This window comes from Prionailurus bengalensis, chromosome B1 (genome assembly GCF_016509475.1).
Source record: "Prionailurus bengalensis isolate Pbe53 chromosome B1, Fcat_Pben_1.1_paternal_pri, whole genome shotgun sequence".
NCBI lineage: Eukaryota > Metazoa > Chordata > Mammalia > Carnivora > Felidae > Prionailurus > Prionailurus bengalensis.
In genome coordinates this window covers 119,636,342-119,853,086 of record NC_057344.1, presented here as the reverse complement: position 1 = coordinate 119,853,086, position 216,745 = coordinate 119,636,342, and the positions used below count along the sequence as shown (strand labels likewise).

The 216,745-nt window shown below is 37.5% G+C and overlaps 3 protein-coding genes across 15 annotated transcripts; all 3 read right to left on the bottom strand.

The window, feature by feature from the left end:
• Positions 1 to 7,699: 7,699 nt before the first annotated feature.
• On the bottom strand, positions 7,700 to 61,390 carry SLC9B2 (solute carrier family 9 member B2). Of its 4 annotated transcripts, none has more exons than XM_043571444.1 (12): positions 59,138 to 61,390; positions 45,195 to 45,329; positions 44,331 to 44,511; positions 40,541 to 40,711; positions 36,282 to 36,424; positions 35,088 to 35,215; positions 33,209 to 33,384; positions 29,409 to 29,515; positions 26,171 to 26,320; positions 18,301 to 18,406; positions 14,665 to 14,801; positions 7,700 to 11,674 (listed from the first exon to the last, which is right to left on the bottom strand). In XM_043571444.1, exons 2-12 carry the CDS (start codon positions 45,282 to 45,284, stop codon positions 11,453 to 11,455), a joined length of 1,611 nt encoding a protein of 536 aa, XP_043427379.1. In that variant the 5' UTR covers positions 45,285 to 45,329; positions 59,138 to 61,390; the 3' UTR covers positions 7,700 to 11,452. The 4 variants fall into 4 exon arrangements, 3 of the variants coding, with proteins under 3 accessions (XP_043427379.1, XP_043427386.1, XP_043427369.1); XR_006295792.1 differs by having other exon boundaries at positions 11,563 to 11,674; positions 18,301 to 18,410; XM_043571451.1 differs by lacking the exon at positions 14,665 to 14,801.
• Positions 61,391 to 61,934: 544 nt separating this feature from the next.
• Positions 61,935 to 85,660, bottom strand: BDH2 (3-hydroxybutyrate dehydrogenase 2). Its single transcript, XM_043571464.1, has 10 exons — positions 85,548 to 85,660; positions 82,688 to 82,779; positions 81,700 to 81,778; positions 79,504 to 79,600; positions 76,919 to 77,027; positions 69,882 to 69,942; positions 68,551 to 68,664; positions 65,220 to 65,278; positions 64,542 to 64,634; positions 61,935 to 62,286 (listed from the first exon to the last, which is right to left on the bottom strand). The coding sequence occupies exons 2-10, from the start codon at positions 82,760 to 82,762 to the stop codon at positions 62,233 to 62,235; spliced, it is 741 nt and encodes a 246-aa protein (XP_043427399.1). The 5' UTR covers positions 82,763 to 82,779; positions 85,548 to 85,660; the 3' UTR covers positions 61,935 to 62,232.
• A 4,492-nt stretch (positions 85,661 to 90,152) lies between these two features.
• CENPE (centromere protein E) lies at positions 90,153 to 171,828 on the bottom strand. 10 transcript variants are annotated; one of them, XM_043571421.1, is made up of 51 exons: positions 171,667 to 171,789; positions 169,800 to 169,891; positions 166,631 to 166,720; positions 166,395 to 166,513; positions 165,109 to 165,228; positions 164,628 to 164,709; positions 164,408 to 164,475; positions 164,270 to 164,335; positions 159,751 to 159,802; positions 158,170 to 158,257; positions 157,689 to 157,818; positions 156,255 to 156,374; positions 152,466 to 152,624; positions 148,758 to 148,902; positions 147,762 to 147,850; positions 146,002 to 146,169; positions 142,108 to 142,182; positions 141,761 to 141,880; positions 139,891 to 140,013; positions 139,644 to 139,809; positions 139,089 to 139,243; positions 137,403 to 137,714; positions 137,018 to 137,290; positions 136,705 to 136,863; positions 132,724 to 132,927; positions 130,722 to 130,880; positions 128,486 to 128,776; positions 128,207 to 128,365; positions 126,937 to 127,227; positions 125,115 to 125,405; positions 124,797 to 124,955; positions 124,296 to 124,583; positions 124,040 to 124,144; positions 123,576 to 123,863; positions 122,829 to 122,987; positions 122,143 to 122,424; positions 121,339 to 121,497; positions 119,942 to 120,211; positions 119,154 to 119,312; positions 118,699 to 118,989; positions 117,110 to 117,214; positions 114,843 to 115,061; positions 112,551 to 112,748; positions 111,639 to 111,842; positions 108,899 to 109,117; positions 105,496 to 105,681; positions 99,989 to 100,101; positions 98,280 to 98,377; positions 96,468 to 96,651; positions 93,329 to 93,615; positions 90,153 to 90,710 (listed from the first exon to the last, which is right to left on the bottom strand). In XM_043571421.1, the coding sequence occupies exons 1-51, from the start codon at positions 171,720 to 171,722 to the stop codon at positions 90,616 to 90,618; spliced, it is 8,490 nt and encodes a 2,829-aa protein (XP_043427356.1). In that variant the 5' UTR covers positions 171,723 to 171,789; the 3' UTR covers positions 90,153 to 90,615. The 10 variants fall into 10 exon arrangements, with proteins under 10 accessions (XP_043427356.1, XP_043427296.1, XP_043427283.1 ...); XM_043571361.1 differs by lacking the exon at positions 119,154 to 119,312 and having other exon boundaries at positions 171,667 to 171,828; XM_043571348.1 differs by lacking the exon at positions 119,154 to 119,312 and having other exon boundaries at positions 128,207 to 128,776; positions 171,667 to 171,820.
• Between the last annotated feature and the right edge of the window lie 44,917 nt (positions 171,829 to 216,745).

The window sequence follows — 216,745 nt, the reverse complement described above, 5'->3', positions numbered from 1 at the left end:
GGTTAAGACTGGACTCAAATGTCAGCACTGCCACTTTATAGCTACGGAACTACAGGCAAATACATAGCTTCCCTGAGCTTCAGTTTTCTCTTCTGTAAAGGACATGGTTGGCGGTGGTGCGACTACATGACAAGTGTCTGGAACAGGGCTCGGTACAAATAAACACTCAAATGTCCTGTTATCAGCATACAACCTTTGTGTTTTTGTCCACATGAGATCTTATGTGGATACCTTCATATGAAACAAATAAAAGCAGTTGAGGGTGGGCCCCCAGAAGCTTTGGGTTCTTAGTTCTGAGGCTCCTCTAATGGACTCTGCAAGCTTCCTAAATAATAGACGAAAAACAACTCTTATTTCTCCAGTAAGAATTACAAACTTCTTATAGAGACAAACTGCCCTTTTCTAATTTTGCTCCCCATACCGCAAACAACTTTGGTCCCTGCACACACCATATCCTTTTTTGCCTATGTGTTTTTTCTCAAATTTTTGGTTAGGACTGTTTTCGTTCTCCTTTTCTTATTGCTCAGGATATGATTTAAATTACAACTCTTTCTTGGGTGATCAAATAAAAAAAACTCTCCTTCACCTTTAGCATGATGTAGACATCTCAAAAAAGATTCAAAGTTATTTTCTCCCTTGTTTCAGGAGAGTAGATAAGATTTCTGTGATTGTAGGGTTAGGGAAATGCTTTGTTCTCATGGTAGGGAAGGGAAAAGCAGGATACTGGTGCAAAGCTCTACAAATGGTAGAGCTGGGAAGAAAGGCTTTTGAGAAGAGTCTGAACAGGGCACTGCTCTATGCTCCAAATGCAGTGAAATACTGGAGAGTTTAGTGCTTTAGGGTCCATCTAAGGAGGATGGAGGACACATAAACAAGTTCTGTTCTAATTGGAACAGAAGGCTCAAGCCAGATTTAATTTGGCTTAGTCCACTAAACCTGTATTATTTGCTCCTAAAATGGCATGAAGCAATTCCTACCTGTTGGAAAGAACTACATAAGTTATTCATATAGAAATAAACATTCTGAAACATTTCAAAAACTATGTCCTTCATTTATTTGAAGATAACATGATGAAAATTTAATAATGGTTTAAAAAACATCTAAAAAACACCGATGTCTTCTCTTGTAAAAACTTAATAGAAACTTAAAAAAATAAGTCAGTTATATTTGCAACCATGCCATTGAGAGCAAAACACTTTTGAGGAACAAGGATGACCTTATTAATGACAGCATTTTCCACTAAATTTGATATGACAAAAATAGCTGAAAAATATCTTCTGTAAATCGCTCTGGGAGAAAAACAGGGAAGATGGCGGCATAGGAGAACACTGGGCTCACCTCGTCCTGCTGATCACTTAGATTCCACCCACACCTGCCTAAATAACAGAGAAAACTGCCAGAAGATGAGCAGAATGGACTCTCCAGAGCAAAGCGTAGACAAGAGGCCCACGGAAGAGGGTAGGAAGGGCCAAGAGGCAGTGCACACTACGTGGACTGGTGGGAGGGAGCCGGGGTGGTGGAGGGGCAGCCCGCCTGGCAAGGCAGAGCCCCTGAGTCTGATTTGCAACAGCGGAGGGGCCTCATGCAGTGAGTGCTGACAGCCAGCGGGATTTAGCAAGCACTTGGAATGTTATAAGTCAATAGCTCTGCTTGGAGAGCGGGAGGGCAAGAGGACACCGGGAGGGAGAGGTGTTGAGCCCTGGAAGACAGAGCTCAGCTCAGCAGGGAACAAGATGCTGGCCAGTGCCATCTCCCTCTCCCATCCCCCAGCCAAAACCCTAAAGGGAACCAGTTCACCGAACTTGCTTGCATCGCGCAAACACCCAACGTTGTGCTTCTGTGGATCCATCCCTCAGACCAGGTCAGCCTCCCTCCCAGTGCTGCAGGGCCCCTCCCACAGGGGACCACCAAGGGCAAAATGAGCTGAGCCTGCTCCTCTGCCCCTGTGTACTTTGTGGATCCACCCTGGCTAATATGCCAGATCCCATCAAAGCAGCACCACAAGCATGGCAGTGTGCAAGTAACCCAGACAGGGGCCACACCACTCCACAGTGAGTCCTGACCCTGGGAGAGAGGAAGATAAGGTACACACCACTCTGACTGTGGCCCCAGTGGTGGGCTGGGGACAGACATCGGGTCTGACTGCGGCCCTGCCCACCAACACAAGTTACTCCAGACACCACAGGGGAAGTGCCCTGCAGTTCCGCGCCACCCCAGGGACTATCCAAAATGACGAAACGGAAGAATTCTCCTCAAAAGAAACTCCAGGGAGTAGTGACAGCTAGAGAATTGATCAAAAACGATTTAAGCAATATAATGGAACAAGAATTTAGAATAATAGTCATAAAATTAATCACTGGGCTTGAAAAAAGTATAGAGGACAGCAGAGAATCTATTGCTACAGAGATCAAGGGACTAAGAAATAGTCATGAGAAGCTAAAAATTACTATAAATGAGGTGCAAAATAAAACGGAGGTGACCAGAGCTCGGATTGAAGAGGCAGAGGAGAGAATAGGTGAATTAGAAGATAAAATTATGGAAAAAGAAGAAGCTGAGAAAAAGAGAGATAAAAAAATCCAGTAGTATGAGGAGAGAATTAGAGACCTAAGTGATGCAATCAAATGGAACAATATCTGTAAAAAAGGAATTCCAGAGGAGGAAGAGAGAGAGAAAGGGGCTGAAGGTGTACTTGAAGAAATAATAGCTGAGAACTTCCCTGATCTGGAGAAGGAAAAAGGCATTGAAATCCAAGAGGCAGAGACAACTCCCATCAGATGTAACTTGAATCAATCTTCTGCATGGCATATCATAGTGACACTGGCAAAATACAAGGATAAAGAGAAAATTCTGAAAGCAGCTAGGGATAAACACGCTCTAACATATAAAGGGAGACCCATAAGACTAGTGGCAGACTTATCTACTGAAACTTGGCAGGCCAGAAAGGAATGGCAGGAAATCTTCTATGTGATGAACAGAAAAAATATGCAGCCAAGAATCCTTTATCCAGCAAGTCTGTCATTCAGAATAGAAGGAAAGATAAAGGTCTTCCCAAACAAACAAAAACTGAAGGAATTCATCACCACTGAACCAGCCCTACAAGAGATTCTAAGGGGGATTCTGTGAGTGAAATGTTGCAAGGACCACAAAGGACCAGAGACATCACTACAAGCATGAAACCTACAGACATCACAATGACTCCAAACCCATATCTTTCAATAATAACACTGCATGTAAATGGACTAAATGCTCCAACCAAAAGACATAGGGTATCAGAATGGATAAAAAAACAAGACCCATCTATTTTCTGCCTAAAAGAGACTCATTTTAGACCTCATGACACCTTCAGATTGAAAGTGAGGGGATGGAGAACTATCTATCATGCTACTGGAAGTCAAAAGAAAGCTGGAGTAGCCATACTTATATCAGACACACTAGACTTTAAATTAAAGGTTGTAACGAGAGATGAAGAAGGGAATTGTATAATAATTACAGGGTCTATCCATCAGAAAGAGCTAACAATTATAAATGTCTATGTGTCGAATATGGGAGCCCCCAAATCTATAAAACAATTAATCACAAACATAAGCAACCTTATTCATAAGAATGTGGTACTTGCAGGGGACTTTAATACTCCACTTGCAACAATGGATAGATCATCTAGACACAGGATCAATAAAGAAACAAGGGCCCTGAATGGTACATTGGATCAGATGGACTTGAGAGATATATTTAGAACTCTACATCCCAAAGCAACAGAATATACTTTCTTCTCGAGTGCACATGGAAACTTCTCCAAGATAGATTACATACTGGGTCACAAAACAGCCCTTCATAAGTATAAAACAATTGAGAACGTACCATGCACACTTTCAGACCACAATGTTATGAAGCTTGAAATCAGCCACAGGAAAAAGTCTGGAAAACCTCCGAAAGCATGGAGGTTTAAGAACACCCTACTAAAGAATGAATGGGTCAACCAGGCAATTAAAGAAGAAATTAAAAAATATATGGAAACAAATTAAAATGAAAATACAACAATCCAAACGCTCTGGGATGCAGCAAAGGCAGTCCTGAGAGGAAAATACATTGTAATCCAGGCCTATCTCAAGAAACAAGAAAAATCCCCAAAACAAAATCTAACAGCACACCTAAAGGAAATAGAAGCAGAGCAGCAAAGACACCCCAAACCCAGAAGAAGAAGAGAAATAATAACTATCAGAGTAGAAATAAACAATATAGAATCTAAAAAAACTGTAGAGCAGATCAATGAAACCAAGAGTTGGTTTTTTGAAAAAATAAACAAAATTGATAAACCTCTGGCCAGGCTTCTCAAAAAGAAAAGGGAGATGACCCAAATAGATAAAATCATGAATGAAAATGGAATTATTACAACCAATACCTCAGAAATACAAGCAATTATCAGGGAATACTATGAAAAATTATATGCCAGAAAACTGGACAACCTGGAAGAAATGGAAAATTCCTCAGCACCCACACACTTCCAAAACTCAAACGGGAAGAAATAGAAAGCTTGAACAGACCCATAACAAGCAAAGAAATTGAATCGGTTATCAAAAATCTCCCAACAAATAAGAGTCCAGGACCAGATGGCTTCCCAGGGGAATTCTACCAGATATTTAAAGCAGAGATAATACCTATCCTTCTCAAGCTGTTCCAAAAAATTGAAAGGGAAGGAAAGTTTGCAGACTCATTATATGAAGCCAGCGTTACTTTGATTCCTAAACCAGACAGAGACCCAATAAAAAAAGAGAACTACAGGCCAATATCCCTGATGAATATGGATGCAAAAATTCTCAATAAGATACTAGCAAATCGAATTCAACAGCATATAAAAAGAATTATTCACCACATGATCAAGTGGGATTCATTCCTGGGATGCAGGGCTGGTTCAACATTCGCAAATCAATCAACGTGATACATCACATTAATAAAAGAAAAGATAAGAACCATATGATCCTGTCAATCAATGCAGAAAAAGCATTTGACAAAATTCAGCATCATTTCTTAATAAAAACCCTTGGGAAAGTAGGGATAGAAGGAACATACTTAAACATCATAGAAGCCATTTATGAAAAGCCCACAGCTAATATCATCCTCAATGGGGAAAAAAAGTAAGGGCTTTCCCCCTGAGATCAGGAACACAACAGGAATGTCCACTCTCACTGCTGTTGTTTAACATAGTGTTGGAAGTGCTAGCATCAGCAATCAGACAACAAAAGGAAATCAAAGGCATCAAAATTGACAAAGATGAAGTCAAGCTTTCACATTTTGCAGATGACATGATATTATATATGGAAAACCTGATAAATTCTACCAAAAGTCTGCTGGAACTGATACATGAAATCAGCAAAGTCATAGGATAAAATATCAATGTACAGAAATCAGTTGCATTCTTATACACTAATAATGAAGCAACAGAAAGACAAATAAAGAAACTGATCTCATTCACAATTGCACCAAGAAGCATAAAATACCTAGGAATAAACCTAACCAAAGATGTAAAAGATCTGTATGCTGAAAACTATAGAAAGCTTATGAAGGAAATTGAAGAAGATACAAAGAAATGGAAAAACATTCCATGCTCATGGATTGGAAGAATAAATATTGTTAAAATGTCAATACTACCCAAAGCTACCTACACATTCAATGCAATCCCAATCAAAATTGCACCAGCGTTCTTCTCAAAACTAGAACAAACAATCCTAAAATTTGTATGGAACCACAAAAGACCCCAAATAGCCGAAGTAATTTTGAAGAAGAAGACCAAAGCGGGAGGCATCACAATCCCAGACTTTAGCCTCTACTACAAAGCTATAATCATCAAGACAGCATGGTATTGGCACAAAAACAGACACATGGATCAATGGAATAGAATAGAAACCCCAGAATTAGACCCACAAAAGTATGGCCAACTAATCTTTGACAAAGCAGGAAAGAATATCCAATGGAAAAAAGACAGTCTCTTTAACAGATGGTGCTGGGAGAACTGACAGCAACATGCAGAGGATTAAACTAGACCACTTTCTTACACCATACACAAAAATAAACTCAAAATGGATAAAGGACCTGAATGTGAGACAGGAAACCATCAAAACCCTAGAGGAGAAAGCAGGAAAAAACCTCTTTGACCTTAGCCACAGCAATTTCTTACTTGACACATCCCCAAAGGCAAGGGAGTTAAAAGCAAAAATGAACTATTGGGACCTCATCAAGATAAAAACTTCTGCACTGCAAAGGAAAAAATCAACAAAACTAAAAGGCAACTGACAGAATGGGAAAAGATATTTGCAAATGACATATCGGACAAAGGGCTAGTATCCAAAATCTATAAGAGCTCACCAAACTCCACACCCAAAAAACAAATAATCCAGTGAAGAAATGGGCAGAAGACATGAATAGACACTTCTCTAAAGAAGACATCCAGATGGCCAACAGGCACATGAAAAGATGCTCAACGTCGCTCTTCATCAGGGAAATACAAATCAAAATCACACTGAGATACCACCTCAGACCAGTCAGAGTGGCTAAAATGAACAAATCAGGAGACTATCGATGCTGGCGAGGATGTGGAGAAACGGGAACCCTCTTGCACTGTTGGTGGGAATGCAAACTGGTGCAGCTGCTCTGGCAAACAGTGTGGAGGTTCCTCAAATAATTAAAAATAGAGCTACCCTATGACATAGCAATAGCTCTGCTAAGAATTTACCCAAGGGATACAGGAGTACTGATGCATAGGGGCACTTGTACCCCAATGTTTATAGCAGCACTTTCAACAATAGCCAAATTATGGAAAGAGCCTAAATGTCCATGAACTGACGAATGGATAAAGAAATTGTAGTTTATATACACAATGGAATACTACGTGGCAAGAGAAGGAATGAAATATGGCCTTTTGTAGCAAGGTGGATAGAACTGGAGAGTGTTATGCTGAGTGAAATAAGTCAAATAGAGAAAGACAGATACCATATGTTTTCACTCTTATGTGGATCCTGTGAAACTTAAAGGTTAGAGAGGGAGGGAGAAAAATCATAAGAGACTCTCAAAAACAGAACAAACTGAGGATTGATGGGGGGTGGGAGGGAGGAGAGGTGGGTGATGGGTATTGAAGAGGGTACCTGTTGGGATGAGCACTGGGTGTTGTATGGAAACCAATTTGACAATAAATTTCATATTAAAAAAAAAATCTCTCTGTAGTTCGGGGAGCAATAAATAGAAAGATGGTCAACTAATAGAAATAGAAGTGTGGTCAGTGATCTATTTGGCATGATTTAATTGCCAATAAATTTTTTTAAATGTTTATTCATTTTTGAAAGACAGAGAGCACAAGCAGGGGTGGGGCGGAGACAGAGGGGGACACAGAATCCAAAGCAGACTCCAGGCTCTGAGTTGTCATCACAGAGCCCGATGAAGGGCTCAAACTCAACAAGCTGTGAGATCATGACCTGAGTTGAAGTCGGACACTTAACCAACTGAACCACCCAGGCTCCCCTAATTGCCAATTTTCTTTTCTAGTCCTACCTGTCACTAATTTTTTATCAACCCTAAGTGCCAAATGTTTACTGTATACCAGACTTTACTGTTTCAAATTTTCCAATATGCTTGTCATTTATCTAGTTGTTTCCTTCTTCACCTTACTCTCTAATATTAATCCATCAATTCAAATTGAAGGTCCAATTCACGTTTATCCTCCTTTAATTTTCCCCATTGAGAACACTATTGAATCATTCATTTGTATTACAGCTATTTGTACATATCTTATTTCCTTGTAAGATTCTTGAAGGCAAGTATGTGTTATTCGTATTTGTATTTTCCACAGTGTCAATTTCCCAGTAGAATTCGAGTTCCGTTAAACAGGGCTCTTGCACATCTTGGTCATTGTATCTCTTGGCATTGAGCATAATGCCTGGCACATAGCAAGCATATTATGTGTATTTTGAGTGAGTGTATGTAAGGATTTTAAAACATAATCTCCATCAAGGTTATCTCCATAATCTCCAAGGATTTGTCTGTTTTATTCATTGCAAAATGAATATGTTAATATTACCAGGTGAACACATGCTTATTTGGAAGTCTCAGTATTCATCATATACAACAAAAGTTCTTCAATCTCTATATCTTCACAGAAGTCAAATATAAAGTGTTTGTTCCTTTTCACCCAACGAATTCAGTGGATGATGTATCTTTCTGAAAATAAGACATCTCCTAGAAGTGCAAGAGTAAAATGTAAAAGAATCAAAATAAAATGGATGTTTATGTTAAGAGTAGTTTCGGTTTTGTTCCTTGTGCTTTTCTGTGTTCTAAATTTTCTGTAATGAAAAGGTCTTATTTTATAATCAGAAAAAAATAATATTTTTAAAGAGTGTAAAGGATGAGATCATTTGCAGATGTATGGTTGAGGAAACTTTGAGGACATCCAAGTTCAATCAAGGTTATCTGGAGTTAATATCAGAGAGAAAATACTGGAATGTGAAAATTACTTTCACCTGAAATGTAATAAGCCTCTCTTAATAAAAAACAATATCTCTCAGAGGAGAGATGGATGGCACCAACCTTAGGAAAAGAAAAAGACATCATAGATTTCTTAGCAGTGCCTTGGAAGTATGACATCTTTGCTGTGGACTGTCTTCCGCCCAGATTCATATGTTGAAGGCTTAACCCCCAATGTGATACTATGTGGAGATGGGCTTTTGGAGGTAATTACATTTAAATGAGGTCATGAGGAAAGAAAAGACACCAGAGAGCTTACATACTCCCCCTCCCCCAACCCATTCTCATCTCTTTCCCTATCACATGATGACACAGCAAAAAGGAGGCCATAAATGAGGTAGGAAGAGAGCCCTCGGCAGAACCTGATCATGATAGCACCCTCATGTTGGAATTCCATCCTTCAGAACTATGAGAAAATAAATGTCTGTTGTTTAAGTCACTCAGTCTATGATACTTTGTTATAGCCGCCCAAGCAGAATAAAATAGATCAAGAAGACTAAGATCGGAACTGTTATGTGGCAGGTAGTTTTCCTTTCTCTCTCTCTCTTTTTTTTTTTTTTTAAGAGAGGGAGAGCGCATGATGGGGAGTAGAAAGGGAAAGGGAGAGAGAGAGAGAGAGAGAGAGAGAGAGAGAGAGAGAGAGAGAATCTTAAACAGGCTCCACTCTCAGCACTCAGCATGAAGCCTGGTGGGGACTCGATCCCACAACACTGGGATCATGACTGGAGCTGAATTCAAGAGTTGAAAGCTCAATTGAGCCACCCAGGCACCCCTGGCAGGTGGTTTTCTATATTGGAATAGGATCCCCTCAGTGATTCAGTCGATGAAAGTTTATTAAATGCTTACTGTGTTTAAACCCTGTGCAAAGTACTGTGGATCCAAAGATGACCAAGACAAAGCTCCCACACTTAAGGAGCTCATGTAATAGGAAACAAGCATGTAAACAAACTGAAAAAAGATTATAAATGCTTTGACAGAAGTATGTATGGGGTACTTACATCCTTTTTTCAGGAACTCAGAGGTCAGGGTAATTGTTTCTATCTGTGTTGGGGTGGTGTAAGTTTGGTTAGCCTGAGTCAACACTCTGTATCTAGTTAACTCTGAGTTCAACCAAGTCAATAGCTGTGACTCATGATGTGGTGATAAGCCTGAGACTTCAGTTACAAACCCTGCATAGGCCCATACTGGACAGTTATAGGCACTTAGATAGTGGCTGCCTACCAAGGAGAGGGAGGACAGAATCTGTTTTATGCCCTCCAAAATGGTATAGGCTATTGCTAGTGGCCAAATAGCCTCTTGCACCATTTCTGTACTGTGAATTTACACTTCTAATTCTTCTTTGGAGCCTTGAATATTTATAACAACATTCTCATTTACTTATACTAATTGTATTTTGTATACATTAACAAGCATTCAAAGCTGTTACTGGAGAAAAACTACTGGAGAACATGGGACCTAGCACTAACTACAGCGCCCTTTTGCCTCACATGCCTTTTGCTGTCTATGTTCTAAGCATCCTCCATATCCTAGCCCAGGCCTTACTTTGTCTGGGAGCTGTGCCTGAACTGTACCACCCCTGGATTGTGTGGGTGCTCCTGTTATGAGCCCCCCAGGACTCCTGTATTTTCTGCATCATAGCACATATCATATTGCTTTGAAATCTCTTATTTAATTGTCTACTAGACTGTCAGATCCTTAAGGACAGGAGCAATAATAGTTTTGATGATGTCCATAGGTCATCAAAGCCTTCCACTAAGTATTTATTGAAGGAATCTAGTTTCAGAGCCTGCAAGAGTAGAGGAACAGATGAGCATTAAGTTTATGTTGCTACCACCAAGGTGCATCTAACCAATGAAGTTCAGTTTGAAATATTTATCTGAATTTCGGCATAAATTAATCCAATCCAAATAAAGAGCAAAAACTAGAAGGAAACACAGTTCCATAAAGTAACCAAAGTCAGGCTGATATAAAAATTGAAGCTATTATGGCTTCATATTATGTTAGCTTAATAAAAATTAAGTTGGTTTTGAACAGAGGTGAAAGTCATGGAGAAAGGGTCTGGAACAGTAGTCTAAGGACAAGAGAGGAATGGATAGGCTTTATGCAGATCAGCTTGGTAGGATCAGAATATTTGTAATCTATTCATTTAACACAATCTATTCCTTTAATAAGAAAGGGCTGAATCAGGGCACTCCTTAAGGCAAACTCAGATGGGCCACTAAAATGGGAGACTCTATGTTGCCACCTAGGAGACAGGATAAGGTCTGTCTAGGTGCATAGCTGCAAGAGGAAGAGCCAATGAAGATACTCTGCATACTTGAAATTTTGGTGGGACCAATCAGTTACAATACTACACAGAATGGTAGCAAGAGAGGTAGAAATGGAGTAGAGGCAGATTGGCACAGAAAGTGGGGGTAAAACTGATGGGGAATTGCATAAAGTGGGGGTAGAAATTAATGGGGGATTGCATTATGGTATTTAAAAATAAAAAAGAGAAGAGGAGCCAAAAATATGTCAAGGCATGAAAGGTCAGGTGACTATGAATCATGAAATTGTGACAGTTACAGTAAGTTAGAACAAGCTGTTGGCTAATAGAATAGGATACTGCACTTGATGTTTTCCACGTTAATCTTAAATTGTGGTAGTACATTTTAGTGTATATGTCCCTAAACAAATTAAGATATATGATGAAGACTTATTTAAAAAAAAAAAAAAAGGTCGAGAAATCAGGTTGGAGTTGTAGAATATTACCATACAAATGGAAAGGATAATGGCTGAAAATGGTCTTTAAAGAAATAGCCACACTTTTGTTTCTATTACATTTAAGGTTTAAACATTACATATCTCAATATCCATCTAGATAAAGTAGCCTCTGGCAGTTGATAAAATTAGCTTCTGGTAGCAGCTTTCTAATCATTATATTCAGCATTCTCTCTCTTCACCTCTAAACTTGTACAGAAGTCTCTTCCTGAACTTCTTCATTTTTCTTTTGATGTTCAGCTTTCTGGAGAAGCCTGGGGCCCAGCAAACCAATGAGCAGACTGCCAATTGGGGCTGTGATGAGGATGGACAAAAATGCCACTGTCAACACATCCATTCCATATTCTTCCAATTGTTTCTCTCCATGTGATCTTGCTGTGTCCAAAGCCACAGATCCTATGGCAGCCTATACAAGTTTAAAGGTAACATTGTAAACATAAGACAAGCACACAGAAAAAAGGTGAATTATTTTCTCATTTGCAAAAACAAATGGCTTATTCTCTTGCTCAACTAAGAAAGTTCTTAGTCTTCCTTCAAAGCATACTGCAGTTAGTTTTGTCTGAAAACTCTCCCTGTCCTTGCTTGGGGAAAGAATAGTGATTCATATGTACCTATTTGCATAAGGTAGGGTTACAAAAACTATCAGGCAAATATATTTCAAAACAAAAGGCAAATGCAGACTCACAATATTACATGTGATAATTTTGATTATCACATAATCACAAATATTACACAATATAACATGATCTTATATACTAACTTCCTCCTGAGTAAAGCTGAATGTTACTGGTCATCTCATTCTTTTATCTTTAGAATTCTGAATTAAGAAAAAAAGCAAGATGAAAAAATGCAGTGATACTGGAAGATGGTGAAGTTTTAAATAACAACAACAATAATAAAAGCCCATGTTGTGTGTAAGCGATGAATCACGGAATCTACTCCCAAAACCAAGAGCACACTGTATACACTGTATGTTAGCCAATTTGACAATAAATTATATAAAAAAATTTAAACAACAAACAAAAGAATATGTTTTGCTTTAGAGCCCAATTATTAAACATCATGAAACTTGAAAATGTTAGGCACCTTCAAAACTTGAAATTAATGTTATTCAGTATTTAGTTAATTTTTGCCTTGGGAGTTGGTAAAATGTCTTATTTAAGATTTGGCTTTTGAAAAGCCTTACACAATTTTTGTTTCCTTTTTTACAGGCAAAATACAGTATTATCAGTGCACATGGCAAAATAATATATTAAACGATCTTGTTATTCCCTTATTCCACAGAACACAACAATGTTAGCCTGGAGGATAATCAAATAGAAGAGAAAATATCAGTGTGCATAAGAGACATGGTAGAGACTACTAATTGCCCGCAAATATCTGAATGCCCCTTTATCCTTCTATAATGAAACTCTTGAGTTTCAGCTGGTCAATTACCGTATAAATAGACTTTTTTCAGCCTTTTTTACAACTAGATGAGGCTATGTTTCTAAGTTCTGGCCACTGAGAGGCAAGCAGAAGTGATAAATGCTATTAGTAGACTGCTCTCTAGGTGGACTCATGGATGGAAGGCACACGCTGAGGGTAGTAGCCACCCTGCCAGCTCTGGAATGCCCAGATAATTTATTTGAAGGTTCTTGGTTATTGCAGTTTACCTTGTACCATAACTAATACAACATTTCAAGAATTCTTGAGAAGATTTGCACATACTACGATGTGTAGTTTTCAATTTTCTGTTTTGTGTGTGAGTATGCATGTGTGTTTTGGGGCTTGTACATATGCTGAGTTGTGATTTAAAATATATTTCTTATAGTATACATGAGCAAAAAAGTTTGAAAAACACTAATGTAGAAAAAACATATACGACAGTTTTGTTTCTTGTGCAGTGGCAAGAGGAGAAAAAATTTTTTATACAATACTTACTTCACAGAACATACATTATTCAACAGGTTCTGGATAATGTTTCCTTATTTTAAAATTGGCTTTGAAAGCAGGAAAGTGTCATTTTGCAAATGTTAATGTTTAGAAACAAATCTTTCATACCAAAGCTACTAGAGTGATTATTTGATATTTACCCACTAAAGTTACCAAAGGTAGTGAGGAAGCTGAAGACACTCTGAGGGAGAAACTATTTCACTTACTGTACTATTAACCTCACAGTATTCTTATCCATTATGTCTCAGACGTCTTTGAAAGTCTGATGGAAATGAAAACTCCTCTGGAATAATGCCGAAGCTCACAGCCACACAAAATCTGGCATAGTTATAGAGCATACATATTCCCCAAAGCTTCCTAAATTAAGAACATCTGATTTTCATTTCATGAAACAGAAATGTGCATATTTAAACAACTGCAAAATAATCAGAGAAGAGACAGTTAAATCTTGTGTGCTATGTTTAGTTTGAAAATATGGAACATAATCAGAAATATATTACATTTGCAACAAATAATAATCTACACAGTTGTAATTTAATTAGTAATTAAATTCTATCAAATACGTGGTCAGTAATTTCAAGCACCTATATTCATGCCTTGCTCATGAGAGTGCACAGTTTTGGGGTCATGTGATTGATACATTTGACAGGAGGTTCAGCTAGTTTGAAAATTTTAATATCAACCAATAATCTAGGAAGGCAATAAAGCATTTTCTTAATTGTTTTTAATAAATCTTTCTCCTTTATATATAAAGACTGTGGTCAAGCATAACTGATCATTAGTCATATGGACACTGAAGTATTTCCAAATACTAAGATGGGCCATGCTATTTCTGTTTCACTCTCTTCTTGGAAGATATTGAAATGCAAAGTTGTCAAAAGATTGACAACTATCTTTCTGGGTGATTTAGAGAACTCTGACTGATAAAAATTCAAACACTTTCTTCCTGTGACTACTACTTTCTGCTTAGTGTAGGGATATATTGGATTTTTAGTTGATTTAAGTAAATCTGGTGATCTAGATAAATTTAAATGAGCCATCATATTTAGGAAATCAATATACTCAAAATAAAACTTAAAAAAAAATTTTTTTTCAACGTTTTTTATTTATTTTTGGGATAGAGAGAGACAGAGCATGAATGGGGGAGGGACAGAGAGAGAGGGAGACACAGAATCGGAAACAGGCTCCAGGCTCTGAGCCATCAGCCCAGAGCCTGACGCGGGGCTCGAACTCACGGACCGCGAGATCGTGACCTGGCTGAAGTCGGACGCTTAACCGACTGCGCCACCCAGGCGCCCCTCAAAATAAAACTTTTAAACAGTAGATTAGTATAAACCCTTTTTGTAAATCAGTCTTCAATTACATTTTTTCACCAAATTTGAATTAGCCCTCTTATTCAAAAGTTCCAGACACCATATATAAATAGGAGTTAAGATGCTAAGCCATCCTATCCATTATTACCTGGACTGTGGCCTTCGGAAGCCATGCAAAAGAAATAAATATCTTTTCCTTTATGTTAAAACCAGCAAAACACACCATCAGAAATGTAGTCAAAACTCGTATCAATACTGCAGTGCCGAGGATGGCAATACAAAGGCCTGTAAGAAATACTTAATTTTTAGATGTAATGAAATACTGAGGGAGAAAATGAAACTCATGGTTATTGATTCAAAATACTATCAACTGTAATTGTCTAAATATATTAAAAAATTAAAAAGACAAAGATGATTAGGCATAATTTATCAAAACATCAACATTAAGGATCAAACCACATGTTTGAAAGAAGTTATTTTTCCTAGATTAAACCAGAAATTAATTAAATATATTTGATATATGGATGAACTAGAGGGTATTATGCTAAACAAAATTAGTCAGAGAAAGACAAGTATCATATGACTTCATTCATATGAGGAATTTAAGATACAAAACAGATGAACATAAGGGAAGGGAAGCAAAAATAATATAAAAACCAGGAGGGGGACAAAATCTAAGAGACTCTTAAATACAGAGAACAAACCGAGGGTTGCTGGAGGGGTTGTGGGTGGAGGGATGGGCTAAATGGGTAAGGGGCATTAAGGAAGACACTTGTTGGGATGAGCATTGGGTGTTATACATAGGGGATGAATCACTGGTATCTACTCCTGAAATCATATAGTGCCCCTATTGCACTATATGCTAACTAACTTGGATGTAAATTAAAAAATAAGTAAATTTAAAAAAAAATTTAATAAAAGAAAGAAAAAGGTTGAGCACAAATTCTCCATAGCAAAAAAAAAAAAAAAAAAAAAAAAAAAAAAAAAAAAAAAAAAAAAAAGAGAGAGAGAGATTTGATGTATATTACAAAGGAGATTTGAATGTTATTTCTTTTAAGCTGTATAGCAAGAACCACACTTTCTTCCATGTGTTTATTCAACAAGAATTCATTAAATCATAACTATGCATGACAGGATTTGGACTACGTATTGTGTATACAAAAATGCATAATGTGCAGACTTTGCCTCTACGATATTCAAAGTCAGAGGAGAACAGAAGCATAAACAGCTAATTAATACGCTATAAGGTAAGGGCAATATAAACATACTGGTAAGAGGTCATAGAGGAGGAAAACATTAATGTCTTCATCAAAATGGTTGAGAACTATTTACAGAGTATAAACCAGAGGTGACATTAAAGATACTTATCAGCCAGTATGGAAGCAATTAGCCAATCAGAACAGAGCTGGCTGGGCACTGACCTATCAGAATAGACACTGGCAGTCTACATCTGTTTCACCATATTGGTGTATACACTGACTGCACATTAGCCCTGGTTAACGTGCACAGATACTTCATTCAGTCCTTTAGAATCCTTTGCTCAGAGATAAGTTCATCCTGATTTGCAAAACAAGAACTGTGACTAGGGCTGCTACAGGCTACTGAACCTGAGAAAGGTGCTAACCTGAGCTAAGGTGACTGCTAAGAGGGTGATTTTCTAAAAAGTAACATTTGTTGAGTGTTTACTGTGTGCTAGGTTCTGCATTCAGCTTTAAGTGCACTCATTACTTAATCCTTACAACCTGTGGGGAAATGTTTCTTATTTTACAGTTGAAAAAAAAAAATGAAGTTTAGAAAGGATCAATGACTTTCTCAAGTTCAAAGGTTAGTAAAACACCAGATAGACATTGCTGGAGGATCTACTGTGAATCTGCAATATGGCTTCTTTACAAAAAAGTGTTGTGGCTCTTTATAGAAGGACATTGCTCTTATCATCATTTGTTGCAAATCAGGTTGGTAGGGTTCAAAAGTACTTGTTGCCTGAAGTACAAGAAACCAAAGGGATGATTTGGTTCATTTCCAGGAGGAAACATTGAAGGTTTGGGGAAAAGATGATTTAGAAGTTGTGAACATATTGACTTGGAAGTTTTTTGAGATTTACAAGTGGTGATTTCCAATCAGCAATTAGATACACTGATTTAGAGATAAAAATTTTGGAATTATATAGTTTATAATCACAGCTACTGAATATAGATGAGCCCAGAAAAATGACATAGAGTGAGAACCACAGAATGCTTTGGAAGAACTTGGATGAAGAGTAGAATTTAAGCCATATACAGTGTAAGTGAGGACTCAAAGGGCATTGAAAAATATGAAGTTTCAGAATTCAATGTAAAATGTATTTTAAAGAGGTCAATAGCATCAAATGCTGCTGAACGATCACGTAAAAAAAAAGACTGATAAGTATTCAGTATATTTAGCAATATAACCTTGGTGAAAGCAGGGATGGTTGTACGATGGGTGAAAGCTGGGCAGAGATGTTTTGAAGAACAGAGTGAGAGTTGAAATGGAAAAAGGAGATACAGTTACCTCTTTGGAAAAGTTTGAAAAGAGGAATAAAGAAGAAGCATGGTAGATGGGGAGGGGGAAGTGAAATGAAGAAAGGAAATTTTATGTGTTTACATATTTATATATAAATATAAATTGTGGTAAAATGCGTGCATAACAAATTTGCCATCATAACCATTTTTTTATTAAGATTTTTTTTTTAATGTTTATTTTTGAGAGAGTAAGAGAGTGCGAGAGGGGGAGGGACAGAGAGAGGGAGACACAGAATCTGAAGCAGGCTCCAGGCTCTGAGCTGTCAGCACAGAGTTGGAAGTGGGGCTCGAACTCAAGACCTGAGCTGAAGTTGGATGCTTAACTGGCGGAGCCACCCAAGAGCCCCCGCATTGTAACCATTTTTAAGTGTACAAGGTAAGTAGCATTAAGTTAAACATTCACATTTTTGTGCAACAAATCTTCAGAATTTTTTCATCTTGCAAATTGACCTATTTAACACTTCATTTCTCCCTCCCCCAAGTCCTTGGCACCAGTCTGCTTTCTGTTTCTGTAGTCTGACTACTGTGGATGCCTCATATAGGTGGAATCATACAGTATTTGTCCTCTGGGTTCATCCATGTTGTAGTATGTATTGGAATGGAAAGACACTGAGATAGGAGAGATTAGAGTTCGTTTAAATTCTGAAGAGGAAAGAACTATGACATGGATATTTGGAGATATATGAGAAAAGGGGAAGAATCGATGTGTGAGATCCAGAAGAAAGTAGCAGGGACATGGGATTCCTAGTAAAGATGAAAGAATATGGAATGAGCAGAAAGAAGAAATAGTGTGTACATGTGCACCAATAAATTTTTAAATGTGGTGTTATGAATAAAAAATTTTAATACGATGGCTTTCAAATATATGAATAAATAAATGAATGAATGCTCGAATGGACATTTCTGTTCCATGGGTGTATATTATAGAACTGAGTAGTTATCTTTGCAATTCTGGCCCTTGATAAGAACAAGTCTAATTGAACATTTTTATCCTTAGAAAAAACTTTTAAGACCTGAATTTTCTAGATAGTAGTTAGCAGTGTTACTTTTCTTTACAAAGAATAATATTAAAGGTATAAAATTTATGCCTTAGACTGACAAATATTACTTTATAGCCAACTCCTGTAAGAGACTTAGATCATTATTAGCTTTTTATATAATTGTGACAATAAATATACCTAATAAAGGTATTCCACTGAATATAAAAGTTGATTCTAACAAAAGTACTACTTTGAAATTCTTACCTACAGTTTCTGGTCTGAGAGATGCTATAGATACTTCTGCTCCAATCAGTCCAAACAGAAGGGGCTGAAAGATGTGCCAGGCAACTGCAATAATTTTTTTCAACATCTGCCTAAAAGAAATACACAAACACCCACACACAGATTTTTATTACGTGAAGTTACAAGTTCTAAGAATTTTACTAATTTGAAATTTGAGTCAATTTGACCTGAGATAGGCTTTATTTCTGTGACATCTTTTTTTCTTTTAATGTTTATTTATTTTTGAGAGAGAGAGTGCAAGCAGGGGAGGGGTAGAGAGAGAGAGGGAGACACAGAATCCCAAGTAGGCTCAAGGCTCCAAGGTGTCAGCACAGATCCCGATGCGGGGCTCGAACCCACAAACTGTGCAATTGTGACCTGAGCCAAAGTTGGATGCTCACTGACTGAGCCACCCAGGTGTCCCTATTTCTGTGATACCTATAAATAAGAGGTTAGCTAAAATAGAACAAAAAACTGCATAAAGATATTTCTAACACAGTTATTATATGAGGTGCTTTAGAGTTGGTTTGCAAGTGGATGTTAATTATAAAAAGTCTAATAAAATAATCTTAGGGGGGTTTCTACTTCTGAATATATGATATGTGTGTATGTACAAATATAATACCTAGATTTTATAGTTAAAATTTTATGTTAATCTTCATTTGACAATATGATTTTGAGATCTCATAATAGTAGCACATATATCTAGATACACATCTCATTATTGTTATATAGTAATCTATAGTATGGTAGTACCATAGTTTATTCAATCATGTCTTTATTGATGGCCCCTTGTTTCCCATTTTATTTTATCTTTATAGAAAACATCATTTAAGGTTGTCTCAAATCATGCACAGAAATATAACTCAGGTCTAGTAAAATGCTGTGCCACTTGTTAATTTTTTACCCGTTGGTTCCAAATCCACATTTCATTGTTGCTCTGCAGAAAATTAAGCTAAGCCTTTAAATATTTCTCTTTTGCCAGCTGGCATCATATTAAATTTTGTCAGTAGAGAGTGCTGAAGAGATATTGCAAGGAAGATACTCTCCTTCCTGATTTCTGGGGCTCCTCCCAGCAGGATCCTATAACACACCTGGGTTTCTTCAGCACCCAGGTATCTTCTCCAGTGCTGGGCTTCTATAGTGCATGGCAGCCAGCAGCACCCAGTGGCCAGCAGCCGCTCCTAGCTTACTGCAAGGGAGTTTCATAGCCTATTCCCTTGGGCAAAATACCTCCCCACGCACGCTAGAAGGTGAATTTGGAGTATAGATTTCCAGCAAATTGTCCAAGCAGGGCACCATGGCTGCCTTCTCCACCATCCAGGGAATAAAGGCTTTCTAACATGATCTGGATTCTGAGCCCTGGGGGTGGGAGAAGGTGGGATGGAGTGGGGAGGTCTTAGGGGATGCTCAATCTGAGCGCTAGGAGTTTATAGCTTATTCCTATATTCTTCAGGGGTCCTTTACATCTTACAAGCCAATCTCTTGTTATCTGATCCCCTGGTATGGTTAATAATTAACTTTCCCTATTCCAGTTATCATGTGATTTCCCTTGCCTGATAAGATCCTAACTGATAAAAGCACTAACTTTATAACACATACTGCCAAAATCCTAAAAGAAGATGGGCACAACTGACTATAGCAAGGCTAGAATGTTTTGTGGCAACAGAAACCACACACAAAGAACAAAAAGATGACAAACCAGGAGAAAATATTTGTACTGTGCATAACAGAATAAGGAGCAAAATCTAAGCAATAAGAAAAAGAAAGTAAAAGAAAAAAATGGGCAATGTATATATACAAGTAATTCATAGCTGAAGAAACACAAATGGCCAAAAACATAAGATGTTAAAATTCAGTAATCAGTGAGACACAAATTAAAACGATACGTCACATTTGAGGAGGCATTACATTACAAAAACTACTAAAAAGTTTTAATAATGTCAAGTATCTGTGATTATAAGGAAACTCTCACTAATTGGTAGGAGAACAAATTGATAGTGCTTTTTTTTAGAGGGCAATTTAGCAGTACCCATCATAGTATCTAAAAATTTGTATTGAACAGATTTTTCCAGTCAACTAATAAGAATCTATTTTTAGACAACACTTTTACACTTATAACTACACACCTTTGAGGATCTGGTTTTCTATATCTATATTCAGCAGTTTAACAAAGGAAGATTACATTGTGTCTCTGTTTTCTTTATTTTTAAACAAATTCTGGTATGTTTATTAGGGTGAAGATTCTGTTTCCTCTTGGCTTACAAAAGAGCTCATGTGTGAGGGGGCTGGTTGATTTACTTATACAGTTCTATTCCTACATCATGCAAAGAGTTATGTTTTCATATCATAAGGAATCAGATAATAACTTAGGGTCAAATACTGCCACCTGCTAAATGCAAGCCACTTGTCCCTCAGTGCCTTATTTTCTTCTCATCTGTAAAATGGAAAGTTTATATAACATCCAAGATCTTTTATCATTTAATGACAATTAAATTGTCCTACCAAAACTGGAGTCCAGTTGCCCACCTTTCTACCTACCTTTAAATTTTACTTTTTAATTTAGTTTTTAGAGTATATCATAGGTATAGCTCAGACTTTAGTTGCTATCCACATTAGTGCAGAACAAAAATCAACTCTATTAATCTTAGGTTACTTAGCCTTTTGTTACCATGACTAATTATTTAAGGGAAGGCCTCAAAAATATTTAATGTACTCAGAACTCCAATGAAAGCAGATGGCCTAAAAAGCTTTCTCCATCCAATTATTTTCATTTCTAAACTGTAGACAAAGGCCACCATTTGTTTTTTTGATTGTAATGCTTTAGACTAGTTGAACATCAGACATAGGTTTATATATTGTAAGACTTAAAAATGGTAGAAGAGCCAAAATGTACCCTCTTAATGCTTTTTCATAACTTCAAAATGAATGTGCTTATAAAGAAAATGGAGTCATCGAATAGGCTAAATGTAAAAGAGAGCAGAGGAATGAAAACTATGTTGTCCACACTAAATGTTTAAGACTACTTTATACATCTGTTTGTAGCAGTAGCAAGAATCTTCAAAAACAGAAATCACTTTCAAGGATGGACAAAGGAAGAAAATGAGCAGAAATGGAAGTTTTACCATGACTTAAATACCTACATAAGCTGATACCTCCCTTCTCAGAAAGAGTATTTCAAGATTCAGAAGATTCAAAATATGTCAGAAAAACCATCCCACAGCTACAAAGGTCTTCAGAAGAAGCACTGGATTTGAAAATAGATGAAAAAAAATGACAGAGGCTGTAAAAAGGTGAGCGTATTTGAATACAATAAATGGCAAGATTAATGATATATGGAAAAACCAAGTAAAGAAGTATGAAATAATGTCAGAAAACTATAGCATAAACAAAGTTTTATAACATATTTTAGCTTTTCAAATTATAACTCAAAACCAGCCTTGATATAGCACTGTTGAGTTTACAATTGATTCGTATCTGTTTTCCTACATAGTAGTCACTATTCTTTTGATATTATTATTATTTTCTTCCTATTACAGTTTGAGAAAACAGAGTAATAGAGAAGGCATGTAAGTTTGGGGGGATTATACAGCTACAGAGCAGTAGAATTGGGATTGGAATCCCAATTACTTTATCTTAAATTTTAAGCTCTTTTTATTATATTGTATTGTTCTACAAAGTAGTTACAAAATAATAAGGATTATATTATTATTTACTGAGTGTATTCTACAGCTAAGGATTTAGCTTTGTATAGAGTATAATGGTTAAAAAAAGTGTGTGTGTGTGTGTGTGTGTGTGTGTGTGTGTGTGTAAGGTAAAGAGATCCATATATGAGAGTTACCAGAGGTACATATGAAAAAAGTGTTCCTAGTTCTTCCACTGGGTTGTAGGATTACATGGACCTATGTTCATCTGGGTTGAAGGCAATTCAGGCAAAATTATGACAAACGCAGACTAACAGATGCTGTGTTTTGGTTTATAATGATCTTTTCTCTATAATCCCCAGTTTTTGAGAAGAGTGGTATAACTGGAACTGGTCAAAATTTCCTTTGCCTTGCTGTGTCTTTCTGTGCCCATAGCTAATGCCCACTTGCAACAGGCACTAATCTCCCCTTTGATTTCCCTGTTGCTAAAACTACTCTTATATGTTCCATTCCAAATGATATGGCCCCTTTCATTGTTTATTTTTTATCCTATCACTTAGGGATTTAGAGACTTAATTTTGAAGTGCAAAGTGTAGAAATATAATGTTTCTAAGGTACTTGGTATGTGTTATTCAAATAGATGTCAAAAATATAAAAATGTGCCCTGAACAACAATGCTACAGTTGTATCACAGAGTAGTAACTCTGGTGTCAGGTAAACCTGAGCTTAAATCACAGTGCCATTTTCTAATTTTGTGATTTTGGACACGTTATTTATGTCTTTCTGATTTATAGTCTCTATAAAATAGAAATGGTAATACTTTTTAAAGTTTATTTTGTGTGTGTGAAAATAAATGAGAACATCCACTTAGTGCCCAGCATACAGCCATACAGACTGGCCAAAAAAATTTACTAAAAAACAGGCAGAAGACATGAATAGACATTTCTCCAAAGAAGACATACAGATGGCCAACAGACACATGAAAGAATGTTTAGCATCACTCATCATCAAGGAAAAGCAAATCAAAACTACAATGAGATATCACTTCACACGTGTCAGAATGGCTAAAATCAATAATACAAGAAGTAACAGGGGTCGACGAAGATGTGGAGAAAGAGAAATCCTCTTACACTGTTGGTGGGAATGCAAGTTGGTATAGCCATTGTGGAAAACAGTTTGGAAGTTCCTTGAAAAGTTAGAAGTAGAACTACCTTATGATCCAGCAACTGGACTAGTAAATATTTACCCAAAGAATACAAAAACACTAATTTGATGTTTATAGCAGCATTATATAAAATAGCCAAATTATGGAAACAGCTCCAGTGTCTGTTGATAGATGGCTGAATAAAGAAAATGTAGTATATATACAATGGAATATTACTCAGCCATAAAAAGAATGAAATCTTGCCATTTATAATGACATGGATAGAGCTAGAGTATTATGCTAAGCAAAATCAGTCAGAGAAAGACAAATACCAAATGATTTCACTCATATATGAAACTGAAGAAACAAAACAAAAGGAAAAAGGGGAAAAAAAAGAGAGACAGAGACAAACCGAGAAGCAGACTCTTAACTATAGAGAACAAACTGATGGTTACCAGAGGGAGGTGGGTGGTGAGATGGGTAAAAGAAGTGATGGGATTAAGGAGTGCACTTGTGATGAGCACAGGGTGTTATATGGAAGTGTTGAATCACTGTATCATACCCTTGTAACTAATATTACACTGTATGTTAACTAACTTGAATTTAAATGAAAACTTAAAAACATGAAATAATCTAATTATCAAATTAAGATTATAAAAAGAAATATTAAAAAAGAACAAACTATTAGTTCCCTTTCCTCTTTTTACCTGTTACAGTATGAAATAATGAGTTGGCTGTCATTTTCGAAGATTTATAAGGGGGTGACAACATAAAAACAGTTATCCATAAAGTTCAGTTTGAAAAAGCTTATTATGAGCATTTTTGAGTTTTCTTGTTGAATAAGTGAAAGGAAATAAACTAAAATATTTAAATAGTTTACAGAGCTGTTGGCTTTAGATGGAGGAACTGCAAATGATTTCTTTCCTTTTCTTTCAGATTTTCCACCTCCAAAGTTAAAAAGTGAGCATATAGTACCTTCATAGAAGTTAAAATAAAGTTAATTTTATTTTAAAAATTACTGTCTTTGGTAATTTACGTTTTTAATGCTGAAAAAAAGATTACTATTAAGAAGTGAATGGACAATTTGTAAAATGCCAATGCAGGCAAACTTCCCAAGTGTTGGACAAAGAAAAGTGTGCTACATTCACAACGTGAATGTAGCAGCATCTTTCACTAAAGTGAAACTGTGACCTCGGTCCTGGGGCAGAGAATAGATCAGAGCGCTTCAAAGAGTAGGGCACATTTGTCAGCAGCCCTGGGGAGGACCCAAGACAGAGAGCAGTGAATCCACAGAGAGAAGCAAAGGAGGCAGTATAGCCCTCAAGTCCAGAGCTGAGATTAGATAGAAGACTGACCAGTGATAGGTGATAACTCTGCTTCAGCCCACAAGCAAAGTGAAGCCATGGAAAAACAAATGTTTTGATAAGAGCAAATGCTTATGGGAGACAAGGGATGATAAGAGTACCTGATTTATGCTAGGAAGTTTGTTTATTCTGTAGCTCTGCTCTGGTCAAATGTTAGGTTACTTGAAATCAGAAAGTAGAATTGAGTAATATAGGTGTTGCTAGGAAAGAAAAAAGTAGACCTGAAATAAGCCTTGTAGCCAAGAGTCTTGCAAGGCAGCAAACGAAGGGGTGCATCTAGTGCATGGAGCAGAGTTTCAAAGGGACTCTCTACTTTCTTCGAAGCCCAATCCATCTCCATGTACTTTCTGGTGGCTTCAATACCGTTCTCTACACAATGCTCCAGGCTGTCCCTACCATTTGTCTCCTCTGAAGCAAGACAATTCAGTTATACTTGTCTTAACTTTGTAATCATAGATTACATAGTGAGAGCCTCCTATCTGAGTGTTCTTTACTCACAGGGAAATTCTGTCTCTATTCTACCTCTGCAGAGATTCACTCAATTGAATTTGATTATATACCTAACCTCCAGCTTTTTAACCCTCACATATTTTTCCATGTGGCATTATTTTAAGCTTAATTATTTTGAACAGTTGTTTCCAGGTTGTCCAAAATGATATAGCTGCATTTAGGTGGGTCACCTACATCTAATTTCTCCATTAAACAGAATAGCATATGCTGCTGTCAAGTTCAAATCTATAAGGATGTAACTTGAAATTAAAATTAGTAAATAACAACCAGCTAATTTCCATAGTACATATCAAAAAAATCAATAATCTTAATGATCATGAAAATCAATAAGAAAAACCAAAACAACCTTTTAAAAAAATAGGCACAGGCTTTTGAGCAAACCAGTTAGTAAGCACAGGAAAAGATGATTAGCTTTACTCATAAAGAAATGTAATTCAGATCAATAATGAGATACATTTTTAACCTATCAGATTAGCAAAATATCTGAAGATTGAAAATACTCAGATCAGAAAGACAGATCTTCACATACTGTTGGTGAAAATATAAACTGGCACAGTCTTTTAAAAGGGAAAATTGATATTATCAAAATATCAATGTATATACTCCTTCATAGAGCAATCCTGTTTCTGGAAATTCATCCTATAGATAAACTCAAATGTATGTCGTATTTTGTTGATTTTTTTTCACATTTTAAAATTTCTGAAATTAGGATGTCATGTCATAGTTTAATAGGCAGTATTCTTTTTTCTTTCTTGGTAGCATGTAAAATGGTGCTTCTTAGATTTGATAGCATCTTAGAGTTAATGAAATATGGCATAGGTAGGATATTTTACCGAAATACTTTTTGTCTTAGTAGAAAACCAGAAACAATTTAAAATCTGTTATCAGGAGACTGGTTAAATATAGGACAGCTATACCATGCAATACTCTGTAGCCGTAGCCCTTACAAAGAATAGGGAGGCAGCATGGAAATATGACCATAATATATTTTTAAGTCATCAAATTACAGATTGGTATATAAGGGGGAAAAGGATGTATGTGTGTACACTTGGGCATACATTTACATATGCATAGAAAATAGCTTTTGTGATTAAATAATTTTATTAACTTGATATTAGGAAACATCTGTACAGAAAAAAATTTACTCTGATCAGAAAGAACTTAAATGAGAAGAAGAACTTGAAATTCACCTTTTCGCCGGCCCATCTCAAACCTGCAAGGAAGGACATGACCAGTGTGCACAATCCTCCTGACCCAGGGAAACCAAAATACACGCTGCTGAACACAGCTAGTATGGACAGCCCCAAAACAATGAATGCTCTCTTCCACACAAGTTTGTCCTTGAGGAGAAAAAGAAAGGTTGATTAGCTCAATTATTTCCTATAACTGATTTTTAATGATTGCTTTTTCTATATTCAGGACTTAGTGGAAAATGAAAATGTCTGTCTAGGCAAATAAATGCATGCCATGACATTTACTTTCTTTTCCTTAAGAAAAGTAGAGTCAACACATGGACAAATGCAGCTTCCTCTTCCAAGAACACTAGTTGTATTCTCCTGCAGTTATCAAAGCAGAATTTCACAGGGCTGAATGTAATAGTAGAAAAAAGTGCATGGGCTTCGGAGCCAGACAGACCAGAGTTAAAATTCTAGCTCTTTTACACTACTGGCATATGTAGTGGTCACATAACTTAGCTTCCTCAGGCTTTTTTTCTTCTCCTCCCTGAAAGCAGTTTTGTGACAGTGTTTTTGTGAAAGTTAAAGATGTGATATCTTTAGTATTTTTAGGCTGTTTACTCCTTAATGCCATGCTCTCATTTTTTTTTCTAAACATGATTCTCCTTCCTGTTTATTTATTCATTTGTTTTGTTTTTAGATTCCACATGTGAGTGAAATCATATGCTCTTTGTCTTTTTCAGTTTGACTTATTTACTAGCATAATACCCTCTGGATCCATCCATGTTATTGCAAATGGCAAGATCACATTCTTTTTTATGGCTGTTCAATGTTCTATTGTATATATATCACACCTTCCTTAGCATTTATCTATTGATGGACACTTAGGTTGCTTCCATATCTTGGCTATTGTAAATAATACTGCAATAAATACAGGGGTTCATAATCTTCTCAAATTAGTGTTTTCTTTGAGTAGATACCCAGTAGTAGAATTACTGAGTCATATGGTAATTCTATATTTTATTTTTTGAGGAACCGCCACACTGATTTCCACAGTGGCTGTACCAGTTTACCTTCCCACCAACCGTGCAGTGTTCCATTTTCTCTGTATCCAATACTTGTTATTTCTTATCTTTTTGATGTTAGCCATTCTGACAGGTGTAAAGTAATAACTCATTGTGGTTTTGATTTGCATTTTCCTAATGGTTAGTGATGTTGAACATCTTTTCATGTGTCTGTTGGCCATATATTATGTCTTCTTTGGAAAAATGTCCATTCTGGTACTCTGCCCATTTTTAATCGGAATATATATATATGTATATACATACATATATACATGTATATACATATATATATATACATACATATATACATGTATATACATATATATATACACACACACACATATATATATATATATATATATATATTCCGATTAAAAATGGGCAGAGTACCAGAATATATATATAATAGGTGTTGAGTTGTATAAGTTCTTTATATATTTTGGATACTAAGCCTTCTTGGATACATCATTTGCAAATATTTTCTCCCATTTAGTAGGTTTTAGTCTTTTAGTTTTGTTAATGGTTTCCTTTGTTGTGCAAAAGCTTTTTATTTTGATGTAGTTCCAATAGCTTATTTTTGCTTTTGTTTCCCTTGCCTTAGAAGACATATCTAGAAAAATGTTTGCCATGGCCTAAACTTCTTGATCACTTTAGAAGGCAAGTAGGTCTTTAGAAGTGCTTGACTTGGAAGCATCCAGGCTCAGGATTACTAGAGTTCACTCCCAGCTCTGCTGCTTTCTAGCTATATGAACTCGTTCAAGTTACTTCTTAAATCTCAATCTCCTCATCAGTAGAAAGGTACTGATGAATACTATTAATAGTATTCTCTTCATGGGTCTTATGTGGTTTACACTAGATTACATGAGTTTATATGATTGTACTAGATCAGTGCTTCCCAAAAGAACATCCAGTGATGATGGAAATTTCTACATCTGCTCCACTGAAATGTTCTCTATCTGCTATAGCCACATGTAGCTGGTGGCTGCCATATTGAATGTAGTGGCACTTTATTGTACTTACTATATCATTTTATATACAGTAAGCAACAAAATGTAAGCCATCACTCTTTTCTTTATTTTGTTGTGTAATTAGAAAATCCTATAATTTTCTTTTATGCATTCATAAAATTTTTTACAATTTTAGTTGGAGGGTTTTGGAGCATAGTAAAAATCCAACTCATCATACTTTCTTATAATGGAAATATTAATTTTTTTAAAGTTCTACTTTAGTTAAGTTTATATTTCCATTCAAAATTCTCTGAAATTTCAAAATAATGCCAGTTCTTATAGGAAAACAAAGACTCTTATATGTTTGTCTATCCCAAGAGACTTAGGAGGGTAAAGGAAAACAAAACGAAAAAACTCTCTGTGAATATTATGAAATTATTGTGATGAGTAAAGAACTTTGATCATCTTGGTGACAAATACTAGACTATATTACAATGAGATGTTAAGGTATAGGTAGTATTATAATCTAAGATATGCTGATACTAAAAAGAGGGCCCCAAAGCCATTTTACATCTTGACTTAGCTAATATTAATAATAATAATAAAATAAAAAATAAAAACAAAAAGAAAGGATTGCTTGCATATTCTGGAAATGATGTTATTTATTTTTCAGTGAAATGTAAGTTTATAGAATATACATTAGAGTAAAAATTTTAGGATTTAATTAAAACCTTATACAGTTGACCCTTAACACAGATTTGAGCTGCATGGTCCACTTACATGCAATTTTTTTTTTTTTGATAAATACAGTACACTACTATAAATGTATTTCCTTTACGATTTTCTTAATAATATCTTCTTTTCTCTAGCTTACTTTATTATAAGAATACAGTATATAGTATATACAACATATAAAATATGTGTTAATCAACTGTTTATGTTATCAGAAAGGATTCTAGTCAACAGCAGGCTATTAGTAATTAAGTTTTGGGGGAGTCAAAAGTTATACATTGATTTCTGACTGTGCACAGGGTCAGTGCCCCTAATCCCTGCATTGTTCGGGGGTCAACTGCACATCTAGCCTTGTTCATACATCTCATGGATAGCACTGATTTGGGAATAAGCAGTTTTACAATGGGGGGCCATTTTCTAAATCGTGTTCTTCACGTTCAGGGGACTGTTCCAGAATGTTTTTCCAATGACATTTTAGAGCATGACTTTCCCATAGATTATTTCTTTTACCTGGTCACTGCTTGGAAAGTACTGAATAAAAAATCCAAGAAGAGATCCAGTTGCCATACCAATTACCACCTCTAAAATTCCTCTGAGAACATTAAAAATTGTGGAGCCTTAAAAACACATAAAAAGAAAAACTTCAGGCAGAACTCTAAATCTGTAAATACTTAGACTTTAATTATCAACATAAAAAGCATCTAATTACATAGAAGGAAAGTTATACAGGTATTTCCTGCTCTCTACTTTCTTAAATATATGTGATGTAAAATGTCTAATAAGATGGGCCTATATTATAAGAAACCTATGCATATTATTGCAGATAAATTTCAAAATTGGTATAAACTATGATTTGTGCCCTTCTTTTATGCTTACATCAATAAAAGTTTACTTAAATGGCCTAAGAAAATATGAAAGATAAAATTCATGAACAGAGCTAATTTGTTCTACTATACTATAGGCACAGTCTGGGTGAGAAGACATATCTAGTTTTCAAATTGCCAATTAAGAGCCTGATTTTTTACTAATAATTGATTACGGTAGCTCTGATATGTAAAGAATACAGTAACTTAAAAATTTGGCAGTTAAATCAAGAATCTTTTATTTTTTTAAGTTTTTAAAATGTATTTATTTATTTTTTTGTTTTTAGTAATCGCTATACCCAATGTGGGGCTCAAACTCATGACCCTCAAGGTCAGGAGTCACATGCCCTTCCAACTGAGCCAGCCAAGTACCCCAAGAATCTTTTCTTACTACAAGGAGTGTAGGGGACTTACTGTTTCTCAAAAGCTATTTCTAAAAGTAAATCTGAAAACAAATTACTAAAAAAAAATTTTTTTTTAATGTTTATTCATTTTTTAGAGACACAGTGCAAGCAGGGGTGGGGCAGAGAGAGAGGGAGTCACAGAATCCAAAGCAGGCTCCAGGCTCTGAGCTGTCAGCACAGAGCCCTAGCAGGGCTCAAATTCACAAACCCCGAGATCATGACCTGAGCTGAAGTCGGACATTTAACTGACTGAACCACCCAGGCACCCCCAAAAACAAATTATTTTTGAAACTGCTCTTAGAAGAGCCTTTATTTGTTGGATTGCTTCTTTGAAGTATCATAATATATATATATATATATATATATATATATATATATATATATATGTAGACTTCTGTTTTCTTTCATAGCAAACAGAATTTAGAATACTTAAAAAAAATCTGTTAGCACATTGTACACAAAATCATAGTAAATTGCTCAACACGTGAAGTCCTTCCTTCCACACTATTCAAAGAAAATATGTACTGGGGTGCCTGGGTAGCTCAGTTGGTTAAGCGTCCAACTCTCGATTTAGGCGCAGGTCATGATCTCACAGTTCATGAGTTCGTGCCCTGCATAGGGCTCTCTGCTCTCAGCACAGAGCCCACTTTGGATCCCCTGTCCCCCTCTCTTTTTGCCCCTCCCCCACTCATGTTCTCCCTTTCTCTCTCTCTCTCTCTCTCTCTCTCTGTCTCTGTCTCAAAAATAAACACAACATTTTAAAAAATGCAACTAGTATGTAGTTTCTTATTATTGTAGTTTAGGGTAACAATATGCCACACCAAGGTATGCCACTTTGGCATAAAGATGATTTTGAGCAGAAGGCAATTGAGAATAAACAGAATCAAGAAAAGGTATCTATCTCTTCCTATTTGCCTAAAAGGAGAGCATAAACTTTTAAGGGCATAAATTTTTCCTCTACCAGAAGGACAGAAGTTAACCACTGGGACAACTTCAGACTCTTAACATCCCTAAGACAGATTCTACTAAGAGCATCCCTAGATACCATTGGTTACCCTATTTGCCTTTCCACAATTTGCTGCCTCTAAAAGTTCTTTTCTTTTGTCTTGCATTTCACCAAAATTACTGTTTTTTGCTAAGATGTGATATATACATCACATACAGGTTTGAGTTGCATGGTTCACTTACATGCAAATTACATATATATTTATATACCAAATTCTAACCACCTCTTTGAGTTAGGCATCAGTGAGTAAGTACTCCCCTAGGTAAGCAGGGTGCACATGCTAACAACATGCACAACAGGGTGCACATGCTTTTCTCTTATTAATTTGTCTTTTGTCATTCTGATTTACAGGGCCCAGCCAATGGACTTAAGGTGGATAGATGGGCAACAGTTTTTCCTTCCTTACAGTTTTAATCATCTCTCTTATTAAAAGAAAAAAAAAAAAAGAATTACCTCTGTAGTAATTTTATTTAGCCAGAGCAGCTCTATGTTAGATAATGGTGTGACTGTCAGAAACATCTAGCTGTGACAGTAGCAAATGTCTCAAGCTATTACAATAAATAATTTATTATAAATGTATAAAAAGTAGCTAATTAGTTTCAGTCTCTAATGTAAGGAAAAAAAAAAGACTTCTTGGACCCACCTCTAAAAATTCTGATTCAGTAAGCCTGGCAGGGCTTGGGATCCATATTTTAAAGAGGCTCCTGGTAGTTCCCATCCAAAACGTCTAAGGACCACATTTAGTGGAGCAGGGCAGAGGGAACACAGCATTGTTGACTAGGAAAGTTCTTTAAACTATCCATAGCCCATACTCCCCAGATTATGAAACCCCAGTACACCCTCCCTCTTGCCCCCTCATCCCTCTTCTTCTCCTCCCGTGTGATTCTAATGCAAACTCTTGCATAAAGCCTGGTTTCTATTCCCAAAGGTTCTGATTTAATTGGTCTAAGGTAGTTCTCACTTACAAGTATTTTTAAAAATTCTCCAGGTAATTCTAGTATGCAGCTGAGGCTGAGAACCATGGTTTCAAAGGTGTATACCAGGAAGGCAGTGAGAACATAAGTTTGGATAGGTACAGTAAAATTAAAGTAAAGACAAGGGTGTAGATTTGACCTAACAGGTAACAGAGAATCCTCACTGGTTCTTGTACCAAAAAGTAATACTATGAGAGTCATGTTTTGACAAGGTTAATTTACCAGTGATGCACAGCAGTGTATGGAGGGTGACCGGATATAAGGAACTTGGGGCAGTGGGAAGAGTTGAGGTTCTAGGTAATCAGCCTAAATCTTAAAATGTTACCCCTAGATAACTATGGGAGTAGAGATACTGAGAACATATGACTTCCCAAGAAAATGTGTTCCACAATAATTGGAAGCTAAACTCACTCTACAATTACATTTTGTCAATCGCATGGGATCGCAAATCTTATCTCTGAATCTTGGACATGGTTTAAAAATAAACTTGTGCTGTGCCAAAGGATAGTAAAAGTTTTAAATAATAGTGGGAGACAAAAAATGTTTTACACTCTTCTTTTATTACTGCTTAGCACAAAATACATCCATGTCAGACACTCAGTAAGGAAGTAAGATACCTGTGAAAAATCATTGCCATTATTACCCATAAAATGTTACAGAGAGCAGAAACTGTTCCTATTTTAGAAGAATGCTGTTCCTTTCACTTGGACTGCTCTGTGTCATTGTTGTCTTTGAAAAACCTACTCATCTCTGTGTGAAGTCTCCAAGATTGAGCTTTCTCAGAAGCCTCCATGCAAAAGCTATTCTAATCCTTTCTTAAACTTTGCTACTCTGGATCCCTGTCAATGCATTTACCAGACCATTGGAACAGTCCACGTCCAGAGGGTGAAGGGAGTAAAATAAGCAACTGGTCCCTCCTCAGGTATAGAACTAACCTGTGGAGTTGGTTTCTCCATTTTAATCTGCCGTATTCAGTTATCAAGCAAATATGCCCAGTTTGGAACATCATAATCTATGTCTCTGTAGCGCAAGGGAACAGCACATCGTGAACTGACCAGTTTACCTGTGGAAAAGGCCATGCCCAAGCATGTGTTGAAGCCAGTGATAGCCAGAATATCATCGAAGCTGCCAGCAGCCATAAGCAAGGTTGGGACGCCTTTTTCGACTCCATAGCCTCCTTCCTGCAAAAGGAGCATTGAAGGCACTACGACAGCTGGAGATACAGCACCTAAAACAAAACTAAGTAGGCAGCGCTTTAAACATTTGTGATAGCAGCTTACTCATTATTATTATTACTGTTGAAATTATAATAACATCTACTCTTTTAGAGGTTACACTTTAGACAACTACTGTCTTTCAAATAGCAGTGAAGCACCAAACTGGAAACACACACACACACACACACACACACACACACACACACACACAAGTTCTACAGAACACTTTTTGAAAGTGTGGCTGCAGACAGGCTATATTGGAACCACTCAGGTTGCCCTGAAATATATAGTTATGGGTGGCACAGAAGACCTAATGGGATTAGGTTGCAGGAATCTGCCTTAAAAAAATAAATAAATAAAAATAAATAAATAAATAAAGCAAGCAAGCAAGCAAGCAAGCCAGGGCGACTGCATGGCTCAGTTGGTTGAGTATCTGACTTTGGCTGAGGTCATGATCTCATAGTTTGTGGGTTCGAGCCCCATATCGGGTTTGCTGCTATCAGCACAGAGCCCACTTTGGATCCTCTGTCCCTTCCCCCGTTTGCTCTCTCTCAAAAATAAATAAAACATTAAAAAAAATAAAGATGAAACATTTATGGTATGAGGTTTGAAAAACACAGCTGCAGGCTTTTTAAATTGGAACTGACTGATATTAGGCCTTCTGTTGGGACTTGGTAAGTAGAATAAGACCACAGATTAGAAGAAGCCCATAATGGCAGTGACAGTGATACTAACACTAGCAGCAGCAGTAACAGCAGAAAACATTTTACAGTGTTTACTATGTGCCAAACACCATTTTAAGTGCTCTACATAAATTAACTAATTTAATCCTCACAACAACTCTAAAAGGTAGCTACAATAATTGTCTTCATTCTGCAAATGAGGAGACTTCATTCTTGCAAACGAGATGCAGAGAGATTAAATAACTTGCCAAAGTTCACATATTGGAGTCACAGAGCTGGGATTTAAATCCAGGCCGTATAGCTCTACCGTCTTAACCAGAAGTAAGGATTTCTTGCTTCTTGCCTACTAATTAGTACTAAATTCTTACTAAGTACTTTCATAATTATTTACTTCTTTTTTTAATGTTTATTTATTTTTGAGAGACAGAGAGAGAGCATGAGTGAGTGAGGGAGGGGCAGAGAGAGAGGGAGACACAGAATCAGAAGCAGCCTCCAGGCTCTGAGCTGTCAGCAGAGAGCCCAATGTGGGGCTCGAAACCATGAACTGTGAGATCTTGACCTGAGCCAAAGTCGGACACTTAACCGATGAGCCGCCAAGGCTCCCCTTTATTTATTTACTTCTTATGGCTGTTAACCATTAGAAGAAGTGGCAGTGGAAGGAAGAGACAGCAGAACCACCCAATCATAACTGTCTGGTGACAAAAGAAGGAGAAAAGAGTATTAGGTGTTCATTACTGTTGATATGTTTATTACCCTTTGTATGGACTTTGAGGTGAGATATGGCATCTCTCTCACCTCATGGAATAAGGTGTAGGTAAAACACCATTAATTCTTCAACTGTTTAAATCATAATGCCTGTAAAAGTTAGATGTATTCTATAAATAGTATATTTTGAAGTTATAATATTTAGATTACACTGGAATATCCATGTTGTATTTTCTGATGTCCTTAAGAAAATGCTATTATGCATTCTCTGGTATGGAATCAGAGAAAGCCCCAAACATCCCTGCATTGTTTTCATACGAAAAAGAAAAACCATTACCCCAGGATAAATCCCCATTGCCATGGTAAGCCCATTAGAAAGTGGGCCAGAAGTGCAGATGTGCATGCCTCCACAAGACAAGGACCCATGGACAGTCTTATACAAACACCCTTCAACTTCTTCAGGGCCTGAAATATGCAAACAGAAATACAAAAATAATCATTTAAAGACAGAAAGAGATTATGACATCAGACACTTTTCTTCAGTATTCAGACCATGTTTGGATTATCATGAATTTGCCAGGTAATGAGTTTTATTTAACAAACATTTCAGTGTTTGAAGTGTTTTGGAGATAGCTTATTTAGTCCTCATAGCAACACTATGATATAGGTGAAATTACTATCCCCATTATATTTAGATGTCCTCATCTAAAAAGATACAAGTTAAAGTCATTTGTCCAAGATCATGAAATTGGTAAATTGTGCAGCTAGGTTTGAACTCAAGCAGGATGTTCTGTAGTCTGTGCTCATTAATCCCCAAAGTAGCTGATTTAACCCTCTCGGTGTTAGCTTTATTTATAACTTGTGGCCCCAGAACGAGGCCAGGGTGAAAACCTTCATCCCCAAGAACACTCATTCTCTCATTAAAAGCATTAAAAAAGGCATACTTGAGACTCGTCCTATGTATCAAGCAGTTTCTTGAGCTGTATAGTTAGCCTAAGCACTTGCATAAGGCTTTGCATGCCATAAATGTGCTATCCTCTCTCTAGCCTGTTATTTATAAGGATGACCTATATCTCTGTCAGAGAAAAGGGGAGCCTTTATTGTTAGTGCTGTCCCCAGACAGTAATTCCACCTTCCTCCAAGAATGAATATAGGGTCATCTTCTGGGAATAGTCAGTCCTCCATGAAATAAACTCCATTCTTTTCTTTAAAAAAATTTTTTTTAACATTTATTCATTTTTGAGACACAGAGAGAGAGCGCAAGTGGGGGTGGTGTACAGAGAGGGAGACACAGAATCCGAACAAGGATCCAGGCTCTGAGCTGTCAGCACAGAGCCTGATGTGGGGCTCAAACTCACGAACTGTGAGATCATGACCTGAGCAGACACTTAACCAACTGAGCCACCCAGGCCCCCCTCCATTCTCTTCTTTAGACTGTCACACAAAGTGCCTAAAGCACAGTGATTCTGAATAGTAGCAGTACTGGAAGAGTTCAATTCCTAGTCAACAATTAGAAATTTATACTTCATACCTTTGAATCAAGCCCAAGGCCAGCACGAACCAATATGATAGACAGGGCTATGCTTCTCAAAGAGGAAGACCACTTATGCTTGATTTGTACATTATCACTGATGACAGGGATATTTCTGACAAGAAACCCAGCAAGAAGCATGCCTAGAATGGAGAAGTCAAACAACTCCTTAGTTGGTTTTCAAATAGAGAAGATATTTTTGGCATTTTTACTTTTTGAGTTCATGTCTCTTTAATATTCTTTTGTTTAACATTTTTGTTTAAATGGATGAAAGACCTAAATGTGAGATAGGAAACCATCAAAATCCTAGAGGAGAACACAGATAGCAACCCCTTTGACTTTGGCTGTAGCAACTTCTTACTAGACACATTGCTGGAGGCAAAGGAAACAAAAGCACAAATGAACAAATGGGACTTCATTAAGATAAAAACTTCTGCACAGCAACGGAAACAATCAACAAAGCAAAAAGGCAGCCTATGGAATGGGCGAAGATATTTGCAAGTGACATATCGGATAAAGGGTTAGTATTCAAAATCTATAAAGAACTCACCAAACTCAACAGCCAAAAAACAATCCAGTGAAAAAATGAGAAGACATGAATCGACACTTTTCCATCATGCAGATGGCTAACAGATGCATGAAAAGATGCTCAATCTCACTCATCATCAGGGAAATACAAATCAAAACCATGATGGGATACCACCTCACACCTGTCAGAATGGTTAAAACTAACACAAGAAACAACAGAGGTTGGTGAGGCTGTGGAGAAAGGAACCGTCTTATGCTGTTGGTGGGAATGCAAATTAGTGTGGCCACTCTGGGAAACACTTATGGAGGCTTCTCAAAAAGTTAAAAATAGAACTACCCTATGATGTAGCAATTGCACTGCTAGGTATTTACCCAAAGGATACAAAAATATAGATTCAAAGGGTACATGCCCTCTGATGTTTATAGCAGCATTATCAATAATAGCAAACTACAGAAAGAGCCCAAGTGTCCACTGACTAATTAATAAATAAAGAAGATATGATATATATATATATATATATACACACACACACACACACACACACAATGGACTATTAGCCATCAAAAAGAATGAAGTCTTGCTATTTGCAACAATGTGGATGGATATTATATATCCATATCCATAATATTAGTATATTATGCTAAGTGTAATAAGTCAGAGAAAAACAAATATCATATGATTTCACTCACATGTGGAATTTAGGAAACAAAACAGATGAACATATGTGAAGGGAAAAAAAGACAGGGAAGCAAACCATAAGATACTCTTTTTTTTTCTTTGAATTTTATTTTTTTTCTTTTTCTTTTTTTATTATTTTAATATATATATATATATATATATATATATATATTTATATCCTAGTTAGTTAGCATATAGTGCAATAATGATTTCAGGAGTAGATTCCAGTGATTCATCACCTATGTACAGCACCCAGTGCTCATCCCAACAAGTGTCTTCCTTAATGCCCCTTACTCATTTAGCCCATCTACCTGCTCATAATCCATAAGATACTCTAAATGATAGAGAACAAATTGAGAGTTGATGGAGGGAGGTGGGTGGGGAGATGGGCTAGATGGGTGATGGGTCTTAAGGAGGGCACTTGTTATGATGGGCCCTGGGTGTTATATGCAAGATGAATCACTAAATTCTATTCCTGAAACCAATATTACATTATATGTTAACTAACTAGAATTTAAATAAAATTTTCAATAAAAAATTAAAATAGAGGAGCTAAGAAAAGCCTTTAATATGCAAATAAAAATCATTAGAATCAGTAATGGAGTATTCAGATAGAAATGTGATCAAATTATAAATATAAAATGTTTTAATACAATGCCTAATTCAGTCACTCTTTTATGTGCAAATAGTAAACAGCTCCTGAAGTTATTTGCTATGTCAGATTACCTGAATTATCAACGAATACCTATGTGGATTCTATTTCACCCTCAAGCCAGGTAATTTAACAAAAAATACATAACTTACGAGGCGCCTGGGTGGTTCAATCCATTGAGCATTCTGACTTTGGTTCAGGTCATGATCTCATGGTTCATGAGTTTGAGCATCGCTTCTGGCTCTGTGCTGACAGCACGGAGCCTGGAAACTGCTTCAGATTCTAGGCCTCCCTCTCTTTCTGCCCCTCCCCTACCTGTGCTCTCTCTCTCTCAAAAAATAAACATTAAAAAAAAAATAAAAAAAATAAAAAAAATAAACATGAAAAAAACATTAAAAAAAAATCCTTGCTTTCCAAAGGCTTGTGAGTTATGAAGAAATGGACATTGCTCTGTCAGGTCAGCTTCTGATTCTTCTTTCATTCAGCCATTTACTGTTTACCAAAGGCCTTCAGTATTTTAGACAGCACAGTAGGTAGTAGAAGTATAATAATGAACAAAAACTTGGTACTACATCTCAACAAGTTTTCAGCCTCTAGGGGAGTGAGATAAACTGACAACCTCAATTTTATGGAAGCATAAGGAAGTGTTGTATGAGTGAGAGAAGAGTAGCAAGTCAGATGGATCCAAACAAGGGGAAGAACCGGGTGGAGTCAAGAAGTTTCTGGATGGGTTAGCAGTTTCTTCCAAGGTATGAAGAGGAAGTATGACACATTCTGGAAGTGTCAGTAGTTGACAGTGACCGAGGGAGCTGAGGAGTTTGCGAGAGAATCCTGCCCTCACTGATACCACATGCCCCTACAACAGGAAAGAGACTTCTCCACCAGACACTGGGCTTCCAGACTGTTCTTCTCTAGCAGTACCCTCTTCTCAGCATGACCTTACAAGCATTACACATTAAATGACTAAACAAACTTACTATTGTTGCAATGTTCTGTATGTAAGCTATGAGAATGGAGACTAATGACAAGCATAGCTTTTGTGACTTGCTCCAGACACCGCTAGGCCAGGAAGCCTCACTGCCATTTAATCTAGAAGAAGGTCTCGTAAAGTTTTGAATTCTGCAGTTACGGTCTTTCCAGAATTTTTGAAAGTGGGAACTAGCCAACCACAGTTGTTTTTTAAAGATGTTAAAGGATAACACATGCTCATGGTGAATTAAAACATCACCAACAAGTAGGAAGTGACAAGTACATGTTCTATTCCAACTGCAAACTTTCAATCTTCATTCTCCAAAGATTTTCACTCTTAAGGGTTTTCTTTGCCTTTCCAGAAAAGTTTGTATACCTATGTAAGCATGCCTCAGTATGTGTGTTCGTGTGCCTCATTTTCTAATAGTAGAAATAGTATCTCCTTGTTTGGAAGTACTGTAATTTTTTGAACCAATTAATGGACTTTAAGGAACTTTTCAGATTTTTCATTACAAATAGTGCTGAAATGAGCAGAGTTCAAAAGAAATAATAATCTAACAAGGACTCAAAAATATGTTAAGAGTTTTTTTTGGAGTTTTGGGGGGTGGGGCGCAAGAGGGAGCATTTTTTTGTTCTCCAAATGAATGTGACAACAACTTCCCTGGGACACTGTTTCTGGATGTTCTGGATTGATATGGCCACCTGATACTGATTTGGCAGACGTCCCATTCACTCCTTTGTCAATGATGTGAGTGACTTACAATACATTGAGCCCTAGTTTTGTAGCATTTCTGTCTTACAGTTACTTCTACCATGGTTGATGTTAAGCTACCAACACGATGTCAATGAATGTGCAGTTGGGAAGAGAGAGCCAGTGGCACACCACTATATATTGTTTCCATAATTTCAAGAGCCTAGATAAGGGGAAAATGCCGTAAGTGATTAGTTTTGAGTATCTATTGGTTTTATTATTTTTTTTACTAAAAAAAATTTTTTTTTTAATGTTTATTCATTTCTGAGACAGAGAGAGAGAGAGCATGAATGGGGGAGGGTCAGAGAGAGGGAGACACAGAATTGGAAACAGGCTCCAGGCTCTGAGCTGTCAGCCCAGAGCCCGAGGCGGGGCTCAAACTCACGGACCGCGAGATCGTGACCTGAGCGGAAGCCGGACGCCCAACCGACTGAGCCACCCAGGCGCCCCTCTATTGGTTTTATTTTTAATGCAAGTTATTTAATTGTAAATATATATAATTTAATTTTTAAAAATTTCTGTGTTTAACAACTGGCTTACCAAACTCAAAATTTAATAATTGGCTTTTGTCTCCAACACATCAAATACAGAAATATTTTATATTTATTTCCCAAAGCTTCCCAAACTACAGTTTTTAAAATATGATTTACTCTTGAAGTCAGAAAGTATTTAGCACTTACCTAGAAGAGGAGGCAGTGGAGGTAATGTAGGTAACTTAATGAGCCCGAAAAGTTTACCTCCAATGATGGCACAATAGAATAGGATTATAATTCCAAATAGGTTTCCTCCAGGAAGACATTCGCTGGTAGTAATTGACCAAACTACAGCCCAGAGAAGAACAACCATGGTAACTGAAATAAACCAGGAAAACTAGTTTCTATCAGTAAGTTGTCATATGGTTTCAATATAATATAAAAATTTTAAAAATATCGAACATACATACAAGTATTTATAACCATGTGTAAATTTTAGAAAGCATCAGTAATATGAACAATTGGGTAATAATTACCAACCATCTTAAGAAATAGGATATTACCAGTGCCTTTGGATCCACCCATGTGCCCCTCTTAATCCCATCTCCCATCTCCTTTCACACTGTCAGAAGGAACTACGATCTTGAATTTTTTTTTATCATTCCTCGTTTTTCCTTTATAATTTTACCATAAATATTCACTCGTTAATAAAAAGGGAAACACTGGCTATCTTTACTCTCTTCATAGGAACATGAGAATACCTGAATAATCACATTCTAGTATTTTAGTTCTGTCTTGAATTAAACACTATTATTGTTTCTTTTCTATAGTCAATGTCGGTTTAGAATTATCCATATACTCACCTATTTTCCGTTTTGATCATTATTCATTATGGCAACTCAAATTTTTTATCTGGGACAATTATTTTGTTGCCTAAAGTATTTCCTTTAATAGAGGTATTTCTATTAGAAGGTGAAACATGTTTCCTTGTTTGAAAACCTTGTGTTGTACTAAAGTTTACACTGAAACAACAAAGACTCATGGGAAAACAGTTGGGCAGACAACTCAAAGCTTAAATCCTGTGACCAAAGTATTGACAAAAACAGCAATGATCCTAATAAAAGTGCTAGTGCAGTTAAATCTCCACTAGCATTTGCATTTCACAGTCTCTTTTTGGCAGACTCAAACCCTTGGAACCACACGTATTATTTCGAGATGTAGAACCTTGAAAGCATTTGCTTTAAATAGTAAGCAGTTCCGTCCAAATCTGATCCAGATTATAGCTTTCTCCATCAATCAAATATTTGTTGTTGTTGTTTTAACTGAGGGAAAGTGTTGGCAGCTACTTTGTTTGTAATGTCAGCTTCTACATCCATATATGGTTTCATTAGATAGTTTAATGGTCTAGAAAGTTTAAAAAGCCTCTGAAACCCCTAAACCAGCAACTAACTGTCTGAAAAAAAAAAGAAAGTACTTCTATAGGGAGTTCAGCTTTTTAAAAAGTCTTCATTTTAGTAAGGCTTTATCTTTAATTGTAAGGAATCATATATCTGATCTTTTTGTCTGTTCTTGTTTTTCAATGCGTTTTGTATTCACATGCTATTGTTTGGTGATGTAAAATATTAACATGGCAGGAGAAATTATGTACAAATGCAAATTTTCATGTTACACTAACACAATTCCTCATTTACCATCATATATGAACTAATTCATAGTTCAGAAACAGTGCACCAGAGCATGCTATATTTCTCATGAAGATCTGTTGGTAACAAATTCTTAGTTTTATTGATCTGGAATTATCTTTATTCTCATTCTTAAAAGATAGTTTTTCAGGGTATACAGTTCTAGGTTGAGAGTTACTATCTTCCAGTTCCTTTAAAATACTGTCCCTTGGTTTTCTGGCTTTTATTGCTGTTTTTAGTGTCTTTTAGGAATTTTTTTTTCCTTTGGCTATTTAAAAAAATTTTTTTTAATGTTTATTTATTTTTGAGACAGAGAGAGAGAGACAGAGAGAGACAGAGAGAGAGAGAGACAGAGAACGAGTGGAGGAGGGGCAGAGAGAGAGGGAGACACAGAATCGGAAGCAGGCTCCAGGCTCTGAGCCATCAGCCCAGAGCCCGACGCGGGGCTCGAACTCATGGACCGCGAGATCGTGACCGGAGCCGAAGTCGGACGCTTAACCGACTGAGCCACCCAGGCGCCCCCCAAAAAATTTTTTTAAAAAAAGATTCTCTCTCTTCCTCTCCCTGTGCCTGTCCCCCACCCCCTTTCTCTCTAAAAAAAAAAAAAAAAAAATGAGTCTCCAAATCACATCATTCATTTATACCCTTTCCCTAATGCAATCACTATCTGTTTTACTGTAAATGTTTTAACTAGAAATGTGCCATGATTTGAATGGTGAAATTTCAAAAAAATAAATAGGACAGAAAAGGTATTAAATTATATGTTGTCTTATCAACTGGTATATATTTTGGAACCTGTTTTTCTCTACATTTTTTAAATAAAGTTTGAGATTTTTTTTCTCATGCTAGTTTACAGACTTACCTAATTTTATTAAAAACATATGTAGAGCCTAGAGTATAACTGGGCTTCAACTGTCCCAGTTGAGAATGGTAAAAATGTTTTTCAGAGCTCACAAATGAAGTATAACAATAACTGAGTCTGATTTTTTAGTAAACACAACTTTTAGATCAACTGTATTATATTCTTCAACATATTTACTTTGGGAAGATATGTATTTACTCTAGTAGTGCTGTTGCTCCTCAATATCATTTTGAAATTGTCTTCAAATTCTCATTTATAGGGTGCCTGGGTGGCTCAGTCAGTTAAGTGTTCAACTCTCCATTTTGGCTCAAGGTCATGATCTCATGGTTTCATGAGTTCAAGCCCTGTATCGGGCTCTGTGCTGGCAATGTAGTGCCTGCTTGGGATTCTCTCTCTCTCTCTCTCTCTCTCTCTCTCTCTCTCTCTCTCTCTCTCCCCCCCCCTCCCCCACTCGCACTGTCTCTGTCTCTCTCAAAATAAATAAATAAACTTAAAAAATTAACAAAAAGTCAGCATTTATAGACAATTTTCAAAGCCCTTCTTTTTCCTACTACATTTCCTCCAATGTACAAAATACATACACTTCACACACACACTTTCTCTCTCTCTCTCTCTCTCTCTCACACACACACACACACAATTTCCTTTCTGAACAAAAAAACAGGATTACTGAATCTGAATATCCATCTATTCTTCAAATTGATATCATAATAATGTTTGGCTCCCTCCAAAAACCAAATCCGTTCCTCAAAGACAGTATGTGAAATAGTGCTGAGATAAACTCCCAAAGAAAAGTCCTCCAGGGGTGCCCGGGGTGGCTCAGTTGGTTAAGTGTCCAACTTCAGTTCAGGTCGTGATCTCATGGTTTGTTGATCTCATGGTTTGTGAGTTCGAGCTCCACAGTGGTCTCTCTGCTGTCAGCACAGAGCCTGCTTCAGATCCTCTATCTCCCTCTCTCTGCCCCTCCACTGCTCATGTGCTCTTTCTCTCTCAAAAATAAATAAAACATTAAAAAAAAGAAAAATCTTCCAAATATTTTAGGTAATAGTAGTTGTACTGGAGTAAGTTGGATTGGAAACCAAGATTCTTACAAAATGATGGATTCATTTGGAAGCATAAATTAAGTTGTTTGTTCAAACATTAGTTGCATTACTTAATAACGATTAAACCCAACATTTATGTAGTGCCTTTCTGTTTACAGGTGATTTCTCATTTTTCTCATTGGAGGCCTAATGTAATCCTGTGAAATTACTCACAGACAGAAAAGGAAAATATCTTTGATCTCTGCTCTTTTCCTGCTAGCTGGAATGGTAGTAGCAATAGCACTCTAGTTTTTATGTATACCGAAGTAAACTTCTTTTTGTTCTTTAAACCATATTATTTTGGAATCTCTCATTAAAACAATTTCATCTTTTACCGTCTCTTTCTGAATTATTTTTTACCATTTACATACCATTTGTTATCCCTCTAGCCAGCAAGCCATGTGGAGGGCAAGCAAATGTTTGTCCTAGTCTTCGCAAATTATTTGATTCAGTTGGTATTTCTTGTAGCTTTTTTTCACTGCTATTCAGGAGGTTACTTCCTTCTGTTGGTTCTTTTGCATCTATTCCTTTAGAGTTCATAACTGCTTCCTCCTGTGTTTAAAACAATTTAAGAATACTTAAAACGGTTATATCTGCTGTACATTTTTATAGCTATCGAGTCATCAAATCACAAATCAAATTTTTACTGCTAGAATCAAGGCTAACACTTTATAGTGGAAATGCAGAGCTATACTAATAGCTAATCAGTGAATGCTTGGAACAAGAATTATGTTAGAGGAATATTTACCATTGAGTCACTATTTGTAGCATTATAAATCCTTGGGGTACACATACTATTTCATTTTGTTTTACAATACTGGGTTTAAAAATTAGCCTACTTAAGATATTTTTCAAGGCAATAGTTGGTTAATATATTAAAGTGGTTCAGAAAAAATAACTATTTGTGGTAAAAGTGAATTCAAATTCATTCATCTACTTGAATTTAAGCAATAAAAAGGGAGGGAAGTAATCACAACCATTCTAGGGGTGAGGCTGGGAACACAAAGCATTTCACAGGCTCTCTATTTTTCCAGCCTCACGTAGGGCCAGCTGCTAATGAATCTGGGAAAACTGGTAGTCACACCTACTGTACAAATTTGGGGATTAAAAATGGGAAGAACTGTTAATTGAGTGATAGAGCATGAAGAGAACACAACTGTATCAGAGATTTGGAAATATATAGTCCCTCTCTTAAGGAAATGGTTGGAATGCTCTATATTTGACCGTAGGTTTACCTGTGTTTCTTGATATGTAGAGGCTGTGTGGGCCATTCCTGTGGATGGTGTCAGATCTTCATGTTCAATTGCTTTATCTTCATCTCCCATGATTTATAATTAAAAATAAGATGACACAAGGGAGAGGAACGGGAACTGTTTCGAAGGAGAAATAGTACAGATATGTAGCAGCATTAATTCAGATAATTCAGCAGCATTGCTGAATTAAGCATCAATTTGAACAATTTAAATGAATGAATTGTACTTATTTTTTCCCTTGGAACTGTGAATGTCTAAAATATTTTAAATTAGACTATTCTTAACTTTCAATTGCTAACCTTTTCTTTGATTACAATATGTTATACTAATTCTTATTTACTTTCTACTGCTCCTGAAAAAGCCCTTGTTTATCATATTTTTATATGATGTCTTTCCCACCTTGTTTTCTGAGTTATATTTCAAATATTCCAAGCAATACTACTGTTAAATCGTTCTCTCTAATGGTCTGGCTTGATGAAACAGGAAATCTCCAGGCACTTGTTCTTTTTTTCTTTTTCTTTTTCTTTTTCTTTTTCTTTTTCTTTTTCTTTTTCTTTTTCTTTTTCTCTTTCTCTTTCTTTCTTTCTTTCTTTCTTTCTTTCTTTCTTTCTTTCTTTCTTTCTAAATTTATTGTCAAATTGGCTTCCATACAACACCCAGTGCTCATCCCAACAAGTGCCCTCCTCAATGCCCACCACCCACTTTCCCCTCTCTTCCACCCCTATCAACTCTCAGTTTGTTCTCTGTATTTAAGAGTCTCTTATGGTTTGCCTCCCTCCCTCTCTGTAACTTTTTTCCCCTTCCCCTTCCCTTCCCCAAGGTCTTCTGTTAAGTTTCTCAAGATCCACACATGAGTGAAAACATATGGTATCTGTCTTTCTCTGTATGGCTTATTTCACTTAGCATAATACCCTCCAGTTCCATCCACGTTGCTGCAAATGGCCAGATTTCATCCTTTCTCATTGCCAAGTAGTATTCCATTGTGTATATAAACCACAATTTCTTTATCCATTCATCAGTTGATGGACATTTAGCCTCTTTCCATAATTTGGCTATTGTTGAGAGTGCTGCTATAAACATTGGGGTACAAGTGCCCCTATGCATCAGCACTCCTGTATCCCTTGGGTAAATTCTTAGCAGAGCTATTGCTGGGTCATAGGGTAGTTCTATTTTTAATTTTCTGAGGAACCTCCACACTGTTTTCCAGAGCAGCTGCACCAGTTTGCATTCCCACCAACAGTGCAAGAGGGTTGCCGTTTCTCCACATCCTCGCCAGCATCTATAGTCTCCTGATTTGTTCATTTTAGCCACTCTGACTGGTCTGAGGTGGTATCTCAGTGTGATTTTGATCTGTATTTCCCTGATGAGGAGCGACATTGAGCATCTTTTCATGTGCCTGTTGGCCATCTGGATGTCTTCTTTAGAGAAGTGTCTATTCATGTCTTCTGCCCGTTTCTTCACTGGATTATTTGTTTTTTGGGTGTGGAGTTTGGTGAGCTCTTATAGATTTTGGATACTAGCCCTTTGTCCGATATGTCATTTGCAAATATCTTTTCCCATTCTGTCGGTTGCCTTTTAGTTTTGTTGATTGTTTCCTTTGCAGTGCAGATTTTTATCTTGATGAGGTCCCAAAAGTTCAATTTTGCTTTTAATTCCCTTGCCTTTGGAGATGTGTTGAGTAGGAAATTGCTGTGGCTGAGGTCAAAGAGGTTGTTGCCTGTTTTTTTCTCTAGTGTTTTGATGGTTTCCTGTCTCACATTTAGGTCTTTCATCCATTTTGAGTTTATTTCTGTGTATGGTGTAAGAAAGTGGTCTAGTTTCATTCTTCTGAATGTTGCTGTCCAGTTCTCCCAGCACCATTTGCTAAAGAGACTTTTTTCCATTGGATACTCATTCCAGCTTTGTCAAAGATTAGTTGGCCATACATTTGTGGGTCCGATTCTGGGTTCTCTATTCTATTCCATTTGTCCATGTGTCTGTTTTTGTGCCAATACCATGCTGTTTTGATGATGACAGCTTTGTAGTAGAGGCTAAAGTCTGGGATTGTGATGCCTCCCACTTTGGTTTTCTTCTTCAATATTACTTTGGCTATTCAGGGTCTTTTATGGTTTCATACAAATTTTAGGATTGTTTGTACTAGCTCTGAGAAGAATGCTGGTGCAATTTTGATTGGGATTGCATTGAATGTGTAGATTGCTTTGGGTAGTATTGACATTTTAACAATATTTATTCTTCCAATCCATTGCTTCTTGGCCTTTTGGCTAAGATCAAGTGTATTCTTCCAATCCATGAGCATGGAATGTTTTTCCATTTCTTTGTGTCTTCTTCAATTTCCTTCATAAGCGCTAGGCAATTTTTCAATGTTGAAATGAATCGCCAAAGAAAAATCTATGGATTCCATCATTTTCAGAGAAATTAGAATCACTAATTCTTGTCTGGTTCATATTTCTAAATTAAAGTTAAAATAATAACATTGGTTGAGTAGCCACAATGTCTTAGACAACTGAGACATGTTGGTAGTCACTGTAGGTAATTCAAAGATTACAAAAACATATTTTTTGTTCTCTATAGGCTGACGATATACCAGGAAAAATAAACTTACATGAAGTAACTAAAAAACCTGTAGGACAGACCTATAGCTTGACTCTGTAAACTACTTCAATCTCCTCTCTCTTGGCTTCTCATGCTATATAGGCTGAACAACCAAATACTCCAATTCCTGGCCACTTCTGTAGCTATAGATAGCCATGTGTCACAGTTCTGTGTAATGAGATATAAGTGAGAGTCCCTAGGGAGAACTTTCATTCCCAGACTATAAGGCAAGGCTTTTTGAAGATCATACTTTTATTCTTTGTCCTCTAACATTTCTTCTTCTTCTTCTTCCTAGAATGTAGATACACTACCTGGAGGGCCAGTGACCATCTCTCAACCATGAGAAGAAAAAGCCCTATACTAAGGAGAGTAGAAAATTAAGATAGGAGGAGCTTGTTCCTTGACGATACCCTTTAATTGCTCCATCAGTCTTGGATGCCAAGCTTCAAGTTAATTGTTGAAGCTACTGTTAGTCAAGTGTTATTTTTACTAGTAATCAAACTTACTTCTAATGCAACAAGTATAATGATATTATAATAGAAGCACGAACTACAAACCCTGGTATAAGCAAAGGGAAAATTATGTGAGAGAAGGGAAAATCTAAATCAATACATTTGAGTGTCTAATATGTGCCATACACTATGCTAGGCTATAAAGATAAGGATTAATTAGACAAGACCCCTGCCTCAAGGAATAATTTTCTGTTTAAAAAAGTGCCAATAGGGGCACCTGGGTGGCTCAGTTGGTTGAGCATCCAACTTTGGCTCAGGTCATGATCTTGCGGTTCATGGGTTCAAGCCCCACATCGGGCTCTGTGCTGATGGCTCAGAGCCTGGAGCCTGCTTCTGATTCTGTGTCTCCCTCTCTCTCTGCCTCTCCCCCATTCGTGTTCTGTCTCTCTTTGACTTTCAAAAATGAATAAATGTTAAAAAAAGTGCCAAGATGTTTGCATTTAATATTTCCAAGAAAATTATATCCTTTCTACCACTACCACCCTCACCATCACCATCATCACCATTTTTCTTCCTTACAAAATACAATGTTGGCCAGGGTGGTATCTCAAAAAACCTTCAGTTTGGTTTTTATACTAGATATAATAAGTTCATGTACATATAATAATATATATGTGTGTATGTATGTAGATATAATTTTTTAAGTTTATAAATTTATTTCAAAATTTAGACTCATAATGCGAAAGAATGGCATTTGATAGGAAAAATGTTGGGCTCAGAGAACCCTTGTCTTGAAGGTATGGAGGCATGGAATCCAGTGGGATGTCAGGGGAAACTTTGTTGGAGCATGAGGTGTAAGGCTGAAAGCAATGGCAAATGAAGTGGGAGAGCTAGGATATCATTTCCCAAACCATGGCACTTGCCCTTTACCCTATGTAGAGAATAACCCCCTCATATAGTAAGTGATGATCTGCTGGGTCTGTAGTCTAGTTCTATTATATACCAAATTTCTGAGCCTCTTTGTAACTAATTCCTTATTTATAAAACAGAGATAAGAGTGGTTCCAACCATGCACCTGGTAAACATTCAATAGTGTTGGTTATGAGCCACTCCTGTTCCTTCTCCTTACTTAACATAAATCTCTAAGATTCTTTTTGCCTTCCTTATTAAACAAGACAAGGTACCCCCAGCCCCATGTTGAAGAATTTACTACTTAATCCCACTGATTTTCTTTGATAATGCCCTTTACCTCTTTCTTTCAAGGCCAACTTCTTGATAAGGTGGATGGAACACTCACCATTGTCAGTTCTTCACTTGCTCATTAGTAGAATCATATAGGAACTCTTGAGCAGTGTTACTAGAATCATCTCCTTTATCAAATTTCTAAAATCAGCCAATTCTGCCATTTATGAAGAATATTTTAAAATAACCAACAAGTATAAACGACTATTTCTAATAGCAACCATGTTCATGGCACTTACTGTTCATAGTCATTGAGTCTTGAAATTACAATAGTATATCCCCTACCAGTAAGTTGGTTTCAGCAAATAAATCAGAACATACACAAAAATTACCTTTTAAAGGGGATAAGATATATCATGAAGTCCATTAAAAAGTGGGAAGTTTATACTTCTTGTAGAGAAGCTCTCAAGTCCTCACTCAGAGCCCACTAACTTTTAAAACATTTCAAATGACTTGATATATATCAAGTCACACACACACACACACACACACACACACACACACACACACACACTGGAGTATTACTTAGCAATCAAAAAGAATGAAATTTTGCCATTTGCAACTACATGGATGGAACTAAAGGGTATTACGTTAAGTGAAATTAGTCAGAGAAAGATAAATGTCATATGACTTCACTCATATGAGGACTTTAAGATACAAAACAGATGAACATAAGGGAAGGGAAGCAAAAATAATATAAAAACAGGGAGGGGGACAAAACATAAGAGACTGTTAAATATGGAGAACAAACAGAGGGTTACTGGAGGGGATTGTGGGAGGGGGGATGGGCTAAATGGGTAAGGGGCACTAAGGAATCTACTCCTGAAATCATTGTTGTACTATATGCTAACTTGAATGTAAATTAAAAAAATAAATTAAATAAAAAAAAAAACAAAAATAAAAACATTTCAAATGACTCTCCTCATCTGGTTTCCAAACCCTCAGAAGAAAAGATGTTAAAAGTTACATGTAGGAAGAAATTGTGATAGAGGCAAACTGAAAGCACCATAAGTGACAGCTGACAGGAAGGAGATGGAAAGATAGGAATTTAAGGCTATAAAATGTGGGGATATCTATCTTTTCCATATTTGTAGTTTTGGCCTCCCAAACATCTCCTCCCCCCCAACAAGCTTTTTGATAACAGCATACTAATTTTCTTTTGTGGAATCCACATGTCCTCTATTCTCCATCCATGTGGTTCATATGAGACTCATGTCCTCCTCACGTTCCTTATCTCCATGCTCTACCAATGCTCTGGAGATGAGGACAAGCCTGGCCAATGAGAGAACTTCTTCCCCAGTCATACTGATTGTTTTAGGCATGAGCATGTGATCCATACCTGGCCAGTGAAAGTCAACTTTAAGGTGTTCACTGGAACCATTGAGAAAGAGCTTTCTTTCTGTTGGGGTTGCTAAGCCCAGACTCACTATTGACAACCCTTGTGACATACAGAAAAGCCTTCCAAAGAATGAAGTGACCACAGAGCAAAGCAGATCCTTAATATGGAAGGAGAAAAAAGGAAAGTCCCAAATTAATAACCACATTGTTGATTTAACAGGAAGCAGCTCCTTGTCAGTTATAGGTAAGCTGATAAAGTCCTTACTAGTTAGAGTTGAGTTTCTGTCATTTGCCACCAAATGAATCCTCAGTAAGAACCTTCATACCTGAATTGGCCCTGAAGGATCTCTTGTATAATAACAAATGTTTGGAAGGTGATTTTACATCTCCAAGAAAATGAAAAGAAAAAAAAAAAAAACTGATGTACTAATACTTTTGGTTTTAAGAGGCATTAAAGTACATAGCATGGTTTACCAATGTAAAAAGAATGTTAAAGAAAATGTGGCATTCAATAAAATAGATGTCAGTTATCCAGAAAGTTAAGTGAAATGCTTTGTTTTCAACAATGCTATTTATTTATTTATTTATTTATTTATTTATTTATTTATTTATTTATTTATAGGAAAAGACAGAATCCCAAGCAGGCTTCATGCCCATCATGAGATCATGACATGAGCCAAAATCAGGACTAGGATGCTTAACTGACTGAGCCACCAAGATGCTACTTAATAATGCTATTTAAGTAATAAGTGTATTTAAATGAGATGAATACTTTTTTACTGTGTTCATAAAAGTCTTTTAAAATCTTTTGTCCCAGTAAAACTTCATGAAGGCTGTTAAACTGAGATACTGGGTGTCTGGAATGGAGAAATTAAAAAGTGGGGAAATATGGAGAAACTAGTTGATTTCCTAGTAATTAAGAATTATAGTTTAATGGAATAATAAAAGTTGGAAAGGTTTTTAGAAATTACTTGGTCCAATCTCTTTAATATTCACATAAGAAAACTAAAGCCTAGAGAAGCTAAATGACTGTTTTCAACTAACATAGCCAATATCAGGCAAGCCTCATAGTAAAACTGTATAAATATTTGTGAAATGAGAGAATTCTTTAATCTATATCTTTGATTTCAGGTTATTTCTACCAAATCACTGCATTATATTTTTATATATTTTTGCTGTAATATTTTGTTTAAAATCCCACTCACATATAGTCATAATTAACTATAAGTTTGAAAACACATTTCATAATAAGTTTGGAAAATATTTTTATTTTCTATCTTGTATCACCTTCAGTTTTATTCTTTCCCATTGTTATGATTGTGATAGAGTTTATTATAAACAAAATATTTTATTAGTCCATTTAGGTTGCACAACATTGGTGACAAAATAAATGAAACAAGAATTTTAATCTGTTCTCATGACAAATATTGCTTATATATTCTGAAATTATTAGTTAATTGGCTAAGCAACAACTTGCCATTTAAATATGCCTTAAGATTCTAGGGATTAAGGAGCTCTCTTTTTAAAAAATCCAGTTAGTCTACTGTCATACCACCCTGAACACTCCTGATCTTATCTGATAAAAAATCCAGTTAGACTATGATGCTTTGAGAGATTTTTGTATATAAAAATACGACACTAAGAAATAGGAAGGCAAAGCACATTTTAGATAAATACTAAAAGTGCCTATATACAGAAGCAACAGTTTTTTTTCTGCTTCTCAATCGAGATGTTGTATTATTCTGATTGATACACAACAATAAACTACATTAAACAAATTTATCTCACATCAAATGGTGGAATTTTACAGATCTCATAATTCAATCATGTTAATTTAATCAAAGTTATGTGACTCAAATATAGATTTCAACAGAAGAATGTGGTTTGACCTAAGCCAAAGGATGTGGCTGTTATGACTGTTGTGATTACCCACTTGCTAGAAGGTTAGTAGATCAAGTTCTAAAAACATATTCAAAGGTTGTTGGTCATTCATGCCTCTCTTTAGCATTCCCAGTATACAGAATTTCCTACAGGACTGATCTACATGCTTAGAAACCATCTTGGCTTAATTTGAGCTTCATGTTGCAATACTAGGAACATATGCCACCAAAATCATAGAGCTGTGGACTTGAAAAGAACAGTCTCCTAAGTCTTTCCTCCAAATTTGAGAGAAAATTGCAGATGAAGAATCACGGATAAAGAATATGAACATTATGTATGAGCATTTGCAGGTAAATAAATAGGAAAAAAAGTCTGTAAATTGTAGTTGCCTTTGGGGAGGGAAATGGAATCAGAGTGGTTGGAATATCATTTTTATTCTCTGTATTTTTGCAGTTAGGATTTTTACAATAAGATTTTCTTATGCAATTCAAAATATATTTAAACAACGTTATGTAATTCTTAAAGCTTTAGAGAAAAGAAAATGATACAGCTTTCCTCAGTAATAATATTTTTCAGAGATAAAATCTGGTAATTTCCCTTTAGATAACTTAATCCCATTGTTACAATATAAGTTAATTTTTTGTTTTGGGGGTTTTCAGAGATGATGGGGAACTGCCTAGCATCTTCTACAGCAGTTTTCAAATATTTTTTAGGTCAAAAAAGAATCTTTCATCAAATAAAACCCTACCCTGAAATCCAACAAATGGGACAAATAAAGGGGACTGCAGGAGCCGTGTCCACTAACCCCTATTTCTCCTGGCAAGTGAAGGACACTTTGAAAATCACTTTTGTAAATATGCTCTCATATACAGAAGGCTGTTAAATCAGCCTTCTCTTTTTCAGGTTATCTTATTAATCTAAATGTTTAAAAGTGCTTTCTGTAATATTCCAGAGGAAATAAAAGAACTCTCAATTTGTGAATGTCCATAGACTCTTGGTCAAGTAAAATATGCTTACTGCTATCAAATTACTGCTAAAGGATCATTACATAGATAAAGGCTGGTTATTCTTATTTCTGTCTGAGGTAGGGACAGACCAACACTTAATGGGGTAATCTTAATGAGAATTTACACATATGGCTGGAGTACTGTATGTGTTATTTATACATTTGAAAGAACATCTCAATGACTATCCATTAAGTACTCTATAATGATTATAACAAAAACTCCTACCTTTGGTGTTCAACCATTCATGTGTTGGAAGTGGAAGCTCAGTCTGATATGTCTATGTAGAACATATAGAAAACTTTCAGTTTCTGGATTCTGCTAATCAACTGCAGATCTAATGCTCATTCCCCAAAAGGAGACCCACCCAGCAGTGAGGAATTCAGGTCAAGTGAAGGGTGGGACTTAAAATTTCCTTGAATTAGTTAACTGAAATGACTAAGAATGTTTCCCTGAACAAAATAACCTTATCTGAAAGTGCTAGGTGTGCTGACCATATGAGACCAAGCAATCAAAGGAAAACAAGTACTGTTCTATTTGGTTAACTGATACAGTGATTTGGTTGAATCATCGTGAAGTAAAACACTATGTAATGAGATACAAATATAAGGAAATTACTCCTAGGTAAGAAGGGACCCAATACTTGCTTCTCTCCTTTCTAATCTCTCTCCCAAGGACAAATGCATTTAATTAAAATTTAAAATATTGCCTCTAGGCCTACTAAATCTGATTCCAAAGATTCGATCTCCTCAAGTGGGGCAACCCAACCTATTACCTAAGAGCCATTACTCAGGTATGTCAGTGTGTACCTTCCCCACCCTTAGGGATAAATCATTATTGGTCTAAATCAATCTCTGTAACACTATTCCTTCATGCCAGCTGTTGGTTTAGGGCTGGGCATGATTCACTTCTCATCAATGAAATCTGTGGGCAAGGCTGTTGGGGACCACTGGATATGATATTCCTCCCCCCTCACCCCCCAAAAAGAGGCAAGAACCCTCTCCTTTTAAAAAATATTTATTTAATTTAAAAATTTTAATTTTTTTTAACGATTTCACAGTACCTTTATTCTTTTTTTAAATTTTTTTAATGTTTTTATTTTTTTTTGAGAGAGGGAGACACAACCGAGTAGCGAATGGGCAGACAGAGAGGGAGACACAGAATCTGAAGGAGGCTCCAGGCTCTGAGCTGTCAGCACACAGCCCGATGTGCGGCTTGAACTCACGAACCATGAGATCATGACCTGAGCCGAAGTTGGATGCCCAACCGACTGAGCCATCCAGGTGCTCCAAAATTTTAATTTTTAAAATTGCATCTATCTATTTATTTAGTTACTATTTATTTTTTCCTCTCTTCTTTTTGTCTTTAAACTGTGTATCTGTGTGTGTTTGCGGGGGGAGGGGATGGGGCCAAGGATGACGACTGTTGTTTCTTAGAACTCTAGCAGCCATCATTTACCATGAAGAAAAAGACAAAATTAGCTCATGGAAAGCAAACTAAATCTTGATATCATTGGGCTACGGAACAAACCCTGGATCCAATTACCTCCACACACCTTGTGTAAGAAAAGTAAATTTGTATTTTTGAAGACAATTTTAGCTGAATTTCCTATTACCTGCAGCCAAAAGCAGCCTAACCAATACAACAGGTGATTTTGATGCAGAGCCAGCTCAGAGAAGCTTTGATGAGCAGTAATGGGAACCTTTGGCTCATATGTGTTTCCCTAGCTTCTTGACATGGTGCAAAATCTTCATGGAGGATGAACAATCAGAATACTGCCTCTGTGTTGCTATTTATCAAAAATATTCAGAAAAGAATATTTAAGTAGCTAAAAAAAATCAGTGCCAAGGTTTTTAGTGCCATTCTTTTAGTCAATAGAGATTACAGAGATTGTAAGGTTATATATTTTTCCTTCCCTACCCCTTAAGTTTGGTTGTAATATTTGAATAGTGAATAATAACAAGTTGGGCTTATAAACATTTGATGGTTTTCTAAATGTCTATTCATGAAGCAATTACAACCACAACAAAACAGCACTGCTATTACCGCCTGAGGTTTCATTTTTTGCTTTTTCTATCTGGTAAAATTCTACTAGTCATTCAAGATCTAACTCAAATGTCACCTTCTCAATTAGTACTTTTTTAACTTCATGTAGACTAACTCTGTACCTCTTTTTTCTCTCTGTGGAGTCATTCATTCATTTATTTAACAAACATCTATTAAACTCTTGCCAGATTTTAGCCCTTGTTCCAGGGATTCAAGAATGAACAGTCTGAGGGATGAAAGATACAGCATAGAGAATACAGTCAATGGGATTATAATAATGTTGTACAGTGACAGATATAGCCACACTTGTCGTGAGCATAGCATGACATAGAGACTTGTTGAATCACCATGTTGTACACCTGAGACTACCATAACATTGTGTGTAAACTACACTTCAATAAAAAAAAACACACAAAAAAGTGACCAGTCTGACATAGTTCCCACACTCAAAGGCTGTAACGTAGTCAGAGAATGATAGCTCATTCCTTAAACAACCATAGTAAAGGGTGGTAAGTTTCGATATTAGGCACATGAGATAACAACTCTATCCCTTTACAGTTGGTGAAGTTCATCAGACTTTTACTGATTTTCTGTGGTGTGTAAAGCACAAGAGATACAAAGATTACTGAGATGCAGTCTGTTCTTGAGGGACGGAAGGAGACTGATACATGTTCATCAAACCAGTTTCCTGTGCGGTCTAGGCACACAGATAGTAGACATTTCCCAGTCTCCCTTACATGTTAGTGTGGCAAGTCATTGAGGTGTGGCCAATGGGATGTGGGCATAAGTAATGTCTGCCACTTCCATTTTTTACCTATAAGAAACTTTCATGCAATCTACAACATACCTCCCTCTACAACATACCCTGTCTAATGTCTGAAAACTAAGAACTTTTAAGGTTTTAGGGGATGACAAAGCCATAATATAAAGACTTTGGGTTCCTCACTGAGTAGAATGACACCCACTGAACACCTGATTGGACTTTACCTGAGTAGAAATAAGCCTCTACTATGTTAAGGTACTGAGAGTTTGGAGTTTATCTGTTATAACAGATAGTTACGGCAACTGCTGAGGGCAGAGCCCAAATGAAAGCATTCACATCATTGCAAGCCCCTGAATCTAATCTCTTGGTTTCATTTCCCTTCTAAAGAAATGGAAGAGATTAGGGGATCCTGGGTGGCTCAGTCTATTTAGTGTTCAACTCTTGATTTTGGCTCAGGTCATGATCCCAGGGTTGTGGGATCAAGATTCTCTCTCCCTCTGCCCCTCTCCCCTGCTCATGCACGTGCTTTCTCTCACTCTCTCAAAAAAAAAAAAAAAAGAAAAAGAAAAAGAAAAAGAAAAAGAAAAAGAAATGGAAGGGATTAGGTTTATGTGACTCTTAGAGGCCACATAGCAAACATACTCATCAGTCAGTGCAGAACATCGAAACCACTTCAGGTATTTTAATCAGGAAGAGGTTTTACACAGGGAATTAAGTGAATTGTTTAAAGGCTAGAGACTGTTGAAAGGGTTAGAAGAGTAGGTTCTAGACTGGGCCTCCGGGAATGACTTCTAGAACAGTAGTAAATGAACGGTTGAGGAATGTACTATTTTTGCTACAATCAGAAGGCCCCACAAGGACTACAGAGTTCAAGGACACCATTGTAGCTATGAGTCCGAGAAGCTGGGATCTGGAAGCTGCCTGGGCAGGGAACACAGACTATGTTCACCACTTCCCTCAATTGCTTCTTGATGGCCACAGAGCTGGTGATTCAATATGATGATGCTGAGTCTGGCTGTCACCACTGTTGTAAGTCCCTCCCCACACCCACAGTTGTGGAGACTAGGACTGGCAAATCCTGGACCTTCCTTGCCAAGAGAAAACAGCAAAAAGTAGCAAGGAGATGGCCTCTGTCTCACCTCTGCCTTCAAAAGCTCAGACAAGTTCATCTACTTGCCAGACACTAATGTTACATCTAGAACTTTGGCTGGATTGGAGTCTAAGGAAGTGTTTTTAGCTCTCCAGTGTCTCCTATACAATAAGGCATGCTGGAAGCAGGTAGGGATCGATATGAGTGCCAACCTTCTATATCCAGCACAGCAACTTTTGGAGTAGACTCCAAGACAGACCTGTATCACTGAGTTCTTCCCATTTTTTCAGAAATCCTTTAAAAAAAAGGGCAAGGGGCATCTGGGTGGCTCAGTCAGGTTAAGCATCTGACTTCGGTTCAGGTCATGATCTCACGGTACATGAGTTCGAGCCCCGTGTCGGGCTCTGTGCTGACAGCTCAGAGCTTGGAGCCTGCTTCAGCTTCTATGTCTCCCTCTCTTTCTGCCCCTCCCCTCTTCACACTCTGTCTCTCTCTCTCAAGAATAAACAAACATTATGGGGCGTCTGGGTGGCTCAATTGGTTGAGCATCCGACTTCGCTCAGGTCATGATCTCACACTCCATGAGTTCCAGCCCCGCGTCGGGCTCTGTGCGGACAGCTCAGAGCTTGGATGGATCCTGCTTCAGATTCTGTGTGTGTCTCTCTCTGTCCCTGCCCTGCTCATGCTCTGTCTCTCTCTGTCTCAAAAATAAATAAAAACATTTAAAAAAATTAAAAAAGAATAAACATTAAAATTTAAAAAAAGCAAACATCTACTCAATAGGGTTAGAATTCTAAAGATCTTAATATTCTAGTAAATATAAATTTGTGAATCAGTCACTTTGCTCACGTCATTAGTACAGCATGAATCACTCTACCTAGTAACTTGTTAAGTATATTCTGATCCATTGGATTTTGAGGTATTGAATGGCAGAAACTGTAGTTAGTTCATATTTGTATTTCCTGTCCCCATGCCTGCTTGGCCCAGAGAAGACAAACAGATATTTGCTAAAGTTAAATGTTTCATTCTGAACTTAGAAACAGTAAGCCAGAATTTCATGACAGCAGTTTGTAGCAGCAACAATGTCAGGTGGAGGCCCCATTACAGAGTAGGGGAATAGGGTTTCTGTCTTTCAGTGAAAACAGAGGTTAATGTGGCTAAGGAAGGTACCGCCTTCTCTGTCCACTGGTGTTGTCCATTTCTTGAAGGGAGGCTAAAGTCAATGGTGGCTTTCTGATATCAATTTTTTAGGGCAACAAATCACCAAAGTCTTCGGTGAGATACCAAGGATGCAACAAGGATGAGATAACAAGCTGCCGCCTGGTAAGTAAAAAAAGCCACAGGCAGTGTGCACTTTCAGCATGTGGTGGTTCTCCAGCCAGTGGGATCTGATGGTTCTCAGCATCTTGGTGGTGCCAACGTAGCCCACAGTAGCCACAGCCTCTGGTGTTCGAGAACTAAAACACAAACAAGAAAAACACGCTCTGGACACTCAGTGTCCTCTGAGGGCTACTCACCTGGCGGTCTCCAGCGCCGGAAGAGTGGGAGACGGGCTAAAATATCTTCCGGGGGAGCCTGGTCCAGCCACGCGCACGCATCGCCCCAGGCGGAGCCGGAGGCTGTGAAATACGCTTATATCTGGGCCCTGGGCGCGCCGCGGATTTCCGAGGCTCCGCCTTCTCTGCGCGCGCGGGGCGGCCCTGTGGAGGGAGGGCCGTCTGGTCCGGCGGCGCCTGAGTAATACCGTGAGCGAGCCCGGGAGGGGCCCGGCCCCAGGCGGCCGCCCCACGTGCCCTCCGCCGGGTCGGGGTCTGGCGGCGCGCGGCCTTCCCGGGCGGGGGTGCCCGGCGGGCCACCCGCCCGCTTGCCGAGATGTCGCGCCTCACCGTCGTGTTTCAGTCGTGCGTTCTGGCTGGGCGGCCGGCTCCCGGTGCCGGGACGAGCGCGTCTGCCCCGGGAAACTCGCAGGAAAGGCCGCCCAGCGAGCGCGGACCCCGGCGGTGACGAGAACTCTGGAGAGGACGCGCAGCGCTGGCTTTTCTGGAGTCGGGAGTGCAGGCCCGACAGCCAATTACGAGGTTTAATGTTCCCTAAACCCACTAACACACTTCGGGTTTTAACTCCACCTTTCAGCCGTGCTTTTCGAAGTGTCTTCTCCGATGCGGTGGGAAGATAGCATTCTCCGTTTGGGCGGCCAGTTAGGCGGGATTAAAGACTTGTCTTTCCCCCTTGTATCGCGTCTTTAACAGGAGCCCTTCTTACCGCGTTGTTGTAGATTTGAACCTTCCCATCAGCAGTTGCTTTTTCCATTAAAACTCCCTTCCATTTCTGTGTCTTCCTTTTCTGTATGTCTCCCGGCTCCAGGTAAGTGTGTCTATATATGCGCGCGCCCCTTTCGGGGTAATTTTCATTTCCTTCAGAAATAAAAATGGTCTTACCTAATTTTCACTTCTTGGCTCAATTTTAAGCACCGCTTTTCAAGCAAGGGGGACAATGTCAAGTTAATATCTCCACCAAATAAAAACCACTCATTCTTGTCTCTCAGCCTTTGTGGGCAGGACGGATGAACCTACGTTCTGTACAGTAAACTTCAGGGCATCTAAAGTGATTATTACTGTATTTTCCTAAGTCGAATTCTTCCTCTCCTAAGGACGGGGGAAGTTTCTAGTGGTATCCAGCTTCCTCTTACCACAGGAATGAAATACAGTTTTCCTTTTGTTTCAGACATATGATCTTCATCGACACATCACCCGATTTGAGTAACAGGACTTTGGAGAGGAACACTGAACTTTTTGGTTAGGTTTTACCTGCACTTTTATTGTTTATAATGTTTTATAGTTTATAGTTAGATGAGAGCATGCAGTCTGAAGAAGCATTTGTTAATTAGAATTCATTTTCAAGAATTCATCATTTGTTTATTTAGAATTCATCTGTCATAGTTATACACACACCCGTATACTTGCTCACAGCATGAAGTACTTCATAACATACTTGTAAGTTTCGTTGTTCCACTACTCCACTTGATAAGAAGTTACAGCATTTTGAATATAATACACCAAAAACAAAACACAAAACAAAAACCCAAGTCATTTGGCCCAGTTCCCTTATTTCACAAACCAGAATACTAAAATCTAACATATATCCGGGGACTTGGTTTAGTCACAAACCAAGCGTTCTGTGATGCAGTTGTGGAAACCTGGTCCAGAACCCCAAAACAAATCCTGTATCAATGGACTCTTTGGGAATGCTGGTCAAAATATCCTTTGCTGTCAATTTTAACTTTTTTTCATCAATCACATAATACTCTTCCTCGCACATAAAATGTTATCCTCTCAATGTCCATTTCAAAATTTTCCTTGTTAATATTAGTTGTTAATTAAGTTTCTAAGAGGAAAGACTAAGAATAACTGCTCATTTATTATCTATATGTGCATCATACCATTTGGTCTTTTGGAGTAGCAACAAGTAAAAAACAAACATAAAACCCTAAAACTAAAATAAAAAGAAAAAACTTCCTAATAACCTCTTATACAATTACCATCCATGAATTTGCTTAAACTTTTTCTTGAAAAAAATTTTTTTAACCATTTCTTATTGAATTATGATTAATATACAATGTTGTATTAACTCCAGGTGTAAAACATAATTGATTCAATAATTCTATACATTATTCAGTGCCCATCATGATTAAGTGTAGTCCCTCTACAACATTATTATAATATTAATGACTGTATTCCCTATGCTGTACTTTTCATCTCTGTGACTTACTTATAACTGGAAGTTTGTGTTTCCTAATTCTCTATTTCACCCATCCCTTGAAAATTATTTTCTTTAATTTAGTTTCCTGTTATACGATTCATTTATATTTATGTATCCAGAGACTGTTTCTAAATTTCATGTCCTCTTACTGTTAACCTGGCATTTGATGAAAAAAATCTACACTTAATCTATTCAAACTGAAAATACTGCTGGTTCACTGTAAGTTTCTTAGGCCCATGCCGATGTCATTATTTTAATAAAGATTTTTTAGTTAAACTAAGAAAATAGTACTCAATTATGAGTGGTAACATCTGTTAAATATAAATACTTGATGATTATTTTTCTTTTATATAACAGATTAACAATATAGTTCTGAATCTAAACTCTTTTTTAATGTAAGTCACTGAAGCTAAATTCTTTCCTATCTTGTGTTCATTTATGATGGTGTAAAATTTTAAAATTAGAGTCCATGTACAGACCAAGCAGAATTATACGAAATATTTGAATATTGGGAAATAGAAGTAAAATACAAATACTTTTTTCTTAAAAACCTTCCATTTTTCATATTCACATTTTAATTTTATATGTTTACAAATTGTGGTTGATGTTAAACCTCTTCATTTGCAGTGAGTTCATTATCTTTTATGTCGTCTACCTATAATGATTTCAGAAGAGGTTAGAAAGAGATTAATATATTTAAAGAATCTGACTCTTGTGAGCAAAGACATCATTAAAAAGGGCTTGTTTTCGTTAATAGGCTGTTAATAGGAGAGACATGATGGGTGAGTTTTCTTTGTAACCAGGTTCACTGTGGACAGGAAGAGCCTGCCTTCCCAGCAAGGAGATTTTAAAATCACAAGCTCCAGCCTCCATCAATGATGACAGGATTACCTGTTACGTAGGCAGACTGCAATGACAAACACAAGGAGACAGAACAATTAACCAGGTTTAACACAGGTTGTGTTTCTTCAATTTTTCCATGACTCAGAAACCTAAACAATGTACTCTCATGGTAACAGGAAATCTCACATAACAAATAGATTTTAGGAAAAATCTGAATTACATTTTGGATGATCTGAAACTGCTGCATGTTCTTGTGATCTAGAGTTACCTGGCCTCTGGCTAGTGTTTTAGCACATGTCACATTCTAAGCAGATGTTCGGTCTCAGAATCAGAAAATTAAGCTCAGTGATATGCAGCCATTCCCTAAATTAGGATAAAGTATAAGCTAAAACAGTACATTTTCATTTTGAAATTCAGAACTATTCTAAAGCAGCTGAGTTTTATGCCATTAATAAACTTTTGAGGGGCGCCTGGGTGGCACAGTCGGTTAAGCGTCCGACTTCAGCCAGGTCACGATCTTGCGGTCCGTGAGTTCGAGCCCCGTGTCGGGCTCTGGGCTGATGGCTCAGAGCCTGGAGCCTGTTTCCGATTCTGTGTCTCCCTCTCTCTCTGCCCTTCCCCCGTTCATGCTCTGTCTCTCTCTGTCCCAAAAATAAATAAACGTTGAAAAAAAAAATAAAAAAAAAAAAACAAAAAACTTTTGAATGTCGTCAAGTGTATTAGTCATAAAGTGGTTGTGTTAATTACTAAACAATTTTTTGTGGAAGATATTGTATTTTTAGTTGATAAAAATATATAGGTGTTGTCAGAAGCTGAGGCACGGTAAATGTGTTTAAAAAATTTATATGAATAATTATTATATCTATTAAGCTATGAAAAAATATTCTATACTAGTTTCAGATATCCAAATCTGTACCAAACTAAGGGAATTAAAAAAAACAAACAAACCACTTTTTTTTTTTTTTTTTTGCACAGAAATTTGCACTTTCCAAAGAAATAAATCTGAAGTAAGCCTTGTGGTAGAAGTTTAAAAATCTTTTAACTTAAACATAGATGTTAAATTCGTGTTCTTATTTTTAAATTTATCTGAAGCCTGACACAATGGAAGAGGCAGGAAGGAAAGACATCACAGTATGAGTACAGACATTTTTAAAGTTCAATCTATGAAAACTAATCACATACTGTAGGTAAACTATCATCAACTCCCCAAAGGTTTTTTAAAAAGCAAATTTTCTGTTATACATATGGACGCCTTGGGGCTCCTCTAGAAGTCCAAAGGTCTTTTTATTGCACATTTCAAGCCAGAACATTTCCAAATATTTGGTAAACTAAGCTCTGGCTAAACAAGGACAATTTAATTTATCAGCAGTACCCCCCAATTCAAATGAACTCTTCTGCCCAGATACAGATTCAGAGAAACAACAAAAGCCAATGAACTTGTTCCATTAGTAATTTGTTTAGCAATTTCCCAGCTACTAAAAACTGCTGTTAACAGTCCTGAGAAGTGGTAACTTCGGTCACTAACATTTCAACCACTATTTGTTACATTCACCAACTAGCTGGTGTGCAAGTTACTGTAAAGAAGAGCTAATAGATCAGTAACATGCCTCCTCACTCCTGCCTAATCCCCCCCCCCCATCTCAAATGCTGCAGTTCCCTCCTCATGTAATATTCAAATACATCCAACAGAGGGGGGGTGTTTTTGTGCTCTTTACCTTATAGTTTCTGCTTTCCTAGTTGTATGCCATTTAAGAATATGCAATAGCCATTAAGGAAGAAATTGATTACTAAATAGGTGCAAAACAGAATGAGATAGAATTGGGATTTCCATATGTGATAAACAAGAATTCACAGGAAAAAACCAGCCAGTGGGATTGTCCTAATTAAGTCACCAGTAAAAATAAAAACACCAAATGCCAATTCTGTGTATTCTAGACACAACTAAATCTGGTTAACTCTCTCCCCCTTTCACCTGAAGCTCTCATAATTTTGGAGGTTCATTTGCTTGACTTACATTTAATTCGACTTTCCCCAATTACAATTTTTCAAAGCAACTGTCTCTCATAAAATTGAGCAATTTATTTTTTCAATCTTCCATGTCATTTGCTACAAGATTTAGTGACACATAGAGTTGAATAAGGAAGAGTTGGTGGCTCAGATCAAAGTGGCCTTTCTTTGAGCAAACTAAATTAGAATTTATCCCTATCTTGTAAATGCAACCTCTTATATATGTTGCAACTCTCTAAAATGACATTATTTTGATAAGCAAATTGTGGCCAAATGAGGAATAATGAACTCCCTGGGAAGAACAGTGCTTATTTCATCAGAAGCCAAATACACACAGAGGAGGGCTACTTCTTCTGCGGTTGCAAATCTTCCCGTCTTCTGTCTCTTCAGGAAAGAGCTCAGTGCCTGAGATCAGAAACCATACCAGATATCAGTGATAGGAGGTGAAGTCTGAATTCACCTGCAACTCCTTCAGGAAGTCCGAGGCAAGAGGAATCTATAGAGTTACCATTGGCTTGCTGCCTTGATTAATCATGTATGATACATGATACATGAGAATATCATTAATTGTGGACCAGGTAGGACTAGAATGACTTCCAAGCTACTCAAACTAGTAAAACCTATAGACACTGTGTCTATAATAAAACCTGTAGATACTGTGTCAGATCAAAATACATATTAAAGAGGAGAGCTTTAAAAAAATTTTTTTTGAAATTGTGGTAAAATACACGTTATTTACCATCTTAATCATTTTTAAGTGTATAGTTCAGTAGTGTTAAGTACATTTACGTTATTGTGCAACAAATCTCTAGAACTCTCTTCGTCTTGCAAAACTGAAACTCTGTACCCATTAACCAATAGCTCCCTGTTCTCTCCTCCCCCAGCTCTTGGCAGCCGCCCTCTGTCTGTCTCTGAATTTGTCTACTCTAGGTAAGGAAGAGGACATTTTTCAACCAGAAGATTTAATCGCATTTAAAATAGTAGATATACCTCTTCAGGATTTGGTCTGGCTTGTATTCTTTCTTGTAGAGATGGGGTATCAACTGTTCCTAAATCAAAGGGGGACATTCAGCTTGGTTAATTACTCAAATTGAAAAAGAAGTTGACAAATTTTAAACTTCCTTTCCACGTGATACATCAATGAAATCCTTTCCCATGACTTACAATGATAATTTCACCTCCGTGTTTATGATTTCTAAAAACACAGACCATAGGGGTGCTTGGGTGGCTCAGTTGGTTAAGCATCTGGCTTTTGATTTCAGCTTAGGTCATGATCTCATGGTTGTGAGATTGAGGCCTGCATCAGGCTCTGTGCTGGTAACACTGAGCTTGCTTGGGATTCTCTCTCCCCTCTCTCTCTGCCCCTCCCTCCCTCCCTCTGTCTCTCAAAATAAATGAATAAACATTAAAAACACACACACAGAGACCATAATTCTTTGTGACATTAGGCAAGGACTCTGGGTGAGTCACACAAGCATCCCCAAGATATATTTTAGTTACATTACACTGCATGACACTTTATGGATTTTCAGCACTTTTACATGTATTATCTCAGTTACTCCTCACAACAACCCTGAGATGTAAATACAGCCATATAAATACCTCATCAGTGAAAGAACCTAGGTTGCCTTAATGATCCCCAAACCATTCTTTGCTGTCAGGTTCACTCTGGGGATCCTCAGACAGGGCCATGCCTGTCACGGTCCTCAGTAATTAGATGGCTCGACATTTTCTTCATTATCTTGCCTATTTTCATTGGTTTCAAATTCCTATTTTTAACCACTGTTTCATGTTTCTCATAAAAAATATAATTTGAATTATCTCACTTAAAGTAAGAATGACACTAAACATTTGAAAATCCCGCTTGGTTCAAGCTCCTACAGAGCAACTTTCCCAGAGTTTCTGTCAATTTTTGTAATCTGTAAATTCTGTTTAGAGGGCCTTTTGGCGGGGGGTGGGGGGTGCTGACAGTACTCTGGGCAACCACATGGTATTTCTAAGGTCCTAAAAAATGATTTTAAAGTCATATCCTCTGCTCCTGAGAGTGCCATAGGGATGATGTTTACTAGGAAATCATTTATTTTCTTTTAAAAAAAAATTAGTTTTTTTAGTAATCTCTGTACCTACCTTGGAGCTTGAACTCACAGTCTCAAGATCAAGAGTTGTACGCTCTATCGACTGAGCCAGCCAGGAGCCCCAACCATTTCTTAATTTTAGCATCATTTGTCATTTCTCTGGAGAGGGTGGAAATCTTCAAATTCAGAAAGTTTTGGCTCCTTTGTGTTTACACCCTTTCTTTAGCTTACCTGTTTCCTCTCACGTTTCATCATAAGTGGGCAGCACTTTTGACACTCAGGGTAGAAACTGTCTTTACTAGAAATGGTCACCTGGTTCATTAGGAACATTTTCTACCTTCCACATTACTACAGGCAATAATGTTGATAAACTTTCTGAAACCATGTAACAAAGATTCCCTTGTACCCATCTTCTGGTAATATTTTCCTCACTTCCCTCGTCCATAGCCTCCTTACAGTCCCCAGTCCTACCAACAGTATGCTCAAGATGTCGTAAGCTTTCATTGAACAATGTCCTCAAAATCCAGTTTTAAAATACAACTTTGACAGCTTCCTACCACTCAGGCGAGGGAGCATCATGTCTTTCATATGGCTGGTATTAATGGTTATTAAATGAAACTATAGAGCAAGCCTATGCCTTGTACTTAATTCCATTGTCTCAACTCTACTGCGTCCAGGGCACGGACCACATAGCATGTCATAGTCTACAAAGGCTGGTGTTGAAGAGTGTGACTATACCACCAGCAGCACTACCCCAGACACACTCACTCCTTGTCAGGTTTTCTGCTGTGACTGGCTCATGAGTCACAGCTCGTTCCTTGTCCCATACAGGTTGATAATATATTTTCCAAACTTCTGAAAAGTCCAGCTGCTAAAACAACCACATTTTCCAAATCATTTTTCGATTTTTTCCACTGGGTAAATGGCACCAGAAATAGCTAGAGTCAAGTATCACCAGCGTGTATGTTAAAACCCAGTGAAACTGTCTCTTCTGTATCCTCTTCTTTCTTGGTGTTACCTATGTTTACATTTCTAATCCAAGAAAAATTAAACAGAATACCTCCGTCATGGAAATTCTGTAGCTTGAAAGGTATTTCACATTCCTCTTTTAAACTAATGAGTTAGTGTTTTTTAACCTGAGGGGAGACCATGGTGGATTATATAAAAATCTCATGTGGAACTTTCCAAACTACACAGAATTTTCCCCATCAACTCTTTCCCCAAGTTCTGGCATGCACTTCAGGTTTTGAAAAGTTCCATACGTAACTGTGAAATGCTGCTTCTCCCCAACCCCCCAGTACCAGTTGTGAACCACTGAGAGCAAGCTTGATTCTGGATATGTGATATTTAATTCCTTTTTAGAGAAGAAGTTAATAATTCTTCATAGGCAACCTGTATTCATTTTGGGTCAATGGAACCAGGTGAAAGGGCATATCTGTTTAATAGACATACCCATAGTCATTAAGAAAATGGGAAGTTATTCCTACAAAATAAGTTATAGAATGCTTTTGTTTGGACAGACTGAATGTCCTTTCTACTAATAATAAGTTCTTCTTTTCTTCTTTCCTTTATATGAGAGGTCAGCATGCATCCTGGTAAAAAGCCAGATAGGAAATATTCTTAGTTTTGAGAACCATTTGGTCTGGCGCAACTACTCAACTCTGCCTGTAGCCATACATGTGGCAAACTAGGTGTGGGTGTGTTACAATAAGACTGTGTTTACTAAACAGGTGACGGGCCAGATTCCACCTGCAGGTCATAGTTTGTTGATCCCCTTTTTATAGCATAAAGGAAGGTGTTAATCTCTCCTTTTTGGTTGTGGGTCAGCCCAGGTGATTTACAAGCCTCAGTAGCTCCCTGTGTTTTGGGAGGCTCCTCTTACCTTCTTCCTGCGGTGCAGTGAACACGGTCTACTTTTCATCTTTCGCCTGACAAGGTCATCTCTGGTCTACCTCCAAAACACCAAGCTCTGGTCAGTTATCTTGGCCACGAGATTTGGAGTTGTTCCACACACGTGTGAATACCATTTAAACCCTTTGCATCTGTGGTTCATTCCCAATGACTGAGAATCTCATTGCCAACATACCGTTGGACTGTTACCTTAGCCTAGACCCTTTTTCATTTGAGCTTTTCCTAATGACAGGACACAATATAGCATGTGGTAAACAAGCTTCTATGCATATGTTTCACAGTGCGAACCAGGGTTCAGAAAGGACAAGTGCACAGCCCTTTTGTGCCTACCTCACCTGGACACACACAGTTGCACCTGATGCCCTGCTGGATGAAATCTGCAGCCACAGACTTTGTGAGGCCAATCACGGCTGCCTTCGTGGTACTGTACACGCATCTGTTCACAACTCCTGAGGATGAAAGGAAGGTTTAACCATTGAAGGAACAAAAAAATCTCCTTTAGAAAGGGAACACAAATTACTGTCCTCCATACCTACTGTCATACTTCCTCCCATGCCATCCTTTTTAAAGTTTGATTCAGGGGGCACCTGGCTGGCTCAGTCGGTTGTGTCTGACTCTCGATTTAGGTTCGTGAGTTTGAGCCCCGCATTGGGCTCTGCACTGACAGCACAGAGCCTGCTTGGGATTCTTTCTCTCCCTCTCTCTGCCCCTCACCCTCTCTCTCTCTCTCTCAAAATAAATAAATACACCTAAGAAATAATAAAATTTGGTATCAGGTTTTCTCCCTTCCTGGGGCTAATTTCTGAGTGTAGGAAAATAAGATCATTACTGGCCCAACTCAGTTGAGACCTATGTGTTGAGATGCTGCATTTAGGTAACGGCAATGGTCTTAGGTTTTCATCGTCAGTTGGTCGAACACTTGGGCAGATTCCAAAAGACACCAAAGGACAATCAGGGTAAAGACCAACAAAACAAAAACCAAACCAAAAAGTCAAGGGGCCGAGGCATTTCTCTACCTTCCTCTCTTCGTGCAGGCTCACTGTGTATTCTTGCAAAGAGAAAGAATGTTATTTCAGCAGTAGTGATTTCATTTTAAACTCACAAACCCATCTGCCAGACTGTGACATTTGACATTACTCCAGATGGCACTGCGATCCTGGCTCTTCAACTTGACCTCTTGTTTAGGGCCCAGATCCACCGTCTTTGTGAAGCACTTCCCAAATTGTTACCCTCCCCCATATCGTGCCAGTACTTTGCACAAACCTGTGTTGTAATATTATCATGCTATAGAAGACCTACATCTGCCTGACTCTCTTCCTTTTGCAGTGTGAATTCTTTTGGGCAGGGACACACAGTGTTCAATACATCTTTTTTGGTTAATTAAATGGGTAAATATTTCCTTCTTCCAACTTGATTTCCATTTCCATATCCACTGGAAGGGATTAGAGGAAGGGCAAATGAAACCAAACTTATTTGTTACAATTGGTTTACATCTAAGGCAGAAAGGGCTGATAGAAGGGAGCTTAATAACAATTTTTTTAAAAAAGTGGTGTTGAAATTACGTGTGGGTTTTATAATCCCTGCTATGTTTGTTCTGAAAACCCATATAGGTCATAAAGTTTTTGGAGTATGTGCATCGTGATTCCCAGAGGAAGACGGACCTTACCTTTGAGGCTAGAAGCCACAGAGGACATGTTGATAATGTTGCCAGATTTCTGTGCAAGCATCTGCCAAAACAAAAACAATGTTAAAAAATGCCACTCTGCAAGATAAAAATAATAGCTCTTTACAAGATTTGCATTTACTTATGGTTTGCAGAACCATCTTCTTAGCTATTAACATTAAGCACGGTTAAGCGTCTTAACAGCCTCACCCAGTCACTGCTGGGAGTTGATGGCATGCTGACGCACTCACTGGCAGGAACATTTCCCAGGGGGATTACTGCCTTCCTTTGGCACAGGAGCATCAGCAAGACCAAGGAGAAACTCTGAGCTGAATGGAAGGTTAATGAACATTAATTATTACTTTGTACTCCCGATGTTGGAAAATTCTTACTTTATTCAACATATATTTGTTGAACACCTACTGTGCTAGGTCCAGGAGATACGAAGATAAATGACACACTTTCTGCCTATGGAGAGCTGCCAGGGGACTGGGGGTGCTGACATAACCAGCATCCAACAATAGTGGAGACCTCCATAGAGAGGGGTCAGTGGTGGGAAGGGACCAAACTAGGCTTCAGGACACTCAGAGGGGCTCCTGAGGAGGAAAGAGGTGGGCTGATACTACCCCCCCAACCCCCCCGCCAGGGAGGAAAAAGCATTTATTTTTTATTTATTTTTTAATTTTATTTTTAATTTTTTAAAATTTACATCCAAATTAGCTAGCATGTAGTGCAACCATGATTTCAGAAGTAGATTCCAGTGATTCATCCCCTGTGTGTAACACCCAGTGCTCATCCCAACGAGTGTCTTCCTTAATGCCCCTTCCCCATTTAGCCCATCCCCCCTCCCACAACCCCTCCAGCAACCCTCAGTTTGTTCACCATACTTATGAGTCTCTTCTGTTTTGTCCCCCCTCCCCATTTTTATATTATTTTTGTTTCCCTTCCCTTATGTTCATCTGTTTTGTCTCTTAAAGTCCTCATATGAGTGAAGTCATATGATTTTTGTCTTTCTCTGACTAATTTCACTTAGCATAATACCCTCCAGTTCCATCCACATAGTTGCAAATGGCAAGATTTCATTCTTTTTGATGGCCGAGTAATACTGCATTGTATATATATGCCACATTTGCTTTATCCATTCATCCATCGATGGACATTTGGGCGCTTTCCATACTTTGGCTATTGTTGATAGTGCTGCTATAAACATGGGGGTGCATGTGTCCCTTCGAAACAGCACGCCTGTATCCAGTGAATAAATGCCTAGTAGTGCAATTGCTGGGTCTTAGGGTAGTTCTATTTTTAGTTTTTTGAGGAACTTCCATACTGTTTTCCAGAGTGGCTGCACCAGCTTGCATTGGAGGTGGGCTGATTTTTGAAAACTGGAGTGTAATTCAGAAAAATAAAAGAGAAAGGTGTTTTAAGGAGTGAGGGCCACATGTATAAAGGCTCTAGCACAGAGCTGGGAGGAAGGGATGGGTCTGGCTGGAATGCCCGGAGTGGGAGGAATGAGGCTGTAGAGGCCAACAGGGGCTAAATTTAGGAATGTGGGCTTTACCCAGGAGGCAATGTGGTGGTGACAATGAGGGGCTTAATGCAGAGAAGTGGCATGTTTAGATTTGGGGAATTCTAAGATTATAGTGGCACGACATGGAGGAGACCACTGGAAGGTGATACAGTGATTTCAGAAAGGACTGAGAAAAGCTGAGATGCAGCAATGTCTGTGAGTTATGCGGGGGGAGGTTGAGGTGGTAAGGGCAGGACGTGGTAAACAGTTACATGAAGTGAGGCCTGCCTCCCTCATCGAGGGCAGTGCTTCCTAAGAACACCTCCCTCAGAATTCCCCCATTCCAAGTGTGAAGGTCTGAAGAGGAGGGGTTGGGGCTGTTTTGTTCTCCTAGACAGGGTACACAGTAGGTGGTCAAACACTGTGATGAATCAAAATCTCTTGAGGGGCTAATTTAAAGTGCAGATTGCTGGGCCCTGCCCCTGATGTAAAGGAATATATAAATGAAAAACTGCTATGAATTAAAAATGTTTTCATATACATTTATACTTAGTATAATAAGTACGTATGCTTTCAGGGCATGGAGGTATGTGCAAGAGTGTGGGTACCCATGAAGAAGTGAGACATGGAGAGAATTCCTACTCAATGGGCACTACCTTCTCATTGACATCAGAAGCTCGGAGGATGGCTGTAAAGAACAAGGTTGAGTGGGGGGAATGGTGGACACAGAGAGTGGTGAAGAGTTAAAACAACTGCTGAGAGGGAATGGAAGACCACCACCAGAGAACAGAGGAAGGAAAAGCAGGATATCCTATGCCATGAAAGTCAAGCAAAGAACGAGTTTCTAAAAAGAAAAGAGTCTCAATAGTCAGGGTAGGGAGAGAAGTCACTCCTGCTGGGGTGAGCTTCTCCAGCAGCTTTCAGTCAGAGAGGCATAGGGATGGGGGTGAGTGACTGGATGGTCCAGGGATGTGGCTGCCAAGATGGCAGATCTCCCCATGGTATTCTCCTGACTTTCTGTTTTGATACTTAGTTACTGTTTGTTCTCAAGAGCAGAGAATCTATATACAACAACCTAAGGCATTGTGTTGGATGGATTAAAGGATACAGGGGAGGCTGAGGTGACCCGATCAAGGCAAGGACACAGTAGGGGTGAAAATATTTAACCCCACTTGTTTGTCTATGTGATAAAGAGGATCATAATGAGATGGGGTCTTCACAAAAACGACCAGGAAAATTAGTAAAGTATAATGGTGTTGGAAACGAAGCCTTAACATTATTCTTTCTTATCCAATTTAGCAAATAATCTGTTTTTACTTATTTTTAGTTTTGTTCCAGTTTCATTGAGCTATCATTGTCATATATAACCCATTTTAATACCTATAGAATACATATATTACAGTAGAATACATAACGATGAGCTACTAAGTAAGTTCAGTCTCTAATCACCGGAAATACTATAATTCCTCAGGCAAAACTTTGGAATAGAGTCACCTAGGAGGTGCTAGTGCTGTCCCTTAACATTTGTGCTATCCATTCAGCCAGGTCTGTCTGCTGGATCTAGAGCCCTCAGTCCATGCTCAGCACCCTTCCACGCTGTTTTCTCAACACCAGCTCAGTACCTGCTGGTACGGTGTGGATGCTCTTCCTGGCTCCCCATGCAACGTCCCGCTCTGGCAAATATCACTTAGCAAGTATAAAGTGAAGTGCCTGGTATGTAGTAATTCTGTATGGGACTGACCTCCCAGAAGCTCAGGCAGGGGCTAAGAAAGAGCTCTGAAAATTTCCTCCAGCTGTTGATCTAGTCAGTCCTACCTACCTAGCTTTTCTATCTCCACTGAACTCAGCTCTTAAACCTGGCAGACCTTGGGTTCTTGGCTCTTTGATGATTCCATGTCTCACCTCTACCTGGACTGACAACCTAGATTCATTTATTCATTCAACAAATACTTGCTAGAGCATCTCTATGTACTAGAGAATCTTCTAAGATACAGCAAAGGGGAAAAACCTCCACCTATCCAAGACTTCCCTGACTTTGGATTTTGCACTGACTTCTTCTTACAGTATTTTCAGCTTGTTCTTTGCCTTTTGACTCACATTCCAGTTTTGGAACGGTTTTCTGTGTATGTATCCATGATCAAAAATTTCCTACAAGTGTTCCTATGTCTTGACCACCTGACTTTTCAGATCTGCCTAGACTCCAAATCCTGACTTCCCCTGGAAAGTTCTACCCTGTTGTATGTGCATCATTGTTAATGAACCCAGAAGATCCCAATTAGGGCTGGAAGGGATTGTGTAATCTCTCATCCTCATTTTATTTTTTTACATTTATTTATTTTTGAGAAATAGAGTGAGACAAAGCATGAGCGGGGGAGGGGCAGAGAGACAGGGAGACACAGAATCTGAAGCAGGCTCCAGGCTCTGAGCAAGAGGTCAGCACAGAGCCTGATGTGGGGCTCGAACCCACGAACTGTGAGATCATGACCTGAGCCGAAGTCAGACGCTCAACCGACTGAGCCACCCAGGCGCCCCACTCATTTTATTTTTTTAAAGTTAGCCTATTTATTTTCAGAGAAAGAGAGTGAGCAAGCAGGGGAGGGGTGGAGAGAGGGAGAGAGAGCATCCCAAGCAGGCTCCGCGATGTCAGCGTGGAGCCTGATGTGAGGCTCAATCTTGTAAACCATCAGATCATGACCGGAGATGAAACCAAGTGTTGAACACCTAACTGAGCCACCCAGGTACCCCATCTCATCCTCATTTTAAATAGAACAGAGTACAAGTGCCATTTCCCACGGCACATGGTGAAGTAGGGGCAGAGTTCAGGCTGTGATGCCAGAGTTTGAAATCCAGGGTCAGGTTGGTTACTGTCACTTTAATAAGTGGCACTGACTTCTTCTCACTGCCCATCCCAGTCAATAATATCTCTTGGGATTTTTTACAAATGAGTATTAGTGGCTCATATGGATTATTGTTGAGATGCTTTAAATTATAGGAAAACTCACTAATTTGCAAGTTAGTGTTTGATATTTCAAAAGTTAACATTTACTGACAAGTTTGAATTTCAGTGCCGCTGGACCATACCCCATGCCTGCTCCCTTCACTCATATTTGTCAAGCACTGCAGACATGAAGTAGGCTGTTTTTGCACATGTGATAGTCTTACCCACTATGATCTAAGTTTTCTCCTTTTGCCACAGCCTTGGCTTCTCTCCCAATCATAGGTTAAGGATCAGGCGTCAAAAAAATAATCAGGGTGGGGCGCCTGGGTGGCGCAGTCGGTTAAGCGTCCGACTTCAGCCAGGTCACGATCTCGCGGTGTGTGAGTTCGAGCCCCGCGTCGGGCTCTGGGCTGATGGCTCAGAGCCTGGAGCCTGTTTCCGATTCTGTGTCTCCCTCTCTCTCTGCCCCTCCCCCGTTCATGCTCTGTCTCTCTCTGTCCCAAAAATAAATAAATGTTGAAAAAAAAATTAAAAAACAAAACAAAAACAAAAACAAAAAAAGAATCAGGGTTCCAAATAACAGATTCTCATGAACTCCGAATAAACAAAAAAATGAAATTTACATTAAAAATAAATTTGCTAGGGGCACCTGTGTGGCTCAGTCAGTTAAACATCTGACTTCGGCTTGTGTGGTGATCTCATAGTTCGTGGGTTGGAGCCCCATGTCAGGCTCTCTGCTATCAGCAGAGAGATGGCTTCAGATCCCCTGTCTCCCTCTCTCTGCCCCTCTCCACCCCTCTCTCTCTCAAAAATAAATCAACATTTAAAAAAACAATTTGCTAGTCCCATATCCCATGGAACCACTAAGAGATCCTTTCTAAGCACTAAACAAGTAGATTGAAACAAATTCCTTTGTTATGAAGTCAGTTTTTCTAGTTTTCCTTTCAACATTCACCTGGATCCTTCTTCTTTTTTTCTTTTTTTAATGTTTATTACTTATTTTTGAGAGAGAGAGAGAGACAGGTAGAAAAAGAGGGAGACACAGAATCCAAAGCAGGCTCCAGGCCCTGAGCTGTCAGCACAGAGCCTGACATGGGGCTTGAACCCACGAACGGTGAAATCATGATCGGAGCTGAAATCGGATGCTTAACCTACTGAGCCACCTAAGTGACCTGGGATCCTTTTTGACATTATGTTGAATGTTCAGAGCAAAGCATCAGCCCTGCCTTGCCTTTAAAAAGCTCTTCTCCTGCACTGGGTTGGCAGCATTCAGTACGTCTGCCATCTAATCCAGCTGGGATGGAAGAGAAGAACGGCTCCTTCTGCATTTCACTAGGGTTCAGTTTGCAGCCTTGGACTGAGCCGGTTCTGTACGCAGTCAATCCCTTCATTGTCTGAGCCTGTGCTCATTATCGGCTTACAAGTTCATTTGAACTCAATCTTTTTCATATTTACACTCCCCTCTCCAAGAATGCCTAGCGTGTGCTTTTCATCAAAAGGCATGTAATGCTTGTTTGTAAAACAAAATGAAAATTATTAATGAGTTGTGGAAAAGCTGTGGAATTCCAGGGTAGCAGACTCAGGAAGAATGCTCTCTCTCTTTAACACACACTGTCTCTCACCTCTCTGGTACCTCTGTGGCTCAGTTAAAAACACGAGTGCAAGAAGAATACTCAAGGAACAGAAAAGCAATGAGGTACATCCATCTGACAGCATATGCCTAGACAGTGAAATTCAAGAAGGGGCCTAACCTCCAGGGTTCAAATCCCGGCTCTAACCACTTGCTAGTTATGTGACCTTGGGCAAGTTACCTCACCTCCCAGTTTTATCCTCTGTACAGTGGATGTGATAAAGTAGTATCTACCTTATCCCATTCTTCTGGTCCCATGTACCTCCTTGCTATCCCTCTCTCTGGGACCCTCTTCCTCATATATCTCAATGGTTAGCTCCCTCATTTCACTTGGACCTCCATGAAAATTTCAGCTTATCAGCGAGGCACCCTGGGCTTTACTGATATCCTAGCTTCTTTTTCTTCCTAGCACTTTTTTTTTTTTAAGTGTATTTATTTTTGAGAGAGAGTGAGCAAGCATGAGCAGGGGAGGGGCAGAGAGAGAGGGAGACAGAGAATTCCCAGCAGGCCCCACGCTGTCAGTGCAGAGCCCGAAGTGGGGCTCAAACTCATGAACCATGAGATCACGACCTGACCTGAAATCAAGATTTAGACACTCAACCTACTAAGCCACTCAGGTGCTCCTTCTTCATAGTACTTCTAACCACTCCCGGAGTTATATGTTTATTTAATTATGTTATCCTGTCTCACTCCCCAAAAATGAGATCTCTCTCATAGAAGGGACTTGTTTTTCTGATGAGTCTTCTGCACCCAGAATGGAGACTTGCATAAAGAAAGTTCTTAATACTTCTTGAATATTTCTTAACTGGAAGGTTAAGTGAGTTTGTATTAAGTGTCTTGATATAAATGTTCAGTATGGGTTAGTCATTGTGGTAGCTACTGTCACTCTTCAGAACAGAAAGGTAAGGGCCCTTTCTGGATGCCCAGTGTGGAGACCTACTTATCATAGTGATGGTGGTCCTTACTTTAGGAAGAAATGCCTTGATCATCAGGTACATGCTGCGGACATTGAGATTCATCGAGAAGTCCCAGTCCTTCTCCTCACAGTCCAGGATGGTTCCATGATGGACAAAACTGGAAGAGGGATTAATCAGTGGGGAAAAATGATCATTTAGGATTTCTATTGTACTTCCTTATCATTTTATATTGTCATTTATTGACTTAGACCTTATGAAGATTTTAGCAATTCATAGTAACACTTAGTACATTAAGTTAGTAAGTATCCAACAGCTTAAGCTAAATAAATTTATTGGAAAACAACATCTTTCTTTTGAAAGAAAGGCAAAAGCTTGGGGCCACCAAACATAAGAAGCTCTATGGCAAGTGCACAGGAAATAGCAAAAACAATATCACAAACAAATGAGAACATGATACTTGCCCCGACTCCTATTTCATAAGCAACAGTGCCCTCAGGTGGCATAGATTTAACATTTTCAAAGGGAAATCAAATTGCAAAGGAAAACCATTGTCTCAACATCTCAGGGTAGCAAAGTAATATCGCTATCATACAGTTCTAACATATTGAGTAAACAAAGCAGAACAAAACTCTTAAAGCAACTTTCACTTCTTTTCAAGTCACACTCTTGTTTTTAAAAACATTTTTTTTAGTGTTTATTTGTTTTTGAGAGTGCAAACAGAGGAGGGACAGAGAGAGGGAGACAGAGAATCTGAAGGCGGCTCCAGGCTCTGAACTGTCAGCACATAGCTCGATGCGGGGCTCAAACTCACGAGCTGTGAGATCCTGACCTGAGCTGAAGTTGGACGCTTAACTGACTGAACCACCCAGGTGCCCCTCAAGTCACACTCTTAAATAACCTTCTCATCCTTCGTATGACAGCAGGTACCCACGCTCTATTTCTATATCCCTTACCTTGCTGAGAATTTAATACATAGATATTCAAAAACCAGTTCTGCGGATTTTTTTGTCATGGCTCTGAGTATATTCTCATATAAGGGATGAGCAGTTTATTTATGTAGCAGATTGTCATAAATTGTTGGTTTAATATCCACACAGTGTAACCTATGACAAACTATAGAAAGGTGTGTATGTATGTATATATATATATATATATATACACACACACACACACACACACTATATATATATATATGTATATATATACATACATACATGTTTTTTGTGCAGAAACATAATGATTAGGAAGAACAAAAATGTATTAGAAGGCTCTGGAATTTTTCCGTCAATGCGGCAGTACAAATATAACAGAACATAAGAAAAGTGGAATGTCACTTAGTTCCTGTGTAAACCTCGGCTGTACTCATCTCTACTGTCTCGCCTGAGCAGGGAAAGTCCCAGCACGAGCTGCTCCAGTTCCAGCCTCTCCTCATTCATACACGGTTCAACACGTTTGGTATCATCTGCATAAGTTCAATTAAGCCATTCTCTTTGTGCTCTATACAGAGATGCAACACGGAAACTTCTTTTGCTGGGTGGAATTCATTGTCCCAGTAAGAAACACTGAGCTTGGGATGTGTAAAGGAGTTGCTAGAATGCCATGCCAAAAAATTGGGAACACCTGCATTTCAATAAGCTGAGTACTTGGTTTCTGGTAAATATACTTTGCTTTAAAGACACCTTCTGGAGGGGTGCCTGGGTGGCTCAGTTGGTTAAGTGTCTGACTTTGGCTCAGGTCATGATCTCACAGTTCGTGGTTCAAGCCCTGCATCAGGCTCTGTGCTGACAGCTCAGAGCCCGGAGCCTGCTTCAGATTCTGTGTCTTCCTCTCTGCCCCTCCCCTGCTCATGCTCTGTCTCTCTCTGTCTCAAAAATAAATAAAAACATTCAAAAAAAATAAAGACACCTACTGGAAAATGGTTTTTCATTTTATTTTATAAGTCTTAGTGGAGCGTCCACAGCCAGTCCATTGCTGTAAGCCTATGACCAGCCTTAAGATTAACAGGTTTGGATTAATACCAGTTCTCTTGAGACCATCATTTTCCTTAGGACTCAAGTCCATGTCTGCTTTTTTTTTCCCTTAAGTTTATTTATTTATTTTGAGACAGAGTGAGAGAGAGTGCATGTGCATGCAAGCAGGGAAGCGACTGAGAGAGAAGTGGGAGAGAGAGAGAGAGGGGATCTCAAGTGGGCTCCACACTATCAGTGCAGAGCCTGAAGCCCATGTTCACTTCTATGGCTGTCTTATTTGCTGAATCTTACTTGGAATAAAATTTGTCTAAAACCTAACTATATTTCCTAAGAAATAGATTATGGTTCATGATGAACAATTATGCCTTATTATCAAAAATTTTTTAAAAGTTTATTTATTCATTTTGAGAGAGTGAGACAGAGCACGAGCCAGAGAAAGGCAGAGAGAGAGGGAGACAGAAAATCTCAAGCAGGCTTCACAATGTCAGTGCAGAGCCTGATGCAGGGTTTGATCTCACGAACTGTGAAATCATGACCTGAGCCAAAATCAAGACTTGCATGCTTAACTGACTGAGCCACCCAAGTGCCCCTTACCAAAACTTTTTAAATAAAAGTCATATAAAACTTTCTGTAAGGAGAGTGAAATGAAAAAGTATGAATTACCCAGCAACATTAAAGAGAACATCAAGTCTCTCAACTTCATTGGCAAACTGATCAATTTGTTTCTTCTTTGTGACATCAAGGGCCCGAATCTGAATACCTGAAAAACAAAACAAAGTACACAATTTATCTTTACTCATAGAAATGTCTAGCCTTGAAGATTTAGCTGTTCTGAAGTGTGAAGACTGTAGTATTTGTCCAGTTAGACTTCACAGGATTGTTGGCCATTAGTAGGGTCTTATCAATCTTAAGAATCTCATTAGTAAAAATCTTGAAGTCCTCTCCATCTTTTTTTTTTTTTTTTAAGTAGGCTCCACAACCAGCATGGGACTTGAACTTACGACCTGACATCAAGAGTCGGAGGCTCTACAGACTGAGCCAGCCAGGTGCTCCACCTTGACCTCTATAGTAGATGCTTCTCAGCAAACCAGCAGCAATACCTGCAAGTGGGCTCATTCTAGTCCCGTCTTTCAACCCAGAGGTTGAATCACTGCTACAGTGATGCTGAATTCTGTCTGAGGGGGAAGGACAGGGGCAGTGGGATAAGAGATGGTTTCTATTTGTGCATTTTACCTTTATGTCAATTGTATTATCGACTAGAAATGACTTTGTGGATCACAGGTACCATCACTTATTTCTGGACCAAATTCCAAGAAGAAATGACAGGCCACAAGAAGGGATGAAAACACTAGTCATGAGAGAGTTGGCATGGGGTCTGAGGCAGACACACTGTACTAGCTACTAAAAAAATATGCTCTAATGCTTTCATTAAGCAGCAGTCACAATTTTTATGATTTAAAAAATATATGGTTTATTATTCTATTCTTCCCTTTTGCATATAGAAAAGAAAGATTATAAATAAAGGGAGGACTAGAATGGAGTTTCAGAAGGACTTTCCTTTCCTCTGTGCTTTTCTACGACAGCAGCTTCCCTTACATTTGTTGAAATGATAACTCAGTCTAATTCAGTTAACTAATTCAATTGAACTAAATTATGTTTGATCATGCAACCTATTCTATTTCGCTGAAACAGTTAACTTTGAAATGAGTTCTACGTTCTGATTTCTTTCTGAGTAACGCCAATTAAAGCCCTTTGACGTCGGAGTTAGGCTCGGTGTGGTACAGTAAGGGGCAATATGTACTTGAACAAGTTAATCTCTTATAGTTTCTGATCATGACATGTGATTTTAAGGCTGAGCTGTCTCCAATATGGTGGCCACTAGCCACATGTGGCTGGCTACTAAGCATGGATAGGAAATGCAGCTAGTCTGACCTGAAATGTGCTGTAAATGTAAAATACACATGGATTTCAGAGATTTAGTGTAAAAAATGTAAAATTTTCTATTGTAATGTTTTACAATTGCATATGTTAAAATTATAATATTTCGGATACATTGAATTAATTAAAATACATTATTAAAATTAATTTCACCTGTATCTTTTTACTTTTTAAATGTAGCCACTAAGAAAATTTACACTTGCACATATGGCTCATGTCATGTGTCTATTGGACAGCGTCTCCCCCAGAGGGAGGCAGAGAAGTGGAAAGTCATCATCAAAAGTTAACGTAACAGGGGCACCTGGGTGGCTCAGTTGGTGGAGCATGTGACTCTTGACCTTAGGGTTGTGAGTTCAAGCTCACCATTGACGAAAGCTTACTTAAAAAAAAAAAAGTTAACAACTATTAAATTTTCACATGTAATTTTGTAATTGAGTACTGAATCCTTCAACATTTTGGCTAAATAAAAAAAATTTAAGCATACATCTTAAAATTTTGTTTATACATTTAAATGTATAGATTTTTGTCTGTAGGTTCACAGAATACAGATTTTTAAAAAATGTTTATTTATTTTGAGAGAGAGAAAAGTAGAGAGAGGGAGAATGCAAGAGGAAGAGGGGCAGAGAAAAAGGGAGAGGGAATCCCAAGCAGGTTCTGTGCTATCAGCATAGAGCCCAACATAGGGCTCAATCTCACAAATCATGAGATCATGACCTGAGCTGAAATTGAGAGTCAGATGCGTAACTGACTGAGCTGCCCAGGAGCCCCACACAGAATATAGACGTGATAGCAGAGAAAAACGCTCTAAAAAAGGCCAGCACAACCGAGCAGCTAAGGAATTTTCTTTCAACATGTGAACAATATTGCTTTATAATACCTTGTAGATTCTGAATCCCAAGTTCAAAGTGCTGAGTTGCTTACCAGGGTACTTTTCCAGTTCCTGAAGTTTGGACTCATTGATATCTGTGGCTATGACTTTGGCACCTTCTCTTGCAAAAGCCTGGTAGACACAATGTACAAATAAATCCTTTGTTTATTCGATTTGATTCCATTCTCTTGAGTGGAAAGTCATTTAGCCTTTCCCCCCTTATCTTATTTTCATTGTTTTACCTATAAAATAGGTGGAATTTTAAGCTCTCTACTCTCATTTCACCCTTCCCATTGTTAATAATTTTACCATTAATTAGAACAACATGACATACATTGTGCTTGTCATCTGACTTTGTGCCTGTAAGCATTATCAAATAAAAGAGTGTTTTTAAAAACTAGGACTCTGTTACTGACACCTCTCAAAATACTATTCTGTGATGTGATAGCCTGTATTTCATTTCTGAGCTAGTTCTTATTATTTTCCATTTTTTACTATATCCCAAATAATAAGAGAAAATGCGTTATTTTCACACTTTTCCTCCTAAGACAATATTACTGTTTTCATAAATGTCAAACCATACCCTATTATACTGTAAGTGCATTAATGAGTTCAGGTGTGGGTTATAATGCACAAGAAGTTGATATAAATTAGAAGGTGAAAGTAACCTGATAGTCTTGTATCTCTGGAGTCCTACATCTGAATTGACAATTACAGAAAGCAATACATTCCTGTAGGTCCCCTGCAGTAAATATATCATCGTGCAGAGAAACTGAGGCAGAGAATTAAGTTTCTCAGAGTCCAAGGTTATCACTGATGTCGCATAATAAACATGTGAGGTATTCATTCCTTCACTTGCCCTGGGTCAAGGCTAGTGAGTTTTCTTTTTGTAACCTCAGACAACAGAAGCACAAAAGTAAAACAAAACAAAATCAAAGCCAAAAACAACCAAAAACGAGAGCAGAATTAAATAACCATGGGCTGTGTCCACATAATTTAATACCTCAAAAGTTAGTAAGCTAACAAGAAATAATAACTTACTATGGCAGCTGCCCTCCCAATCCCCTGAGCAGCAGCGGTCAGGACGATGATCTTCCCATCAAGTCGACCCATCATGGAACCTGTGGTTCAATCTAGAGACATGTGTATTTAATGGTTTACACTGCAGCATGTGGTCCTGTGCAGTGACATCTAGAATGAACTTAAAGGTAGCATTTCTGTACAGATAGTCCATCAACTGAATTCTCCAAGAATGCTGACTCTAGATATGTAGCTTTGTAAATCAAAAACATTTAGCATAAACCATTGAAGTGATAACTGGCAACAGACAGACATGGGACTTCAACCTACCATTTGGTTTCTTCATTACTTAGAGAAGACAGCCTCTGATACTGATACAGCAGGGGAGGAGTCCTTCCCCTCACTACCACCATCATCCTCCCCACTCTCTCTATACACACTTCTTTTGGCATTGTATGTGTCCTTGCTACTTGGGGCTGCTTCCCAATTTCTCTGCTATAAATTTTTGTTGGGGTTTGCACTATCAATTGTTCATGGCTTTTCCTTCTCCCTTGGAAAGATTTAGTGGTTGGCCTCAGAGAGTCATTGAACAAAAGAACTGGAAAAATAAAATCATGTCCAACACTCCCATTTTGTAGAGGGGAAAACTGATCTGACTTGCTCGAGGTCACAGAGCCAGTTAATGACAGAACCAGAACTAAGCTCAATCCTCCCGACTCCTTTGCTATGTGAAATTCCACTCCACAATGCCGCTGATCCTCTCTTAAAGTAGTGACACTTTATCAGATACCATCAGTAATTTTCAAACTGGAGACAGAAATTCTGACATCGGGAAAATAAGATACGCATAAGATATCTGGTGCTTGGATTGTAGACTCTGGGATAAGAGGAATGGCTCATGACGAGATTGGGGGTGGTTAAGAGTCAGATGATGATCAACTGAGGCTGTCTTCAAGGACCTGGGCGTCTTTTCTCACCCTGCTGTACTTCATGGCTGCCTCTGATCTCACGCCAAGTCACAAAATGGCTACTTTGTCCCAAGGCATCTCATCAGCATTCAGGCAAAAAAAAAAAAAAAAAAAAAAAAAAAAAAAAAAAAAAGGTGGGGGTGGTGGTGGGAAATAAAAGCCAAAAAAGCCTTTCAGAGAGTCCTCACTTTCTAGTCAACAAGGAAGCCCTTGCCAAACATTTCAGCCTACATTTCACTCGCCAGCTCTAGCAGCAAGGGCTAGGAATTTGAGTTTTGTTTTCTGGCCTCTATTAAGAGAAAAGCTGGGGGAAGGGGTGCGTAATTGGGTGGGTACCGAGTGAACTTACTTAAATAGTACATGTACAGATAACCTACACGCTCACTGCTCAATTACCCGCCTAAAAAAATACAGGTAACTAGCTAGTCTTGCCTAAAGGGCTCACATGATCTAGTGCTATCTTTGTGAATATATCTCTGCTGTCTTCTGCCAACCTTGGCATTTTGCTGTAATCAAGCCTTCACACTTTATCTAAGCTCGGAATGCTGAGCGGCCAGTTACTCCTGTGGATAATGGCCACTGAAGGACTGATGAAATGAGTGCAACTCAAGAAGACATGTATTTTGGAAAGATCACTGGAGCAGACCTTGGGGAGTGGGTGGTTTCCTTGGGAGGGTGCTGCGGGGGCCTGAAGGGCCGAGCGTGAAATAGCAGGGATGGGAAGGGGGGGCTGGATCAGAGAAGCATTTGAGACGTGACACAAGGCCTGGTCACCAGTGCCCTATCTTTGGAGAGATCATGTGGTCTGCACCCTGCCTCGCGGCTGCGAATTAGGCCTGCGGATTGCAGGTCCAGGAGAGGACCTCGTGGTTCGCGTGGTTCTCGCAGTCTCCGCACGCCCACCCGCACGCTGTGAGACCTGGGCGCGAGTGCGCACCACCACCAAGGCTGACTCTTTTCTGGGGGACACGGGGCTCTTTCCGGGGCCTTGCGGACCCTCCAGTCACTGCACTGCCTTCCTGCCCGGGGAGGGAGGAGGGGCTCCCTCGTGGTCTGACGGCCGGTCCCTCTCATTTTCTCTCACACCAGCATTTCCCCTTATAACTCTCCTGCACGTTTACCTCTGTCTTGGAGTTTTGCTTCTCCGAGGGCCAGACGAACAACCCGCTCCAGGGACTTGCTTAGAGTCTCACTGATACTCTCTCGGATTAAATCTGCGTTTGTCATGCGCCAGAGAAACTGAGCTTTTACACTGCCTGACCTACTCTGATGCCATGGATTTTCTCTATTTATTTTGTCTTTATTCTTACACGAGTGATACGTTTTCACTTTAAACATGTAAAGAGTTGAGAGATATAACCATATATACTATAGAAAGTAAGAGAATCCAATCATTTTACTGGATCTTGGGCGAAGATTCTGGGCGTGGTGTATTAAAAAGCGATTATTTTACACCTCTGTCAATTGCTGGCTTCAGGAACATGACACTGAAGGCACACACCAAAGGCGTCCCTAGGAATCTCTGACACCAGGAGAAAGAAGCACTTACTACTGAACAATTGCTGGAGCACAGAGTAGCCACTTTGCTCACTCCGATATCTCCCCTAGCTAGCCTTGGCTTTCTGGAACCAGATTTTGGGGCTAAAACCTGTTAGAATAAACTACATTATTAAATACAAATGGGTTTATTTGGGAAAATGAGTGCAAACGTGGCCTTAAATGGTAAAATCCAACGTGAAAAGCACATTGAAAAACTAATATACCAGAGTTTCAAACTTGTTAAAAACACACCCTTACCCTGACCTAACTGCTAAGATTAATGTTGAAATAGGTAACTTGCAGAACAAGCAAAAATCTAAACCTCTTCTTTTCGCAGGCTAAAATTAAATTTAAAAAATATTAGGAAATCTTACTTTAGAGCAGCAGGTGGACGGCGTCCTCCAGATCCCCGTGCGAGCAACAAACTTGAGACCTTTGTGCAGGAGCAAGTCAGGCGCTTAAAGATGCATGTTGGGATTTGTAGTTTCGTTCAGTTTTAAGGAGTCGCACGTTTGTATACTATATACGTGTGTGTGCTGCCATCTAGTGGAACTCATCTAGAACTGTTAACTCCAAGGAGAAGGTGAAAACTGGAAAAGCCCCCTTACAGCTTACTTAGGATGTGGAAATCATTTGCTTCACTTTAACGGGTCTTTGTTGTTTGTTGGGGTCTATTATGCGCTCTTCTAGGATATTTACATTTTAATGAGTAAGAAATTTCACGTGAAAGAGAGCAGGGCAATAAAATAGAAGGGCCCTAGATCATTTAAGATAGTGGAGGCTTCCTTCCTGGCCCTTCACCAAGATTGTTTTGAGGGAGAGAAATAAAAATTCTCTCATTTTAAGGCATAGTTACGGTTGTTTCGTCACAGTCTACTCTAACACTAGTACATATTTAGTGGCAGAGTGCAGGCATCCTGACTACCCTGAGGAGGCAGGGTCCAGGCAACACTTCAAGCTTCACAGTGTGGAGGAGGTGTGGAGGCTTGAAAGGGAAGGACATGTTGGGTAGGAGCAAAACAAAATCAAGCTCGGCTGAAGAGAACAGATATTAGAGATTGAAAAGAAAGGATGAGGTCATGTGTGCTAGACTTAGTCATTCATACTTATCAGGTGTGTAATTGAGCAGGGTGATTGTGTAAGTTATTTTCTGCATGTACTATTTAAGTTGGTTTACTCAACATGCACCCACCTCACTTTCCTCTGCCTTTTATTTTATAAAGGTCGGAAAACAAAACTCTCAAATTCCAGCCTCTTTTGCTGCTAGTGCTGGCCAAGGAAACACAAGCTGAGGAGGACTTCCTTCTTGGATAGAAAGGCAAGGCCACTCTGAAACGCTTTCCATTTTTGCCCTTTCCTTGCTTTTTTCCTGGAATGCGAATATTCCTTGGGACATGGCAGCCATTTTGTGACTTGGTACGAGGTCAGAGGCACACATTAAGGACAGAGCCCGGTAAGGGAAGGAACCTGATGGCTTGAAGACAGCCTCAGTGCCTCAGCCCTAGACTAACTCCTCTGTGCTCCTTATATGAGAAAAAGTTAACTTCATTAGATTATGTTTTTCTCCAGGTTTTTTTGTCTTTGGAACCAAGTATCTTCATAACAGTCATGATGGTTAAGAACAAAGACTGCGGAGTCAGAAAGACCAAGGTAAGCCCCACAGCTTTTCACTAGCTGAGTAAGTAACAACTCTCCAAACCCCAGTTTTCTCATCTGTTAATGAAGGTAACCATAGCACCTACCTCAGGCATGTGAGGAGGGACTAGAGGCATGTACAGATACCAGCACATTTGTTACATTTTTACTTAATAAATGTTAATGATTATTAAAATTCAATTATAGTAGATGGCAAAATTTGATTTTAAAAAATCCCTGATCTAATTTCTGCATACATCCACATACAGTTTTTGGTAAAACTGTCCCTCATTGCCTACGGTAGCTTCCAATGGAGTATAATGATCTCTAATCATCCCCAGCTGTGCTCCTTGCCTCAATGTCTTTCCTTTAACTTTTGAGGATTTTAGAACGGATTTTATATGGACATGAGAATTCTCTAATCAAGGCCAACTCTAACACTTTCTTGGTGCAGCATTCTTCTGACCCCTTTGTCCCCAGATTTTCAACAATAATGCCTACTCTGTAATAGCCTAAGTAACATGGTGTTGTAAAAATTTGCTTACACATCTGTATTTTCCATGGACTAAATTTCTTCAAGGCTAAGGACCATATCTTTTTCACCCTTATATTGCAATCAGCATACAGTAATTTGTTTTCCAACTAAACATGAATTTCACCAAGACAGTACCTTTTGGTGTCCAGACCAGCGATTGGCACACAGTAAACGACCATTAAATATTTGCCGAGTATGAATGGCAGGCTCTTAGTTTTCTTGAATGTAAATCTGCCAGGCTCTCAAGAAAATATTTCCTATGAACAATAATCTATTTGTCTTCAGTCTTGGCTTTATTTTCAGGCCAGTTTAATGTTTTCTGACCATATTACTGCTTTTTAACATTCATGCATGTTTCATTGTTGACGTTTGTCATTATCCTTTCACAGCCATTCATCATGATATTGAAACTCAGATCTCAAGAATTTAACATTCTGAGGGAGATGTCGACAACATGGAGGAAAAGGGAGTCCCACCTCTCTTTTCCCCCGAGACACTGATTTAAAACACTAAATGAACCAAAATACCTTCTTAACCTAACTAAGCCAGTTAAGAAGTTGCAGTACCCTTGGTAAGGAGAAAGCTGAGAACAGCTGCATTGAAACGGGCAAGAGCCATTTCACCTCACCTGTGGCTCTACCCATCCCACCCCAGCCCTTTCCCAAGCTAGCACAGTTCAGCCTCTGGCTCCTGGTTTCCCCGGGGGAGTAGGGGGAAAGAAAAGAGTGGAAAATTCATCCAAAATTCTTTCCATATGGCAGCCCAAGGGACTGGTTTCTGTCTTGCCTGACTTGGGAGGCTGATGGAACTGGCATAGTTGGTACTAGATGGCCTGCAGTGCCCCAGGAGGAGACCGGAATGGTTCAGCACACTTGGGAGAGAGGAGGAAGAGTAGAGTATGTGCTTGGTGTTCCCACTTTTTGGAAGGCTGTCCAAGACTGATATTTGTCTTATCTACCTGGGGTGCTAATGGGGGGCTGAGATGCTTTGGATGCCTGGGGGCTAATGAGAACAAAGGAGAGCAGGTGGCTTCTTACTGCATTAAAGAACATGCTGTACTGCAGAGAGACACCAGAGGGAGCAAGAGATCCAGCTCTCAGAAAAGAAATTGGCAAATTATACACATAGCCCAGAGAAGTCATATCCCCCTAAAAAGTTTTCAGAGACCCCTGGCATCTATGACCAGGCTGACTGGTGTAAGCATTCCCCTGTGTGAAGCAATCTGTATACTAGAAGAGGTGGCTGCTTTTTCAAATGCATTAAACTCAGCAAAAAATCAGAAAGCACATGTACACACAAAGAGAAGCATGACCCGAAGGAACAAAATAAGTCTCCAGAAACTAACGCCAAAGAAAAAGTGATCTATGAATTACCAAAGAATTCAAAATAATAGTTTTAAAGATGCTCAATGATCTACAAGACAATGCAGATAGGCAACTACATGAAATTAGAAAAACAATGCATGAACAAAATGACAATATTAACAAAGAAATAGAAACTATAAAAAAAGAACCATACAGAAATTCTGGACCTGAAGAATACAATGACTGAATTAAAAAATTTACTAGAGGGGTTCAGTAGCAAGACTTGATCCATGAGCAGAAAGAATCAAAGAAAAAGGAATAAAGAAACGTGAAGAAAGCCTAAGGTTCTCATGGGACATCAGCAAGTGGACCAATATATGCATTATGGGACTTCCAGAACAGAGAGAGGGTCAAAAAATTTATTTGAAGAAATAATGGCCCCAAACTTCCCAAATCTAAGGAAATGGACATCCAAATTCTAGAGTTGAGCAATATTCTACTAGACTGGATACCTGATGACTGATTACGTTTAATGGACTTAGTTTTATTATCCAGGTGAACCTACTACCTTGAGTTACTGTTATTCAGTGGAGGAGCAGACATTGTCAAGAAGCAAATCTGTAGTTCTGCTATAGTGTCTTATTGGGGGAAGAGTGGAAAGGAGAAACAACTCCGAAGGGACTGGCTTGGGGGAGACAGTTATTGGAAGGGACATCTTCCCTTAGCCCTAGTGAATGCCTATGATAGTATATTAAGGGAAAATATCCATCCATAGATTGTAAAATGGTGGCTATGATGTAATTCACAATCTCTTCCTTTGAATGAATTTTATCAAAGAGCCAAGAATGCACTGAAATCACTAACTGTTCTAAACCTTATGCAACTTGCTGTTTTATGTGATTTTTCAAAGTCTTATTATTTAAAAGTAGTAACAGATGCTCTCTAAAACCATAGTTCTTAACCTCCTATAGGGTGACAGATCCCTTTAAGAATATGATAGAAGTATGGACCCAAGTATCCTAGAAAAATGAGTTTACATACAAATTAACATAAAATTTCAGAGGTCTTACAGACTGCATGAAGCCCATCCACAGATGCCTTATGTATGTGTGGGGACTCTGGGTTTCTAAGATTTTCTACTTTGATAGAAACTCAGGTGTTGTTTCCTCATGTCTGAAATACAAGGGTAGGATAAATGGTATGAAGTTCTTACCGCTGGTAGTAAAATGCAGCACAGTACAAAGTCTAATAGCAAATCAACCAATTTAGAGTTCTTGTATAGGGAGTGGGTGGGTACAGAAAAACAAAGAGAATTTTTGTATTTATTATAGCAAAACAAAGATCAGACTAGAAAATGAAGAGGTCACAGCACTTTGCTGTCCCTTAGCAACTTAAATCCAGGAAGCATGTATATATTCTTGTAGCAAAATTCTGAAAGTCACCAAACGAGTACAGCCAAATATACCCTGAATACCCCACCAAGAAACCATCAATATTACATAAAGTTGTGATTCAGAACCACTAATTAAACATTTATTCAATGTTCAAGGCACTTAAAAAGTAGTTCATAATGTTAATTAAATGACACTTTATGTATTAGGCCTTAGAATTACCTAAGTCATGTGTAAAACATTACATTAATAAAGATGAATACATTTTGCATATGCATGGAAAGACTGGAAATTTCCTTCAATAATTTTATTCTTTATAAAATATATAAATAAATAAAACAATTCAATTTCTAAAGTATTACCACATTTCAAGGAGGTTTTGCTATCAGTCATTCCAAATTATTGGAATGCATTAACCTCCTGTTCCTTCATCTTCCAATTCTAGTGGCAAAGTGAAAACTGAATTGAAATTATGTTGGACTGTGGTAACATTGCCAGGGATAGGCACATAATGTAAAAGTACAGTCATTTCTCAGCAGGAAATGCTGGGTCCCCAGGAAAGTGACAGTAGAGGAGCCTACTGGGTCTTGCACTCAGGCATATCTTTTCTTGAGGAGGTGTGCCAAAGACTTGGCTGAGGACCCACTCTCTCTGCTCCAGCACTTTGTTCTTCTGAGAAAAAACAAAAAGAAAAAAAAAACCAAAAGTAACCATATTTTATTAAAAAACTACACGAAATTCTAATAGAATTGGAAATGTAAACAATGCTAAGACAGCAGAGATAAGAAGAATGAAAAATGACAATATGGTCATTAACCTCATGTTTGGTCATTACAAAGGTATATTTCACTTCATCAGAGTTGGAGAAGTTTATTCCCCATTTTCTCACAAAATCAATTGTTAGAAGAACCATTTTGAACACAAAACCAAGAAGCAATAAAGTCTCATTTGAAATTCATCAGTTTGAGATTCAAAGTGAAATCAAACACAGAGTGAGTCTGATTTTCTTTTGCCTGAATTTTAGGGAAAAAAAATGCTATACTAAACAAATACTATTAATTTTGGAGACTATTTAGCCATCCTTGGAAAACTTTCTTTGAGCCTTTAAAGAGGACTTCAGTTGTGTTTATTTGTTTATAAATAATATTGATTTTCAAATGATTATATTCATATAAGTAAATGTCTCATACCTGGTCTTTGCAATTATCTCAAGTTGTTGAGAAAATTTAAATTATCTTTTATAATTCAAAATAAAAGCATTAAAATTTTGTTAGAATGGTATTTTACTAATTCAGGCTGGGACTATGTCCTTTAAGGCTGAATTGGCCAGTTTTTTGATTCATATATTATTCCAGTCTGCTCTTTTTTTTTTTTTTTTAAGCTTATTTATTTGAGAGAGGGAGAGAGCATATATAAGCAGGGGAGTGGCAGAGAGAGAGGGAGAGAGAATGCCACACTGTCAGTGCAGAGCCCCAGTGGGGCTTGATCTCATGAACCATGAGATAAGGACCTGAGCCAAAATCAAGAGTCAGACACTTAACTGAGTCAGCCACTGAGCCACCCAGGTGTCCCTCCAGCCTACTCTTTTATTTATTTTACTTAAAAATAGTACCAGAGTGATCCATATATTGATAAAAATACTTAAGCATTTCTACTTGTGGTTTCATATCATGCATGTGTCTCTGGCATTATCAGATAAAATCAAGAGGTGATTAACAGTTTCCTGGTTTTTCAGAAGACTCTTCTAAAATAGCATGTATGCATATACAGCAAAAGTTCCACATAAGTGTTAGCTAATGGCAAGTGCTTAAATGTTTGTTAAATGCTATTCCATAAAATGAATAGTTTAAACATTTTTTCAAATTGATGTCTTCCTATATCCCAAAGAGCACTTTAAGACTGAGGACTTATCTAATATTGATTTTAAAGTTGATGAGAATGGACAGTCACACAATAGAGTTCCTCACAAATCCACAACCTTCACTTGGGGCCAAAAATGATTTGGCAATTGCTTTCCTTAGGTGTACAATTTTATTGCTGTCGATTTCTACAACTGTGTAATGGGATTTCTGACAGGCAGATATGCAGTCACAAAGGCTCTGGCCACACACACAATCAATGCTGTGTGGTGAGAAGGACTACAAGAAACACAGTATTACAGACTTTCTTCTGCAATGCTCTACACCTCTGTGTCTGGCACCCCTCCTACCATCTAGCCAGGCACCTCTGACTGCTTCGACTCCCCTATCTCTCCTGTCCGTCCACTTCTCTGTAGCTCTACTGAATCTGCTCAGGTCCACGCTAGTATGACCTCTTGCTTAGACAACTGTCATAAACTCTTGCTCCTATTATTTGTTGGTTACCATATAACTAAGGTGATGTGTTCAAAATTTATAACTCATTATGATCCCCTGCCATTATGTTGTTTAAAATCTTTCAAAGACTTCTTCTGTACAATCTACAAATTCCCACACACCTGGCTCTTCTCCTCTTTGCCTTCAGGGCCTCCAACCACAGCAGCTTGTGTTAACTGTGCTGTGGCCATACGATCTTTCTTCCAATGCTTCCCCTGGTTATGGTCCCTCCTACCTTGGGCTGTCACTGTTCTATCTGCCAGAAATACTTTCCCCTCCCCTCTTTGTTAAGCAAACTCACATTAACCTTAGATCTCAGTTTCCTTCTTCAAGGAAGACTTCCTTAATATTCCTGCAACAAAAACCTATAATATGCCTCATAGCCTTTTATACTCTAGAATTTTACCTGTCTGTTTTTGACTACTTGATTACTATATCTCCTATTGGACTATACGCTCCAGTAGAGTAAGGGACCATGTCTGGTTTTGCTTATCAATGTATCTGACACATAGTCGGAGATCAAAATTTTTTGTTGATTGAATTAATAAGTAAGTGAAATAAGTCTATGATCTGGCTTGTGTAAAATGAATATAATGCTATTGGAAATGCTGGCCAACTGAATTGATAAGAAGGGCTTCTTCGGTAAAAGTTTTGTTTATAGTGTAGTGTCTTCATGTTTTTAACAGAGTTGCTTATTTCTCTTAGGGAAAAGCTGAAGGTTTAAGAGGCAGAATAAAGGCTTAGCTTGGGGTAAAAAACAATACACGTTAGTGCCATGCTTTGGAGAAACTTTCTCACCCCAGAAATGCCAAATCAAGTTGAGCACCATAGTTTGCTCAACTATATCTTGTCTAAACTTGCCCTTTGGGGTCACAAATTAATGATAAATTCTGACAGATATCCCCTGATTTCTAAGGAACCAGGATATTTACTTACCTGGGCAAAGGCCTAAACCCGAGTTATCAAAATAGCGAACTGGTTGAGGTGTTGGTAAAGACTTTGATCGGCTATCGAAAAATGAAGATTTTGGTGATTCCCTTGGCACAGGATTTTGTAAATTCCGTTCCTTGCATTGAGAAGGTGTATGTGGCCTCTTTTTGGAAGCTGTTCTAGTCATTTTAGGAGACTGTGGAGAATTCTCACAATTAACTTCTTTGTGTGCCTCTCTTGTAAGGATTCTTTCCTTCCACATTTTGACCTCACCGGAAAGATGATGATTATTGCTTGAATGTAGTAGGGAAAAAAAAAAAAAAAAAAGAGACTGTAAGTCTGGCTCAATTCCTGAAATTTATTCACACTTACATTAAAAACTTTTTAAACTCTGGTAAAATATATACAACATATAATTTACCACTTTGTCTTGTTTTTAATCTTAAATTTTAGTTCTAGTACAGTTAACATATAGTGTTATATTAGTTTCAGGTGTACAAAATAGTGATTCGACCCTTGCATACAATACCCAGTGCTCTTCACAACAAGTGTACTCTTAAGTCCCCATCACCTATTTCACCCATCCCATTACCCACTTCCCTCTGGCAACCATCAGTTTGTTTTCTATGGTTAAGAGCTTCTTGGTTTGTCTCTGTCTCTCTCTCTTTTTTTTACATTTATTTTTGAGAGATAGAGTGAGACAGAGCACGAGTGGCGCAGGGGCAGAGAAAGAGGAGGGGACACAGAATCTGAAGCAGGCTCCAGGCTCTGAGCTGTCAGCACAGAGTTCGATGTGGGGCTTGAACTCACGGACCATGAGATCATGACCTGAGCTGAAGTCAGACATCTAATCGACTGAGCCACCCAGGCACCCCAACTCTCTTTCTTCCCCCCCCCCCTTTGCCTGTTTGTTATAATTTACCATTTTATCATACTTATATTCCCACCTAATGCTTCCTGCTTGGATTATTTTCACAGTTCAGAAAATGAAATGAGGTCGCATTAATTGAACAATTGTAATTAAGGAGTCCTGAAAAGAAAGCTTAGAGTATGACAGATTTTCAAATGAGTCAGTGAGATCATCCAGAGTGGTTTACCTATTGATACCTTGCAGCAATAACTTGACAAATTAATCTTCTGGATAGACTAATCTTTAATGTACCTTTGTTATTTTAAAAGAAATACTACACCATGCTTCTGAACTAGTTATAGTCTTGCTTGTTGCAGGAAATGTCACCAGCATTTATCCAGTTCCTGCAGAGAGAAGCCTGGGGACCAATCCCAGAGGCCTTGCTCTCCTTTATTTGGTCATCCAGGTCTGTGGACCCAACCTCACACTTAATCTTTCAAATTTATCTCCTTATATTTATCCCAATTGGCTCCATTCTAGTCCATGCCAAAATTATCTTTTACATGGACTATAGCAAATAGATTCCTAAACTGGGTTTCCCTATTTGCTCTAGAGCCAGAGATGCTATCTGATCTCATCAGGCCCTGGCTTAAAATCCTCCACCGGAGGTCACTTTCTCATTATATTGCAGATTATCACCCACGCCTCCTCAGAGTGACCCAAAAAGGCCTGTGTAACTAACCTAGACCAGTGACCTCTGGCATCTCTTCTTGTACCTTAGTGTTTCATTCTCTACACCCCAGTCACACTGGGTGTCTTTCAGTTCCACCAACAGGTTATTCTTTCTGATTGAAGCCTGTGCACATGCTGGCCCCTGCCTAGAAGGCTTATATGTCTCTCCTTTCATCTGGCCTAACCTCTACCCTTTTCTATAACTGCTCTTCTATCAGTTTCTTCGCCATCACCCCTCCCCACAACTAGATAATGTGTTTTTTTTCTGTTGCTGTTTAATAGCACTCATTGCAAAAATTAGTTGTTTAGTTATTTGTTTAATGCCCATTTTTCTTCTATTGTATCATTAGTAAAGTGCTTGGCACAAGATTCTAATCCTTGATAGAAGCCAAATAATTAAATCTGTTAGAACTGTTTATGAAGTAAAAGGAAATACGCTACAATAATGGACTTAAGTTCTCCTTTGACTTGGGTATACAGACTTGTGGTATATTTGAGCTGCCCCTCAAAGATCTGTTTACTTCCTGCTTCTGGGCTTTGTTAAAAATAGGTCAATTGATAGATAGCAAACATCTGGAATGGTGTCCCATAGTCTTATTCCTCTTAAAAGACATATATTACAAAAATGCTGATTCGAAGGGGCACACACACCCCAATGTTTATAGCAGCACTATCAGCAATAGCCAAATTATGGAAAGAGCCCAAATGTCCATCGACTAGTGAATGGCTAAAGAAGATGTGGTATGTGTGTGTATATATACATATAGTAGAATATTGCTCAGCAATCAAAAAGAATGAAATCTTGCCATTTACAACAACATGGATATAACTAGAATGTATTCTGGGGCGTCTGGGTGGCTCAGTCGGTTAAGCGTCCGACTTCAGCTCAGGTCATGATCTCACAGTCCGTGAGTTCAAGCCCTGCATTGGGCTCTGTGCTGACAGCTCAGAGCCTGGAGCCCGTTTCAGATTCTGTGTCTCCCTCTCTCTGCCCCTCCCCTGTTCATGCTCTCTCTCTGTCTCAAAAATAAATAAATGTTAAAAAAAAAAATAACTAGAATGTATTCTGCTAAGCGAAATAAGTCGGTCAGAGGAGGATAAATATCATAATTTCATGCATGTGGAATTTAAGAAACGCAACAGATGAACATAGGGGGAGGGAAGGAAAAATAAGATAAAAACAGAGAGGGAGGCAAACCATAAGAGACTCTTAAATACAGAGAACAAACTGAGGGTTGCTGGAGGGGTGTTGGGTTGGGGCATGGGCTAAATGGGTGATGGGCAGTAGGGAGGACACTTGTAGGGATGAGCACTGGGTAATGTATGTAAGTGATGAATCACTAAATTCTACTCCTGAAATCATTATTACACTATATGTTAACTAGCTTGCATTTAAATTAAATTTAAAAAATATATATTTATTACATATACTCTAAAAAATGACTTTCCCCAGATGTGTGAAGGCTTGCCAATTGCAAAAAATATATATGCATATGTATATGCCATGCTCCCCACATGTAATAGCCAGAAGCATAATTTCAATATCGTGTAAGCAGATCTTACCTTAATAGTTCATTTTTTTGCTTTATTAGCTGTTCATTTTGCTGCTTTAACTTAGAGATTTCTTTTTCTAGCCGTATATATTCACTTTTAAAAATAAGAGCTTTTGTGCTTTGTACGATGCCACTGCCACCTCCACAGGTTAAGGGTTTATTAGAAGGCTGAGAGTCCGTACATTCTGACACAACTGTGAGGAGGGCAAATACACACATTAAGTGATAATTTTAATTATCTCCAAAGTTCAAAAAAGAGGGAATGTTACTGAGCGCAATAAGTCACTGTAAAAACCAGACCATCTCAATCATCTCCCTAGAAGCCATCCTTGCCTTCCTCCTTCTACCTCACTTCCTGTGCCTATATGATCAACACTTCTAATTATCTCTAGAGTCCTCCTGCTTCTCTCCAACCCACCAAGTCCACTCCTACCACAGTGCTCCCTGAAATCTTGCACAATGACGGCAGCAGTAGTAATCTCCCCAGTGAATGTGGTCCTTCACTCTCTCTCCTCTCCATCAGTGGAAACACCCAGAGGGCTTCTTACAATACAGAATGTGTGTGTGGGGGGTCCACTGCCAGTTACTCAGTGCACTGTAAGTTCTCAACACATACTTGTTAACTGAATAAACCTCAGAAAGATACTAAAGCATATATTATTAAGTATTCTGCACTATGTGTGTAAAAGTAATGTAAGGAGTTGTTTTTTAAATTTCAGGTAAAACTGCATTAAAATGTGAGGTGCTTCTATGTAGAATAATCCACTGTGTAACCAACAATTTACAAAAGGGTGGTAAGGTGTGTATGGGGAAGACACTTAATGTCCATTTTCTTTTGAATTACTTTGGATTCAGATACAATATGTACTGAAAGTCACAAATCAAGAGTTAATTATCCTGACCCTTCTGTAACAACAAAGCTTGCTCATTTCTATTTTTATCCCTTAAAGTTTTCCAGGTAGGGGTGCAATTATCCCACAATAGCCACTAGAGAAGTTCAGTCTACATATGTACTAGACAACATCTTTAACACTTTCTCATTTTTTTTTTAAATGAGTGGATAATAATACACACAAGTATTACCTTATGTTTGCTTGACATTTAGAACTTTCAGTGCGCTTTCACACACAACTTTCAGTTTGATCCTTACAATAAGTATATATATAAGCTAGTAGGTCAAGTATTATTGTCCCCATGATTTCATAGGGCCATGAAGTGAGAGTCACCTGTCCTTAGTTCAGTGTTTACTACACAAAGCTGTCCCAAGTACTGTTCAGCATCCTCTCTTTTCAAATGAAACATGAGATAAAAATATGGAAAAAGATATAGGTTGAGGAAATCATATGAGAAATTTGATCATTAGATTTGAAAACTGTGTCTAAAATCAATTTCAAAAAGATTGCACGATTTCAAAGAGTTTGCAAATAAGCAACAACTCTGTATTTTCAGTACTAAGAACAAATAGGATCTTATTTCCTTATTTCTACTGTGTACTGATTGTATTTTTACTGTGCCTATGGTTAAGATCTATTAAGATGTGAATGTCTTCACTACTATGTAAAGATGTGATGATCTGATAATGCAAAGGTAAAATTTGTATTTTTTAAGAATCTCCAATGGACAGTTAAAATTATAGGAAACCAAACTAAATTGGGTACAGGATAAATATGATCCCAGTAAGTTCGTTTCAAAAACAGTTCTTTCTAAATTAGTGATTAACATGTTTATTCTTGATTGTCACATATATAATAGTATTCAAAATGTCTAAGTGTATTGAGAAGTAAAATGGAAAGTTATGGAAATATCAGCATTTTCTACTTACGTGAGGTATCTTGCGCTTGTTGATTTCTTCTCAGATTTTCTCTCAATACCCTTATAACTTCTTTTTGATATTCTACAGTGGCTTTTGTAGAAGTAATTCTAAAAAGAACAATGGAAATATGTAAAAGCCTAGCAACTAATTTTTAATGGAAGAATAAACAGAACTGCTGTCAAGAATTTTCTAATAAGATATATCACATTGACATGAAACCCATAAGTAGCAGCAGATACCCTCCTGGTACCAAGTGTTTTATAGGTACAACACCATCAAATCAGAAGCATTCTGTTTGGTTGCAGGAGTAATTTTTTTTAAACAATTCTTTTTAAATATCTGGAAGCCCAATAGCTATTAATTGGATACAACGATTACCAGAGCATGAAAGTGAGTAAAAACTTCTACCTATGTCTACATTGTCAGGGAAGTAAACCCCGGCTGCAGTCCAGTCCAGTGATAGTCAAAGGTCAAACAAATTCTGCTCACTGTCTCCCAGTAGAAAGTGATATTTTATGAACTCCTGGCTTAAGCATTAATCAGCAGTGATAAATCATGAGACTTTCTGCCTTTAGAGACTCTGAAAGTTATCTGCTGATCCTATTCTCTAAGTAAAATTGCTTTTTTTATAGTGAAGAACTTGATAGGTATAAGTTTCACTAAAACCAATAGTCTATCAATGGAAGGCTAGTCCGGATGCAAAAGCTTCAGAATGCTACTTTTTGGGCAAATTAGGTATCCTTGTTAAATATTTATAGGAAGAACAAAAAGCATTAGGAGCCAGAAGGAATCTTAAGAAATCGTCTAATACAAACTTATTGTTTTATTTATTGAATATGAACATAAAGCCCAGAGAGATTAAACAGCCTATGCAAGGTGATATAATAATGTGGCAATATTATATTTCTAATTCACTGTCTCTGACTCTGTTTCATGTTCTTTCATTACGCCATATCATAAAGAATTTTAGGCGTGCCATTATGTACAGTAGTATACATAAACAAATAAAAAGAGGTTATGCATTTGGGTACTAGATACCATAATTTAAAAGGAAATACAACCTTTACACAAAAACACAACAGGAGGAACAAATTAAATTAAGAGAACCGACAGAAACCTTGGTCAAACTGCTAGACACAAACACACACATACAGGTTCTTAACATTCATTTTCAAGCATAAAAAGGCCATTTTTAAGCTGTTTATATATGACTGAGCAAGAAGCATCAAAAGAAACATTGTATTAGTAATTGGCCAGAACTATGCACATTTTTAAAAAACTTTGGATATGTAATGAGAATTTAACAAGTTTAAAATCTGTGGATGTGGATATTTATTTTAAAAAGCAATAACAGTATTTCCATATATTTTATTTATTTATTTTTATTTTTTTTTTTTTAAAAATTTTTTTTTCAACGTTTATTTATTTTTGGGACAGAGAGAGACAGAGCATGAACGGGGGAGGGGCAGAGAGAGAGGGAGACACAGAATCGGAAACAGGCTCCAGGCTCTGAGCCATCCGCCCAGAGCCCGACGCGGGGCTCGAACTCACGGACCGCGAGATCGTGACCTGGCTGAAGTCGGACGCTTAACCGACTGCGCCACCCAGGCGCCCCGTTTCCATATATTTTAAAAAGTTAACCAATGCAAAGGAATTTATATAATTTAGAAGGCAAACTTGAGCTATTAAAGTCGTGTTCAATTAAGGCAAAGACGTACTCTTTTTCAAACTCTTTGGCAGTTTTCATCTTCTCTAGGTCTATTTTTACCAGCTTTGTTTTGAGATCTTCAATTTCTTCTTTGTAGGGCTTAGCTCCTAAAGCAACTTTGTCCTAAATATTTTAGAGAAGAGAAAAATAAAATAATTTCAGAGCAGTTTTAAAGAGTTGTTAACTACCTTGATTTGGTAGGAACATTTTAAAACAGCAAACTTCAAATATATGAAAAGCAGGAAAAGGCCCAAAATTTAATCCTAAAATGAACAAGCAGATATTTGATGTGAAGTATATTTGAAACTACTGGAAGCTAATATGTAATTAAGAACATATGACTTTCATTTCTTAAAACAATTTTTTTTCCAATTAAAAATGAAATACTTAAGACAAAATGCAACAAATGTTGAGAATAATGGGGGGTGGGGGGGTGGTGACAGGGAGGGTAAAATGAAACAAAAAGATGCCAGAATGGCAATACAAACAGCAAACTAGAACTGAACCAAGGCACAAAGCAGTATAAAGTGTTGTTGGGACATTGTGTATTCAAGGATGGTTCAATCCAGTGCTGTCAATGTATCTACTTCCCATCACAGAAAAAAAAAACAAAACATACATAAATACATACTTGCATATATTTAAATCTTTTTTTAATAAACAGATTTTTATATTTTAGAGAAACTTTAGGTTGATAGAAAAACTGAGCAGAGAGTACACAGAGTTCCCATATACCCTTGTCACACTCCATCTCCCTCCCCACCCTGCCCATTTCCCCCATTATTAACATCACATATTAGTGTGGTATATTTGTTACAAATGATGAGCCAATATTGATATATTTTAGGTTGCATTAGGGTTTTTTATTTGTACTGTACATTCTATGGATTTTGACAGATGTAAAATGGCACATATCCATCATTACTGTATCATACAGAATAGCTTCACTGCCCTAAAAATCCCCTGTGTTTCACCTATTCATCTTTCCCTCCCTAACCCCTTCCAGACCATTGGCAACCATTGATTTTTTTACTGTCTCCCTGGTTTTGCCTTTTCCAGAATGTCATATAGTTGGAATCATAGGGTATGTAAGTCTTTTCAGATTGGCTTCTTCTGAATTTTTTTTTTTTTAATGCGTTTTATTTATTTTTGAGAGAGAGAGAGAGAGAGAGAGGGAGGGAGGGACTGAGCACAAGCCGGGGAGGAGCAGAGAGAGAGGGAGGCACAGAATCCAAAGCAGTCTCCAGGCTCTGAGCTGTCAGCACAGAGCCCGGTGCAGGTCTTGAACTCATGAGCCATGAAATCATGACCTGAGCCAAAGATAGACGCTTAACCAACTGACCCACACAAGCACCACCTCAGATTGGCTTCTTTTTTTTTAAAAAAAAAAATTTTTTTTTAACGTTTATTTATTTTTGAGATAGAGACAGAGCATGAACGGGGGAGGGGCAGAGAGAGAGGGAGACACAGAATTGGAAGCAGGCTCCAGGCTCCGAGCCATCAGCCCAGAGCCCGACGCGGGGCTCGAACTCACGGACCGCGAGATCGTGACCTGAGCTGAAGTCGGACGCTTAACCGACTGCGCCACCCAGGTGCCCCTCAGATTGGCTTCTTTTAATTAGCGGTGTGTATTTAAGGTTCGTCCGCATCTTTTTGTGGCTTGTTAGCTCATTTCTTATTATTGCTGAATAAATCACTTTTTATCATTGTACTGCAGCCATACAATGGAGAATTAGATATTGAATAAAAAATAAAACCCATCTAAACAGGGACCTAGAGAGCTCTCTTTATTCCTCTAGGCTTTCTCACCCCAAGCCCCATAGAAACATTCACATGCACACCATGGCTAGCAAAGACTAAAAAGATGCAAAATGATAGATGCTCAGCTTAAGGAGGCTGATGACAGGGTAAGATAAGCCCATTCTTGGAGAAGCCCACTGTTTGCTCAGTCACAGCACCCGTTCAATACCCCACCTTCTGATTCAGATGCTCGTATCAGGGACTCCCTGAGAATGTGGCTGACTGAAGTGTTGTCAGTTTTGTAAGAAGTTGCCAAACTCTCTTTCAAACTGGCTGTCCCATTTGCAGTCCTTCAAGCAATGAATGAAAGTTCCTATTCCTCCAGCTCCTCATCAGCATTTAGTGTGATGTTTTGGATTGGCGAGCATGGCATTTTGAGATACCATAGGTGTTATAGTGTAGTGTATTTTGTTTTAATTTGCAATACTCTAATGACATGAAGCTGAGAATCTTTTCATTTGCTTATTTGTCCCATGAGTATCTTCTTAGGTGGGGTGTCTGTTTAGATCTGTTGCCCATTTTTTAATCAGGTTGTTTTTATCATGGACTTTTAAGAGTTCTTTGTTTATTTTGGACAACAGTTCTTTATCAGATATGTGTTTTGCAAAAATTTTTTCTTCCGGTCTGTGACTTGTCTTTTAATTTTAACTGTCCTTCACAGAGCAGATATTTTTCATTTAAATATTTTCATTTCAACTTACCAGTTTTTTCTTTCCTGGATCGTGCTTTTGGTGTTGTATCTAAGATAAAGTCACTCCCAAGCCCATAGCCACCTAGATCTTCTATCTTCTCTTCTGGGGGTTTTCTAGTTTTGTGTTTTACATTTAGATTTTTGATCAACTGAGTTACTTTTTGTGGCAGATAGAGGGTCTCTGTCAAGATTCGTTTTTTGGCCTATGGAAGTCCAGATGCTCCAGCATCACTAGTTGCTAAGTTGAGTCTACTCAACTGCCTTTGTTCTGTCTAGGATCAGCTGACTGCATTTGTGTGGGTCTACTTCTAAGCCTTCTATTCTCTTCCACTGATCTACTTGTCTATATACTGTTTTAAAAGTTCAAAGAATTAAAAAAAAAAAAGGTATCCACTTATGACACTAAAAAGAAAATGCAGAGATTACAGGTTTTTTTGCCATGGTATAATGAAATAAATTAGTCACATATAACATTATTTAAAACATTCTTATGTAAGAGAAATCAAAATTGAAAATACCGAATTAGAAATGAAAGACAACAGAATTCCATATTTCAAACATATGGCATGTGACCAATGCTGCACTCAAGAAATACTGAATCTTAAATAGTTTCACTAATAAACTGAGAAGACTGCAAACATAAATTTGTTAATATCACCTATTTATCAGCTGCATTTTAGATGGATTCAGTTAAGAAAGTTTCCTGGCTCTACCTGAGAAAGAATTCCTTTGAAATTCTGATTTGAATTACATGAAAGTTAGGAATTAACTTGGGAACAACTTAGGCTTGTACAGTATTGAAGTTCCAACCTAGGAAATGGTGTGTTTCTTATAAACCACACGCTCTGTATTTCTTTTTTAAGTTCTCTTGCTCTTTTCATATATGTTTTCCTCATTTTTTGTTAAAGTTAGTCATTCAAGCATTTTATTTTTGATTTTGTGACCATCATAAATAAGATCTTTTTTCTTCTGGGGTGCCTGGGTGGCTCAGGTCATGATTGTAAGTCTGAGCCCCACTCTGTGCTGACAGCTGAGAGCCTGCTTCAGACTCTGTGTGTGTGTCTCTCTCTCTGCCTCTTCCCCACTTGTGCTCTGTCTATCAAAAATAAATAAACATTAAAAAAAAAATCTTTTTTTTCCCATCATGCGGGATGTCCCTAAAGTTTTAATGTAACTTAAATGTTTTATAAATTCACTGCTACTCGATATAAACAATTTGTAATGATACAAGGGAGGAAATGTATCAAGATTGAAACAAAATTTTAATGATTCATTTGTTCAAATTACTTTCTTCTCTATTCAATTAATAAACCCCACATTATATTGGACAGCTATATCCAAGATGTTTTCAAATAGTGGGGAATAGGTTAAAAGTTTTTTCTTATGTTACGTTAAATACACGTTGCATTTTATAGAATATAAGTTTATAACCTTCCAGTTGTCCGGGCCAAAAACTCTGGCATAATGTCTTAACTCCAAGAAATATGAAAGGAAGGCATGTGTGCCACGTCTGGGCCAGAGTCTTCTTTAAGAATAGAGATTTTAAGATGAATTTTGGCTTCTCCATCTGTCCCTTTCCTAGGAGCCGGAGCATGAACTGCTTACAACCTGGCTTTAACCATGCAGATGAAAACAGCACCAGAGGGGTGGCGGAGAAACAGGATGGGAGACAAGTGAGCCTCTGAATGGTCATGCAGTATGGACCCTCCTGCCAACCTGGAACTCATACTTTTATATGAGATAGAGAAACAAGATTCTCTCTTGTGTGAGTTGTTGCAGTCTGCTTCCCTTTGTTGTAGCAGCTACAACAAACACACCCTCTTGGATTTGATTTTCAAAGGGCAGCCTTTAAAATTAAGTCATTATATCCTTTTGCCAAAATCCCGACGACTTCTCAGCTCACTCAAAATAAAAACCAAAGTTCTTACGATAACCTGTGAGACCCTTTACGAGTTGACTTTCCGCTACTCCTTACCTTCTTTCCCACCTCTGTCCCCTTGCTCCTGCACAGGAGACACCGGCTTGTTTCTTAAACATGTCTAGGCTATCTGAGATTTCCTTTGCCTAGAAGGCCCTTCCGCTACCACAGAGCTCACTCATCCCTTCAAGTCCTCTTAATGGTGTGGCTCTGCTCAGCAACGCTTTGTAAGATAAGAGGTTTCCCTCCCACCCTCACTTTCACCCAGCACCCATACACCCCTTGTCTAGCTTAATTTTTTCCCATTGCACTTTTCACCATTTGACACACATATATACATGGTTATTTTCTGTCTTCCTGAACAAGAATATAAGCAACTAGAAGGAAGGGAGGTACTTTTCTTTCCACTGCTGTATACATGACATCTAGAGCAATGACCAATATATAGAAGACTCAACAAATATTTCTTGATTGAATAAAAATGTGATTTGAAATATTAAATAATTATTCTAAAAAGTTCTAAGGATTTACAATTGATTTTCTTGGTTTTTAGTTTTACATTAAACTGTATGAGATTGTTTTTTATTGCCTCTCTGTTTCATGTCTTATTGAATGAGCCAGGACTTTTAGAATAGTATTTATATGCCTTTTAAAAGTAATTTTTCTAGGAATACAAAAATAATCATTATTTTGCATGAAAATATATTCCTACATTTCATTTCTAAGTTTCTGCTTGCTTGCTTGCTTGCTTATTTATTTATTTATTTATTTATTTATTTATTTATTTATTTATTTATTTATGAGAGAGGCAGAGAGAGAGGGGGACAGAGGATCCAAAGCAGGCTCCATACTGACAGCAGAAAGTCCAATGCGGGGCTTGACCTCAAGAACTGTGAGATCATGACTTGAGCCGAAGTCGGATGCTTAACTGATTGAGCCACCCGGGGGCCCCTTCACCTGCTCTCTTAAAGCTTGAGTGTTGAACTTCATACATACATAGGTAACAGGAAGTTCAAGTAAAAGATGAGAGTCCCAAGTAAACTGTCAAATTCAACAGTAGAAGAAAAAAAAAAAACCCTTTTATTGTAAAATGAGTTTGTTAAGTTACCTGAAGTACTTGGATCATTTCTTTAGTCTTTTCAAGGCATTTATTTGATTCATTAACTTGTGCTTGAAGTTTTGCTACTAGGTCATTAGTCATCTCAAGTTCTTTCTGCAGCTTTATAATCTTGCTTTCCTTGTGCATAGCACTTTCCTTAGCTTCACGCAGTGAAGTTTCCAACTCCTGAATTTTCTGTGAGAAAATGCACACATAAATAAGGTATGCCATGAAGGCAGAATCACAGAATATAAGTTTAAGACAAAGACGATCATATACATAGGCATTAATTTTTCAGATTGCATTAAGAAAAGATAGAAGAGAAACCAAATGTCACTCAATTTACACATGTATTATTTCCTTTATTTAGAAGTTGATGATTTTTGGATTAAAAAAGGCCCAAATTTTATATTATAAGTTTTAGTGTTTATCTTATTTACTGGTTAGTACAGTGCTAAGCATATTAAAAAGGCACTCACATTTTAAATTAACAGCACTTAAAGAAAGTACACCTGTTAACTGACTCTTTAAGTAATGCATATAACATAGCTTTCCCTTTATTTTTATTACCTAATTTTAAAATTAAAAAATACAAGCATGTGGAAAAATTCAAAGGCATATAATGAAGGGGAAGTTCCCCCATCTCAGAACCCGAGCTGACCTGGTAACAATGACTACTAAACTCTTTCAAGTGTATCCTTCTAGAAATTTTCCATCCCTATTTAAGTGCTTGTGAGTACACAGTTACAAAAGAGTCAGTCATACACAGAGAAGGAACATACTGAATATATAGTTGTTTTTAAAAAATATTTATTTTTGAGAGAGAGACAGCGAGTGCACAAGTGGGGGAGGGGCAGAGAGAGAGAGAAAGAGAGAACGAGTCTCAATCAGGCTCCTTGCTGTCAGCGAGAGAGCCCAATTCAGGGCTTGGTCCCATGAACCGAGAGATCATGCATGACCTGAGCCCAAATCAAAAGTCAGACATTTAATGACTGAGTCATCCCAGTGCCCCAATTCTGTTTCTTTTTAACTTGATAATATACTTTCCAGATATTTCCATTAACAACACATAGAGATCTCTCCACGTTTTTGTTTTCATGGATACATACATCCTGTCTTATAGAGGTATTGTAAATTAGCTAACCCATCAACCACTAGTGAACATCTAGGTTATTTCCAGTTTTTTTCAAATACAAAAATACCTGAATTTAAATACCTGAGTTTGTTCATATTTGTAAGATTATTCACCTACACACACATGCAGGATTTCCTAGAAAATGTTTGTTTTTGGCCCATCTAGAATTTATTTTTGTTTAAATGAGTGAGGTAGGAATCCAGATTTATTTTTTTCCAGGTGGCTAGCTGGTAGTCTGCAATCAAACATGCAGTAAACCATCTTTTCCCCACCGAGTTGGTGGTTACCATTATCAAACACTGAATTCTCATCCTTACTTGGGTGTACTGCTGAACTCTACTCTGTTCCACTGCTCCATGTGTCTATTTCCATATCGTATCAAACTACTCTATGCTACTCTAATTTGGCATGATTACCAGATTAATAGTATATCATTTACTGTCGGATAGGGTATTTCCTGGGGTCGCTGAAGATGGATATTTCTTCTGTTTCTTTATTGCTTTGGTAGATGGGCTTAATATTTCGGCTATTTTTGTCTCCACCAACTGACTGAGGTCTGTAGTGATTAGCAAATTGATAAACTGTACCAGTGATCTTCTAGTTTCCACTGGTAATTGATTAAATTAGTGGCTAATGTTTTATTCTGAGTATTTATTTTGCTCAAGATGATAAATTATAATTTCCTCTTAGGTTCTTCACGAAGTCATTTTGTGTGCTAACAACATAAAATAGTATGCCTGCTTCACAGATTCCCAAGTAAGGCTAGGTAACAAAATAACTGAATCATTCAAAAAAATTTTGTTTTACTAATTCTTTATTTTTGAGAGAGAGACAGAGCATGAGTGGGGGAGGGGTAGAGAGAGAGGTAGACACAGAATCCCAAGCAGGCTCCAGGCTCTGAGCTGTCGGTACAGAGCCCGACATGGGGCTCGAACCCAAAAGCTGTGAAATCATGACCTGAGCTGAAGTCAGACGCCTAACCGACTGAGCCACCCAATGTACCCTATAACTGAATCATTCAAATAACGTATTGATTCTTGGATACAGGTTAATCTATATAAGACATCTGTTATATTTTTTTTAGGCTTTTCCATTTTATTTATTTATTTATTTATTTATTTAGTTAGTTAGTTAGTTAGTTTTTTAACTTAACAGGTTGGTGTTCTTCCTGGTTCGCATTTTTATTTTTTAACATTTTTATTTATTTTGGAGACACAGAGAGACAGAGCACGAACAGGTGAGGGGCAGAGAGAGAGGGAGGCACAGAATCCAAAGCAGGCTCCAGGCTCCGAGCTGTCAGCACAGAGCCCGACGCGGGGTTTGAACTCACAGACCGCGAGATCATGACCTGGGCCGAAGTCGGACGCCCAACCGACTGAGCCACCCAGGCGCCCCAGGCTTTTCCATTTTAAGTTTCATATAACACAAACCAGTTAATTAGAGAAAAGCTGAATTGCACTAACCCTCTAAGCTAGTTCTATATACAGACACAGATTATAGTTTAATAAAAAGTTACACGATTGTGGGGTGCCAGGGTGGTTCAGTTGGTTAAGCAGCTGACTCTTGGTTTTGGCTCAGGTCATGATCTTGCATTTTGTGAGTTCGAGCCCTGCATCAGGCTCTGTGCTGGCAGTGTGAAGCTGCTTGGGATTCTCTCTGCCTCCCCCCCCCCTTCCTTTTTCTCTGTCCCTCCTCTGCTCATGCCTCTCTCTTTCTGTCTCAAAATAAATAAACTTAAAAAAAAAATTACACAATTGAAGAAATTTATAATGTATAGTAATAGCACCTGAGAAGGTATATGTATCTTTAATCAAATTAAGCTATGAGTTACTTCTGCTTTATAATTCAAAGGGAAGATCTCATGTAATACATAGTTCTGTAGTTATTTGAGTGATAGCCACAATAGGACTGTATTTAAAGAACAAGCCCATTGGGGCACCTGGGTGGCTCAGTAAGTTGAGCATGTGACTTCAGTTCAGGTCATGATCTCACAGTTTGTCAGTTTGAGCCCCACATCAGGCTCACTACTGTCAGTGCAGAGCCCGCTTCTGATCCTCTCTCCCCCTCTCTTTGCCCTTTCCCTGCTCATTCTCTCTCTCTCAAAAATAAATAAAACATTAAAAAAATAAATAAAAACAAGCCCATCACACACACAAACATGGCCCACATTCCCTAATACATTTGATACTATAATTTTGCTCTGAAGTGTTACATAAAATGCATCTTTAACTCTGATCAATCTGCAAACTGAAAAATGTCTCATAAGAAATCACATACCTCTGTGGTTAGTTGTGTGGCTCTTGATGTAACATGAAGATTCTTATTGTCTTCTGTAACAGCATTAACAAGGACACCAGATGTCAGTGAGATCTTCAAAGTTTGGTAGTTTTTAAATAGTTGTTCATTTTTCTCTTTCACTGATTTCAGGTCATGTTCCCATTCTTTAGTTATGGTAGCATTTCTTTCTTCAAACTCTGTAGATTCATTCATTATAGCCTATTGAATAGTAAAACACTATTATAACTCTAAAATGAATTACATATAAAAATACTATGAAAACTACTAGAATTCTAGGACAAGGCATATGCTGAAATTCATTATTTAGAACACTCTAGAATAGTACTTTAAAAGAATGTGAACATTCTTTGTGGTTTGCATCAGTTTCTAAAACTACAGAAGATGCTGGATATTGATGAGAATAAAAAATAAGGACTGGAGAGGATTCATATTGATTTGCAAGATGATAAACCTCACTTTATTAAGTCAGTGCTAACATTATGGAGAGGAATCTGCAAAACTATACAGGTTAAAGTTATTATGTATTATGACATTTGTTATTCAACTTTTTTAATGTTTATCTTAGAGAGAGAGTGTATGCAAGCATGTATGCACAAGAGGGGCAAGGGGGACAAAGGATCTGTCAGCACAGAGCCTGATGCGGGGCTCAAACTCATGAACTGGGAGATCATACCCTAAGCCAAAGTCAGATGCTTAACCGACTGTGCTCCTGTACTATGATATTTATAATGTCCTATATAAACATTAACTGACCTGTAATAGCAGAGCATATTCAATAAACTTAACAGCAATCTATTTTCCAGTTTCATTTCAAATCTCAATGTTTATAGGGAAAATAGTTCACTGACTTTTGGTAATCTGAAAATCTTATATTTCTGTGCAGGAAATAATAGTCAATCAATACCTTCGCTAACTCTGAAATTACTCATATCTTTTTACTTCCTAATTGTTATGGGACGTGTTTTTGCTCTCATCATGAATGCCTTATTGGTTTTATCTATAACTTTGTGGCTTTAAGGCACTTCTATCAGACTTGGATGCTAACTTAGTTGTGTTCTTGCTGGCACCCTGGACTTTCCTGGGTTCTAGACTACTGGCCTCACAACATACGAAGTTATCATTTTCTATTCTCAGGGTGCTGGAAGAAGCCACATATCTATGCTCATCCACACAGTAGGAATCCCTACTTTCTACTCCCAACTAGGCCCTCAATATTACAAGAAAAACACTGAATTATACGGGGATTCTCTTAGCCAAATATTGGTTTTATATTTTTCCCTGTTGATTGTGGACTCTTCCCCCGCCCCCGCCCTGAAATAGCTCATACTATTCTGCTAGCTTGAGGTATTTAACAAATGGGAATGACTCTCCATAGGAAAACAGCTTTTGAAAATATTATCTATACTTCAGTGTGATTTAAGTATAGTTTGCAGATGAAATTAAAGTGTCAAAAAAGAACTGCCCAAACATATGAAATATGAAATTAATCTTAGAAGCTGTGATGTTAATCTAGCTCCCCTTGCTCCAGTTCCATGTACACAAGCAACTTTCTGATTACTGTGTATTTTACCAGGTATAGAGATAGGGATTACTTCAGAAAGCAGAATGAGGGGCGTCTGGGTGGCTCAGTCGGTTGAGCCAACTTCGGCTCAGGTCATGATCTCACGGTGAGTTCGAGCCCCGCGTTGGGCTCTGTGCTGACAGCTCAGAGCCTGGAGCCTGCTTCGGATTCGGTGTCTCCCTCTCTCTCTGCCCCTCCCCCGTTCATGCTCTGTCTCTCTCTGTCTCAAAAATAAATAAACATTACAAAAATTAAAAAAAAAAAAAAGAAAGCAGAATGATATCCTCATCAATGGAAAGTACAACAAATTAACAAAAATGATCTTCAGCAATGTTGGTTCTTGTGAATCTATACACTGGAGTCAGTCACCTCGGGAACAGAGGTATAAACCGTATCTCTGAACCTCAGAGTTGAAGGATCAGTGCATATGGTAGTGATACCACCAACATGAAAAGCAAATGAGGCCTCCGCCAAGGAGTTGGCCAGGCTTGTCTATGGCATGACCACAGGTGCTGCCTGCAGCCCTGAATCAGGCTCATGTCTTACCCTGTCTGAGGCTACTGGGGGGAAAAGGCTCAATTCCTACAGAAGCAGTGAGAAATGAGAAAGGAAAGAGGATTCAAGATTTCATAAGTGGAAATTGATTATTACACCTCAAGATTTTATCCTTTTTTTTTTTTTTTAAGTTTATTTTGAGAGGGAGAGCAAGCACAAACAGGTAAGGAACAGCGGGGGGTGGGGTGGGGTGGGGGGGTGGGGGGAGGGCAGGGGGGCAGGGTGCAGATTCCCAAGCAGGCTCCATGCTGTCAGTGCAGAGTCGGAGGTGGGACTCGAACTCACAAACCATGAGATCATGACCTGAGTGAAACCAAGAGTCGGATATTTAACCAACTAAGTCTCCCAAGCCTCCTAATTTTATCTTCCTTACAAGTGTCAGTTGATTATCTTTAATTATCTTAAAGAAGCATACATAACATATAAGAGGAAGAACATGTTTTACATAATTTTTTCCAAATAAAAAAATAAAGTATGTACAAGTAAATTACAGAAAGCATACCTAAGATTAAGTTGTTCTAAGTCTTTTTTAAGAAAGAGGTGGAAAAACCAGAGCAAACAACAAAAAAGAATGAGGTAGCACAAAAGAAAATCATTACTTACAATTATCTTGTTATTATAGAAGTTATTCACTTGACAAATCCTATCATTTTCTTTCTGGATGCCATTTTTAAGCTTTTCTGTATCAAAATGAGTATTCAACCATTCTTCCAAAAACTGGGTCATTTCTTTCCTATTACTTAGCACTTGTTGAAATTCAGCCTTTATGCAGTGGAAGTCATTTTCTGAAAGATCTTTGAGAATTTCCTGTGTGAAAAATAAGTATTTAATCACCTGGACATTAGGAAAGTTTTCACCTAAATATCATATAGATATCATAAAGAGGGGAAAATACCTTACTGAACTTTCATTCTTAATATTTTGAAATAAATATAATTCTAATTTATTCTAATTACATTAGAAATGTAATTCTATTTAAAACTTTATTCTAGTGATTTGAATAATAAATTTTTGGCAGTATAGGCCATCTAAGAGGAATGTCTGTGAATTCTGCCTGTTAGAATTACCTGTCAAAACTGTCTGTGACCAATAATCACAATATTCGAAGTGCTTCTACATGTAGCTTTCCTGTGCACTCAGGTCTCACATACGTGTTGGGAGTTAGATGCCAGCCTCACACTGCTGGGTGAGAGCAAGGCACTCCATGTGGAGTTACTGCAATAAAAATGTTCCTGACTCCCAGCCACAGATCTAGGTTTAGAAAGCATTTGCAAACTTATTCTGGGGTTCTATGAATTCCCACTTGTTGGTGCTAAATCTATTTCCTGTATCTGTGGAGTCCTGAAAAAGGAGATTAGTCCATTATGTGACACTCTTTACATCTAGCCACTTGTCACCCTGCAACCTAGTTTTAATTTCTGGAAAATGAAAAATGGCTCTAAGCACATGGAAAGGTACCTTCTCTATGTGACATAAAGGCCTAAAATCTAATGAAACCATTTAAATAAATGATACCTCAATATGTAGATCCATATTCTGGCTCAATTTAAGGTCTGTTAATTCTCTGGATGGCACATCATAATCTTGTTGAAGGTGTTGTATTTTAATTAGCAGTTCATTTTGCTTTTCCACTTCATCAATAAAACACACTTCAAATTTATTGATAGATTCATGGTGTTCTTCCTTTATCTTTGTAACATGGCTTAACACATACTTACAGAAAAACATTAAACAAATTGGGAAATGAACTTTTTATCACATTTAGAGGAAGTTTTAAACCCTCAAGACTAAGAGGTGGGATGGCATCTCTTGTTTATCTATATCCTCTGGTAAGTGAGGAAGAAGGAAAGAGCCTCTCTCTCTATCCCCAGTTTTCTCCTCTCAGTATCTTGGGAGAAGAACTTCCAGACTTCAAGTTCCTTACTTCGGACTCCCTACTGGATACATCTCATAGATGTTCAACAATTACCTTACATTCAATGTTAAAATGTAACATAATCTCTTTCCCTAGAAACTCACCTTTCTCTACCAATCACCCATGTTTCCCAGCTAGAAGCTTGAGATTCATTCTCAACATCCTGTCCTGCATACCTTGATTGGGTAACCAATATGGGTATGCCAGCCTCAAGATGTACTTTCTACATGTTGTTAGATGTTTGGCATCAAGGTAACAATAATTTGAATGCCATGTGTTCCATGGACCTCTTGGATAAATTCTGGATATCTGATTGCCTGGATTTGTGGAAAAATTTCAGGGCTTGGGGCACCTGGGTAGCTCTGTTGGTTGAGCACCCAGCTCTTGATCTTGGCTCAGGTCATGCTCTCATGGTTAGTGGGATCAAGCCCTGTGTCAGGCTTTGCGCTAACCGTGTGGAGCCTGCTTGGTTTTCTCTCTCTCCCTCTCTTTCTCTGCCCTTTCTCTGCATGCACACACTGCCTCTTTCAAAATAAATAAACTTAAAAAAAAAAAAAAAAAAAAAGGAATATCAGGGCCTGAGAAGCAAACTATCTAGGAAAGACACATACCAACTCCCTCCCTCCTTCCTCAGTCTTCCACTACTTCTTAACCTCTTATAATCTGGCCCTTCCTAACCACTCAACTAAAACTGCTCTGAGAAAGTCACCAATGAGCTCTATTATCAAACAACAACTTGAGGGCATCTGTTCGGTTCATATTCTGGCTGCGTGAAGTATCTGACACTCTTGACCACTTTATCTTTGACGTGTTGTCCTCTACTGACTTGAGCAACGGCACTTTTGCTTGATTTTTTTCTGTTCCTTTGACGTTTCCAGCCTCAAACCCACATGTTGCTGTCTTTTCTGCTACTGACTGGAAAATTTATCTTTTCTAGATCTCTCTTCTTATCCCATGGCTCTTATTCTTCTATTATGGTTTCTGGGTGACCTTACTCACATATGTTATATTATGTAGCAACTATAAGCTGATGAATTCCAAACCTTTATTTTTTTTTAAGTTTATTTTGAGAGTGAGCAAGCACACGTGAGTGGGGGAGGGGCAGAAAGAGAGGGAGAAAAAGAATCCTAAGCAGGCTCTATGCCATCAGCACAGAGCCCAAAGTGGGGCTCGATCTCATGAACCGTGAGATCATGACCTGAGCCAAAATCTAGAGTCAGACGCTTAACCAACTAAGCCACATAGGCATCCCAAGCTGCTGAATATTTCTTTAATTTCTTTTGTCCTCCCCATCCCTGTGAATCTTTTTCTGGTAAAAGAGTCACCTATAGTATCTCATCTGACCACTGTAACTGCTTTTTGTCTCTTCTCTCTGCCACAAACTCATTGTTTTTCTATGGTGAAGTAGGTAAAATGGTATGATCGTGCTACTGCCACTACTTAAAATAACTGTCCAGTGGCTCTCCATCATCTGCAAAATGGACTGCAGTCACTGTTGCTCAGTCCAGCTTCTACTGCAGTCTCACCTTCTGTGACTCTTTATCTGGTATGTCACACAATCTTCACGTACCTCTATCACCACACTTAGACTACCTGCTTATATATCTGCTTCATGCACTAGACCAGGAGATAACTGAGATGTTATTCCTACCTGTCTCCCGAGCACCTTGGCAGTATCCAGATTCACAGGGAGAGCTCAAGTTTTGTTGAATGAACAGGTCCTAGATGCATACTGGATTTTGCACATACTATGCTGAGACCCATATAACCCTTAATTTGGTAGTAAATACACTAAATAGCAAATATGCCAACTCCCAAAGTAGGACTAGATATACTGATGTTAAAACCAATTATAGCAGTATTTACAAAGATATTACTAAGAAACGTGGTACCTGAAGTTTCTTCATGACTCTGTGGAATTCCATTGAACATCTCTGGTTTGCAGTAAGAAGTTTTTGAATTTGTTTGATTTGTGGATACGGAAGTGAGAGGTTTGCTCTCACTCTAATTGAAAGCTCTTTTTGGGTGTCAACTTCCTTCTCCAAGTCAAGGGATAGTCTATCTAAGCACTCATAATGATTATACATCTCTGAGTATCTCTTCAGAAGCTCCTAAGGGAAATTAGAATTCATTTAACAATTCATTCTAATGTAACAAAAATAGTCCTTGCCCTAGAATTTTAACAAAACTTATGCTTAATATTTTCTGTAATGCAGAAACAAATTAAGATGTTTGTGTTAAAAAAAGGGGGGAAGGAACTCTTATTGATTTTGGATTACAGAAATACTATTTAATTATTGTGAAAATTTAAAAATTTTAAATATAACACAGAAAACCAGAAACAATCCCTATTAACATTTTGATACATTTTCTTTTAGTTCTTTACGCATTCATGATTTAAATGACCATCTCAAAGTCTAAAGATAAATTTGAATGAATTCAATCAAAGTCTAAAGATAAATTTGAATGAATGATTTAAATGACCATCTCAAAGTCTAAAGATAAATTTGAATGAATTCAATCAAAGATAAATTTGAATGATAAATTTGAATGAACTATATATTATAGTTCAAGACTGAATGCTGGCTCATGTTCACAGCAGGCAGTGTGAGTTTGCAGGTAAAACAAGTGACGAAAGATCGAACTATTTGTCAGCTTGGTGCAGCCTCTCTACACATTTCTATTTCTCTGCCTAGAATCTGAGTTTTCGAACCTTTTATCAGTTAGAGCTCAGGTTCTATCTCTGCTACTTCCTGACTATAGATATCATTGAGCCATTTCCCCAAAAACAAAATAAAGACTATGATGAGTCCCACAAACTTTTCTAGGGGAAAGTAAATATGATATCCATATCTATGTAATCTATGAAATATACACAGACATTATAGCTTAAGGGAAATAAAATTATATTTGTGAAAATGTTTCTATACTCAAATTCTAACCTTACACTTGATTTCATGTCCTGATTCTACCAACCTACTAGCTATATGACCTTGAGCAACTACTAAACTTCCTCTCCAAGCCTCAGTTTCTTTGTAAATGGAGCAATAAAACGTATCTCATGAGATAAAGAACTGATATAGTGCCTAGCATATGGTAGACACCCAACAAGCCTGGTCTGTAAGTTCAAATGATTAGAGGCCAAGCAGGGGACACATTGGTCAAAGTGCAGATGGAAGAACACAGTAGTACATATTGCTACAGTCACGTAACAAATAACATGTTTAATTCAGGGTGCTAAATAATAAAACAAGGGACTTCTGACAATAATGAGCTTCCTTTTTAATAACTTAAGGAAAAGCTAGCTGTACATTCATTTCCTGCCTTTGGTCCTAGTATGAATCATGTTACAGTATGAAGCAGCACTGTGTAATCATTTATTTGTCCTTTTAATAAATACATGTTCCATTAGGAATGTGCTAAGTGATATAGCCACAGAAAACACACAACATCTTTAGGGATCTTGCATTCTAATTGGAACGAGACAGTAAATCCTGTTGGCTTTTCCCCTCAATATACATTTAGAATCCAAACATTTCTCACTACTCCACTGATTCTTCTCTGGGCTGAGCCGCCATCAACTTTGCCTGGCTTATTGAAATTTTTCTCTCAGATGCTCTTCCTGCTTCCACTCTGTTTCCAACACAACAATCAGAGTCATCCCTCTAAAATGTAAGTCAGATAATGTCTCTCTCGTGGTCAGAACTTGTCAATAAATCTCCATCTCACTCAGACTAAAACCCAAAGATCTTTCAAGGCTGCACAGCCTGCATCTTCCTCATGAACTCTCGGACCTCATTTCTTATTAGCTTTCTCCCTTGTTGGATGTTCCTGGAACCCACCAGGCAGGCTTTTGCCTCAGGAGCTTTTACTTGCTATTTTCTCTTCTTATCTTGTTCTTCCCTCAGATAGCTATGTGGCTCAATCCTTTCTCTTTCGGGTATTTGCTCAAATATCATATTTCCAGTGGGGCCTTAAAATCACCCCCCCCATCATTTTGTGTGTTTATGTATATACATATGCACATACTTGCACACCTATACTAGATTAGAAAGTTGAAAGAAACTTTGAACACTATCTACTCATTACCCAGAGGCTCCATTCTAGGCCTCTGGAAGGGTACCAATATTTATTTGTAATTTTAACATGGGACACTTACTTTTATCCTAGAGCACTTGTCTCTCAGGCTCTCTGTGAGGTGGTGTTTCCCATTACATGGTAACTTTTTTTCATATTTTACTACCTCTTTATGGTTCTGTTGGTCCTGTTTTGACACAAAGAAATAAACAAGGCATCAACTGTAACTACATTCACATTTAATGTCTATATACTTGTCCACTTACATTTTTTTACCTCATTTCAATAATGGAATTATAAACTTGTAACTCAAAAACAAAGTGAAAAATGGTCAGAAAATGAGTAACAGTACCAGTAAGTAGTAAGTGGCCCTGACTCACTAAGAAAAAATGTGGAAAAACCACATATTTTTTGGAGATAGGATTTATCCCCGTAACCATCACAACTGCAAATTAGATTTTAGGTTTATATCTGGGTCCTACTATTCCAAGTCTCCGAATTAGAATTAGTCTCTGAATTGCTGCCAAATAATATGCTACCAAAACCACCTGAAATATCTCTGTTCACTCTTCCCAGCTCCTTGGAATAGAAAATGCATATCCTGTTACATCTTGGACTTCTGATTCGAAGTACGACCTAAAACCTTTTCTCCCACTTATTTACTACAGTACTTAGAAGAATGATTGATCTTTGAATGAATTAAATCTTTTCATAAAGGGCCCACATAATGATGATTCCCAAGGGTCTCATGTTTCTATTAATGTTGCAGATGACATGGTCTTCTGCTCTGTTGTTGAATTATGAGAATAAAAAAGATTTCTTACAGATTTCATATGATTTCTTATTTGTCTGAATTTTATATTATTTTCTTGAGGGTTCAACTGGGCTTTTTAAGACATGTGATTCTAAATACCTACAGTCCTACTGGATGAACTTCTTTCCTCTGTGTAGCTGGCCACTTCTCTAACTGAGCGACGAGAAGAGCCTATGCCTAAAACTCTGTCATGTAGAGGCAGAGAAATGGCGCACTTACTCTTCTACAGATCTAGTCCTTCAAATATTTCTTCCTTAAGGATAATGCCATTTCCTGGTGAAAAAGCCCTTTTAAAAATTACATTAAAGAAAATAGTCTGCTTTATGTAACAAATCTTTTCTTAAAAATAAATCAATTGGGGGCACCTGGGTGGCTCAGTCGGTTAAGTGTCTGACTTCGGCTCAGGTCATGATCTCACTGTTCGTGAGTTCAAGCCCCGCGTCAGGCTCTGTTCTGACAGTTCAGAGCCTGGAACCTGCTTCAGATTCTGTGTCTCCCTCTCTCTGTACTCCTCCCCTGCTCACACACTGTCTCTCTCTCTCTCTCAAAAATAAATAAAGATTAAAGAAAAAATTAAAAAAAAAAACTATTTAAAATAAAAAAATAAATAAAATGGTATTTTCTGAAAAATATTTTGGCTTCTTTTAAAACTGTATTTTCTTTTGTGTGAAAAATTATAGTAATAGTTTTCCCATTATCTTTCCCTGTATGTAGAAGTTTCCAAAAAGAAAAGAAAAAAAACCCCCCAAACAACAAAAAATAAATCCCCAAGCCCCACAACAAAAAACCCAAATTGTTCCCCTTGTCAAGAAAGCTTGATTCTTACAGTTACTAGATAAGGAAGATTCTGAACTCACTCTAGCTATCATTTCTCTTAACGTTTCTCTGAATTGGTCTCTTTCCATTTTCAGAGATTCTTTTATCCTCCTTAGCTCATCTCTTTCCTCAGCTACAATTCTGAGTTCTTCAAGTCTTTTATGAAGTTTCTTAGTCAAGTGTAAGTTATCCGCTTCCACACTTTGCATAGATAAAGTTTGGGCCTCAAACTGCTGCTTCAATCGTTCCATTCTGTTTATATTTTTATGGGTTTTATTGACATCTTCTTTCATTTTAAGAAGTTGAAGCTCTTTTTTCTGAAGTTCTTGTATCTTGAGATAATTATAAAACAAGTTAGAATGCAAAAAGAATTCCTGTGTCTATTTGTTATATATGTACATCTATTTCTATCTCTAAATATCTGTATTTATATTCTTTCTCATTCCCCAAGTGATTGTGGACACAGTTACTCCCCAAAGAACAAAATGACATGTACCTTTTTCTGTAATTCGTCTTTAGATTTATTTAAACTCTTTTGAATATTTGAAATCTGAGTTGTCTTTTCTGAAACTCTCTGCCTGAATTTATCAATAGTTTCTTGGTATTCTTTCAAATGCATATGGGCAACTTTTAGTTCTTGTTGTGTTTCTAGATCCTTCATTATTAGAAGAAATGAAGAAATATTATGATGTAAAGGCACACTACCTTTTCTTAATGATGAACTAGTTAGACAAAATCTTAAAAAATGCATGCTCCCAGTTAAAAACAAGAAGCACAGCACCCCCAAATGAGAGCAGTACAGAAGGCTATAACGTCAAGTCCCTGTCCCCAGCCTCACCCATCGTAGCTGGGTTTCCTGGTGAACTCTGCCAACTGCTCTCCTTTCTCTCATACCACTTGGACATCATTCTACATCACTATCACAGAAAGAGGGCCCTCTTCTCATGCTAAGTACTCCATCATACACATGAACCCCACTTAGCCAGTGCCTTATTAGTGGACACTTGGATTGGTTCCAGACTTGTCAGCACAGACAACGTTGCAGTGAGCGCTGTTGTATTTCTGCCCAAATGTGTGAATATATTGGTAGGATAAATTCCTACAAAGTGGAATCGCAGTAGCAGATATATACGCTGATAAATCTTTAATAAGGCATTGTCAAACTGTCTCCCTGAAAGTTTATAACATTTACAGTTTCACCAACAGTTATTATTTATTTCCAAAGAAGGAAGCTTCTTATACTAAAAACATGTTTATTGGACAGTGAGAAAGAGTCCAACTCACTCTAGCTATGGTTTTCTGTAGGTCTTCCTTGAGCTGGTCTCTCTCCAATTTCAGATTATCTCTTTCTTTCATTATAGATTTCATTTCTTCAAGGTTTTCATGAAGCTGCTGGGCCAAATTTAAGTTCTCCATTTCTATTTTATCCAGAGTTAAACTTTGGTCCTTGAATTGTTTCTTTAATCGCTCTATTTCAGACATTTTTTTCTGTGTCTCACTGACATCTTCCTTTAACTTAAAAAGTTGATGTTCATTTGCCTTAAGTTGTTGAATCTTAAGATAAGCATAATATAACATGTTAGGATACAGACAGTTTTTAAGGGAAGGATAAAAAATAGTTTCAAAATTAAGACAGTTTTCCCATGTCACTCATTAATATTTTGCATAATTCCACACAAAACTTATTTTCTTTTGAAGTATAATATACATAAATACACTAATCTTAAGTGTATTGCTAAATTATTCTCCACATATGTATATATCTATATAATTACAACCCAGATTAAAATATCAAACATTTCTAGCACCCCTTAAGGTTCTGTGTGCCCCCTCCTAGGGTTAACCACTATTCTGAACTGTTTTCATCCTAGATGAGTCTTGCCTGCTTTTGAAGTTAAAAATCACGGGGCGCCTGGTTGGCTCAGTCGGTTAAGCGTCCGACTTTGGCTCAGGTCATGATCTCATAGCCCATGATCTCGCAGTCCGTGAGTTCGAGCCCCGCATCAGGCTCTGGGCTGACCGTTCAGAGCCTGGAGCCTGTTTCAGATTCTGTGTCTCCCTCTCTCTCTGACCCTCCCCCATTCATGCTCTGTCTCTGTCTCAAAAATAAATAAACGTTAAAAAAAAAATTAAGAAAAAGAACTGTCTTTAAGAAAAATCACAATGTATTTATCCATTTTCCTGTTGACAGGCATTTCACTTGTTTTCCATTTTTTGCTGTTATGATTAGAACTGTTATGAACATTCTTGTACACAGCTTTATGTGAAAGTATGCACTCTTTTCTCTCAGGTACATATCCAAGAAATAGAAATACTGAGCCATAGGCAGGTGTATGTTCAGCATTAGTAAAAACTGTCAGGATGTTTTCAATGTGGTTAAACCATTTTACATCCCCATATGAGTTTAGGCACGAATAAATCAAATACCCAGGGGCACCTGGGTGGCTCAGTCGGTTAAGTGTCCAACTTCAGCTCAGGTCATGATGTCACGGTTCGTGGGTTCGAGCCCCACATTGGGCTCTGTGCTGACAGCTCAGAGCCTGGAGTCTGCTTTGGGTTCTGTGTCTCCCTTTCTCTGCCCCTCCCATGCTTGTTCTCAGTCTCTCTCTCTCTCAAAAATAAATAAACGTTAAAAAATATATAAATTAAATCAAATACCCAAACAAGCACCTTCTTCATACCTTTTCTTGTAATTTAGCATTTGAATTTTCTAAATCCATTTGCATATTTGATATTTCATCTGTCTTCTCAGAAACAATGCCCCGGAGTTTATCAATAGTCTCCTGGTGCTCTTTCACATGCATGTGAGCAATTCTTAGTTCCTCTTGTTTTTCTAGGTCCTTTGTCATTAGAGAAATTTTAAGAATGGTGACATAGCTTAACATTAACTAGTATTTTTTTTTTTATAAAAGTGATATTTTCTTAGTAAAAATAATAAAACTATTACTTCTTAAGCTACATCTTAGATGTCAGAAAGTTACAAGCTTTCCCTTCATCCCTTTCCCTGTCCTCACCTCCCCACAACCTACTCCTACTTTCCAGAGGCAAATACATGACACATATACTATTCTACAGCTTGCTTTTCCCTCTAAGTTATTTGGGCTTCCAAATTAGAACATCCAAACCTATTTCACTTTTTTTTTAAATTATGTTGCACAGTATTCTGACATACTATTCATATTTACCCAGTTTCCTTCTGATGGATATTTAGATTGTTTCCCAATTTTTATTACAAATTGCTACAATGGACACCTTGTGGTGTGTGTGTGTGTTTGTGTATGTAGATAAATATACATGTAGGATGAAGTCCACAAAGAAAATACTGCTAACAGAATTAAAAATTTTGAAGAACAATACCAAATTACCCGCCTTTGTAAAAGGTTCCATCAGTTCACTCACATCAACAGTGCCACTCACATCAAAGCACGGTTCCCTGCTGTCAGAAAAACATACATTTACTCACCAGCAGAGGAAGAGTAACTTACTTTAGCCTCTTTTTCTCTGAGGCTTTCTCTGAGCTGGTCTCGCTCCATCCTAAGGGTTCCCTCTGCTCTTCTTAGGCCATCTCTCTCCTCAGTAACACATTTTATTTCTTCAAGGTTTTCATGAAGTTTCTGACTCAGCCTTAACTTCTCAGTTTCTACACTTTCCAGGGTTGAATTCTGGGTCTCTAATTGCTTCTTCAATTGCTCTGCTTGATACATACTTTCTCTGAGATCATTTTTTACCTTAAGAAGTTGACGTTCTTTCTCCTGAAGTTCTTGGATCTTAAGATAATCATATAATAAGTTAAGATATAGATTGATATTAATAAATAATACTTTCTTTTTAAAAAAATTTTTAATGTTTATTTATTTTTGAGAGAGAGAGAGAGAGAGAGAGAGAGCGAGCCAGTGAAAGCAGGGAGGGGCAGAAAGAGAGGGAGACATAGAATTTGAAGCAGGCTCCAGGCTTTTGGGCTGTCAGCACAGAGCCTGATGCAGGGCTTGAACCCACAAACTGTGAGATCATGACCTGAAGTTGGATGCTTAATTGACTGAGCCACCCAGGCACCCGATAAATAATACTTTCTAAATTAAGCAGGCAAATCTTTGTCTATGATTTTAGGCTAATTCATATCCTGTTTCATTACAAAAAAGACCTAATGTAAACTCTCAAATAAAAACCATACCTGTACTTTTAAGGCAGTATCTGTGTTTTCTAAATCCGTTTGCATATTTGATATTTCATCTGTTTTCTCAGAAATAATGTCCCGGAGTTTATCAATAGTTTCCTGGTGTTCTTTCACATGCATGTGAGCAATTCTTAGTTCCTCTTGTTTTTCCAGGTCCTTTGTCATTAGAGAAAGGAAAATGATTTTTTAGAGTGACAAAATTCAAACAATGTGTGGAAAGATAGAGGGTAAGAGGTAAATATGCCTCCCACCCCCTTAGGCCTCATCCTCTAGTTACTCTTAAACATCAATACATGTTAGATACATTAATCCATAACTTACCCCTTTCCTTAAGAGGATACTTCCAAATCACCACCATGGCACTGCCTCATTCTTTATCCATGGCCTAGTACTCTATGGTCTGAGTTTGCTGCACTCATTAACCAGTCTCCTGCTAATGGACAGTTGGTATTTTCCCTGCTTTTGTGGTTTGCTTTGATTTGTTCTTACAACTTTCTGCAGTGAATATTCTTCTACAGATATCTTTGCACAATTGCATTACTGTGTGCAGGATAAGTGGCTACAACTGGGCTTTCTGGGTCAATGAATAAACGTACTGAAATATTTGGAAGATATTATCAAATATCCCCTCCTCCAACCTTGCCTGAGGTTGGACCAATTTTACACTCATACCAATCCTATCGCCCGTGGTTCTTTTAGGATACAGTGTCATATTTACTGGATGGGGGAAAAACAGTAACTCACTCTAATTACGGTTTCTCTCAGGTTTTCCTGGAGCTGGTCTCTCTCTACTTTGAGAGTCTCCTCTACACTCCTAAGATCATCTCTTTCTTTTGTAACAGATCTCATTTCTTCAAGGTTTTCGTGAAGTCTCTGAGTTAACCTTACATTCTCCTTTTCTATATTTTCCAGAGTTGACTTTTGGGCCTCAAATTGGTTCTTCAAGTATTCTATTTCACACATTTTTTCCTGAGTCTCATTGACAGGCTTCATCTTTAGAAGCTGATGTTCTTTTTGCTGAAGTTCTTGCATCTGAGAAAACAACAAAACAAGTTAGGACACAGGCAGAAATTTTTAGGAAAAGGAGGAATTGTTTCTGAGTCAAGTGAATCATCTTTACATTTTGTCTAATGTATGTAATATTTTCTTCCACAGGGATATGAGGAACACAATAATCAGATGTCAGTTTCCAACTTAATAAGACCTACCTTTTCTTGTGATACAGCATCTGAATTTTCTAAATCTTTCTGAATATTTGCTTCTTGATCTGTCTTCTTTGAAAAAGTCCTTGTACTAATGGTTTCCTGGTACTCCTTCAAAAGAATATAAGTAGTTTTTTAGTTCCTGTTTGATTTTCAGTCCCTTTATGATTGGATAGAAATTAATAAAGCAATAGTGAATATCACTGTTAACCACTTTACCACTATTTCATACCTAAAAAATCATTAGAATAAGGAAACTTACTTCAGTTACAATTTCTTTAATGTTTTTTTTGAGTTGGTCTCTCTCCATTTGAAGGGCCTCCTGCATCCTTTTCAGTTCATCTCTTTCTTTAATTATAATTTTTATTTTATCTTGACTTTCCTTAAGTTCCTCGGTCAACTGGAGCCTCTCGCTTTCTACACTTTGTAGTGATGAATCTTTGACTTTGAGTTGTTCCTTTAATTGCTCCAGTGCACTCATTTTCTCCTGAGTCTCACTGATTTCTTTGGTGGTAATAAATTGTTCCTGTTTCGCATGAAGCTCTTGGATCTTAAAATAATAATAAGTTAATAGCTAAAATATACATACACACAAATCATGCTTATATATATGTGTGTGTGTACATATAATACGTTTTAGTTTTTGAATGAAAAGAACTCACAATGTTCTCCATAACAATTTAGTATGCAAAAACAATTTCTGTAATTCAGTTAGCTAGCTCCCTCAGGTTTTTTTCCTACACTTCCTTCACCCCCAATTTACCTTTTTCTGTAATTCATCATTAGTTATTTCTAATTCTTTTTGAAGGCTGGACAGCTCATTTTCCGTCTCAGAAAGATTCACTCTTAGCTTCTCAATAGTTTCCTCCTGTTCTTTCATGTGACGATGAGCAACTTTCAGTTCCTCTTCAGTTTCCAGGTGCTTCATTATTAGAGGAGATGTTAAGAAATTTACAGAAACATTATAACCACTATACTCTCTTTTTTCCAAAGGTTTAGTTTTTACAAAAATATCTGCTTACAAAAGTAAAAAAAAAAAAAAAAAAAAAAAAAAAGCACATGGGGAATGGATGAAACTTACCTTAGCTATGATTTCCCTCATGTTTTCTTTGAGCTGGTTGCTTTCGGACTGAAGAACTTCTTGCAGCCTTTGTATGTTGTCTCTCTCCTTAGTTATACATTTCAGTTCATCACGACTTTCCTGAAGCCTCTCGGACATCTCGAGCTTTTCCACGTCCATTCTTTGCAGGGCTGACTCTGTGGCTTTGAGCTGCTCCTTCAGTTGCTCCATCTCGCTCATCATTTTCTCAGGTGCGCCATCTTTTTCTTCCATATTGAAGGACCGTTCTTGTTTGTCTTGAGCCTCTCGGATCTTAAAAGAATAGAACAACAAGAGAATTGACATCCAAAGATACTTTATTTTACTTTCAGAGAAAAGATATCAGGACAGTTTCTAAAACAAGTAAGTCAGGACTCAGTGGCTCATTACAGAGCATTCTTTCCACTCTCCCACTCGTCATCACTCAGGTACTGAACACTTCTTTCCTGAGGGCTCAGTGTGCTGTCAGTATCCTACCAGAGGTTAGAGATAAATTGGTAAATGAGACTTATATGATCCTTGCCTTTTTGAGATTTACACTTCAGAGGGAAAGATAGACATTATGCCAAATCTTACCAAACAGGGGTGCTGGGTTCTTGCAGGGTTATGTGGCAACCTAACCAACCCTGAGTGGTTAGGAAGGGCTTCCTGGGGGATAGAAAGCTTCGGTTGAGACATGAAGAATGACAGCAGTAGGTGGGCAAGGCAGTAGGGAAATGCTGCAGGCAGGGAGACCAGAACACCCAAAAGCCATGAGATGAGGAAGCACAATGCTGGAGCATGATGAACAGGGGTAAGATGAGCAGAAATAAGGCTGGAGACCAGCAAGGTCTGCGATCCAAGGCCTCATAGGCCATGTGAAGGATTCTGGTCTTTGGTTCAAGAGTAGAGATAGGTTATTAAAAGTTTATTTTATTTTATTTTATTTTTATTTTATTCTATTTATTTATTTTGAAAGAGAGTGAGAGAGAGAGCTGGGTCAGAGAGAAGGAGAGACAGAATCCTAAACAGGCTCTGCTCCCTCAGTGCAGAGCCTGATGCAGGGCTTGAACTCACAAACCGTGAGATCATGACCTGAGCTGAGATCAAGAGTCGGATGCTTAACTGACTGTGCCATCCAGGTGCCCCTATTAAAAGGTTTTAAGAACAAAGGATTGCTTGGGTTCAGAATGAGGAATGAATTAGAGAAGTATAGAAATGAATACTGGGAGACCAGTAAGAGGCTACTACAGAAAGCCAGGGACAGAAATAATGGTGGCTTGGATTAGTGTTGGCAATGAGGAGAGAAAGAGAGAAGATTTCTCTCTCCCTTTCTTTCTCTCTCTCTCATACACACACACACACACACACACACACACACACACACACACACACACCTTAAAATCAACAAGGTTTGGTGCTTGGATTATAAAGTGAGTGTGAGGAAAGGAAATTGGGATAGGTGATTCTCAGATTTGTCTCAGGTATTGAGGAAGTGCTTTATGAGATGCTACAGGAATAGATTTAAAGAAGGAAAGAAAATAGTTTTTCTGGCTTTATCCTTTCTTATAATTTAGCATTGCTTTTTCTAAATCATTTTAAATATTTAAGAAGACAGCTGTCTTCTCTAAAACATCTTCTCTCAATTTCAATAGTTTTTTTAGTATTTATGAGCAATTTTTAGTTCTGTTTCCAACCACTTCATAATTGAGACATTTAAAGAAAACACTGCAGTAACATTTTAACTATAACACAAGTGCTTCCTTTCCCAAAGACTTGATTCTTACAAAACACTTGTTAAATGGAAGGAAAGGACGAAACTTACTTTAGCCCAAGTTTCTCTAATGTCTTCTTTCAACTGGTCTTGTCCAGCCCGAACTGCTTCTTTTCTCATTCTAAGGTTGTCTCTTTCATCAGTTAGAGATTTTATTTCATCATGACTTTCTGGAAGTTTTTCAGTCAACCCAAGCTTTTCCATTTCTATGCATGCAGGGGTCATTGAATCCTTGGTTTTGGATTGTTTCCTTAATAGTTCCAGTTCATCCCCTGTTTCCTGAGTACTACTGACTTCTTTCACATTAGGCAGTAGTTCCTGTTCCTCATGAAGCACTGGGATCTTGTAATATGCATGGAATACCAAGGTTACTATCTGGAGAGCATTATTATAAATTTTTCAAATTTTTTAAAGATGAGAATACTGTCCCTAGAAATAAAAGTTATCTTGATCCCATGGCCTATCGTGGATCACAAACTCACAATTTATTCATTTTCTCTTGATTCCTACTAAAGCTATCCATGGCCTTTCTGCTAGTCACATTCTGCCGTAACTTTCTTTGTTTCCAGCTTACATCCAAAGTGAATCAATTCTTATACCTAACTAACACCGTTAATTCAGCCAGTTGCACACGTCTTCATTTTTATACTAGTTCTCAAAGGCTATAGGAGAAAAAACATTGTTTTTACTGAGATTTTATCTCAATAAATGAATGGTCCTTAATTCTCAGATGACCTCCCATGCCACTTCTCATACTCTTTTATATGTACAGACCATTTCCTATGGTCATTAGTGGTTCCATTAACTTTGCATACCATATTTCTGCGTTTGTCCTGCTGGAATTGAAGGATTATTGTATATGCCCAAATTAGGGGGAGAGAAGAGTGTCTTACTCATATCCACAGTTTCAATGGCTGGTACATAGTGGCCTTTAACATATGTTGGTTCAGTTATCCCAGTGTTTCATTTTCTCTATAGCATTTGCCATTATCTCAAATTATCTTTTTCATTTGCTTGTTTATTTACCAATTAACTCTTTCCACTACAAAATAAGCTCTATGGTCACAGAAATTTTGTTCAGCTTGTTCCCATTTTATTTCTATAACCCAAGACCTTGCCTGACACATTAGACACTCAACAAATACTACCCAATAAATGAGCTGTAACAGTCACTACTTAACTGCTCATTTTTCCTTCAAAAAAAAAAAAAACACACACAAAAAAACCGAAACCAAAAAACCAAAAACCAAACCAAAACAAACACCCCCTCCCCCAAAAAAAAACAAAAAGAAGGGGCAAAAGAGAGAAAGAAGAGACAAACCTTTTCTTGTAATTCAGTATTGGATTTTTCTAAGTCATTCTGAATATTTATCATTTGAGCTGTCTTCTCAGAAATGTTTCTTCTTAGTTCATCAATAGTTTCTTGTTGTTCTTTGAGATGCACGTGAGCAATTTTTAGTTCTTCTTTTGTTTCTAGACCCTTAATTAGCAAGTGGAATTTAAAGAATATTATAACAAGCATCAACATTGCCTCTCCCTTCTCCAACTGGCTCGGTTTTAAAGAAACATTTACTAGATGAAAGAAAAGGGTATAACTTACCGTAACTTCGAGTTCTCTTATGTAATCTTGAAGTTTCTCTCTCTCTATGTCAAATGATTCCTGTAATTCTTTTAGATCATTTCTTTCCTTGGTTATGGATTTCAGTTCCTCATAATTTTCATGGAGCTTCTGAGCCAATTCTAGCCTCTCTATTTCCATATGTTCCAATGTTAATTCTTGGCTTCTTAATCCATTCTTTACATTCTCCATTTCACTCATCTTTTTCTGCATCTCACTCATCTCTTCTTGTACACTAAGAAGCTTTAGCTGTTTTTCTTGTAGTTGTTGGCTCTTGAGAAATAAAATTTTTAATTATCATTTTGCTTATGTTCCCTTAAAATTCTTATGTAAAAGATATTTTGCCAAACCAAAATGATTATTATAGTAAGCAGCTTTGAAAGTAGAGTAACCTTCTAGGCACAGTGTCTATAGTGGGTTGAATAGTGTCCTACCCAAAATTCAAGTATATTCAGAATTTCAGAATATGACCTTATTTGGAAATATGGTTTTTGCAGATATAATTAAAGTATGAAAAGAAATTCTACTGGATTAGGGTGGGCCCTAAATGCAATGACAGTGTCCTTATAAGAGGCAAAAAAGGACACACAGAGACATAGAGAAACTCCTGTGAAGATGGAGGCAGAGTTAAGACTGATACAGCTCTAAGCCTTGGACACCAAGGGAGCTGGGAGCTAAGGATAGTTAGAGGAAGGAAAAGATTCTTCCCTAGAGCCTTCAGGAGGAGCATGGTATTACCAGCAACTTGATTTTGGACTTCTAGGATCCAGAAATGTGACAAGAAATTTCTGTTGCTTTTTAGCCACTAAGTTTATGGTAATTTGATACAGAAGTTCTAGGAAACTAATATATGGTCACGAGGTTAATCAAAGAGGTAAAGTGAAAATGAGAAAAACTTGAAAAGAGACTAAATATGCAGGTATACCTGCCAAATAACTATAATTCCTCATCTCTTTTTTTTTTTTCCAACGTTTATTTATTTTTGGGACAGAGAGAGACAGAGCATGAACGGGGGAGGGGCAGAGAGAGAGGGAGACACAGAATCGGAAACAGGCTCCAGGCTCTGAGCCATCAGCCCAGAGCCTGACGCGGGGCTCGAACTCCTGGACCGCGAGATCGTGACCTGGCTGAAGTCGGACGCTTAACCGACTGCGCCACCCAGGCGCCCCAATTCCTCATCTCTTAAAACCTTTTTGGATCATCTGTTTTTATTTTGAAAAAGGTCCTTACAGGTGGCCCATAAAGACACTGAGGCATTAACTTTTACATAAGTCTATAAATTTCACTTCTTTAGGGTGAATATGAAACAGACATCAGGTTCTAGCAAATTAATTGGGTTATTGTGAAAAGGAGGAGAATTAAGAGAATACATAGGAAAAAAAAAACACTCCACAGAAATACAATGGAAATCACAATATATTATTTATAATGTATGTGGCATAGGCCTTAGAAAAATAGAAAGATCTCAGTGGGCGAATTTTAGAATTACTTGGGCAGTACAATTATTACTAGATTCTCATCTCTTATACAAATAGTACAACAGCACCTTACTTCTATAAAAGAAGTGACTCAGGAAATTGTAAACATCTAAGAGATGGTAACAGTCACATATCTTATATTTTAGAGAATGACTACCATATTTTTATAAAGGCAGAATCTTTGTGTTATTGATTAATGTATCTCAAGCACCCAGAACAACACCTGGCCTATGGTACTTCCCAATAAGTTTCTTATGAATGAATATATTCCATGATTAGTTTAGATGAATTAAGGCTTTCTCTCTCATCTGAAGACTCAAGGATAATATATCCTTACAAAGGATGTTGGTTAAGATCTAGGTGTGAGTTGAAACTGTCTATGATATTAGCATTAAAATCTGCTCATTTGGGAGATACATGTTATTTCTAGAATTCAGCTCTACTGCCATCAAAATTTATTAAAAAAAAAAAAAAAAAGAAGAAGTTTAGGGGTGGCTGGGTGGCTCAGTTGGTTGAAGGTCTTACTCTTGATTTCAGCTCAGGTCATGATCTCACGGTTTGTGGGTTCAAGTCCCTGCATCGGGCTCAGTGCTGAGCCTTCTTGGGATTCTCTCTCTCCCCTCTATTCTGCCCCTTCCCTGCTTGTGTGCTGTCTCTCAAAATAAAAAAATAAACTTTAAAAAAAAAAAAAGTTCAATCGGAAATCTAATATGGCCAGGAAGGTAACTTTAAAGATTCACCTTTTCCTTTAGCTTTTCTTCAACTTCTGCTAATTTCTCACAGGTCCTAGAAAGCTCTTCCTCTTTCTTCATGGTATGGTTCTTTTCTTGTGTAATTATCTCTTGTTGCCTTTTAAGTTCACCTCCAAGAATTCTTAATTCTTCTTGGTTTTCAATCATCTAGATTTTTTTTTTAAAGTTGAGATTAAAATAAATAATATTAGCTTATTTTTATAAAATCAAATCAAGTAAAAATCAGCATTTACCTCAGCCTAAAAATGAAGAAATTATGCAAACTCTATTGGAAAAAACTATCTTAGAAAGAAAGTCAGTCTTTAATTTAATCATATAGGATGTCAAGCATATGTTTTTTTATGCTGTTTCTTTTTCTTTCTTTCTTTCTTTCTTTCTTTCTTTCAAGTAGGCTCCATGCCAAAGTAGGGGTTGGAATCACAACCCTGGGATCAGGGTTCCACTGACTGAGCCTGTCAGACACTCTTTACACGTTTTCTTTATTGCTCTACTTATATTCTTATCATGAGAATTAGAACTAGATTTAGTATTCTATCTTGAGAGGTTGGCTCATTTTCTAGCCTTAAACCAAAGGAGACTGTTTCTAAGCTTTCATGGACTGATTCTGAGACTACAGTTACAGGCTTTTCAAATGCTAGAATGAATGGCTTTGGTTTGGTGCACCAGTTAACAGCCAAGTTCAAAATGGCAGCCATCCTTTGCTAGCATGACTTGGGCTAATCCTAGTTATAAGCTTATACAGTGGCATTCTCAAGTATCATGGCCACAAAAACATTACAAGCTTGAGACCATGATTTTTATCTGCATTCTTATTTATACTCAGCTCTTTTGACCAGACAATCCCAAGAAATATGGAAAATTAAACAAAAGTTCAGGTTCTCCTACAACCCACAGCAAACTTCTAAAAATGTTAATTTCAATCTATATATACTATATTAACCCTAAATGAAGAAACAAAACTAAAATAGATATGACAATACAGCAAACATTAACAAATAATTAAAAATGAAGTTTAAAAATTAAGACAAAATTAATAAAAGAGAAACATTTAGGAAAAAGATTTAACAAAATATGGACAAGACATGTATACTAAAACCTATAACATATCACTGAGAGAACATAATTTATAGAAAGATATGCAATGGCCAACAAGCATATGAAAAGATGATCAATGTTCTTAGTCATTAGGGAAAGGCAAATTAAAACAATGAAGTACATACCCAATTGAATGGCTAAAATTAAAAACACCAGTAATGTGAACCATTGATGAAGATGTGGAGCCATCAGACTTCTCTCAATTTGCTGATGGGAATGTGAAATGGTACCACTACTTTAGAAATCAGTCTAGTGAATTCTCATTAAGTTAAGTATATGAGAATTTATTCTCATATGACTCAGCTATTCCATTTAGCTGAATAGCTGGAATAGCTGAATGACTCAGCTATTCCATTTAGATACTTACCCTAGAGAAATTAAAAAAAAAAAGATCATAAAAAGATTTATGTAAGAATGTTTATAACAGCTTCACTCACAATAGCTAAATAGTAGAGATAACTCAAATTTCCATCAATAGGAGAAAGGCTAAACAAATTGTGTGGCCTATTCATACATGGAGTGTATCCAGCACTGAAAAAGGAGTGTAAAAAAGGCACAAAAGAGTACATGCTATATGATTCTATTTGTATGAAGTTCTAGAAGAGAAAAAGTGATCTGAGGTGAAAAAACATCAGGATGGTGACTATATGCGGTAGAGAGTAAGAGTAGGACTGACTGGGATGAGATGTGAGAGAACCTTGCAGGGTAAGGGAAACACCTTGTACCTTGACTGGAGTGGAGGGAATATAGGTAGAGACATTTGTCAAAAGTCATCAGACTGTGTGCTTGTATCAGATACATTTACTGCATGTAAATTATGCCTCAGTACAATTATAAAAACCAAAAACATGCAAAGACAAAAACATATTGTTAAATGTACAGTGCTACATCTTACCATTTCAATATTTTCCCTTAGGTCAGTCTTCAATTGTTCCTTTTCTGCTGTAATACTCTCTAACATTTGTTGCAGTTCATTTTTCTCCTGTATTAAAGAAAATATCTTTCTCTGTTGCTCAGTTAGCTCATTATCTTCAACATTTGCAATCAGTGCTTGAGTATTTTTGGCTTTCAAATTCTGTTTTTTATCTGTGTCAGCCATCTAAAATATGAATAGATTAAAGAAGAATTTCTCAGTTAATAACAATTTGAATAATAATAAAAATTGCCAAAGCTAGTATTACTTATTACTTACCAGGCACTATTTTCGTATTTTGACACATTTAATCTTAACTATAACCTAATAAGGTAGGTACTGGTATTATTTTCATTTGACAGACAAGAAACTTGAATTCCAGAGAGGATGACAGGTCACTTGCCCAAGGTCACTCAGGTTTTGAATCTAAGAGGTCTGGCTTCAGACTCTGTGTCCTTGTACATACTCTTGTTCATGGCTAAGAACTACCTGGACAGTTATGGATAATTAATAATTATTTTCATGTATGATGATAGGTTAACTTAATTTTATGAAAGAGTAAGCGACCTTGAACTCTACCACTTTCTTTCCATCAAAATCTGGAAATGACTCCATATCTTCCACTCCCAACAAATGATAATTTTCGGAAGCAGTCATACTCCCAAAAGGCTGGAGTTTCATCAAATGAGAGGACAAATTAATCTTGCAAGAAACATATTTCATATTCTAATAGTATAAACCACCTTTTCAAAATATATTCTTTCATATATTGGTTAAGAAAAGCATGTTATACACATTGATTTATCCATAAATAGATCTTAAGCAAACGTAACTTAATATGGGTACCCCTTGATAAAGGGAGACAAAGACTGACATTACAATCACTGGTATGAAATGAGGGTATCACTATATAACCTTATACGACCAGGAAATAAATACAGCTCCATATTGGCCACATATGTTTTAAAAGTTTTATAATAATCTACAATTAAAAAAAAATTGAAAAATGAAGAGAAAAAAATTACCCATGTCACCAGCTTCACAGAACCCACTATTAGATTTCCAGAATATGTCCAAAAAAAAAATTCTAGAATATTTCCTTTCAGAGTTTGTCCATGAAAAAATATATTTGAACATAGTAATTATCATTTATATAAATATATATATATATACACACACACACACACACACGCACACACATCTATACACACACACACATACAGAATTATTCATTTTTGCTTTTGCTTTTCCCCACTTAGATCACAGGCATTTTTCCCATGCTGTCACATAATCTTCAAACTATAACTTTTAGTAGTTGCTCAATATTCTAGAGTGGGTATGGACAGAACCTATTTTACTTAACTATTTTTTTTATTGTTGGTAACATGCATGAGTTTCTGACAATGGTAACCACAGAGCTAACTACATGAGAAATTAAGGTAAGGAATACATAGTCATTGGGACTAGCTTGTCAGATACCCTAATTCAGAATCTTGCATCTGTACACCCTAAGTATAGGAATGTACACAAAAACAGAGCAGGCTGAGACAAACTATGTAATAATACCCAAGGTACATTTCAGAATGGAATTCAACCTAGCAAGTATTTCAGCTACCACAGATCTTATTATTAAATAAAGAAAAAGAATTGTGTGCTTTGAGATAAGCTTACTAATCATTGTTTTAAATTTCTGTTGGAACACATGAGAGAAGCTGCATTTCTAGAGAGAGAAATATGAAGCAAGATTGAAAGTGGGCACTCGAAGGGGATTCATTATAGACCTACTAATGCAGCCCTCTGGGGTCCAGATGAACAGAGGGGTCCACATGGGATTCTAACATGAACACGATAACAGAAGAAGCTGATCTTAGCCTTCCATCCCATATTTGAGAAACCCCAAGAAACAAAAGAGCCCCAGTCAGACCTTTTTATCAACATAGATGATTCCAGCATGAACTTAGGAACACAGAGCAGCTAAATATAACTCTCCAGTAAATACAACTCTCCCTTTCCCTCACTCCTCTGCTATTGCCCCTTCTCATGGGGCCACATGATTACAGATTTGCATTTGTCTAAAAGCAGGTATTGATTGTTGTATCTTATTTTTAAAAATCTTTTCAAAAAAGTCTTCCTCTAATGAAAATAAAAGTTATAAATTTCAAATCAAGGTCAAATGCCTTTGGCCCATTTGGTTAATCCAAACTATAGAGAAGCTGAGAACATAAGATATAAAACAAAAATGCTTTCCTAGGAGAGAAGAACTGAAGCATACAGAGAGAGAGGGAAAGCTTTTCCAAGGCAAGAATACTGTACCCTGGGGTAAATGGGGAAAAAAAGCTCATTATATAGAGTGATAGTATATAAATCTATACAAATATTTATTTACAGAAGTTGGGGCTTACTGAATTATTCTGAAGTAGTATTTTTTTTTTTATTTAGTAATATGTCCAATCTGGTGATTTTTCTTGCATACAAAATGTAGTTTAAAAAATTATGTAACTGTATAAAACCAAGTTTTATGTATATATGTATATATATATGTGTATACTATTCTGAGCTATGAATGTATGAAAGATTATTTCACCAGTCTCTTATTGATGAATGTTTTCAATTCCTAGTTGTAAATAGTCTGGTTTAAATAGTAGTGCAATAAGAATGAAAGACAGTATAAAAAATTCTGTTGATAATATATATCAAAGGCATTTCTGAGAGTAGAAATGTATAGTAAATGAATCCATTGTATAAAACTATAGGCAATCCCCTGTTATGGATTCAAATGTGTTGTCCCCAAATTCCTATGTTGAAGCCCTAACCTCCAATGTGACTGTATGTGAAGATAAAGCCTTTAAGGAGGTTTATTAAGGTTAAATGAGGTTATAAAACTTAGGCCCTGGGGCGCCTGGTTGGCTCAGTCAGTTAAGCATCTAACTTCAGCTCAGGTCATGATCTCATAGCTCGTGGGTTCAAGTCCCACATAGGGCTCTGTGCTAACAGCTCAGAGCCTGGAGCCTGCTTTGGATTCTGTGTCTCCTTCTCTGTCTGCCCCTCCCCTGCTCATGCTCTGTCTCTCCCTCCCTCTCTCAAAATAAATAAACATAAAAAACAAACAAACAACTGAGGCCCTAATCCCGTAGAACTGGTGTCCTTTTAAGAAGAGAAAGAAACACTAGTGCTCTCTTTCTCAGCTCAAGAATAGGAGAAAGGTCATGAGAAGACACAGAAGGAAGGTGCCATCTGCATACAGAGAAGAGAAGACTTACCACAAACCAAAGTTTCTAGCACCTTAGTCTTGGACTTTTAGCCTCCACAAATGGGAGAAAGTAAATTTCTGTTAAAAGTTTTAGTTACCCAGTCTATGCTATTCTGTGGTGGCAGTCTAGTAGACTAATATACCTCCCCTTAAAAAAAAAAATTATCATTAGCATCTCCTAGCCCTTCTTGTATATAATTAAATAACCAGTTAACTCCTAAGGTATCAGGACAAAATGAACCACACTACCTAGAATAAATCAAGGTGAGATTTAAGCACCTAATAGTACAATTATAGCACAAGCCCTAGAAACAGGCAAAACTACAACATAAACATTGATTTTACAGAACTCTAAGCAAGTTTAATATACAAAATCTGACATAAAACAAGTATTTTAGACATAATAATAAGCAATCTTTCTTACATTCTTAGAATTCAGAGGGGTTTTTAAAGATTTTAAAATACATCGAGGCTCAGGAAATGTCACCTCAAAGTCTGAACTAATTTTTGCCTTTTTTTTCCAAATTGACTGTAAGCAGTTATATCTGAAGTTATTTCAAACACATTAGGGTTATGCTTGTAAATTATCGTTAGTTATTAGCTCTGTGAATAATAGACAAGATTGAGATTATCGTTATGTAGTTACGTGTTTGAGGTTAAAGAGAAAGCTCTTCTACACAAGTATGAAAACTTTGGACAGAAATATCATTTACCTTTTCCTGGAATTCATCTTTAGTTTCTCCTAAGTTTTCCTCCATATGCAAATTCCTGGAAGTTTCCTCAGAAATTCTCATTTTTAGTGTGTTGATTGTTTCTTGGTGTTGTTTCAAAGACTCAAGAGCATTTCGTAATTGTTCCTGGGTGTCTATATTCTTTGTCAGAGAAACACAGAACAATTTCTGTTAGAATAATAAGAAACGATGGAAGTGATTTTGCAGGGACTACTTGATCATGAATAGTAAGTGACAGCTCCTATGTTTTCACAGAGGCTCTCGGTTTTCAGCATCTAATCAGTCAAAGTCTTACCATGTTTACAGTATCCTGAATGTCACTTTTGAGTTGGTCCCTCTCAATTTGCAGGCTCTCCTGGAGTTGTTTTAGGTCATCCCTTTCTTGGGTTAAGGTTCTTATTTCCACCAAGGTTTGCTGAAGTTGCTCAGCAATCAGTGCTTTTTCCTTTTCTACAGTTTGCAGCCTAGAATCTCTACTTTCTAATTGTTCCTTTAGCTCTTCCATTTCATTTAACACTTCTTGACTCTCGGTTGCTTTCTGCTGAAGTTCTTTGGTTTTTGGACAAAGCTTTAAAATAAGAAAAATAAAATGTGAAAAGCAGAACAGTCTATGGGACATATATGGAGGCCAGACCCCAGAATACTAAAGATCGCTTCCCTAGAGGGTGTCTTGTACCAACCTCTGTGCTCAAAGCATCAGAACTTAAACCAAGTTTTTGAGCTTGTTTAGAGAGATTTCCTATTTCCTGATCCATTCTTGCATTCTCCTCAAGGACCATCTTATACTTTTGCTCAAATTCAAGATGATTTTTTAAATCTTGGAATTCTTGATCAGTGCTTTTATAATTCATCTGGGTAGTTGCTAAGTCATTTTTAGTTTTCTCTATTTCGTCAAGTAAATCTTGAATTCTATTCTCCTTTTGAACTACTTCAGAAAACAATTTGTCTCTTTCCGATATTATTATATAGAGCTCTTCAGATTTATCATGTATCTACGGAGAGGAAATAAAATTTAGTTATGTTAGCAATGTAAGATCTACTGAAGCAGTTTCAAGGAAAAAATTCCTATGCAAAAAAAAAAAAAAAAGACATTGAAATTAAGCAAAGATTTGACTGAGGAAATGCAACATTTTTATTGTCACCGTTCCTTTAATAATGTATTATCCTGTTTACCTTCAAAGTTTTGTTTTTTAATCTCTTTGGGCTCTAGTAAGGATTGTTTGGAGCACACTCAATAGAAACACTTTATTTTAGAACATGCCTTTATTTCATCATCTATCATTCTAAAGTATTTTCTAACTTCTTGGTGTATCAGACATTTTATGGTTTTTCTAAGAATTTGACATATTTTCATCTAAAGCCTTTGAATGCGACTCTTATTTCTAAAACGTAATCCAAGAATAAATAATCAAGCTTTATTTGAATTATTATTTAAATAAACCATATCCAATTTATAAATAGTAAAATCACTGTGAAAGGTAAGGTAGAAGTGGTGGGAAGAAGAGAGGTGAGCTACATTGGAGACCAAGGATGGGGGTAACACAGCAGAGTTGTTTCAATCACAGACTAAGGATAGGAGGCACATCTATGTAACTCAACTATTGGTGCCATAACTATTTTTGAGCTAAGAACCAGCACCTACTTTAAAGAGTTTTTAGGATGACTAAATAAAATAATGTTGCTAGAGCTTTTTAGCATGATGTCTGCCATATAGTGTTCAAACACTTGTCACTTTTTATTTCTTCCAGAAAGGCAGAGAGAAAAGAAAGGCTGGCAGATGGTTTACAGGATTGTTCACTAGCCTGCAAGATTTACACTGATCTCAACTGTATCAGAGCCCTCCCTTGTATCTCATTACTTTCTTTTATTCAACATAGTGACTAGTAAAAAAAAAAAAAAAAAAAAAAAAAAAAAAAAAAAAAAGAAAGAAAAAAAAAAGATTTAGAAAAAGGGTGGGCCACAGAACTCTGTTTAAAAGATTTTATTTTTAAGTAATCTCTACACCCTACATAGGGATCGAACTCACAACCCCCATGAGATCAAGAATTGCACACTCTACCGACTGAGCCAGCCAGGCGCCCCCACAGAACTCTGTTTAAATGCAACACTTGAGGGCTGTAGAAATGGCTGTGCATGGCTCATGATACTAAGTATACTGTTAAATATGCTCTGAAAATGTATTTTTACATCTAGTAATATAAAAAAAATTAGAGGAGGAACTACATTCATTTCTGTTCCTAACAAGTAGTTAAATGTTTATGGACTCTTGCCTGCTACTTTAAAATAAACTATGGCAAAATATTTAAAGTGCTATTACAAAGGTTTTTATTTCAGAAGAAGAGTTATTTGCTTAAAAATGTATTTACCTCTTTCCTTAATATTTCTAATTCTGAGGGTAAAGGTTTCAATGCTGAGAGCAAATTAACTTCTTTACGTAAAGCTTCATTTTCTTCAACTTCTTTATTCAGTTCTTTCTGCAGATCAGTAATCTTTCTTTCCAGTTCCAAATTACAGAGCAAATCTAGGACATTTTGGGTAAATTAAATAAAGCAGCTTACAGTTATTGGGACAACCTAAATTACATGCAAAATGAAATTATTGAACCAGACTATATAAAATTTATTAAAGAAAGAGCCAATGTTGGTTAACAGGTAATCTAATTGTTAATAGTTCTTCAATTACTCCTTAAAAATTAGGTCCAATTTATTTGAAAAATAACTCCTAAACCTTTATGAATCTGAATGAAGTCCATGGAAGCATTTATAAATATTGATACCAAATGACACTGAAACTTATTAGGTTATTAAAAAAATCAGAGCAGAGAATAATAGATTTTTAATCACTGGAATGTAGCCACAATATTCTTCAGGTAGGTTTCTAGAGAAAGATCTAAAAAGAGGTAGTCTGAAATTATAAAATACCTTTTGGAACTTTGCCATCTATAAGGGAGGTGAGTTTTGTTATTTCATTAAAAGAAGATTGTAATTCTTTCTCCAGATCAACTTGCATTTTCTTTTTTGCCTCCAACTGGCTTTGATATAACTGAATATCATTTTCCATTTGCTTATATGCATTTGCAAGTTCTTTCTATTGAGAGAAACATTGTAAATTCACACAAATGTATTGATCGTAATAACTTTTTAAATAAATATTATAGGAGTCACTTACCATTTTCTCTTTCAGCTCTAGATTTTCACTTCTGAGAAAGGCGGATTCTCTCTTGGCATCAAGAGCTACACCTTCAGCATCAAGCAGAGTCTGTTTCATTTGTTTTAGGTCTTCAGTGCTTTCCTGTACACACGACAAAAAAATTTAGTGAAATCTAGCTTTCTGAGAGTTGGAAGACACTTTAGAGAACATGTACATAGATGTTATTCTGAATTGATAAAAAATGGTGGAAATATGGTAATTACCAAATGTGTATTTAGGAAAAGATGAAAAAAATAATATTTTCCATAATAAAAATATTTTTAAAATTCTGGATCTCTTTTTCTAAATTACAGAAGCATTGTATAGATTTAAGAATTTTTTATTGTTGGGTGCCTGGGTGGCTCAGTCAGTTATGCGTCTACTTTGGCTCAGGTCATGAACTCACGATTCATGGGTTCGAGCCCCGCCATCCAGCTCTGGGCTGACAGCTCAGAGCCTGGAGCCTCCTTCAGATTCTGTGTGTCCCTTTCTCTCTGTCCCTTTCCCACTCACTTTCTGTCTCTCTATCTCTCTCTCAAAAATAAATAAACATTAAAAAAAAATTTGTTATTGTTTAAAAAAGGCTAACAATTGTTGTTCAGCTAGCTTGTTAAAATCTCCTATGTATTTTTAAGTTATTCCAAAACATGAAAGTAGTTCGTAGTTAAAATTAAGGATATGAAATTACAAAATGAAAAGAAAAAGACAAAAAAATTCAATGGAAAAACATAAAAGATGAACAGGCAACTCCCAGAAGAGAAAATGCAAATGAATGATAAATACATGAAAAGATCTACGGTCTCATTTTTAGAGAGAAGTGCCATTTTAACATGACTTTAGCCTACATAAATTCAACCACATGTCTTGGCAGAATATTAATGCATGAATGAATGAATGAATTAATAAATTGGATGAAAAAAGAGAAAGAAATAATAATTATTAAAAAGTGGCCAATTCTACTTGATACTCTATCAACAGACACTCCAGGATTATATGATACCTGCCTTTCTTCCCAGGGCCTCAGAACAGTAAGATCACTTTTATAAAAAAGCATTTGTCATTAGTAACAGGTAACAGAAGAGTACTAATAAAAGGTAATAAAAAGTACTCTGAAAATTCAAATGGAAACAAAAGAACAATGGAAACCAAAGTTCCAGCTAGAAATTGCTGCTTTCTTAAAAACAGTGTTAAAAACTAGACTCAAACTGATACTTTCTTGAAGTAATCGGGACTGAAAGCAAGAAGAATAGAAAGCAAACAGTAAAAATTAACAATTTCACTACGAAATTCAATGTTATTTAATGCCATATCTTCTACCAACTAAAATCATCTAGAGCCACAGTTTCTAAAAAATAACAAACTGATAAAATACTTATTTAAATTATGATGAGCATGCATTAATATTAATCAAATTGATGAAATTTATAAAACCATGCTCAATTACTTGTGATACGTATAGCTCCAGGTATGTATCAATACCAACATAAGTGCTCACTTGAAGATACTAACTATACAGTTCTACATACATGTGCATACAATAATTAAAAAAATAAAATAATTCTTAAATTATTGATTTTTAATGGAAGCTCATCCCTAACTTACCTATATTCACTCAAAGAATGGTATCTTCAACTCTCTATGAATGACTCTTTATCCATAAAATGGCAATGATACTAGTAGTCCCAGTTTCATAGGGTTGACAAATATTAAATAAAATACTATATGTAAAACAACTACAACAGTGCCTGGCACACAGCAGGCTCAATATAAGCATTTGCTATAACAATGATGATGATGATGTGCTATAAATGTCTACATGAGAACGCAACAAAATAAACCTGATTTTTACCGATGAGTATGACAAGTCCATTTTTGTATCTTCTGACTTCTGACAGTCTATGTATTTCTGTAGCTTCTTAATCTGTTCTTCCTTTTCTCTAAGCAACTCTACTTTCGAACTTAGCTCATTCTAAAAGAAGTGTGAAACAAAAAAGAGAAACATATTTAATTGGATTTATATTTTAGGGGGTTAAAAAGAACTTATATTTAACAGTTTACACTGTTAGTAAAACTTAAAAAGTTGACATTGAAAAAAATAAATATATTCTTGTATTTTCTGAAATCATGTTCAATTATGTATGATGTACATTTTAGGCCTAGTTCTTTATCAATGGAAATACCAACATAAATGCTCACCTCAAGATCCTGATTATATACTTCTGCATGCTTAACTAAATTCTTTAAGTTGGAAATTTCATGAATTAGTTGCATCTGTAAGAGCATGTGAACAGGCAACAGAGCAAACCAATAGTTAATAAAGCAAAAAAACAAAAAACAAAAAAAACACCAAAAAACCAAAAAACCAAAAAAACATCAAAACACCAAAAAACCAAAAAACCAAAACCAACAACCCCAAAAGATAGCATTCATTCATCAACCACTTCAGAATCACCAAACAGTAAGAAGGGACTGAGAAATCAATTGTTCAAGCTACCGGTACAGAGCACCTCATTAAACAGAGACAAACTCAACAGAAAATTCCCAATCCCCATAAAACAAGCCAACAAGAAAAAAACCTCAGCATGGCCCAACTAATAGTTATGTCATCTGTTAATAATGCTAGAATAAAGTTAAAAGCAAATTAGTATGCATTCCTTGGAGGAAATAAACTTTTAAAAGATACACTTTTAGGGGCACCTGGGTGCTTTGTCGGTTAAGTGTCCGACTTTGGCTCAGGTCGTGATCTCACAGCTTGTGGGTTCAAGCCTCACATCAGGCTTTGTGGTGACAGTTTGGAGCCTGCTTCAGATTCTGTGTCTCCCTCTCTCTCTGCCCCTACCTCACTCACGCTCACTCTCTCTCTCTCTCAAAAATAAATAAACATTAAAAAAATTTTTTTTAAATACATTTTTTTTAAAATACATTTTTAATAGATTTTTGTTTTGGGGAAGTTAAGTACAGACATATGTTTATTCTATAAGATTTTTTTTCTTCCTGTAAATTATCCATTTAGATTTTATACTGGCATACTTTTTAAGGCTTTGTGGTTTAGAATTTAGGTTTAGATTAAGGTAGCTTCATGTGGTGTTTTTATAATAATATTACGGTTCACCAAGCTACAGAAATAGGTATGGGATTATGAATTATTACCTTGTCAATTCAGTCTACAGAAAATACTAAAAAGATGATGTTATTGGTTTACATTTTTCAACTGTCTAAAAGTCCAAAGAATACTTAAAGATACAAGTATTTCTATTAAAGTTTCCTTTTCACAAAATATCTGGAGCATAAATATTTGAGTTTCAGGTATTCTTGTGCAAAGCAAGTAAATGACAATTTACCACAGATAAACGTTTTTTCCCTTAGAATTATTTAATCTTCATAATTCGATGAATCCTTTAAAAGTAAAGGCAAATTAGAGTAGAATGTAAGGGACTTAGGAAAACAGCATCTTGTTTAATATTGTATGAATGTTTAATTCAGTCCTAACTAGATTTAGACTCAGACTAGTGCTCGTGTTGATGTTCTTATTTTAGGTCAATGCCCTCCAACATTGCCTCCACAATATTATGTGAGCCAAATTTGTAATTTAAGATTTTCTACTGGCTGCATTAAAGAAAGAAACAGGTATAATTAATTTTGATAATGTATTTTAACCTAAAATATTCAAAGTACTATCATTTGTTCATGTAATCAATATAAAAAATTAAAGAAATAGTTTACATTCTTTTTTTTTTTTTTTTTCATACTTAATTCAGACTGGCCCCATTTCAAATGCTCAAAATCACCACATGTGCTAAGTGGCTACCAAGTGTTCAGCAAAATTTTAGACATTTATATTGGTTATAACTTAAATTGGCTCCATCTTTTATCTTTTCTTTCCTGTTTCTAAATTTTGTGCAAGAAAATCACATTTACCAATAAAGAAGAACTAAATTTACCTTCATTTTAGAAAATAAACATTTAGAAAGAAAAATTGTCCCACTTTCATTTGAAATACCACTTTAACTATTGGTTCTCATTAACAGAAAAAAGATGGAGTAACTTTTGTAAAGCTCTGAGTGTAACTTCCCAAAGATGTATTAAGATGCTGAGCATAAAGAGAAAGTATATATGATACGATCAAAAGTCAAGTGGTTGCTACATAAAAAAAAAAAAAATAGATTTCAACTGTAATTTGCAGCAGGTGAAATAAAATATTTAACTTAAGACAAAAACCTCTAACTTGTTAAAATTCTAAAACTAATCAAGTTAAAACAGGTAGGGGTTGGAATTTACTTTGTTCCCTGAGCATAATACTTACTCCATCTAAAATCACTAAACATTCTGTATTTCTATATTCCCATTTGAAAATTATCCATAGCCTTGGTGATTTATAAGATCATCGGCAAACCAGGGCAATACCCACATGTCTTAAGGTCATTATTTGACTTTTCATTCCGTTTTCATTAAGCGTTTCCCCAAAATGGAGGTTTGGGAACACATTTTACTGTATATTCAGACTTACATTCTTAGTTTAAAATGGAATGGACGTTGCAAAAAGAGCTTTGAATAGAGTTAAGTTTTTATTACTTAATCTTTTAGGTTACCTTATTGAACCTAGAATTTTAATTGTGTCCAAGTAAAGATGAAGAGAATAGGATTATTTCTCCCCTTGACTGTGGTTAAAAGAAAAAAAAAATTGGGATGTGACAGTAAAGTCATATACTGTGTTATTTTGTAATCTTTTTGTGTGTGAGACAATTTAGTGAGCTTCAGTTTTTATTGATTGGATACAGAAATCATGTAAAAAACTTAGAAATGATTGCTATACTTATGCTCAGTTAGCCTTGCATCTGAGCAGTTTGGCTCCAGAGACCATGGTCTTAACCATGACACTACACCACCCCCTTCCTTATAAAACTCTGTTTTATAGACTGAAATTCATGGGCCAATATATGACATTTTGTATTTTGTTAAAATGTAAATTTTAAACCAAGTTAAATGAAACTCTGTGGAGAACATATAGACTTCCTCTTAGGATATATACCCATAAATGTAGGATTAACTTTAATTTTTATATAGAATGGAAATAATAGTTTTGGCACAGATTTCTTTTTTCCTTATTAAAAAAAAAAGAGGGTGAGAAATGAAACAATGATACTGAGGAAAGAGCATTGTGTTCCTTTGGGCTATCCACACAGAAGTCTTAGAAGTAGCTACAAATTAACTCATCATTTAACTACACCAGTACTGGCTCTTATTTGGCAGGGCAGGAGACGGGAGTGGGGTAGGGACAGATTCATAGTCTGATAACAGCTATGGATTCTTGTTCCAAAAAAATGAATATCCTTCAAAAATTCCGCAAAATAATTTTATACTGTCTGTGAACTCTAAGTTAAGGACTGTGTGCTCTAAGAAATCTTAAATCTCTTGGACAATTTCTAAGTACCTGAAGTTTGAGGTTTTCTGAATTAGGTTCTCTTAACATAGAGCCTAATATATATTTAGAAAATTTAAGTGATCTGTTTCATTTCTAAAAATTGCATTACAAGTATTTAGTATTTAGTTACACTAATTTTCATAATAACTCTCTTATATGGAAAAAGACATGAGCATAATCAGCTTTCCTGTCTATTCTAATAATGTTCTAAATATTTAGGAATATACTTTTCAAAGAAAATGAAATCCATGGGTCCATGGATATGTAGTATCCATGCATAAAACAGTCAGATAGTAAAATTCATATTGGTCTCAGTAGGAAATGGTTATACTATAGACAGAATTTACGTGTGCTCAACCAATTAACTGATAATATACAAATTACAATGAAATAACTTATTCAAGACAAATCCATCAATAGGCAGATGCACGAAACCATCCCAAAGACATTTGTAATTTGTCCTTCTTCTTGTGCGTGAGCACAAGTGAAACAAATATGCTTTAAATATTTTAAAAGTGACACAAATGAATTATTTCTTAAATTCTTTAAATTGTGTCTACATATGGAAAATGGTTGGATTCTTCCTATATCAACCTTAGAAATATCTTTAAGAGAATGATACTTCTTTGAAAAGTGTGGTTTTAGGTTCATGTTTCCATATCTCTTACCTCCTGATCTTTTTCCGCTTTTCTTTCTAGAGCCTCAAATTCATCCAAATCATTCTTTTCTTTTAATTTCAATTCCATTTCTTCATTTTCTCGTCTCAGTTGTTCATAGTCCAATATCAGATTATCATAGTTGGCACGAAGTGAATTCAGCTCACTTTCTAAGTTTTCCTATTGGCAACAAAACCAGATTTTCAAGACAGACAGAATTCAAATCATATATTGTTTCTTTTAGATTACTCAAATAATTAATTTAACCTTATATCATGTAGCAACTTAGGTCATTCTCTTCTTCAATATCTTTCTTTTTTATTTTACTTTATTTATTCTCAAGTTAGTTAGCATACAGTGTAGTCTTGGCTTCAGGAGGAGATTCTTCTTCAATATCTAATGGTCTAGTTTCATCCCGGGTAAAATAAAGGGTGTGAATTTCGGTAAACTAGCTAATTTAGAAGAGCAGGCAATTTTGAAAGGAGTATGAAAAAAACATCTTATAAACAATGCTCTGCCAATATTTAACTGGAAAAGTTGTCGGGAGGAGGAATTTGGGGAGGTAGGGTGTATACTGGGAAGTCCATTTGACCACAGTTTAAAAAAAAAAATTTTTTTTTTAACATTTATTTATTTTTGAGAGACAGAGTGATACAGAGCATGAGTGGGCGAGGGTCAGAGAGAGAGGGAGACACAGGATCCAAAGCAGGCTCCAGGCTTTGAGCTGTCAGCACAGAGCCGATGCGGGGCTCGAACTCACAGACAAGATCATGATCTGGGCAGAAGTCAGCTGCTTAACCAACTGAGCCACCCAGGTGCCCCATTTGACCACAGTTTTTTAAGCTCCTTAGTAATAAAGCTGATAATTTAATTCTCTACCTATCTGATGCCTGTTTTATTTCTCAGACAGGTCTGAATTTAGGAAGGGAAACAGAAATATTCTTCATTGACCTCTAGTGCCATGTTTTACCATACTCAAAAGAGGCCTGTTCCTGTTTTGTATACTATTATGAGAAAGAGATAAACTGTAAGTTATAGAAACAAAAATAAACACCAGGAATTTTCCAACAATAACACACTTCTAGAGGATGTTTTAGGGACATAAAAGCACTTTACCTCTAATACTCACCTAATTATAACTAATATGATGGTTAACTAATGGTAATAATTCCCAAGCATCACTGCAATTTCACTCTAAAACTAAAATGAAATTTCCTTAACAAAAACATTTATAAAACTATACTGTATTTTTTTGGACATTAGTAGCCTAGAAAGTAAACATGGACTCTCTACCCACTGAAGTATTTACTATAGTATTCCTTGTTTACAGTTTTGACAAGGTCATATATAATATATTTACTTCTTTTTTTCAGTCTTATTTGGCAATATTACCCCCCACCCCCGATGTGTCATTTTTCTACTATATGCTTGAGATTTTGACACTTTAAAAATCAGACTTTTTACCCTTATGGGTCTAAGTAAAAACAAAAACCAAAAGAACAACAACAACAACAAACAAACAAAAAATCACGAATACCAAGATCTGCTGGTAAAGAACCAGAAGCAAAGGTTCACCTAATACGATACACCTGCAATATGAAATTTTTCGCCTCCTCCGTATGCCAGTTAGCAACTAGCAGTGTTACGAGTAATTAGAACCAAAACTGTTACCGAAATTAAGTCAGAGCTTATAATGTGCAGCAACAATAGTGAACACCAATAAAAAATGAATTTTAAAAAGAGAGTATGTCTATGAAGTACACTTAAATTACCTGACTTAGTAGCTTTGTTGCTGGATTCCACTCTACCTCTGTTAATGGATCAAGAGTGTTACTGAAAATATCAGACTCTGAAGAGATAGCTATAATAAGGAGGAAAAGAAATTTATCCATAAATGTGTTAATAAAATTTCTCAAAAGTCAAAGACTATAAGAAAATCTGATCAGAGGTAATAATAAGATCCAATTAGGTAACATGTGCTCACAATATGAATGCCACGAATATATTAACAACAGATATGATCATTTATAGTATTGTATGAATTAAGATCCCTGGTTGGGGTTAGTAATATAATATAGATCCTTAATAAAATATAGTTACCTACATTATAGGGACAAAATCTGAATTTAAGATTTGATCATTGTAAGTAGGTTTTAAAATGCCCTTTAAAAATACTGATAATGTTGGAGACATTATTTTGAAACATGTCTATGTAATGTCCCCCTTCCAAGATTAAACAAAGTTTAAGGCAGATGTTATATGGATACTAATTTAATTGGATAATGATTAGAACAAAAACCAAACAATAAAAACATGTCTCATATGTTTCAACTACAGTGCATTATTCTTAAGAGTCTTGAAAAAAATAGAGAATGTTCACTGTCTTAAAATTACTAATTTTTTATCATTATCTCCATCTGTAATCATATCTAAAATTCATACATTTTATTAAATGTGTTTACCACATTAACTGAATTATAAAGAAAGTCTTTCTTTACAGGGATAATTTTTTGTTTTGATTTTGAGTTTTTTATTTATTTATTTATTTTTTTTACTTTAGAGAGAGGGAGTGCAAGTTGGGGAGAGGACAGAGGGAGTGAGATAGAGAATCCTAAGCAAGCGCCATGCTGATTGTGGAGCCTGACATGGGACTCGATCTCACAATCCTGGGATCATGACCTGGGCTGAAATCAAGTCAACCAACTGAGTCACCCAGGTGCCCCTACAAGGATGCTTTTATAATTAAAAGCAGCTGAAAAAGTACTCACATTCATCAATTTCTCCTATCATAGTTATAGCTGCCTTATGTGTTTTTGTTATATTTGCTGACATATTAAATTCATTTAAATAATTTGAGTCCTTCATTTTGTTAATTTTGCCAAGACACCAAGTGACTCTTCGTTTTCTTTTAGCCTAAGGAGAAAGAAATAAAAATTACCTCGCACAGATCTGGGCTCAAACATCATAAAACAAGGGAATTAGTTTTCATTTTTGGAAAGCACTAACTTGGTAGAATTCTTATTAAGCCTATGTAATATCATACTGGGCTTAGGACATCCTGTGAGAACACAAACTTTTACATTTTTATTTATTTTTGGGACAGAGAGAGACAGAGCATAAACGGGGGAGGGGCAGAGAGAGAGGGAGACACAGAATCGGAAACAGGCTCCAGGCTCCGAGCCATCAGCCCAGAGCCTGACACGGGGCTCGAACTCCCGGACCGCGAGATCGTGACCTGGCTGAAGTCGGACGCTTAACCGACTGCGCCACCCAGGCGCCCCATGAACACAAACTTTTAAAATCAGTGTTTAACTCATAAAAAAATTTGATGAAACAAATGTCATGTTTTATTTGAAGGTTTATTTACAAACTTTTCTGGGACTTAATTGAAAGGACTTGGCAGACTCACAACCCTTTAAGTAAGTAATCCAGTGTTCTCTAGAAAGGAAGTTGCTGTTGCCACACCATAGCTACCAAAAGCACGTCTGAGTCTCCAGCTTTAACCGACAAAGACAGACAGTCCATTTGAATTTCCTGCAGTGAATGAATCTCACACACGTGGCCTTCACAATGCCAGTTCTCTTCCAATTCAGTAAAGCTAATGCCTCCACCAGCACTCCTGACCTCATTGTTCCTTTCTCCCTTGAGATCTTGCTCCCTGGGTTATCTGTTCATGTCATCTTTACCAGTTCCCTGCTAGTAGCCTGATAAATGCTCAAGCCTCTTTGTTTACTTTTATTTTATTTTAGTATCTTTTTTTTTGAGAGACAGAGAGAATGAGATTCTTAAGCAGGCTCCACGCTTAGCAGGGAGTCTGACCCAGGGCTCGATCCCACTACTCTGTGATCACAACCTGAGTCAAAATCAAGAATCGAACACTCAACCGACTGAGCCATCCATGTGCCCTATTTGCTTTTGATTTTTTTTTAAAAACAAACTCTTCAGTCCTTACTTCTCTCTATCTACCATTGTATTCTTCCTCATCATCCATCTACTCCTTCCAGGAATACCTCTGTCTCCCAGCTAGCCGTCCTCACCTCTCACTCTGCTTTGCTGGTTTCTCCTCCTCTGCTTGTGTTTTTCCATATTTCAGTTACCATTTTTCTGTGGTCCCTCTGCTAGGTCCAAGTATTGTCTTATTTGATCCTCTCTATAATCCTATTACTGGGATTTATAGATCCTTTTTATAGATCTATAAATGATCCTTTCTTCTGAAGCCAGTCCTCTCTACCGTGTTCATGATCCAATCCCTTGGGGCCATCTTAACCCTCTGTAAAGTGGCTTCCACTCCTACCACATAACTCAAATTGTTTTGTAAATGAGCTTCTTATATCCAAATCCAAAAAGTTTTTGTCTAAATTTATCCTTTATTTATTTTTTTAGTTATTTTAATGTTTATTTTATTTTTGAGAGTGAGAGCGTGAGCAAGGGAGGAGCAGAGAGAGAGAGAAGGAGAGAGAGAGACAGAGAGAGAGAGAGAGACAGAATCCAAAGCAGGCTCCAGGCTCTGAGATGTCAGCACAGTGAGCAATGTGGGGCTCGAACTCATGTATTGCGAGACCATGACCTGAGCTGAAGTCGGACTCCTAACCGACTAAGCCACCCAGGCACCCCATGTCTATATTTATCTTAATTAAGTTCTTAGCAGAATGTGACATTGCTAATCACTACCTCTCTGAAATATTTTCTTCTCTTAGAGACCACATTCACCAGATTTACTTAACTCTACAGCTAATCCTGGGCTCCCTTTGGGATTCTTTTGCCTTTATTGAAAAGTTGTCCTTGGGGTCTTTGGCTATTTTCATTTTCAACATGCTCCCAGAACAAGACTATCCATTCCCATGACTTTACTTTGGATCTGCAGTATCTAATGGCCACATTGGTATCTCCAACTCACAAATTTCACTTGGATTTCATATATTTGGATTTTCAACTGCATGACACCTTAAACTGGAGATGGCCCAAATAAAACACTGAGCAGCTGCACTGAGCTTCATCCAGTGTTCTTTAACAACGAATACTGCTACCAGTTACCCAGCAAGCCTAGCAACGTTTGCAAATTATTCTGGATACCTCCCTATCCCTGTCCCTCACATCTAAACAATCATAGAGTCCTGTTGAGTCTACCTCTCACACAGCTTTCCAATTTATCCACATCTTTGGCATCTCCAGAGTCACAGTCCTTGTATAGTCCCAACCAATCTGATGCACACAAGCAGACACACCTTTCTAAAATACAGTTCTGTGTTACATGTAAGGTTTTTCCTTATCCTTAGCATAACACAATGTTCAAATCCTTCCCTATGGTTTAGAATTCCCCTGCCACCAAAACATTCTAAGTCCAAGAAATATATTATGTTGTTTTCACAACTCTGAGCTTTTGTACATGTAGATCTCTTCGTAAAATATTCTCTCTTATACCTTCCATTGGACTATTTTCTTCTCATCAGTCTGTCAACAAATAGCTCTTCGAATGTCTTCTTTATACCAACTGTGGTGACTTGAGCATAATGTCTATTAATAATTACCTTAATTAAGAGCATACATATATTGAGGATTTGCCCTGTAGAAAGTGTAGTGTTAGGCACAGTCTATATATTATTTAACTTAATTCTCACAGCATTCCTATGAGGTGGAGATCTAGATATCTCACAAATAAGAAAATGCAACAAAGTGTATTTAAGAAATTACCTAAGGTAAAGAGTTAGGAACTGACAGCATCAGGATTCAAATCCAGGCAGTCAAGCTCCAGAGGCCATCCTTTTAACCATGATACCATTATAGCCAAAACATACTTACTTGACAAAAAAAAAACCCCTAACTCTACCAAAAACAAAAAGTACACATACTGGAAACCAGAATTTTGATCACTATGTTGATTTGTATTCTAGATCAATCATCCTGAGATTGATATTCTTTTTCTTTAAAGAGAAAATATTCCCATATACCCTAGACACCTGTGGTTCCCAATCACTTGATCAACTTCATCAGAATTTCTTAAGAAGCATATTGAATATAGATTCCTGGTCAATATTCCAGACTTCTTGTGCATTTTTTTTTTTTTTTTTAATTTTACAGAGAGAGCAAGCATGATGGGGGAAGAGGGGCGGAGGAAGAAAGAGAGAAAATCATAATCATTCATACTCAGCATGGAGCCTGACATGGGGCTCAATCCCATGACCTTGGGATCATGATCTAGGCTAAAATCAAGAGTTGGATGATCAACTGAGCCACCCAGGTGCCCCTATTCTAGATTTCTTGAATTAGGATCTCTACATGTAGGATCAGAGATCAGTATTTTTAATGAACCTTTTAGGTTTTGCTGACACATAGGCAAACACACAAAATGTTCTGGGTTTCCTGAATACACTGTAACAAAGGATAAGAAATGTATAACTATATTATAAACAACCTATAGGAATACCCATCCTAGTCCCTATATACTAAGTCTGAGTTGTCATTCCTTTAAATTTTACCTTTAATTCCTGTTGTGATGTGAGGGAAGAAGAAGTCACCAGCATCCGCGTTAAGTTCTGAATTTTCTCAATCTGTACTTTTTGAAGCAAATCTTTTTCTTCCAAAAGTTGGGCTAATTGGTCTTTTTCCATTGCCTGGGCTCGAGTCTCTAAAGAAACCTATAGACATAATATTAAGTTATATTAATAATAAACATAGCTAGATTTTCAAGCCTTGAAAGTAGCTTGAAAGAATAGAATATTAAATTTGTATGTGAACTATGAGAATTTACATTTTACCGAAAGAAAATATATCTTACCTATAGAATACTAATACTCAGTTGCCACAAAGAGTAATTTTTCTAACTTATAATAAAGTAAAATAAACATTTCTTCCCATGTGACTATTCTATGCCATATAGATTATAACAAGGCTGTTAAAGCAATCCTATTAATTGCCTAAAAATTAGGCAGAGAAGTCATAACAGCAGAGACTTGAATACCTACAGCAAAGGAACAGATGTTCTCATAAAACTTCCATTTGATATTTTAGCTCATTATTAAAAAGATAACTAAAATATAAAATTTTTACAAAATATGGGACCACAATGGTTAAAATAAACAAATTACAATGACAAATGATTATACTATCTTATTAGATTGTTATCTTACAGTCAGAAGAAGAATTCAAGATAATGTGAACATACAAAGGACACTTTTAAGTAATTATACATGGTCTCTCTTTTTTAACCTAACTCCCTATGCATTTGTGACAATTTAGAAAGACTATCTCTACTTGGCCCATCTGAACATCTCAAATTTTGCCTTTTGGAAATGAAAAACAATCTAAAATAATTTCAAGAAATCAAATTTTTCAGTTTATATTAAATTGAAAAATTTTTATGAGCTGATTTCTTCTTACTTGAAAGCTATTTTATTTTATTTTATTTTTTATTAAAAAAAATTTTTTTTTCAACGTTTATTTATTTTTGGGACAGAGAGAGACAGAGCATGAACAGGGGAGGGGCAGAGAGAGAGGGAGACACAGAATCGGAAACAGGCTCCAGGCTCTGAGCCATCAGCCCAGAGCCTGACGCGGGGCTCGAACTCACGGACCGCGAGATCGTGACCTGGCTGAAGTCGGACGCTTAACCGACTGCGCCACCCAGGCGCCCCTTGAAAGCTATTTTAAATTTAGGTTGTAAAAGGTATAAAGAACTTAACAAACTCAACACCCAAAAACCAAATAATCCAGTGAAGAAATGGGCAAAAAACATGAATAGACACTTTTCCAAAGAACACATTCAGATGGCTAAGAGACACATGAAAAGATGCTCAACATCACTCATCATCAAGGAAATACAAATCAAAACTACAATCAGAGATCACCTCACACCTGTCAGATTGGTTAAAATTAACTCAGGAAACAACAAATGTTGGTGAGGATGCAGAGAAAGGGGAATACTTTTGCACTGCTGATGGGAATGCAAACTAGTGTAGCCATTATGGAAAATAATATGGAGGTTCCTCAAAAAATTAAAAATACAGCTACCCTACAGCCCAGCAGTTGCACTACTAGGAATTTATCCAAAGGATACAGGTGTGCTGTTTCCAACGGGCACATGCACCCCAATGTTTACAGCAGCATATAAATCTTTTTCTTAAATTTAAGAAACAAAACAGATGAACATAGGGGAGGGAAGAAAGTAAGATAAAAACAGAGAGGAAGGCAAGCCATAAAAGACTCTTAAATACAGAGAACAAATTGAGGGTTGATGGAGGGGTTGTGGGTGGGGGTTAATGGGTAATGGGCATTAAGGAGGGCTCTTGTTGAGCACTGTGTGATATATGTAAGTGATGAATCACTATAGTCTACTCCTGAAACCATTATTACACTATATGTTAACTAACTTGGATTCAACTAAAATTGAAAATCCAAAAAGAGTCTCCTGTAAAAAAAAATAAAGTTGAATCATGTTTGCATAAAAAAACAAAACAAAACAAAACAAAACAATACACCCCCGCACTGTGAAAGTCACTGTTCAGAAAATGAAGAAACAAGCCACAGACTGGGAGACAATATTTGCAAAACACATATTTGGTAAGAAATTAGTATCCAAAAAACACTAAGAACTTTTAAACCCAACAATAAGAAAATAATCCAATTTAAAAATGGGCAACAGATCTGAACAGACATCTCACCATAGATGACATATAGATGGTAAATAAACACATGAAAAGACAATGTCATATGTCACTAGGGAATTGCAAATTAAAACAACAACGAGATACCCACTACACACCTATTAGAATGGGTAAAATCCAAAACACGGATGATACCAGATGCTGAACAATGTGGAGCAACAGGAACTCTTATTTATTGTTGGTGGGAATGCAACCACTTTGGAAGACAGTTTGGCAGTTTCTTATTTGTAAAAAAAAAATTTAATGTTTATTTATTTTTAAGAGGGAGGGAAGGAGGGAGGGAGGGGGATGGAGAGAAGGAGAGAGAGAGAGAGAGAGAGAGAGAGAGAGAGAGAGAATATGTGAGTGGGGGAGGGGCAGAGAGAGAGAGAGAGACAGACGGAATCTGAAGCAGGCTCCAGGCTCTGAGCTGTCAGCACAGAGCCGGACGTGGGGCTGGAACTAGGGAGTGGTGAGATTGTGACCTGAGTCGAAGTCGAATGCTTAATTGACTGAGCCACCCAGGGGCCCCCAGTCTCTTATAAAACTAAACACACTTATCATTTTATACTCACTAGGATGGCTATTATATAAAAAAAGTAAAATAAATAACAAATATTGGTGAAAGTGTGGAGAAATTCGAAACTTCATGCAATGTGTTGGTTGTGCAAAATGGTACAGCTTCTGTGGAAAAGTATGGTTGTTCCTCAAAATGTTAAACATAGAATTACCATCTGACGCAGCAATTCTATAACTAGGTATGTGTGCAAAAGAACTGACAAGAGGTACTGAAATAGATACTTGTACACCAGTGTTCACAGCAGCATTATTCATAATAGCCAAAAGGTAGAATTAACCCACCTGTCCATGAACAGGTGAATGGATGAACAAAATGTGTTATATCCAGACAATGGATAAAAAAAGACTGAAGTTCTAATACACAGTATGACTTGGATTAACTTTGAAAGCCTTTTGCTAAGTGAAATAAGCTAGACACAAAAGGGCAAATACTGCATGATTCCACTTGCCAGAGGTATCTAGAATAGGTAAACTCATAGTGACATAAATGAGAGTAGAGGTTACCAGGGGCTGGAGGGACGGGGGAGAAATAGGAAGTAATTATTTAATGGGCACAGAGTTTCTGTTTGGGACAATGAAGAAGTTTGGGAAATAGTGGCAGTGATTATATCAGTACAGTGTTAATGTACCTAATACCACTGAATTTTACACTTAAAAAATGGTAAAATTTTATGTTTCTATTTTAGCACCATAAAAAATTATGACACAGCTCCCCCCCCCCCCCCCCCAAAAAAAATTAGGTTGTAGACCTCAGCTATTGAGGAGTTAAGAATCTCTGGGTATTTGGGCAGCTCTTAGTTGTAAATCTGCCCCTATTCTTTTTTTCTTTTAATTTTTATTTATTTCTTTTGAGAGAGAGAGTACAGGAGCAGGGGAGGGACAGAGAGAGGGAGAGAATCCCAAGCAGGCTCTGTGCTGCCAGCATGGAGCCCGACACAGTGCTCGATTCCATGAATCATGAGATCATGACCTGAGCTGAAATCCAGAGTTGGACGTTCAACCGACTGAGCCACCCAGGCGCCCCTAAATCTGTCGGTTCATACATACCTCCTCTAACTGTTTTTTAAGATCCATTATTTCTTTTCTGTATCTTTTCAGGAGAGCTTCATCACTTGATACCTCATTAACATAGGGAGTATTCTTCATATATTTGGCAGTGCTGGCAAACTGGGGAAAATACAAGAGTGTTAAGTGTTCAACATCAAAAAAATTAATTAATAATATTTAGGTTTCTTGTAATTACGTTTTATAAAGAAAGATCAATCCTCTTTCCAGGTGGCTTAATACTTTTGAACACAGAGAGTATTCTCTATCCTTGTAACTTACCCTGGCTGCTAGTCTTCAGAAGAGACAGGGAAATATCTTGAAGACATATGCCAACAGAGAACCTACAAATACTGGCTTACTAGAATCCCACCCACCTCTCAAAGTCAAGAGCAAATGCTCCCTCTACTCTGAAGCTTTGCTTCCAGTGTAAAGTACCTCTCCTTCCCCTGAACTCTATTCCATTTATTAATAGTTAATTAATCCAAGCCAATCGTGTTGGAAGACAGGTCTTATCTTACTTATAGTACTTTAAGATTTTTTTTTTTTAATGTTTACTTATTTTTGAAAGAGAGAGAGACAGAGTATGAGCAAGGGAGGCGCGGAGAGAGATGGAGACACAGAATCCAAAGCAGGCTCCAGGCTCTGAGCTGTCAGCACAGAGTCCGATGCATGGCTCGAACTCACGAGCTGTGAGATTGTGACCTGAGCCGAAGTCAGACACAACTGGCTGAACCACCCAGGTGCCCCTTCCCTATATGACTATAAATTGTGAAGTCAGGGACTGTACTTTCTTTGTTTCTTTCATACTACCTTGAGCCAGTGCTCAATAGCTATTTAAAACAATTTTTCTTAGAGTGTATCAGAAGTAACTTTAAGTGGTTCCATGAAGGTGACCATTAAATAACATTGAATCCTTGACTGAGACGGCTATTCTATTGACATTTCTCATTTTTCCTTTTTTTTTTTTTTTTTTAACAGAAAATGTAAGCCTTAGGCTCAGAGCAAAGGCAATCAACAATGAGCTAGCAGGAATTTAAGAGTTATTTTATTATAAACACACACACATATATGTGTTTCTTGGGGTACCTATTTGTTGAAAGTGATACTAGTTTTTCATTCATGGGATTGAGATAAGGTTTCCTTCTACAATAAATAAAGTAGAAAAAGTGATTTTCTTAAAGAGAAATGTATCAGTATAATAGTGTTGGATACAGCAAAACTGTGGAGGTGGGATATGAATAATTGAAATTTGGGAAAATTAAGGAATACTATTTAGTAGACAGTATACCAATTTTATCGTAATAGATATAGTATGTCATTAAAAAAAAAACAAACCCTAATGTTAGTGGGTAATTTTTTCTTTTTAAAGATGATTCCCCACTCCCACAACACCCCCGCCCTGGCCTGAATACTGAAAAAAAAAATCAAACATACCTGTAGAGTAGTAAGGGTTTCATCAAAAGACACTGGAGTAATTGTGCAGATAATACGTGTTTTTGCATTTCCTCCCAAAGAATTCTGGAGAATTCGTGTTAATTTACTGTCTCGGTAATTTATGAAACCACTTAGTGAGAAAGGAGTTTGGGGAAAAAAAAAAAAACCAGTAAGAATTTTTATTTAACAAAAGTGGTTGGTTTTTAATGCAGAACCTTAAATTAGCTACAATTTAAAAATTAATTCATTATAGGTTACATGAGGCAGATCAAAACTACTCAGTAAAAAATATTTAAAATAGAAAGCAAATTTAGGAAGTTGTAGTCATATATTTAAGAAGCTAAGCATGCTCACAGAATCGCAAAAGCTTTTGAACATATTGAAGAAATCAGTACGTTTGAGTGTCACTGAAGTATTAAAATTCTCAACCTAATGAAAAATGTAAGCATTAATAGGTAAATGTACAATGGAATAAACTTACCCAACTTGTCCATCGCTAAGTTTCTTGATCACTTGTCCCAAAATAAATAAACTGCGATTTATATTACAGCCTTCCTTGAGTCGCACACCTGCATTTATTAAGCAAACATAAAAATGAAAACTAACCTCTGTATTAGATGATTAACTAATTTATCAATAAATTGTAAGAGAAACTAGAAATTAAAGGGTTAGACGATAAAGTCTGTGCTTTGGATTAGATCTGAGTCCACCTTTAATACCACTGGTTGAGCTCTTTCCCTGTTCCTCCTACCTAGTAAGTGAATCAGAAAGGTCATCACCTCAGAGAAAGAGCAAAAAGAAAATGATGGCTAAGAAAAAAAATCAGAGGGAAGTAAAGTTCATTTCCCCCAAGAGCCTAATCCCCCAGTTCAAATCTATTTTTTCCAAACCTCCAAATATAGGCAACTATAGACTTACAACCAAATTAATTCCTATTAGGTGCACAACAAAGTTCTTACTTTTAAACTAATATGCTCTCATGAGTCATATACCCCCCCAAAAAAGTACACTGAAAAAGCTCTTTCTCCTATGCTCCATTCAACCAGTTCCTGTCCCCCTACCAGAAAATCACTTTTCTTAGTTGACTCTTGTAGAAATTTTTAGAAATTCAAGTTCATATATGTTTATTTCTTTTATACACAAAGAGTAGCACACTGTATATGCTAATTTGCACTTTGTTTTTTTTCACTTGGCAATATATCCTATCAGTAAACACTGGTGTTTTTATCTTTTATAGCATAAAATTCCATTATATGGACGTATTGAAATTTATTTCCTCAGCACCCTGTTGAGGGTCATGTACGTTTTCAATACACCACATATATAAAAGGTACTACAACAAATAGTTTTGAACAGCTGTTATTTTACAGATGCATTTTTCAGCTATTGCTCTAACAAGCCAGCTAAAACAACAAGCATTTATTTCTTGTTTACAGATTGGAGGATCCACTGGTTTGGTGAATAGAGACCATGCTCAGAGGAGTGTCTCTGTGTCAGGCTGTAGGAAATAAATATAGAAAGGTTTGACATCTTCATGATCTTGAAACTTCCCATCTAAGTATGCTTTTCCATTTGTTTAAGTATTTGATTACATCCTTTAGGTCTGTTTTAAAGTTTTCTTTATTTTGGTCTTGTGTAATTTGTGTTGAGTTTTTTTCCTAGATATAAGATCTTTTAAGTCATTATTGTAAATGGAGTCTTTTTGTACACTAAATATTCTAACTGGTTGTTGTTTGTATTAGGAGTTATTAATATCGTATATTAATTTTGTACCTGACTACCTTCCTGAATTTCCTTACTAATTATGAAAATTTAGATGGTTTTCATGGTACTTTCAGCTTTGTAGCTATACAATCCTACCAACTGCATAGTTTTAGCTTTTTAATTGATGCTATAGTAGCCCCAAATAGATAATTTGCTAGATATGGAAGCTGCTTTTTACATTAGAGTCTTGTCACAAACTTACTATCTTTATTAGCTTCTAAAATGCAAGGTAGCACTTCTTTATTCTGTAAAAGAACAAGATAACACTTAGGCCAAAACATTTACGAGTTTCCATTACCTTCAGCGCCTGTTTGAGCAGCTCTTTCACTGCCTGCAAGATCAACCAAATTCTGTAAGATAGATGAAAATAAAACTTTAGGAAGGGTAACTTGAAATAAAATCCCAATGACTGAAGGAACAATTTTAACACATGGTTTATCAGCATACCCCATCTGTATGCTGGTCTCTCGCTCCACCGGTTAGGTCCTTACCATTTTTGGGTCAAACTGATGTGTATACTTTGTTCCTGCCTTATAATATAGCCTCCATAATGTTGTCAGAATAGATTCTCTATTTACTACACAAAGTTCAAAACCTTACCATGGTGAATATAATTCTTTACAATCTGGCACTTGTGTTCCTCCAGCTTTAAATCCACACATTACTCGCTCTGAATTCTAGCTGACCTACTCACTATGCCCTAAATGCTTCATGTACTTCTATGCTTCCAAGAGCTATCTTTTGCCATTCCCCTTGTTTAGTTAGTTAGTTCTAATTTTCTAGACTATCCTTATTCTTTACTCAGGACCAAAGACAACTGTTACCTTCTTAGTGAAACTTTGCCATCTTTATCCTTCCTCTCCCACACCTTGATCTGCTCTTTCAATTGTGTACCCAAGGGTCTTTATTTATTTATTTATTTATTTATTTATTTATTTATTTATTAAAAAAAAATTTTTTTTTTCAACGTTTATTTATTTTTGGGACAGAGAGAGACAGAGCATGAACGGATGAGGGGCAGAGAGAGAGGGAGACACAGAATTGGAAACAGGCTCCAGGCTCTGAGCCATCAGCCCAGAGCCTGACGCGGGGCTGGAACTCACGGACCGCGAGATCTTGACCTGGCTGAAGTCGGACACTTAACCGACTGCGCCCCCCAGGCGCCCCCCCAAGGGTCTTTAAAGATACAACTTACTCTTCAGCACTTACTGTGTTGAGCTAGTCATTTGTGTCTCTGCCTACACTGTAGCATCTTTAAAAGCATGGGCCTCTCCTTCATTTCACAAATATTGTTGACAACAAGTGACTGCCTGTCATGCTCCAGGCAGTTTGTTAGGTACTAGGGATATGGCAGTGAATCAGACATGTAAGTTCTCTGCTCTCATTGAGCTTTTATTCTACATGGGGCAGGCTGGGGAGAGGGGAAAGTTGGTGAGAAACAAGAAAAAGATAAGAAATGCATCATGGCAGATAATTTTTTGTTGTTTTATTTATTTATTTTGAGAGAGAGTGAGAGAGGGACAGAGAGGATCCCAAGCAGGCTCTGTGCTGTCAGTACAGAGCCCGAAGTAGGGCTTGAACTCACGAACTGTGAGATTATGACCTGAGTTGAGATCAAGAGTTGGATGCTCAAGGGACTGAGCCACCCAGGTGCCTCATTAGAGATAATTTAAATAGAGTGCTGGAAGGGGAAAGAGGAAGGTACAGAATTGGTTCTTTGGACTTGATGGCAGGGAAGTCCTCCCATTAAGCTAGAATCTGGAAAGACAGAGAAGAGGGGCCCAGCCATGCAAAGCCTAAGGGAGCCATACTCCAGATAGAAAGAACAGCTAGTATACCCAGTCACAAAGCAGAAATAAGCTTGGTGTGTTCAAAAAATAGGAAGGACAACAGAGTTGGTGAAGTGGAGTTGGGACAAGACTGGGTCAGAGAAGTGGGTAGGGGTCAGATGGAATGGGGCATGGTAAGCAAGAGCAAGAACTGTGGATTTTCTAAATGTGATGGGAAACGGTTTAAGCAAGAGAGTGACAGACATTTTGGCAGAGAAGGGTGAAAAGGGTGGGTGGGGAAGGACTGGAGAGAGGCAAGAGTGGCAGCAGGGAGCCCATTAGGCTCGTGTAGGAATCTGAGCAAGAGGTGAATGGCGGCTTGGACTAGTAAGGTAGCATGGGAAACAGTAAGTGATGGAGGGATGTGTTCCTTATTCTTCTAATCTCAGAGCCTGGTACTATGCTCAGAACATGATGCAGTCTCAGCAAATATTCTCAACGCATTAAAACAAAGTCAGAGACTTTCACGGATGGGCAGTAATTATGCACTCCTGCTTTAATTATGTCCTATCTCAGACACTACTTTCTCTAAAATACTCAGTCTAATCTTTCTGGTGTAGCATCTACTACAGAAGACCTAGATAAATAATAAAGGGGCAAAGTAGTGATGAAGGCAGCATGAATTGAGGAATAAAACTGGGAACAAATATTGGTGTTCAAAGACACCAAGAGGCACCAATCTATCTGAGAGAGGGCTCACGTGGAGTAGAGGGAAATCAAATCAGGTTGGTTGAGAGTGGCCAGAATTTGCCAAAGGATGCAACATAACAAAAGCAGTACTTAGTAACATTAGAAATCTGCCAGCAGACCACAGAAAGGAAGACCAGAGTCATAGAGGCCAGGTCAGGAGATGAGGACCTAAATGAATGTGATGCCCATGGGAATGTTGAATAAGAAATGCTGATGAATGGACACAAAAAGGGGAAGGCTGAAAAAGATGAGTCGGAACTGACTCAGGTCTAACCTAGGTGACCAGGATAATGTTGGTACTACTGGAAAAAAGGAATATTCACTATGATAGAAAGAAATTAATTTTGTTTTAGACACACTGAAGTTTGAAGTAACAGTGAGACACACAATTATAATCATCTTTATAAAGACATGAATTAGAGCTCAGAGACTCTAGATAAAATACTTGACTGTCATCAATACAGAAACGATAACAGAATGTCTGAGGGCAGACGCAGGAAGCAAGAAAGGCGACAGCAGAACACTCCTATGTTTTAGACAGTAGAGTAGGAGAAAGAATTCCCACAAAGGGAACAGAGAAGAAGCAGAGCCAAAAGGACCTGGATATTATGAACCAGAAAGATCAGAAGACGCTAAAAAACCAAAACAGAACAAAACAAAACAAAACAGAGCCAGAAAATGATCTTTTGAGGAAGACTTCTTTCCAAGAAGATACTTACAATAAGTAGAAAGGCTGAAGGGTTGGACCAGATGGTATCTATATTTTTTTTTAATTTTTTTTTAACATTTTATTTATTTTTGAGACAGATACAGAGCACGAACAGGGGAGGGTCAGAGAGAGGGAGACACAGAATCTGAAACAGGCTCCAGGCTCCGAGCTGTCAGCACAGAGCCCGACGCGGGGCTCGAACTCACGGACTGAGAGATCATGACCTGAGCCGAAGTCGGCCGCTTAACCGACTGAGCCACCCAGGGGCCCCAGATGGTATCTATATTCCCTAGATGATAGAGTGTCAAAGTATATAAAAAAGTCATCAACTTGATTACTGAACATGTCGAGAGTATTAAAGAAATTATTAATAGTTAAAATTGTAGTGAAATATCACAGATTGGGTTTAGAAAACAAAACAGAAGTTAGGTTTTGTGTTTTATTGTTAAATTAAAGCAAGACCATCTACTAAAATAAATTTTATATTGGTACGGTAAAATAACTGAGGTGAACAAGAATTAGAATTTATTAAGACTCTGATTTTTCAAATCTGTAAGTGAATAATTAGAGATTTTTTATTTTTTTTCCCTGAAGTTTTCAAGAATAATCTTAAATCATATCCTACATGAAGCTAAGAAATTTAGACCCTGAAGACAGAAATAAAGCAATATTGGGAAGGAACAGGAAGCAAGCACAAAAAAAAGAGAACTTCTTCAGTGCAACAAGAAGGAAATGGTGGCTTACTTATGTAGAAAAAAGAAATGTTTACATCATGTTTATATTCACTATTCAGCAAACAAGTACTCAATATAAACTACGTATACTGTGTTGGGGCTATCAAGATGAATAAATGTCTTTCTTCCCTTCAAGGGATTTACAGTCGTAAACACAATGTTTATAATATAAAACACTTCCTGGGGCGCCTGGGTGGCTCAGTCGGTTAAGTGGCCGACTTCGGCTCAGGTCATGATCTCGCGGTCCGTGGGTTCAAGCCCCGCGTCGGGCTCTGTGCTGACAGCTCGGAGCCTGGAGCCTGTTTCAGATTCTGTGTCTCCCTCTCTCTCTGACCCTCCCCCGTTCATGCTCTGTCTCAAAAATAAATAAACGTTTAAAAAATAAAAAATTAAAAAAAACCACATTTCCTTATTTTATTTAAGAATGAACTTGAATAATGTGATTTACTTTTTAACCATCCCAGTTAGGTTTTTGTTGATCTCACGAGTCTCAATTCTTTTGGCTGAGACAAAACAACAGCAACAACAATACCAAATCGCCCCCACCCCCGTTTCAAGAATATACTCTTAAATGTGTACGGAAAAACTCTTCCCCAAGAACTCTGGTTAGGAAAAGTGCTTCACTCTAAATTTTAGGAGACAACAGCAATAACATAACAGGAAGAAAGACCCTCTGAATTCGTCCGATGTTTCAGCTTGTAATCTTATGTTTATAGATGAGACTAAACTACCAATTTATAGGTGTTTTTGCCTGTTTAGTTCAGTTAACAGTTCTTATGAAACCAAACATCCAGCAGCCAAATTAAATTATGGTTTGGTCCATGTGGGACGGTATCATGGTCCATCAATACTCACCAAATGGGACACCTTGACGGATCCATCACAATTGGAAGGTTCCCCTTTCTCTCTACTTTCCAAAATCTAGACAGAAAAGACAACTTGTAAAAAATCAGTGCATTTCTAATTGGAAAGGCCAAACAGAGAGTTACCTACCATCCTAAAAATGGTATGAGAACGACTGCTTCTTTGATTCATTTTTGTAATTCCATAATGTCTGTTCTCTGTGAAAAGGGAGTCATATTTCAGGTGTGTATATTAAAATCAAAGAAAAATATTGACTTTTTTTAGAGTGAAAAGTGTGATTTAAAGCCTAAATACATTCAACTGAATAGTTTTTACAAGTGTTTTGGAAAAATACAGTATAAAGTCTTACTCTCTCCTTTTGTGATCCACTTCAAAGCCATTTCTGATGTATAAACAACTTCTTCTGTGAGATCAGCCACATATACATTCCTCTGAAACAAGGTTAAGAATAGAGAAGTCACGAAAAAGTTGCATCTCACAAGAAGGTGTGAGCTAGTATAGAATTCACATGCAGAAGTTACAAATGGAAAATGGATGAAAATAACAAGTAAACTATGATATATACAATTTATTTCTGTACCAAATTCGAACCTGATACTTCCATTTTGCTCTTTTTTAGGAGGCACTTATACCAAAATATCACGGCTGTCAGTGTTTAAAAACGATACATGTTGCTCATATGCTATCTCTATAAACACTTAAGAAACAAAAAAATAAACCATACAAATAGGAGACAGTTTAAAAAATACAGAAATTAAAGGTAAATATTCAAGAACATGAATCCCAATAAGCAAGACTATTTTTAGAACCACACTAGCTCTGTTACTCACGTTGAAGTCTTCCCGAATTATTAAAGGCTTCATTTTTTGAGTGTCACAGAGTAAGTCTGTAATGGTTTCATTGTATATCTCCATGTAAGACACGCGTAAGAGAAATTCTCTGTCAGGAAACTAGCAGAAAAAAATATGTAAAACATCAGAGGTCATCCATTTATGAAAACCTAATACTGAATACTTATGTGATAATATTAAATATTAAAACATTCTGAGAAATTATCTTTGTAAAGCAAACAACAAACAAAACCTCATGTCGTTTTATATCCACAATAAACACAAAAATATAAAAACATGTTTCAGTAATAATGGAAAGTATAGTATCAAAGAATTAGAAGAGGAGAGTGCCTGGTCCAACTCTCTGAACTCAAAATAAAACCTACCAATGGATGTTCAAGTAAGAACATTAAAAATCATTAAAATAGTAATGAAAAAACAAACCTAAAACCAGCTCTTAAGTAACTAGGTTGCTTATTCTGGCCTTCTGCTTTCCTTGTCTTTTTTCTACATGTACTTTTCTGTTTTTTTTTTTTTTTAATTAAAAAAATTTTTTTTAACATCTATTTATTTTTGAGAGAAAGCACGAGCAGGGGAGGGGCAGAGAGTGAGAGGAAGACAGAATCTGAAGCAGGCTCCAGGCTCTGAGCTGTCAGCACAGAGCCAGATGCAGGGGTAGAACCCACCAACCATGAGATCATGACCTGAGGCAAACTTGGACGCTTAACTGACTGAGCCACCCAGGCACCCCTCTCTGTTCCTTTATAAGCACTGGTAGCAGGGAGCCTGGGTGGCTCACTCGGTGGGCATCTGACTCTTGATTTCGGCTCACAGTTCATGAGATCGAGCTCCTTGTCAGGCTCTGTCCTAACAGTGTGGAGCCTGCTTGGGATTCTCTCTCTTTCTTTGCTCCTACCCTCTCTTGAGCACATTCATTCCCTGTCTCAAAATAAATAAATAAACATTAAAAAAAAAATCACTGGTAGTTACACAAAGACAACGAGGAGCTAACCATTCTGGTAAGATTTTCCTGTTCCTCAACACCCACTTTTTGGTGTGATTATTACTGTTTCAGGATTCAAGGAAAAGAATGAAAGAACTTTAAGCTCTACATAGTAAGTTTGTGGGGAAAAAAATGAATCTGTTATGCCTTCTTTACCCATGGCTAATTAAGAGATAACTGTAAATCTACTTCCTTTCATCATTATAAGAAAATATATTAAGGTTTTCATCCTACTATTACTACTTTTCCCTTTATGTACCAGAAATTTACCTAAGTTATTTACCTTTTTAATTTTTTGGAAAATGTCATGAATTGCCCTGGGTATTACTCCCAAATAATCCTCTGAACCCATCATGGTATATGTTTTTCCTGAAGCAGTCTGCCCATAGGCAAATATGGTACCTGTAAAACCAAAACACACACACACATGCAAAGATTAAAAATGAATCTGTAAGATGTGAAACTATCAATACTTGAACAGAAAACCAATACCAAAATATTTCTACAATGAATACAAACCATTGTAGCCTTGTATGGCAGAATCTATGATTGGTACTGCTATTTCTTCATACACATTTTTAGTAGTTTCATTACTATGAAAGACGCGATCTAAAAAGAAAAAAACACATATACAGAAGTTAAATCAAACAAACCAACTTTGTTTTCATTCTCAGTAGTTGTCCAAAGAAATAAAATGGTCAGGATATGATAAGATAAAATATTTAAGACACAATATTCTCTTCACCTTATTGGTCCTCTGAAAAAATATTTCTCTATAAGGTAAGATGTGTTGGTCCTCACACAGAAAAAATACAAGTCAGACTTCTCAGCTATTCTATGTGCTTTTAAGAGTCAGCAGGGAACAGTGGCTGAATACAGGGTTATCGAATCAGACTCTGCAAATCTGGTTCCACCATTTATAAGCTGTGTGACTTTGGGCAAGGTGGTCGATGCCTTTGTGCCTCAATTACCCAATCTGTAAAATGGATATGAATTCTCTTCCTCATAGAATTATTGTGAACCTATAGTCAATACTTAGGAAATATGAACTATTACTACTGAGAAATTTTTTTTTTTTTTTTTTTTTTTTTTTTTAAATTTTTTTTCAACGTTTATTTATTTTTGGGACAGAGAGAGACAGAGCATGAACGGGGGAGGGGCAGAGAGAGAGGGAGACACAGAATCGGAAACAGGCTCCAGGCTCTGAGCCATCAACCCAGAGCCCGACGCGGGGCTCGAACTCACGGACCGCGAGATCGTGACCTGGCTGAAGTCGGACGCCCAACCGACTGCGCCACCCAGGCGCCCCACTACTGAGAAATTTTAAGGTTTATAACATATTTAGCAAGAAGACCTAGCTCAAACTAAAATAAGAAATGCACACATATGGAAGAAGAGACCTAACAAAGCTGAAATGTTACAAGGAATGACCAGTTGGCTGGCTGCTAAAGGAGGCTGGGTTTAGAGTACATTTGTACTGATGAATTCACTAGTCTAGGATGTGGTTCTCTGCTAATTTTGTTAGCATAATTAGCACATTAAAAATGGACTACTCTTTCAACGGTAGCCTCATATTAAAAAACTCACAAGAGGGGCACCTGGGTGGCGCAGTCGGTTAAGCGTCCGACTTCAGCCAGGTCACGACCTCGCAGTCCGTGAGTTCGAGCCCCGCGTCGGGCTCTGGGCTGATGGCTCAGAGCCTGGAGCCTGTTTCCGATTCTGTGTCTCCCTCTCTCTCTGCCCCTCCCCCGTTCATGCTCTGTCTCTCTCTGTCCCAAAAATAAATAAACGTTGAAAAAAAAAAAAAAAAAAAAAAAACCTCACAAGAAATGCATTTCTTTTTTTTTTTTTTTTTTTTTAAATTTTTTTTTTCAACATTTATTTATTTTTGGGACAGAGAGAGACAGAGCATGAACGAGGGAGGGGCAGAGAGAGAGGGAGACACAGAATCGGAAACAGGCTCCAGGCTCTGAGCCATCAGCCCAGAGCCCGACGCGGGGCTCGAACTCGCGGACTGCGAGATCGTGACCTGGCTGAAGTCGGACGCTTAACCGACTGCGCCACCCAGGCGCCCCAAGAAATGCATTTCTAAATCAGGAGGGAAATGCATCCACATGCAATGAGAAATTCAGTGATCACATGGTTTGCATCAAGACAACACATTTGCCCTGTTGGCAGAGCTCTATGGAAAATCAAAGTGCCATCTGAAGGCTGCTTAGGGGTTATGATATCAGAGCAAGGACAGATGGCAGGATAATTCAAATCTTAATGCCATTTGCTTTAGATAAGTGGATAAGTCCAAATCCACGATGGGCATACATGGCTACAGAGAACCCATAGATCATGAGTCTGAATGCTTGTGCATCCCTCTCTCTTGGTTTTATAATCTCTGGCATTTATTGTACTACCTTTTTAAAAAATTATGTTAATACTCTAAAACAAGTCCTTTACCAGAAATTGTTTTCTCTTCTTTACATCTTTGCTCCAAAACCTTTTATGATGGCTTTCTAGCTTAATGCTAGTTCAACATCCTAACCATTCTTACTCCCAGAGTTGTTGAGAGGGCCTCACTGTTGCCCTGAGGTGCCTAAATGACAGCATGCTAGTGAGTCTGACTCTTCCATTTGCTAGCTGTGTGACTCTAGGCTTATTTCAGTTACTCTGAAATGGAAAGGCACCTACTGTATAGTACCTACCACATAAGCTTGTTATGAGGATTAAATGAGTTAATAAATATGACATGCTGAAAACTGTATCTGGCACAATGTCAGCAGTAGACCCATATTAAATCAATATACAAATCAGCTGAGTCAACGTTCAGGGCCTCCATGACCTTCTGCCCCAGTGTCGGTGGTACCATTTTAGAAACCTAGACTAGTTATGTCCCACTATAAATCTCACAAAGCTTATGCTGTCACAAATGTGATTACTTGTTTAAAGCCTCTCTCTCATCATATGAGAAGTTCCACAAAAGCAGGGGTAGGTCTTTGCTGTATTTTAGCAGACAAAGAAGGAATATCTTCACTACTTATTCTTTAAAGAATTTTCTTAAAAATAATTGTGGAAAGTATATACTAAAATCAAAGATCTTAAAGATGACTTGATACCAAGCAACATATTTTAGGCTTATGGGGTTTTAGGCCACAAATACACTAATGAATAAGAGGAAAAAATGTTAGTTTCAACCTTGAGGCACTATGACTATAACTGCATTTTTAAAAATATAATTTATTGTCAAATTGCCTAACATATAGTGTGCTCTTGGTTTTGGGGTAGATTCCCGTGGTTCATTGCTTACATACAACACCCAGTGCTCATCCCAACAAGTGCCCTCCTCAATGCCCATCACCCATTTTCCCTTCCCCCATCAAGCCTCAGTTTGTTCTCTGTATTTAAGAGTCTCTTATGGTTTGCCTCCCTCCCTCTCTGTAACTATTTTTTTCACTTTCCGTTCCCCCATGGTCTTCTGTTAAGTTTCTGAGGTTCCACACATAACTGCATTTTAAATAGCAATTTATTATCTTATTTATCATACATGATGGATGAACAATTTTTGAGTTTTTACTAATGCAGTTTACACAAGGCCTCGTCTGATCTTTAATGACAAATCCAGTATTATGGATAAGCCTTTTGTAGTCCTAATAGGAAAAGGATAATATATTAACTTTTGATGCTATTATAAACTTACCAAAATTGAAGGATTTACTGCCATCAACTTGATAAATAGCATTATTGTCAGTTTTCCAGTAAATTTGGGTATCTCCTCCAAGAGCTTCTTCTCTGAAAGAATAAAAACACTGCATTTTAGTAAAACTGGTCATGGAATTCATGTCATATGACAGATAATTTAAAAGATTCTGTCTTCTGAAAAATATTTTATTTTAGTTAATAAATAAATTTATTTATTTTTAAATGTTTATTTATTTTTGAGAGGGAGAGACAGAGTGTAAGCAGGGGATGGGTGGAGAGAGAAGGAGACAGAATCCCAAGCAGGCTCCAGGCTCTGAGCTGTCACAAAGCCTGACATGAGCCCCAAACTCACCAACTGTAAGATCATGACCTGATCTGGAGTCCGACGCTTATCTGAGTGAGCCACCCAGGTGCTTCTTCTGAAGAATATTTTAAAAGATAGTATTGGGGAACCTGGGTGGCTCAGTCAGTTAAGTGTCGGACTCTTGGTTTCGGCTCAGGCCATGGTCTCATGTTTTGTGAGTTTGAGCCCCATGTTAGGCTCTGGGCTGTTGGTATGGAGCCTGCCTGGGATTCTTTCTCTTTCCCTCTGTCTCTGCTCCTCCTGCTCTCTCTCTCTCTTTTTCAAAATAAGTAAACTTAAAAAAAATAGTAGTATTGACTTATACTATATATGAGAAACATGGAAAATCTGCCTTTGAGGAGCCAAGACTTTTAAGTGGGCCAAGACTTTTAACTCCTGCCTTCTCATGGGAGTTTCCTGGTGAAGTTCTTCATTTCTACCCTCCTACCTAGTACTGGTTGCTGAAAAGATACATTCAAAATGCAACTCTGATTATGTCACTCTTGCCCACAACTTTTAAAAAACATCTGAAATTCTTAACATGGCATACTAGATCTGGAACATGTTTATTTCTCTCTTCAACGTCATCTGGCTCTAAGTTCCTATACATGCCTAACTGCATATCAATTCTGACTGCATATCAGTCCCTTTCAAAAATAAGAGATTAAATATTGTGATTGTAACATAATGGTCTTCTAATGCATTAAGTAATGAGATATTTAAAAACAGGAAATTCCTCATTTATTAACACCTAGTGATATTTAACAAATATTTCTCAAACACAAAATATGTTAGTATTCTGGAGTGAGGGCCACAGATCAGAGAGAAGCAAAGACTTCATTTCCACCCCCCCTCCCCCTTCTTTTCTTCTCTGTAGCATGACTCCTGTAACATTATGTCAACTTAACATTCTGTATTTTTTACTTTATTTTCTGTCTGCCCACTAGAATGTAGATCCACAGGGGCAAGGATGGTAGTGTCTATGTAGTAGAGTACACTGTACTAAAAAAAAAAAAATCAGTATTGATAAATATCAGCCATTCAACGTTCTGAATGTTGAATTCAGTCAATGACTGAAGTCTTGAGTGCCTTTGAATACAATGCAACAAGACAGACTAGTCCTTGCTCTCAAGAAGTACACAGTAATAAGGGAGAGGCAGTTAAGTGCAAAATGACAGATGAGTACAAATAAAAACCTTTCCGATACGACTTCCTTTAAGGTATGGGGTGGGGTGGGGTGGGGTGGGGAAACGCATACGGGGAGAGGCAGTGCAGGGCTGGCGTTGAGGTCTTTAACGTTGGCGAGCCTGAGTTAACATCTAAAAGACTCCTACAGCTGGAAATTGTCTTCTAGATCTTCCGATCCTTCCTCTTGGCCACTACCAGATAAGGACACCGTGGCACAAAGCGGGTAAGAGGCCGAGATACCAGGCAGCAGGAAGGAGCAGCGAGGACTCACTCTGGGGCTCAGGCCCGCGCCAGAGGTCGCAGCTGGGACCCGGTCTCGGTCTGGCCCACCTACCTGCTGTTGAGCGGCCGGACCCGCACGCACACCGCGACAGCCCCTTCCTCCGCCATCCTGCCAGGCTAGATCCCAGGGAACTGGCACAGTTGTTCAGCGTCCCTTCTTCTGAGAGCACCGGCCGCCCCGCCTTTAAGTTTAAAATTTCCCAAACTCCGCGTCTGATTGAGCCGCGGCCTCGTGACGTCATGGGTTGTTCCACTGCGCTCGGCGCGGGGGGCGCGAGGCCGGCGGCGCGTCCACGGATAAAAGGTGGAGGGGGGAATAAAGGATCTGGAAGAGAGTAGGGTTAGGGAGTCACAGAGAGGAGATGGGGGGAGCAGGCGGCGAGCGGCTGTTTTGGCTGCAGCGGAGAGCACTATTATCTGCTAAAAGTCACTGAAATGCAGGCAGCTGTTTACAAACCTCACCCCTAAAGAGTTTGCCGTGTGTAGGAAAATAAGGCAGATATTTTTTTTTTTCACAAAGAGGTAAGACCTTTAAATCCACCAACAGAATTAAGAATCTCCTAACAGCTTTTTAAAATTAAAAACACCCTAAAAGACAAGAACTGAAAGTCACTTCGCTGCCCCGAAACGTAAGAATCTTATTGTGCTCTTTAGAAACTCTGAGTTTTACGTTTTACATTTTCCTTTTTCTTTAAACTCCTATTTCCAATGGCTGTGAGTTCCTAAGAGGAGCTGTTTTGGAAAGAGAATTATTGAACACTGGAAAAACTCTTTGAGTAATACGGTGAACATTTATTAGCAAGAGTGGGAAAGTAATTCTAAATAATTCTTTCCTGGAAATAGTGCTATTTTCTTTTTAAAAAATATGTATCATAGTAAAGTGTTAACATTTTCTTTAAGAGTGATTTCATTCCCTTTCATAGTTGGTTTAAGGAGCTTCAGGAATTATTCCCTTTCCCTCACCAAAAATATGACCAGCAGTTACTAATAATTGTTTATTATTTAGAGGAGTAGAAAATTCTAGTGATGTAATAAAACTGTTTTGGGAGTAAATTTGGCAATATCAATAAAAAGTGGAAGGTATTTATGCCCTTTTTAAAAAAAAATTTTTTTTTCAACGTTTATTTATTTTTGGGACAGAGAGAGACAGAGCATGAACGGGGGAGGGGCAGAGAGAGAGGGAGACACAGAATCGGAAACAGGCTCCAGGCTCTGAGCCATCAGCCCAGAGCCCGACGCGGGGCTCGAACCCACGGACGGCGAGATCGTGACCTGGCTGAAGTCGGATGCTTAACGGACTGCGCCACCCAGGCGCCCTATTTATGCCCTTTTTACAGGCAATTCTGCTTTTAAGAATTTATACATGTATTTGAAGGACTGTGCAAGGATATATGTATATGGGTTGCAGGATTGCTTACAATAGCAAATGGCTGAAAACACATTAAGTGCCAATAAATAATAAATCTGAGACTAGTTAAATGGATGGAATATTATCAATAAAATGAAATGCTATGTAGCTCGTAAAAAGAATGATATAGCTCTTAATATGTACTTTAGAAAGCTGTTCAAGGTGTTTCGTTAACTGATAGAAACCCAAGGTGTGGAATTGTGTACACAATATGATCCTCTATGATATTTTCAAAGGATATTTATGTGTCTAGATATGGATACATAATTTCTGGAAAGATACACAGAATATACCTAATTTCCTTAGAGAGGGAGGATGAGTTAGATAGTAGATCTACCTTCCACTGTGTAGTATTTTATAATTAATAATATTTTAACCATGCAAATATCTAGTTGTTAAACTTGGAAAAACTAGTTAATGGAAAAAAACAGTAAATAAAAAGGAGTTTGAACATTCAGCTGTGAGCTAGTATAGGTTACTCTTTTTTGTTTTTTATTTTTTTTAAATCTTTTTTTTAATGTTTATTTTTGAGAGAGAGTGAGTGGTGAGGGGCAGATGCGCGTGCACACACACACACGTGCGCGCACACACACACACACACACACACACACACAGAATCCGAAACAGACTCCAGGCTCTGAGCTGTCAGCACAGAACCTGACATGGGGCTCGAACCCATGGACCATGAGATCATGACCTGAGCTGAAGTTGGACACTTAACTGACTGAGCCACCCAGGTGCCCCTAGATTACTCTTTTTTTAAGGACTAAACCCTGATGATACTTGGCTGCACCTAATAAGACAGAGTTAAGAAACATATATTTTAATTGATTTTTAAAAAATGGTGGTGAAATATTTCACATATTTAGCTGAAGGGAAGGAGCCTATAAAGAGGAAGAAGGGACATGCAATTAATGAGAGAAAATCTCTGACAACACCAAGTGGGGTGGTTCAAGAGCACAGAGGAGGATTGGCCTTTCAGGGTTGTGCTTGTGATTGTGGCCATGCTAGTCTTTGCTGCCATCATCACAGCAGCTAACATTTAATGAGATTTACTATGTGTCAGGTGCTCTGGTGTACGCTCTGCATGCAGTTTTCCATTTAATTTTCCAAATATGTTCATAAAGAAATACTTATTGAAAATCTACTATGTGCCAGATGTAGTTCTAGGATCTTATGATAAGAGGAGGTGCCACTTTTTTTTTTCAAAGAGAGAGCACTCCTGCTCAAGAGAGATGGGCAGAGGAAGAGAGAGAATCTTAAGAAGGCTCCATGCCCATCGGGGCTTGATCTCAAGACCATGAGATCATGACCTGAGCCAAAATCAAGAGTGGGACGTTTAGCCCACTGAGCTACCCGGGTGCCCCAAGGAGGTGTCACTTTAGATGGGATGCTCAAGAAAGGCCTAGGGAGGGGACTTTTGAGGTGAGACTTATATGAAAAGAATTAGCCATGCATGGGAGGGTAAGGATACCTCTTTTATTTGTCTCAGATAGAGGGACAAGTGAGTCAAAGAACTCAAGGCTTGTACAAGTTTGTCTTGTACATGTCTGAGGCATAAAAAGAAGGCCCCTGTGGCTGAAACATTTTGGGCAATGGAGAGAGGTATGTGGGGCCAGGTCCTGTAAAGTCTTGTGGGCCATGATAAAATGTTAGGCTCTTATTCCAATGGTGAGGGGAATCTAATGGAAGGTTTTAAGGAAGGGAATAAAAAGGGATTCCCTAATTTATTCAAACAAGATTTTCTTTTTTATTTCACCATGAAAATAGAAGCAGCTAGAAGACACTTTGCATTGATTCCTGACAACCTGGTTACCCACCTGCTTGTCTGTGCCATTTACCTCATCCTCCAGATTGTAACTATGTGAACATCCTCTGTCCTCCACTCTGAAAATCTCTCCATGTTTGCTCTAGATCCTGCCCCTTCTGGCTTAATTTCTCTCTGTCTGATGTTGTCATTTCCCCTTCTCTAATAAATTGGTCTTTAGCAAACATTTGCTTTAGTTTCTTCCATCTTGGACATCTAATATTGGACAGCAAAATTAAAATTTTTCTTGGACAACAAAATTAAAATGTCTAATACCAAATTCATGATCTTTCCCTCAAAACCTGGTGAATCTGCAGTTTTCCACAACTCAGTTAATGGCAACTCCACCCTTTGTGGTTACCCAGACCACAAACTATGGAGTTACCATGCTCAACTTCTTTTCTCTCAGAGTCTACATTTGGTGTTCTGAAAATTCTGTTGGGGCTACTTTGAGAATATTCCAGAATATGGCCATTTACTACAACTCCTGCTATCCATCTGGTCCGAAATACCATCATCTCTTACTGAACTCATCTCCATGTTTCTAGCTTTGCCCACCCCCACTACCAGCCTATTCACAACACAGCAATTTGAGTGATCTTTTACAAATATAAGTTAGGTCATATTAATTCTCTCTTAAGACCCCCAGGGCCACCCCCAACCCCAATTTTTCTCAGAATGAGATTACAGTCTCAGCTATCTCCCTGACATGATACTGCCCTTTGTTACCCCTCTGGCCTTACCCCCTACCACTCTCTTTTTTGCTGTTTCCACTCCAGGCACACTGGTCTCTTGACAGTTTCTTGAATAGCAGTCAGGCTCCCTCTCTCTGAAGGCCTTTGCACTGGCTGTTCTCTGCCTGGTAGGCTCTTACCCTAGATATCTATGTTTTCCTTCTTCATTTAGATTTGGTTCTGCTCAGATGTCACCTTCTCAGAACTCTGTATAAAATAACAACTCTCTTGTCTGCTACTTCTCTTTCTTTATTCTTCTTTTAAAAGGTTACTTAAAACTTTCAGAAATAATATAAGTATTGATTTATGTATGTATTATTTGTTTCTTCTCACTAGAGTGTCAGCTCTAACTAGTGGTTAGCAACATTTTTGTTTATACTTTACCTGCGCATCTAGAAAGAGACTTAGAAGGGTGCCTAGGTGGCTCAGTGGGTTAAGTGTCTGACTCTTGATTTTGACTCAGGACATGATCTCAAGGTTAGTGGGTTCCAGCCCCACATGGGGCTCCAGGCTGACAACACCTAGCCTGCTTGGGATTCTCCATCTCCCTCTCTTTCTGCCCCACCCCTGCTCATGCGTGCACACATGGCTGCGTACTCTCTCTAAAAAATAAATAAATAAACTTAAAAAAAAGAGAAAGAGAATTAGAGTATAGTAAACATTCAATTAAAAACTTGTTTATTCAATCACTTTATAAGTACTTATTAACAATTTCTGGGAAAGCTGCACGGAGGACAACTAATCTCCTTTGGAGCAGAGGCCTGTTAGAAAGTAGACCTACTTTTCATTGTATACTATTTCATAATTATTAATATCTTAATTAATGAATATTATTTCTCTCAACTTTAAGAAATTAGCTAATAGATAAAAACTGTATGTAAAATAGTCTACTCATTCAGGATTGGTTTTAACTAGTATAGACTACTTTAAATTATGAAGATGCTAGGCTGTATCAAATAAGAAAACAGAGTTAAGGAAAAGCTATGTTTTAAATTGGTCAGGAAAGGCAAAGAGATTTGTTAAAAGTTAAACTGAGACATATTAAAAATTTTGACAGTTTATTTGAGCAAAAATTGATTAAAACCAGGCATCCAATCTAGCAGATAGAAAGGAGCCCCAAGAAGCTATACAAAATGAGACTTATAGGCAGAAGGAAGGGGAAAAAAGAAGTCATACAAGGCAAAAAAAAAAAAAAAAAAAAGCAGGGTAGTTATTGAAAAGTTACTTTCCTTCAGAGGATGGAAGGGGTTTATCAGGCAGATTACCTAATCAGTACCACATTAGGTGATTCCTGATTCCATTTCTGGGAGAGCTGAAACAGTAATTAAGTCTCAGTTTGGTTATGTGAGGCTTGACATAAATAACTTTATTTTGGGTCTTTTTTTTTTCTTTTTTAACAGAGTAAACAACTTGTCTGAAGTTATGGAACTTCTGGAGAGACAGGCTTCAGATTTGGATGCATATCCTTTCTCTGAAAGGTACTTAAAAGGTTTATTGATTAATTTTTTTCTTACCTGGAAAATTAACACATGCACGTGATGAAAATGTTTAAGTAGTACATGATGAATCACAGTGAAATATAAACCTTGCTACATCTGATCCCCAGGGTGCCATTGTCATCCCAAAGGCAATTTTGGCATTTCCTGAGTGTTCTCCCAAATTAATCTGTACATATGTACATATGTATTTTTTCCTATATTGTATATCTTTTTACAAAAATACTTGCTGTACATGCTGTAGTGCACTTTGCTTAAAGTGTGATCTTTACATAAATATTTGCATTCAGTTTAAGAAGGTAAAGTACATTTTTGAGGCCTGTTAATTGCACACAGTTCCGTGTTGATACTTAAGTTACTGTTTTGCCCCCCAAACTGTGTTTATTTCTGCTGAAGCTGCAGAGGGCACTGTAATCCTTCTAAAGCATGGCATAGCCTTGAATAGTGTTTTGTAGTTCTAGAGTGTGGTGCAAATTTTAGGATTTAGAGAAGCTTGTGATATTAGGAATATGCATCAATTCAAATTATTCTCCTGTCCTCATTTATTTTATGCATTTCATATACAATTAATTACAGTATATATTTACATCATGCCATTCCCTTCAACAGGAGTACTTTTCTTTAATTTCCAAAACAGGAGTCTTACCTTTAATTTTGCTATGTAAGTATTTGTAATGATCACAGACATAGTATCCTTTTCATTTTAATCATGGTTACACAGGATTTCTGTGGCATCATGGAAACAGCACTGACCTGTGTCAGTCCAACTCCACTGTTTATAAGCCATGCCACAATACCAGAAAATCATTTATCTTTATGATTTACCATTTTTCTCATCTACAAAATGAGGAAATTGGCTAAGAGAATTTCTAAGATTTCCATCAGCTTCAATAAATCTATGACATCTTTGTAAAGAAGAGGAACTTGTTAAAATTGAGTTTGGATGGGTGTCCAACAGAATATGGAATGAGTGAGGGGACAGGAAAAGTGATCCAGGTTGCAGAGGATATCTCAGGTAGTCACAGTGCTGCAGAGACGAGACGGATATGGCAGTCCACCGCAATCCTTCTCTTCTTTCTGGACAGACAGCAAGCCTTACAGTTAATGCTGCTACTTTTAGGCCTAGGTAATAAAAACTTCCTCCCTTGTCCTTGGAGATCAACCTTCTTCTTTCCCTCAGTGATGATTCCAAACCTTCCTCATTCTCCTCATGCCTGGGTCCCATCCTCATCCTTATTGACAAACCAGGCTACCAGGCAAGATGTCTCGTCACTGAGTTCTCCTACCCTTACAGACTGTGCTCCAATTGTTCCATATCCCCACCATCTATTTCCACACGCTTCTGGAGGATGAGGTTTTGTCATGTCCAAGGTGGATTCTTCTGTGTACACCCTGACTCTTTCCTCTTCAGTCTCTTCCCGGACTTTGCTTCAGCAATTATTCTCTATTTCAGAAAAATGCTATCAAATTACAAAAAGAAGGATCATCTGTAAGTCCACTATTCTAAAAAAGATACATCTAGAATTGTCAAGTGAAGGTTCCTTATTACCCATCAAATTTCATTTTCCTTAAGATGATGTATGTTGTTTCTTTCTGACCTTTTCTGAGGGATTGGTTGTAATAATTCCATTTTCATTCATGATTTTTTTCTGTTTGGGTCATCTCCCTTTTCTTTTTGACAAGCCTGGCTAGAGGTTTATCAATTTCATTTATTTTTTCAAAAAACCAACTCTTGGTTTCATTGATCTGCTCTACTGTTTTTTTTTAGATTCTATATTGTTTATTTCTGCTCTGATCTTTATTATTTCTCTTCTTCTTCTGGGTTTGGTGTGTCTCTGCTGTTCTGCTTGATTTCCTTTAGGTGTGCTATTAGATTTTGTATTTGGGATTTTTCTTGTTTCTTGAGATAGGCCTGGATTACAATGTATTTTCCTCTCAGGACTGCCTTCGCTGCATCCCAGAGTGTTTGGATTGTTGTATTTTCATTTTCATTTGTTTCCAAGAATTTTTTAATTTCTTATCTAATTGCCTGGTTGACCCATTCATTCTTTAGTAGGGTGTTCTTTAACCTCCCTGCTTTTGGAGGTTTTCTAGACTTTTTCCTGTGGTTGATTTCAAGCTTCATAGCATTGTGGTCTGAAAGTGTGCAAGGTATGATCTCAATTTTTTTATACTTATGAAGGGCTGTTTTGTGACACAGTATGTGATCTATCTTGGAGAAGGTTCCATATGCACTCGAGAAGAAAGTATATTCTGTTGCTTTGGGATGTAGAGTTCTAAATATATTTGTCAAGTACATCTGGACCAATGTATCATTCAGGGCCCTTGTTTCTTTACTGATTCTCTGTCTAGATGATCTATCCATTGTTGTAAGTGGAGTATTAAATAAAGTCCCCTGCAATTACCACATTCTTATGAATAAGTTTGCTTATGTTTGTGATTGTTTTATATATTTGGGGGCTCCCGTATTCGGCGTAGAGACATTTATAATTGTTAGCTCTTCCTGATGGATAGACCCTGTAATTATCATATAATGCCCTTCTTCATCTCTTGTTACAACCTTTAATTTAAAGTCTAGTGTGTCTGATATAATTATGGCTACTCCAGCTTTCTTTTGACTTCCAGTAGCATGATAGATGGTTCTTCACTCCTCACTTTCAATCTGAAGGTGTCCTCAGGTCTAAAATGAGTCTCTTGTGGACAGCAAATAGATGGGTCTTGTTTTTGTATCCATTCTGATACCCTGTGTCTTTTGGTTGGAGCATTTAGTCCATTTACCTTGTGTTATTATTGAAAGATATGGGTTTAGAGTCATTGTGATATCTGTAGGTTTCATGCTTGTAGTGATGTCTCTGGTCCTTTGTGTTCCTTGCAACATTTCACTCACAGAATCCCCCTAAGAATCTCTTGTAGGGCTGGTTTAGTGGTGATGAATTCCTTCAGTTTTTGTTTGGGAATACCTTTATCTCTCCTTCTATTCTGAATGACAGACTTGCTGGATAAAGGATTCTTGGCTGCATATTTTTTTCTGTTCATCACATTGAAGATTTCTTGCCATTCCTTTCTGGCCTGCCAAGTTTCAGTAGAGAGATCAGTCACGAGTCTTATGGGTCTCCCTTTTTATGTTAGAGCGTGTTTATCCCTAGCTGCTTTCAGAATTTTCTCTTTATCCTTGTATTTTGCCAGTTTCAATATGGTATGCCGTGCAGAAGGTCAATTCAAGTTACGTCTGAAGGGAGTTCTCTCTGCCTCTTGGATTTCAATGCCTTTTTCCTTCCCCAGATCAGGGAAGTTCTCAGCTATGATTTGTTCAAGTAAACCTTCAGCCCCTTTTCTCTCTCTCTTCCTCTTCTGGAATTCCTATTATACAGATATTGTTCCATTTGATTGCATCACTTAGGTCTCTAATTCTCTCCTCATACTCCTGGATTTTTTTATCTCTCTTATTCTCAGCTTCCTTTTTTTCCATAGTTTTATCTTCTAATTCACCTATTCTCTCCTCTGCCTCTTCAATCTGAGCTGTGGTCGCCTCCATTTTATTTTGCACCTCATTTATAGCAATTTTTAGCTCCTCATGACTATTTCTTAGTCCCTTGATCTCTGTAGTAAGAGATTCTCTGCTGTCCTCTATACTTTTTTCAAGCCAAGCGATTAATTTTATGACTATTATTCTAAATTCTTGTTCCATTATATTGCTTAAATCATTTTTGATCAATTCGCTAGCTGTTGCTACTTCCTGGAGTTTCTTTTGAGGAGAATTCTTCTGTTTCATCATTTTGGATAGTCCCTGGGGTGGTGCGGAACTGCAGGGCACTTCCCCTGTGGTGTCTGGAGTAACTTGTGTTGGTGGGCAGGGCCGGAGTCAGACCCAATGTCTGTCCCCAGCCCACCGCTAGGGCCACAGTCAGAGCGGTGTGTACCTTATCTTTCCCTCTCCCAGGGTCAGGACTCACTGTGGAGTGGTGTGGCCCCTGTCTGGGTTACTTGCACACTGCCAGGCTTGTGGTGCTGCTTTGATGGGATCTGGCGTATTAGCCGGGGTGGATCCGCAAGGTGCACAGGGGCGGGAGGAGCAGGCTTAGCTCACTTTGCCTGTCGGTGGTCCCCTGTGGGAGGGGCCTTGCAGCACCGGGAGAGAGGCAGACCCATAGGAGGGATGGATCCACAGAAGCACAGTGTTGGGTATTTGTGCGGTGCAAGCAAGTTCGGTGAACTGGTTCCCTTTGGGGTTTCGGCTGGGGGATGGGAGAGGGAGATGGTGCTGGCCAGCACCTTTGTTCCCCGTGGAGCTGAGATCTGTCTCCTGGGGCTCAATAACTCTCTGTCCTGGCATCCTTTTGCCCTCCCTGCTCTCCAAGAGCAGAGCTGTTGACTTATAACATTCCAGATGTTAAGTCCCGCTGGCTGTCAGAACTCAGTCCTTCTGGCCATTCCGCTTTTGCAAGCCAGACTTTTGGGGCTCTGCCTTGCCAGGTGGGCTGCCCCTCCACCACCCAGGCTCCCTCCCGCCAGTCCGTGTTGCGTGCACCACCTCTTGGCCCTTCCTACGCTTTTCCGTGGGCCTCTTGTCTATTCTTGGCTCCAGAGAGTCTGTTCTGCTCGTCTTCTGGTGGTTTTCTGGGTTATTTAGGCAGGTGTGGGTGGAATCTAAGTGATCAGCAGGACGAGGTGAGCCCAGAGTCCACCTATGCCGCCATCTTCTCAAAAACCTTTCTGACCTTTTCTAAAATATGTGCAAAAAATCTGTTTAGAGAAGTAACCACATTAATGTTTTCAAGAATGGAATCATTCTGTACTTATTGATATGCAATTTGCTTTTTATGCTAACAAATCAATATATCGATCTGCCTTCCCCCCTTTTTTTTCTTACTGGATGCCTAATATTCAATTATATGGTTATATTGTGGTTTATTCAGTCATTCCTTTATATGGGCATTTCAATTGTTGTCACTGTTTTAATATAGCTTATAATACAAAAATCCATCTATATACACCATTCCATGCTCATGCCTTTATTTTCATAGAGTGGATTGCTAGAAGTCAAAATGTTGACCCAAACAATATGCTTGTTTTGAATTATAACAAGTACTACAAAATTACTTTCCAAAGAAGTTGTACCAATCATACTACAACCAAGAGTATGTGAGTGTCTACTTCCCTATCCTTCACCAATCCATGATGTTATCAATATTTCTGTTTTTTAAAATCTTATAGGGAAAAATATTATTTTAATCTGTAGTTTCCTGCTTGCCAAAGGATTGGCCATCCTTTCATTATTATGTAATATTTTATGTATGTATGTATGTATTTATTTATTATCTTGCAAGACACATTGTATTTAAATTTTTTTTTTCAACGTTTATTTATTTTTGGGACAGAGAGAGACAGAGCTTGAATGGGGAAGGGGCAGAGAGAGAGGGAGACACAGAATCAGAAACAGGCTCCAGGCTCTGAGCCATCAGCCCAGAGCCTGACGCGGGGCTCGAACTCACGGACCGGGAGATCGTGACCTGGCTGAAGTCAGACGCTTAACCGACTGCACCACCCAGGCGCCCCAAGACACATTGTATTTAATGTTGAATACTAGTCCATTACATCAATATATCTAATTTTACATAACCAGTCAACCAAATGGAAGCTATATGAATATTAAGGGGTTACAAAGACACTATCAGAAAAAAAATGAAGTTGCAAACACTACAGAGTAATAAATAATCCAACACCATGATAAATTATTATGTAACATTTACATCTTATGTTTTAAATTGTCCATTTGGATTAAAAAGTCCTTTGTTCCTTTGCTCATCTTTTTCATGTGGATTTTTGATCTGTTCAAATACTAAAAAAAATTTTTTTAAATGTCTATTTATTTCTGAGAGAGAGAGACAGAGCATGAACAGGGGAGGGGAAGAGAGAGAGGGAGACACAGAATCTGAGCTGTCAGCACAGAGCCTGAGGCGGGGGCTCGAACTCATGAACTGCAAGATCATGACCTGAACCAAAGTTGGACAACCAGCCAACTAAGCCACCCAGGCACCACAGTCTGTTCAAATATTTTGCTCACTTTTTTTTTTTTTTGTTTGTTTTCTAATTTTGGGGTCTTGAGAGTTCCTTATTCTGGATACAAGTCCTTTATGAGATATTTACATATACATACTCCCAGTTTATGATTTGTTTTAGTAGTGTCTTTCACATAAAAAATATTTGTAATTTTTATGAAGCCCAATTTATTATTATTTTTTTTACAGATTGTGCTTTGATGTCATATTTAAGAACTGTTGGACTAACCCAGAGTCACAAAGGTTTTCTTTTATACTTACTTCTAAAAGTTTAATAGGTTTACATTTTAAATTATGTCTCAGGTGTTATTTTGAGTTAATTTTTATATAAGGTATAAGGTATTGGTCTATGTTCATTTTTTGGCATAAGCATAGTTTTTTGTTCCAGTACCATTCATTGAAAAGATTATTTTCACTCCACTGAATTGTCTTTGTAGCTTTTTGGAAAAAGCTTGTTTGATCTTATTTGCATGGGTCTTTTTCTAGACTATTCAATTCCATTTATGTACGTGTCTGTCTTTAATTGTTATTGTTCTAAGCTACTATGGCTATTTCTTATACGCCGATATATATAACTGACATAGTCACTATCAAGAACTGTGAAGGGTCTAACATTTTAGTCTTCTTGTAAGCTAATAAATTAGCCTGCCATAGTTTCATGGATGCTAGTAGAAGATACAAGACTTTGAGGTCAAGGATGAAGAAAAATTTGTTACTCATAAAAATGAAAAGTTTATTACTTATTACTGTCATAGTAATAGCCAGAGTATGAGAATTTTTGTGCTGGTTTTCTGAATGCCAAATCTTATAAGATGGTTCAGTGAAGGTCAAGCGACATCTGTACACAGTGGATTAAATTACAAGAATGTGAACCCTGATTTAGGAGATCTAAATATTTTACAATGGACAATTAATATCGGTCCATAGTGAGATGTTATCTTCATTTTTCAAGGCTGTTCCTTATACAAATATCCTTGGAACAAATGGCACACAGTGCTTCACTTACAAGACCTATAGAATCATAAGACCCATGGAGAATGGTCTTCCAACAGTCATGATTTCTCCTTTCCAGAAATACTCTATGTTTAATTGATATATCATGCAAGCCATGATACCTAATAGCCACATTTAAGAAGTTTAAAAAGAGGGCACTGTGTGGCTCAGTTGGTTGAGTGTCTGACTCTTGATTTCGACCCAGGTCATGATCTCATGGTTCATGGGGTTGAGACCCACATTGGGCTTTGTGCTGACAGCATGGAGCCTACTTGGGATTCTCTCTCTCCCTCTGTCTCTGCCCCTTCCCTGATGTCTTTCTCTCTCTCTCTCAAAATAAAAAAATAAACTTCAAAAAATAGTATAAAAAGAAACAAGTGAAATTAAATTTAATAACATCTTATTTAACCAAGTATATCAAAGTTATGATTTCAACATGTAATCAGTGTACAAAAAAATTACTGAGATTTAAAAACAATTTTTTAAGTTTTATTTTAATCACCTGGTGCTCATCACAAGTGTACTCTTTAATCCCCATCACCTATTTCACACATTCCACACCCATCTCCCCTTTGGTAACCATCCAGTTTTCTCTCTATAGCTAAGAGTCTGTTTCTTGGTTTGCCTCTTTCTTTTTTTCCCCTATGCTCGTTTGTTTTGTTTCTTAAATTTCATATATAAGTGAAATCATATGGTATTTGTCTTTGACTGACTGATTTCACTTAGCATTATACTCTCTAGCTCCATCCAGGTTTTTGCAAATGGGAAGATTTCGTTATTTTTTATAGATGAGTAATATTCCATTATATGTGTATTCATATCTTCCTTATCCATTCATTAATCAATGGACACTTGGGTTTCTTCCATAATTTGGCTATTAATAATGCTGTTATAAACATAGAGGTAGATATATCCTTTTGAATTAACGTTTTTGTATTCTTTGAATAAATACCCAGTAGTGCCATTGCTGGATCTTAGGGTAGTTCTATTTTTAACTTTTTAAGGAAACTCCATACTATTTTCCAGAGTGGCTTTACCAGTTTGCATTCCCACCAACAGTACACGAGGGTTTCTTTTTCTCCATATCCTCATCAACACTTGTTTCTTGTGTTTTTAATTTTAGCCATTCTGACAGGTGTGAGGGAATATTTCATTGAAGCTTTGATTTTGCATTTCCCTGATGATAAGTGATGTTGGACATGTTTTCATATGTCTCTTGGTCATCTGTATGTCTTCTTTAGAGAAATGTCTGTTCATGTCTCCTTCCCATTTTAAAATTGGATTATTGGCCTGAGTGTTGAGTTTTATAAGTTATTCTTATATTTTAGATACTAACCATTTATCGAATGTGGTTACGTTGTCTTGTAGTTCTGTTGATTGTTTTCTTCTCTGCTCAGAATTTTTTTATTTTGATGTAGTCCTAATAATTTATTTTTGCTTTTGTTTCCCTTGCCTCAGTGAACCTATCTAGAAAAATGTTGCTATGGCTAATGTCAGAGAAATTACTGGCTTTGCTCTCTTCTAGGATATTTATGGTTTCAGTTCTCACATTTAGGTATTTAATCCATTTTGAATTATTTTTGTGTATGGTGTAAGTGGTCCACTTTTGTTCTTTTGCATGTTGCTGTCCAGTTTTCCCAACATTATTTGTTGAGACTATCTTTTTCCCATTGGATATTCTTCCCTGCTTTGTCAAAGATTAATTGACCGTATAATTGTGGGTTTATTTCTGGTTTCTCTATTTGGTTCTATTAATCTATGTGTTTATTTTTGTGCCAGTGCCATGCTGTCTTGATCACTACAGCTTTGTAATATAACTTGAAGTCCAGAATTGTGGTGCTTCCAGCTTTGCTTTTCTTTTTCAAGATTTCTTTGGCTATTTGGGGTCTTCTGTGGTTCCATATAAATTTTAGAATTGTTTGTTCTAGTTCTGTGAAAAATGCTACAGGTATTTTGAGAAGGATTGCATTAAATGTGGAGATTGTTTTTGGGTAGCATAGCCATTTTAACAATATTTGCTCTTCCAATCCATGAGTATGGAATGTCCTTCCATTTCTCTGTGTCATTTTCAATTTCTTTCATCAATGTTTTTTAATTTTCAGAGTACAGGCCTTTCATCTCTTTGGTTCAGTTTATTCCTAGGTATCTTATTATTTTTGGTACAACTGTAAATGGGCTTGTCTTTTAAATTTCTCTTTCTGCTGCTTCATCATTAGTGTATAGGAATGCAGCAAATTTCTGTAGATTGATTTTGTATCCTACAATTTTACTGAATTTGTTTACCAGTTCTAACAGTTTTTTGGTGGAATCTTTTGGGTTTCCTATGTGTAGTATCATGTCATCTGCAAATAGTGAAAATTTAATTCTTCCTTACCTATTTGGATGCCTTTTGTTTCTTTTTGTTGTAGGATTGTTGAGCCTAGGACTTCCCTTACTATGTTGAATAAAAGTAGTGAGAGTAGACATCTTTGTCTGATTCCTGACCATAGGGGACATGATCTCAGGTTTACTTATTGAGGATCATTTTAGCTATGGGTTTTTTTTTACATATGTCCTTTATTATGTTGAGGAATGTTCCCTCTAAACCTACGTTGTTTTTATCACGAATGGATGTTGTACTTTGTCAAATATTTTTCTGCATCTATTGAAATGATCGTAAGGTTCTTATCCTTTCTCTTACTGATGTGATGTATCACATTGATTGATTTGCAAATATTGAACCAGGTTGGCAACCCAGGAATAAATCCCACTTGATCATGGTGAGTTTTAAAATATTTAAAAATACTGTTTTGGTGTAGTTTTAAAAATATTGTTAGATATGGTTTGCTAGTATTTTGTTCAGGATTTTTGCATCTATGTTCATCAGAGATACTGGCCTATAGTTCTCTTTTTTTGTGGTGTCTTTAGCTGGTTTTGGAACCAGGGTAATGCTGGCCTCATAGAATGAATTTTGAAGTTTTTCTTCCATTTCTATTTTTTGGAATAGCTAGAGAAAATTAGGTATTTACTCTTCTTTATTTTATTAAAATTATTTTAAATGTTGCTTATTTTTGAGAGAGAGAATGTGAGCTGGGGAGGGGAAGAGAGGGAGACACAGAATTTGAAGCACAGAGCCCGAAGTGGGGCTCGAACTCATGAACTGCAAGATCATGACCTGAGCCAAAGTTGGATGCTTAACTGACTGAGCCACCCAGGAACCCCAGTATTAACTTTTCTTACATGTTTGGTAGAATTTGCCTGTGAAGCCATCTGGTCTTGGACTTTTGTTTGTTGGGAGGTTTTTGATTACTGATTCAGTTTCTATGCTGGTAATTGGTCTGTTCAAATTTTCTGTTTCTTCCTGTTTCAGTTTTGGAAGGTTATGTTTCTAGGAATTTATCCATTTCTTCTAGGTTGTCTAATTTGTTGACATATAGTTTTTCACAATTGTTCGTGTTTATACTTGTATATCTGTGGTGTTTGTTGTTTTTTATCCTCTCTCTTCAGTGATTTTATTTATTTGGGTCCTTTCTCTTTTTTTCCTGATAGTCTGGATAGAGATTTATCAATTTTATTTATCATTTTCAAAGAACCAGTTTTTGCTTTCATTGATGTATTCTATTGTGTGTGCACGTATTTTGTTTTGTTTTAGTTTTTATAGCAGTGATTTCTGCTCTAATCTTTATTATTTACTTCCTTCTGCTGGTTTTAGGTTTTCTTTGTTGTTGTTTTTTAGCTCTTTTTGGTGTAAGGTTAGGTTGTTTATTTGAGATTTTTCTTGCATCTGAGGTAGGCCTTTATTGCTATAAACTTCCCTCTTAGAACAGCTTTTGCAACATCCCAAAGAATGAAACACTGTTGTGTTTCTTTTTTATTTGTTTCCATGTATTTTTAATTTCTTCTTTTATTTCCTGGTTTACCCATTAATTTTTAATAGCATGCTGTTTAACCTCCATATATATGTTATTTCCAAATTTTTTTCATGTAGTTTACTTCTAGTTTCATAGCATTGTCATCAGAAAAGATGCATTGCATGACTTCAATCTTTTTGAATTCGTTAAGGCTTGTTTTGTGACCTAATATGTGATCTGTTCTGGAGAATGTTCCATGTGCACTTGAAAAAAATGTGTGTTCTGCTACTTTAGGATGGAATGTTCTGAATATATCGGTTAAATCCATCTGTTCCAGTATGTTGTTCAAAGCCATTGTTTCCTTCTTGATTTTTGTTTAGATGATTTGTACATTGATGTAAGTGGGGTGTTAAAGTCTTCTACCATTATTGTATTATTATCGATTAATTTCTGTATGTTTGTTAACTCTTTCAGGTATTTGGGTTATTCTTTGTTGGGTGCTTAAATGTTTACAATTCTTATTGTTGGGTTGTCCCCTTTAGTATTAAATAGTTTTCTCCTTTGTCTCTTGTTATAGTCTTTGTTTTAAAGTATGTTTTGTGTAAAATAAATATTGCTACTCCAGCTTTCTTTTGATATCCATTTGCATGATAAATGTTTCTCCATCCCCTTGCTTTCAATCTGCAGGTGTCTTTACATCTAAAATGAGTCTCTTGTAGGAAGCATATAAATAAGTCTTGTTTTTAATCCATTCTGTCACCCTATATCCTGACTGGAGTGTTTACTCCATTTACATTCAAAGTAATTATTGATACATATATACTTATTGCCATTTCATTACTTGTGTTGTAGTCATTTCTGAAGAGTTTCTCTGATCCTTTCTTGCCTTTCTCTCTTTCATGGTTTGCTAATTTTCTTTAGTGATATATTTGGGTTTCTTTCTCTTTATTCTTTGTATATTAGTGGCTTTTGGTTTGTGGTTAGTATTACATTTGTATATAAGCTTTTCTGCATATAGAAGTCTGTATTAGGTGGTAGTTTAAGTTTCAATCCATTTTTACTCCTCTCCTTTCCACATTTTAAGTATAAGCTGTTATATTTTATATCCTTTTAATTTGTGAGTTCCTTGACTGATTTTTTGCAGAAATATTCATTTGTACTGCCTTTGTGTTTCTTATTTTCATACTGTCATATTTTGTCTTTATTTTCTACTCAAAGAGTCTCTTTGATATTTCTTGCAGGACTGGTTTAGTGGTCATGAATTCCTTTAGTTTTTATCTGTCTCAGAAATTATTTTTCCTTCTATTCTGAATGATAGCCTTGATGGATAGAATATTCTTGGCTGCAGATTTTTCCCATTCAGCAGTTTGAATTTTATCATGCCACTGCCTTCTGGTTTGGAGAGTTTCTGCTGAACAATCCACTGATAGCCTCATGGGGTTTCCTTTGTATGTAACTCTCTTGTTTGTCTTGATGCTTTTAAAATTTTTCTTCATGGGGCGCCTGGGTGGCGCAGTCGGTTAAGCGTCCGACTTCAGCCAGGTCACGATCTTGCGGTCTGTGAGTTCGAGCCCCGCGTCGGGCTCTGTCTGGGCTGATGGCTCAGAGCCTGGAGGCTGTTTCCGATTCTGTGTCTCCCTCTCTCTCTGACCCTCCCCCGTTCATGCTCTGTCTCTCTCTGTCCCAAATAAATAAATAAACGTTGAAAAAAAAATTAAAAAAATTTTTTTTCTTTATCACTATTTTTTGCCATTTTAATTACAATATGTCTTGGTCTGGATCTGTTTTTGTTGATTTTATTGGGGGTTCTCTGTGCCTCCTGGATCTGGATATTTTTTTCCTCCCTCAGATTAGGGAAGTTTTCAGCTACTATTTCTTCAAATAAATTTCCTGCCCTCTTTTTTCTCTCTTTTTCTTCTAGGACTCCTATAATACAAATGTTATTACATTTGATAGAGTCTTTGAGTTCCCTAAATCTATTCTTATTTTGCATAATTCTTTTTTCTTTCCTCTCTTGTTCAGCTTGATTACTTTCTGTTACTCTGTCTTTTAGGTCATTAATTTGTTCCTCTGCTTTTTCCAGCCTGCTCTTCATTTCAATAAGCATATTTCTCATTTCATTTATTGAGCTCTTTATCTCTGTTATGTTATCCTTATCTCTGTGTTGATGGTCTCACTGATGTCCTCCACTCTTTTCTCAAGTCCAGGGAAATATCCTTATGATCCATGCTTTAAATCCTCCTTCAGGCATGTGACTTATATCTGTTTCACTTAGATCTCTGGCCATTGCCTTGTCCTGTTCTTTCATTTGGGACAAATCCCTCTGTCTTCTCATTTTGTCTGAGTCTCTGTGTCTATTTCTATGTGTTAGGAAAGTTATGTTGTCTCCTGTTTTTGAAGGTAATGGCTTTATGAAGAAGAGGTTCTGTAGTGCCCTATAGCATAGTGTCCTCTGTTCCCCTGGACCTGGCACTTCTGGGAGTGTCTCCAGTGTGTGCTGTGTGCACCCGGCTGTTGTGTCTTGGATTCTTTATCTTTTGGGCTGGTTGTCTGAAGAACATCTCTTTGTGTTTTGTGGGTAGTGTTGGTGCCTGGCCTGAATGTGGTGCATTTTAACTAGGTGTGCTCTGGTCTGCTTGTGAAATGAGACCTGCTGCTGCAGCCACCTAAACTGAGTCCTTGCAAAACTCCTGGGTAGGGTGATGCAATGTTGGCAGGGATTTGGGCCAGACTTCTAGGGGAGGGGCCTACTGTGCTGGAATGGTAGTTCCACTGGAACGTGGGTTTTTAGGGGGTTTTATTAAAATATGAAATTACTGCTCTTGTAACAGCTCAAAGTAAGGTCTTTAATCGTGTAACACATCAGAGGTCAAGGTGGAAAATGTCAGGATTGTTGCAGCATCTGCCTTTGTGATAGCTGTGTTCTCCACATTCTGGTTCTGCCTTTGCAGCAAAAGGGGGTGGCAAGTCACCATGGGTGCAGATGTGCTGTGTGAGGACAAATTCCAAGTGGAGAGTCATCTTCTGGAGCTCCAGCCCTAGCCTCAGGTGTCCTCTTGTCTTGTGACAGCAGGCCTCCGTGTCCTGTCAGACCGTGTACCTAGACTGATCCCTGTGGTGGTGACTAGAGAGGCTAAATTTGATGTAAGGAGAATGTTTAATAAAACATTGTCTCAGGAAAGAAAATAAAAAAAAGGTAAGTAGGGAGTGTTGGCATTTCTACAGGTGGCCCTGTGCTTATGCTTAGGAGTTGGGAGAGGGAAATGTGGCCAACCAGTTCCTTTGTTCCTGGAAGGGTCTTTCCATGAATGCTATCTCTCTGGGACCACTCTGAGATGAGTGAATAGCCTCCCTATTGTGTGCCCCAGTTGTTTTTCAGATTGTTTTCTCCAAGCTGTATGTCTGAGGGCTGTTTACCCTGCTTTTCCCTGAGAACAGCCCCAATGTCCTCTGAGCTCTCCCTGAGCTAAGCATGCTGACCTTTGAAACTCCAGGTTTTAAGCCTTGCTGGTTGCAAGAACTCATGAAATTCAGGCATCTTGCTTTCCAAGCCAATACTATGGGTATTCATTTTCTCCTTGCACTCCTCAGTGTGCTAGTCTGTCTCTCACCCTTCTCTGCCACCACAGCTCCCTCCCCACTGCAGCAGCCTTGATCCATTTCTCTCCCAAGCCACATCTCTGTACTTCCAACCTTCTTCAGTGTGGCCTCTTCTCTTAGTTGTGGAGTTTGTTCTTCCAGTGTTCAGATTGATTTCTGGGGCATTTAGGATGATCTGATGGTTATCTAGTTGTATTCATGGGATGAGGTGAGCCTACCATCCTCCTACTCTGCCACCATCTTCCCCTTCCCATCATTGAGATGTTGTATGTTCTTTTCTTCATATGAAATTCTCGAAATTCAGAACATGTTTTATACTTGCAGCATGTCTCAATTCTGATGTAAATTTTGATCAGAAATACAGATCTTAGAGGTTATACAATTTACCATTGAAAAAATAGATTAACATAGCCTAGTTGTCCCAAATGTACTTAAAAGTTTTTCACAAACTGAATCAATTATAAGGTTTTAAATTAGAATTAAAATTAAACATTTAGTTCCTCAGGTCCACTAGCCACATTTCAAGTCCTCAACAACCCACGTGGGACTAGTGGATAGTATATTGGAAAGTGTAGCTCTGCTCCCTCAGATTCTAATATACATCCCTTCCTTGGTTCCCTTCTTACTCCCTGACCACCATTTTCTGATCTCCTTGGTAAGCTCATCATTGACTTACTCATAGATGTTATGATTCCCAGTGGTTTTATTCAGTCCTCTGCTCTTTTTATTCTCTGTCCCCTGTCATTGTTTTAGCTGCCATTTGTAGGCTAACTCTTAATCTATATCTCTAATTCAAAATTCCTCCTTAGCTTAGACATGAACATCTAACTCTTTTCTGGATATCACATGAATATCCCAAGGGAATCTCAAAATTTTCCAAACTAGCCACATATGTTTCATGTTTAGCTCTGCCTCTTTTGTTATAATTTTCAATAGATTCAACAACAATCCAGTTATTTAAGAAAAATAATTGCAAGTTAGTTTTAACTCCTGCTCTTGCTCACAGCCCACAGCTAACCAATCAGCAATCCTGTAGGTTTTTTTCTCTTAAGTGTTTTTGAATCCTTGCCTTCTTGTGCATCACTAATACCACTGATATATTTCAGCTTCCCATTCCTTTTATGACTAACTGCTATTTTTCCCCGGAATTAGTTCAAATGTCATTTTCTAAGAGACCTCTATTTGGTTCTCTGTGTTCCTGTAGCACCATATGTAGTATCTACATCTTGGAGCGTCATATGACTTCCCAACTAGGCTGTAAGCTCTTTGAGAGTAGGGCTGTATCTCAATTTTCTTACATCCTGCTTTGCTAAATTATTGAATACTTGATGTATATCCCTTTGAAATATCAATTGGTGATAGTTATCATGCCCTCAACATATTTTAAGAAATGAAAAACAGGTACTTTAATAACTGTGAAAAATGACTGTTCTCCGAGAAGTTAGTTTTGTACTAAGAGAAGTAGCTGAAAATACCCATGAAGTAACTCTTCTTGAAAATGTTAATTGATATACTATACTAAAATAGACTCTAATAACATAATTTTTTCAGGCCTAGAGCTGCCTCTAAAATGTAATATTTGGAATATGTGTATACCAGTAATATCTAGAACCACATCATTTCATTCCAGGATCCATGAAGGGCATTGCATATGTAATTAGCAGAACAAATTACCATGTGGGGCACATACTTTTACATTTGCATTGTGGGTAAGAATTATTGTCTTGATTATGATTTCCATGTATTTGGTTTTTGCTTCTTTGACTTTTACAATCTTTAATATATATATATCTTAGTACAAGTGGATATAGTGATTTCGGTTAACTGTAAGATCTGCTCACCAGAAAAACACCCTGGTTTAACCTTATTGCTACATATGTTTCTCTTAAGTATTGTAAGCATGACTATTTGCTTTATTTTTTGAAAGTTATTTCCAAATATTTTTGCAAATGTATGCATGAGAGTGGCATGAAAATTCTTGGTACACAGAATAATCATGTAATGGGGTTATTTGAAAACCTGATAGTAGCACTTGCCACAGTAAAACATTGAGCTTTTTGCTGGAATGTACTCTTAATTGTCTGTTTCTCAATTTCTTTTTTTTTTTTTTTTTAATTTTTTTTTTCAACGTTTATTTATTTTTGGGACAGAGAGAGACAGAGCATGAACGGGGGAGGGTCAGAGAGAGAGGGAGACACAGAATCGGAAACAGGCTCCAGGCTCTGAGCCATCAGCCCAGAGCCCGACGCGGGGCTCGAACTCCCGGACCGCGAGATCGTGACCTGGCTGAAGTCGGACGCTTAACCGACTGCGCCACCCAGGCGCCCCTCTTTTTTTTTTTTTAAGATTATTTATTTTGAGAGAGAGAGAGAGTGTGAGTGCACACACACGTGCCTGCGCGTGGAAAAGGGGGAGGGGCAGAGAGAGAGGGAGGGAGAGAGAATTACAAGCAGGCTGTTAATGCAGAGCCTGATGTGGGGCTCAATCTCATGAACGGTGAGATCATGACCTGAACTGAAATCAAGAGTAGGAGGCTTTACTGACTAAGCCATCCAGGTGCCCTGGTTTTTTAGTGTTTTCTAACTAGGTTTGTAATTAGATCTCTTTGTGAGATAACTTGTCATCTTATAAGCAGCTGTTGGGGAGTTCTGAAAGTAGAAGCAAATCCCAAGGAACTCCTAAAAAATAACTAATCCCTTACTGCCAACTTTTGCTTCTTCAGACTGAAACAAATAACCCAATGATAACAATTTGATCTTGTAGACATGTATGCATCTATTAACTGGAGACATGTTCAGTGCCCACATTACATAGCTAAGAGATTTGAAAGTGGTTACTTCTTTCAAAGGAGGAGTGGGAGTGGGTAGTAGATAAAGGGTAGAGGGCATAAGGTGGGGAACCTGCTATTTTTGTTTTAAGCTTTTTAGCACTACTTGATTTGTAAAATATGTGCACATGCTATTTTAATAAAAATAAAACAACTTATAAAAAGAAAACTTACAAAAAGAAATTATCAACCTAAACCTGGCTATTCTTTTTTTTTTTTAATTTTTTTTTTCAATGTTTATTTATTTTTGGGACAGAGAGAGACAGAGCATGAACGGGGGAGGGGCAGAGAGAGAGGGAGACACAGAATCGGAAACAGGCTCCAAGCTCTGAGCCATCAGCCCAGAGCCCGACGCGGGGCTCGAACTCACGGACTGCGAGATCGTGACCTGGCTGAAGTCGGATGCTTAACCGACTGCGCCACCCAGGCGCCCCAAACCTGGCTATTCTTGTGTTATTTCCTATAGGCTAGATGTACACCAACTGAAAGGAAGCTTAATTGGTCCTCCCTGAGTGGGGCTTCTTTCAAAGACCCTCTTGGAGTAAGGGAACCCCAAAAGAGAGTGAAACACAGGGCATCAGTGGCTGAGGCAGGAGTCATTTATGACCAAATAACAGGGGGGAATCATTACTTATGTGAAATGAGCCACAGGTAAGAGATTCCTCAAACACTCCCAAAGAGAACAAGTTACTTTCCAATGTTGTTCTCTTCACCCCGCTTTCAAAAACTAGTATGGAAGACTGATGTTTCCTGTCTAAAAGAGAATGAAGGGGCGCCTGGGTGACGCAGTCGGTTAAGCGTCCGACTTCAGCCAGGTCACGATCTCGCAGTCCGTGAGTTCGAGTCCCACGTCAGGCTCTGGGCGGATGGCTCGGAGCCTGGAGCCTGTTTCCGATTCTGTGTCTCCCTCTCTTTCTGCCCCTCCCCCGTTCATGCTCTGTCTCTCTCTGTCCCAAAAATAAATAACAACGTTGAAAAAAAAATTAAAAAAAAAATAAAAGAGAATGAAAACAGAAAATTAGTAGTTTGGGATCCATGGGTATGTGGAGGATATGGATCCTTCACTAAATCTGGTCTTGACTCTGAGAAGCATCAAAGCAGAATTTTCTTGCATCTTCAAATGTGCTTGGTCTCCTTTGCTTGCTAATTGAAGAAATAGTAAAATAAAATGAAAATATCTCTAGCTTATCCAAATTATAATTCTTACCAGTCTTTGTCTTACCAATCTTACCAAACTGTCCCTTGATCAGATTATGTAATTTGACCAAGCATGATTGATACTAAAGAGAAAATTGGCCAGAATGACTTCATGGTTTATGGGGAGAGTTGGGAAGGATAGAGACAAGGATGTAATTCCCCTTCCTCTGCCCATACCTCTGGGCATGGCTTACTGTGAACCCATTGCTTTTGGAGACGCTGAGTTCTGGGTTTTTATCAGTGAAATCCATTTGGGCTGCCAGACCACCCAGAGGAGCTGTCCAGGTGGAGTAAAAGGGAAAGGGAAAATAGAATTTTGGCTGGTTTCCCTGGATTATCTAGGGAGCAGGTTGTTAAAATAGAAGGCAACTCATGTAGGTAATGACTCCCTGTTAGAGAAGGTGCCACTAGATGGATCATATCAGCTTTTCCAGATGGGTGACTCTTTTTGGCTTTCTTCCTGTCTATCCTGGAATTAGATTGTCTGAAACTGTTATTTTATTTTCATTTCAGTTTAGAGGACTTCAGTTCACTAATAAATGAACATTGAGAAAGGTCATGAACTAATGATTAGTTTACCTAATTTTACTTGTTAGTCAGTCTTATTTCTTTAATAGTTCCTTAAATAACAAGAGCCTTAATTATGTTGATGAAATCGAGATAGTGTATGTCAACCACATACTCGTGATTGATGGCCAGTTAGTAACTGAGGGTATCTTTGTGTCAGGAACTAGGAATTTAGGATGCATCTTTGAACAAAACGGATAAAAATATTTTGCTTTATTTTTGCGTTTGTTGTTTTACTTACTTTAGTAATAGCTTTGACCAAAAGCTTTGAAATTCCAACGATATTTCCATTCCCTTAGACTTATTTTTCCTCTCCACACAGACATACAGACACATACACTCACTTACTCACTCACCTCTCTAAAATTTGTAGTATTTAGTGATGAGTGTTGAAATGCAAATGTAGTTTTAGTAGATTTCCTTTCACTACTACTTTTTTTCTGATGCAGACCATCAAATATATCTTTCTGAATCTTTATTATGTTTGCTTATCATTTTTATTTTACCTAAGCTATTGTATTTTAGGAGTTGTTTTTAAACACCAGATCACAAAAGTTAAATGATCATCTACATGCTTTTGATTTTATGTCTTTCAACCAAAAGGGTTGTGCTTTTGAGCACAATTTTTAAGTTTATTTATATATTTTGAGAGAGAGAGAGAGCGAACGTGTGCGCAAATATGGGAGGGGCAGAGAGAAGGAGAGAGGACAGAGAGAGAAGAAGTCCCAAGCAGGCACTGTGCATCAATGCAGAGCCCGATGCAGGGCTCAAACTCATGAACTGTGTGATCGTGACTTGAGCCAAGATCAAGAGTTAGATGCTTAACTGTACCACCCAGGCGCCCCCACTGTTTTATTTCTTTAAGTGTTAATTAAATTAATTAAATTGGTTTTTTTCTTATATAGTAATGAAAATAGTTCCCTTTTCTATCAGAAATATTATTTAATAAATACAAAATAGAACAGGTTTATAAATTCACTCTTTTGAGTATTTCATTATCTCACTCTACTCTGTGTCCAAACCTACTGTTAATGCTACATACATAAGAGGAGAAAATTAAAATAAAGTTAGAATTTCTATAAACCACAAATGGTACAGCAGTATAAAGAGGTGAAAAGTTGAAGCCAAGGATCTGCTGGGTATTTGGCTCCTGTGAGGTAATGGGGTGAGGGGAAAAAAAAAAGAACCCAAGCCAGGTTTGGTTTGAATCCAGGGACTACATCAGGATTTCTGTATTAGGCAGAGGAGACTGAAGGTTTACTACCAATGACTGCCTGGGGTTGTGGCCTATGCAAAGCTTGAGTCTGTGTAGGTTTCTGGATATAGTGTCTGACCAAGTCTTGAGGCTAAGCTTCCCTCTGGTGTAGCTAATTGTTTTGCAGTATGCTGAATTTTTACTGCGGGCGGGGTGGGGGGGTGGGGGGGAGGGGGGGTGGGGGGTGGAACTTGGAGCAACCAATGGGAGATTCGGTTCTTGACTGTCAAAATATTGGATGAAAGAGAGGTGAGCAGATTAAAAAGAGAGTCAACAAGAACCTTCAAGTAGAGAAAAGTAGAGAAAAAACCAAAAGTACAGAAAAAACCCCAAAAAATCCAAGTTCCAAAATGTGGAAAATTCATTTTAGGAAACACATCCAACAAAAACAGTCAATGGAAGATGAATTCATCCTAGACAGGTCAAAATCAAAGAAAGAATTAATGAATTGCAAGGCAATACTCATGAATTTGCTCAGAATTCAGCCCAGATAGACAAAGCGATTTTGATTAATTAAAAGAAATGAAGGAAAGCTAGAGAGGCTCTAACATTTGCACTTAAATCTAACAGGAATTCCACAAAAGCGAATAGAGAAAATAAGAAGCAAATGTTCAAAGAGAAAGTGAGGAATTTTCAAAATTCTCAAGACTGAAAGTGAACAGCAAAGAGCAAGTAGAATAATTAAAGTAATTCCATACCTAGTCACAGATTTGTCAAATTGGGGAACATCAAGAATACAAAGAAAAAATTTTAAAGCCTCCATAAAAGGAAAAGAAATTACCTAAGACGATTGACCATTAGCAACTTAACAAATTAGCATATGACAGAAGGCAAGATACTAATTATCTTCAAAATGCTGGGGTAAAATAACTGCCATCTAGATTTTTATGTTTAGCTAACCTATTACAAAGTGAGGGTGGAATATATTGGCATTTGCAGACATAGAAATAATAAGAGAACTTAGATGTTCATTGAGAAAACTACCAAAGCATGTGTTGGAGGGGGAAGAAATGGAATGGAAGAAATTGTGACAAATTTAGGAAGTGGTAAATATTCTGATAAATTTAACTACTGATAGTAAAAAAGAACTTGTTTTTTAGGGTGAATTTTTTAGAAAAGACAAAACTCTAGCAAGTAATAAGGGATATGAGGGAGAAATAGTGTTCACAGCGTAGTTGAAACATGTTCACATTTTTGTTTTGGAAAGAGACTGAAGATCCTTAATAACTTTAGATTTAAAAAATCAGAGTTAAGAATGTGTAACTTAAGCCATACAAATGAGCTAACAATCTCCTTTATTGTGACATCTAAAAATCCTTTTTAAAATTCTACTGCCTGAATTCAGAAATGTGCTTGGACAAGGCTTTGGAGAGGTCGAAGGTGATAAGTGAGGGCTAGGGTCATATCATGTACTGTGCCAGCCCTACTCTGGCATATGGCATATTTCTAACTCCACATTGGTGAATTGCACCCAGTCCAGGTGAAGTAGTTCTTGGCACAAATCCTGCCTGGCCTAAGGACATAAGTCTGGACCAGAAGGAGGCCATTTGGACCAACTGAATTTCTGATATGCCCCTTAATTAAAAAGAGATTATTACCCATACAAGTTTGCCCACTGGTGAAGCTTTTGGGGTCTCCAAGTTAGATCTGTTGTCTCTTCTAGAAAATGTTACTGATCTTTTTTCTACAAATGCTATTTTTGCTTACTTTGGATTATTAAACCCTATTTGCTTTACCCAGGTAGTGTCTGTGGTCTGGGATTTCTGCCAATTTGATATCACTAATGACTAGTTTCCAACCAGCAAAGGAAATCTGTAACTACCAAACCAAAAAGAAAATACTGTGTGTGTGTGTGTGTGTGTGTGTGTGTGTGTGTGTGAGAGAGAGAGAGAGAGAGAGAGAGAGAAAGAGGGATGGGACAGGAGTATAGAAAATTCTATTAATCCAACAGAAATCAGGGATAAAGAGGAAAAATAGAATGAGATAGAAAATACCAAGAATAGAAACAAGTTCTGATATATAAAAAAAATTACTGGAAAAAAATTCACTCATTAAAAAAAGATTATCACTTTGGATACAAAGCAAAAACAGCTAAATGTTGCCTATGAATGACTGATTTGACAAAATGACCCAGGAGGATTGATAGTAGAGGGAGGGGAGAGGATATATCAAGCTAATAATGACCAACAGGGAATGGTGGAACTATATTAAGATCCAACAGAATAGAGTTTAAGGTGAAAGTATTAAAGTAAGGTACCATATGGTTATAAAAGAAATGTTAAAAAATGATATACTAATCATTTATTTGTAAGTGGTGACCACATAGCCTTTATTTTTTTATTTTTTTTATTTTATTTTTTTTATTTTTTTTCTGCCAGACCACCTTTATTTTTTATTTTTTTTTCTGAAATTTATTGACAAATTGGTTTCCATACAACACCCAGTGCTCATCCCAAAAGGTGCCCTCCTCAATACCCATCACCCACCCTCTCCTCCTTCCCACCCCCCATCAACCCTCAGTTTGTTCTCAGTTTTTAACAGTCTCTTATGCTTTGGCTCTCTCCCATTCTAACCTCTTTTTTTTTTCCTTCCTCTCCCCCATGGGTTCCTGTTAAGTTTCTCAGGATCCACATAAGAGTGAAACCATATGGTATCTGTCTTTCTCTGTATGGCTTATTTCACTTAGCATCACACTCTCCAGTTCCATCCACGTTGCTACAAAAGGCCCTATTTCATTTTTTCTCATTGCCACGTAATATTCCATTGTGTATATAAACCACAATTTCTTTATCCATTCATCAGTTGATGGACATTTAGGCTCTTTCCATAATTTGGCTATTGTTGAGAGTGCTGCTATGAACATTGGGGTACAAGTGGCCCTATGCATCAGTGCTCCTGTATCCCTTGGATAAATTCCTAGCAGTGCTATTGCTGGGTCATAGGGTAGGTCTATTTTTAATTTTCTGAGGAACCTCCACACTGCTTTCCAGAGCGGCTGCACCAATTTGCATTCCCACCAACAGTGCAAGAGGGTTCCCGTTTCTCCACATCCCCTCCAGCATCTATAGTCTCCTGATTTGTTCATTTTGGCCACTCTGACTGGCGTGAGGTGATACCTGAGTGTGGTTTTGATTTGTATTTCCCTGATAAGGAGCGACGCTGAACATCTTTTCATGTGCCTGTTGGCCATCCGGATGTCTTCTTTAGAGAAGTGTCTATTCATGTTTTCTGCCCATTTCTTCACTGGGTTATTTGTTTTTTGGGTGTGGAGTTTGGTGAGCTCTTTATAGATTTTGGATACTAGCCCTTTGTCCGATATGTCATTTGCGAATATCTTTTCCCATTCCGTTGGTTGCCTTTTAGTTTTGTTGGTTGTTTCCTTTGCTGTGCAGAAGCTTTTTATCTTCATAAGGTCCCAGTAATTCACTTTTGCTTTTAATTCCCTTGCCTTTGGGGATGTGTCGAGTAAGAGATTGCTACGGCTGAGGTCAGAGAGGTCTTTTCCTGCTTTCTCCTCTAAGGTTTTGATGGTTTCCTGTCTCACATTTAGGTCCTTTATCCATTTTGAGTTTATTTTTGTGAATGGTGTGAGAAAGTGGTCTAGTTTCAACCTTCTGCATGTTGCTGTCCAGTTCTCCCAGCACCATTTGTTAAAGAGGCTGTCTTTTTTCCATTGGATGTTCTTTCCTGCTTTGTCAAAGATGAGTTGGCCATACGTTTGTGGGTCTAGTTCTGGGGTTTCTATTCTATTCCATTGGTCTATGTGTCTGTCTTGGTGCCAATACCATGCTGTCTTGATGATGACAGCTTTGTAGTAGAGGCTAAAGTCTGGGATTGTGATGCCTCCTGCTTTGGTCTTCTTCTTCAAAATTCCTTTGGCTATTCGGGGCCTTTTGTGGTTCCATATGAATTTTAGGATGGCTTGTTCTAGTTTCGAGAAGAATGCTGGTGCAATTTTGATTGGGATTGCATTGAATGTATAGATAGCTTTGGGTAGTATTGACCTTTTGACAATATTTATTCTTCCAATCCATGAGCAGGGAATGTCTTTCCATTTCTTTAAATCTTCTTCAATTTCCTTCAGAAGCTTTCTATAGTTTTCAGCATACAGATTTTTGACATCTTTGGTTAGATTTATTCCTAGGTATTTTATGCTTCTTGGTGCCATTGTGAATGGGATCAGTTTCTTTATTTGTCTTTCTGTTGCTTCATTGTTAGTGTATAAGAATGCAACTGATTTCTGTACATTGATTTTGTATCCTGCAACTTTGCTGAATTCCTGTATCAGTTCTAGCAGACTTTTGGTGGAGTCTATCGGATTTTCCATGTATAATATCATGTCATCTGCAAAAAGCGAAAGCTTGACTTCATCTTTGCCAATTTTGATGCCTTTGATTTCCTTTTGTTGTCTTATTGCTGATGCTATTCGGTGCATAGACATTGATAATTGTTAGCTCTTCCTGATGGATAGACCCTGTAACTATTATATAATGTCCTTCTTCATCTCTTGTTACAGCCTTTAATTTAAAGTCTAGTTTGTCTGATATAAGTATGGCTACTCCAGCTTTCTTTTGGCTTCCAGTCGCATGATAAATAGTTCTCCATCCCCTCACTCTCAATCTAAAGGTGTCCTCAGGTCTAAAATGAGTCTCTTGTAGACAGCAAATAGATGGGTCTTGTTTTTTTATCCATTCTGATACCCTATGTCTTTTGGTTGGCACATTTAATCCATTTACATTCAGTGTTATTATAGAAAGATACGGGTTTAGAGTCATTGTGATGTCTGTATGTTTTATGCTTGTAGTGATGTCTCTGGGACTTTGTCTCACAGGGTCCCCCTTAGGATCTCTTGTAGGGCTGGTTTAGTGGTGACAAATTCCTTCAGTTTTTGTTTGTTTGGGAAGACCTTTATCTCTCCTTCTATTCTAAATGACAGACTTGCTGGATAAAGGATTCTTGGCTGCATATTTTTTCTGTCTAGCACCCTGAAAATCTCGTGCCAATTCTTTCTGGCCTGCCAAGTTTCAAAAGAGAGATCAGTCACGAGTCTTATAGGTCTCCCTTTATATGTGAGGGCACGTTTACCCCTTGCTGCTTTCAGAATTTTCTCTTTATCCTTGTATTTTGCCAGTTTCACTATGATATGTCGTGCAGAAGGTCGATTCAAGTTACGTCTGAAGGGAGTTCTCTGTGCCTCTTGGATTTCAGTGCCTTTTTCCTTCCCCAGTTCAGGGAAATTCTCAGCTATGATTTCTTCAAGTACCCCTTCAGCACCTTTCCCTCTCTCTTCCTCCTCTGGGATACCAATTATGCGTATATTATTTCTTTTTAGTGTATCACTTAATTCTCTAATTTTCCCCTCATACTCCTGGATTTTTTTATCTTTTTCTCAGCTTCCTCTTTTTCCATCACTTTATCTTCTAGTTCACCTATTCTCTCCTCTGCCTCTTCAAGCTGAGCTGTGGTGGTTTCCATTTTGTTATGCATTTCGTTTAAAGCGTTTTTCAGCTCCTCGTGACTGTTCCTTAGTCCCTTGATCTCTGTAGCAAGAGATTCTCTGCTGTCCTGTATACTGTTTTCAAGCCCAGCGATTAATTTTATGACTATTATTCTAAATTCACTTTCTGTTATATTATTTAAATCCTTTTTGATCAGCTCATTAGCTGTTGTTATTTCCTGGAGATTCTTCTGAGGGGAGTTCTTCCGCTTGGTCATTTTGGATAGTCCCTGGCGTGGTGAGGACCTGCAGGGCACTTCCCCTGTGCTGTGGTGTATAACTGGAGTTGGTGGGTGGGGCCGCAGTCAGACCTGATGTCTGCCCCCAGCCCACCGCTGGGGCCACAGTCAGACTGGTGTGTGCCTTCTCTTCCCCTCTCCTAGGGGTGGGATTCACTGTGGGGTGGTGTGGCTCGTCTGGGCTACTTGCACCCTGCCAGGCTTGTGATGCTGGGGATCTGGCGTATTAGCTGGGGTGGGTAGGCAAGGTGCACGGGGGCAGGAGGGGCAGGCTTAGATCGCTTCTCCTTAGGTGATCCACTTCAGGAGGGGCCCTGTGGCAGCGGGAGGGTTTCAGATCCGCTGCCGGAGGTTTGGCTCCGCCGAAGCGCAGAGTTGGGTGTTTGCGCGGAGCGAGCAAGTTCCCTGGCAGGAACCGGTTCCCTTTGGGATTTCGGCTGGGGGATGGGCGGGGGAGATGGCGCTGGCGAGCGCCTTTGTTCCCCACCAAACTGAGCTCTGTTGTCAGGGGGCTCAGCAGCTCTCCCTCCCTTTGTCCTCCAGCCTTCCCGCTTTCCGAGCAGAGCTGTTAACTTATGACCTCCCAGACGCTAAGTCGCGCTTACTGTCGGAACACAGTCCACCCGGCCCCTCCGCTTTTGCAAGCCAGACTCGGGGGCTCTGCTTGGCCGGCGAGCCGCCCCTCCGCCCCGCTCCCTCCCGCCAGTCCGTGGAGCGCGCACCACCTCGCCGCCCTTCCTACCCTCTTCCGTGGGCTCTCGTCTGCGTTTGGCTCCGGCGACTCTGTTCTGCTAATCCTCTGGCAGTTTTCTGGGTTATTTAGGCAGGTGTAGATGGAATCTAAGTGATCAGCAGGACGTGCGGTGAGCCCAGCGTCCTCCTAAGCCGCCATCTTGCCTGCCAAGAATCCACATAGCCTTTAAATACAGAAATTAAACACTGAGGGAAGCTTGAGAAACTGATGAATTCACACTTAAATAAAAAAAAAAAATTAGTAAGGCTAAACAAGAGTTAAAGGACATGGTTTGGTTTATTATAGGGCTTTGTTCCTTAGAATAAAGAATATATTTATTTTTCAGCATGCATAGACCCTCTGTAAAAACTACTTATTTTTATTCTGTAGAACCTCTGTATTGTACAAGGTTTAACAGTTCTGTCCTGCAACTACTGCGCTTTGTACTGCTGCTAACAACTCATTTAATTCAGCATGTGATTACTGTATGTAAAGCATGTGCCTAATATACATTTCCTCCTTTAGAAAAAGAGGACAATGTTTTATATGTGCATATTTTCTAATTTGAAGGACAAGGAAAATCAATGCTGACAAAATATTTTTTATTATTAAAGTTATAAAGACTATCATTTTTAATGTTTAAGCTACCAGGGATAGTGGTACTTTTTAAAAAGCTGTCTGCCTCAAAAAGACATCACTATACACCTATCAGAATGGCTAGAATTACAACTAGTGATACCACCAAATATTGGTGAGGATGCATGGAAATTGGATCATTCATGCATGGCCATTGGGAATGTAAATGGTATAGGCACTCTGGAAAATAGTTCAGCAGTTTCTTAAAAAATACAACTCAGCAATTGCACTTTTGGGCATTTATCAAAGAAAAGTTCACACAAAATCTTGTACATGAATGTTCTTAGCAGCTTTATTCGTAGTAGGCAAAAACTGGAAGCAACTCAAATGTCTTTTCAACAGGGGAATGGTTAAACAAACTGGTATCTCTATGCCATTCAATACTAGTCAGCAGTAAAAATGAACCATATGCAATAATTTGGATGAGTTTCAAGGTAATAATGCTAAGTGGGGAAAAAAAGCCAGTCTCATAGGCTACATACCATTTGATTCCATTCATATAACATTCTTGAAATAAGAATGGAAGAGTGGAAGACAGATTGGTGGCTCCCAGGTGTTAGGGATGGGAGGTGGGAGTGGAGTGGGAGGTGCTATAAAGAGGTCTGGGGGAGTGGTGCCTGGGTGGCTCAGTTGGTTGGGTGTCTGACTTCAGCTCAGGTCATGATCTCACAGTTTGTGGGCCAGAGCCCCATGTTGGGCTCTGTGCTGATTCAGATTCTGTGTCTCCTTCTCTCTCTGCCCCTCCCCACTTGCGCACGCATGCGCGCTCTCTGTCTCAAAAAAAAAAAAAAAAAAAAGAAAACATTAAAAAAAAGTTTTAATTTTTTAGTTAAAAAGTAATTACATTAATTTTAATTTAATTGAAAATTTAATTTTGGTTTTAATTAATCTTAATGGTGATAGAACAGTTCTGTATCTTGGTGGTGGTAGTCACAGAAATCTACACAGGTGATAAAATTGCATAGAACTGCACATACCTATGAGTACATATAAAACTAGTGAAATCTGAGTAAGTTCTGTAGATTGTACTGATGTAATTTTCCTGGCTTTGGTATTGTACTATAAAGATGAAAGATATTATATTTGGGGGAATCTAGATGAAGGGCATATGGTACCTTCCTCTACATTTTGTTAATTTCCTGTGAATCTACAAGCATTTCAAAATTAAAAGTTAAAAAAGAGGTCTACTTAATGTTTAGCAGTTTCATAATGATTATCCTAATCTATGTGTTAAAATTTGAAAGCCCTGAATTAATATTTAATGAGATAGTTTTTCTATGAACCTGGAAGGTGGACTCTTCATGCTCCAGGTAACACAGTTGTAAATGTTTTGTTTAGAAAAGGGGAGTTTGTTTTTGTTTGTTTAAAGAAAGCCATATAACCTACAAAAAGTAATTTACTTAATTTTTGTGGATTGCCAATTATGTAGGACTTTAATGTGGGACTGTGTCTTATTTATCTTTGTTTGCTTCCATGGCCCATAACAAATGAGACACAGTAATCATTTTGAACACTCAATACATGTTTGCTGATTCCTTAATTTTGCTGGGCTATATTCTAGCTATGTTCCTAAATTTGCTGTGCTGTATTACTCTAGATGTATAGTAGCTCCCTCTTTCTTTGCTGTTCATGAAACAACAATTGGACCAATTTACTCAGAAAGGCATTTGTGTGGGCAGCTGATTTTTTAGGTGGGAGTAAATTGAGATGGTTGACAGGACACAGTTCATGCAACTTGATATTAAATGTTTAAAATACCTCTTCCTTAAAGTTCTTTGGTGACTTCTCATAGACCAGTTATTTTTGTAGGCTGTAGCCTTCTGCCATGTTGTCTTATCCTTTTCTCTCCATACATTCTTTCCTCTTCTCTCTTTTATACTTTTTCTTGCCAATACATTTCTTCATTTAAAGAAAAATACTGACTGTTTTTCTGGTTTCATTCTTTCTCTCCAACTTATACTTCCGGAGTCCACCTTTCATTCCTAACAGACCATTTTTCCTTAAGTGGGGTTTAAGCACTAGCCATTAATAATGCTTTCAACCTGACTGTAGCAATTGTTAAAGCTGTCTTTAATACTTTCTGGAACAGTTTGGGATATAAGTAAATACAAAAAAGAAAGTTGTGTGTATACCACACAGACATACATACATATGTGCACGAAAGACTCATGAAATGTTCATTGCAGCATTATTTGCAATGGCCCAAACATGGAAATAACCAAATGCCCATCAACATTAAAATGAATAAATTATGGTATTTTCATACAAGGACCTAAAATACAGAAATGAAAATGAGTTAAATACTACTACCTACAGTGACATGGGTGAAACTCACAAATGCAATACTGAGCAGAATAAGCTGGACACAAAAAAATATATACTGTTTGATCTACTTTAAATAAAGATAAGAAATAGGCTAAACAAATTAATAGTGGTGTAAATCAGGAATAGTGGTTTCTTTCTGGGAAGAGGTGCATTGTAATTTGGAAGGGGGATTTTGACAGTCCCGGTAATATTCTATTTCTTGATATTCATGGAGGTTGCAAATGTGTGTTCACTTTGTGAATGTTCATTGAGCTGACCCTTGTTGTTTGTATATTATATACGTTATACTTCACTTACATAGTTTATTTTTAATAAGGTGAGTTAAATATTCTAATAATAGTTCACAGTTGAACTATCTAAACTTAAAAAATTGAGTTATTTGCCATTGAGTGAGAAGTGGAATGCAGCTCCAGTATTTCTGTTCCATCGCCACTCCTTTCAAAAAGTATTTACTTAGCGTCCATCTGCATGATTAGACTTTTTCTGACACTCTTCATTCTTTGCTTTTTCTCTAAAAGGCCATGGCCATATAGAAAATATTTTAAGCTTTGCAGGTCATATGGTCTCTGTAGCAATGACTCAATTCTGTCATTGCAGTGTGAACACAGGTATATGCAATTCATAAATGAATGGTGTGGTGGTGTTTTAATAAATATCGACAATGAGACTTAAATTTTAGGTAATTTTTACATATCATAAAATGTCATGTCTCTTCTGTTTTTTTTTTTTCAATCATTTAAAAGTGTAAAAACCATTCTTAGTCCTGAGCCATACCAAAGTGGGTGCCAGGCTGGATTTGGCCTGTGGGCCTCAGTTTTCCAGCCCCTGTCCTAGGAGGTCTATTTGCGTGTTTACATAAATTGCAGTTTATGTCCATAATTTATGTATTTTTTTATATACATGATCAAGCAAGCAGACCACTCTATATTGTGAGCTCTTTTAAAGTATAAAATTTCCAGCTTATTTAGCACATCACTAATTTCATGGCTCATAGGTTAAACTAGAAAGTTCTCTGAGGAATAGTTTTGTCCACAGTCTCTCTCTTGTGTTTTCTTTCATTTCTTCCCTTTGCATTTAATGAGAATACACAAAATGTTCTGGGATAAGAACAAAAGGATTTATCAAATGTTAACAGCTGTTGAACCATCTGTTATTGAAAAAGAGTTTGATTAGCACCCTAGGGCAATAAAGCCATTATAGCTCTGGACATACAGGAGAAGGAGGAAAGAAAGCTTCCCTAACCAATGATGGGTATCACTATTGATAGCAGAGTTCCCCTCCTTTAGAAAAGGATGTAGATAACAAAAGAAGCATTAATTTGAAGACTCTTGATCAATTATCATTCTTATGAGCTTTTATATTTGTTTTGGTGAAAAATATGAAAGCAAGGATAGCATATGAAAAGAAAGAGCTTGGGGAAGTTACTTGCAAATCTGTGAAAACAAAATTTGATTGTCTGTGTGTCATTGATTCTCAGCTGGTTTCCTGTGCCATGCACGCTATAAATTCTCCCAAAATGTGGTCCTGGATTTTGCTCATTGAGAATAGAAACTATTTTAGCAATGTCTAACAGATTGAACCTGCAGCTGTGAGCATCATAGGATGTGAGGAGTGGGGTGCAACTTGCCACAAGGAACATAGAAGAGGTGCTGTATATCACCAAGTTGGCACCAAAGAAAAGTTGATGGTTACTGGAACAAATTACCTAGTGAGTTTATGGAATGAAAATCAAGGCAGTAAACATATCAACTCGAACAGTTAAAATAGTGCTGAAGGTCATCCAAGAGAACACTAATAATACGTAGATACAACTGCATTTCTTTAAATATGTAGCCAAAAATTCTAGTATTCAAAGTGCACCATGAGCACAATTATGGTCTAAACATGTGTTTCTCAACATGGCAACTATTGGGAGTTTGGGAAGAGTAAATTTTTTTTTTTTTGATAAGGATAGCCTCACATGCTTTGCAGGATGTTTATCATTCATGGTCCCACCCACTTTTAACAATAGCATTGTTAATTATTGTGACAACCAGAACATCTTCACATTCTTCCCAGTGTGGTATGGTATCATCGTTCCTGGCTCCAAACACTGGTTTAAATGATACAATTCTTCTATGTCACCAACCTTACTCATTCTGGAGCTTTGTTAGATTTTTTGTTGGATAGAGGGTTTCCACACAACCAGAGTTTGCAAAAATAGACATCTTGGCAATATTAAATAAAGATAAGAAATATTTCTTTTGCCTTTCAGATAACAAAACAAGAAAGACACAGTCAATAAAATATGTGCTCTTCCTAAAATTAATGTACATTATTCTTTGTTCTTTCTTTTTTTTTTTTTTAATTTTTTTTCAACGTTTATTTATTTTTGGGACAGAGAGAGACAGAGCATGAACGGGGGAGGGGCAGAGAGAGAGGGAGACACAGAATCGGAAACAGGCTCCAGGCTCTGAGCCATCAGCCCAGAGCCCGACGCGGGGCTCGAACTCGCGGACCGCAAGATCGTGACCTGGCTGAAGTCGGACGCTTAACTGACTGCGCCACCCAGGTGCCCCCTTTGTTCTTTCTTTATATACAAGGCTGATATGGTTAAAATTTGTGTATGGCTATTTCTAATAAGCACAGATTTTCACTAATTTCAATACATCAATCTTACTTTTTCCATTTGGATGATACATATTGCATTTGTCCTCTGTTTCACATGCCAGCACTTCAGATATTTAATTATGGCCTCTATATGTAAATCGCTTTTAGTTATTCAGTTCACATGTAAAGTAGACTGTGTATGCCTCATTGTTTTTGTTGTCCTTTCAACACAGTGTTATCAATGTCCTTTGTAAGGTATGGTGCCCAGAACTAAATCAATTAATGTTGCTGTCCACTGTCAGGTACAGTGGGTATTGAGTACTATGACCTCCTTTGATTTGGATGTTAACTTCCTGTTAATGCAAATGAAGAAGTCTATTGTCTATTTTAGATTTCATGAGTAATTATTACTTAATATTGTACTTTTCGGCATGTAAAACTTTTTTGGTTATTTTACTGGAATTGTTGTTAGTATTTATTTATTTATTTATTTTTTAATATATGAAATTTATTGTCAAATTGGTTTCCATACAACACCCAGTGCTCATCCCAAAAGGTGCCCTCCTCAATACCCATCACCCACCCTCCCCTCCCTCCCACCCCCCATCAACCCTCCGTTTGTTCTCAGTTTTTAACAGTCTCTTATGCTTTGGCTCTCTCCCACTCTAACCTCTTTTTTTTTTTTCCTTCCCCTCCCCCATGGGTTTCTGTTAAGTTTCTCAGGATCCACATAAGAGTGAAACCATATGGTATCTGTCTTTCTCTGTATGGCTTATTTCACTTAGCATCACACTCTCCAGTTCCATCCACGTTGCTACAAAAGGCCATATTTCATTTTTTCTCATTGCCACGTAGCATTCCATTGTGTATATAAACCACAATTTCTTTATCCATTCATCAGTTGATGGACATTTAGGCTCTTTCCATAATTTGGCTATTGTTGAGAGTGCTGCTATGAACATTGGGGTACAAGTGTCCCTATGCATCAGTACTCCTGTATCCCTTGGGTAAATTCCTAGCAGTGCTATTGCTGGGTCATAGGGTAGGTCTATTTTTAATTTTCTGAGGAACCTCCACACTGCTTTCCAGAGCGGCTGCACCAATTTGCATTCCCACCAACAGTGCAAGAGGGTTCCCATTTCTCCACATCCTCTCCAGCATCTATAGTCTCCTGAGTTGTTCATTTTGGCCACTCTGACTGGCATGAGGTGATATCTGAGTGTGGTTTTGATTTGTATTTCCCTGATAAGGAGCGATGTTGGACATCTTTTCATGTGCCTGTTGGCCATCCGGATGTCTTCTTTAGAGAAGTGTCTATTCATGTTTTCTGCCCATTTCTTCACTGGGTTATTTGTTTTTCGGGTGTGGAGTTTGGTGAGCTCTTTATAGATTTTGGATACTAGCCCTTTGTCCGATATGTCCTTTGCAAATATCTTTTCCCATTCCGTTGGTTGCCTTTTAGTTTTGTTGGTTGTTTCCTTTGCTGTGCAGAAGCTTTTTATCTTCATAAGGTCCCAGTAATTCACTTTTGCTTTTAATTCCCTTGCCTTTGGGGATGTGTCGAGTAAGAGATTGCTATGGCTGAGGTCAGGGAGGTCTTTTCCTGCTTTCTCCTCTAAGGTTTTGATGGTTTCCTGTCTCACATTCAGGTCCTTTATCCATTTTGAGTTTATTTTTGTGAACGGTGTGAGAAAGTGGTCTAGTTTTAACCTTCTGCATGTTGCTGTCCAGTTCTCCCAGCACCATTTGTTAAAGAGACTGTCTTTTTTCCATTGGATGTTCTTTCCTGCTTTGTCAAAGATGAGTTGGCCATACATTTGTGGGTCTAGTTCTGGGGTTTCTATTCTATTCCATTGGTCTATGTGTCTGTTTTTGTGCCATTATTTATTTATTTTTAAAGTTTATTTTACTTTGAGAGAGAGAGGGAGGGCACAAGCAGGGAAGGGGAGAGAGAGAAAGGGAGAGAGAGAATCCCAAGCAGGCTCCTTGCTATCAGCTGATAGCACGGAACCCAATGTGGGGCTCGAACTCACAAACAGCAAGATCATGACCTGAGCCAAAACCAGGAGTTGGATGCTTAATCGACTGAGTGACCCAGGCCCCCCATTAGTCTTTTATATCTTACCTTTAAGTTATCGTGGTTATGTTCCTATGTTTCAAACTTTATATTTTACTTTTGCATTTTTTCTTGTTGGATTTTAGTTTAATAAGACTTAAGAAGAATAGTTTGAATCCTGATTACATCACTTATTGCATTAGCCATTCCTCTTACACTTATGTCAAACAGTTTTCAGAAGCATGATTTTTATGTCATTATCTAAATTACCAATAGGAATGTTGAACAGGGCTGAGGCAAGGATAGAGTTCTATAGCAAGCCACTAGAGAGCACTCTCCAGGTTGATATTGATAGGGAAAAATCCGTTATAAGATGGCCAACAGGACTCACAGGGTAAATCCAGTCCCTGACCTAAGACACCCCTTCCGGGTTCTTCTTCCCACCCTGCTTGTCTCTGCCAAGTTACTACTAATGAGGAATGCGGAAGTAACAGATTATAAATTGTTCCCTCTGCTTATGCTCCAGGGTCAGACCTCTGGAGAGTGATCTCCTCTGAGCCTACTGGTGTAAAATAAACCTCCTGACTTCTAAGATCTCCAGATCTCTGAGTGCCACTTGGTTCTTCTGCCAGGTGATCCAGACCAGTTTCCGTAACAATACTTATTAATCAGCAATCTAGTTACTATTCTTAATAGCAGTAACCCTACTAGCTATTTTATCCAGTTCACACCTATGAGTCTTTTGACCTATCTAGTGACTTGAAATAATTACAGTATCTATCTGTTCATGGTATGGATAAGTACTTTGAGTTTATAGTTGAGTAAATTGAAAATCATATTGCAGGATGTTTGTATCATAGGATTATAATTTGTGTTTGTGTATATATATGCTTATCATTTTAGTATGACAAATATTGTTCTCAGCTTCCTTCCCACCCTTTGGTGGCTTCTGCTTTCTCACATTTTTTTCTTCTCCCTAATAATCCAGCAGGGGTCTAAGCTGTCAGGTACTTCCCGATAGTGATGCAGAAGTGGGAAAAGGAATGAGGTAAAATAGAGAAACAGTCCAATCTAGGAATGAGGGAAGAGATATTTCAGAGGATTGTTCTCAGAAGTTGGATGAAACCCCTTCATTTGTACTAGACGTTGATGGAAGAGGAAGGGGGAATTTTAAGAAATACTGCTATGAAGCATGTGTCCTGTTCACTATATTTGAGAAATAAAAGAACTTGATAATAGCTTTTGTTGCTGAAATTTGTTTCTTCCTTGAATTTGGATTGTGTGGGTTTTTGGCTTGAACAAAGAGAGGGAGAAGGAGAGGAAGGAGAAAGAAGAAAAAGGATGAGGAGGAGGAGGAGGGGAGAGGAGACAGGAGGGAGAGAGGAAATGGATGGAGAGAGGAAAGGAGGGAAGGAGGAAGGGAGAGAGAATTTATATGTTATAGAAAGTCTGGGAGTATTGACACTGAAGTGTTAACAGTGATTTCCTCTGAAGAGTAGGCTTGGGGAGGAGGTGGAAAATTTTAACCATCTATAGCTGTTGGTTTGATGCTTTTCAGTGGGTATTTATTTAGATTAGAAAAGTAAGAAATAAAAAAACCCCTAGGTACTCTTTTTATTTACAGGTTATTGAAGTGAAATTTCTATGTAGTGACATGTAGAAATCTTAGTTGTACAATTTCATGAATCTTGGCAGATACATGCCATTTGTATAAACACAAACCTATCAAGATACGAAGCATTTCCATCATTTTCGAAAATTGCCTCCCCTAAGTATTCTTTTACTATCTTCTTTTCTGATGGGGCTTCCATTATTTTCTCAGTGGTACTTGTTTTGCTCTTCTGATTCATGGCAATCTGTTTCTCTTGGCCACATCAACCTACGCTAAAAATAGGAACTCTCAAACATAATAAAGCAGTATTTCCTTGGGCCTCTTCCAGCTATTATAAGGGAATGCTAAACCCACTCAAATACATCTGATGTCTAGTAAAATAGTATGTTAAGTAATCAATAGACAAAATCAATAGCATTCATATCAACCCATAATAATATATTAGGATACAATAGGAATAGAGGATCCTGTTAATGATAGAAAATGAACTGAAATAGAATATCTAGGCATGAACTTAAGAAATATTCAAGCCTATATGAGGAAAACTATGAGACATCTCCAAAATGCACAAAAATTAGATTTGAACAAATGGAAGGAGACACCATATTCTTAGCCGGAAAGACTGAATGATATAAAGATGACAACTCTTCATGAGTTAATTTATATATTTGTCATTATTTAAATGAAAACTGGAGATATACTAGTTTATTCAAATTTTTATGTGAAAGAATGCCAACCAAGAATAGCCAGAGAAATCCTACAAAAGGAAGAAAAGTTATTAGGATGCTGGTTTTAACAGACGTAATCAGTGCATTAATTAGGCAGAGTAATGTAATAGACAAATTAATGTAATTAGACTAATAGAATAAAAAAATCCAGAAATAGTCCCAAGTGCATATAGAAATTGATACAAGATAAAGATAGCATATCCAAAGATGAATACTTTAAGAAATGATAGTGGCATAACTGAATAGCTACATGGAAAATGATGAAAGTTGATCCTTCCTTGAACCATTTACCAGAATGAATTCCAAATGTATCAGAGAGGTCATGCAACTACCAGAAAAAAAAATGCAGGAATCCATTCATAATTTGTAAGTGGGAAAACTTGATAAAAATTCAGAAATCTAGAAGACATAGGGTAATGACAGGTACATTTGACTGTGCTAAAATAAAAAAAAGTTTTGCATGGAAAAAGCTATAAGAAAATTAACATATAAAAACATAAACTGGGAAAAGTATTTGTGAATTATATTACAGAGGGTTACTATCTCTAATACAAAAAGAGCTCCTAAAAATATAGCAGAATGAGACTAGTAACACTGAGAAAAAATGGCAGAAGTTAACTAATAAAAGTAATAATAAATTCTAATAGTCCTAAATGAAATGAAAAGATATTTAACTCATGTATAATGAGAAATGCAAATTAAAAATTACACTGACATATAATTTTTCAATCTTCGTAAAAACAGTGATAAAGAATCTGAAAAAGTATTCTACTGGCTGATGGAAATGAAGAAACCTGTATGGAGGGGGATTGACAATAGTTAGCAAAGTTATAATTGCATTTTCTCTTTGACCTAGTGACCTCACTTCTAGAATATCATCCAAATATATGGGCATTGCAAAAGTACAAAAGGACATATGCACAGCACTATTCATTGCAGAGCTATTTTCAATAGAAAAATACTCGAGTCTAATATCTATGAATAAGAAATAGTTGAATAAACTACTATGCATCCATATAATAAAGTACTATGCCCTTGTGGAAAAGAATGAAGAATACATCTATATACTGCTTTGAAAGGAGCTCCAGGGTACGTCATTACATTAAAAAAATCAAGGAGAAAACTATGTATTATGTCTACTGTTATCTAAGGAAGTAATTTTTTCTTTGGTGTGTATTAGAAAAAGAGTAACTCAAACAAAAGGAACAAGTGTTATTTATAGAGAAGCATTTCTCAACAGCAACAATTTTGAAAGCTTAAACTGAATAATTCTTTGTTGTAGGACTATCTCTCTCCTGCATTGTAGGATGGTTAACAGCATCCCTGGCCTATACCTACAGATGTACCTGCTTAGTTGTGCAACCAGACATTGCTAAGTGTTCCTAGGGGGCACTATTTTGGGAACTGCAATGATTGTGGAAGGGACAGAGAGGAGGGGTAGAAATGGAAGCTGGAGTTCTCAGAATATATCCTTTTAATTTTAGTTTTTAGATTTGACTTCGGAAACATGAGTATGTTTTACATAACTATATAATAAATTAATCTAAAATTAAAAGGAGTTCCTAAAAATTGGGAGCAAAATGAAACAAATTGAATTAGTAGGTTAATGACACAGAGAGTAGATACTTCAAGTGACTTTAAAACATAGTAGTTTATACGACTCTAGTGAACACGGGCTAAGGAGAAAAAGATATGCAAAGAAATATTAAATTGTTTTTTCAGTAATCAGTGATGATATTATTCAAAACTAATTAATAAGTAATTATGTTAATGCTGTTAGGAACCAATATTTTTAGCATAAGAGAAGAGACATATAAAAGTACAAACAAAAAATTAACTGAAAACATCTTAACCTAAACTTGGATTGGAAATATTAATACGAATTCATGATGATATATTTTCTCTTCAAACAAGTTGTTTCCTAGCTCTGTCTGCTAAAAAAGTCCCGAGGCAACACTTTATAATACCCAAGCTGATTCTTTAATTTTTTTTCCATAAAAAGAAAACAGAGTTTTTGCAAAAATAAGTGTTTCCAGGTCCAGAGCAGAAGATATACAAGAGGAGTCAGAAAGATCTTGTTATACCAGAAAATGAGGAAGCTACCACCTACTATTATGGGTTATGACAGAAATGGCACAGGAGCCAAATTAAAGAGGCTTCCTCATATAAGGATTAAGGACTGTATTCGAATACAGGACATCAAATAAGATAAATTTCATGACTTCATAATGATACTCAAATAAATGGATAAAGAAGATGCAGTGTATATGTGGAATGGAATTTACTCAGCCATAAAAAAGAATGAAATCCTGCCATTTGTAATGACATGGATGGAGATACAGAGTATTATTCTACATGAAATAAGTCATAGAAAGACAAATACCATATGATTTCATTCATGTGGAATTTAAGAAATATAACAAACTAGCAAAGGAGGAAATAAGAGAGAGAGGGGCAAAACCAAGAATCAGACTCTTTTGATCATAGAGAACAATCTGATGGTTACCACGGGGGAGGTGGGTGGGGAGGATGGGTGAAATAGGAGATGGGGATTAAGGAGGGCACTTGTGATGAGCACCAAGTGTTGTATGGGAGTGTTGAATCGCTATATTGTACACTTGAAACTAATATTACACTGCTTGTTACTAACTGGAATTTAAATAAAAACTTAAAAAAAAAAGCCTCATTGGTTACCTTTGAAGGTTATAGAACCAACTCATTATTCTGAATCCTGGTAAAGAAGGGAATGTATCAAACATGTCTTTCTTGTATGAAGAACTTTAGGGTAGCCATATAGGTGATAAGGGGATCTTTATTGAAGCATTCCAGCTAATAAATGAAGAAATCAAATAATGAGAACATTACCACTTTCTGATTTCTAAAAAGTAATAGACCTAGGCAAAGGTCAATAATAGCTGCTAAAAACATTTTAATGGAAATCAG

Excerpts from the sequence above, each read along its gene's own strand:
- CENPE (XM_043571421.1), bottom strand. The coding sequence starts at position 171,722 with ATGGCGGAGGAAGGGGCTGTCGCGGTGTGCGTGCGGGTCCGGCCGCTC. Across the intron at positions 166,721-169,799 it reads CAGTAAATCCTTCAATTTTG|ATCGCGTCTTTCATAGTAAT; the intron begins GTAAGTTTATAA and ends TTTTCTTTTTAG. Across the intron at positions 93,616-96,467 it reads CAAAAAAATGAACTATTAAG|CAATAATCATCATCTTTCCG; the intron begins GTAAGATCTGCT and ends ACTACATTCAAG.
- BDH2 (XM_043571464.1), bottom strand. The coding sequence starts at position 82,762 with ATGATGGGTCGACTTGATGGGAAGATCATCGTCCTGACCGCTGCTGCT. Across the intron at positions 77,028-79,503 it reads GTTCTCTTTAATGTTGCTGG|TTTTGTCCATCATGGAACCA; the intron begins GTAATTCATACT and ends TCCCTCTTCCAG. Across the intron at positions 62,287-64,541 it reads TGTATTTGGCTTCTGATGAA|TCTGCCTACGTAACAGGTAA; the intron begins ATAAGCACTGTT and ends TTGTCATTGCAG.
- SLC9B2 (XM_043571444.1), bottom strand. The coding sequence starts at position 45,284 with ATGGGAGATGAAGATAAAGCAATTGAACATGAAGATCTGACACCATCC. Across the intron at positions 36,425-40,540 it reads TCCACTGCCTCCTCTTCTAG|GCATGCTTCTTGCTGGGTTT; the intron begins GTAAGTGCTAAA and ends TCTCCATTCTAG. Across the intron at positions 18,407-26,170 it reads TGAGATGGGCCGGCGAAAAG|ATGTTGAAAAAAATTATTGC; the intron begins GTGAATTTCAAG and ends TCTTTTAGGCAG.